Source organism: Dendropsophus ebraccatus, chromosome 12 (assembly GCF_027789765.1).
Source record: "Dendropsophus ebraccatus isolate aDenEbr1 chromosome 12, aDenEbr1.pat, whole genome shotgun sequence".
NCBI classification, from domain to species: Eukaryota; Metazoa; Chordata; class Amphibia; order Anura; family Hylidae; genus Dendropsophus; species Dendropsophus ebraccatus.
The window spans coordinates 19,809,985-20,098,342 of NC_091465.1; the positions used below are offsets into that span (position 1 = coordinate 19,809,985).

General features: G+C 43.4%; 2 long non-coding RNA genes across 2 annotated transcripts; one reads left to right on the forward strand and one right to left on the reverse strand.

Moving 5' to 3' along the window:
- The first annotated feature begins 23,400 nt into the window (after positions 1 to 23,400).
- LOC138769734 (uncharacterized) lies at positions 23,401 to 213,163 on the forward strand. The gene is made up of 4 exons (XR_011359299.1): positions 23,401 to 23,530; positions 40,377 to 40,515; positions 91,945 to 92,096; positions 213,032 to 213,163. It is a non-coding gene; the product is annotated as an uncharacterized lncRNA (long non-coding RNA).
- On the reverse strand, positions 98,383 to 105,798 carry LOC138769828 (uncharacterized). The gene is made up of 3 exons (XR_011359321.1): positions 105,765 to 105,798; positions 102,138 to 102,262; positions 98,383 to 98,467 (listed from the first exon to the last, which is right to left on the reverse strand). It is a non-coding gene; the product is annotated as an uncharacterized lncRNA (long non-coding RNA).
- Positions 213,164 to 288,358: the final 75,195 nt, after the last annotated feature.

Sequence of the window (288,358 nt, forward strand, 5' to 3'; positions counted from 1 at the left end):
AATAGCCGAGTGACAGCCCCTAAGAAAGGTTCAATAAGGACTCTATTGCTTGTCACTGAACTTCCACATAAATGGATTTAACCGAGAATTAATTGAATAGAATTCTATCAACTAGACAGAAAACTCAGGGACTTGTTGCTCTATAAAACCGAATCTGTGATATACATCAATGTCAAATGGTGTTTTTTTCTCCATTATAATTGCAGAGAAGGGGCATTGCTCTTACCTTCAGGAGACCTCATGATTATTTATTCCTATCCCCCATCATCTCATTGCATGCCACAATCTCACGATAGATCGCCTCGGTTTGTAAATATGTGACAGAATGTGAGAGATGAGGTCTCTGCCAAGGCCTTGCGCTCTAGTCTTTCTATTCTTATGCCCCCAGGGAACTGGAGGAACTCAGATGCTTTTCTGCATTGGAAAAGAGGAGTAATGGCAGCCAAAGTCCCCAGTCGGGTGTTTGTGTGTCTACCTGTCTGTGCTTATATAAAACATCTTCCATCACAGCTCAATACCAGGAATAATGCAGATATCTGGTGTATAATGAAGCATATAAGCAGTGTATGGGAAGACAGAATCCCAGCAGAAGAACTATTGTTCATTTTTCCTGCGTGCGCTCCCCGAGGAGTGCTGAAATGGAGCAGATTTGTCATCACGACGCACCGGAGATTATCTGGATACAAACTTGTCATACGCTTCAGTGATGGAGGGATCAGTGGGATTGGTCCTTTGTCCATTTCCCCTGGCTCTCGGCCCTTCTATTTTCGCACAATTGCTCGATGTTATAAATCGTATATGTTATGCTGAACCCCTACCCCTCCATCAAAGCTTTGTTTCTCCCTTCTAGTAACAATGTCATATTGGTAACGTTAATACTTTACATTTCCCTGTTCCCTAAGTCTAATGGAGTCAAAAATGTTGTGTCACTGTCAACCAGGGAGTCTATCAATTCACAATGGACTAGTATTGACAGAGAGGCGATGATGCCTCTAGTTGCTGCTGAACGGATATGACTGCATGGGGCTGGCCTTGTGGTTCAGTTTACTATTCACGTTTAGATGTCATCTAGTGCTGTCATGTAAAGAAGCAGAACTGTAGTATAAAGGATGGAGGAGGAACAAAACAGTAGCCTGAACTTCCAACTGCTGTTAAAATTGATTGTTTTGGTGCCCCAAAGGACCATGGATGAACAAAAGCCTAAGGGCCCTATTCCACCGGACGGTTATCGTTCGCATAATCGTTAACGATTAACAATCTCAAACAACCGCTATTGCGAAAGACCTGAAAACATTCACTCATTTCCATGGAACGATAATCGTTACTTATGATCCTATTTGCAATAGTTTTTTCTTCGCTATTTCTTCGATATTGCGTTCGTATCTACTGCAAACGACCGAACGACATCTTATTCAATGCGAACGATTTGCGAACGAGCAACGATAAAAATAGGTCCAGGTCTTATAAAGTGATCAACGATTTCTCGTTCGGTCGTTAATCGTTAACTGCATTTCAACCGAACGATTATTGTTTGGATTCGAAAGATTTAACAATAATGTGAACGATAATCTTTCGGTGGAATAGGGCCCTAAGCTTCCAATAAGAATGATGGTTGATCTCAGACTGCTGAAGAAACTGATCATCGTGGTGTCCTAATGGACCATGGTTGAAGTGTAAAGCATGGGGGACAGGACAGAAGCCTATTTCTCCAATCTCACAATGAGCAAAGTCCCAATTTGGCCGCTGTCACTGGTCACACTTGTATCCTAATGGAGCATAGTTAGAGTGTACAGCATGGTGGACAAAGTAAAAAGGCTGTTTTTCAGGTGAATGGTGGGTCACACTGACCCATGAGGGCCTCACAATAAGCTGATCTCTCCTGTTCTATATTGGTCTCTTCTCAGCCGTCATCTCATGACCATCACAAGTAATGGCATGTAACACATATATAGATAACACAGCAGCCGCCATTTATAATAGATGGTGGTCAGAGCTTTACTCCCTTCACAATGACCTTAGCACATCAAAAAGCACACCCACTACTCTCCCGTAGAAGACAGCATGTGATGGTCACATCTTACCTCCTCCTCCCTGCACAGGTCACATAGCATGTCCACATAACTTCCCCTCAGGAGTCAACGATTCTTCTGCAGACTACAGCTTCCTAGATTCCAGTGAAAGCTGTAGAGCATCTCTCTCACAATTAAAAAATATGAGCAGATTACAAAGAAAGACAATATATTAATATTGTGTTTTAATTTGTTAAAAAGAAAAAAAAAAACAACAGGGATGGGGAACCTTTGGCCCTCCAGCTGATGCAAAACTACAATTCCCATCATGCCTGGACAGCCAAAGCTTTAGCAAAAATAATTTTTGGAGGAGGAGGGGGGAGCGCTCCTGTGTACTGAGCGGCTGAGCGCCCGGCGGCATAAGCAGTGGCATCGCAGGCAAGTGATATCCATAACCCAGCTACAGTTCCCATCACCTGTTCATACTATAAGCAGATGATGGGAGCTGTAGTTCAGTGTATATGCGGCGGATCGGCGGGAATGCGGCGGATCGGTGGGCTTACTGTGATATCCTAATGTATTGAATGAATACATTTATGCAATACTTTGGGGAGCAGGGACACTTGCTCCTCAAAGTATTCCATAGATGTATTCATTCAATAAAGCACTGTACACTACACTACATTACATAGAAATCCATAGAAACAATAAAGTCCCATAGACTTCTATATAGAGAGCGCACCCTGCTGGACACTCCATAGGAATTACACCTTTCGTCGTGACGTCACTGGATCTGAGAGAATTCTAACACTTCCTGATCTACTAAATTAAACAGAAATAGCCCTATATGTGCATTTCCCATAATTAATGTACACTAGAAATTTGTATAACTTTTCATAAGTAACAACATATCAAAAATTAATTTTGGCCGGACTTCTCCTTTAAGGTATCCACTTATATCAATAACTTTTAAGGCCTTTACTTTGTTGTTAAGAACAAATGATCACTAAACATATGTATTGTATCTATGCAAATAAATTCCCACTAGAACCTTTAGCTAGATTATAGGAAGAGCTTGCTGGTGGTGGTGGTGTGGTGTGGAAAATCTTTTTCTTTCAAATGAACTGGTTTCAGAAAGCTGTATAGATTTGTTATTTACTTCTATTTAAACACCTCTAATCCTCTAATACTTATCAGCTGCTGTGTGTCCTGCTGGAAATTGTGTATTCTTCCCAGTCTGACACAAAAAACAGCCACCAATGAGTTAAAACACATATAAGAAATAGAGAAATTGTCTACCCTGACTAAGATTCGTGTACACAAAGAAAAATCTTGTAAGCTCCAGTACAAAGAATTACAGGCAATGATATAAAACCGACCTGCAAGCATTAAAGAAACTAAAACTTTACATTGTAATATTTATTTTTTTATTTCGGTCATTTATCTCTATAGGAAAGAAGATATTAATCAGAGGTTGCTGCAGAGTCCCATCCGCTCTGCATGGCTGGCTGGAGACTCCTGACTAAGCATCTGCCGCTGCCATATTTTATAAAGCGAGTTATTCTGTGAGCGCAGAGTTTATAGAGAAGACTGATTAATATTTCCATCTCTTATAAAACGTGAAGCGAGGGCCAAATTGGGAAGAAAAATATTTTTATAAAATCAAGAGGCCACGGAATGGATTTTGTCATGACGGCGTGTCCTTGCCTGGGGTATTATAGACATTGTAGAGGGAGATCCGCCACTTTGGACCCTTCCACTATTGGACCAATTCCATACAGCAGTATTTAGGGTCATTATTTGGCATTAGCCAAAGCCGCGAGTGGAACCTATATAGGGAAAACTATAGTGGAAAGATTTATACCTCTTCTATATTTTGGCCACTGATGCATGATTACATACACACCAGCAGTACCCATGGGTGTCCAAACTGCAGCTCTCCATACTACATTTCCCATCATGCCTCTACAGACAAATCCAAAGCTTTAGCTGTCCAGGCATGATGGGAATTGTGATTGTGCAACAGCTGGAGGGCCGCAGTTTGGGGACCCATGGCAGTACCCATTGCAATCATTTTATTGTGGTCCATATTATTTATAAAATAGGATGTTGTGATAAAACATCCCCTTTAACTTCAGAAGTACTATTTAAAGGGGTTAACCAGAATTAGAAAAAGCACGGCTACTTTGTTGCAAAACTAGCACCACCCCTGTCCTCAGGTTGTATGTGGTATTACAATTCAGCTCCATTCACGTGAGCTGCAAAATAACAAACCCAACCTGAGGACAGGAGAGGTGCTGTATCTGGGAGAAAGTCCTACCTCCTTTAACAAGGCTGAAATAGAAATTTTGTCCAAGCCCTAACCCCCCCCCCCCCCTACATCCTAGGCTCTTATAGTATGTGTAGTTTTGGGGGACAGGCCACATCTCAACCACTATTTATACTATGATATACTGGTAGTCTTTTAATAGGCACCAAAGTGTATGGTCATAGCCATGGACTTAGTAACATTGTCACACATACACACATAAACACAAAACACTGTCATAAACCAGTTCTAGTACTGCAGAGGAGCTCCATGGACTGGGCAGGACTTCTATTTCTGCACCTATTGCATTTCTTGGTCATGTATTTTTCTCCCTAGTGGTTCCCTTTGACAAATATGTATATGGGTGAGGGAATACAAAAAGCACTCACCTACTAGAGTTGTGCAAGAATAGGGACAGCTGTAGAGTTGGCTTTGGTTCCATATTTCACATCAGTTGCCAAATAGATGACAATGGTTATAGGTATATCGACAACCGGTAGGAATCAAGGCATTTGCTGTTGTAAGTGGAGCAGGTCTGTGTGGGTCACACATACACCTAGCCCTGTCACTGTGTCACATATTGTTGAAAAACTACAACTTTCAGCATGCCCAGTAGACTGGAGCCAGTGCATGTCCACACAACAAGGTGCGTGTGGCCCTTTAAGAGTTTAGCGCACAATGGAAACGTTTGGAGTTGAAGAATTACTGTCATGTTCGTTCTACAAATGTGGATCTCTTTATTTCTTCTTCATAAATAATATGTGGCTCTCACATTCATTTTTCAGGCCTCTTTATTTCTGCATAACCTAGGAGTATATTTTATTGATATGCCGTACAAATCTGCATTAATCAGAGTCGGCTATCGGGAAAATTAAGAAGAAATGCCACTCTCAGGAACAGCCTGTTCTTACAGGATCTGCATTTTGTCTCATTTATGGAACCTGCGTTTGCATATACCCTTCCCTTACCCGGCAAATAAATCCTGCTACTAAGCGCTCAAAGGTTTATTTCAGATGAATTATCGCAAAATTGTTCTAAAGAAGAGGGCCATGGCATAGCCTGCACAGAACGTCTTATTCTCTCTGCATCTACCTACATGTATTCATGAGAGTGGGAGCCGGCACTTCTTGTTCCTGTGCGGTATAGAGAGAAACCACCCACAGACAGATATAAAAAGGAGCCACCTAGGTGATCACAGGAAGAAGTCTCACACTATAAAGATCCTCGGTGGAATAGAAGACTGGGAACTATATGGTTGTTCGTATGTAAAGGGGGTTTCAGGGACTTTAAAGGGGTTATCCAGCGCAACAAAAACATGGCCACTTTTGCACCACTCTTGTCTCCAGATTGGGTGGGGTTTGAAACTCCATTCAAGTAAATGGAGCTTAACTGCAAACCGCACCTGAACTGGAGACAAGAGAGGGGGGAAAAGTGGCCATGTTTTCGTAGCGCTGGTTAACCCCTTTAAAGAGGGTTCGGGCATATAACATGCTGATATGTGTCAGACGCTATTTACCTCAGAATTCCAGTGCTGTAAGTCATATTTCCGTGGGGTCCGGTATAGTGCAGTTTTCCGCTAATTGCTAGTAAGCGGTCCTGCTGCATTTGGGACGTGCCCCATGCTCCCGGAGAACCCGCTCGGCCGCCCTATCCTGCCTCCTCCCAGCCCGCCCCACCATGCATATTCATATATGCATAGCTAGGCCGCTTGTTACGGGCTGCACATGCGCTGTTACAAGCGGCCTAGCTATGCATATATGAGTATGCATAGTGGGTGGGCGGAAATATGACTACAGCACTGGAATCCTGAGGTAAATAGCAGCTGACACATATCAGCATGTTCACTGGCCCGAACCCTGCTTTAATATCAATAGCCTGTCAACTGGACATTCACCAATCTGACATACATGGTCAGGACTAATGCTGCGTTTACACGGAACAATTATCGATCGAAAGTACCGAACGCATTTTAGCGATAATCGGCTTGTGTAAACACAGCGAACGATCAAGCGATGAGCGAGAAATCAGTTTGATCTTTCAACATATTCTCAAATCGTCGTTGGTCGTTCGCTAAAAATTTGCAGATCGCTTTATGTAATCAGTTTTTCACCGATTTACCGATGTGTGAGATGGGCTTAAGCGATCTTAAAACGATCGAAATAACAAATTCTCCAAACAATATATCATTCTGTCTAAATGCTGATCGTTATTAAAAAAAAACATAGTTGCATTGAAATCGTTAATCGTTCGATTGGGCGAAATATCGCTCCATGTAAACACAGCATAAAGATAGCCAACAGTATCACTGTCCCTAGAAAGACTTAGTGCATCTAGATTTCAGCAGGTGGGTTCACAGAGTCCTGGAATTAGCTTCAAATGACAATGATGAATACACAGGGCTGTACAATTGTGTGGATTCCTCAGATGCCCCTGGTTCAGAGGATATTAATAATTTTGAAAGATTATGGCTGGTTTTACTGTGTGTGGGGGCACTTAGAGTGTGTTTTATCCATATCACTCCAGGCATGTTTTGGCAAGAAGGGGCTTATTTTTGTGCAAACCAGCTGGTTTGCTCAAAATTCCATGCCTTTTAACCAACTAATGCTGTGCTTGCCTGATGGGCACCCAGGAGGGCATAGTAAGATGCGGAGGGGGTGTGGCCTCCCTTGCATCTTATTTGACATGATTTACACCTGTGAACAGGTGTAAATAATGGTGAAAATTTTCTTCTGCTTCAGAGCTGATGTAGATTTCTGAGACTGCTGCACAACTTCCCTGTGTTGGAAGCTGTATCACTTTGTGCAGACACATAATGGGACACTGTTACTGCGTAGAAGCACCTTTTCTAGGTGGAGGTACTTTGGCAATACCATTCCAGAGCACTCTTACTGTGCACGGCACAACTAGGTGCTTGGTTTTTGTTTTCTTTTGGGTGCGGGCACAGCATAGTACTGCTAAAGGGGCTAAAGAATGGTAAGCTTGTGTAGAATGTGGAGAATAGGCAGGGAGGGTGCTGGAGATGCCAAAGACAATCTGCAGGTACAAGTTGTGGCTCGAAAAAGGTGTCATGGCAGCAAGGCAGGGAAGAAAAGGGAAAAGACAAGGGAAAGAGAATGAGTCCACGTAGACATCACCTGGATGTAAGTGGAAGGTAATCACTTTTGCTGAGTCTGTGTAGGTCTGGTATCTACCACTATATGATCACTGAACAGTGGTAATACCTTCTGTGTATACTGTTTTTTATCTAATAACCGCATGGTGGCAACTAGTGATGAGAGAACCTCCAGCACGCTTAGATTCTTTCAAAACATGCTTACAGTTACAGGCTATAGGCTACATCCAACTGGTAATCAAATGCAACTCACTTGGGTTCAGACAAACTTGAGTGTGCTCGAGGTCCGCTCATATCTAGTGGTAACGTGGAATTATTTAGAAGCAGTATGGTGGTATTATCCAGTCGCTCTGTGGTAGTCAAATATGGTCCTGCTGTGGCTGCTTTATTATTATCACCTGGATGTAAGTGGAAGGTAATCACTTTTGCTGAGTCTGTGTAGGTCTGGTATCTACCACTATATGATCACTGAACAGTGGTAATACCTTCTGTGTATACTGTTTTTTATCTAATAACCGCATGGTGGCAACTAGTGATGAGAGAACCTCCAGCACGCTTAGATTCTTTCAAAACATGCTTACAGTTACAGGCTATAGGCTACATCCAACTGGTAATCAAATGCAACTCACTTGGGTTCAGACAAACTTGAGTGTGCTCGAGGTCCGCTCATATCTAGTGGTAACGTGGAATTATTTAGTAGCAGTATGGTGGTATTATCCAGTCGCTCTGTGGTAGTCAAATATGGTCCTGCTGTGGCTGCTTTATTATTATCATTTCTAAAAGTAAATGTTTGGGAAATAGCCCAGAAGTTATCACAAGTAGACTACAGTATGTTTGGTCCAGTAAAGTTGAATAGGCCCATTATTGTATACATGAACATACACTCACCGGCCACTTTATTAGGTACACCTGTCCAACTGCACGTTACCACTTAATTTCTAATCAGCCAATCACATGGCGGCAACTCAGTGCATTTAGGCATGTAGACATGGTCAAGACAATCTCCTGCAGTTCAAACCGAGCATCAGTATGGGGAAGAAAGGTGATTTGAGTGCCTTTGAACGTGGCATGGTTGTTGGTGCCAGAAGGGCTGGTCTGAGTATTTCAGAAACTGCTGATCTACTGGGATTTTCACGCACAACCATCTCTAGGGTTTACAGAGAATGGTCCGAAAAAGTAAAAAACATCCAGTGAGCGGCAGTTCTGTGGGCGGAAATGCCTTGTTGATGCCAGAGGTCAAAGGAGAATGGGCAGACTGGTTCGAGCTGATAGAAAGGCAACAGTGACTCAAATAGCCAACTGTTACAACCAAGGTAGGCAGAAGAGCATCTCTGAACGCACAGTACGTCCAACTTTGAGGCAGATGGGCTACAGCAGCAGAAGACCACACCGGGTGCCACTCCTTTCAGCTAAGGAACAGGAAACTGAGGCTACAATTTGCACAAGCTCATCGAAATTGGACAGTAGAAGATTGGAAAAACGTTGCCTGGTCTGATGAGTCTCGATTTCTGCTGCGACATTCGGATGGTAGGGTCAGAATTTGGCGTCAACAACATGAAAGCATGGATCCATCCTGCCTTGTATCAACGGTTCAGGCTGGTGGTGGTGGTGTCATGGTGTGGGGAATATTTTCTTGGCACTCTTTGGGCCCCTTGGTACCAATTGAGCATCGTTGCAACGCCACAGCCTACCTGAGTATTGTTGCTGACCATGTCCATCCCTTTATGACCACAATGTACCCAACATCTGATGGCTACTTTCAGCAGGATAATGCGCCATGTCATAAAGCTAGAATCATCTCAGACTGGTTTCTTGAACATGACAATGAGTTCACTGTACTCCAATGGCCTCCACATTCACCAGATCTCAATCCAATAGAGCATCTTTGGGATGTGGTGGAACGGGAGATTCGCATCATGGATGTGCAGCCGACAAATCTGCAGCAACTGTGTGATGCCATCATGTCAATATGGACCAAAATCTCTGAGGAAGCTTCCAGCACCTTGTTGAATCTATGCCACGAAAAATTGAGGCAGTTCTGAAGGCAAAAGGGGGTCCAAGCCGTTACTAGCATGGTGTACCTAATAAAGTGGCCGGTGAGTGTATATGTTGGCTGGTCTCCTACCGATGTATAACCTGATGGGATGTGGGATGTCTTATGGTGTGTTTACACAGAGAGATTTATCTGACAGATTTTTGAAGGCAAAGCCAGGAATGGACTCGAAAAGAGGAGAAATCTCAATCTTTCCTTTATGACCTGTTCTCTGTGTATAGTCTGTTCCTGGCTTTGGCTTCAAAGGTCTGTCAGATAAATCTCTTAGTGTAAACACATTAGTTTGTTCACGTAATGCCAATACAGCACACAGCCTTAGGGCCCTATTACACGGAACGAAATCGCTATATCGTTCGAATTTAAACCATAATCGTTCTGTGTAATTGCAGGCAACGATCGAAAAATCATCCGTATGTCGTTGATTTAGATCTGAACCTAAAATTAGCGTTAATCGTTCGCTGTAATTCCACATTTGTTCGCTCAAGTTCCGCATTTTTTCACTAATCGTTCAGTGTAATTGCTCATTGTTCATTTTTTTGCTGGGATCAGAAGGAATAAACAATCATAGTAACGATCGCAATAACGACCATCAACGACTGTGTAATATAATGAACGATTTCAGATCAACGATAAACAATCTCGCTTGCGATCGTTTATCGTTAGTCGTTAACCTTTAAAAATCGCTCTGTGTAATAGGACCCTTAGTTTACTTTACTTATTATCACCTTATGTTTTTTTAGTTATTATATAATACATGGTTTTTCAGGTTGTAACAGCATATGTCTTTGTGATATAACCTTTTTTTTCTGAGTTATTATTCATAGTATGATCGTTGTAACAGCTCATGTACATGGTATACAGTGGCGTAACCTCTGGATGATATGCCAATGTATTGAACATAGTGTAATAGTGATCAGAGAGATACTCCAGTATGAGAAAATTGTATTTAAATTAAACTATCACCTCAAGATATATAACTTTCTAATATAATGTTATTACCAATTGTCCTCACCTCAGTGGATTTTCTGTGCTTCACCATTGACAGGAAGTGGAAGATACAGTAGAAGGACTACAAAACATGTATTGACCCCTACGCATTATCCTCCGATGTCACAGGAGGCATGGCCAGATCTTGTCTTCCACCCCCATTCACCATCTCTGACCAGCCCTACAGCCTACACATGAGAAGACAAGGAGTGACAGAAGCAGCTGCTGCAACTTTACTGATTGTGCAAAAGTCTGCAGTGAAATTAAGGCTATGTTCACACATGTTGGAGTAACATTGCAGTACTGTTGCAGTACTACAGTGTAGTTACAAAAATGATGCAGAACTGCAATGAATTGATGCAGTAATGCAATTAAATGATGCTAAACGAGGATTAGAGCTGGCACTGCCAATCCCACCTGGACAAAAAAACGAGGAGTGAACAGTATATTCAGTGTAAGATAATATTGGATAAAGTCCTTGTGCATGTGCGTGGAGATGAAAAGAAAAAAAAAGGCACAAATTAAATTGAAAAAACATGGAACGTGTTTTCATTGATCCCCGGCCTAATCTCCACAATCAGGAAGGGACTGTTGTGTCATTTTCTGACGGTTACAAGGATAGTCATACCCCGACATTGGAAGTCCACAGCTCCTCCACCCATTGAGGAATGGGTGACCGAAATGGACTTTTTATTCCATATGGAGTCCCTGATGGCGGAAGACCGCGACCAGGGGTCTAAGGTAGAACGCTTACGGCTTCCCTGGTCCTCTTTCAAAGAAAGTAAGGTTTGCACTTTATTTCACATAAACTTTCCTGGTGTGCTCTTCTCCATCCTGGCCAAATGGCTTACATTACTCTGGATATTGTTCTTTTTCCCTTGCACCTGCCCTCCCCTTCTCCCTGTCCATATTTTTTTTTACATCTCTTCCTTCTCATTTCTTCTTTCTCTTTTATTCTCATGTCTCATAACAATGTTGCTTTGTTTTATTGAAATGTTTTAATACTGGAGCTCCAGGTCAAATGTTACGCCTTACATTTGTGTGTCATCAGTACATATTTCCCGATTATTTCTAAAGCAGATAGGAGTCGACACAACTTTTGCTCTGTAGTATTGTGTACAATTTCTCCTCCTTCTTTTTGTGACATGGCGACAGCTCTGGAGTTCGCAACTCTGCATTTTCTTGCATTGTATTGTTTATGGATTTTCATTGCTGGGTCCCTTTATGCACATCCTTTTTCTCTTCTGTTATAAATATAAAAATTTCTTAATAAACTGGGAATTACAAAAAAAAAAAAAAAACAACAACATGGAACAGAAAAAACAACCAAAAAATACAGAACTAAGACCCCTAAAACAAATGGATTTTTGGTGGTTTTAGAACTAAGTCAGACAGGTGAGCAATGCTATATGTTTCTGCATGTGTGTTTTTGGTTTTTTTTTTACCTCTAGAGGAGTACCCCTTTAAGTTTAGTCCATTTATGAACACAAACTGATATTTTGCCCTGGCCTCTCATGCTTTTGAGTCCAATAAAATGACAGTAAATGCTGTTTTTGCCTGTTATAGACACTTATGTTTGTTGGTAATTTTAAAATTTGAATTATCCAAAAAAGTTTTGTTAAAAAAAAACCCAAAACATTTCTGATCTTCAAAGTTAAGCTATTCCCCCAGGGAGGCCAGAAAATGGGGATAAGCTAAACTTTCTGTTCCTTTCATCTGAATGTAAAGTGCACTATGGCATCTTTGTATCAGTCCTGGTCAGAATGTCACATCAGACGACAGTGCTGATCGCTAGGTGTGCGGTATCTTCGGGGCACCCGTAGATTTACTGATCATTAAAATGACAGTCGTTGCAAAGAAAATGCATAGTGAGCAAGACAAATCTTTTTTATGTTCATTGCGGTCTTACAAGTAACCTCTAACAAATCATATGGTACTGTACGGAAAAGCTTATTCCACTATTCACCTACATGAGACATCGCTATAAATCAGTCCTAAATTGTTAATACAGTGTCCTGCCGCTACCAGTCGGTGGTAGGAGAAGAAAGAATTCCCTCTGTGAAATGTCATCTATTAAGCCCAATAAATGTTACAGATACCGGGGTCTCCACCTGAATATACTGTATATCCTTCATCTCTCCTGTTGTTCCCTCACAGAAACTGGAGCAGAAACATGTTTATAATGAACACTTATAGTCTTACCAGTGGTGCTCGTGCATCGTGTGACCTATGTGTGAGTGGTGCACGTGCATCATGTGTCCCGAGTATGAGTGGCGCACGTGCATCATGTGTCCCGAGTATGAGTGGCGCACGTGCATTATGTGTCCTATGTGTGAGTGGCGCACGTGCATTATGTGTCCTATGTGTGAGTGGCGCATGTGCATTATGTGTCCTATATATGAGTGGTGCACGTGCATTATGTGTCCTATGTGTGAGTGGCGCACGTGCATTATGTGCCCTATGTGTGAGTGGCGCACGTGCATTATGTGTCCTATGTGTGAGTGGTGCACGTGCATCATGTGTCCTATGTGTGAGTGGCGCACGTGCATTATGTGCCCTATGTGTGAGTGGTGCACGTGCATCATGTGTCCTATGTATGAGTGGCGCACATGCGTCATGTGACCTATGTGTGAGTGGTGCACGTGCATCATGTGTCCTATGTATGAGTGGCGCACATGCATCATGTGTCCTATGTGTGAGTGGTGCACGTGCATCACATGTGTATTTTTGACTGCTGATGGTGGCTTTCCCCCCTAAAAACTAAAGATATGTGCCACTGAACTTCAATAAGCCCAATTCTCCTATCCCCTGACATTATCTGCTGGGTAATGTTGGGTGACCTTTGTACTTTGTACTGCAGTGGCTCTACAAAAAAAAAAAAAAAAAACATGCCATCAGTAGAGTTGTGCTTATTTATAGCACAGCTCGTAAAGGATAGTGACCTTCCTATTTGTTCATTAGAAGTAGTGTGTATGGACTAATATGGTGCACTAGGGAACACCTTGTTCTTTTTTAGTTTTTTCATTCTCATCACTAGACCCAGAACTAAGCTGGAAGGTGACACAGGTAGATAGAAATGGACAACAGGACTGTCCTGTCCATGTCAATTAGGCTTGCTGTAAGTGGTTATTGGCCGTATTTGACCAATTACTGGCTACTCTGGGCGATCATTTAGTGTAATAGGTCATGTTAAAAGGCATCAATCAGCCGACATGTGATCACAACAGCGACAGTCCTCTGGCCATCGCTCTGTGTAATAGGAGCCGCAGAAGCAGACTGCCGCTGAGCGGAGAAAGAGGAAGAAACAAGCGCTGATCTGACAGGTTGGAGCCAGTAGTGGATTATAATAGGGGCTTTTCGGGCAGCAGCCCGGGGCCCTAAGCTCCTGGGGGGCCCATGACCACCCAAAAAGACTTATACTTTCAGTGGTGTACTGTCTTCTGGCTACACTTCTGCCATGATTTGCAAAAATCACAGTTTTTTTATGGCAATTTTGCACAAATCAGGACATCATGACATTATCTATACTGTACTATGAACGCCAGGCTAGTGCTGCCATAGTTACAGTGGGGTGGGGGGGCCCAGGCTTGGTGAACAGCGCGGGGCCTATGGTAAAGTTAATCCGCCCCTGGTTGGAGCTTACATTCTCCTTACATCGTGCTGTGTAATAGAGCCCTAAAGCATATCACTAAATGCTGTTAAAAACAGCTAAAGCAAAATAGCAGCCACAATGTACCATGTACAGAAAAACGAGAATACAATGAAGGTACAAAATGAATGTAAAATGTCCCCAAAAGAGCTGTATGCAGTGAAGTATTCTTCTTGGCTTGGAACATATCTCTAGTCAATGTTCTAAGATTTCTAGTTGGAGTGAAACAACAACGACAACAGCATCTTCTCATGGTTGGGTAAGGAAGCTATTGTGCATATCCTTCCTGCCCAGAATTCTCAGTGATAGTAATAAGTGTAGGAAGCTTGGCCAGCGGGAAAGCAGTGGTGGAGCTAACCAGATAGTAAATAGTAGGACAATCAGGAGAAACTTAAAGGGGTTATCCAGCGTGGCCACTTTTGCCCCACTGTCATCTCCAATTCAGGTGTGGTTTGCAATTAAGCTCCATTTACTTTAATGGAACTGAGTTTCAAACCCCACCCAATCTGGAGACAAGAGTGGGGCAAAAGTGGCCAAGTTTTTGTAGCACTGGATAACCCCTTTAGGGTGCGTTCACACCTACAGGATCCGCAGCAGATTTGATCGTGCAGATTTGTTGCTTTGTTCAGTTATTTAAATGAAATCTGCTGCGGATCTACTGCGGATCCGCAGCGGAAAATACGCTGCAAATCCGGTAAGTGTGAACGTACCCTTAAACAGCTAGTCAACAAGGATCTGGCCAAGCTTCCTACACTGATTACTATTCCTCCGTCCCTGCATATACTGGCTAACCTCCATGGTTGCCACTAAAGACAAGGCTGCTACGGATCACACTGCTAATACCACTATTCTCTCCAGTCTGACACAGGGCTCTCTGCTGCCACCTCTGTCCACGCCAGGAACCGTCCAGAGCAGCAGCAAATCCCCATAGAAAACCTCTCCTGTTCTGAACAGTTCCTGACATGGACAGAAGTGGCAGCAGAGAGCACTGTGTCAGACTGGAGAGATTACACCACTTCCTGCAGGACATACAAAAAAAACTTTTGACATGTCAAAGATCCGTAGAACAAGCAGGAAGACGACAGTGCTGCAGCGCTTCTCCTCTAACTAGTCCTAAAACTTTTGGTCGTGACTGTAACTGTGCAGCATATGTTCAATTAAATGACCATGCCAACAATTATTGGCAATAGGAAGCAATCATCTAACATCAATCACACGGTGCAGTTTGGCTAGAATTAATTGGTTCCATGTAACTTCATAGTGCACGCAGAACCCCCCCCCCCCCCCCCCCCAACATCATAACAAGAAACGGGGAACAAAAGAGAGTGAAGGGAAAGTGCACGTACTGCACCCATAACTCACCGCAGTCTGTCAGACAACACAAGGGAGCCACTAGTAAAACACAGTGTACATGTCGCCTAAATATTGACTAATAGCATTTCTGAACGGCTAAACAAATTACCGAAGCTTTTATAATGTCACAAGGAGAGCAGGGAAAAAACATATAAGTGTTTGTTGCCACCGAATCTCCTTCCCAGAGGAAGCACGTGGCATTCATTGATGGCGAGCTAATGAGAGATTGCTTAATGGCTGAGCTACAAAGGGAGCAAAAATGCCGACTCCGGACTCCTCTAAATCTAAGGCAAGCAATTTATCTACATAACCGCAGGTAAATGGTGCCGCTCTATCCCCCCGAGAGGAGTTTAAAAGCCCTATATGTATACCATTATCTCACCAAACGCTCCCTCATTAGTCTGTTCACAATCAAAAGGACCAGAAGATCGACAAATTCTCGTGTCTAATTTATTCCCACGACGGCAAAACATCTTTCACTGATTAAGTCGAAACTCTGAAAATAAAGAGAAACCTAAAAAAAAAAAAAAAAACTTTCATTTTTACTTTTTTAAGATGTAAACAGGCTCCTTCATTATGGAATTTTACACTAACGTCTTGTTATCTTGCAGGTCCTTCAGATCTCTTATGCAGTTATAGAAGAAAAAGAAGACAAATAAATAGGAGAAATATGTCATTTACTGGCGGAGAGGAGTTCGGCAATTAGGGGTAGACTCATTTACATGGCGGCACCCGAGATGGGATGCAGCAAATGAGTGCTGAGGCATGGACCATCAATAACACTGTTATTGAGGACTGCACCTCTAGTTACACCATGAAATTGATAAGTGGGTGTTTATAGTCACACGACAGGTTTATCTTATGTTTTATTCATAGCTCTACATACAAACTTCAACCACTTTGTAAGTACAATGCATTATCTAATTTGTACTGATCTGTAAAGTAGTGACTGGCAAGCGCAACCACTTGTGTTTACAGCCCAGAGCTGTATTCATAATTCTACTGATTATCAGAACCCCTCAGCAAGTCTATTCTCATATTACCAACAAACAGCTATAATGTGAGAGAGTCTTGAGTACATACAGTTTCTAATGTTATACAAAGTATACAAATCTTGAAGAGACTGAACAAGCAAGTAATATTGAGGAAATTGCAGCTCATAAACAAGCAGAATAGTGAGTGCAGCTCTGGAGTATAATACAGGATGTAACTCAGGATCAGGACAGGATAAGTAATGTAATGTATGTACACCGTAACCCCACCAGCAGAATAGTGAGTGCAGCTCTGGAGTATAATACAGGATGTAACTCAGGATCAGTACAGGATAAGTAATGTATGTACACAGTGACCCCACCAGCAGAATAGTGAGTGCAGCTCTGGAGTATAATACAGGATGTATCTCAGGATCAGTACAGGATAAGTAATGTATGTACACAGTGACCCCACCAGCAGAATAGGGAGTGCAGCTCTGGAGTATAATACAGGATGTAACTCAGGATCAGTACAGGATAAGTAATGTAATGTATGTACACAGTGACCCCACCAGCAGAATAGTGAGTGCAGCTCTGGAGTATAATACAAGATGTAACTCAGAATCAGGACAGGATAAGTAATGTAATGTATGTACACAGTGACTCCTCCAGCAGAATAGTGAGTGCAGCTCTGGAGTATAATACAGGATGTAACTCAGGATCAGTACAGGATAAGTAATGTAATGTATGTACACAGTGACCCCACTAGCAGAATAGTGAGTGCAGCTCTGGAGTATAATTACAGGATGTAACTCAGGATCAGTACAGAATAAGTAATGGGCTTTGGCTATTAGGTGAATGGGCCTGCTGCCGTACGCCATGGTAAACGTCTGCATCCCTTTTCTGATTGTATTCCAAAAGTATACCCAAGACGCACTGCATTAACACAGACTAATGAAGGCTCATAATCACTTTAGAGTAAAAAATCACATGTAGAAATATAAAAAATTATCTAACTGTCCATGTAGATTAATTTTACATAAACACTATAAAATATAGCATCTAAATACAGAAATACAGTGGTACCTTGGATTACGAGCATAATAAATCACGGGACGTGCTTGTAATCCAAATCCACTCTTAAACCAAAGCAAATTTTCCCATAGGAAATTATTGAAATGCAGACAATTGGTTCTACACCCGAAAAATAATTATTTTTTTTTAATTCTGAATAATATGTAAAACAAATGAAACAAACATTTAGAAAAAGCTGAATATGTGATATTATAAGTTACTGTACAGTATAGCAATCAGCATGTGGAGTATAATGTATAGTAAGTGCATAAACCTGAAAAAACAGCAGCAGTTTGTAGATACAGGATGGAGCTGCAGATCCCCATTATGCAGTAGTGTAGTACAACAGACTAGAATAGAGAAGCAGGGATGCTGTCAGAGGTCTGTGTGGTCACATGACAGCAGTGGGGAAGGGGGGTGTGTTTAGCCTGGACCAATCATGAAGTGAGAATTAGAGCTGGAGGACAGTGAGAGAAACCTTTTTATACAGCAGTGTGAATGGCTGAGTGTAAATGCAGGCACATTATAGCAGCAGTGTGTATAGCTGAGTGTGAGTGCAGGCACATAATAGCAGCAGTGTGTATAGCTGAGTGTAAGTGCAGGCACATTATAGCAGGAATGGAGAGGATGGGAAACACAAGGGCTGACAGAGACTGCAGGGAGCATGAAGGAACAAGCAGGGCAGATGTGGGCACATACATGCAGCACTCTCTGTCCAGGGAGAGAGGGGTTACAGCTATGAAGAGATTACCTGCACAGTCCTGTCCTCTGATGCAAGCCTCAGCCTGCAGTAGATCTGCTATGATTTGGAAGGTGAGGGAGAGTACAGTGCTGTAGACCACGTGATGCAGACCATGCCCCTCCCCGACTCTCCCTCCCACCCAGTACAGGGAGCTCTTAAACCAAGTCACAATTTTGAAAAACTGTGAGCTCTTCTTGCAAAACGCTCTCAATCAAATTTACTCTTAAACCAAGGTACCACTATATACATTACATTAGCAGATATCCCAAGAACTGTATCTATACCAAATCCACCCGCATTATCATTACGGTTACTTTAAATTGAATTAAAAGTCGATTTGGCGTCTTTTATTGCAGAGAATGAGAATATGCTCCATTTTTGTACACTTTTCTATGAACGTGTCCCATTGATTACAATGATGTCTATTTAATCAGTCAGGGTTATGAGAGAATGTGACTGACAATTTTTTATTGCTTGGAATAGATCACCATACTTAATGTGATGATCGGTGACACAGCAGAGCCAGACTCAATGGCAATAATTCATGCACAAAATGCGCTGAATGAGAGGGGCTGCCCTGATTGCTATCTCACCTTATTAAGCGTGTAGTTCATCTCCTCCTTGGCTACATTCATCCTGAATAATAGGCTTTAATTCTAATAAGTCAAGATCATTTCCTGATCTCCTCCTCCTTGAGTCCCCTTTCTGTCAATCACAAGATGTCACACATGTGGCTGTGGCGGTGCAGTCTCTCACATAGCTGACAGGCTGTGGCTCATAGTATACATCATATTCAGAAGATTAATTCTGTTTGAGGTTACAAACCCACTTGGCGGGTCTGCAGCGAGTCTCCATGCTGCGTTTTTGCAGCGAGACTCACTGCAGATCCCGGCCCTATACTTTTAATGGCAGACAAACACGCAGCAGGGATGTACATCCATGCTGCGAGTTTGTCTGCAGCCCACCCCATTAACCCCCCGGCCGCCGGAGCTGATACTTCACCTGATCCCGGCTCCGTCGGTTCCCGATGTCTTCAGCAAGCCGGAGCGGGGACCAGGTGAAGTATATGCTCCAGCCAGCCGCCCGCAGCCCCGGCCGCCCGATCGCCCCCCCGCAGCCCCGGCCGCCCGATCGCCCCCCCGGCCGCCCGATCGCCCCCCCCCGTAGCACCGATCACACGCCCCACCGCAGCAACGATCGCACGCCCCACCGCAGCAACGATCGCACGCCCCCCCGCAGCACCGATCGCTTACACGCCCCCCTGCAGCCCCGGCCGCTCGATCGGGGGGGGGGCGTGCGATCGGTGCTGCGGGGGGGCGATCGGGCGTCCGGGGCTGCGGGGGGGGCGATCGGGCGGCCGGGGCTGCGGGGGGGCGATCGGGCGGCCGGGGCTGCGGGCGGCTGGCTGGAGCATATACTTCACCTGGTCCCCGCTCCGGCTTGCTGAAGACATCGGGAACCGCCGGAGCCGGGATCAGGTGAAGTATCAGCTCCGGCGGCCGGGGGGGTTAATGGGGTGGGCTGCAAACAAACTCGCAGCAGGGATGTACATCCCTGCTGCGTGTTTGTCTGCCATTAAAAGTAGGGCCGGGATCTGCAGCGAGTCTCGCTGCAAAAACGCAGCATGGAGACTCGCTGCAGACCCGCCAAGTGGGTTTGTAACCTTAAAACAGAATATTAAAACTTTTAGTTGTTGTGAACATTCTTTGTAAGAACTCAGAGGGGTTTTCTCAAGATAGCAATCCAAACCCTTATGCTGTTTTATGGCATATGGACATCATGGGGGATAGTTCAGCAGAATAGTACAGCTCTGGACCATAAGGGTCCTATTACACAGGCTGAGGAAGGCCCGATCAACATTGTAAACAAGTGCCAATCTGCTAGATTGGCGCTCTTTATGGTGCGTTTACACGAAACGATAATTGGCCCGATCGTACGATTAACGATGTCGGAGTAACAGGTTTTTTTTCATAACGATCAGCGTTTAGACGGTACGATATATCATACGGAAAAATCGGCGAACGACTGTTCACTCGGAACGATCTGCGAATTTTTTGCGAACGATCAACGACGATTTGAGAACATGTTCAAAGATCAAAATGAACGATTTCTCGCTCATCGTTTGATCGTTCGCTGCGTTTACACGTACGATTATTGTTCAAATTCGATCGTTATCGCGCAAATTCGTTCCGTGTAAATGCAGCATTACTAGGCCTATTACACAGCCCGATGATCATATATCAAGGGCTGCACAGACATCGTTAGTGATGTCTGTGCAGTCCTTGCCCAAACATTTAATGCTTTACTGGTCTTCTCCTGTGCTCTGTATGCATCCCAGCACTGCATGCTGCAGCTTCAGAGCGGCCTATCTGAGATGACAGGCCACTTAGCCACTTTAATGGCTGCAGGGTTCCCGGCCAGTGATTGGCTGAGAGGCCTGTCAGCACAGAAAGGTTGCTCTGAAGGTGCAGCTTGCGGGGACGCATATAGAGTGTAGAAGAAGACCAAGAGCTTGGACGGGTTAAGCGTTAACCGTTTGGGCACTTGTCAGCCATTGGCTGTGCATCGCTCTTACGCATAGCGATGTGCGGTCGGCAGCTGATGATTTTTGGTCTGGGCCCAAAGAAATGATCAGCCAATGGTCGTTTCATGAGCTGATCATTGTCTCTATTACACAGAGCGATAATAGTCTGACTTGAGCCTATTATCGCTCTGTGTAATAGGGCCCTAACACAGAATGTAAGGGTCCGTTCACACTACGGAATTGGCATGGAGATTCTGCTTGAAACCCCCGCTCGTGGACTCCTCGCCGAATCTCATCTGCTGTCTCTTTTAATGGGAGGCCATTTCTTTGAGTGGAGGCGCACGAGGTCTCCCATTGAAAGAGATAGCAGACAGGATTCGTTACGGAGTCCGCGGACAGGGGTTCAGAGCAGAATCGCTCTGCCGTTTCCGTAGGGTGAACGAGCCTTAACTCAGTAATATGCACCTTAGCAAATAGGTCCAGATAAACTCAATCACAATGTACAATATACATGAGAGGTAAGTCTCTGCTTAATGAAATCGTTCATATTGATGAGGTTGATAGATCTCTGCAATTGACTGAAGCCAAATAAGCTTCATTCCTAGAATGTGCACATGCAGCTCAATGACAAACTATTATTTATAGGTGTCACTTGGGTCTATACAGGTCACGACTCCTCTACTGAGCCGTTCCCTGTCATGACGGAAACCTGGAGCCACTGGAGAACATTCTACATGCAGTCTCCCCCTATGGGCCATAGATGTCAGTGAAAGGTGGCACAGAGTGCAATTGTGTCAATGTGGATGGGAAAGACTTATGGTACTTTTACACGGTGCGATAATTCGCCTGATCGCACGATTAACGATTTTGAATGAACAATGTTTTTTTTATAACGATCAGCGTTTAGACTGAACGATACATCATACGGAAAATTCGCTATGCGACCGTTTAAGCCTATCTCACACATAGGGGAAATCGTTGAAAGAATGTTTACACTTAACGATCTGCGAATTTTTTGCGAACGATCAACGATGATTTAAGAACATGTTAAAAGATCAAAATGAACGTTTTTTCACTCGTCGTTTGATCGTTTGCAGCGTTTACACGTACGATTATCGTTGGAATTCGACCGTTATTGTGCAAAAACTAACGATAATCGTCCTGTGTAAAAGGACCATAACTGGTGTACTCTCTAGAGCCCTACACAATGCCTGTCCTGATACATGCAGCAGCCATGGCTGTAAATAAAAAGCAGTAAAAGGTATCCAAAATGGCTTTCCTGACAAGAAATGCGGACCCTTACCCAGAAGCCCCCAGAAAATCAGACATGCAGCCATGAGGCCACAGAATCTGCTATGCTGGTCTGAGACCTCTTTCATACAATGAACTGGGACCCCATGTGACAATTATAGTATCTGAACCATGGCATAACCTAAGGCCTCATTCACATCACATGTCACTCCACTACATTCAGTGGTTTTTTAGGACTGTATATTATGTCTGCAAGTCGCAAAAAAATTGTCCTTAATGCACCCCTAATGCTTTTTTTTTTTTTTGCGGATCCACAAAAATTGGGAAGGTAATCGATAAATTAAGATGATATTTTTTGCTGACTTTACGGACATTTAATTCCTAAAAAATTATGGACGCATCCATACACTTCTGTGGCAGATTTCGGATATGTAAAACTAAGGACAGTGTGAGAAGCCCAAAAGAACTCAATGGGCCCTAAATTTGTCCCTAATATATAAATTTGCCCTAATATATAATAAAAAAAAAATGCATGAAGGACAATACAACCTGTAACAGGCAATATCCGGGTGGTCAGAGGGGTGGGAGAATCCCACATGTTACGCTGCTACCTTGCAGCTTTCTCAGGAGTCAGTAAGGCTGGGTTCACACTGCGTTTTTGCAATCTGTCTTTTTCATCCGTTTTTTAAAAAAAACTAATGAAAAAAAAACGGATGCATTTGTGTGCATCCATTTTTCCATTGACTTCCATTGTAAAAAAAAAACCCAGATCAAAACGGATCTGTTTTTTTAACAGACACAAAAGTAGTGTCAGCTACGTTTTTGTACAATGAAAGTCAATGAAAAAATGGATCAAAACAGATGCACATAATTGCATCCGTTTTGCAGTGTGAACCTAGCCTAACTCCTCATCCCATCCTGCCTACTCCCCACTCAAAGCTGTTGCAGAACATCTCATTTTACTGCAGACTATTGTATAATCAGTGAGGTTGCAGCATCTGCCGCATCATTCAGCACAAGGCAATGTTGTAATCGCCACACGCTGCCTAAGGCCGTGTTCTCACATGGCATTTTGTATGCATTTTGACCATGATTATTGAAAGTAACAGAAGTGGGACACATTTTACATTGTTTTTACACATACAGTACATCTCTGTGGAATTATGCAGGGAAAATATACCAATGTGAACTTACCTCAGCATGGTGATACCAACATCCCTACAGCTGAAGTGGTACAGGCCAGTTCTAGCAGCTGCCCTCTGAGGTAAGCTCTACCATGGTCCCTAATAGAGGGGGGTTTCAGGGTACAGACCAGTATGATATAGAGTTGATACAGATGTGAGGCTTTACCTCAGGCATCACCATGTGCTGTATATACTGTGTGTATTATACAACTACAAGCTGAGGAACATTTATCAGCCATTTCTGGCTTCTACAGAGCTTGTTACCCAGCTTTCTCAGCAACCTGAATGACAAACCTGCCACAGATACAAATAGGTGATGTATTTACCTCAGCTGAGCAGTAATGGCAGATCTGTCAGCATAGCCCTGACTCCTAAGATGGTATGAAGCAGGTCTCTCATCTATCACATCCAGCCTGTCAGCCTCTGAGGGCCTTTAACTGGTACTTGGGGACAAAACTGATAAACTAAGCATTGAGTATAGGCCCCTGAGAGCCTCCTTACTTTTAGTCACACTAGAACCCCCACCCCCTTCATGTTTTTGTGTTGGTACTTACCTCCCCAGAAGCATAATGGTATGACCCAATTGTGACAGGAAGCAGCTGTGAGGTAAAATCCACAGTGAGGAGAGGACACAGGTGAGAGGGAATGGATTGTGCTTTGTTCTCTGTGTAGGAAGCTGTGGACACAGATGCAACACAGATACTTATATCATATATCTGTATTATTAACATTTCTGAGAGATTTCAGCTCCTGTTTATCCTTCTATGTCTATTAATAGTAGAGTTACCTATATTGTGCTGGGGTCTGAGGTGAGTATTGAACATTGTGAGCTTTTGATGGAAATTTATGGCAGAACTCCAACCCTCAGCATGTCCTGAGTTGTAGTGTTTATGGAACTAGGGAACCTCCGATGTGAGAGTGCGGCTATGAGGCATTGTTCACACACTTTTTTTTGAGGGTATGTGCACGCGGAGTAATTCTGTCAGAAAACTGTGCAAAACGCAGCGCTGGGACATGTCAATTCTTTGGGCGGACAGCGGAATCCGCCGGAGCATATAATGGAGCCAGCAGAGAGGGAATCTGGAGCGAGCGGCGGATTCCACACTGAGTTTTCTGACAGAATTACTACGTGTGCATTTACTCTAAGGGTAGCTTCACACGTACCGGATCCACAGCGAAATCCACTGCAGATCCTGGTAGTGTTAAAGTGACTGTACCACCAGGCCCAGGCTGAAGCACTGGAGGCGGGCTGACCCACCCTTAGTGGGAGGAAACCCCGCCCCTCTTTGATAGGGTTCCATTGATTCTAATGGAGTGACGTCATGGAGGGGCTGGAGTTTGTTCCCACTAAGGGTGGGTCGGCCCGTCTCCAGTGCTTCAGCCTGGGCCTGGTGATACAATCACTTTAAGTGAATAGGTCACATGCCCGTAGCGGAATTTTCATTCCGCTGCCAGTATGTGACCCGGCCCCTTTAATCCCACCGCCCGCAGCATACATTACCAGCTCTGCGGCGCGGCTGTGTGTTAGGCTCTCGTCAGTCCCCTTTAGGCTATCAGTGCTGCCGTGCATTGATTAACTGATGGGGAGCTAGGGGATCTGGGAGCCTCACACACAGCCGCAGCGCCAAGCAAGTAATGTATGCTGCGGGTGGTGGGATGGGGGGGAGGGGTTTAACCCTTTAAGGACGGGGCCCATTTTCGTTTTTACGTTTTCGGTTTTTCCTCCTTGTGTTTAAAAGGTCATAGCACTTGCATTTTTCCACCTAGAAACCAACATGAGCCCTTATTTTTTGCGTCACTAATTGTACTTTGCAATTACAGGCTGAATTTTTGCATAAAGTACACTGCGAAACCAGAAAAAAATTCAAAGTGTGGTGAAATTGAAAAAAAAAACGCATTTCTTTTATTTGGGGGAAATGTGTTTTTACGCCATTCGCCCTGGGGTAAAACTGACTTGTTATGCATGTTCCTCAAGTTGTTACGATTAAAACGATATATAACATGTATAACTTATATTGTATCTGATGGCCTGTAAAAAATTCAAACCGTTGTTAACCAATATACGTTCCTTAAAATCGCTCCATTCCCAGGCTTATAGCGCTTTTATCCTTTGGTCTATGGGGCTGTGTCAGGTGTCATTTTTTGCGCCATGATGTGATCTTTCTATCGGTACCTTGATTGCCCATATACGTCTTTTTGATCGCTTTTTATTACATTTTTTCTGGATTTGATGCGACCAAAAATGCGCAATTTTGCACTTTGGGATTTTTTTGCGCTGACGCCGTTTACCGTACGAGATCAGGAATGTGATTAATTAATAGTTCGGGCGATTACGCACGCGGCGATACCAAACATGTTTATTTATTTATTTGTTTACTTTTATTTAAAACCTGGGAAAAGGGGGGTGATTCAGACTTTTATTAGGGGAGGGGGCTTTTTACTATTAACAACACTTTATTTTTTTTTTTTTACACATATACTAGAAGCCCCCCTGGGGGACTTATAGTATATACACTGTGATCTCTCATTGAGATCTCTGCAGCATAGATATGCTGCAGAGATCCATGAGATCGGCACTCGTTTGCTTTCGGCTGCTGCAGCCGAAAACGAACGAGTGCCAAGCCGAGGACGGCGCCATCTTGGACGCGTCCCTGGCCGGCATCAGTAACGGAGATCGCTCCTCCGGGACAAGGTCCCGGAGGAGCGATCTCCCCCACTAGACACCAGGGAAACGTTGCCTCCGGTAATCGGAGGCAGCTGTCAACTTTGACAGCTGCCTCCGATTAGCTAATTAGCGGGCACGGCGATCAGACCGTGCCCGCTAATAGCAGCGGTCCCGGGCTACTCGCGTCACCTGGGATCGCGGCACTTCAAAGCGGGGCCGCCGCGCGGCCCCGCTTTGAAGTGCAAGTGCGGACATATGACGTACCGGTACGTCATATGTCCTTAAGAGGTTAGGTTAAAGGGGCCGGGTCATTTTGCTGTGAACACCCAGCGTGAAATGCGCTGCGGGTCCGCTACGTGTGAAGCTACCATAAGGGTGCCTTCACACCTACTGGATCCGTAGTGGATCTCACTTCTGCGGATTCGCAGTGAGATCAGCTGCGGACCCAGTACCATTGATGCCTATGTTAGCACATACTCGCAGCGGGATTGACATCCCGCTGTGACTATGTGCTTTAACCTCCTGGCGCCCACAGCCCCGTCGCTCGCATTAGCCCCACCACCGGCATCCTCTATCCCCGCCTCCATCATCACCCCCGCCGGCATCCTTTATCCCGGCCCCCCATCAGCCCGGCCGCCGGCATCCTCCATCCCGGCCCCCCATTAGCACCGCCACCCGCATCCTCCATCACGGCCCCCCATCATCCCGGCCCCCTATCAGCACCGCTGCATGCATCCTGCAGCCCGTCGCCGAGAGCATACATTACCTGCTCCTCGGCACGGCTGCAGTGAGGCTCCCGATCCCGCTCAGCCGATCAGTGTTGCCGTGCGCTGATCGGCTGAGCGGGACCGGAGCCGGGAGCCTCACTGAAGCCGCGCCGCCGAGCAGGTAATGTATATGCTTTCGGCGGCAGGCTGCAGGATGCGGGCGGTAGGGATGGATGATGCAGGTGCGGGCAGCGGGGATGATTGAGGATGCGGGCGGCGGGGATGATGATGGGGGGCCGGGATGGAGGATGCCGGCGGCGGGGCTAATGCGAGTGGCGGGGCTGTGGGCTCCAAGGGGTTAAAGCACATAGTCACAGCGGGATGTCAATCCCGCTGCGAGTATGTGCTAACATAGGCATCAATGGTACTGGATCCGCAGCTGATCTCGCTGCGAATCCGCAGAAATGAGATCCGATACGGATCTGGTAGGTGTGAAGGCACCTGTCAGGATGGTATCTTTGCGGAGCGTTATGCGTCCCTCTGCTCGTGCTGTGCTGCCGAGAAGGCGCTGATATTCTCTTATTCTATTCTGTGTTTTGTTTTGCTGTGTCTGAACACTGGTTTATTTGCTCTCTTTGGGAGACACACCCGACTTCACCTGCTGAGTTCTGTCTGGCCATGTCAGGGTTAATCTGTGTTCTTGTTCTGCTGTGACTGACAGGTCTTCCTGCCAGTGGATCTGTTTTGTTCTCAGGTGTTTGTGCTTGGAGATCAGGGGGATGGTCCAATTACGTTCTGGACCAGAGCCCTGGTCTCCTATATAACAAACATCAGTCTGTGCACTTATTGCTGGTTATTGACTTAGTCTCTGCCTGCTTGTATCTTCTGTGTATCTGCTATTCCTGATCTTTGCCTTATTCCTTGACTTCCCTTGCTTGCCGCCTGCCCTTGGCCATATTGCCTGGACTTTGACTACGTTTATTGGATTGTGATTTTGTACTTTTGCTGCCCGATTGTTGTGACCCGGACTGTTGACTATTCTTCATTGTGTTTGTCTCTGTCTGTTTGTCTTGTCTTTGTGTCCCACCTAGACAGTGCAGGGACCGCCGCCAAGTTGCTCGCCGCCATCTTAGGACGGATTGTGGCAAGTAGGTAGAGGACAGTGGGCGGGCTGAGCTTAGGGCTCACTGTCTTGTCCTGCTGTCCGGATCCTAACAGCACCCTAAGGGTTCAAACACACACACCGTATACGCAGCAGATTTGATGCTGTGTTCAGTTATTTAGATCTAATCTTGTCAGGAATCTGCAGTAGCCTGTGTGAACTGGACCTGGTGTTTTTCCTTTGTGTGCCACACCCGATTGCTTCTCAGCTTCTTTCTATGCAGGAGTTAAGCTGAGAAGCTCCTGGTCTTGATTTTACACCTGTGTTGTTGCTGTGATTGACAGGTTTCTCTGCCTGTCTGTACCTGGAAGATCATGTACCTGGAAGATCAGAGCGCCGGTCCAATGAGGATCCAGACCGGGCTCTTGGTCAGCATAAAAGCTAAGCACAGACTGAGTCCCAGCGCTGGCTAATTAGGTGTATTCCTGGTCCCAGCTCTCCCTTGTATATTCCTGCGCTCCCCGTCCTATCCCTCCTACTGCTAGACTCCTTTTTCTGACCTCCTGCCTGACTTGTGACTACTCTCTTGGATTACTGATTTTGTACTACGTTGCCCGTGTGGTTTGACCCGGCCTGGTTTACTATTCCTTATTGTATTCGTCTGTCTGTATTGTTTTGTGTATCACGTATATAGCGCAGGGAACGTCTCCGTGGTTGTCCGCGACCGCCTAGGGTCGGCTGAGGCAATTAGGCAGGGACAGTGGGTGGTTCAGATAGGGCCCACTGTCTGGTTGGGTCTGTGTTAGTCTGACTAATCTGCGTATCGCAGCAGTAAATACACTGCGTATACCGTGTGTGTGTTTTATACCCTAAAGCATCCACTAAATGCAGGAAGTCACGGGTCAATGTGCCTATCAATTACATCACTGCCTTCTCTGCACCTGCAGATAGACGGGATATCCTGTGTTCAATCTCTTTTCTTTTCAAACAGTGGAAAACTGAAAAGTTGCCTTCAGGAGACTGGACCTGGATACAAGTGAGGGCCCTCTTACATGGGACGATTATCTTGCGAAAAATCGCTATATTGTTCGAATTAAAAAATTAATTTGTGTGAATTTAGGCAATGATTGAAAAATCGTGCATGTGTTGTTAATCTCATCTTTTGAGCTGAACCTAAAATCATTGTTAATCGTTTGCTAGTCGTTCAGTGTAATGGTCCGTTTAAACAGAACGATAAATCGCCCAATCGATTGTTTAATAATTTTGCAGCAACAATTTGGTTTTTATGCCGATAAAGGGATCTGCGAATTATCAGTGAACGACCAGCATTGATTTGAGAACATGTTGAAAGACCAGGATGAACGATTTCAGGGGGGAGAAAAACACCTGAAAATGATATCTATATGCATATTGGCAGTTTTTTTTCTGGTGTTTCTTTGCCCCATTTCTTCAAAAGAAAACCTGGAATCTTGTGATAGATAATCACACGACTAGTACCGGAATATAAATGTAGGGGCTAAAATGTCAGAAATAAATATATAGTAACTTACACTAAAATAAGAAAATGCCACAAAACTGCCAAAAAGCAGGAGAACTGCTGCAGGGTTTTTTTGGACAGTTTTGTGGCAATTTTTTCAGCCTAAAAAAAAAAACCCAGTGCAAAATTTGTGCCTGAGCCAAACCTGGTCTCTGGTATCTAGGAATACATGTGTCCAAAAACCGTGCATCCATGTGTTCCCTAGTAGGCACGATCACTCCCAGCAACATTGCGCAGCTGTTGGAGAATGCATGGGGACATGATTTTGGATAGAAGGATTCCTAGATATATTCATAAGGAAATAATCACCCAAAAGGCTAAAAAAAATGCAGAATCACCTAAGAATGTCCCTTCACATACACACTCCAAGAGCCATAAGGTTTTTTTTTTTTTAATTTCTACAAAACAAGCAGACACTGAACAAGCAGGGATGAATCAGCTCTGTAATGTATTTAGAAAGCAATTTATCCTATGTACATTAATCCTATGTGTTAACAGTGAAATATTCTAAAACAAAGGTACGCTTTATTTTATAGTTTAAACTCTATCTCCTTCTGTATTTATTTTTCTTGAAGAGGCTATTTGCATGGAATAATGGAAGAAAATACAGAGGAAATAGAATTGTAAAGTAGAGTGGCAAAACAAACAGACAAAAGAAGATGTCAAACTATTAAATATTCATCGCTGACATTTCGGGAAGGTGCAAATATAAATTACTGTTTTTCCATCAGTATTATAATTATTAAATTTACATGAAATAGCCCTGTTTGAAAACAGTTCACTGTTTAAGCCTCAAAAGAGCAAGTCACATCATTTATAAATTTTTACGTTTTCTCATAGGTCTGTTCATGTATGCCCTAACTATACAGGTAAAAGGTAGATAAAGAACTATTCCAATCAGCTAACTGAGGGGTGGGCTGTGTTAAAGTAGAAGTCAAGCGAAAATTTTTATTAAAGTATTGTATTGCCCCCCAAAAGTTATACAATTCACCAATATACACTTATTATGGGAAATGCACATAAAGTGCTTTTTTTCCCCTGCATTTAATACTGTATCAAGGCTTCACTTCCTGGATAACATGGTGATGTCACGACCCGACTCCCAGGGCTGTGCGGGCTGTGGCTGCTGGAGAGGATGATGGCGGGGGGATGCTCAGTGTCCCTCAGTGTCCCCCTGCCATCATCCTCTCCAGCAGCCACAGCCCGCACAGCTCTAGGAGTTGGGTCGTGACCTCACCAGGTTATCCAGGAAGTGACATCACCATGTTATCCAGGAAGTGAAGGATTGATGCAGTAGTAAGTGCAGGGAAAAAAAATCACTTTATAAGCATTTCCCGGAATAAGTGTATATTGGTGATTTGTATAACTTTTGGGGGGCAATACAATAATTTAATAAAAATTTTCACCTGACTTCTCCTTTAATAGGGTTGGGCAAGAATTCTTTTATAGTTGAGAACCACAAACAAAATACCATGCAGGTCTCTTCTGCAACCCTTCTAAACTCAATATTAGCCATCCTTCACGCAACCCTCTATTTCTATTCGAATACTGTCCTGTCACCAAAACAATGCTATCTAATCTATCACCATCATGTTATAGAGCAGAAAGAGCTGAGCAGATTGATATAGATCTTTGTGGCAAAAGAGTTAGTATAACTTGTAACATGTTGATTAAAAATCTCTGCTCATTCTGTGATAAGGAGTCCAGTGGGCGGTGTCACTCGGTGGACTGGACTCTTTAGCATGGAAACCTTAGAGATTTCAATCAATAATTACAAGTTATACTGAATCTTTTCCTATAAAGATGCACATCAGTCTATTCATCTCCCCTTGCTCTATAACATGGTGCTGATAGCGTAGGTAACATTTTCATGGTGACTGGTTCCCTTTAATTATGGACACTATATAGAACCTATTGATTACTCTGGAGCAAAGCACACGTTTATTTAATGGTGCGTATAATTGCAGAAAGTCCTGTCTGCATAAAAATAGGACATGCACTTATACTTATGGAACGGCCTTGTCATATAATTCAGCAGAAAATGCAGGCGATGTAGAAATTCCATCTGCTGTCATATGGGCCTGTTCACACTGAGCAAAAGTGGCGAAATTCAAGCAAAGCCCCTTTAAATTTCACCTGTTCCATTGTTTCAATTGGATTTCTCGTGTGCCTTTAACATGTCAATTCTTTGGGCGGACAGCGGAGGCATGTGAGAAATCCCACTGAATCAATACTGTGTGTGAACATAGCTTATAGGGGCAGGAGCGTAGCTAATGTCTCTTCGGCCCTGGTGCAAGAGGTCAACTTGGGGCCCCCTCCTTCCTCGACCAAGCGATGCTATTGAGATATATATATATATCTCAAGACCGATAATACCAGTATATAGGAAATATTATCACCATACATATTACCGCCATACTGTTACCAAATCCTGAATACTAAGACCAATAATACCAGTACACAAGGGGCAAATATTACCATCACCACCATATTGTTATCCAGTATACTAAATCCAATAAAACACTGTACCAGATTACAAGTAACAAATATTACCACCGCATACTGACTTATGCCACCGCTGCTACTGACTTACACCACCGCTGCTACTAAGTAATCCACTGTACACAGCTCACTATCTCCGCATCCAGTCATATAGAGGTACCTAGCTCTACACAGGTTCTGTACACCATATACATTACACTGCAGTTATATCAGGTGATTCACAGGGGACCTCTTCTCTGATCAGAGTTCTTCCCTTTTCATCTTCTTCTGTCCTGGGCCATTATGAGAACTTCTCCGAGCCACGAATCCACAGAATCTGCCAGACAGACATATTAGGCTTCTCACTCTGTCACCATCCTCATCTCTATACAAACTGCACATCTGTATTGGCCCCTTTACACCCTCATTTAGTGGGTAGCCCTGACTATGTGATCCCACTATAGTACATGCATTCCTCTGTGTGGTCCACTATAGTACATGCCCTATTGTATACGCCCCCCCTCCGTGTAGTCCCCCTTATAGATGGCCCACAATGTTTCCCCCTTTTATAGATGTCCCAGTGTTGTCCCCATTTATAGATGACCCCCCCATGTTGTCCCCCTTATGTTTCCCCCCCATGTTGTCCCCCTTATGTTGCCCCCCATGTTAGCCCCCCTTTTGCTGCTCCCCCCACCCCATTTTGCAAAGCAGATAAGGTAAAAAAAAACAAAAACCAAAACACCACAAAACTCACCCGACAACTCGCTCCCCCGCCGTGGATCTTCTCTTCTGCAGTCCGGTCCCCGGCTGATGTGCGGCTCCCCGACTCTGTCAAGTCCCTGTGTGCGCCGGGGATGTTACTTCCGGCACAGCGGGGGCTTGTTATAGACGCTCTGTGTGCCATAGGTAACATCGGGATGGGGACAGAGCCGGGAAGCCGCGCGTGGGGCAGGGGGGGGTGTTTATGTGGGGGGGGGGGGGGGGGTGTTTATGGGGGGGGCCCAGTCACTTGTGACCGCAAGCAAACACGGCTTGCGGTCACAAGAGGGAGTCGAAGAGAGGCAGTGCGGTGGCAAGGGGGGGGGGGCCTCGCGGGCCCCCCCTTGGTAGCGGCCCGGTCGCTACGCCACTGTATAGGGGTACAGTATTTCAAGTGCAAACATCTGGGAGTTCCAGTTGCTATTTCCATAGCTTATTCTTCCCCAATCTGTGGATCTCCAGCTGTTGCAAACCTATAAGTCTTATCATGCCCGGGCATGTTGAAAGTTGTAGTTTTGTCAGAGATTGGAGAACACTGTTATACACTGAGAATGGCACAGCAATACACATGCCTGACTGCCACTGCTCTTCTCCGTGCTTCAGAGGAATAGGATTTCCTATTGATATAATAGCCGGTTCCCTGCTGATTTACCACCACCATCTAATTTGTATCTTCTATCCATGGTATGGCTGGAGGGTCCATTCTATAATAATCATTATCCCGGTTAACATACAATTAAACTTACATAAAACAAGTGAAACACTGCAGTGAATTTATTTTAGGCCTTTTGTAGATGGTATGTAAGTGACAGACCAGTTATAATCCAGGAAAATAGGTGAATATTATGTGGGAAATAGCCGGCGCAGCGCACCGGAGTATAATCATATCCTTTCCTTTCTCGCAGTCTTTCCATTGATCATATAAATTTTAACGAGAAGACAATTTCCGCACTGCGCTCCCTGACCGACAGAACTCTGGCTACAATCACTCAGTCACCATTACTTTGTAACACAGGCCGCAGGTTTTATTTTAGTTTGCTGGGTGTTTATCTGCATCTAAATCCTTTTGCTTTTTTTTTTCTAGACGTTAAAGATTAGTTATAACTTTGTTCTGCGTCTAACCTCCGGTCCCTTCATTCTGTGATGATTGAGCTTGTGAGTTTACACAAAGCATCGCTTTGATTAGATTAAATCCTGTACAATATACAGCACACGCTGATAAAACCCCGAGATGTCCTTATGCTGTGTTCCCAAATAATTTCCTTATTAAAAAATATTTACAGTGTTTTACAAAATTTAAAGGGGTTATCCGGATTAAAAAAAAAATAATGGCTTAGAATAGGCCAATAATATTACATTGATGGAGCTCTGTTTGAAGAGACCCCCTTACCAGTGTGAGTGCTGCAGCCTCTCCAATGTTTAGATTGACTATAGTCTTGTTTATACTACAAACATTGTACTAATTACAATGGAAGTACAAGGTATTGCAGTATAGGGCCATGTTCACACACTGCATTTTTTCAAAAAATGTCCGTTATTGCAAGTTGCAACAAGGGCCGCTGTTTATTAACAATGTGAAATGACATTAGTGTATGGAACAATGGCCGTGGTGTATACACTCTCTATATACTATGGCTGATGTTCTCTGCAGCCACACAAAATAATTGACGGGTCTGTTTTGTGCGCCGCTATTAAGTGAACAGTGGCTGTACAAGATGTGTAAACATAGCCTTGTCATGGTCACTAAAAGAATTATACTGACATTTTTTTTTTAAATTACTTATGTTGCAGGGGGTGGCTTAAAAAAATAAATAAATAAATAAATAAATAATAATAATAATGCTTACCTAGCCCTGATCCCCCGCAGCTCCCTTTTGGCTCCATCCAGTTCCCTGATCTGTTGTCTTCTGGAATGATCAATCTGAACAGAACCTGCTGACTCAGCCAGTCACTGGCCAAAACAGGCCATTGCTTTAGCCAGTGATTGGCAGAACTGGCAGGTCCTTCACCAGCGATCGTTTCTGAGAAAATCAGACAGAGCTGAAGAGGAGCTGCAAGGAATTGTGGCTACATACAGTAAGTATGGATTTTTGACCGATTTGAAAATATCATACTTTACCTCACCAGGCTGCAGGTCTTCTCCCGGTCCAGCGCAGCAGCCGCTTCGGAGCGGCCTGTCTGAGCTGACAGACCGCTCAGCCAATCACTGCGGGGACCGCCGTGGCCAGTGATTGGCGTAGCGGTCTGTTAGTTCAGACAGGCCGCTCCGAAGCTGCTGCGCTGGACCGGGAGAAGACCTGCAGCCTGGTTAGGTAAAGTATGAAACAAGGGCTGCAAGAACATCGCTAACGATGTCCCTGCAGCCCTCGCTAAACTGTCAGAAGGCATAGCTGTCCTCTGAGGAAAGCACTGTCCATGCCTGGGACCCGTCTCCTGTATTATCAGGGCAGTTACTACAGCCAGGAACTGCCCCCCAGTAGGACAAATAGTGTGAAACTGATGTTTCCTACTGACATCGCACAACTCTTCTGGGAAGCCTCGAAAAGTCTGCTTCACCAATGGTAAAGGCCTGGGGCTTGTATTACCCAATCTGGCACTCAATGAAATGGTTAGGGCAGAAGTCGGTCAGATATATATGTGAGTACGAGTATTATTCAACTTATCCTCTTACTAAACACCATCCCGCAGAGCACAATAGCTACCTGGATAAGGCCCCTCAAGACGGTCCCTATACTTACAAGTTACTTTCAATCCTTCCACCTATTCTCTTCTTTCTGTCACCTGCACCTGCTCTTAGAAGTTGTCACCAGCATTAATGTTCCTGACTTGTATTAAACTATCACCTTTGTTAAGTGCTGGGCTCTGTCCTATTTTTGTGTCGCCGCACACTTGGGCTACCCTTTCAAGCTCCTTACTAGAGATGAGCGAACCTCGAGCATGCTCGAGTCGATCCGAACCCGAACTTTTGGCATTTGATTAGCTGTGGCTGCTGAAGTTGGATAAAGCCCTAAGGCTATGTGGAAACCATGGATATAGTCATTGGCTGTATCCATGTTTTCCAGACAACCTTAGAGCTTTATCCAAGTTCAGCAGCCACCGCTAATCAAATGCTGAACGTTCGGTGTTCGGATCGACTAGAATCCGAACCGGGTTTGCTCATCTCTACTCCTTACACTTGGGCTACCCTTTCAAGCACAGTGCCCAGGTGTGGATATTAACACCACTCCTGGCTACGGCGACAAGTGTACCCAAGCCCACTTTGCTGTACCCCCACCTCACAGCTGCCACAGCAGAAGCATTCCTGAAAATGTCCCCTATGTATAGACTTACTAATCCCCCATCTGCCTGCAGTGCTTTGATAATCTGCTGTCTTCGGTCACAACCAATTATTATGGACCATGCATGCTCAGTTCAACTGTAGTCTCCAGGAAGTACTAGCAGTAGGTCTAACTGGGCCTGCAAGCAATGGGGATTGTGGGAAAGTGTGTGCACTGTTGCACCGCAATAGCAGGGTCACAGTTCAGAGAGAAAATTTTTAAAGTGATGCTCTCCTCCCCCCCCCCCCCCCCCCCCCCTCCTTTAGTCTTGCTTCATTTCATTGGTGGACAGTGTCACCTAGGCAGGGCTTCACTGCAATTTAGCCCCATCTCCCGTGAAGCTCCGCATAGGTGACACTGACCACTGATAAAAATGAAGGGATTTTAATGCAGAAGAAAACACAGACAAGGTGTCAGGAATGTGCAGTGAGCCTGGTGTAAACTGGGCCTGTTTTTACCTTTTGTCTGACGCACCCCCTTTCCTTTCAGCCTCCTTGCAATGCAGGAGTTAGGGCCCTTGCACACTGAGCAATTCTCGAGGAATTGTAGCTGAAAAATTTCTGCTTGAAATTCCTCGCCTATTCTGCTCTGGCGGAATTCGAGCGGAATTCGAGCGGAAATCAAGCGGAATGCAAGCGGAATTACCAGCAGAATTCAAACCCCATTGACTTCTATAAGATTCCTCTAGCGGAATCCGCCCAAAGAATTGACATGTACATTCTTCGGGCGGAATGCGGATTCTGCGCGGAATTCCGGACGGAAATTTACTCTGTGTGCACGGGCAGTCGGAAATCCCATTGTTCTCTATGGAAAGAGCAATGTTGCATTTACACGGGCGGAATTCCACGCGGATTCCGCCCGCTTTTTATGGCGGAATTCGGGCGGAATTCCGCGAGAATTGCTCCGTGTGCACATACCCTCACACTTCTCACTGCTAGCCTCGATTGCTGCAGCTGAGCACTGTTTTTTGACTGACAGATGCCTCTTCCTGTCCGGGACCTTGAGGATCAGAGCACCGGTCCAATGGGGATCCGGACCGGGCTCTTGATGCTCATAAATGAAAGCAGAGCCAATTAGTCCTTGCTGGCTATTAGTTTATACTAGTCCCAGCTCCCCTTGTCTCTACCCCAGCGTTCCCTGCCCTAGCCTCCCCTGCTGTTGTACTGCCTGTTACCTGACCTCCTGCCTGACCGCCGACTATCTGTTCTTTCTGATTTTGTACCTTGCTGCCCGTTGTTGCTGACTTGGCTTGTTTACTTGTTTACTGTGTTCATTTCTCAGTCTGAGTTTGTGTTGCATATATACAGAGTACGGACCGTCTCCGTGGTTGTCCGCGGCCGTTTAGGGCAGTCTGTGGTACGTAGGCAGGGACAGTGGGTGGGTCTAGCTTCAGGGCCCACTGTCTCCTGCCTCTCAGTTTTCTGACACAAGGTTTATGCATAGGGGAGAAAACCAGTACAGTGATGTAAGTTACTTTACTAAAATAATATGTATCCTGCTTTACTTATATTCATTATTTAACCAACTTTGCTTTATAAATTGTACTTCTGTATATGCCACGTGTGACTGCAGGACCGATCAGGAGGAAGCACAATGGTTTTGAAAGTCAAAAGAAAACTCATCTCCTGTAATCTGCATGCTGCTCTCTGACCTGAATCCTCATGATTGGAGTGGAGTTTGGCTGTAATAGGTTGTAAGTTGATGTCATGCTGGGAGAGGGGCCGGCCGCTGATAGCAGTGTATGAAATAAGCAAATTTTAACTCAACCTACATGTCTGAGTAGGGTTGATGAAAACGTGTTTCCATGGAAACTAATAGCCAATTTTATAGAAGGAACCTGTTGAGCGTGACCTAAAGATACTTTGTGTTGTGGAGAGGAATAGAGGACTTTAAGGGTAACCAGCCAGAAATGATGGCTCTCTGAAACATTTGCCTTAGGAGGCATGGCTGTGTATAGATGCATTTTATAAATGTGCGTATCCCTCTAAAACCAGCACAGCGCACAGAAGTATTCTAACATTTTCTTCAAATACTATTATGTGTACGAGGTAAAAAAGTCTGAGTAGGTACTGTGTCATCTATTTTTACTGTTAGTGTTAAAGGGGTACTCCAGCAGAAAAATATTCTTTAAAAGTAACTGGTGTCAGAAAGTGCCAGAGATTTGTGATTTACTTCTGTTTACAAGTCTCAAGTCTTCCGGTACTTATCAGCTGCTGTGTGTCCTGCAGTAAGCAGTGTTTTCTTTCCAGGCGTATACAGTGCTCTCTGCTGCTACCTCTGTCCATGTCAGGAACTGTCCAGAGCAGGAAAGGTTTTCTATTGGGATTTCATCACGTGTCTGAACACTGCACATGTGCTGGATAGTTAAGTCACATGTGCAGTGTTCAGACAAGTGATGATTAGGAGACTTCTTGCCCTGGGGCATTTCTAATGATGAGGAGGGTGGTGAGGAGAGACGGAGAGGTGTCGCAAACCTGGGGCACAGACACTCCTGGCCACGCCAATTTGACACAACTCTGCAAGTTTAAAAGTTGTTTTTTAGGACAATAAGTGCATCACCTGCTGAATGGACCCCAGGACAGATTGTGGATTAAAAGCAGATTTTGGGGGGGAAGATTGTGGGTACAGAGTTTCTTTAAAGCCACCACTGCCTAATATTGGTAGAATTCGCTCAGAACAGCTCTGACGTGGGACGCCATGGAATCCACAAGGCTTCTGAAGGTGTCCTGTGGTGTCTGGCACAGCAGGTCCTTTAAAGAAACACTATCATTCTGACAATCCTACTGAACTACAGTAATCGGTAAATAGCATAAAAGACGCAGACTCTACATCTGTAATTTATGTCTGTGTACTGGCTTACATGCAGATGCATAGAGAGGACTCTAAAGTCATCGGAAAAATCAAGAGGATTCTCATCAGCATGCAGCACTGGGCCCCTTTATAGGCTTACAGCGGGCGGGATGCTGGTGAGTAGAGAGGTAGAAATTATAGATTTAGGATCAGCATAGTTTAGGCTATTGACTGATTACTATAAGTTGGGGGATTTGGAGGTGACAGTCTCTTTCACCCCTAACAGACATATAATTATATTCCTGCAAATGCCGCACATGTACTGTAAGTCATTCAAATAACAGTGGGAGCTGAAAGTGACAGCTGGGCTCCTGTACTAACAGATGGGATTTGAGATAACTCTGATCCCGGCTGTATAGCCCCTTAGATGCTGGGGTCCTCTGTCACCCAGATTGCTGTTGGTTTGCAGCAAAATCTGGGAGTTTATCAAAGGTCTTTAGGCCTACCATTCCTGCAAACTTGTTATGCAATGCCTTTGACCTGTAAGATTGCCTGTCAGCAGAGGCCTAACTACCACTGTAGCAGCCATAGCGGCTGCTATGGGACCCGCTGCATCAGGGGGCCTGGTGACCCCCTCCTGCGGTGCACTGGGCACCCTAAGACCATCATCATTTGTAGCACCCAGTGGCCTCCTGGGTTCTGCAAATGTCCCTTTAACTGCAAGCACTTTTGTCGAGTGCTTGCAGTTATGAAGTTATGACTACGGCTTATTGGTCAGTCTTAATTGGGGAAATCAAACGTTTGCTATGGGGCCCAGCCATTTCTAGTTACACCCCTACCTATCAGTTTACTCCTGACAGGCAATAATGCTTTGATATACAGGGTACACCAAGGAATTTTAGAAGTGATCAAGAGATCGGGTCTTGGATTGGGTCCAAAAAAATAAACTGCACTAAAGTTTATTTTAAAAAGAGGGGTAGACTTTACAAATGGTGTTTTGCATACATTTATCAGTCATTTTCACTCACTGTGAATACTAAAGTGAGTGCTCCACATGTAAGTACTCTTTGGTTGGTAAGTATTATTTACTATATTGCAACTTTTAAAAAAAAGAAATGTAGCAAACTTTTGAGCAGTGTTACTTCACATAGAGAAATTCAAGCTCTTGTTAGGCTGCATTCCCACGTTCCGTGATCCTGACGGATCACGGACGTGGAATGCATGTACTGGAGCCCCCCCCGCGCCCGGACAACATCTGTAATTAGATGCTGGGAGCGGGGGAGACTGTATTTATAAGCGCCGCGCTGTAGTAACAGCACCGTGCGGCTGATTCATTACAGCGCGGCGCTTATGAATACAGTCTCCCCCGCTCCCAGCATCTAAATACAGATGCTGTCCGGGCGCGGGGGGGCTCCGGTACATGCATTCCACGTGGGAATGCAGCCTTACTCTGTTCAAGTGAATGGGAGCTGAGCTGCTGTTACAGGTCACCACCGCACACAAACTGCCTTCGCTGTATAGTAAGGCCGCCAAACAGCTGATAGATGTGGGTGCTTGGTATTTGCACCCTGTTGATCAGTTAATGATCAGCTATCCTGTGGATAGCTATCACTACAATTGGCCCAGAAAACGCCTTTGATGTCATGGCTGACCACTGTATGTATTGTTGAAGAACAGAAGAACTATCTCATACTAATAGTTTGACAAGTACTTAAACTAGGGATGGGAAACATTTGGCCCTCCAATGCAAATTGGGTTTTGGGAAGAAAAGTGATTTACAAATTCTTATTTTCTTATGTAGATCAACATGCAAGATGATGTCATGAACTTGCACCAAAGAAGAAATTTCCTTCAACAACCTGGAGGACACTGCTTAGGAGGATGACAATACTGCTGCTGCAAAATCTCAAGGAATGGCAAAGAATGGAAACTGCGACAAGGTACAAATTGTTTGTAAACCATTGTGTTGTGTGTCAGTTCCTTATAAATCAAAGGTTACTGCAATATCTATGAAATCCTTCCTGGAAGCTGAATGCTTCTTCTGTATTTGTTCTGCTGGCCAGCATCTTGTGTGAATACAAATATAAGATGCTTGGCGGTTGTTATTTTTATTCTTTTTATTTCTAGATTGTAGCTATGGAAATTGTAAGAAATACTCTGTATCTGTGTTACACATTGATAAAGCTAATCCCTTACTCCTCTTGGACATGTATATAAAATAATTTCACAGGCTGCTGCATGCTGATAATCCTTCTGCCATTCCTGACATCACTTTACTCCCTTAGGCTCTGTTCACACTGCGGTGGGCTGCTTTTTTTTTTTTTTTTTTTTTTTTTTTTTTTTTTTAGATTGGACTACTACAACATACACCACAATTGCCTATATAATGGCATACATTGGAGCCTTTTTTATGGTGACAAAAGCTGCACAGAGTTTTTGGACCTTCCTCACTACTTGGGTAGTCAGACTGCTCATTGGATATGTGGAGTAACATGGCAGCCTTACTGCATGCAGGAAAGAGGCACTACTGCATGGTAAGCTGTCTGCTGTCATCCCCATCATTCTCAGCATGTTGTTAAAGGGGTTGGCCACTTTATAATAAAATTGTTCAGTGTACAGTATTAGTAAGGGTACTCACTGCATTAACTGACAGCAGCTCCCTGTGTACCTCATAGAGCTAAAATCTGACTCCCCTCCGTCAGGCTGTGGTGATTCTGTCCATAAGATAGCCGACATGGAGAAGCATATGACCATGTGTCCTCTGTATACAGGCTTAGTGTTGGACACTGGGGGCGGTGCATGGTCATATGCTTACCTATGTTAGCTATCTTATTGACAGAACCACCACAGAGCAGGGCACCTGGAAAGATGTGTCTTTAGGGTACCCTTAAAGTTGTGTGTCTTGGTTGCGAGTCTAAATGATTTGGATATCCAGTAGCTTTCCAGAGAGTTGGTGCAGCATGAGAAGATTTTTTAGCTTACCTCTCCGGGCTCCCCCGATGTCCTGATTCCTCCTTTGTCCCCACACTGACTGTTGTCACTTCAGAGATGAAGTCTCCTCAGGACTGACAGCCCCCTCAGCAAATCATTGGCTGTAACTCTTGAGACAAAATCGAAGTGGTGGTGGCTGCAGTCAGTGGGGGACACTGGAGACATTGCATCAGGACAGCGGGGGAGCCCAGAGAGGTAAGCATAAGATGATTATGTTGTCCAATAGGATTGTACACAACCACATGAAGCGTTCTTTACACACCTATGAAATAACATTTAATTCTTTCAATGTTGTTGCTTTGTGTTCGGATGTAGGACAGTAAGGAGGGTAAAATGCATGGGCTTTCTTGACTGTAATAAAGTAAATGGCTGGGGAGAGATATAAATCAGGTATGTGGATGGACTAATGGACTTAACACACTTAGCTAAATCAAGTGATCTTTTAAATGAGCGGCTGCGTAGAGCTCACCCATAATGCTGACCATTGATAAAGGATTGCCGGCTCATAATTACAGCCTTATCCTCATTGCATTACTGTCACTGTGTACACCGACCATGTAGGTAATGTGAACCAGAAGAATCTCACATACTGTACATTCTGAGACATTAATTCCTGGTTTTAGACTAGGATAAATTTTTAATGATCGTAATATGTGAAGAAATACAGAAAAGGAGCTGCATATACAAATGTGCGTTGGGTTTTCTGAACAGTGGAGTAAGAGGGGGATCCCTGGGTCCCAAACTATACAGAACCAGTTGGTAGAACTAGCACTATTAAAGCCAATAAATACAACATTTACCAGTACGTCTTTGTTTGTGTTTGACACTTAGAATTCATAGCTATCAAAGTTGGAATATCTGCTATTTCACTTTAAGGGGGGATTCATACATCCGAAAAATACTGTCCATGCATGGTCAGTATTCTGCGGATCAGAACTCAGAGTTCCTGACATGATTCACTGTGATGTTGGAAGCTCCGAAACTGTTTATTAGTTTGCGCTACTGTACAGACACAACCGCATGGGGATCTCTGAGGTTTGGTGTGCAGAATACTGTCTGTGCACAGACAGGGGAAGTGTGTGACAGAGTTCTTCCCTCCTTGGCTAGCAGGGGCATCCGACTAGATCGCTCCACAGAATCTAATAAAGCAAATTAGTTGGATTTAAAAGCGAATAAGGTAGAGTTGATTGTATTTCAGAATCTCAGGGGGTCTCAGGAGTGAGACCCAGTGCAATCTTTAAGTTTCTGGGAACATGTCAAAAGTTACAAGAAATAACATTAAAGGTCGTATTACACACAATGATTTGCTTAGGGAAACAAGTGCCGACCTGTCAGGTCATTGGTCACTTCCCCCTCGTCCCTCACTTGCTGCTTGTGCTGTTACACAGCGAACAGGCAGCAGCAGTAGGGGCAGCCCAGATGATCCTGAGATTGTTCATGCTGCCCATTGAAGTCTCTTATTATATGGAGAGACGAGCAGCAGACCGTTGCTGATGTGAACTGGATTTTTCAGCATGTTGGCTGATTGTTGTCTTTCAACATGTGCTATTAAACTATTAGACTGGACGGCCAGTAATCGGCCAAGTAAGGCTAATAATCGTTTTGTCTAATAGGGTCTTAACACTTTAAAGCTTTATAATACAGAGCAACATGGACTTTTTCTTCTTCCATACTGCATACTGCATATTTTTAATGCATAGCTTTATATAGTCCCCAATTGCAACTTGTGAATATACCCATATTATAATTATTGTTGCAGAATATTTTGCAGCCATCCTGTTCATCTGAATAGTATTAGCAGATTTCAATCTGCTTTTTGCCAAAACAACCCCACTCATATCTGCTGTGTATCAAGGGTATGCGTACACAGTGTGGGATATTCAGGGGGGTTTTCACAGAAAAAATCTCCACAAAATTGTGAACATTTTTTGGGTGTGAATTTGTGGCAGGTTGTGTTATTGCAGTATGTAATTTATTAATAGAAATCAGGAGGTACTATTTTGTCATGGAGGTTTTATGTGTATATATTATATACTAGCCTCCTAATCTATTTGTGTATATCAATACTTTTTCTTTCTAACTTATTTTTCAGTTTTTTAAATCTTTTTATATAAGCCTCTCTGTGCTGGAATTATCAGAATGTTAGAAACAGTGTTGATATATTTATTCTGCATAGGGATGAGTACGCTCCCATTTCTACTAATGTACTTTGACCTAAACACATTTTTATTTCCATAAGCTATGCAGATGTGACAGTCGCTCCTGTTGGTCTGTAAAGATGTGATACAGTCACTCTTGTTGGTCTGAGCAAGTGTATGTGTTCATCTGGGCAGAAATGATGCAGTCGCTCCTGTTGGTGTGGGCAGATGTGACGCAGTCGCTCCTGTTGGTCTGGGCAGATGTGATGCAGTCGCCCCTGTTGGTCTGGGCAGATGTGATGCAGTCGCTCCTGTTGGTCTGGGCAGATGTGATGCAGTCGCTCCTGTTGGTCTGAGCAGAAATGTCGCACCTGTTAGTCTGGGCAGAAATAATGCAATCGCACCTGTTGGTTTGGGCAGATGTGACGCAGTCGCTCCTGTTGGTCTGGGCAGATGTGTTGCAGTGGCTTCTATTGGTCTGGGCAGATGTGACTACTGTTGTTCAGTAGTGGCCATGATCTGACTAATCTGACCGCCCATGTGTGCTTCCAAGTGGATGAAGATTTAGTTGTTTGGCACTCCATATCTGTCCTTGTATGAGCAGATTATCAGGCTGTCAGGCTTCTGTGCCTACATTTTAGTCCATTGATTACTGCTAGTAAGAGCTTTTCTTCTCTGCTCTGCAGCTTGTAACAAACCAGATTGGCAATCAGTAATTTCCGAAAGAGCATGATCAGCGAGCCCTGTACACCAGCCATTGTGGGGAAATACAATAGTTATTTTAGTTGTTTATGATTTAGGCCCCCAAACGCCTCAACAATTACAGTGTGTGTGTGTGTGTGTGTGTGTGTGTGTATCTGTTTTTTTTTTTTGTTTTTTTTTAAATAGAATTTATTGTTCCATCTGATGGATTGTTCACGTAGCCAGTCATTAACTGGTCCTGGCCAGTCGCGATGTCGGGGTGGGGTTAAGGAGTTCCGGTAGCTGTGAGTGAGCCAGTTATGCGGCGCTGGGGGGGCACAGGGACAGGTAAGTATATGTTCTTTATTACGTTCCCCCCACTTCTGCTATTTTCGCTGGACTTTTCAATTAATGACCAACGTTGGAGATATGTCTGATGCCATTTGTTTATCTGTATACATGCAGGGATTTATCTATACATTAATGTAGTATAACTACATCCAACAATTCCCTTTCTCCAAGCCATCAAAGTCATGAAAGCACCAACTGATTAATATATCCAGTGTCTAAACTCTAACCAGAAATCCAACAAATACAGACAAAATCACATAAAGGACACGAAGTCTATACAGGCAAGATGTTGTAGGGGTGCAGGATACAAGTCTACCACAGTGCATAAAAAAACCTTACAGTCTCGTGGTCACCAGGGCATAGCTAAATGCTCTCACAGTCACTGAACACATACAGCACTTAGTTTTTCCCTGGATAAATAAAAATTAATAAAAACAATATTGGATATGAAGGTGTAATAGTCCAGCATTAGGTGCGCCACTCTCAATAGAACAAATAAACATGTCAGTACAACCGAGGATTTACTATGTAATCTGCTGTAAGGCAGTGTTTTGTTACATATAGTTATAGTATGAACAGGATATTATTAATTGAAGATGATGGATTTCGCTTTCACTTTGTTGCCATCTCTTTCTGTTGTATGCAAGACAGCACATCTTATCACACATATAAAACATAGAGATGTCAATGGCTCGATAAACCCAGCGCTAGATGCGTCAGGATGAGTTATTGCATTTTTCTTGCAGAGTAGAAGACAGGTTTTCCTGATTGCTTTTATGATGAAAATATTTTGTCTTTTCTTTAACCCCTTAGCCCCTTAAGGACCGGGCCTGAAATGGCCTTAAGGACAGAGACAAATTTTATGACTATGGCCTGTGTCACTTTATTCATTAATAACTTCGGGATGCTTTTACCTATCCGGCCGATTCTGAGATTTGTTTTCTCGTGACATATGGTACTTTACATTTCTGGTAAAATGGAGTCGATACTTCTAACGAATCTTTATGAAAAAACACCAAAATAATGTGAAAAATTGTGAAAAAATGCATTTTTCCAACTTTGAAACCTTTCTGCTTAGGCTAGGTTCACACTGCGTTTTCAGCATCCGTTTAACGGATCCGTTTTTTTTAACGTCCAGAAAAATAGGGTCAGCAACGTTTTTTGGTCCGTTTTGGTCCGCCAAAAAAAACGGATCCGTTTTTTTTTATAATGGAAGTCAATGGAAAAACGGATGCACACAAATGAATCCGTTTTTTGCAATCCGTTTTTCATGCGTTTTTTGCAAAAAACGGATGCGTTAAACGGATGCTGAAAACGCAGTGTGAACCTAGCCTAAAACAGAAAAATATTATGCCACATAAATTATATATTAAATAGCATTAGCAACATGTCTACTTTGTTGGCAGCTTTTATTAAACTATGTTTCATTTTTTTTAGACAATTGAAAGTTTAAAACATTAGCAGCAATTTTCAAAATTTTCAGTAAAATTTCAAAATCAGATATTTTTAGGGACCTGTTCAGGTTTAAAGTCTATTTGAGGGGACTGTATGTTAGAAAGCCCCACAAAGCACCCCATTTCAGAAACTGCACCCCCCAATCTCTGAAAAAGCAGATCCAGAAAGTGTTTTAACCCTTTAGGGGAGTCACAGAAATAAAAGCCAAGTGTGTAAGAAATTTGAAAATTTAAATTTACTGTGCAGAGATTTTATTGTAATCCAATATTTTTCATAATTATAAACCTATTACCAGAGAAATGCACCCCAATATTGATTGCCCCGTTTCTGCAGTTTATAGAAATACCCCATATGTGCCCCTATTGCGCTATTTGACGCAACTACAAGCCTCAGATATAAGGGAGCGCCTAGTGAATTTCAATGGCTCCGTTATATTTGGTCATTTTTGACAGTACCACTTCAGGTTGGCAGAGGCTCTGGTGTGCCAAAACCTAAAAAACACCCCTAAAGGGACATAATTTAGAAAACTACACCCCTCAAGGAATGTAACAAGGCGAGCGGTGAGCATCTGGACCCAGCAGGTGCTTCACAGATTTTCAGAACAATGTGGTGTAAAAAAGAAAAATTTCAATTTTTTACACTAAAATGTTGTTCTAGCCTTCATGATTCATTTTTACAAGGGGATAAAAAAAAAACACCAAACGTGTAGCGCAGTTTCTCCCGAGTACAGAAATACCCCACATGTGAACATAAAGTGCCAAGCGGGCGCAGGACGAGCCTCCGAAGGGAAGGAGCGCCAATTGGCCTTTGGAAACTGAATTTTACTGGAATGGATTTCAAGGGTCATGTCGCATTTACAGAGCCCTCGTGCTGCCAAAACACTGGAAACCCCCCACAAGTGACCCCATTCTGGAAACTACACCCCTCAAGGAATCTATCAAGGGGTGCAGTGAGCATATGGACCCCACTGGTGACTGGCACAAATGTGACGTGAAAGGGAAAATTTTCATTTTTTCACTTTCACGGCACAAATGTGGCCATCATCAAGGGTCCATATCCTCACTGCACCCCTTGTTAGGTTCCTTGAGTTTCCAGAATGGGGTCACTTGTGGGGGGTTTCCAGTGTTTTGGCAGCACGAGGGCTCTGTAAATGCGACATGGCGTTCATCATCCTTTCTGCCCGAATCCAGCCTCCAAAATCCAAATGGCACTCCTTCACTTCGGAGGCTTGCCCTGCACCCACACGGCGCTTTATGTCCACATGTGGGGTATTTACGGACTCAGGGGGAATTGCTCTACACATTTTGTGTTTTTTTTTTTTTTCTCTTTTAACCTCTTGTGAAAATGAAAAATTAAGGCTAAACCAACATTATAGTGTAAAAAATGTAATATTTCATTTTCACGCCACATTGTTCCACATTTGTGCCTGTCACCAGTGGGGTCCATATGCTCGTTACACCCCTTGTTACATTCCCTGAGGGGTGTAGTTTCCATAATGGGGTCACTTGTAGGGGGGTTCAACTGTCCTGGCAACACAGAGGCCTTTTAAATGCAACAAGGCCCTCGAAATCCAAGTCCAGCCTCCAAAAACCAAATGGCGCTCCTTCCCTTTGGAGGCTTACCCTGCACGCGTATGGCACTTTATGTCCACATGTGGGGTATTTTCGTACTCAGGGGAAATTGCTCTACACATTTTTTTTTTTTTTATCTTTTAACCCCTTGTGAAAATGAAAAAATCAAAAGATCAATGATTTAGTGAAAAAATTTAACATTTTTTACACTAAATGTTGGTCTAGCCTTGATTTTTTTCCATTTCTACAAGGGGTTAAAAAAGAAAATGAACACAAAACGTGTAGGGTAATTTCCCCTGAGTACGAAAATACCCCACATGTGGACATAATGTGCCATATGGGCACAGGGCAAGCCACCAAAGGGACAGAGCGCCATTTAGAGGCTGGAATGGAGGATGGAGGCCATGTCGCAATTACAAAGCTCCTGTGCTGCCAGAACAGTAGAAACCCCTTACAAGTGACTCCATTCTGGAAACTACACCCCATAAGGAATCCAACAAGGGGTACAGTGAGCATATGGACCCCACTGGTAACGGGCACATATGTGGGAACATGTGCCGTGAAAATAAAAAATAAAATTTTCATTTTCACGCCACAAATGTGCCAGTCACCAGGAGGCCATATTCCCGCTGCCCCCCTTGTTAGATTCCTTATGTGGTGTAGTTTCCAGAATGGGGTCACTTGTGGGGGGTTTCTACTGTCCTGGCCGCACAGAGGCTTTGTAATTGCATCATGGCACCCTCTAATGGGAATGGCGGCCATACCTATTTAGCTGGGGAAAAGGGACCATTCTAATTTTTTTAGGGGTATTAGGCCAATTATTGGTTTATAAGGTTGAAAATGACAGGTGTCCATCAAATTCAACCTGTGTTGATCCAGAAGAAGGCAAAAAACCCTCGTAAGGCAGACGACAGTAGCCTCATCACAGGGGAAAAATTCCTTCCCGACTCCATAATGGCGATCAGAATAATCTCTGGATCAACATGACCCCTGAAATAGGAATAAGGGACAGAATTTAGAAAATGTAGAACCTCAATGACGTGTGGTACGCCTTGAAGCGATCATGTATGCAGAGGCCGGGTTGATCAGGACAGGTGTCACACTGGAAAATGGTGTCCTTCCTGATCCCCCTGTTACGCCACACTCTGCACTTCTTCTGGGGTCTCCTGTTTTCCAGTGTGGGGGACGTCACCTGGAAAATGTTGTCCTGGTGCGATACGGGGTCCTTCATATCCAGAAGCGCTGGGTCCACTCCATGGCTGCTAAATATTAGGGCTTTATTACGACTTCTGATATTTTCGGATCGTGCCGCAAGCTACAGTAGCTCGGGCAGCGAGGGACCGGAAGAGGGGGTGCTGGTATAAAAGTTATCCCCGTACAGGTGGTAAACCTTTACCCAGCAGTGGGAAGATCAGTTCCCGAACGATCTCCCCACTAACTCGGAGGATGGGGGGGGGGGGCATCTGGGGGCTGAATTCGGGTGTCCCTTCCTTCATACACTCTAAGGGTACGTGCACACTGCGGAATGGCGAAGGATAACCCTTTGTGCATTCCGCAGCTGGCACCCGCCGGCGGACTGATGGAGGCGCGCGTCTCCGCTCGTGTCACACTCCATTCTATGCACAGGCGGATTCTGCCCTCTGTCCAAAGAATGAACGTGTTCATTCTTTGGACGGACAACGGAATTTGCCTGTGCATAGAATGGAGTCTATGACATGTGCGGAGATGGTTATCCTTCGCCATTCCGCAGTGTGCACGTACCCTAAATCTGTAAGAGTACCCTGTGGTACTCTCACAGAGTTTGTAGAATTTCACGCCATACCGTGATCTCTTATTGGGACGGTACTGGCAAAAAAGACGTGTCTGGGAGGCAGCGTACGCTACGCTACCCCCAGACACGTCACTGGATGATGAGGATGAATGGAGGAAAGAATGGCTCTTTCAGTGTCGGAGGCAATAATAGCGTATGCATCCGACGCCGAAAACACCCTGGGGGCCATTTTTATATGGGGACTAGTATATGAGGTATGTAAATGTGTAGTGGTGTAGTGTAAAACTTTATTTCATGTAGTGTGGTGTAATGTAGTGGTTTTTACGTGTTACCCCTAGCTGAGGGGTGCAGAACCCGGCAACACTGTTTTTTTTACAGTATGATCGCTGTGATGGGCTGGCCGTTACTGGCCGGCCCATCACGGCGATCGTGGGGGTGGCACCGGCACCATCTTTGGTGGGGACACTAATGGCGATTGGTGCTATCTCGGACAGCACCAATCGCCATTGCTTTCTGGGTCACCGATGATTCGGAAAGCTGTTTTCAGCTGCTATATGCTGATCTGTATTGATCTGCCTATAGCAGCGATTGTCGGCACGGGAGGGGTAAATCACCCCCGGTGCCGACGAGCAGGGATGGCCTGCTATACATTATAGCAGGCCATCTTCCCCGACCGCTGTGTGTGAACACACAGCGATCGGGGAAACAGTTAGCGTCAAAGCCCACCCTGCGGGGGCGTATACTTCCGCCCGATGTCGTTAAGGGGTTAATGACCAGTGATATTTGTTTTCACAACATCTGTTCAGACGTCCGTCTGTATTAAAGAGTGCCTCCTCTATACTGTAGGTCTTGGCAATCACTTGACCAACTGACATAGGACACAGCCGCTCAGTGCATCTAGACCTGGCATGTAGCTAATTTATACATTTTGCAGCATTTATTGTGACTAAAGACCTAAAATAATAATACAGTAATAAGAAATCTTAAATTTCCTAAAAAAAAAATAGTAATTGGACTAGTAATTGGACTCTGTTTCCATTTGTTTTCTAAGCCCCTCAACAAGTCAATTTCTAAGCCCTTGTAAAAGATACATTTGCTTTAAGTGTGGGGAGTACAGATTTAGTTTTCTTCCAATAGAGGTTGTACTAATCATCAGGTTACTCCTAGTACATCCCCCTACAAGTGCAGATATCTTGATATTTGCTTTCTCACTAGTGCCAGAGCTGCAGAGTTTGATGCAAAAACAGGCAGACAGGCTTACAAACAGCATATGCTGTGGAAAAAGTAAAGATTTAGAGCTTGGATTAATGGCTAGTGGAGCTGCTTAACTCACCAGCCTCTTCCAGTGGGAATACGCAGAGGAGGACAGAACGAGATAGCAGGAAAAGGCCCCTCCAGCATTGTATAATCAGAGATCAGCTTTTACTGATTAGTGTCAAAGTGCGAAGAGGGACACAGGGTCAGCGTGTCCTCAGGGGCTCCGGAGGATCAGAGGTGACGCTATCAGAAAATGACTGCTAATTTATTGGCCCAAATAAAACAACGGCCTCTTTTTAGGAAATAAAAACATCACCATTATTTAATCAGCTCTAAATTGACTTCTCGTCCAGGGTTTGATTTGCAGCGTTGCCTCATGTTCTGCTTTTTTGCAGCAGTCTGAAATTATTTTTTTTCCCAGGAGAGAAGTGAAGTTTACAGATCTACTTGAAAGCAGCGTAATTAAATATCTGCAGCACCGTGGACAGCGCTCACCGGCCTCTCATATTTGACTGCAGTAGCACCCTGGATAGCTCAGGCATTTACACTGCTAATCTATACTAGAATGAGATCTTATTACGTCTTCTTCACACATCATATTCTTAACTTTGCTCCAGTGCATACTCCATGTCAGAATATATGTAAAATCCACATGTAATGACCATCTCATTGTTTTCAATGAGAATAAGTTTACGCTGTAAACTGGAGCAGGTAAAATGTTTCAGGATTAGAGATGAGCAAAGCTGGAGCATGCTCAAGTCCATCCGAACCCGAACTTTCGGCATTTGATTAGCGGTGGCTGCTGAAGTTGGATAAAGCCCTAAGGCTATGTGGAAAACATGGATATAGTCATTGGCTGTATCCATGTTTTCCAGACAACCTTACAGCTTTATCCAAGTTCAGGAGCCGCAGCTAATCAAATGCCGAACGTTCAGGTTCGGATGGAATTAAACCCGAACCCGGTTCGCTCATCTCTATTCAGGATACCTGTTACCCTCATATGGAGCTCGTCATGACTTTCATTCTGCATTGCCCACCAGTCATCAGGACAGGCCCCTGTGGCTTTTCTCTGCCCCAAAATCCTAGATTTCTCCCAGTTTGGATATAGGGAAAGATTAGAGTAATTTAATGGTATTAGGTTTCACGACTGGTTGTTGTTTATCAGAAAAAAGAAAACTTTTTAATATCTACAGAGTAGGTGTTTACTGTGTGTATGCTGGGAGGAGTATATAGGGTGAGCCCCTGCACCTGTCGGTTGCTGTTGCACCTTCTGTTTTTTGTCTGTACTTAAGCCACAAGCAGCGTGCAACCTGCAGTGTGAACAGAGTCTCAGATGTACGGCCAATTTTTTTTCTTTTTTCTGTTGAATGTGGGGGGTGTGGCTACCTCCTGTTGGCTTGCACTCCATCCATGTCCCAAGGGTGCTATAAAAAGAGATAATTTGGCTCCTATCTGCCCAGTTGTAGGCTTGTTCAGCCCAGGAGAGGCCATTGCAAGTGTGAAAATGCTAGAGTAGGGACCATGTCTCGGGGGCGCCTTAACGTGGCAACATGGTACACTCTGATCAAATAGTTTGCTAAGATCCTCACTTTTTGATATCTACAGAGCAGGTGTTTACCCTGTGTACTCTGGGAGGAGTATATACGGTGAGCCCCTGCACCTGTCGGTTTCTGTTGCACCTTCTGTTTTTCTGGCTGGTTGTTGTTTATGTTCGTGTGTTTAGGTTTACACTATGTAAAATAAAAGAATATGTATTGTTTAACCCGTTCATTATCAAAGGTCATTGATGCACAGATGTTAGGTCACTATAAAGCAGTGTTCCTCCTTGACCTTTTAAGTCCCCCTAGGGGACTATTAAATGCAATCATTAGATTAGATCGCATACACTGGTCAATGCTATGCCATTGCATAGCATTGATCAGTGTTATCGGCAGTCTTCACATAGAGCCTGCCTATGGCAGACTCTGTGGAAATCACGAGATGACTGACTGTTTAGAGGTAAGTACTAGACCGGCAGTCAGTTATAACAATCAGGACCCTGGCGATTGCTACACTGAAAGGGTTAATGGTGGGTGGCGGTGGCCAATCATTAACAATGAGGAACCAGCTGCCGATAGCAGCCATTCTTCAGCCTCTCTGATGCGAGCTTGGCTCCTGAGCTTACTTTATAGATACCCTGCAGATAATGGTGTAAATGTATGCCATGGGTTGTTTCCATGGCATACATTTACGTCCATTGTTGTTAAGGGGTAATTCTAAAAACTTTTTTTTTACACTTTCTAAGACCCTCTAGGGGGCTTTTATATGCAATTGTTAAATTCCATTGCATAGCATTGATCAGTATTATGGTCTCTCTGCGCATAGTCTCTACCAGAGGCCAACACATTAAAACCCCTTCACCCTCAGTAATACATATAAAATGTGTGTGTGTGTGTGTTCCTTCTGCGTGGGGCATCATATATATACAGATTGCTGATGTGAAGGGGTTAAGGGTTCTCCCAAGATAGACACCTATCTGATAGGATGACTGGGACCCTTTCATTAAAAATGGACAACATGGCATCATTGGTGGAATCCCTAGCAATCAGACACCTATCATCTATGCACAGTATATAGTAGGTAATAAGTGTATCATTGCTGAGAATATAGGGGTCTTATGTGCCCTGTTTAAATGAAGCAGGCCCCATTGATGGCTCTTATCACCTATAATATCCTGTTAATAGGTGGTAGTCTGTCGTGAGACATTCCCTTTAACCCCTTAAAGACAGAGCCAATTTCGATTTTTGCACTTACGTTTTTTTCCTCCTTGTGCTTAAGGGTGCAAACACACAGGACGTATATGCAGCGAGTTTCTCGCTGCGTAAACTCAGTGAAACTCGCTGCATATCCCTTTCCTGTGTAGTCAATGGCAGGCAAAATCGCAGCAGGGATGAACATCCCTGCTGCGAGTTTGTCTGCAGCCCGCCCTTTTAACCCCCCGGCTGCCAAAGCGTATACTTTACCTGATCCCGGCTCCAGCGGTTCCCAGTGTCTTCAGCAAGCCTGAGCAGGGACCAGGTAAAGTATATGCTCCAGCCAGCCAGCCGCCGCCCGCAGCCTCCTAAACACATCTTGCAGCCCCGATCATCCCCTCGCCCGCCCGGCAGCCCCGATCTTCCCCAAGGGCGCCCGATCGCCCCCCACCCCCTTCCCGCAGCCCCGATTCTTACAATTTTTATTACAATTATTTTATTGTTTTATATTTATATATTTATTAGGGGAGGGGGCTTTTTATTAATAACAACACTTTATTTATTTTACACATATACTAGAAGCCCCCCTGGGGGACTTCTAGTATATGCACACTGACACACTGATCTCTCATTGAGATCTATGCTGTATAGTTATACAGCATAGATCAATGAGATAGGCACTGGATTGCTTTCGGCTGCTGCACTGGATTGCTTTCGGAGGGGGGGGGGGCTGGCGATCCACCCCGCTAGACACCAGGGATGAGGCTGCGTAAAGGATCCTTAATTAGCGGACAAGGCGATTGGACCGTGCTTACTAATTGCCGCGGTCCCGGGCTACATGTGGCACCCGGGATCGTGGCAGTTCAGAGTGGGGTCGCCGCACCAAGACCCAGTAGACATTAGAGGTTGGTGCATGCAATCTCCACTAAGCCAATCGGTAGACGGGACACCACTGCACCCCTGACAGGCTGCACTGACCCCAAACACAGCAAGCGTCGTCTACTGGGTCTGGTACTAGGGAACGGAGGAGGTGGTATGAGCTTAGAAAACCCATTAGCTTCTGATTCAATATTGTCCTGTTTAGTGAAAAAATACCCCAGCTTTTTCTGCTCTGTTGGTCAGTTGTAATCTTTAGACCGAGAAGATGACGATCTGTATCTGTGTCTAGTTTTGAGGATGAAATATTTTAATACCCGCTTCCCCCGCTTCTATGCTCCAAGGATGTAAGCTATACAGATTACCGCCAGCCTCTGCAGGCTAATCCTAAACACATGTAAACAGAGGGATCATGTAAGTTGCCAGTACCTGGCCTCTTAAGCCGCTTTCCACAAACCCCTTGCTGGCATTATCTGCCTAGTTTTGTCTCTTACATAGCTCTCCGCGAATCCTGGGGAGCTGCTTGTTTCATTCATAGAAAATCGCTTCTCGTTCACCATATAGAATATAAAATAAGTTTATTTAGCAGCTGGAAGCAGTCCTAGAAATCCGGAGGAACGCACAATGACATGAGAAAGAAATGTCTGATGTATCCAGGCACATCTCAATATCATTGTCTTCTGTTCTCTTTATAAAACAAGCTATATACTTGTACTATTGAAAAGAAAACCTTATTCCAGTACTAAGAAGCGGTGGTGTGTATCAATACGAGCTGCCAAGACTCCTAGTCAATGTGTTTGACACAAGAGCGTGGAGATGGGTCACCCACGCAGTGCCACTTCTGTTGCTAAGCAACAGACTAAACTTATTTGGGTTGCTGCTCAACAAACAAAAAGACCATAAGTTTATCCATAACAGCAAATTAAAGACTCTCTAAAGAATTACAATACAAAATAATAGCGAAATCCATCCTCTTGATGGGTATACTCTCTGTAGGGACACTGTGATCTTCTCGTGTCCAAAAACAAACTAATGAGGACAAAAGAATCCCGTTGGGTACAGGCCACCTATCTAACATGAGACTTGTTATTTAGTTCGCAGTTCAGACGCCATTTTTGGACTGATGAGTATTAGAGATGAGCGACCAACTTCAGCAGCCACCGCTAATCAAATGCCGAACGATCGGGTTCAGATGGATCGCTCATCTCTAATCAGTATGTAATGGACTGTACTCCTAGAGGTATCATCTCCTCACTGTTGAGTCTGATGGTGCAGTTGACCTGACTGTTGACCTGACAGTTGAACTATTGTCCCCGCTTATGTTCTTATCTGTTGAGACCTGGATTCACAAGAGGGAACTTGATGATGTGTCATAGTAAGGCATCATTCACACGTCTGTATATTTTTGCAGGCCATATTTTGAGTCCGAAATTTGTTGTCCACAATCTGCAAAAATATGTCCGTAGTATCCTCTGTATGGTCCATATTTTTTGCAGATCCGTAAGTGAAAAGTGCTCGTAAAAGAGGAGGAACAGTCCAAAATGGTCATACTACCTAGAATTGCGGATCAGTTTTCTTTGTCATGGATGTGACGTCCACAAAAAATACAGATCACATAGACTTCTATGTGTGTTTCGGTGCCGCAATTATGGTACGCACTGGGAAATGTCCTTTGTTTATTGCAGCACGGTTCCACAAAATTGGTGAATGTGTGAATAGGCACATAGAAACCAGTAGGATAGAAATTTGTCTGTAATTGCTGATTGGCAATTACGGACAAATTATACAGATGTACAGTAGTAATGAGGCCTATCATCCACATGATGCCAGAGCCAAAGGTTTCTAGCAAAACAGTGTCCATCACACTGCCCCCACCATCTTTTCTTCTTCTTCCCATAGATTAACCAGGTGCCGTCTCATCCCTAGGTAAATGATATACCGGCTGTTCACAAAATGTAATGTGATCTATGATACAGGAGACCATTGTAGACACTTTTGGCAGAAGGGTCAGCACGGGCACCATGACCAGCCCCCCTAATGTGCCCCAGCCCTGACAGGCACCAATGTCATTAGATTATTCTATAGGCCTATGGCTTGAGTTGCACTCCTTTACTCATACATATATACACACATATATATATATATATATATATATATTATGTGTGTGTGTGTATATATATATATATATATATATATATATATATATATATATATATATATATATATATATATATATATATATATATATATATATAATATATCTATATGATAAAAATGAAAGTCTGTCTGTCCCAAATAGACTTCCAAACGCCTGAACTGTTTGACCCCAAATTTGGCACACAGGTACATTGGGTGCCCGGGCAGGTTTTAGCGAAGGTCCCGTCCCCGCCAGATGTACAGGAGGGGAGGGGGAGGGGGAAGAGCAGCGCCCCATAGAGATGAATGGGAAAATCTCCTCACTGCACACAGGAGATATAATTAGCTGCAGCAGACACGGCAGTTGGAGCCTTAGCAACCAATAGGATTACTGCTTTCATTTTATACAGGACCCCCTACTCCATCTATACAGTACATGTATATACAGGACCCCCTACTGCATCTATACAGTACATGTATACGGTGCCCCTACTCCATCTATACAGTACATGTATATACAGGACCCCCTACTCCATCTATACAGTACATGTATATACAGGACCCCCTACTCCATCTATACAGTACATGTATATACAGGACCCCCTACTCCATCTATACAGTACATGTATATACAGGGCCCCCTACTCCATCTATACAGTACATGTATATACAGGACCCCTTACGCCATCTATACAGTACATGTATATACAGGACCCCCTACTCCATCTATACAGTACATGTATATACAGGACCCCCTACTCCATCTATACAGTACATGTATATACAGGACCCCCTACTCCATCTATACAGTACATGTATATACAGGACCCCCTACTCCATCTATACAGTACATGTATATACAGGACCCCCTACTCCATCTATACAGTACATGTATATACAGGGCACTACAGGTATACCAAACTGTGACTGGGTAACACCGCTATACCCCCCTCGAAAAGACACCAGATCTTCTGGCAAGTCTGAACGGGAGGGCACTGCCCCTCTGCAAGGTGCTACTCTACGCACCAGACCATGGGTGCCTAATATATATATATATATAATTATATAATATAATCTCTCTTTATTGACCTATCTACATGCAATTTATAGATGACGCAGGGAATGAATATATTGTTAATGTTATATTGTATAGTAGATGTGAAGTTTTTTGTTTTAGAACTGCACAAGTTTAGCTTGGTACTTTATTATTTGGTATTTAGTCCACAAATGGCTTACGGAGGAGTTTACATTGAGCCTGAGATTTAGGCACTCAGCATTAATTCCTGGTGTTCGACGTCTAATCCAATATTAAAAACACAGAGATCATTAACAGCTCCATTTGTTTGCTATCTGCAAGTGGGTTTAATTGTCAGAGAGGCTCAGGATTGTATTGATGTTGCTGACAGAGACTGATCCTCCATACTTCCAGGCGGCCTCAGGCGTCACACGGCGGCCTCCGTGTCCATAATGCAGGAAGGGGATCAGTGAAAAATTCTGTAAATCAACATAAAACTCTGCTAGGTTAAGCCCTTAGGATTAGTAGTTCAGTATTGCTAGCTTTCCTTTTTTATAGCTAGATTTAGTATAAAACAAATGGTTGCAGGTTTATGTATAACCTAATGAACAAACATGGCAACGCATAGAATTTATCACAATGCTAAAAAGTCTTAGATGATGCCTGTGGTGGGCCGATTTACCTGACTTATAGAACTAAAGAAGTGCACAGAACAGATTACATATCGCGATTATCGTTTAAAGATTCGCTACAGCGATCAATAACTAGTGAAAACGATTCTGAGGTTATTACAATCACCGATTACTGTTATGATCGTTTTTACATCATTCCTCAGCCACCCACACAACATGTTTTTATCGGCAAACGACTTTTTACACGAACAGATATGTGAATGATTGGCGAACTAGCAACAAGGTTGAAAGACAAAAATGAACGATTTTTCAGTCGTCGTTTGATCGTTGGGTGTTATTACACGGACAGATAATTGCTCACTTTCGATTGCTATAGCGAATTTCCAAACGATAATCGCTCAGTGTAATAGGGCTTTAACTACATCTATAAAGTATGCTCTATTCTGGAGCAGAGTGCAGGAAAAATTATGTAACTGATACAAGTGCAGTGTCCCAGAACAGCCCTTCTTATGCTCACACTTTCATTATAAACAGTTCTGTTCTGGAAAGCTATGGTCCACTGCAAACTGCGTGTATTGTGTCCCCCTTCTCAGTATTCAGGTTTGCCATTCCTGTCATTTAATGCATGTGTATTCAGGTATCAGTGTCTAAGGGTATCATGTCGCCTCCTAGTGTTCAAGGATGGTACTTCTCATGTATATTCCTCTGTATATGCCTAATGGTGTGATGATGCAGTGGCTGGATGTCACGTGACTGTGCCCTGCTTCCATGGTAACACCAATGGTCATCGAGCTTTTGGCTGGGTTACCATGTGACTTCCTGTGCTACCTCAGTCTATTCCCTACCATCAAGGGGATAGGTTGTCTGTTAGTCCTCTCTCTCCCTGCAAAAGAGAGAGGCCTGCGTTGTGCTCTGCTGCTCCAGTCCACTGGCTGTGTTCCTGTCTCAAGTCTCAAGATCCTCATCTGGGTGTCGATTCTTCAGTCATTCTTCAGTTCCTCTCATCATCATCTTCTCAATTCATCAACAGCAAGTATTTCATTCAAGTCTCATTCCACCCAGCATCTCTGCTTCAGTATCACTACTACTCCCATTATTCAGCACGCTAATCTCACAGCCTATTGCAGCATCACCCATTATTCTGCTTTATTCAAAATTGCCTTATTCCCGGTTGCATCCGGAGAGACTGTTACTACTAGTTACCACCGTTACAATAAATACACAACTACCGTTGTTTCTGAACCTTGGCATTGGTGTGATCATTGGTGCCCTGACTAAGGACAACGAAGAATCGCATGCCCAGTATTCCCGCATGGTCAGGAGCCCGGCTTCCAGCTGTAGCACCCTCGTGCCTAAACCGTGACCACTACATCCTACAGCTGCCCCGATTCCTGCACCCATCCAACATCTGTATAGCGGAGTGGCCCCTAGGGGCCAGGGCGTCGCACAAGAATATGCAAAAAGTTCTATTGGACACTTGACCTCTTCCCAGTATATAGGTGTCTTAAACCTGCACTTGGTTGTGACTTTGTTTTATTTTTTTTTCAATCCGGGAACTGTCAGTGCTTAATTGTATATATAATGTCATATTGACTGCCTGTTCCAAATTACACATAAAAAGTTTATCATGCACACAGGAGAATCACCCTGATACTGTTTATGGAGGTACGAAAAGGGCCATATTGTAATTGTCTCAGAAACCAGTTGCCACAATCAGATTTACAATATCACTTATGTTTTAAAAGTTTTCAACACAGAAAGTTGCATCAAAGTTGCCTTAAGCCCCGGGGACAACACATTGAACACATGATATAGCTGTGCATTACATTACTTTCTGTGTTAATAACTTTTAAACCCCAACAGATATGCACAACAAATCTAGGTCAGGTGTGGAAGGAAGCCACACCTCTTCACTGCTTTGCTGTGCTACGTCCAGTGGTGGATTATAACATGGGCGGTTTGGGTGGCCGCCCGAGGCTCCGGGGGGGCCCATACCGCCCGCCAGTGGCTTAGCTAGGCATGAATATTCAGGGCACAAGCCCCGAATGAATTCGGCCTAGCCCCGAAAGTTTCTTCCCCCCCCCACACACACCCGCGGCTCGCCAGCGCTCAAAAAACAGCATCCGCGGCCTCTAATAGTGATCCGCGGCCTGCTCGCATTGCCAGCCCCCAGGTACCGCACGCATCCAATGAACAAGTGCGGGATGACGTCATTGCCAGCTCCCGCCCAGCCTCTCTCCTGCCTCTGGAGTCCGGACGATCATCTTCAGCTGAGGGCGCAGCTTGGCGTGAGCTTCCGGCAGAGAGAGCCTGTATCCCAGGCCGGAAGCTCGCAGCTGCAGCCCCGTGATGCCCAAACTCGTGCTCGGCGATGACGTCACATGTGCGCGCCGATGCCGAGAGAAGTTCGGGACCGCGGGGCTGCAGCTGTGAGCTTCCGGCCTGTGATACAGGCTCTCTCTGCCGGAAGCTCACTCCGTCCGGCCCCTAAGCTGCACCCCAGCGGACCCAGCGGGCCTGCCCAGCCTGCCTCTGCTCCCCCTGCCCTCCGGCTTCCCTCGTCCACTCTGTCTCCCCCACCGCCCCCCAGCTTCTCCCCCTGCCACCCTACTTCCCCTGACCCCCAGCGTCACCCCTGATGCTCCCCCTGCCCCCCAGCCTCTCCCCCTGCACCCCCAGCTTCTCCCCCTGCCACCCTACTTCCCCTGCCCCCCAGCGTCTCCCCCTGCACCCCCAGCTTCTCCCCCTGCCACCCTACTTCCCCTGCCCTCCAGCGTCTCCCCCTGCACCCCCAGCTTCTCCCCCTGCCACCCTACTTCCCCTGCCCCCCAGCGTCTCCCCCTGCACCCCCAGCTTCTCCCCTGCTTCTCCCCCTGCCACCCTACTTCCCCTGCCCCCCAGCGTCTCCCCTTGCACCCCCAGCTTCTCCCCTGCTGGAAGCGCTTTACATGTATCATGCTGGCATTTGAGGTTGAGCCTAACATGGTGTTATACTGCCTTGGATCACAATTTCTGCTGGGTTGTGTGGTGAACTTTGTATAGGAGAGGTAAAGCACTCTGTGGAGCTGAGATGCACGAGGTAGAGAAGTCCATACAGTAGTATAGAGAGAGACCCGGATGCTTATTTAATCATAAATGCATTATGTATCTATTGCATGTATGCTCCACTGAATGAATAAATGAGCATCCTGGTCTCTCTATAGTACTGTACAATGAACTTTGGGCACATCTCACCCTGATATTACTCATAAAATAAAATAAAGCTGTAGGAGACAGAAGTTCAGACAACTCATGATTTATTGGTACATCAATTGGTATCCGTTACTACTTCTCAAAGACAAAGGCGCATCCATGATGTCCTCTGCTCCTGTCTTTTTCCTGTACCTCCCTGTTTTCTTGGCCACTGACCTGCTGCACCCGAGGGTTACATTTTGTGGAAGTGGATCTACTCATGCTCTGTGAGGTAAGGAGGAAGAAGAAGGAACGTGAGACCCAGCTGCCCATAACCAGTCACTTTATGCTATCTTGTAGCCAAGACCCAAATCCACTAATCTAATAAGCACTAACTTACTCTAGGAGGAGTGAAAAGTATTGGTGCAATGTGTACTACCACTGTGTACAAATACATAATAAGCCTAGTGCAACACAAACCGCTAAAAATGTTAATGTATTGCTCATCACCCCTAAATGTCTTTGTTGGCTCTACCATAGGAGCTCTGTGGAAAAGAGACAAGCTACGGGCTATGGCAGGGATGGAAACCTTTGCCCCCCCCCCAGCTGTTGCAAAACTACAATTTCCATCATGCCTGGACAGCTAAAGCTTAAGCTTTGGCTGTCCAGGCATGATGGGAATTGTAGTTTTGCAACAGCCGGAGTCTTGAAGGTTCCACATCCCTGGTTTATAGCTTCAATTTGTTGTCAAGGTACATGCAATATGCCCTTAATCGCCCTTTGACAAAGCTATAACTGGTTAAAGTATCCTAAATGCATGGGACCTCATTCCCAGGATCTCCATCAGGAGGCTGTCATCCGAGCAGCTGTGAGAGTAACCCTGGGGGTACTTGCTTGGAATGTTTTTCTCTCTTAACCATGGGGCACAATCTTACAAATGTTTATAAACAGTTTATAGTGGACATGGATTGCAATATGCCACAGCCATGCACTTTGTACCTTCTGTGCACTGGTTGGTTTACAGTTTTGACAAGCTGAGATGTGTTAGAGACAAGTCAGTAATATATGGCAGCGTAAACTCTTTTCATAATCATTGCTGGTATAGAAGTCAAGGGGCAAAGCATGCATACATGCTTTTTAATCTACTGGTTTCTTTACTCCTTTCAGGGTAAATGTTTTAGATTCAGACTTGTGGTTTTGGTACATTAAACTTCCAGCTCCTCTATTTTTCCCCACTCCAATTCCAACTTAGGCTCCGTTCACACGGTGTAAAACTGGACATGTCACTTCTTCTGTGCGGAGACAGGAGGTGCTCGAGCCTCCCATTTCCTGCCAGTAAGACAGGGAGGCTGTGGGAATTCCACCAGTTTTACTCTGTGTGAATGGAGCCTCATGGTGCATTTACACAGACAGACTTATCTGACAGATCTTTAAAACCAAAACCAGGAACAGACTATAAAGAGGGATCAGGTCATAAAGGAAAGACTTGGATCTATCCTCTTTTCAAATCCATTCCTGGCTTTGGCTTCCAAAATCTGTCAGATAAATCTTTCTGTGTAAACGCACCATCATGGTGCGTTTACACAGAGAGATTTATCTGACAGATTTTTGAAGCCAAAGCCAGGAACAGACTATAAACAGGGTGCAGGTCATAAAGGAAAGACTGAGATTCCCTGTCTTTTCAAGTCCATTCCTGACTTTGGCTTCCAAAATTGGTCAGATAAATCTGCCTGTGTAAACGCACCATTAGGGTCCATTTACACAGAAAGATTATCTGACAGATAATCTGCCAAAGATTTGAAGCCAAAGCCAGGAATGGATTTGAAAAGAGGAGAAATCTCAGGCTTTCCTTTACGAACTGTTCCCTGTTTATAGTCTGTATCCTTTAGTAATACATTCACTAGAGTAACATCTGCCTTTTCCCTCTCCTATGGAAGTGAATATCTATATAACACTATTCCAGTATACCTTATAACAACATAACTATGGGTGTGTGAATGGGGCTATAAATATGAATGGGTCTGTAATCAGTTCGCACTTGCAGGCTGCAATCCAGACGAACCCTAATTGTACAGAGACCGCTACATGCTACTATATGTCTTAAGTGTCTTTTTGGTGCTTTCTTTTTCCTTTCAAATCAACTGATTTCAGAAAGTTATAGGTTTGTAATGTATTTCTATTTAAAAATGTCCAGTCTTCCAGTACTTATCAGCTGCTGTGTATCCTGCAGGAACAGGTGTATTCTTTCCATTCTCACACAGTGCTTTCTGCTGCCACCTCTGTCCATGTCAGGAACTGTCCAGAGCAGGAGAGGTTTTCTATGGGGATTAAATACTGCTCTGGGCAGTTCGTGGCTTGGACAGAGGTGGCAGCAGAGAGCACTGTGTCAGGATGGAAAGAATATACCACTTCATGTAGGACATACAGCAGCTGAGAAGTACTAAAAGACAGGAGATTTTTTAAATAGAAGTGAATTATAAAACTATTTAACTTTCTGACACCAGTTGATTTTCTAGAAAAAAAATTGTTGGAGTTCCCCTTTAATGCTTTGCTGTGATTGTTTCTTACACAGGGGTTTCCTATAAAACTCTGGTCAGTGAGTTAAAATTACAGTCCTAGAACAGATAAATCCCATCCTGATTAGAGGGATCATGTCAGCCCTTCTGCCTTTTGTCAGAGAGTCCTGGTATTCTTCTTTCCTCTGCTGCCAAGGTCCTTGCCCGTAATATTACATAGATCATTATGTCCTGTCAACAGGACCAGGAGTTGTGCTCCAGAATGTATTATGTTGATTTAGGAGGACAAATGTTGACAGGAGGATGAACACTTGCTTCTTTTTTAGACTGTATACAAGTATTACATTTTGCTTAAAGGGGCTCTATGGTTTCATATCAATTAAAAGCATTCATTGTATAATTAAAACTGACAAAGCTCTGTGATATAGATAATTCTTATGTTACTTTTTTATGATCTCTGAACAACATAGTTTTTGCCACTTTTTTTTATTGGGTGTCACAGGTATATCCATATGGGCCCCCGTCCCCCAAACATTAACATTTTCTTGCTCTATGCGAGGCTACATTCACACATCCGTTGTTCTGAACATAGAACAAATGGTATTCAATGGCCCTGTTTACACATCCGTACGGGCCCGCGATCCGTGGAGCAAAAAAAAGGACATGCTGTAATGCGGGCCGCATTTTGCGGCCTGGATCGCTATGGTAATGAATTGGGAATGTAGTGCTTAGTGCAGCACGGAGCACTACAGATGCACATTCGTAGGGCGGGCTGCACTATGGGTGTGTAAATATAGCCCAAATATTACAGCAAAGATTCACTTCCTGCTAAGATGCATAAAAAATACAACTAGGCCACAGAGCGTGCCCATATCCTCACATGTTTAAGAATAATGCAACAAACAGGTATGCACTGATATTTTACACCAGACCTCTTAATGCATTCAGAATCTATACCAGACCCAAAGATTATCAGACCCCAGATTAATCCCCTGAGTGATAAGACCTTAGTGGGCATTCACATGTTTCATGCATGGTCCATAAATATGGATGAGAGCTCCCGGCATCATCATTCTTGATGATATCGAGAGCTTCGAAACTGTTTAAATCTTCACACTACCATATTGACACAGCATGTCAGTGCAATAGCACAAATTTTTTGGAGCTCCTGGCATCATATTGAATGATAATGCTGGGAGTTCCGAATTCTGGTCTGTATCGCATCACCCATGCACGGACCGTAATTACAGAATGTGTGGTTGCACCCTTAGACCTCTAAACTATTAAACCTCATACCCTCTATATTATTGGATACCAGGCTAGACCCCAAAATATCAAACCTCGGTCCAAAGCCATTAAAGGGGTTATCCAGGCATCCTCAGGGTAGGGCATTACATTGTCGAGAGTTCTGGCACCCCTTCCGATTGTCTTTTTGAAGCCATGGTACTTGCACAAGTACTGCAGACGGTTCAGTGTTTACCTTGGCTGTAAGCCTGTAGTGCATTAATATTAGTGGCAGTGCAAGGTACTACAGTTTGGTCCCTTTCCACAGTGCTGCAGTACTTTGCATTACTGCTACAAATATTATAGCAGTTGTATGATTGGAGTCTGCAACCCATCCATGGGCACCAAAGCCCTTTAAAGGGAGTTTTCTGTTAGGTTTGAGGATAGAAAAAGTAGGGGAGGCCAATGTGTAAGAAAGGTTATCTTTACTATATTGATCAGCTAATTTGTTGTCCACTTTTATTCAGTATGTAAATTACCTTTAGGTGCATTGGGGGCGTGACTTTATCTAGGTGCACGGCTGTGCCAGAGCTCTCCCTTCTTTTCTCCTTTGTCAGATTTGGCTAGAGGAGGAGACGGAAGGTGCCCCTAGTGCACCTAAGAGCGAATATGCATATTAAATACACTTTTACCCAGACAATGAAGTGGCTAATCAAGATTCTTAATATAGCATTCCCTACACTCTAAGGGTCCATTTACACTATGGAATCGGTGCCCAAATTTAATGCGGAAACCCCGTCCGCGGAATTTGTGCCAAATTCTGTCTTCCATGTGTTTCAGTGGGAGGCCTTGCACGCCTCCGCTCTAAGACTAGACATGTCAATTCTTTGAGCGGAAAGGTGCGTAGAGTAGAGGAAAGCGAGGCCTCCCATTAAAACACATAGAAGGCAGGACACATAAAAGGCGGGTGTTCCTCACGGAATTTCGACCCCGATTCCGTAATGTCAACAGACACTAAAGGAGGCTATACACCTTCAATAACCAAAGGACGATCGATCGTTCTGCTATAAGTTATCTCTTCCATCTGGCTCCCATCCTTCCCAAACACAGAAACGTTTGATGCGGCTGTTTGAGGAAGAATGCGGTTGTGTTTTTTGTGTTTGAACGGCAATAAAATTTATGGTATGGGTGGCACCATAAATGTTAATGGCAGCACAAACAATACAGTGATCATCCATGTAGCCTGACTGGGTGATTCATTGTACCTGCAATCAAGCGCTGATCTTGCTGATCTGCCATTGTTTGTAGCCATGGACAGCCGATCGTTTGTGGTCACGGGAGCCAGTATGGGCCACATTTGGTGCTCCCCCCTGACCTTGATAAAACGAGATCCTAAACTAGAGCTTCTGTAAATACATTAAATAATCTGCTGTCTCCTCATAAAACCCAGAATATACTCATGTACCGTTATCTATTATTAAAGCATTATGGGGAATTTATTAGCCTGTACACTGTCCTTCAGGATAGCTATAATACATTCTCTGTTGGCCACGCTTTATTATTTATAGAGTTACCCAGAATGTTGTTCAGAACAGGTTTTTTTTTGGTATCCATACATCACGATTGTGCATATAACTGGAAATAACATCCATCTGTTGTGTGAGAGTTAGTGTTCCCATTTTGTAAGAAGCACCATGCCGTGAGAGCAGAAAAACAGCTTGTTCCTCATGCTATCCATATGTACAATTGCCATTATATCAAGGGGTTTCAATGTTATGTTCTGTTTTTATATTTCTAAATTATCTTAGCTCCCCAAATAAAACCTTTTACCTGTCCAAACAGTCAGTGTGACATTTTAGAGAAATTATGGGCTGTGGATGATAATAGTAGAAATCCTTTAATTTGGTTAGTCATGTATAGAGCTAAAGTTGTTTTATGCCATGTTATAAGCAATTGCAGTTGGCATACATTGTAATTGTGCTTTTCTCTGTTGCAGTGCACTAGAATAAACCATGTCGGAAGTGGTAGAGCTGTGTGTGTTTTTTTACAGAAAATTTTATTACTAGCATAATAATTTAGAAATTAACTAAACTTTTAATATGTTGCTGCCCTTGGTGAGAACATAACAAACAGCCCATTCTTACCTTTCTGCACTCTCCTGGTGTCCTCCGATGCCATTGTTGGGTCCCGGCTGAACGATTCTGCCTCAACTTCCATGATAGACTTGGCCTGCTCAGCCAATCCTGTCTCATAGCACAACATATCACCTCCTACTGACAGTTCTTCCTCTATTCGCTATGTTTACTCCTTGTTCCACTCTATTTCTGCATAGTGTGCTTATGAAGTGGAAATTTTTGCCTTATCTGACACTAGGAGAGCAGTGATATAGTATAGATTCCATACAATGATTACTGCACAGCTATACTAAATTCCCTTAAATCACACTGCCTGTCTCATTATGTGCTGTGTGCAGTCTCTCAAATGTGCCCTATAAGATGTGGCTCCTTCTGGCTCATGCGTGCAAGAGATGATGGGGGACAGACTGAAGCTGCATCTCATAGGAATACACAGAGACCCTAGTTCAGGGATGGAGAACCTTCGGCCCTCCAGCTGTTGCAAAACTACAATTCCCATCATGCCTGGACAGCCAAAGCTTCACATTGGCTTTCCAGGCATTATGAGAATTGTAGTTTTACAACAGCTGGTGGGCTGAAGGTTCTCCATCCCTGAACTAGTGTGAGCCAGGGAGCAGAAGTTTGTTAGGGATTTATCACTTGTTGCACCTAAAGCAAGTGCAGTGATGAGACTACATGGGAACTATAGGCTGCATTACAAGAGCCGTATTCGAGTGGAAGAAGGAATCAGGTAAGCAGACAACCCATAAATACCACATCAGCTATACACTTGCATAAAAAAACGAGCCTCCGCATTATAGTCTAATAGCCCAAGTTACACTATATAAACTACTAGAAGGGTTCTTCTTTTTTCCTCCCCTACACTTTTTTTTATCTTTGTGTTATGTTTCTCTGGGGAAATAAAGGTATGATTGCGCTTTTAATTAAAAACAACCGCCAGATCCTTGACGTCCATGTTTGTTCTATGGCCTGTCTATTGTAGAGTTAATCTCCATTTGTCACTTCTTCCTTACAGCAAAGTGGGTATAAAATCCTTTCTCCAGGAGAAATGTATTCCCCGTGCATCAGGACATAAGGGGATAAACCATCCCTATTGACATCTCACTTCATTCTGACTTGTGGCCACGTTGGGGAATAAGCTCGATCACTCTGTCCCTCCCAGGCTGAACAAAGCACTGTTCTTATTACAAAGGGATATAAGATGGCTATAGAGAGTGCTGGTGTGTGGCTGATAGGATGTCTGTGCCTCAGATTTATCGATGACATCCTTACTGATGGGAAGGTTCTCTGTCTTCGTTCACACTTCAGCTCATCTTATTGTTTCTTTAGATGAGTTACTGATTCTTTTGTGAACTTTCAAGACTCAGTGATGCCTGTGATATTAACATGAGAGCTGGTGTAAGAGTTTCAGGGCTGCCTTGTATATCTACAAAATATAACTTTGGCGCAGCTATCTGAGGCAGTACTTTCTTACTAAAGGGGTACTCTGATGTACAGTTAAAAAATACAATTGCTGCAGAAACAAGTGTTAGGGTAGCTTTACATATACTTGATCTCACAGCTTATTTGATGGTGCGGATCCGCCACACATTTCATCTACATAACGGAACACAGCATAAAATCTGCACCATCAAACCTGCGGATCCTGTACATGTGAACGCACCCTTAGTATGTTTCTCCTCTATACACACACACTAGGACATTTACTTTTGTTATGCCCCTGGTTGGGTATCCCCTGCTCGCATGATAGTTGGACTGGGGGGGGGGGGGGGTGTAAGGCGGGGAGTAGGCATGGCCTCGCAGGTGTAAATCATAATACAGATCTACACCTGCTTGAAGTAGATTTTTTGCGCAGGCCCAGCCGGGTTTACTAAAAGGTGCTCACCTCTTAATAAATCTGGCCAGGAAAATGGGGCCTACGACGGTCTTTATAAATGTCCCCTACAGTGTCCAGAGTGACATCAAAATTCAATCCGCTCTTCATTCTGCTTCCTAGTTTCAAGATGTTCTCACTCTGGGAGCTGTGGAGGACCGCGGTGGATAAGTACAGTATGTCTCTTTTCCCTGTTAATAATTCCTGTAAATAAAGTACTGCCTCAGAAAGCTGCACCAAAGTAATTTTTGTAGATATACAAGGCAGCCCTGACAGTCATATCAGCTCACATGTTAATATTACAGACATTACTAAACTTTAATAGTTCACAAAAGAATCAGTAACTCATCTAAAGAAACAGTAAGATGAGCTGGAGTGTGAATGAAGACAGAGAGCCTTCGCATCAGTAAGGATGTCATCGATAAATCTAAGGCACAGACATCCTATCAGCCACACACCAGCACTCTCTATAGCCATCCTATATTCCTTTGTAATAAGAACAGTGCTTTGTTCAGCCTGGGAGGGACAGAGTGATCAAGTTTATTCCCCAACGTGGCCACAAGTCAGAATGAAGTGAGATGTCAATAGGGATGGTTTATCCTCTTATGTCCTGATGCATGGGGAATACATTTCTCCTGGAGAAAGCTCTTCTGTATCCACTTTGCTGTAAGGAAGAAGTGACAAATGAAGATTAACTCTACAAATGAGAGACCATAGAACAAACATGGGCGCAGTAGCGAAATTTGATGGGGGCAGGGGGGCGGCCGCCCCCGGGCCCACTCTGGCAGGGGCCCACTGTGATCTCCAGAGATTTTTGACGCCACTGCCCGCCATCGCCCGCCATTGGATGGGTGAGTGCAGCCACAGCCCCCTCCCTCCCCCCTCCCGCCGCCATCTTAACCTGAACAGGTGCACTGAGGTTGCATACGGCCTCAGCGCACCGCTGCGGGTACGTGCGCCGCCCTGGCCCGCCCACCTATCAATCACCTCTGGTGCCACGCTGTTCCGTCTCCCGCGCTCGCACCAGGTCAGTGCCGGACAGCCGCCTATGACTGCTGCTGCTGCCGCCCCCATTATAATGTGATGCCGATGCCCGCCGCCCGCCATCACCTGCCATCGGATGGGTGAGTGCAGTGAGTGAACTGAGGTTGTGTGCGGCCTCAACGCACCGCTGCTGGTACGTGCGCCGCCCTGGCCCGCCCACCTGTCAATCACCTCTGGCGCCGCGCTGTTCCGTCTCCCGCTCTCGCACCAGGTCAGTGCCGGACGGCTGCCTATGACTGCTGCAGCACACAGGGACAGACAACCCAGCTGGTAAACAGGGGAAGGCTGACCTGGACTTGTAGAAAACGGGGGGGGGGGGGGAGGTGCTGGACATGTGGAAAACAGGGGGGGGGAGGTGCTGGACATGTGGAAACAGGGGGAGCTGGACATGTGGAAAATTGGGGGAGCTGGACATGTGGAAAACTGAAGGAGCTGAACATGTGGAAAACTGAAGGAGCTGGCCTCCACAGTCACCAGATCTCAATCCAATAGAGCATCTTTGGGATGTGGTGGAACGGGACATTGGCATCATGGATGTGCAGCCGACAAATCTCCGGCAACTGTGTGATGCCATCATGTCAATATGGACCAAAATCTCTGAGGAAGCTTCCAGCACCTTGTTGTATCTACGCCACGAAGAATTGAGGCAGTTCTGAAGGCAAAAGGGGGTCCAACCCGTTACTAGCATGGTGTACCTAATAAAGTGGCCGGTGAGTGTATGTAAATGTAGAAGCCTCTAACACTGCTCTTAATCTTAATTCACTATGAGTAATGGAGCAGAATATACCCTTTATTATTTAGAAAGCATTGTTAAGTGAACCCCTAGCTACGCCCCTGCATGGGCAGCAAGGATCTGGTGGGTTGCTCAATTAAATTACAATCTTAACCCCCCCACCCCCAAACAACAGTGATATAAGACAGCAATATTCTGCATGAGTATTCATAACCCAAACAATGGACCAATACTGAAATTACTGTTTTTTTTTTTTTTTCTATGTTGATTCCACTTCCAGTTTTGACTAATATCAAACACTGATGTAAAATACTGATCAAAATCCTGTCATATGAAACTGGATTATGGATACTTTATTACCATCTTTTAATCGTTTTTATTTTGTGAATAAAAATAAATAAAAATCTAAAAAGTATTTTGTCTGCTAAGTTGTTCCAAAAAAAGAAAACAAGAAAAATAACTGTTTATAATTTTGCTGTCTGGCTCTTATTGTACATTGACACTTCTTAGGGTAGCTTCACACGTACCGACTTGCAGCGTTAATAACCCCTTAACCCCTTCAGCTACCGCCCGACTCCCGCTCTGTATACATTACCTGTCCTCGTTGCACGGGGTCCCGGCTTCCTGCTCTCCCGCCCGGCCAGTCAGTGGCTGCGGCAGGGCAACACACTGATTGGCCGGGCGGGAGAGCAGTACGCCGGAACCCCGTGCAGAGAGGACAGGTAATGTATACAGAGCGGGAGCCGGGTGGCAGCTGAAGGGGTTAAGCGGCCAGCAGAATTACATACATGCAGCGGTCTGTGTTTATCTAGTGAAAGTGATCTGCCAGGACCTAGCCGACTCGCAGCGTTAACGGTACGTGTGAAGCTACACTTATACCCTACACGTCACACAGGGTGCGATTCTGCTGGGGACTGACACTTCATTCATTAGTGCACCCCTTTCATTACTGTGACACTTGGGTAGATGCTCCAGAGGCAGCGCTTCGGCTCACTGCGGCTGTGATATGTACTCTGGTGACCGCAAGAACTGTAAGTCCCTAATTTCACCATCTAAAGGTACCTGGATACTTACTGCAGAAGTGCGGTGGGGGCAGGGTTTCGAAGCCATTGCAATGATGGCTGCTTTCGACATGCACATGTGCATTCTATTATATGCCTTGTTTACAGCGTTAGAAAAACATGCCACTTTCTTCCAGAGACAGCACCACTCTTGTCTCCAGGTTAGGTGCGGTTTGCAACTAAGCTTCATTCAATTCAGTGGAACAAAGTTGCAAAACCTGCTCCCGAACTGGAGACAAGAGTCAGGCTGTCTCTGGAAGAAAGTGGCCATGTTTTTCTAACATTGGATAACCCCTTTGAGGGGTCTTACCCCTTTGCACTTCCACGTACACATGACCTGTGAGCATTGTCCAGCATTTAACCCTTTAAGGACATGGCCCATTTTCGTTTTTACGTTTTCGGTTTTTCCTCCTTGTGTTTAAAAGGTCATAGCACTTGCATTTTTCCACCTAGAAACCCACATGACCCCTTAATTTTTGCGTCACTAATTGTACTTTGCAATTACAGGCTGAATTTTTGCATAAAGTACACTGCGAAACCAGAAAAAAATTCGAAGTGTGGTGAAATTGAAAAAAAAAACGCATTTCTTTTATTTGGGGGAAATGTGTTTTTACGCCATTCACCCTGGGGTAAAACTGACTTGTTATGCATGTTCCTCAAGTCGTTACGATTAAAACGATATATAACATGTATAACTTATATTGTATCTGATGGCCTGTAAAAAATTCAAACCGTTGTTAACCAATATACGTTCCTTAAAATCGCTCCATTCCCCGGCTTATAGCGCTTTTATCCTTTGGTCTATGGGGCTGTGCGAGGTGTCATTTTTTGCGCCATGATGTGATCTTTCTATCGGTACCTTGATTGCCCATATACGTCTTTTTGATCGCTTTTTATTACATTTTTTCTGGATTTGATGCGACCAAAAATGCGCAATTTTGCACTTTGGGATTTTTTTGCGCTGACGCCGTTTACCGTGTGAGATCAGGAATGTGATTAATAATTCGGGCGATTACGCACGCGGCGATAGCAAACATGTTTATTTATTTATTTGTTTACTTTTATTTAAAACCTGGGAAAAGGGGGGTGATTCAGACTTTTATTAGGGGAGGGGGCTTTTTACTATTAACAACACTTTTTTTTTTTTTTTTACACATATACTAGAAGCCCCCATGGGGGACTTCTAGTATATACACTGTGATCTCTCATTGAGATCTCTGCAGCATAGATATGCTGCAGAGATCCATGAGATCGGCACTCGTTTGCTTTCGGCTGCTGCAGCCGGAAGTAAACGAGTGCCGAGCCGAGGACGGCGCCATCTTGGACGCGTCCCCGGCCGGCATCAGTAACGGAGATCGCTCCTCCGGGACAAGGTCCCGGAGGAGCGATCTCCCCCACTAGACACCAGGGAAACGTTGCCTCCGGTAATCGGAGGCAGCTGTCAACTTTGACAGCTGCCTCCGATTAGCTAATTAGCGGGCACGGCGATCAGACCGTGCCCGCTAATAGCGGCGGTCCCGGGCTACACGCGGCACCCGGGATCGCGGCACTTCAAAGCGGGGCCGCCGCGCGGCCCCGCTTTGAAGTGCAAGTGAGGACATAGGACGTACCGGTACGTCCTATGTCCTTAAGAGGTTAAAGTGACTCTGTACCCACAATCTGCCCCCCCCAACCACTTGTACCTTCGGATAGCTGCTTTTAATCCAAGATGTGTCCTGGGTCCATTCAGCAGGTGATGCAGTTATTGTCCTAAAAAACAACTTTTAAACTTGCAGCCCTCAGTCAAACAGCCATGGCCTAGAGTGTCTGTCCTAACTTTGCACCACCCCTCCTTCCTTCCTCCCCACCCTCTTCATCATTAGGAATGCACCTAGAACATTTTCTCCTGTCTGAACAGGTGCCTTAACGATCCAGCCCATGTGCCGTCCTCACACAGCTGAGGAATAGGAGACAATCTGCCTGGAGCATTCCTAATGATGAGGAGTCGGGGAGGAGGGACAGAGAGGTTGTGCCAGCCTAATGCATATACAATCTAGGCCACGGCCGTTTGACACAGGGCTTCCAGTTTAAAAGTTGTTTTTTAGGAAAATAACTGCATCACCTGCCGAACGGACCCCAGGACAGATCTTGGATTAAAAGCAGCTATCCGAAGGTACAATCAGTTTGGGGGAGGGGGGGTTAGATTGTAGGTACAGAGTTGAGTTAGGGTGCGTTCACATGTACGGGATCTGCAGCAAATTTGCTGGCGCAGATTTGAATCTGCAGCAGATCTGCAGCAGATTTGATGGCCCAGAGTTACTTTGCATTGAATCTGCAACTTCAAATCTGCGCCATCAAATCTGTTGCAGATCCTGTACGTGTGAACGCACCCTTAAAGCACCATGGAGCGGCAGCAGCTTTAAACCAAGAGTGACTGGAGAGTTAAAGGGGTGGTGTCACGAAACAAAGAAGGTATAATCAGATGTATACCACATACAAATATGGAAAGGAGAACAAATGTGCTGATTTTAGTAAAGTAACTTACATCTCTGTACCATTTTTCTCCCCCATAGATCTATTAACTCCCCCTTTTCTCTCTGAACTGTAACCCTGCTGTTGTCGTGCAGCAGTGCAGACACTTTCCCACAATCCCCCTTGCAGCATGTGAAGTGAAAACCAACTGCAAGTACTAATTAGGCAGATCATGTGACTGCCGATTTAACTGAGCATGAGTGACCCAAACTAGTGGATGCCTGTTGGACCTTAAAGGGTTATCCAGTGCTACAAAAACATGGCCACTTTCTTCCAGAGACAGCCCCACTCTTGTCTCTAGCTTGGGCGGGGTTTTGCTGCTCAGTTCCATTAAAGTAAATGGAGCTTAATTGCAAACTGCACCTGAACTGGAGACAAGAGTCGTGTTGTCTCTGAAAAAAAGCGGCCATGTTTTTGTAGTGCTGGATAACCCCTTTAAATCAGGCAGACAGGTTAGAAAACAAAGCAGCATATGGGGGTTAGTGAGTCTATATCCGTCAAACAATACATTTTAAGAAAAGCTTGTACATTTGAAATATGTTTTATTTAACATAATGCGTCACCTAGTTTTTGTGACACCACCCCTTGAAATATAAGTTTTTTTTTTTTTTTTTTCTAGCATTCTCTGCCTGTGGAAAAAAACTTTCACAAAGATGGCAAACGTTCACATATTCACAGATCTCTTCCTGTATTTTGTGTTCAATATAAACTGATGGAAAGAATAGGAGACAATGGTTTGTTTGCAGTTTGATTCATTTATCAAAACTCGAATCCAAAAATCACATCTTGTTGCCCATAGCGATCAAAAACAATTCCGCCTCTCTTTCTCCAGAGCCGAAATAAAAGTGGGGCTCTGTTTGGTTTCTATGGGCCTGTTGGCCCATGCTTTTTCTTATAGCCACTTTTGATTTATGAGCCCATTGTGTCTCTTTTCAATCGAGTTTGTTTTTTTTTCCCACTGTTATTCTAGAATCCCTTACTCTGCAATCTGACTCGGGGTCACGTATAGCATCTCTGGAAGCAACAATGACCAATTCTATCTTTTACAAGCTGTTCAACTTGTTCCCTAACAATCACTTGTTTCATTCAGATTTTTTTTTTTTACCCCTTTTTCTTTTCTTTGAGAAATATAAACTGAGTGATGGCATGATCCGATTTTTAGGCTATTCTTAGCTTTCTATTCAGTACCTTTTACCCATTATTCTCTAAGCGTTTTAAAAAACTATATATCGAAATGTAAGACTGTACCTATAAGAGAATAGCGTAAGTCCTTGTAGTTTTCTTTACCTCTCATAATAGTCTATTTTAGAAATACGCAGCCACTCTTGCAGAATAACTTGTTCAGGCCGCTTTGGTCTTCTCACCCCCTGGGCCGATAGTTAGTGGCCTTCTTCTGTAGCGTTCAGTCTACAGATCTAGCACATGCGGTAGTGATGCAGTAGGTGACATGTGTCACACTCGGAGTTTAGGTGCAGGTTTTTCTCCTGCTTGATCCACTCAACCATAAGAAGCAAGCAAGAAGAAGTATCCCGACACAGCCTGGAGCGAACATTCAGCATGATAGCACATTTAAAGTTACTCCTGTTAAATTCTCTCATGTCTAACTACTTGACTTTTAAAGGTCACATCTTATATATCTCTAGAACCATTCTGCACTTAAACAGCGTTTATATCTCTCTGATGGGAGTAATACAGTGTGTGCTATTTATAATAAATCTCACGGAAGAGAATCTTCCATTAACTTGTCATTGATGCCATGTCTGAAATGTTATCGTTGCTAAAGAGGAAAAAAAAAAAATAAAAAAAAATAAAAAAAAGATGAGCCTGGAATATTTTAAGCAAATCTGTGGGTTGTTTTTGCACCTTTTTTGTTGCGTGCTTTGTAAGAAATCTGCTTTAGGGAGGGACGTTAATTGAAAACCTTGGCAACGCACGTTCACGACATTACCCTCGAAAACAGTTTTGCTTATTATTTTATACGCCGCTGTGTAACACTGCCTTTTATTAGTTCACTTTAGACTCCGCTTGCAATTGTGAATGTAAAGAAAAGATGAACATTTTATCCGGGTGGCATCAAAGCCCAGGCTCTAAAGGCACATAACAAAAGACAGCTGTAGATATCATAGAGGGTGTATGTGTAAGGTTCTGCAGACAGGTCCAAATTCGTGTAATGCTGAGATGCGACTAGGGAACAGTATTCTAACAATGTTTTTATTATGTTTTGTTCATGTTCTTTTATACTATCTTATACAGTGCATGCTTGAGAGTAGGCATATTTAAATAACAATTGTTCCTGATTACAGGGCTGTAGGAAAGTATGTGTAATGAAATCCCACTAGTATGGACAGGATCAATCAATGAAAGACAATCCCACATTATGTACTACTTTCATTTTCCACGTACAATCAGGGGTAAGTAAGTAAGTATCGGCTTCATCCCATGATCAGCCGCTACTGTTAAAGGGGTATTCAGCTCAGAATTGGCTTTTAATATGTTTCGGCCCCAGACGCAGAACTAAAATAACCTCTTTTTTTTTGTGCTCCCCCGGTGTCCTCCTATCTCATCTTCGGTCCCTGGCCGAACATGCCCGCCTTCACTTCTGAGACAAACTCGTCTGTCAGTGACAGCCTGCTCAGCCAATCACTGACTGAGATGGGACAGAAATGTTGGTTATGTTCTTTGTCTGGGTAGCAACATATTAAAAGTTAATTCTGAGTGGAATACCCCTTTAATAATAACAACAATAATAAGTTATATATCTTGGGATAATAGTTTTAGTTGAAATAAATAAATTCTGATATCCCTTTAAAGGAAATTTAGCAGCAGGTTAAGTGATCCTAACCTGTTGATAGAGTCTACTAGGGCAGGGAGGCCACACACACACTGGTCTGTCCCTAGGGCAGGGAGGCCACACACACACTGGTCTGTCCCTAGGGCAGGGAGGCCACACACACACTGGTCTGTCCCTATACACCTGTCTCAAAACTATGAATCTCTGATTGTAGTAATGATGCTTATTCTTGTTTCATGCTGCCCGTGGGTCATGGACCAGTTGACAGATTTAGTTTCTTTGTGTATTCAGAACTTCTAACCATCAGGAATCTGCACATGTAAAAGTTGTTTGCCTGAAATTTTTTTCACAGCCTTGGGTTCACTTCTACATTAGCCGATTTCTTGGCCACGAGCCGCCGTAAATGAGTGCTGGTCAACGGGATCGGCGCTTGTTTGCAGTGTCTTTACGTGACACGAGAAATCAAAAAGCCAGGCTGCACAAACGATTTATGTATCGTTTGTGCAGCCATGGAAACTGACAGTTGGTATATGCATCTATCTGTGCCTTTAGGCCCTGCCTCCTCCGTCTGTCAATCATTCTGGAGGAGGCGGTGGCCTGAAGATGCAGCAGCTGGGTGGTAGAGCTTAAGAGGGGGATGTTGGATCACAGCAGCAGTACACTAGGTAAGTATGCACTGCTGTGTGATCTGCAAACTGACAGGGCAGATATATGTATATTAGTACTGTCAGTTTGTTAACAGACGATCAGTGGAAGATCTGGCGTTTTCCCCATCCTTAGCAGATCACCTTAACTTTTACACGGGCCGATTATTGGCTGCAGGAAGGTTTCTTGTCACGGATCTACAGCTGTGTATACTAAGTTGAATTATATCCAGAGTAATTTAAAGACATTTCTTTGTTATTTTCCAGCACTTTGCATTAATAACAGCCTATCCCTGAATACTATAGCCAGGTCTTCTGATGTGTTTCAAGCATATAGAATGCTGCTTATCAAGGAATAATGATGAAGAGTGTGCCATATGATTAAAACATGTCGAGGGACTTGGCTATGATGATGGGGATATGCTTATATTAATGTAAAGTGCTGACAATAAAGAATTTGTATCCTAAAAGATACACTATTAGCGTTGGATGTTTTTTTTATATTATGAATATGCAACAGTACCTCATCTGCTGGGGTCAGCACAGCTGGGTATAATGCATAATTCTATATCAGCCTGAAGAAATCTGGTTCCTGAAGGCAAACATGACGAACCACACATATGAGGAAAAAGCTAGCCCTACCTTCCATCCCTGACATACAGCAAGAGAAATGAGAGGTTTATATATCTGGGCAGACAGCTCGGAGATGATAAATATAAGATTAAGACCATGGTTCCACATTATAACGCCATTGCTTGTGAGTGACAGTAAAATTACAGTACTTCCAAGACTCAGTCCTTCAAGGGGTATTCCAGTGTTACAACTTCAATAATGCTGGGGCCACCTAAGAATAGAAAAATAAACCTATACTTATCTACACCCTTTTTCTTACAGCTCCTTCCAGTCCCCCAATGCTCCTGTCATCCTGATTCTAAAAGGAAGGCTTCTGAGATGACCCAGTGATTTAATGAGTGGGCAAGTATTATTTAAAAATAAAACACTGGATTATCCCTTTGGTTTCCATCCCTTTAGTAGATGAAACCTTAAAGGGGTTATCCAGCACTACAAAAACATGGCCACTTTGTTCCAGAGACAGCACCACTTTTGTCTGCAGTTTGGGTGCGGGTTTTGCAACTTAGTTCCTGTTGAAGTTTATGGAGCTTAATTGCAAATCCCACCTGAACTGGAAAAGGATAAGAGTGGTGCTGTGGCTGCAAGAAAGTGGCATGTTTTTGAAGCGCTAGATAACCCCTTTTTTTTTAAAAAGCCAATCTATATCCAACATGGCGCCGACCAGAAAACTACATATCCCATCATGCAATGCTTATGCCTGATTGGTACATAATGTAGAAGAGCTGATAGCCACAAGATATAGCGAGAGATAATTAGTTGAGGTAGTGATATAGCAGAGTTGAGGTGAGGTCATGTGAAAAAATAAAACTGTTATAAGTGTCACAATAGGCCCATTTTATTAATATTTAATTGCCAAAAAAAAGGATTTCATTAAAAATATATATATATATAACATTAGAGAATCTGTGTAAACCTGCATATGGTTGTGTTCGGACTGACCTATAGAGTAATACTATCATGTCGCTTTTACCATATAGTGCATTACGTAGACACAGGAACCACCCAAACGTTACCATATTGCATTCTTTTTTACGATTTCACCTATTTATATCTTCATAAATAATATATTTGGGATTGCGTCATACATGTTATGGTAGAATTAAAGAGGCCATTACAAAGTACAGTGGTACCTCGGTTTTCGAACATAATTGGTTCTGGAAGGCTGTTCCATAACCGAGCAGTTCGAAAACCGAGCTGTTAATTCCCATAGGGAACAATGTAAATGTGATTAATTGGTTTTTACACTCCGTGGGTCAGGTGCAGAGCACCCGGCCCACAGAGTGCAAAAACACTCCACACCCCCCGCAACAGTGAGAGGCGGGAGCGGGCGGCTATTTAAACTTGCCGCCGTGCTCCTGCTCCAATCAGCTGCGGGGGACACCCTGTAAAGAAGTGCGGGATCCCATCATAATGATGGGATTCCCCACTTCTTTACAGGGTGTCCCCGGCAGCTGAGAGGAGCAGGAGCACGGCGGCAAGTTTAAATAGCCGCCCGCTCCTGCCTCTCACTGCGGGGACAGGCTGTAAAGAAGCCGTCTCCCAGCGCTGTCCTCCTGTCTCTCCCCACCAGCCCCTCCGCCCCCGCCGGCCCGGAGCGCTGTACACCCCTATAGACTGCGGCGCGCCCGCAGCCCCGCTCACCAGCTTCTTGCTTCGCTGCTCCCCGCCGCCTCTGCAGGGTAAGAGAGAGTCTGCAGAGGCGGTGGGGAGCAGCGGGAGCAAGAAGCTGGTGAGCGGGGCTGCGGGCGCGCCGCAGTGTATAGGGGTGTACAGCGCTCCGGGCCGGCGGGGGGGGTGGAGGGGCTGGTGGGGAGAGACAGGAGGACAGCGCTGGGAGACGGCTTCTTTACAGCCTGTCCCCGCAGTGAGAGGCAGGAGCGGGCGGCTATTTAAACTTGCCGCCGTGCTCCTGCTCCTCTCAGCTGCCAGGGACACCCTGTAAAGAAGTGGGGAATCCCATCATTATGATGGGATCCCCCACTTCTTTACAGGGTGTCCCCCGCAGCTGATTGGAGCAGGAGCACGGCGGCAAGTTTAAATAGCCGCCCACTCCTGCCTCTCAGTGTTCCGAACACCTCTAACTGTCAGCTGAACATCAGTTCAGCTGACAGTTATCCCCCTGGTTTTGTTCGGATACCGAGCAATGTTCGGATCCGAGCAAAACTTCAGGGGGAAATTTAGTTCGAAAACCGAATTGTTCGAACTCCGAGGTGTTCGGAAACCAAGGTTTTACTGTACAACTATTCCTGTAAAAAATAAGCACTTACATGGCCTGTAGATAGAAAACTGAAAGTGCTAGAGCTCTTAGAAGGGGGGAGGGAAAAACGAAAGCGCAAAGATCAAAATTTGCGCAGTCCACTGGGTCATTTTGGGCCTGGTCCTCAAAGGGTTAAAGCCTTCTTACAAAGTTACCTTAAACTAAACCTAAATCATGTGCCACAGTATTCCTGCAACTTACAAAGAATGTTATAAAAGACCAATATTTCCCAGACATGGCTACAACAAGAACAAAATCTACAGTAACCATTCTTTTTTTATTTCCTTTAAAGCCCCATTTACACATTTTACATTTTGTTGTTGGTTTTTGTCACTGGTATATTTAGGGATGCTGGTCAAAAGGCATATACCATGGCATTCATATGGTGAGTAGAGATTAACAAACCTTGAAACTTGACATTTGAATACCGGTGACTAAAGAAGTTGGATGCAGACCTAAGGCTGCCTGAAAGACATGCATAGAACCATAGTCCATAGGCTGTATTCATGTTTTCATGACTCCCTAAGGCTGTATCCAACTTCTTTAGCCACAGGTAATCAAATGCAGAGAATTCAGGTTTAGACGAACTGGAGCGTGGTCGAGGGTCGCCCATCTAATATATCGGGTGTTATTTACTAGTCACTTTAATGTGTACATTCAGTTTGCAGAAGTCAAATGGTCCGCTGCAAGTACAATTATGCATTATTTTTCCTGTATCCTGGCATAAATCGGCAACATGGACTATGCACTGTGTGAGAGCAGCAGTCCAGTGTCATTGTAGCACTGTATAATGACTCTGACAGAAATCTGCAGCCACCATTCTGATTCTTATGCATGTTGAGTGATCCCGTTGGGCCTTATTTATGATTTCCATGCTATTTTCCATGTCCTTGCTTACTGCCGCTTGGATGGTTTAAGAAATAGAGGTCATTGATCTTTTTGTTAATAGAAGTTTTTGTGAACACTTAACAGACCATAAATGATGCTTTTAGCAGTGACAGCAGAGTCCTAAAATGATGATATAAAAGTGGCTTCATTGTGATAATGTGTATTTATTGGTTATTTGTGTCATTTTTGGTACCATAAGCTTCATATACATCAATGTTCCCGGATGTGCTGCTGGCGTCCATCAGGTAGCTGTCATAATGGTATTCAGACCAACCCATGGGGCACCCAGTCAATTTAAAGGGCTTTTCCAGGCTTCGAAAAACTTGCCAACTTTCTTCCAGAAACAGCACCACTTTTGTAGTCAGGTTAGGTGTGTTTTTGCAGCTCAGTTCTATTGAAGTGAATAGAACCAAGTTGGTTGTAATGCCATGCACAACTTCAGGACAGTGGAGGTGCTCTTTTTGCATAAAAAGTTGGTGTGTTTTTTCGAATCTTGGATAGCCCCTTTAACCCTTTAAATGGATGGAGCCAATTTTCTTTTTTGGGTTTTCATTTTTTCTCATGCTTAAAAGGCCATAGTGCTTGCATTTTTCCACCTACAGACCCGCATGAGCCCTTATTTTTACACCACTAATTGTACTTTGCAATGACAGACTTCATTTTTCAATTAGATATGCTGCGAAACCGGATAAAAATTATTTGTGCAGTGAAATTGAAAAATAAACACTTTTTTTTAATTTGGGGGGGTTGTGTTTACGCCATTTTCGCTATGGTAAAACTGCCATGTTATATATGTTCCTTAACTTGGTACGATTACAACAATATGCAGTTTCTATAACTTTTATTTGACAGCTTTTAAAAAACTAAAACCTTTTAATAAAACTAAATTTTCCTTAAAATTGCTCTATGACTATTCTTATAATGCTTTTATTTTTTGGTCTATGGGCCTGTCTTTTCGCGCCATGATCTGTACTTTTCTATCGATACCATGTCTGCTTAAATGAGACTTTTTGGATCACTTTTTATTATAATTTTTCTGGAATTGATATGACCAAAAATGCGCAATTTTGCACTTTGGTGGTTTTTTTTGCACATACGCCGTTTACCGTGTGAGATCAGGAATGTGATAATTTAATAGCTTGGGCGATTACGCACGTGGCAGTACCAAATATGTTCATTTATTTATTTTTATTAGGGAAGGGGATTTTTTTTTAAATTAATATAAACTTTTTTTTTTCCTACACATTAATTTGAAGTCAACCTGGGTGACTTCTAATACAGCTGCAATGATCTCTCATAGAGATCAGTGCAGTATAAATTATACAGAACTGATCAATTGCTCTCTATTGCTCTGGGCTGCTGCAGCCCAGATCTTTAGATTAACCGAGCCGGGATCTCCATCATTCTGACGCTGAAGCCCAGCAAAAGCAAGAAATCCCCCTCCGCGATCGCTTTGTGGGGAGGGTGGGGGGATTCAGCCTCTGCTTTAATAGAGCACACCTTCGTTCAGAGGCTGCAGCTGTTAGGGTTTATTCGACGTGGACTTGCAGCTCTCCCTGTGCCATGTATTAATATAAAACAGGGAGAGCTGTAAATGTTTAAATCTCAGTGGAAATGTACTCATACAGCCGCACAAGAGAGCTGTGAGTCCACGTCGCAGCTTCATTCTCCATAACCTCTCTGGATTAGGAAGCATGGGAATAAGCCCTTAGGCTCTGTTCACACAGAGGTTTCCATCATGTATATTAATATTGCAAAATATGCAAATTGTCTGATGGAAAAATTGTGCAAAGCATGCCTATTGGTTTTAATAGAAAGTCACACTGTGAATTGCAGTGCATGTTCTTTTTTTTTTTTTTTTGGAGTGTACATTCAGATATGCATGCATAAATTGCCTAGATTTTTTCCATCCTCAGAAAAAATAAACTGTGAACAAACCCTAAGGCCTTAACCTCACATCATTTTTTCTTTTCAGACTTCAGAAATCCGGATCATTGATGTCCTAGAGAAACCATCAGTATAGCATCAGTTTTGCATCCTTTTTTGTGGATCCACAGTAAATGGCCATAGGGTGGAGCCTTCCTAGGGTTTACCAGGCAATGCTTCAGTAATAAACGGACAGCACACGGACAATGCATCCCTGTGTTTTCTGTTGAAAACTGTTGGAGCTTCTGTTATGCAAAAATGGACCGTGTAAGTGCAGGTCCTACTCCTTGGTAGCTTCACACACACCGTATCGCAGTGAATTTTCTGCTGCAGATACCGAGCCGATCCGCAGCTGATTTGATCTAAATAACTGAACACAGCATCAAATCTGCACCATCAAATCTGCTGCAGATCCAGTGTGTGTGAAGGCACCCTTAGGGTAGTATTCCCGATTATCGTTAAACAAGGGCTGCAGGGACATTGTTACCGATGTCCTTGCAGCCTTAGCTTAACTGGTGCAGGGCTCCTCTTCTTCTGCTTCTCCCGGGTCCCGCGTGCTCCTCCATCGTCAGGGCGGCCTGTCTCGGCTGACAGGCCACTCAGCCAATCACTGGCCCTGGCCAGTTAAATGCCTGAGCGGCCTGAGTGATTGGCTGAGCGGCCTGAGCTGAGACAGGACGCTCTGACGCTGGAGGAGCGCGCGGGACCCGGGAGAAGCAGAAGAAGAGGAGCCCTGCACCCTGCATAGGTAATGTATATAGTCAGTCGCTGGCCACACACCGCTATTACACGTAGCGGTGCACGGTCGGTGCCCGACAAATCTAGGTCCTAACCTATATCAACGATCAGCCGATGACAGCGATGACTGGCTGATCGTTGTCTCTATTCCACGGAGCGATAATCCGCTGAATCGGGCCGATTATTGCTCTGTGGAATAGGGCCCTTAGGGTGCGTTCACACTTACAGGATCTGCAGCAGATTTGATGACGCAGATTTAAATCTGCAGCAGATCTGCAGCAGATCCGCAGCAGATTTGATGGCCTAGAGTTACTTTCAATTGAATCTGCAACTTCAAATCTGCGCCATCAAATCTGCTGCAGATCCTGTACGTGTGAACAGAATAGATGAGTGGTCAAAAATGGGTCAATTTTCAAAACGGATGTGTGGATGACCACATAGGAATCAATAGGTCCATTCTCTGTCCGTAACCGAGGATCCTGATTTACGGACAGGATAAACTGATGTATGGATAAGGCCTGAGGGGTCTGATGTGATCTGAAATCTATGGCCTAATGCAGTTGCCCTCTACATCCACTCCTTCCCATTTCCTTTCTCTTTTCCCGGGTTAGTGATTCACCTATTACATGGCTGTATTGCATTATATTTCTTTGCGCTTTATATATTTGTTACATAGTTAATATGGTTGAAGAAAGACACATGTCCATCAAGTTTAACCGAGGAGAGGATGAATACAGGGAAGGGGGTATACAAGGAGGGGATGGATACAGGGAAGGGGGATATACAAGGAGGGGATGGTTACAGGGAAGGGGACAGATCATGGTAGGTTCTATACATATGCATTAATATTATTTTGCTCTAAGAACTTGTCTAGGCCGGTTTTGAAGCCCTCTACTGTTTTTGCTGTAACCAGATCCTGTGGTAGACGGTTCCACATATTCACATTTCTCATGGTAAAGAAGGCTTGTCACCTCCGGCGTCTGAACCTTCTTTTCTCCAGGCGGAGGCAGTGCCCCCTTGTCCTTTGAGGGGGTTTTACCTGGAACATCTTTTCCCCATATTTCTTGTAGGGGCCATTTATATATTTAAATAAGTTAATCATATCTCCACTTAAACTTCTCTTCTCCGGACTAAACAAATGTAATTATTTTAATCTCTCTTCGTAACTAATGGTGCGTTTACACAGGCAGATTTATCTGACAGATTTGTTAAGCCAAAGCCAGGAATAGACCATAAACAGGGAACGTGTCATAAAGGAAAGACTGAGCTTTCTCCTTTTTTCAAATACATTCCTGGCTTTGGCTTCCAAAATCTGTCAGATAAATCTGCCTGTGTAAACGCACCATAAGGGTCCATTTACACAGAAAGATTATCTGACAGATTATCTGCCAAAGATTTAAAACCAAAGCCAGGAACAGACTATAAACAGAGATCAGGTCATTAAGGAAAGACTGAGATTTCTCTTCTTTAAATCCATTCATGGCTTTGGCTTGAAATCTTTGGCAGATAATCTGTCAGATAATCTTTCTGTGTAAATGGACCCTAAGGGTGCATTTACACAGAAAGATTTATCTGACAGATTTTGGAAGCCAAAGCCAGGAATGGATTTGAAAAGAGTAGAAATATCTGGTTTCCTTTATAACCTGATCCCTTTTTATAGTCTGTTCCTGGTTTTGGCTTCAAAGATCTGTCAGATAAATCTGTCTTTCTAAACGCACCATAAAGGCCCTATTACATCAAAAGATGTCTGACGGATTATTTTACAGATTTTTTTTTTTTAACCAAAGCCAGGAATGGGTTTGAAAAGAGGAGAAATGTCAGTCTTATCTTTTCGAGCTGTTCTATGTTTATAGTCCGTTCCTGACTTTAGCTGAAAAAATCTGTTAGATAATCTGTCAGACATCTTTTGGTGTAATAGGGCCATAAGATGCTCCATTCCCCTTATTAGTTTAGTTGCCCGTCTTTGTACCCTCTCCAGCTCTAGAACGTCCTTTTTATGAATCGGATTCCAAAACTGGACAGCATACTCCAGATGAGGCCGCACCAAAGTTTTATAAAGAGGTAATAATATATCCCTGTCCCGAGAGTCCATGCCTGTTTTAATGCATGACAATATCCTGCTGGCCTTAGAAGCAGCTGACTGACATTGTGTGCTGTTCTGTAGTCTATTATCTACAAGTACACCCAGATCCTTCTCCATCAGCGACTCTCCCAGAGTAACTCCCCCCAGGACATATGATGCATGTGGGTTATTAGTACCCAGGTGCATAACTTTACATTTATCCACATTGAACCTCATTTGCCAAGTGGACGCCCAAACACTCAGTCAGCTTGTAATGTTATGTTATTGATTTGCATTGTTAATGTTTGTTGTAGATGTAAATGTAAATTTTAAACAATTAATATCAAGTACAGATTGACTATAAACCTCAGTGCATTGTCCTCTGTGCCACTACTATATGTCTGTTAGGGCATAATATTGGCTCTGTAAGCCGGTCTCAGATTAGCAGGTATCTGCATCTACTTTATAGAATTTATTTGAGAAATGTTGTGTCTTTGGGTTATCATTGACTGAAAGCGGTAAAATCATTCCACCCAATCAAAAAAAAAAAAAATATTTTTTTTTGTTTACCTTGAGATACTAATGATATTGAAGCTGTGATTTCCATAAAGGTTGTCATGTCTGCAGTATCAATCTCTCAGCATGTACTGTTATAATAGATGCAGTTGCTGAGAAGCCGATGCATAAGAGTGAAGGCAGATCATGTTGTCACTTTGCAAACATGTCTGCAGCAACATGATGGAAAGATAACAATATCTGTGCCAAGCCTCATTCAGATGGCTGCAAATCCCATCCAGACTGCTTTGCGGCTATCTAAGTGAGAGCTGAGTAGTAATTGATAGAGAATTTTGTCTTTTATTATAACTTCTGATTCTCTAATATATGGTCAGTAGTAGGTTTTTGATGAAAGCTGTCCTTAAAGGTGAACACCGGATAGGTAAAATAAGCTTTGATCGAAGAATACATTGAAAGTTATATAGATGTCTCTATATAATGTATTACACTGTCTGTGCAGTTCTGCTGCACTGGTAATTGATCAACAACCAGGAAGTGAAGAAAACTGGCCTCTGTGCAATCCACTCTGTCTTCTGCCCCTCAGGAGACAAAGATCATGTGACCACTGTATCACATTCTGAGACAGACGTGATGGGGCGGAGAAGGGGCAGAGCGTGAGCAGTTGGGTTAGGCAGGGTTGGTAAAAAGAGGACGTTCTGAGTGTGTACCACAAAAACAACTGGTAAATTTAGTTTGATAGCACTGCAAAGGAAGAGGAAAAGATATGGGGCAGGCAGATGAGCGGAACCACTATAAAACCACACAAAGATTGTCAGGGGGGCTTAGGTAAGATACTTGCATTGTTTGGAATATTTTTTTTTTTTTTTAACAAGGCTGCCCCTTTAAATCACAGTGTAGCGAGATATAGGGCATTGACATTGAGCAGTCTGTGGCGTGAACTCTTCTGGGCAGTAAACATAAACAATTAAAGGAGTTATCTCAATATTCAAATTTATCCTCAATCCAAAAAAGGCAGCGCATATGAAATATAAGGAGACTGGGCATGAAGCTGACAGAGAGACGTATAAAAGTATACAGAAGGAGCCAAAGCAGATTATAAATGCTGCTAAAGCCTCAAAAGAAGAAGCAATGGCAAAATCTGTTACTGCGGGGAATAAAACCTTCTTCAGATATATAAGTGACAGGAAGAAGAAGAATGGCTGCAGCATTACTAAAATAAGTAATGGGGATAATACGTTTATTGATGGAGATAAGGTGGTCACTCACTATTTGAATAGTTACTTTTGCTCAGTGTTTTCAGAAGGAGGCCTTCACAATTACAGGATGACTGGACACAACATTACCTCCAGCTATATGGGTTCAGCTCCAGTGTTTTCAGAGGCTGAAGTTGCAGAGGAACTTGCCCGTTTAAAGTTAAATAAGGCGATGGGCCCAGATGGTGTCCATCCCAGGGTTCTTAAAGAACTCAGATCAGTGATTGCTGCGCCCCTGACAGATCTGTATAACCAATCCCTGCTAACAGGAGATGTCCCCGATGATTGGAGAACGGCCAATGTTATACCAATCCACAAGAAGGGGAGTAGAGAAGAGCCCAGTAACTACAGGCCAGTGAGCCTGACATCTGTAGTAGTGAAAATGATGAAAACTCTTCTAAAAAAGAAGATAATGGATCACCTAAGAATAAATAATTTGATGGATCCAAACCAGCATGGCTTTACTGAGGGCCGATCATGTCAGACTAATCTCATTGATTTCTTTGATTATGCTACAAAAGTGCTGGATGAAGGTGGTGCTGTGGATATCGCCTATCCGGACTTCAGCAAAGCTTTTGATACAGTTCCCCATAAAGAGCTGATAGAGAAGGTGGAGAAAATTGGACTTAATCCCTGGATAGTTCAGTGGATTTGTGGTTGGCTGAAGGATAGATCAGTGGATTTGTGGTTGGCTGAAGGATAGATATCAGAGGGTTGTTGTGGTGCATATTCCGAGCAGAGACTGGTTACAAGTGGTGTGCCACAAGGGTCTGTTCTGGGTCCTATTCTTTTTAATATGTTTGTAAGTGACATAGGAGAAGGTTTGGTAGGTAAAGTTTGTCTGTTTGCTGATGACACAAAAGTGTGCAATAGGGTAGATATTCCTGGAGGTGTCCAGTAATATGGAAAATGATTTAGCTTTGCTAGAAAAGTGGTCCAAACTGTGGAAATTGACGTTTAACGTTTCCAAATGTAAAATAATGCACTTGGGGAGGAGGAATCCTCTGTCCGAGTATCACATCGGCAGTACTGTGTTGGAAAAGACTTCAGAAGAGAAGGATTTAGGGGTAGTGATATCTGACAGCCTTAAAATGAGTCACCAGTGCAACCAGGCAGTGGGGAAAGCAAATCGTGTGCTGGGGTGTATATATAATGGTATGCCGGGCTATATATATAATGATGTGCTGGGGTGTATAGCTAGAGGTAAAACCAGTAGGAAGAGAGAGATTGTGATCCCGCTGTATAGCTTGAGGTAAAACCAGTAGGAAGAGGGAGGTTGTGATCCTGCTGTATAGAGCTCTGGTGAGGCCACATCTGGAATACTGTGTCCAGTTCTGGAGACCTCACCTAAAAAAGGACATTGATAAAATAGAACGGGTCCAAAGACGGGCTACAAAAATGGTGGAGGATGTGAGGCATAAACCATATCAGGAAAGACTTAAGCATTTGAATCTGTATAGTCTGGAGGAAAGAAGAGAAAGGGGGGACATGATTGAAACCTTTAAGTATGTTAAAGGAATAAATAAGGTTCAAGAGGGGAGTGTTTTTAGTAAAAAACAGCTCAAGAACAAGAGGACACAGTGAGAGGTTAGTTGGGGGAAAGATCAGAAGCAAGTGAGAAAATATTATTTTACTGAAAGAGTAGTAGATACCTGGAACAAACTTCCAGCAGAGGTGGTTGGTAAATCTACAATAACAGAATTTAAACACGCCTGGGATAGACATATATCTATCCTAAGATAATAAGAAAGAAAATACTAAAAGGGCAGACTAGATGGACCCAGTGGTCTTTTTCTGCCCACAATCTTCTATGTTTCTATGTTTCTATTATCTGATAAGTGGGGTTCGACTTCTGGGTACAAGGAAATGGGGGTCCCTTGATCCCCTATGAGTGGAGCAGTGGTCGAGCATGTGTACTTCTCTTCTCACTTGGTATAGGGCTGCCAAAAGATGCAGTAGATAAGTATGGTGCTGGAATGTCTTATGGAAAGTGAATGAAGCAATGACCTGGAGCTGCTCATTCACTCATGATACAAGGAACCTCTGTAATGATGATTGGTGGGGGTCCTAGCCATCAGGAACCCACTAATCATATACTCCTCCTTTAAAGGTGTTATCCCAAGATCCAATCCCCAGTATAGGTGAGAAGTCCGGCCAAAATTATTACCTATTATGTTATTACTTATGGAAAGTTATACAATTTTCTAATCTACATTAATTATAGGAAATGCTCATATACTGCTATTTCCCTTAATTTAGTGTATCAGGAAGTGTTAGAATTCTCTCAGAAGCAGTGACGTCACGACGAATGGTGTAATTCCTATGGAGTGTCCAGCAGGGGGCGCTATATATATATATGTCAATGAGTACCATTGACTTCTATATATAGTGCGCCCCTGCTGGACACTCTATTGAATCATTTGATGTGTATGTAATGTAATGTTATGTACTGTACTTTGTGATTGAATACATTTATGGAATACTTTGGGGAGCAAGTATCCTTGCTCCCCAAAGTATCCCATAAATGTATTCAATTAATACATTTGCAGGGCACTGAGCAGGGAGGGAGAGAAGTGCCATCTACCTCCCCCTCCCTCCCTGCTCGGTGCTGCGCACATATACACAGTGCTACTCCCCCATTATTTGCAGATAATGGGGTAGTAGTATCTGTGCTATCTATGCCCATCATATCGCCGCCGCACACACAAGGGCCGCTCTTCATGTCCCCTCCTCCTCCGCTTCCCCTCTTCCTCCCGGCTTCAAACTAACTATCGCGCCGCTGACTCCCCGCCGCCCGCGCTGCTGACTCCCACCCGCCCGCTCCGCACACTATCCCGCCGCCAGCCGCAGCTCTCTGCTCCTGCATGCCGGCCGCGTCAGCTCTCCCCCACCCCGGCCGGGGACACCAGGAAGCACCGGGAGCTTTCTGGTGTCCCCGGCGGGGGTGGGGGAGGGCTGACGCGGCCGGTATGCAGGAGCAGAGAGCGGCGGCTGTCAGCGGGATAGTGTGAGGAGCGGGCGGCGGGGAGTCAGCGGCGCGATAGTTAGTTTGAAGCCGGGAGGAGGAGGGGGAGCGAAGGAGGAGGGGGCATGAAGAGCGGCCCTTGTGTGAGCGGCGGCAATAAGATGGGCATAGATAGCACAGGTACTACTCCCCCTTTATCTGCAAATAATGGGGGAGTAGTACTGTGTATATGTGCCCAGCACCGAGCAGGGAGGGAGGGGGGAGGTAGATGGCACTTCATTCCCTCCCTGCTCGGTGCCCTGCAAATGTATTCATTGAATACATTTATGGGATACTTTGGGGAGCAAGGACACTTGCTCCCCAAAGTATTCCATAAATGTATTCAATCACAAAGTACAGTACATAACATTACATTGCATACACATCAAATGATTCAATAGAGTGTCCAGCAGGGGCGCACTATATATAGAAGTCAATGGTGCTCATTGACTTCTATATATAGGGCGGGGCGCTGGACACTCCATAGGAATTACACCATTCGTCGTGACGTCACTGCTTCTGAGAGAATTCTAACACTTCCTGATACACTAAATTAAGGGAAATAACAGTTTATGAGCATTTCCTATAATTAATGTAGATTAGAAAATTGTATAACTTTCCATAAGTAATAACATAAAAAAATTATTTTGACCAGACTTCTCCTTTAAGAAAACTTTGCTACTCTGCTATCAGCACATCTGCTTTCTCATTGTTGGAATAAGCTGCGTGTTTCGGCAATAGGAAATAGATCTTTTAATTTTTTTTCTTTATCTTGATATTTAGGTCCCGTGTATCAGACTATTCACTGTACTATCTGGCTCTGGCATATGGCAGTGGAAATCATATCAGGCGACTTATTGCAGGACTCCGGAGGTCATGTGACTCTTACAATATAGATACCAATCTTCTGATGGGGATGTCTCTTGGTGGATAAGGTAATTAAAAAGTAATTGAACGTGAATGAAGAATCCAGCATTACTTTTGGTTCTGGTTGTGTGCGAGCAAGAATATGATTACAGACGATGTTAACAATCCAGTGATGGTTCATAGATTCATAAAGTTGAATTGCCTTTCTCGTGACTGCTCATTTTCATACAGAAATTATCCATACACATGAATGCAACTGGGGTCAGCATCGATAACTATGCCGAAATACTTTCATTAAATAAAGTATTTGTATTGATGTTCGGAAGCGGCTTAGTGACCACCGCCGTCTCTCGGTTTCTTACAATGTTGTAGGTCACTATTTGTTAATCTATTATTTATCGTTACTCATAGACAAGACAGTTAAAGCAGTAGACCTTCACCCACCCTGTGTGATAACGATGATGTGACCCGGCGCTATCGTACGGGTACAGCAACATGTAGCAGAAAATCCACAGCGTTTACAGTAGCTGCAAAGTGGATAGAACTTTTTAAATCCACAGTCCACACTAAATCTGAGTAGAATTTGAATCTTGGTCTGTAAAACCTTAGAAATAGTGATAAGCAAATACCATAGAATAGCTATTCGATCGAATAGTATGCTATTCGTGCTATTCGATTGTGTTTGAATATTCGAACGATAACGCAGTAAAAATTCGATTCGATTTTATTTCCAGCCAATAAACATGCAGGGGGCAGGGACAGGCACTAGGAATAGGCAGGATTAAAAAAAACCTCAAACTGTGATTGGCTAGCTAAATTAAGTCACCTCCTAAATATAAGAAAAGTGAATTTCAGATTCGTGTCACTTGCTGTTTGGAGCTAGAGAGGGACAGGCTGTATACCAGGGAGAGAAAGCTTTTAGGTGAAGTTAGGTAGGAAGGGACTCCCAAAAGCCCTTGTTAGGGCTAAAAGTATAAAAACCATATATTTAGAAGCTGCTGTGAGACAGGCAGTGTGTTCAGACAAATACTGATTGTGTATACGGCTGTATACTGTGAGTGTGGCATAAAACCTGTTATCTTGCTACTACTGATTTGCACAGTCTACTTCCTGTAAAGGCGTTGACCAGCCCTTTAATTTTATTATTTTAAAAAACAATTATATATCCGGTATATGGCTGTATACTTAGAGTGTGGGATAATATCTGTTATCTTGCTACTACTGATTTGTAGTTATTGTTAATTTTCAATATTACGTATTTTACACCGCACCTGATCTGATACGTACGCAAGTGTGTACTGCTAGACTGAAACGTACCCTTCTAATTTATGTTCATAATTTGATCGTGAATCTTCGGCGTACACTTGGGAAAATTGGGATGTTCGCTCATCACTAGTGTTGATTTCCAGGTCCCAAGTATTTTTCTCCCTTAGACTATCGTTCGAATATACAAATATCGGGAGCTATTTCAATTGAATTTCGAATTATCGAATATTGCACTATTCGCTCATCTCTACTTAGGAAGTCGAATTTGGTGATAAATAAGCTGTGGATTTATAGTGGGAAAAAAATCAGGAATGTTTGTAGATTAATGAGGCATTCTGCTCAAACATAACTTTTCATATGTTGCTGCCCATGGTCAGACTAAGAATCGAGTCCATACAAGTTATTATCTAATCAGTCTCCTTCCCTCAGTTCTCAGCTGATGCTTTCTGCAGAAGACAAAAAAAAACTGTGTGTGAGCTTTTCTCTTCGCCACTTCAATCACCAATTTCTGTGGGACTAGCCGATGATCTAATGTGTATAGGGGCCTGCTGACTCTCCCCCAACAGCAGATGTGTAGAGAAGGATCAGGCATGTTGGGTCTCAAGTGCCCAATCCTTTTGTTCTTTGGGAGATAAGCAGCCACTTGAGGAGTCTAGAAGGGACAGGAATGGGGAACATCCGGCCCTCCAGTCTTTGCAAAATTACATTGTGACTTTTATCCCTTCTCCCTGGTCATGTATGCTCAGATGGGTGTGAATATACACATGGAGTTGGAGAGAGATAGCTAGCGTTTGACAAACAGTAATCTTGTATGACCAACTGAAGACCTTTAAGTATTTCCTAGAGACGATGGCTGTCCTTAGAGTAAATGGACTGTGTAGTTTAGATAAGGAGAAAACAGGCATGGCAGACAGTAATTCTAGGTAATTAACATAATGTTATGAAACATGAGGAGGAAGGTTGTGCTGAGACGATCTTCTAGTTTCTTACAGTCCTTGGGGATGAAATTTATGAACCCCCATGAGATTAATCAAGTATTCATCCCTGAAAGGATCACTTTGTTTAATTAAGATGCAGCAGAATCGCTTCCCTTCCAGCAAGAGCGCTTAATGCACAGCCGCCGTAATAGAACATTTTCCTTCCTCATTTGCTTTGGGGAACTTCAGCAAACTTATTTTATTTTGGTAAATGTTAGTGGGCTAATGCGATCAACTTAATGCTTTCTCTCAAATGGTACATTTACTCTTGCCCAAGGCTTCTTGTACTTTTTATGTTTAATAAAATTCATTTTTGTAGTTTCAGTAAAACTAATGATAGGCTCTATGGCGAAGGGCTTTGGTTATGTTTGTCCACAAAACTTGTTGTCTGTCTCTCCCTCCGTTGAGCATGGACAAGACTAAAGCTGGCCATAAACATAATGTTAAACCTGCTGATTTTGGTAGGATTGGCAGCCCCTCTGATGTGTATAGGCGCTTCCCATCTTCCCCTTGACAGCACATTTTTGGGATGAAATGTAAATGTACCAGCAGTACATTGCTTTTCTGTTTTTACCATCAATAGACTGGCACCGCCAAGAGGATGTTACTGAGCACCGGCCCAGGCTGAAACACTGGAGGCAGGCTGGCCCACCTGCCCCGAGTGGGGTGAAACCCCCTCCTCTATGGCTTATCTTCAGTGCTTTAGGCCGGGCCAGTGCTCGGTAACAGACTGGCGCCGTGTGCAGGAACCGGACCATGGTTTAGAAAGCGACCGCTTTACCGGCATCCCAGAGTCTGTGCCGGTCTAGTCATTGTAAAAAAAGAAAGGCAATGTACCGCTGCTATAAACATGTTTAACATTTTCTATAGATATGTTTAACATGCTATAAACATCCCTATATTTAGAGAGACAAGTCATTGCCAGAGGTGTCTGGCAGGAGATTTCCCCTCATACAGAATATAGACTGAGCCAAACGTTCATTTGCATGTGAGGATCGGGAGACATAACAATTGCCTGAATTGGATTTGAAGTGATCAAACTTTTTGTTCTTGGATAGATAAGCCATCGCAAGAGGATTCTTTCATTGAAAACATATGGACTCTTGGCCAAACAGATAAATTGCATGGCCAGCTGTTGTCTCGTTTTGGTCTATCAAAGTCTCCTCCTGCCACAACACCAATAATGCTTTGTGTGTGGTTCTAGTGATCAATGTTTATAGGGGTTGTAAGACTTGACATTTACTGAAATAAGAAGTAAGTGCGTACTTCAATAGTGGTAGGGGCTTCAATAATGTCAATGCAATATCAATATTGTGAGCCTTTATATGGTGCCTAAATCATGGCTGAACAAATCCCATGAGACAGGTAGCCAATGCAGCTAAAAGATGGCTTCCTGTTTTCTAGATTGTTTTCTAAAGCTGTTAAAAAAAAAAAAATTCTGAGCCAGAACTGGGCCACAAAGACATACAATTACGCAAACCTCTACTAAAACTTTGGTGAAGGCATGTTTAGTCTGTTTCCTTAATGTATACTGTCACATTTTGCCAGGACGGCTCCAGGTTTTTGTGGGCTCTTGGGCAACAGAGCCTCATTACCCCGAACGATTATCGGCCATATTCAGCCAATGATCGTCTTGTGTAATAGAAGACAATGATCAGCCGACATGAACGATGTCGACTGATTGTTGCAGTCGTTTGTCTTTAAACATGTTGAAAGACAAACGACTAATATAGCAACGATCTGCTGCCGTCTCTCCATGAAATAGGAGCGGATGCAGCAGACCGCTACTATGGGCTGCCCAGCTCCCCGAGGCCCACACTAAACTCACCCACTCACTGCCGCAGCGTGTAGTCCAACTTATGTAGCCAAAGGTAATACCGTACAATTGGATTGTTCAAGTTGAGCTAATCTCTAATGTGTATCAGTTTTACTCAAGGGGGTTTCCTAAGTTGTGTTATCTGCTTCATTCATTTTTTGCTTTCTTTCTTTGTTTTTTTTAGTTCTGCTGTGTGTAAGGAACAGGCTTTATTTCAAAACATGTCCCATATATATTTTCTACGTTTGAAATGATAAAGGTAGTAAGTATTATATTATATACAGAGGAAAATCCACAGTAAAACACTCAACCCGGACCGATCAAAACTTTTGACATGTCTCTATGGCAATTAAAAACTTTTTTGTAATGACAGGTACACTTTAAGCGTTTACAATCATAACAAGGAGAAACTCTATGTAAACTTTACTAACAAGAAGATGCTACTAATAGAGATGGTGCAATTTAGAGGAAATGTTCATAAAAACGATCTCAAGGCTGCCAAACTTTTGTAAAAGGAATGTCAAGAGATTTCACATAAAAGTACAAGTAACATATAGAAAATATTATCCCATTTCTTAGATTCATCATATCAGGAAAACCCCTGGGGAGGATGGAAGTCAGAGTGTGAAAGTTTCTGTAGTTTGCAGATATTCACCTCTTTATGTAACCAGTTAAAGATGCAGGGGGTGGCGAATGGGTTCTTTTGCCTAGTGAAATGGAATAAGGGAGAAGTAGAGACGTAGGAGAGGTATTTGCAGCGGTGCTTGTAGAGTGGAGAGTAGAGCAGAGTAGAGGAGTTTGCCAGAGGAGCTTTGTACTCTGCCAGACCTTTTAGTGGATATCTTGAGTAAAGCGATTCTCGTACTCCCGTTTAGACACTGTCTAACCGCCTTCTGCCCTCTAGTAGCGTAGAACCTGTCCAAGTAGGGTAGTAAGTGACCCAGCCATGGTTATCTAGGTGTAGCTAGGTGTCCAAATTTTCCCGGTTACCTGCGCAGTAGGATACGTAGACCTTTACATACCAGTTGCTTTGTGTTACTGAGGCTAGTTCCTGTCTTGTTCAGGATACTGCCCTGCTCTGTTTAGACGTGTTCATGGCATGGCTCAGGGTGTTCCTTGGTGACTACTGCTGTGTGCTTAGCACTGCATAGTTGGTCTCTAACTGCATCTGCTCACACTCGTAGCTAGATTCAATTTACTGTTGTCCCTGACAGGGGTCCTGGCATCAGCCGGGCCCTGTTTTAACATCTGCAGGAACCTGGCTTTTGTGTGACCTCTCTCCCTGAGAATCAGACTAGAACTGAAGTGTACTTCCTCCACCAGTGAAACACCTCCTACAGGGGCCTGTTGTGTGCTTGCTTGTGAGTGGTGTGGATGAGTGTACGCAGGAGAAAGAAGAGAGATAGGTAGAGAAGAAAAGGGCACCTCCTATTGGTCAGCATAAAACACATGGTACAACATAAAACATTAACCCATGACTTACTTGAGCTGCGCAATACATATAGATACAAAACACTGGAACCTAGTGGGGAAACCTGTTAATACCTCATCCACCACTTAACCTGAGAGGAAAAAACTTTTTGACAGGTGCACAGGAGAGAAAGAAACATCAGTGGTGGGACACCACAGTCTGCACTTCTTTAATAACTCTGATAGTATAATTATGGGCCCTCGCACAGTTCTTTCTCTTTTAATTTTCTAATTTAACATGAACTGTAATGCAATGATTCTTCCCAAACTTACACGACTATGGTGGCATTGTAAATTATTAATATTCAGCTGAAACACTTACTTCTGTATATTATCGTAATTTAAAAATGTATCCGAATGAGTTTCGATGGAAGCTGAGAACAGAAACGTTTAATTAACACCATTGATTTACCGGCCTATGAGAAGTATACACATGTACAAGTTTAGTGGAAAACAGCTAAAAATGGTGTAACTGAACTTGCTGGATGTCGTGATTGCAGGATCTGCCAGTAAGATGCAGGTATAATGTTCAATATCCAATTTCCTAATGTCCATAGAGAAGAAGAGACAATGTTGAATGCCAGTGATTTTTGCTGTGCTTTAGTTAAAAACAAATGTACCACTTAGATGATTGAATTTTTTTTTTCATACTACCTTGTCAGTGCCGGTGCATGGTTGCCCAGTCTATTTTTTAAACCACCATCGGGGTTCCCGCTTTCTGCCTCAGTTTCTGATATGCAAATTGGGCTGCTTTACGCAATGGAGGCCACCTTTAGTCTAATGCTTTGTTTACAACATGTTTTCTCCTTATGCTCAGCAGCTTGTCAAAAGAAGTACTGACAGCAGGCCACTGTGTTCAAATTTGGTGGAAGTGTCTTGGATTTGTTATACTGGCGTCAGACATCAGACACTGTGGATATTGCAGCACAAACACTGTCAACATTGTGGGTATACAAATTAATCACTTGCAGGATTTAAATACATTGATGGAAATTTCCGTTTAATATGCTGCTGTCTTAATCTGAATTATGCTAGATTAGGGTGTGCAAGTTATCACTAAATTGGGTGCATCTCTAAGCCACAAAGCAAATGATGAGGAGTCATAGATTTCTGCTTCAATTCACACAAATTGCTGTTGAAAATTAAAATAAGGCCACGACCACACAACGTCTTTTTTTTGGCCATTTGACAGTCATCATTTTGCATCCAAATTATGGCCATTATTTCAAAACAACGACTGTTGTTCTGCAAATAACAAACGTTTTTAAATAATGTTTGATATTTGGTCATGAAATGACGGTCGTCCAAAAAAAAAAAAAAAAAAAAAAACAGGCGTCAAAGGGCCATAAAGAAACAAACAAGCAAACAAAAATGAACAGCAGCAAAACTTTCTCATTTTTGCACAAATGTGGCTTTTGCAAGTGATTGCAACTTTTGTATGCAAAACCACTGGTTTTTAAAGCTTAGTAAATTCTGCCTGTTAAATTTATTTTTACAACCTGTTTACAACATTTACAATTCTAAGCAATTTGTGCCAAAATCTACTACAACAAATCTCCTCTAAAATCCATATATTTGGTGCGTATATTCTACCATACATTTTCATACTAAAGATTAAAGATGAGTGATCTTTACAGTAAGTACAAGTTTCAATGAACCTGATCGCTCGGCATTTGAATCCTGCTGCCTGGAAAAGATGAATGCAGCCCAAGGGCTGCCTGGAAAACATGGATCCAGCTTATAGCCCTAGAGCTGCATCCATCTTCTCCAGGCTACAGGATGCAAATGCCGAATGCTCAGGTTCACTCAAACTTGACATAAATTCGCTCATTTTACTAACTATTTTCCAACCTCAAATCTAATTATAAAATATAAAATAAAAATTCTCTCTATAAATAAAGCTTATAGGAAGAGAGCAATGGCACCTGGAAATCGCTGTGTAATTACTAATGTAATTCTGCTTTGGTCTCTGTTCTGACTTGCATCACCAATAGGCATGGATGTAGCGCCCTGGATGTAATCACTATGTTCTTAGCCGGAGGGGAGATGACTTTGGGATTTAATACAAATATTTGAATACATTGGGCCGCGTTCCACCAAGTGATGATTAGCCGTGTATTGTATCTCATCAGAGGAAAGGGGCCAACACTGCCAGCAGTGAAGGAGTTACCCCTTGCCAATAAGGTTAATGCTTGTGGTTTGCTGACACCATTGAAGATTTAGGATTCGTGTGAAGCTCTTTTTGCATCTGTTAATTATGCAGAAAGTAGCCGAGTTTTTCATTTAGAATAACTTAGAGCTGGATTGTTTTCATAAATTGATTGCATTGCTGTAGAAGATGTCGATCAATACGTTAAGCTCCTTTATCATGGATTGCAGGTTGACATTAATGAGATCAGTGGCGGAGCACCAGGGATGGGGATTTGATTAACCCCATAGGAAAATCCCCTAGGTCTTTGAGTGGTCCCTGTACCCCTAGAGACATCGATCAGAGGGGAAGGATTCCGGGTTAGCAGAATATATATTTAGTAATTTGTAGCCTACTTATTCTGATCAAAGCTGCTCTTGTTATTCTCCTGTTATCAGTGACAGCGATAGAATAATTGCTCCAGACAGCTCTTTTAACATAATTGCTTAAAGGGGTTATCCGGTTAAGTAGAATATATGATGAATCATCCCCCTCCTGGAGACTAACATTTCATACCATACATATCATTACCTTATCTGTCTCCTTCCCTCAGTTTTGAGCTACAGCCTCCTGCTAAAGACACAAAAAACTGTGTATGAGCTTTTCTCTCTGTCTCCTCCTCCTCCTCCTCATCATCCATTCCTTCCAGAAGGCTAATGTAAACAAGTCCCTGGCTGGCTTTTTCTGCACCTTTGTAACTTCTTTGCAGTGCTGGGAGGGTTAATCTGAGGTCAAGTTGCTGATGAACTCACTGCGATTAATCCTTTCTTCATTACAAAGTTGCAGATAGGGACTTGTTTACTTCAGGAAGGGAGGGGAAGGGAGGGGAATGAAGGGGTTAAGAGCATGGAGATGGACCCAGCAGCTCTCACACAATTTTCTATGTCTTTATCTTTAGCATAAAGCAGCATGCTCAAAACTGAGGGAAGGAGACAGATAAGATAAATACATTTATGCAATCAATTGTTAGGCCACATTCACTTGTTCCCTACGGAACATGGATGTGGAATGCCTGTACGGACGTGGAGTCTGTCCCCCACACGGCAGCATCTCTGATATGCTGCTGGGAGCGGGGGAACTGTAAAAGTATGCGCTGCACTGTAATGATAGAGATGAGTGGCTCTGTCATTACAGCACGGCGCATATCCATACAGTTCCCCTGCTCCCAGAAGCATATCAGAGTTGCTGCCGTGTGGGGGACAGACTCTGGTACAGGCCTTCCACATCCTTGTTCAGTGCGGAATGCGTTAATGCGGCCTTAGTCTCTTGGAGGGGGGATAATTTAGCATATATTTTACTTAACTGCGAAACCTGTTTAAGTAAGGATTCCTCTTGGATAAGGCTAGATCAGCACAGTGACTTTGGCCACCACATTGGTCGTATAACCAAATATCGCTGAATGAGGCCCGTATCACTAATGGGTCTTTTTGCCTGTCAATAATCCCTGCAGAGCAGGCTGACAGGCATAGAGCCTTGACTAGTAGTCACAGGTGGCTCCTCGCCCAGACGACTAGTTGCTGAGTTTGGGCAGTGAAATAAAACTTTTTCCCCAATGTAAAGATACTGCTGCAGACGCGACTGATAGCCTCAGGAATCTGCTCAGTAGATCTATATTGTGCACCTGGGGACCATATCAGCAAAACCATGCTGATTGGTTCCCTTTAAGCTACAAAAGGCAATGCAACTAAAGATTACAGTGTCATGTGCATGCCTCATTGAACGTGGTCGCTTTGCAACCTGCTAAATATTGTGACCAGAAAACTATCCTGGAAGGACCTTTACCATCTGTCATTCGCCGTGTTGCAGCCTATGTTGCTGGCCTAGTATGGGGAACTCCAAAATGGACAAAATTTAATTCTGCTGAGACTACTTATAACCGGAACCTGCACTGATGACTGAGAGGCAGAATGGCAGCTAGGGGGGGAAGGTGGGTGCAGTTGAGTACTTTATATTTGCAAGGCACCCCCAGCCGTACTCTATGAAACATCCAAGCTTAAAGTGGTTATCCAGGATTAGGTAAAAGACAGCTACTTTCTTGCAAAAAAACAGTGACACCCCTGACCTAGGTTGAGTGTGATATTACACTTATTCACTTCAATGGAACTAAGCCTGCAAAACCTATACCCAAACTCAAGACAAGAGTGGTGCTGTTTCTGAAAAATCTTCGCAAAGTTTGAAAACAAAGCCCTAAAAAAAATATATAGATTTTGTGGATTCATAAGTGACTTCTGCAGTCAACATATAGAACAGATGGCAGGTGATGGAGCGCTCGGGGAAAAGTATTGGTGACTATGGGCCGATCTGAAGCCTATTCCTGCTATACACTTGGTCACATGCAATGTGCAAAATAATTTAGTGTTTGATTGGCAGTTCTAGATATAGAAGCAAATACCTGGGGATGTCACCAATGTCTGTCAAGGGAAGTAACTGCTCTGAACGGAGCCGTAACTATTATGCTAAATATAATTAGCTTCACATTATTCTGGCAGATGAAGTGATGTTACGCGGCATCCAAACCTGTTGAAGGGAAAGAAAAAGTCATTAAATCTTAAAGCAATAAAGATTGTTTTGTGAACAACGCTCTCCTCAGCAAGGCGTGAAGGAATTTTTTTGAAATCGCCTACTGGTGATGTCAGATCGCATTAATGTTGTGTCTCCCAAATACAGGGAAAAACTCACTTCTCCTTTCCAATCTCACTGTGAGCAGGAAGGGCAGAGAACAGTGTACAGAGGCTTTGCCAGAGCCGCACAGATGGGAATCGAAAGAAAGCAAGCCTCTTATAAATGTAGTCTTATATTATGTCTGTATTTATTGTGGAAAGATCAATATATTGTTATGCCGCTGGGGGCTTCTTCTAGCGCACACACAGCCAGTGGTTTATGTGAGAAACACTATAATTATACAGGTACAAATATTAAAGGTGTTTTCTGTAGATGGCCAAGCCTAAGGACAGGACATTTATATCCAGCTTAAGGGGGGTCTGACTACTGGTGCCTCCACCAATCAGCTTACCATCTCTGCATCTCTTACCAGGCACAGCACCGTACATTTGGTATTAGCTGCACCCAGTATTGTACCTAGGTATTAATCTTTGTATCAGTTTGTGATCTTTTCTTTATTTTTTTTTAACTTTTATAGAGGTCATACGGTTGTTGCAGCTGCAAACAGTAATGGTGGCATGCTATGCTGTTTTTGTGGTGCGTCATTCAAGTAGTTACAGTGGTGCCTTGGATTACGAGCATAATTCGTTCCAGGACCGTGCTTGTAATCCAAATCCACTCTTAAACCAAGCAAATTTCCCCATAACAAATCATAGAATGCAGACAATTGGTTCCACACCCCAAAAATGATTTATTATTCTGAATAACATGTAAAACAAATGAAACAAACATTCAGAAACAGCAGAATATGTGATATTATAAGTTACTGTACAGTAATGGAGAGGATGGGAAACACAAGGGCTGACAAAGACTGCAGGGAGCATGAAAGAGTGAGCAGGACAGATGTGGGCACATACATGCAGCACTCTCTGTCCGGGGAGAGAAGGGTTACAGCTATGCAGAGATTACCTGCACAGCCCTGTCCCCTGATGCAAGCCCCAGCCTGAAGTAGATCTGCTATGATTTGGAAGGTGAGGGAGACTTCCTGGGTCAGAGTACAGGACTGTAGACCCCGCTATGCAGACCATGCCCCTCCCCCACTCGCACTCCCACCCTGTACAGGGAGCTCTTAAACCAAAGCAATGCTCTTAAACCAAGTCACAATTTTGAAAAAGTGTGAGCTCTTAAACCAAAATGCTCTTAAACCAAGTTACTCTTAAACCAAGGTACCACTGTACATAGTACGGTTGATGGACACGTGGCCATCAAGTCCAACTAAGAGAGGGAATGGATAAATTCTGTATTTCTGGATAAGCGTTAATGTTGTTTTGTATAGTTGAACAGGCTTCAGTCCAATCGTTTGGCATTTGAATACTGTGGCTGACGAAGTTTGATGCAGCCCTAGGGAGCCCCAGGCACTCACCTCTGCCTGTGGTCAAACAGTATTATGTGCATGGACACTCACCTCTGCCTATTATCAAACAGTATCATGTGCATGGACACTCACCTTTGCTTATTATCAAACAGTATAATGTGCATGGACACTCACCTGTGCTTATTATCAAACAGTATTATGTGCATGGACACTCACCTCTGCTTATTATCAAATAGTATTGTGTGCATGGACACTCACCTCTGCTTATTATCAAACAGTATAATGTGCATGGACACTCACCTGTGCTTATTATCAAACAGTATTATGTGCATGGACACTCTCCTCTGCCTATTATCAAACAGTATTATGTGCATGGACACTGGTCCGTATCAACAGCTGCTGCTGCTCTAGGCACTAAACCTGAAGACGCCCCATTCTCGCCACAGGATTCGTACATTGGTATATAATAGCTCCAGGCGTTACATTTAATACCACCACACCAGACCTGACCAATACCACCATACTTTGACTGGATAACACCGCCAAACCAGACCTGACCAATACCACCATACTTTGACTGGATAACACCGCCACACCAGACCTGACCAATACTGCCATACTATGACTGGATAACATCACAATACCAGACCTGACCAATACTGCCATACTATGACTGGATAACACTGCCATACCAGACCTGCCCAATACTGCCATACTGTGACTGGATAACACCGCCATACCAGACCTTAACAATACCACCATGCTTCGACTGGATAACACCGCCACACCAGACCTGACCAATACCACCATACTGTCACTGGATAACACTGTCATACCAGACCTGACCAATACCACCATACTGTGACTGGATAACACCGCCACACCAGACCTGACCAATACCACCATACTGTCACTGGATAACACAACCCCCCCTGTTTACTTCCCCCAGCTTCCTGGTGCTGCCCCCTTGCAAGGGCTGCCCTAGGCATCGGACCACGGGGGCCTAGTGGTAAATATGGCCCTGCATGGACACTCACCTCTGCTTATTATCAGATAGTATTGAGTGCATAGACACTCACCTTTGCGTGTGATCAAACACCACTGTGTTCAATGTTTTTCTGTCCTCTATTAAAGAAAACTGAAAAGATCCTGATGGTATATTGTTAAGTAAAGAGAAATGCACTCTTTTAGTGCTGACAGATACCCCATTTATAACCCAGTGGATCCATGATTAAAGGATCTGCTTGAACAAAATAAATAGATAAACATTTGATTGAAACGTACTGTGAACTGGACCTAAAAGTCATTGTTAAGTTACACTGGGGGTCTGTGGATGTGACTGTACACTAAACAGAAAAAAATTTCAGGCCCATACAGTATATACAATAGGTCAAGAGTTTACCTTTCTGAATTTTGCAAGTCCAGACACATGCCTAATAACAATGTGCTTGGGGAGTAACATCTGCTGCAGCAACTATTTCCAGGTGAACAATGGACAGCATTACCTTATGCAGTATCCCCAATAGTACAGAAGCACAGCTGACACATAGGGGGGGATTTATCGAGACCGGTGGACTTAAATTAGGCCCTGTCCCCCTTCCACTGGCCGAATTGACTAAGAGGCGCACGCCCTGCCTTTAGCAGGTGTACATTTGGATCATGAGCAGGTGTGAATCATGATAAATGAGACGCGGGAGGAGGCCACACCGCGTCCCCACCTTGCCGCCCCACCCCCATTGGACGAGTGTGGGATACGGCAGGCATACGCCAGGGAGAAGGGGCGAATCTATGCCTTGTTCCTGTCGTATGCCTTGGGCGCAACAATGACAAATCCCCCACCCCCCATAATGTCCAGAAGAATAGGAAAATACTTTGAGCACTATGAAGTGTGACCATAACAGTACCCAGATATTTTCTGCCCCTTATTCCCTTTGCGCAGTACAGGATCTGACTTATTCCTTATGATTATGTTAAAATTCCTTTAAAATAATAACACGTTGCACTGCAGTAGAGGTTGTCTCTGTCCTCCAGGTCCCTTCTCACCTCTGATATAACACAGCGTCCATGTGAGAAGACCAGAGACAAAGTGACAGTGCTAACCTCAGGCTGGTGTATTGACATCACGCTTATGTACTGTGCCCAGTCCAAGTTCCTATGTGCTGATATGGCTTTTTTTTTTTTTTTTTTTATTGATATTGCAGCTTAGCCAGCATCTATACACTTGCCAGAAGCCATTTATATTTACCTTCCTTATCCCTTTAAAGGTTATATGGTGGCGCAGTATGCAGGGACTGCGATTCTATCTCTCCATTATGTTTACACTTATCAGACTTTCCTTTCTACCTATTTTCAAAGACCAGAGGTAAAATGGGTTCATGAAATTGGATGTTATAGTGTGCAGTGTGTTTTCCTATGATTTTATCCCTTTGCAAATTGCTTTATCTCTTTTTCAGAAAATTGTCTTATTTGGTTGTTGTTTTTACACATTTACGGAACCTTTTGTAAACACATCTGTCGGTGAAGGATAACGCTTCACCAATGAGATACCAGCTGAAGGAGCAATACGAAGAGGGGCTAAAAGCATTTTCTGTTTTTTGACTTTAAAGAAAAAGACAGGTCTTGTATACTATGGGGCAGGTTTATAGGCTGTTTAGACAGGTCAAACTGGAGCAGACGAGCAGGAACTGCACCTAATTGTGTCACTGATGCTCCATGGGGGAAACATTTGGTGCAACTCACAAGGCTCCTCCTTTCTCTTTATTAGAGTGATTCTAGAGTGTGTTTTTAGGAATAAAAACGCATATGCCAAAAATCTACTCCACCTCTTGAGCAAAGAGATGTCCCTTCAAGTCAAGTCTTAGAACATTGACTGGGGATATTATGCCAAGCCAAACAACCTGCAGACAGGTTTCAGGGTTGTTGCTTCTCTTCAGTGCAGAGAAGGGTGTTGGCTGAAAAGTAAGACGTCTATCGATGTTCATCCAAGGGGTACTAGTTTTCCTTGTTTTTCTGAAATAATTCTACTTCTTTTTTTTTGCAATGTTTTTATGGAAACTGGTAAATTTTTAGTTTTCTTTCTGGGCAATTTTTTTTTTTTTTTTAGTTTTTTGTGGAAAATGTTTTTAGTAACATTTCAGGAGGGAAATATTAACATCATACCTACTGGCAGTTCTTTTCCTTTTTCTGGATTAGTCACAAATGCAGCATGCTCTGGATCAGTGTTTCTTACCTACAGTCCTCAAGTACCTCCATCAGGTCATTTGTGATTTGAGGATATTCCATACAAAGAACAGCTGGGGTGATACCTGATGTATAATTTTATAACCTTGCAAATACTAAAAGAAATTCTTAAATAATGCCTGTTGAGGGTTCTTGAGGGCTGAAGTTGAGAAACACTGCTTTAACTGATAGTTAAGACATTTTTCTCCTCCGTAGTTTTTACCTGCTTATGTAGATGTCTTGCATTTTTTTTTTGTTGATTTTTTTTTTTTGGACGTTTTTAACATTCTTAAGAAAACTTTGGATTGCATGGCTAAAGACTTACTTGATATGTAAAGGGAAAAATACAGGTACTAAAACACAATGGGAATCATAATAAAATAAATGTGAACTTAGGCTTGATAGTCTAAAGTTGCACTTAATGTTTAACGGTGACTCAGGCTGTTTAAAGGGACCCTCCCATCACTTTCTTGCTCCCTGAACGAGGAGTCATTGGGATTGTCCTTCACAGCTATTCCTCCAACCTGCTGGCCTTGATTGATAGTTCCTCTCTTCCTATTTATCAATTAAGGCTAGTGATGTGGGGACAGAAGCCATCGGGTGCTGCCCCACTGACTTGTGGTTCAGGCAGAATTAGAGTGATGACAGGACTCAAACATGTGGTACCTCAATTACCTACATTGGATCCATTCAAGTGAATGTCAAAAGTTTTGATTGGTTAGGGTCTGAGTGTTTAAACCCCACTGATTGCTGCCATGAGCCAGGAGAAGACCTCAGCTAGGGGCTCTCTGTCTTGCTGCAGGAAATGTGTGGTACTGTATAGGTTGGGAGACAATAAAACGCGTGTTGTGGATTCTCATCTTTTAGCCCCTTAAAGGGGTACTCCAGCGGTGGGGCACTTTTTCGCTGGAAACTGGGACGAGGTGGCTGAGGGAAAAGACGTCCACGGACCTCCCCGATACCAGCAGCGGGTCCCGCATCGCGGCGCTCCGGTGCCCGGTTCCCGGCCGCTTCCTGGTGTCTGACGCGGGCCCGAGACGTGACGTCTCAGGTCCGCTCAGCCAGTCAGTGAAGGAGGCGGGATCCGTTTCAAGTCCGCTCAGATCCCGTCTCCTTCACTGACTGGCTGAGCAGACCTGAGACGTCACGTCTAGGGCCCGTGTCAGACACTAGAAAGCGGCCGGGCACCGGAGCGTCGCGATGCGGGACCCACCGCTGAAGCCGGGGAGGTGAGTGGACGTCTTTTCCCTCAGCCACCTCGTCCCCGATTCCTAGCGAAAAAGTTTCCCCCCCGCTGGAGTACCCCTTTAAGTTTTGTGCATATCACCCCCTACTGGGACATGTTTGGTCATAAGGCAAGGCTGCAGGCCGTGGGTCAGATGTCCAGGATGCTCCCGGGGCTCATACAGAAATGTGTAGTAACAAGAAAAAAGAGGTTTTTACTAACCATAGAGAGGCGCTGCCTTGGCAAAAAATCTTAAATAACAGCAAATTGGTTTAAAGTAGCAGTTTATTGTGCAAAATAATGCAAACAGGTTAACACGTTTCAGAGATTAACCCTTCATCAGAGCCAAAAGGATGCATGGAGCATGTAAGGAGTAAAGATTGTATGGAATTCACATAGGACAGCTGATACGAGAGACATTCTTTAGATCAGCGGGATCTGTTTGCTGACTGGGGATCAAGAGCAGCACTTAGTGCCAATACCATTCTCCTAGAAATACTAGAATGTAAAAGCCTGTGTTTCTTAGATCCCTCTGCAAGTCCAGGGATATCAGGGGTAAGCATAGGATATGAGGTATACTGTATACCAGAAAATGTCATTGTGTCCTGTACTCATCCCCTGTCAGGCTTTCCAAGTGCAGGTGGGAGGATAATTTGTCTTTTCTGTCCACTTTTTGAGCTTGCTTTTCTTCCCTGCACCACATTTACCATTTTGTTGTGTATGTATGATGAATGTTACATTTTTCAATGCTCACTTTTGCTTTGCGGGCGTCAACAACAACAACAACGCCAAATTTTTGCAACTTCGAAGTAACCAATAAGAAATGCAACCCAATAAATTAAAGCACACCCCTTTTGCCTACGCGATGCCCCTTTATTTTATGGGGCACAAAATTATATAAAACACACAATAAATGTAGTGCAAGTCAGTATGCAGACAAATTTATAAAATGAAAAGTCGCCATCCAGTTGCTGCTATCATGCTGTGTGTATAATATGCATATACGGTACAGTGTCCTTTTACATTAATACGTTTTAAATATTAACCCCCCAGCCGTTCATGTATACAAGCTCCACGGATCACGTATAGCGAGCACAGATCCACAGACGAGGCTCCTGACTTTTCCTTCCTGCTAAACATCAGAAATGTAATTCTGGCCATATCCTCTATATATTTTCCCCACGTATTGAAGGTTTATTTATAAGGCTTCCTATGTTTATGCATTTTGCCGTTCAGCGTTGTCCTCGGAGAATGTTTGCCCAACGAGGTTACGGCCTCATTTCTGATTCAGCGCTCTCAGGGAAAATGTGGGTGTAAGGACTTTCCCTTGTTATATAGGGTCTTCATGCCTTATTCACGTCTGTTATGCAGCTCCACAATGCCGGCATTATTACTTGTCTCCGGAATAGAAATAAATTTGCTGGCAATCCTCAGCTGTGATATTATTATTTGTAACAATAGTTCTGCCGGGTGCAGAACAATTATAGAAGACATTGGTTTAGGGCACCAAACAGCAGTAACACTTTAACCTATGTCATCCACAGTGATGCATGGTATATGGAATAATCCAGGGCTGCATTTGTAGCTTCAGACTTTGTTCCGATTATTATGGCAGGAAAGAATACATAGAATAGAATAGAACATTTCTCTTTTTCTGTGGAGCATTTTCTTTATCTACAGGTAACAGACGGGTCTAATAACGGTTCTTCTCTATTGATTCTTTTCAGTACTGGGTGTATATACCCATAGCGGGAAGTTTTTTGTTAACCCCTTGGCAGTATACGGTAAAGGAAATAATTCTATTTCCTATAATTCTATAATTATTTGATCCCTTGCTGATTTTGTAAGTTTGTCCACTGACAAAGACCTGAACAGTCTATAATTTTAAGGTTAGGTTAATTTCGACAGTGAGAGAATATCAAAAATAAAATTAAAAAAAATCACATTGTATAAATTATATAAATGTATTTATTTATTTGTTATTTTTTCACCAATTACAAATCAGAATAATAACTGCTGTATAATAAAAAGATGTTGTCTCCAATATTTTAGCAATACAATAACATAACGCCATAACATAACCGCAGTATCTCCCAAAACCCAATCCCCGACCACTCCCTCTACCCACGGCTGTGGAGTGGTAAAAAAAAAAAAAAGAGAAGGGAAAAAAAAGGGGTTAAAAAAAATCACTATGGGCATGGGGTGGGGGAACTGAAAAAACAAATCTCCTTACCTTTTCCCACGCCATGTTTGATAAATCCCCCCATGACCTTAATATGCTTCTTTTTGAGCCGCTCCTTTGTTGCCTTGGCTGGAAGACCCAGCCATGACCCATTTTTAATTTCCTGGCGGAGGGAAGAGGTTTTATGGTACATGACTCCATCCATTGTCCCATTGGTGTGGTAAAGTAGTAACATAGAATTGAGTCTATGGGACGGGCGGATATGCACGCTGTGAGCGGATGCAAGCGACAGAATCCGCTATAACTTATCCGCGCAGATTCCGTAGTGTGAACCCGCCCTTATGGCATAATGTGTTACCAATTGTTTTCTTAGAGACAGTGGTCTCAGCTGCCTTGAGATCATTAAAGTGGTATTCCCCCCCAAATTTTTATTGCATTAATACATTGCCCACCCCTAGCTTTCCATCTTTCCAATATAAAGTTATTATAGATTCTGCACAGTTTTGCTGTTATCTAGATGCATTCACCCCCATGGAATGCATAGAATCATCAAACCTCAGTCCAACCCGACACGCACCCTCCGAGACGGCATCACGTGTCCTCCATCTCTTCAATGGGCCGGGTTAGCGCTTGTAACTCAGTCCACTGAAGAGAGGGAGGATCAGTGACTCCAGACTCCCCCCCCCCCCCCCCCCCCTCCTGAGCTCAACTGTGGCCCTTGACATTGCCCCCCCCCTGGGGGAGACAATGCCCATGTGCTGGAGGTGTACGGGACTCACCCGCGGCACCCCACACCCCCCCAGACTCTCCCGCGGCACCCCACCTCATACGCGTCACCCCGCACCCCCCTCCCCCCAGGGCTCACCCACGGCACCCCAGCCGGACTCACCCGCGGCACCCCACACCCCCCGGACTCACCTGCGGCACTGACGTGTGTCCCCCCCCCCCCCCAAGAACTCACCCACAGGACAGAGCTGCGGCAGGGCTTTGGCAGGGATTGCGGCCGGTGAGTTCCGGGTTCTGCCGAAGCCCTGCCGCAGCTCTGCCACTCTGCCAAAGTACACATTGCCCAGGAAGTCAGAGTCCCGTGGGTGAGTTCTGGGGGGGGGAACGTCAGTGCCGCGGGTGAGTTGGGGGGGGGAGGGGGGGGGGTGCCGAGGGTGAGTCCGGGGGGGGAGCTGCGGGTGAGTCCGGGGGGGTGTGGGGTGCCGCGGGTGCCACAGTTGAGCTCAGGAGGGAGGGGGAGTCGGGAGACACTGATCAGTAGCAGCAGCTGTCAGTGTCCTCCCTCACTTCCCCCCCGGCCCCCGGAACTCACCGGCGGCAGAACGTCCCAGTGCCCCATCTCCCCTGCGCAGTAAAGGTGTGTGGTGTCCACGGCTGCACACTAGGCAGTATGTTTAGTTTCGGTAACACTTGGGCTGGTGGCTTACCTGTGGCCCCCCATAACTCCTCTCTGCTATACCACACAATCCACCACAATGCTATGCAACTCACTCAACTCTGCTACATCATGGACCAATCAGGCATAAGCAATGCATAATGGGAGATGTAGTTTTCTGGCCGACGCCATGTTGGATATAGTTCGGCTTTTTAAAAAACTTGTAACTATGGAATGGAAGCAGCTAGAAAGACGGGAGATGGCTCAAAATTCTCAGGGGGGCTTGGTGAGTAAGAGCAGCTAGGTTTAGGAGCATATTATTTTTTTAGGTCTTGGGGGGGATACCCCTTTAACAAGTTCAAACTCACAAAATCAGCAAGGGATCAAATAATTATCTCCTCCACTGGTTATGCAGTTGTATACCTGGAAAATAGGCAGTGGCCTCAGAAGCTGAGATCACTGTACATGTCACAGTGGCTGGGGTTGGAGATAACTCAGGTCCTGACTGTTTATCCCATTGGCTGCCCCCTTCATGGCAGGTGAGGGCCTAGTGAAGGCCTTTTAAAATACATATCAGAGTGAAGAGATTGGTAAAATCACGATGCACTGTCGTATTGCAGTGTAATGTACAAAAAGCTAAATGTTTAAAGGAGAACTTCGGCTTTTTTTTCTTGTTAACTGGGGATCTTTGGAAGGGGGGGTGGGATTGTTTGCACTACAGCGCTCCTGTCAGGGTGGGGGAAGGGGTGTGTGTGTGTGTGGGGGGGGGGGGGGGGGGGGGGTACACAGTAGCTGAATTTTGTGCCTAAAGCACAGGAAAGGCCCCAGTTATTTTTACCATGTAACATTAACATATACTGCACCCCCTGCTGGACACTTCAGGTATATAAAAGGGGTTGAGACCCAATTTTTGTTTTGTTATGTTTTCAGAAATAGCAGCCTGCCTGAACTACTAAATTGAGGGGAATAGCACTATATGTGCATTTCCCATAATAAGTGTCCATTAGGATTCTGTCTAACTTTGCTTATGTAATAACATATTTAAAAAAATATTTTGGCCAGAGTTCTCCTTTAAGTCCCCAATGAAGAATAAAAGAAAATAAAGTTACATGCAGTTATTAAGTGTACTAAAGTTACAAAGGTATATGAATACATTTATATGCATATATACAGTTTTGTTCTATGCTGTTACAATAGTGCACCCCAGACACAGAGTAGTGTACCACCAATCATTTTCTGTATGTATAACCTGTATATCACCTGTATACAGAACAGGGTGCTGGATAACTGTGTTCCCCAACCTATACTTTTACAACAGCTGAATAGTCCCAACAACCGGCTTACTTCGAGTTTTTTTAATGATTTGTTTAGTGAAGTCTTCTCTAGCGGTTGCAAACCTACAATTTGAAGGCTGTCAGGGCATGATGGGCGTTGTAGTTTTACACCAGGGGTTGGGGCCCTCCGCTTTAGAAGTAGATATGATGAGATAGTTTTTCTCCTTCTGCAGGAGAGCAAATTTTCTGACTTTTTCCCATGGAACATTGCCTGAAAAATAAGTCATGTCTCCAGTGAGGGTGAGTACTCCCTCCCCTGCCCGAATAATAGCAAAAAGCAATACCTTGACAAAAATGCCCAGTTTAGGTTTGTGGCATATTTATTGTTGGTATAATGGATGCACTTAGCGTATCAATAATGCAGTCCGAGGAGAAGAATGGCTACAATGGAGAGAATTTTGTTGTAGCTCATGTCAGGGATTTTAAGAAGGGAAACTAGCCAGTGAGCTTTTAGCACCTCGTTGTTTCTATTGCTCCATCGCTAGCTCTTAGGGAAGACTTTATCCTCCTCCTTCTTCCTTTGCATCTGACATGGATTATTTATACTTCTGTTTGCTGCAGCAACTCTAAAATCCCACAGACCTGCGAGTTAAATATTGTCAGTGCCCAGTGAATCTTTGCAAATTTGATAGCCTTCAAATGATCCCGTGATGGAGGATTTCTGGAAGGGAACATTTGTCATTAATCCTCCAGCCTGTGTATAATGGTTGTGCCCTTGTATTTCTATGGGCTCGAAAAAGCAATTCAGCGCTGTGTCGGCTCACACACAAATATCCCTGTAAATTCCCTGTCTGCTTTCCTTCTAGGCAAAGGGGCTTTATTATCTGGCACAACAGCGGCTGCCTCTCACTCCTCAATGGCACGCAGTTATTGAATTGTGACTCAAGGCTTAGAATTTACTGATTATTCCTCCTTTTTTATTCTTGGAACGCTGGTTCCAGTACTGGTTTGCAAATACCCCACATCATCAAATAATGCATATTCTAATGGGAATTAATGCAGTCTGAAAGGGCACACCTATCATCTTATTTACATGTGAAGAATATAGTGCAAAAAGTAGACTTTTCATAACTTGGTCTGAATAAATGTAAAAAGAAATACAAATTAAGAAAAATAAAGTAGAGAAGAATACAATGATCTACATTGTTCCTACCATAGGGCCCTTGCACACTACGTAAATCACATGGATAAGCTTCGTCGGATTCTGTGTGTGCTCCCACTTGAAGGTCTTCCCGTCCCATAGGCTCCATTCTATGGTCCGGTGGATTCCGCCATCCCTCCAAATAATTGACATGACAATTCTTTTTTGAGCGGATGCCGGAATCTGCCTGAATAGAATGGAGCCTATAGGACGGGAAGATCTTCAAGCGAGCGTATGGAATCCGCAGGAGCTTATCCACACTATTTCTGTAGTGTGCAAGGGCCCATAGACTGTATGTATTATTTCTGATCCTACATGGGAGTAATTTCAGGGCTACCTCGCATTTGAAGAAGTAAAATGTCTTTTAAGATTTAGGCTTGCTGACATTAAAGGGCCTTATACACGGGCCGATTATTGATTAGGACCGTTGCTAAAAAAGGTTCTTTGGATGATAATTGGCTTATGTAAAAGTGACAGCGATCATCTGAGGACCAGCTAATCCTTGGGCTGATTCTGTCTTCTTACCATACTCTGATTTATCACTATTGGCTGCACATCTTCCTGTGTAAACAGGGTAATGTATGTCTGAATAGATGAAGGCATGCTGACATCATGGATACGTATTCATTGGTTTCTTGGATATGTATCTATCTGTGCTGTCAGATTCCAGATCAAAAGCAGTGTATACTTACCATCAGTGCTGCTTGTCTTCTGGTATCCTGTTCTTCAGCCCTCTGCAGCTGCTGTATCTTCAGGCCCCTGCCTCCTCCTGAATGATTGACAGCTGGAGGAGGCGGGGCCTGAAGACACAGCTGGAAGACTGGAGAGCTGGATGGCGGATCACAAGCAGCACTGATGGTAAGTACATACTGCCTGTGATGTTGTAAATATACATATGCAAGGTCACCACCTATCACAGCTAATATCAGTCTATTCTAACAACTGTATGTATTTAAAGTGTCACTGTCTTGAAATTTTTTTTTTGCAGAAATCAATAGTCCAGGCGATTTGTAATTGGGTTTATTAGCCGAAAAATGAATTTTTATCATGAAAAAGTAGTTTGAAGCTCTCCCCCTGTCTTCATTGTTCTCCTATGGAGAGAGGGAAAAGAGACACCAAAACAGGACAACAAATAGTTAATTAAAAGCTACATTACCCTCTGTCCTCTCTCCTCTGACCTCTGAATAGCACTCTGAATAGCTCCCCCACTGAGTAATCCTTTGTTCTCTGTTTTCTGCTGCAACATTTCTCCTCCGTTTCTTTCCCCCCTCCCCTCTTCATAGAACAGACAGGACGCGTCTGATTGAGATTTCCTGATGACAGAAAGGAGAGAAGGGGGGACCTGGGAAAAGGCTTTTTATATGCAGATGATGGCATATTTGCCTAATAAACCCAATTTCAAAGTTTCTTAAAATCACCTGTACTATTGATTTCTGCAAAAAAAAAAAAAAAATCACGACAGTGACTCGTTAAGTCTTAGGCCTCATTTACACATTTAGTGTTTTTTTTTCCTGGCCTGTAAATTACAGATGGGGGCTGGGTTCACACACAGTATATTTGAGGCTGTATTTGGTCCTCATGTCAGGTCCTCATATAGCAACCAAAACCAGGAGTGGATTGAAAACACAGAAAGGATCTGCTCACACAATGTTGAAATTGAGTGGATGGCCGCCATATAACAGTAAATAACGGCCATTATTTCAATACCACAGCCGTTGTTTTAAAATAACAGCAAATATTTGCCATTAAATGACGGCCATCCACTCAATTACAACATTATGTGAACAGAGCCTTTCTGTGTTTTCAATCCACTCCTGGTTTTGGTTGCTATACAGCCTCACAAATACAGCCTCAAATATACATAGTGTGAACCCAGCCTATAGATGTAACATCCTTAACGTCAAAAAAAAAAAAAAAAAGCAGATCCCCAAAACTTCTATTGGCCAATTCGATTTGCAGTATGGACGCAGATTCGTAAAACTACAGATGTAAATCAGGCTTTAGGATAGCTGAAATCTGCAAGTCAGTGGCTTATACCGGTACATTCTGCTTCCCTCATTCTTTATGCTGCAGCTCTGCTTGTTTTGATTGTTTGCTATCTTTAGATACAGGAACATAGAAACTAATGTAGGTCAGTAAATTCCCGTTACAGCAAGGGCAGAATGATTGTAAACTAAAAACAACTAATTCACTAGTAGAATACAGGGTCATGAGATACAGTACGTATCTGTCAGCTTTCTCATCTTGTGTTTGCGCTACATTAAAAAAAATACATAAATATAAACTGCAGCATCACAAAGTTAGAGTTCTGCTCAGTATTTTCAGGAGGCGGCTTTCATAATCACAATATGGACAGAAATAGCTTGGCCTCCAGTTGTAAGGCTTCAGTTCAAGTGTTTCAAGAGGCCGACATTTCAGGGATATTGAGTCACCATTGCAACTAGGCGGTAGGGAAAGCAAATTGTATGCTGTGCAGTATATAATGGTATGCTGGGCTGTATATATATAATGGTATGTTGGGCTGTATGTATATATATATATATATATATATATATATATATATATATAAATGGTATGCTGGGCTGTATATATATAATGGTATGTTGGGCTGTGTATATATATATATATATAATGGTATGCTGGGCTGTATATATATATATATAATGGTATGCTGGGCTGTATATATATATAATGGTATGCTGGGCTGTATACAGTATATACAATAGTATGCTGGGCTGTATAGCTAGAGGTATAACCAGTAGGAAGAGGAGATTGTGATCCCGCTGTATATGGCTCTAGTGACATCACATCTGGAATAAAGCATAATGATAAAATAGAATGGGTCCAAAGATGGCTACAAAAATGGAGGATGTGAGGCATAAACCATATCAGGAAAGACTTAAAGGGGTTGTCCGGGATTTTTCAATAAACTAGCATTGCATTGACCTCTGTGGATGTTGCATATTTTACATACACTTCTATTTTTTATTTAAAGCGGTTACTGTGTTCTCAGGCTCAGTCACATGACCACTCTGCCTGTGTTTTCTTTACTTCCTGTGAAATTCTGTTCCCTTTCTGTTTCCTGTTCCTGCCAGTGAGGGAACAGTGAGTCATCAGGTGGGTGTGGTTATTCAAATATTTCTTTAGCCACCCCCCTAACATCTAACATCTGAGCCCAGAAGAAACTGCAGCAATAAGGACAGCATGACAGACTACAATCTCTGTACAGCACTGCAGCATAGGTTGGAGCTATAAACAGTAAATAAAGGAAGTATTAGGGGGGTGATTTATCAAAACTTGTGCAGAGGAACAGGGAAGCAGTTGCCCATAGCAACCAGTCAGATTCTAGGTTTAATTTTCTAAGGCCTTTTTTAAAAATGAAAGAAGCAATCTGATTGGCTGCTATGGGTAACTGCTCCCCTGCACAGGCTGTGATACATCTCCCCCTATATTGTTACTATTGTAGTGTTAAGATATACAGTGTTAGGGCAGTGCTGCTGCTGTGTGTAATATGGAGAGGAGAGAGGAGACTTCACCTCATGGAAGTCACCATGCCATCTATCAATCTATATATATGGAAAGAAGGACAGAGGAAAACTAGGGTAACAAAGTCAAGCGCACACCAAAAATGAGATGCAAAAAGAATAAACTTTATTAAACACCAGCTACACGAACAATGTTAGAAACATCTAAAATCCCCAAAGAGGGGAGAAAAACTGCAGAACCTGGGAATAAAGGTTAAACTGCACTGCTACAATGAGATAGGCCATAAAGGCCCCCAAACATGGGACTCAGAGGAAGGGAAACATAATTACACAATAAGAAGCTATGATGAGTGAATCCTGTTAGTCATGTACATCATACCCATAAACAATGTCACGTCCCCATGTAGCAGAAGGAATACCCCACGCGTATCGCCGCTACATTGCGGCTTCGTCAGGAGTCAATACAGTGTAGCAACAAGCCAGTATATATACCTGTAATGAATTCTAATTCCCCAATATTGACATGGCGCCAGAGTGAGCGGCGTGCGGAAATGGAGTCTGCTGCTGCGCACGTCAAGCTCCTGGAGATTCCAGTGCGTGACGTGATGACGTGGTAGTGCTGGAACGTCGGCGGTCATGTGACCGAGACGTCAGCGGTTCCGTGCCAGGGTTGTGACCACTAAGTAACATAGTCTCGCGATAGTAAGAGTGCCGGTCACGTGACGTGATGTCATATCCCATGCTACTGGGACTAAAGTATAAAATGCAAATCATTACTAAGTCCATCCCGATACTACGGAGCTACTATAGTCAAAACAATGATTACCTATAAAAGTAAATAATAATGATTATGCCATATCCCTGGATCATCCTGGTCACATGACCGGTCACATGATCCAAAATAGTGATTATTGATAAAACATGATTCAAAAAAATGTGAGCACAATACAAATTACAAGAACTTAATCGCAAACTTATGTAAGACATGATAAGAGAAACTAAAAACTAATTAAGGCTGGGTTCACACTATGTATATTTGAGGCTGTATTTGTGAGGCTGTATAGCAACCAAAACCAGGAGTGGATTGAAAACACAGAAAGGCTCTGTTCACATAATGTTGTAATTGAGTGGATGGCCATCATTTAATGGCAAATATTTGCTGTTATTTTAAAACAACGGCTGTGGTATTGAAATAATGGCCGTTATTTACTGTTATATGGCGGCCATCCACTCAATTTCAACATTGTGTGAACAGAGCCTTTCTGTGTTTTCAATCCACTCCTGGTTTTGGTTGCTATGAGGACCTGACATGAGGACCAAATACAGCCTCAAATATACATAGTGTGAACCCAGCCTAAAAATGTAAGTGCATACACGGTTTAACCACAAGAAAAACCCAAAATAGCTACAATAAAGTGCTAGTGCATAACTCAATGCATACGTAAACCTGTTCGAGATGATGCAAAAATGGTCGTTATATATTCATTAGAACCAAATACTGGTTAATATGTGACAATTTTATGCGCATGCGCCATACTTCAACAGGACAAATCCTAAAAATAGTGCAAAGTGCTTGTGCAAGGCCCAGTTACTACGTAACCTGCCAGGATGCCGAAATAGATAAAAATAAAAAATGATAGAGCAGTAATAATAATATATATAAATGAAGTGATGTTTTATATGCAGCACTCCTATATAGAAACATATATGAGAAATAAATACCATATATAAATATGTAAATGTATATATACCCTAAAGTACTAGCAGACGCAGACCGCAGACTCCATTTCCAATGGCCACCCAATGGTCCCCCCAGAAGGTGCTGATCAACTAAAAAAACTATGAAATGTACACTGCAAGGATAAGGAGTTGGAAAGAATCAAACAGAAGGCACATCCAGGGCCAATGAATAGTCGAGCCAAGGGTAGCAACTTGACAACCGAGAGATCGAACAGGACAGGAGGATAGCTGGAAATCGACATCTGAGGTGTATCATCAATGCCAACGCAGCTTTATACACACTAGGATAAAATAGAAAGGCAATATACATTAATAAAAAAAAAATTAAATAAATGAAACTAGTGGTGTGCATGAAGTGTGAATACGTGTGTAGTGATGTGGAAGTAGTAAGCCGTGTAAGAATGAAACACGGTGAATGCTAAGTGGTGTGTAAAAAAAATGTGTGAATGAAGTGAAGAATGTGAGAGTGTGTGAAAGAAATATGTGAATAAATGAATAAGTGAGATCCAAAAAGGTGGAAAAAAGAAAAGAAAAGGGGGTTGATTGTTAGTGAAAATTGTGTGTGAATCAAAATGAAAAACTGAAAGCCAAACAGGAGTGGTGTCAAACTAGAAGTGTGAGGGGGGGGGAAAAAAAAAAAGGGGGATATAACTAATATAGAAACTAAGGACCGAGAAAACCTGTAAACAAGAGCTCCTCATTAAGGCCATTGGGACTTACCGAGTTAAGTAGGAAGATCCATCTAGATTCCTTTCTTAGAAGATGACTGACCATATCACCAGAGCGGATGCCCAAGTTCACCTTTTCCAATCCCGTGACAGTTAGTCCACGAGTTGACCCACCGTGTACCTGTAAAAAATGGGATGCCACAGAGGTCAAAGCCCTACCCTGTCTGGCGTTTCTAGCCCCCAAGGAAATGGTAGAAATGTGTTTCTGTACACGTTTACGTAATTCCTGGTTGGTTTGTCCAACATAGACCTTTTCACAGGGGCATGTAAGGGCATAAACAACGTGTTGTGTTCTGCAATTGATGTTGTCCTTGGAATTATATCTTACCCCATCCTGTGGGTTGATGAAGTGGTCCTTGTTTGTCATGTGTTGACAGATGTTACAATGCCCACAAGAATAACTGCCAGTAATACGTTGTCCACTTTGTAGCGACGTCCTGGGTCTGGAGAAATGGCTGCTGGAAAGTTTGTCTCGTAGGTTTGGTGCGCGTTTGGCTGTGATCAAAGGTTTGATTGGAATAGTTGCTCCAATTCGAGTATCCGCTTGTAGGATCTTCCAGTTCGGTTCCAAGATCCGGGTGAGGTCATGCCATTGGTTGTTAAAAGTCGTGATGAATCTCAAGTCATTGTCCTGCGATCTAATGCGTGGTTCAAGAATCTCCTGTCGGTCAGTGTCTCGTGCCTTTTGGAATGCTTTGGAAATGATGTTCCCTGGATATTTTCTCGCCTTGAATCTGGAGGTAAGTTCCCTAGCGTGATGCTGAAAATCATGGATGTCTGTACAATTGCATCTAATGCATTGAAATTGACCTGTAGGGATACCCCTTCTAGTATGGAATGGGTGAAAGCTATCAAAGCTCAATAAGCTATTTGTGGCTTTCTGCTTCCTGTGCAGTGTTTTAATTCTGCCATCCTCCAAGTGTAATTCCAAATCCAAGAACTGTGTTAGATGAATGTTGTGCTGGTTGTTAAGATCTCCAATAAAAAGCTCCACCTCCTCGTGTGTACCTGCCCAAAAAAAGATAATGTCATCTATATATCGATGCCATGTAATGACCTTATCCCGAAACACAGGACATGGGTACACGTGCTCCTTCTCCCACCAACCCAAAAAGAGGTTTGCGTAGGAGGGGGCGCAACATGCACCCGTGTCCGTGCCCGACTCTTGCCTGTAATACCTACCATCAAAGGTAAAGTAATTATGTTTCAAGATGAATGACAACAGGTCAATGATGAAAGAATCATGCATCTGGTCGTGGTCCCTCTTCTTGTCGAGAAAGTACGTTACAGCCTGAACACCATCCTCATGTGCAATGTTGGTGTATAGAGCTTCAACTTCACACGTGACGAGCAAGTTACCCTCTGGAAAAGAATGATGTGACAGTGTCTGTATTACATGCATGGAGTCCCGTAGGTAAGAATCCAATTGGAGGACCAGCGGCTGAAGAAAAAAGTCCACGTAGACACAATTTTTTTCAGTAAGACTCCCTATTCCTGCCACAATAGGACGTCCCGGTGGTGACATGATGTCCTTATGAACTTTTGGTAGCATATCTATCAATCTATTGCTGAGGTAAACCTGTAACAGAATCCTGCCCCATTGAGACCCTGCCCACCAGTAGGATGGCTACTGTAGTGTATATGTAATCCAGGACTACAACTCCTATCATGTACATGTGTGCTGGGGTTTGTAGTCCTACAACAGATAAGTGTGAAAAAACTAGTTGATTTGATAACATAAGTAACTGGCAGACACTGAGCCACCATGCTGCTCAAAGGGCACTTGTAGTAATACAGACATTTCCTGCCTATGGGTAGAGTGGGTGGAGCTATAGGCATGTAGAGCTGTGATGTCAGTGCTGACCTCTGTGACCTGGAAGTTCTTTATGTAAACAAACACAAATCCCAAAAGCAGCAACAGAGAAGGATGGAGGCCCAGGGACACAGAGGGGAAAAAAGGTGAGAGAAAACCACTCAGGGAAAGGGACAGATTACAAATATTTCACATTTCCAATAAGAAACAAATGTTGGACAACCTCTTTAAGGATTTGAATCTGTATAGTCTGGAGGAAAGAAGGAAAAGGGCGGATATGATTGAAACCTTTAAATATGTTAAAGGACTAAACAAAGTTCAGTCCTTCAGAGGGAAGTGTTTAAAAAAAAACAAAAACTAAACATTTACTAAAAGAGTAGTAGATGCTTGGAACAAACGTCCAGCAGATGTGGTAGGTAAATCTACAATAACTAAATTTAGAGTGATACTGTCACCCCCATTACTCTATGTGCAGTTCTCCACACCACCCACAAGCTTAAATGCTGCACATTGAATATAAACCATCTTCTTTTTGCTCTAAAATCGCTTCATTTCCTCAGTTAACAGTGTCACCTAGGCGGGGATTCACAGCAGATGGTTCCTCTCCCCAGCAGGAGATGGGGCCCAACTGCAGTGAAGCTCCGCCTGGGTGACACTGTTCACCCAGAGCAAGGGTAAGGAGGGTGACTGTATTACTTATAACCTGCCTTGGATAAGCACATACAGTAAATCTATCTTTCTTTGCACATCCTGGCTACATTAATACCTGTGGATGGACATTTGGACAGTAGGGCTTATACAAGCATCTCTGCATGGCCAGCATGACAGTATACCATCCCCATGATTATATACTCATGGATTGGCTACAGGAACATGACAAGAGAGTTCTCCTTGCTTCCCTGGATTTCTTGGTCCCTTGTTCTAAATCCTATAGACATCTCTGGGATGAGGTAGTGCCTCATCTTCAGCGCCTCCATCTAATGTGTGCTGAGAACCGATCCTGTCCTTGTTTGCCAGTCTTTCTGCAGAACAATTTCATCACCTCGCGGGGTCTATGCTATGATGAATTGCAGCAATTCTATAGGTCAAAGGAGGCCCAACACGCCACTAGATTGGGGTGTCAATAAAGCTGCCTTTGAAGCCTTAGGCTGTAAAGCTACACTCACATATGCACAGTCCCTTTAAAATATAGAACATAGCGCTATGCTTGTTTTTTTCCCCCCCCCCATCATGTTGCTGTTTCTCTTTATGTATTAGCTGGTTACAAATGGGGTCTCAGTGGCGGTATCCCCTGATCTAAAAAAAAAAGACATATTTACAGAGGATTATGGCTTATAAATAAATTTCATCATTTTTCCTTGTGAGTAGGTTTATTGTGTACAAAGCAATATGAGCTGCCGTGAACCGGGTTTGAACCTGTGTTTGGAGAATTTCCCACTTCTCATGTCCTTTTGGAAAGCAGAATGTTTACCGTCTTACCCATTTCACATTTTTATAGAAATAATGTGTATTGTAGCAATGAACTTTTTCTTTGACTTGGTCGCATTTCAGTCCATGTGGAAATGAACCCTTCAGTGTAGACCTGCTTTATTTATTATTTGTCTAAATGGACAAAGGCGGGTGATTCTTGAGTGTGCTCACCTACCCTGCCCTCACTCATCTGTCTGCGTCTCTCCTTCACTCCATCTTGTGATTATTTTATTTAGACTTCATGTCAATTGTGAATACACAGTAAAATAGTTCATTTCACTTCAGAGAGCGGTAGATATAACTTTAAAGGGAATCTGTCAGATGCATTTCACATGCCAAACAGCTGACACTGTTAGAGGAGGACCCTGAAACGTTGCGCCTACGTCACTACCGTCCTGACGGTGGAGGGTGAGAGCCTCTATGAAGGCCAAGATCTGAAGAGCGCTATGCGGTAGCGTGAAGACCTGATTTTATCGTCCAAACAGTTGGGTGAACTTTCTGTTTTATCATGTATTTGGGGTTTTGTACTTTTTTCATAGGGATTTAAGCATATAAAAGAAAATAGATACAAAGAATTATCTTGTGTCTTATTCTTGTTATATTGGAGATACTGTTAGATGCTGTTGGGTCAAGGAGACACATTGTACCTTTCATATATCCAGCTGTGCTTCTAGAATGGAGAAAAATGCTTTTATTCTACAGTGAAAAATGTCAGAGAGACATTCCCAAACCCTTGGGGGGGGGGGGGGGGGGATTTATGAAGCGTAGGCCGCAGGTCTTACGCCAGGGAGAGAGTGCAGATTTGCCCCTTCTTCTTGGTGTACCCCTCCCGTATGCCCCGCTCACCCAATGGGTGGGCAGGCGGAGCTTGCAGGGGAGTGATGAGGTGCAGAGGAGGCGTGACCTCCTCCTGCGCCTAATCTATCATGATTTACGCCTGCTCGCAGGTGCAAATCATGATGCAAATCAGCAGGTGTAGATTTCGTATGCCAGGCGCAGATTCGGGCGCCCGGCCGGCCGGATTCACTAAGAGGTGTGCGCCTCTTAGTGAATCCTGCTGTGAAAAAGGGGGCGGGACCTAATATAAAGTCTTTATAAATCTTTATAAACACCTTCCCCATCCCTTGCCCTGCTTGGGGCACAGCTTGCACCTGACTCTTAAAAAATAAATAAATAAAATAAGTTTATGGGTGTACAAACCACTATCTGCGGCCTCCGTTTGCCTGTTTTTCTCACTCTGTATTGCCCAGTATTACTCTTTCCATATCGCTCCATCTCTGGTTTCAGAATCAAAATCTCCTGCCCTTACGCGGCCTCTTTGTCACGCCCTCTAGGGCTAATCACGGCCCCCTTACCCGCCCAGCTTGCTGAGTTCACCCATCATCTGCCTAACAATCCCTCTCCCTGCTTGTCCATTTCCTACATCACTGATACACACCCTGAGACTTTACAGAGGCGTCATGCTCAGCCATGACCTTTCTGCATGCGCCGTGCACCACACCATGGATTACAGCTTGTCCTATCGATGACTGGGAGAGCGCCTGCTAGCTGCGCATCAGAGAGGGGAGTGCCTGGGGGGAGAACAGGCCGATTCCAGTCAGTGACGTGAGGCTGTGAGCGACTGACACAAAATGGCGCCAGCTAAAGATAACGGGGGTCAAGTGTCAATATTCACGAATGAAAAACAGTGACTGCTGGTGGGAGGTACAGTATATTTAAAAATAAAAAAAAAGAGGGGGGGGGGGTTAATCTCTAATACTATAGTACATTAGACAGTGATATAACTTTTACCTGTGCAGCTTTATTCATTATTTTCCTTTTTTTTAAGCAGGACAGGTATGGAAGGGGTAGTTAGGTCTTTCTGCAGGTCAGGAGCTTGGGAACGCCTCTCTGACAATTTTCACTGAAGTATAAAAGCATTTTTCCACATTCAGGGACCACAGACAGATATAAAAGATACGTCTCCTTGACTTAACAGCTAACAGTGTCAGCAGTTTAGAACATGAATTGCTGCTGAGATTTTTCTGGGGCTTTAATTTTAATGATCTATCCTATATCTGGCCATACAGAAACCTGTCAGTGGGATCGGACAACCATTAGAAGTAGATAGTAGCCTCTAGAGCAGTGCTTCTCAAACGTTTTCTACTGGAGCCTCACCCAACAGACCAAGGCAATGCCTGGGCCTCACCACACTGACCAAGAGGGTGCCTGGGCCTCACTATCTGTGGTGAAAGTCCATTTAAAAGTTGAAAATAATGCTAGGGCTAGCTTTCATCAGTCTCCCAAGCTCTAGATACTAATAAAGCAAGTAGAAAATAAATTAATAATGTTGCTAAAATGGAGTTTTTGAAAACAGCAAAAGGACTGTGCAGATCATAGTTACTTTTGTGAAAACTGCCTCCCCAGCAGGGCCTCACCAACAACTGGGGGCGCCTCACTGGTGAGGCCCGCCTCACAGTTTGAGAAGCACTGCTCTAGAGTATCCCTCAGATGTGTGGGCCGAGCCAGACGTGCATGTGTATGTGGAGTCTGGAGAGAGAGTAAAAATGCAAAAATTAAAATTTCCTGCTCCTTAAAGGGGTTAAGATTAGAGATGAGCGAACCTGGAGCATGCTCGAGTTGATCCGAACCCGAACTTTCGGCATTTGATTAGCGGTGGCTGCTGAACTTGGATAAAGCCCTAAGGCTATGTGGAAATCATGGATATAGTCATTGACTGTATCCACGTTTTCCAGACAACCTTAGAGCTTTATCCAAGTTCAACAGCCGCAGCTAATCAAATACCGAACGTTTGGGTTCGGATCGACTCAAACCCGAACCCGATTCACTCATCTCTAGTTAAGATCAATGGAATTAAATTTTTATTTTATTCCATGTCAATAATCAGTTTGTCTATGAAATTATATCTGCTATTTACACAAGATCTCTGCCATCTGTGTACTCCATCTCTAATTTGGGTAAATTCTTTCTTATGCTAATAGACCTACTATTCCCTGACAACTTATTAGATATGTCGCAATCTATAGTATCAGTTTTAGTATCAACGGCTATTGCCATAAATATGCAATATCGATGACATCTTAATACCAGGGCTATTGAGACGGTAAGCAGAGACTTTTTTTCCTGTAAATATAAACATACTGTGCATCTAATAAATTTAATTAAATATTTTAAAGCCATAGTTGTTGCATCTCTATCAATGCCACTGAAAACACACTCTTATTCTACGCGTCTGACTCCAATGCTCCACAGTCCCCATTGTTTGGTAAAATGATGGCGCCTGTTATCAAATGTTGCCGCCAATTATGTCCAGGATTTACGGTTACATTATCTTCTTTATTGCACTAGTTATAACAAAGACGCCCATGACTTTTGTGTCGGGTTACATTGAATTTCCATGTCCCCGTCTTCATTTATAACCCTCAGTTGGCATCTTAAACATTTCATTCCATGGATGTTCTCCAGGAGATGATTACAGGAGCGTCTCTCCCAGAAGTGCGTATAGAGGGACATCTTCACATGCGTTTAGATGAAGTAATCTGCTTTTATGAAGGCATAAATCAGGCTTTACAGCCCTAATGACTATTATGAATCCTGCCGTAAAATCTGATGTATGGTGCAATTAATACAAACCACTTGATTGAAACCATTCCAGTCTGTCGAGCGTGTAACCTGTTTGTAATTTGGAACCCCTTAGAACATCTAATGGCTGGGAAGCAGGTTGTTTAGGGGGAAATCTTTCATTTTATATTTAACAATAAAGACATCTGTGCCTCTTTACGTATCTAGAACAACCTCAATGACTTCCGGAAAATAACAGATATATTATGTACAAATTAATTAGGTTGGGATCCTTCTTCCCGTAGGGAAACGCTTATTTTACGAGATGTTACATTGATTGCTTCCAAAACCCTGGCTACTGCTGTGAGGAGCACATGAGGATTTATGTATGCACAGTGTACGCTTCTCTTTTCTCTTCTATTTTATGTTGGCTCCAAACGCGATGATAAAGTCGGCCGAAGAAGAGGAGTTCACTTATAGAGTTGATCTCAACCCTGCTCTACTGCTTTCATACAAGACTCAGGTTTCATCCACTATCCATGTGACAAGTGGAGGAGCAGCCTTTGACTTATTGATCTATTGATCGATATTTTCACAGACTATTAAACCTGCGCTCACTTCTGGTGGTGCTCCATGAATGGTTGTGCTGCTTTCTCTGAGTATTAAACATAATGTAGTTTCTCACACTTCATGAAAGATTTTATTGCTTTGTTAATGAAGTGCCCTAGAGTTTTTTCTTTTATTTTTTTATATGTCTCATCGTAGCATCTGGGTAGACCACTTCTAGCTTTAGTGTTCCTCTACTACCAGCTTTATTATACCTTCTGCTGTGTTGTGCCCTGTACATTGGATACTTTAGCAATAAGATAAGGGACAGAGGAACACGCTGGATAGACTTTTGTTAGGCCTAATTTACATATGCCGGATGATCTAGCCTGGCCACTGGCCGTGAAATATCTGTTACAGCGGAACTGGGATTTATCTATAGCAGTTGCCTTTCCTAGGTCTTAACTGTGGCTCCCAGTATTCAGTCTACAGGGCTTACCAACAGTAACCAAAGGATTGATGAAATGAATAATGATAATTAAGACAGCAGAAAATGATATGCAGGAACAACTCCAACTAGCTTATCCTAAGACCAAGAAGCAAAGGCAAGACCGAACAGATACTGAAAAAACTTTTAAAATGTCACTATCGTATTTTTTTTGTTTGTTTTTTTAGTGTAATTGTGCATGTTGAAAGGCAACGATCAGCAGAAATGCACAAAGTCGGCAGATTGTGATCTTTCAACATGCTGAAACATGCATGATTTGTGCAGCGACTGTCTGCTGCTCGTTGCTCAGTTTAACGGAAATGGCGGCAGCAGACCACCACTGACTTCAATTAGTTGCCCGAACAATCTAAGGATTGTTTGAACGGCCCCTCCCGCTGCTCCCCGATCGCTGTCTGAGTGTAATAACCCAAGCAGTGAGCAGGGAATAGGGGGAAGTGAGCTTTCACCCCAGATTATCATGCCATGTAATACGGCCTTTAGACCAGTGACCTCAGCTTAAGGACATTGTATAATGGAGTAAGCTGTCTGACATCCACATGTGGCTTTATTGGAGGTCTAACCTGCTGCTCTGTCACCTTACTCAATGCTTCACACTGTAGATCAGATTGGTTACTGCACACAACTACAACCTCAGCAGAAAGTGCTTATAGGACATGATGATTAAATGTGACTAGGAAGTAAATCCTATTGAGGAAGCTTATCAGGTAACTGACACATGTAGTAAAGTAAATGTGCTCTGCATGAGATGCGTTTTAACATGATATGTCATATCTCCTTACTGCCATTTACTGAGCCACTGCTTTATTTGTCATCGGTGCTTGCAAGCCTCCTAGGCACTGGAGCAGAGTTGTCACCTCTGTGACTCGTGCTTATGCTCCAATGCGCTGTTGACTTATTCCTTTACTTCTGTTCATTCTATAGCTGTGATATTTACAGGCTTCGATAAATTATATGTAACAGATATTACATGAAGACGTTGAACTTCTTAAGCTTTACGGGAACATTACTTGTATTTATAGTGGTTACGTCAGTGTTTGCTGCCTTCTGGCTCTCCAGCTGTTGCAAAACTACAACTTCCATCATGCCCTCATATTTGAATGTTGTAAGGATATGATGGGGATTACACTTTTGTAATTGCTTGAGACTGACAGGGCATTAATAGAATTGGGGGTTTGCAACAGGTCTAAGCTGTCAGGGGTCATGATGAGAATTAAAGTGTTGCTACAGCTGGAGGCTCCTGTGTGCAGGCTGGATGTCATTGTTCCACAGCTTAGTCACGATTTTAGCAAGTACAGTGGTACCTTGGTTTAAGAGTAACTTGGTTTAAGAGCGTTTTTGTTTAAGAGCTCAGTTTTTCAAAATTGTGACTTGGTTTAAGAGCATTGCTTTGGTTTAAGAGCTTTCTGTACTGGGTGGGAGGGGGAGTGGAGGAGGGGCAGGGTCTGCATAGCGGGGTCTACAGCACTGTACTCTGACCCAGGAAGTATCCCTCACCTTTCAAATCATAGCAAATCAAATCAAACCTACTTCAGGCTGGGGCTTACATCAGGGGACAGGACTGTGGAGGTAAACTCTTCATAGCTGTAACCCCTCTCTCCCTGGACAGAGAGTGCAGCATGTATGGGCTCACATCTGCCCTGCTCATTCCTTCATACTCCCTGCAGTTTCTCATCCTCTCTATTACTGTACAGTAACTTATAATATCACATTTTCTGCTATTTCTGAATGTTTCATTTGTTCTACATGTTATTCAGAATAAAAAAAAAAATATTTTGGGGTGTTGAAACAATTGTCTACATTTCTATGATTTCTTATGGGAAAATTTGCTTTGGTTTAAGAGTAGATTTGGATTACAAGCACGGTTCCAAAACGAAATATGCTCGTAATCCAAGGCACCACTGTAATAGCAAGGTGTACGGTTTGCCAGAAGGTTTTCAGGTCCTGGTTGCAACAAGGATCTTCTCCTTGTTCCCCAAAAATCCTCAATATTTATGACTGGCAACCTGGGTATAATGCCCTGTTCACTGGAAAGATACAAGGCTTGGTGCAAGAACACACCACCTGTGCAGACCATTCGTTTTCTCAGTACACTAACTACCTTGTAATTCTGTAATTAACAACAACTAGAGGAAGAGTGATTGAGTAGAGACTACCACCTTTATACTATTTTCCTAACCATAAATCGAATACATATAAGACAATATGACCCTTGATATTTGCTCTCTCATTACACATTTTCTCCACTAGACGGATACTTCTTCAGCTCAGATAAGAAATGAAAACCAATATGTCCTATATCAACGAAATTTGTTACGGAAGCATGTGGTAGGTGAAATGTTTAGGGCATTGCCTAGTAGGAGTGGATGCCTATTGTAGTAGTAGTTCCATGGTTATATTTTGATTTCTATTTGGAAATATATATGGAAACCACCTTGGAGTCTAGCTAGTCTAGACACCTGGTTCCAGCCATCTGCACTGGTTTCTTTGAAAACAATTGGGCTGCTCTAAGCACTGACAGCGGGCCCAGGGAAGGGGATGTCAAGCACTTGGCATAATGATTCCTTATGATGCCTGATGCCGGGAGCTCTGAATCAGTTTAAATCTTTGCACTACTGTACTGACACATTGTAGCGCAAAAATTTCAACTGATTCAGAACTCCTGTTCTCAAAAATAAATTGTGATGGTGGGAGTTTCCTGATTCCGGTCCATAGCACATCTTCCGTGCACGGACCAGAATGTAAAGCAGAAAAAAACATTCAAAGTGGAAAGAATTTAGTTCTGCAGAATAAAGATTGCAGCTCTTAAGTATTAAGTATGCAGACTGTATCTTAGTATCAGTACAAGATATGTAATGTATGTGCAGAATACTGAGTGCAGCTCTGGAGTATACAGTAACGCCAGATGTAACACGTGATTAGTATAGGATACCTTATGCAACGTGAGTACTCTATCAGCACAATAAGTGAGTACAGCTCTGAAATATAATAGTGAAAGTAAATCATAATCAATACAGGAAAAGTAATTCAATGTAGTTTATTTAAACAGCGACTCCCCTATCTCAATTAGCAGAATTGTGATTGCAGCCCTGAAGTATAATAAAGACTTTTACTTGGCATCAGTGGTGAATTAACTTGTAATGTCATTTATATAAACTTATGACAGGTTCTTCAGGCATAAATAGGAATCACTGGGGATATAAGCATTGACTGAAAAACATGTCAGGAAAGGTAACAGCTCCTCCTTAAAAAAAAAATAAAAAAATTTACAGTTGAGACATAAAAGCACTATTGGAAATTTACATTCTCCACAGTCCTGCTGGTTATTTTATGGGTCACTCCTGCAACATACAGAAAAGATTTCAGTAACGTGGCTTGACAAATTGTTGTAATAGGAGTATAATATTATATAAACTAAAGATAAGACTGGAAACTTTGCAGTATGTTGTAACATTTACTTGATCTGTTTAAATTAATTTTACACCTTTTAGATGCTTTTTTTCTTGTACATTCTGTGGTATATTTCCCCCCACCCCATAGATCTTTATGAAAGGAGTTATCTAGGATTGGGTCTCCAGTTGGGTTTGTGTTAGATTTAGGGAATAAGAGACATAAGACTGGTGCAGCCATGACGCTGGCACCCATCCCGCTGTCCCTGCCTACTTGCCTCAACTGCCATAGGCAGCAGTGGACAACTGAGCAGCAGTCCATAACTTAAGTGAACACGGAACAAGACAAATAACACAATGGATCAGGGTCAGAAAGTCCAGGTCAAAACACACACTAGCAAAGCAGTACCAAAACGTGTCCAGAATCAAAGTCAGGAGTCAAAGCCAGAAAGACAAGATGCCAGGGAATAGATGCAGGTGCAGTTACAAGGTCAGGAGGGAGCTCAGGGTCTGAGGCTCTATCCCAGGCAAGGAATGGACAAAAGTGAAAGATACTTATGGGACCAGAAGTCCCAGCTCAGATCACATCAGACAGCTGACTGGCGGTACCAGCCTCAGTCAGCTGATTACAAATGGCTACCACCTAGTGCCAATTGGCTGTGGTTGGTGTGGCCAGTCCGGTTGTCAGGGAAGCCTTAAGGCGGCTGATCGCATGCTCCGGCAGCGGCGTGGACTTTGTGCAGATGGCTTTCTAACAGTTTGGTTTTGTAACTCAGTTCCATTGAAGTAGATGGAATTTAATTGCAAAACCTACACCCAAACTGGAAAAAAGAGTGGTGCTGTTTTTGCAAGCAGGCGGCCATGATTTTGTAATCCTTGATAATGCCTTTAATTTATTTTTCTCTACGGCCTGTATGTTTTCAAATATAGTTCTGGCTGTTCGGTCTCATTCTGAGAGAAATCCATTAGATCAGTTGACTGTCTGATTAGTTTCCAGCTCTTCTCTCTCTTCTCTCCTGAACAAACTTCCTAGCTGATTTATGTAAAGGTCAAAGGTGACTTTTAATATAGTCACAAATCATCCTAAGAAAATTTGAAACTGGAGACTGAGCCGACCAGGCGGCGTATGTGATAGATTTACAATGCAATAATATAAAAAAGGTCCATACTAGAGATGAGCAAAACTACTGTAAGCTTCGTTTCGTGAAACGCTGAACGCTCAGCATTTGACTCTGAGGATCCACATCTTCCAGGCAGTCTTAGGGTTGCATTCATCTTCTCCAGCCACCAGGAGCCTAATGTTTCACAAAACGGAACTTACTGTAGTTCTTGTTCTTGGGCTTGTTCTTCTTCATGGGAAACAATCTATTTTTCGTCCTTTTCATTTATCTAGAATCTACTTTCAGTGCTTTCATAAATAATCTGTGTAGATAACCTCCTCCCCAATGCGCCTCGGTCTGGTACCTGCATGCAGGGTTTCTGTAACTCATAAAATTATGGCGCTATTACTGGAAAACAAACAAGTCGGCGGAGAACAAACAGCAGGCTCTGATTGCCAGAGGACAGAGTTTAATTATTTTGGCATTGACAAGATGGGAAGATGTAAGTGGTTCACTTGGCCCATGGCTGTCTGTCTTCTGTGATTATTTCAGGTTATTGGTCAAGGAGAATGAGATCTTTGTGACACATTATCTACATGGTAATAAAGTTTATCTGCACATTTAAAGCAACAAAGTGTTGTTTTTTGATGCTTTAATATAAGACTAAAAGCAACACAGTTCATCATGGTAAGGCAAGGATACTGGCAGTCAGCTCATACTTTGCATTTTAAGGGGGTCATTTATCAAGACGGGTGTATTTGGATTACTGTCTTAAAGCCACGCCGCCTTTTCCCTGCTCGGATTTACTAAGAGGCGCATGCCTCTTAGTACAGCCAGTCAGCCCTGCGCCTGCCTGGTTTTTAGTCATAAACCTTAAAGGGAACCTGTCATTTTTGGATGGCCCCCCAAACCCACCGTATCCCTGGATACAGCCCCCATACTCACCCCATCCTGCCAGTTTGCTCCCGATGCCGATCCAGTGATTTCCTGTGGACATCGGGCTCATCTCTGCTTATTTGCATATTGAGTACACAGATGCGCAGGCGGCCATATCTCCACAGCGTGATCGGCATCAGGACCGGTAGGTAGGGGTAATTGTGGGGGGCATATCCAGGGGTAGGGTGTGTTCAGGGCGTAGGTTCTCTTTAATAAATCAGGTACAGGAGGAGGCCACGCTTCCTCCCCACCTTGCTATGCCCATCAGACAAGCAAGGATATGGCAGGCGTATGCCAGGGAGACTGCAAAAACCTACGCCTTCTCCTTGGCATACGCCAGGGGAGCGACCTCAATAAATCTCCTAAGTGATTTCATTTTTTTCTCAAATCTGTTTTTATTAACATATAAAAACAAATGCATAGTAAACATTACATATTGGTAAAAGTTTTATGCAGCGGGTTTGCAGGCCACACAGTAGTTACACATTCCGAAGTATAAGCATGACATGACACACATCAACAATTCTCTTTTTAGTGATTTTATTCTTTAATTGTTTTTCAACCATAGCAAAATGTGAACAACAATTTATAAGACATTCAAAGTCCACATTTGAACAATGGTTATTAAAAAGCGTAAGGGGGACTATATCATCCACACAATTTTTTGAGCAGGTGGTATGTTTTTATGGGCCTAGCAAAATTTTTAGGTGCCTTGATAATTCTAGCATTTTATAAATCAGCCGTCATGGTAGCTAATCTGAAACTACTTCTCCCTCCTGCTGCAAAAAACTGAGAAATGGCGAACGTGGCTTAAAGTATAGAAATCTGGCCAATTTGCCTTGATAATAATAACTTATAAATAATGACTTACTCTGTACTTTTCCTGGGCTACAGATAGTATTTAGAGATGAGCGAACCTGGTTCGGGTTCGAGACGATCCAAACCCGAACGTTCGGTATTTGATTAGCTGGGGCTGCTGAACTTGGATAAAGCTCGGATCGACTCGAGCATGCTCGAGGTTCGCTCATCTCTAATAGTATTATATTTCAGAGCTGCACTCACTATTCTGCTTGTTCAGTGACTGTGTACAGTACATGCATCAAATGGTGGCAATGGACCAGGAAATTATGGCTCACTGAATCCAGGAATGGCTACGCCAGTGTTTGTAGCCATTATATAACATCTGCATGGCAGTTATCACCAGTTTTATTCTCTGCACTCTCCATTTATCAGTAAACTCTGGCATAGTGGCTGTATACTAGCTGCTATGATATCTCTATATACCTCGCACAGACAAAAGAGCGGTCAAGTTCCCTACATCTGTATAACAAACTTTTAGAGGCAGCAACAAAGAGGACATTTCAAAGAAGTAGTGAGCTGTGTAAGCTGTCAACCCAACACTGGAAACAACCATTACCAGAATTCTCTTATCAGCCTCTTTTTCTTTCATTCTCTGGCGCACTGTACAGCTAACTCCACCTCTTTTTGCTGCGTTTACACGGAGCGATAATTCCCCCACTCGATCGTTTAACGATTTTAAAGCAACGACTTGGTTTTTATAACAATCAGCATTTAGACGAATAAATCGTTACACATAGGGTGAATCTGTGAAAGACTGTTTACACAAAGCGATCTGCGAATTTTTGTTTTTGTTTTTTATTGGGGCTCCTTTCGCCTTGTAAAACATTGAATTCTGTTGAATTATTGAATCCTTGCCTGCAGCTTGTTTGTGGGCACAGTTTCCCTTTAAGCAGGATGCCGCTCCATTCTGCCTCCCACATGGAGCGTTCCCCCAGGACAGAGTTGATTAGTGTTCATTTTATTGCTCTCTACCGTATACAGTACTGTGTCAGCAATATGTACTAATCTCTTTTGTCTCTGAAAAGGGATGAATGTATTTCCTCATATCAGGGCTTTGGTATGAAAATAACTTTAACCCCCTGATTGCTGACAGAGCCATTACCGCTTATCACGGGGCTTTAAACACAAGTAGAACGACAAGCTTAATAATAGCAACAAAAATATTTTGGGGGCTTTTATCTCCTACTAAACTGATATTGTGTTTTGTTGGTATGTAATAAGAGTGTTCTCTTCTACCATTCCGCCCTCTTAATAAGAAGAACATTTCAGCTTCTTTGCCACGGAGCAGGAAATTAAATAAATCACTAGGATCGCAGAGCATAAAGTGCTTTATAAATTCTTTAAAAAACATGTTTGGAAGTCTCGGAGCGGTCATTATGGTGCATTATTCAGTTGGTTAGGAATAGTTTGCAGGGAAAACATCTCCATAGATCTTCATTCTGTGTACATCTGCTCTGCCCAGTAAGGATTACCAGCCGCCAAATCGTACGTCGGTGCCTCGTTGCGATCCTTGACTCATTCATTCTAATTAGTGACCGGTTATGGCTTTGAAAAGTTAATGCCATAGTTTAAAAATTTTTTTTATTTTGCTCCGATATTTTTTCCGGACTTTTAATCAGATGCTTTAGTCATAGACGCTAATGAATTGTTCATTGGCTTGGTCTGCCATGTAACTCATCGGGGCATTCTATTGGCAGGCTAACCCAGAAGCGAAGGCTGCTTCCAATTCACTTAATGAGACAATCCTTGATAACAGCTTTTTAGAATAATCCCAGCCACCTCTTGCAGTAAACATACTGGACCCTAACTTTACGATCTCATTGAGAGGCTGCGCTCATTTAGTGATTATACCAATTTTAAGTTGAAAACGTGAGACCATTTCATTGTAATGTTCAAATGCAAACCGGGCAGTCTGCAGCGTAAAGGTTAAAGCGACCTAAACCACTTGTACCTTCTGATAGCCGTTTTTAATCCAAGATCTGTCCTGGCAGGTGATGCAGTCTTAAAAAAACAACTTAAACTGGCAGCCCCGTGCCCAACGACCGGGGCTTAGATTGTGTATGCATTAGGCAGGTACAACCTCTCTGTGCCTCCTCCCAACCCTCTTCATCATTAGGAATGTCACTAGATCATTTTCTTCTGTCTGAACATTGCAGAGGTGCCTTAACCAGCCCATGTTCAGTATTCACACAGCTGATGAATAGGAGACAATCTGCCTGGGGCATTCCTAATGATGAGGAGGGCGGGGAGGAGGGACAGAGAGGTTGTGCCAGCCTAATGCATACACAATCCAAGCCCCGGACATTGGGCACAGGGCTGCCAGTTTAAAAGTTGTTTTTTAAGGACAATAACTGCATCACCTACCGAACGGATCCCAGGACAGATCTTTCATTAAAACAGCTACCTGAAGGTACAAGCTGTTTGGGGGGTCAGATTGTGGGTACATAGTCGCTTTAACCCCTTAGTGACCGCCATGCTGCCTTTTCACGGCGGCCACTAATGGGCTTTATTCCGATGCGTACGCCTTTTAACGGCGGGCGCATCGGAATAAATTACCGCCCGCCGGCGGCTGCAGGACGGGTGATCAGCGGTCTGTGTGACCGCTGACACCCTCCTGTAACTGCCCGGAGCGGAGGATTCTCCGCTCCGGGCAGTTTAACCCGTTAAGTGCCGCTGTCAAACCATGACAGCGGCATCTAACGGGTCCCGGTGGATCCCGGACGGCGCCGTGGGTCACTTACGTGATCGCGATGTCCCGCGGCGGCGTCCGGTCCTCCGATGTCTCCATGGTGATCCCGGGGTCCTAATGAAGGTCCCCGAGGTCACCATGGAGATGCCTGATGCTGACAGGGGTGGCCGCGGCTATTGCCTGTCAGCATGAGGCATGATACAATACACTGCAGTACATTAGGTACTGCAGTGTATTGTATCAGTGATCAAAGTATTTTACACTAGTGTACAGTAATGTACACTAGTGTAAAAGTAAAAAAAAGTGAAAAAAAATGTGCACCAAACACAACACAGCCCCCCCCCCAGCCCCCCCAATAATAAAGATGCATTATATTCCCTATACCCAATAAAACATGACATAAAAGTGATCAAAAACACAAATCATATACATATTTGGTACCGTTACATCCGTAACGACCCAATCTATAAAACTATATCAATAATTATATCGCACGACACACGCTGTAAAAAAAAAATTAAAAAAACAGTACCAGAATAGCTGTATTTTATCAATCCACTTTAGAAAATACGTCATAAAAGAGATCAAAAAGTCATATACATATAAAACTTGGTATCAATAGAAACTACAGATCTTCCCGCAAAAAATAAGCCCAAAACCAGCTCTGTCGCGCAAAAGATGAGAACGCTATGGATCTTGCAATGCGGCGACAGGTTTTGTGGGTTTTTGCTAGGAAGAGAGTTTCTATTGCGCCAAAGCGGTAATAGTTAAAAAAACCTACACAAATGTGGTATCACTGTAACTGTAGCGACCCAGAGAATACGTGTATTATGTTATTAGTGACCGCCGATACGGATTTTTACGGCGATCACTAATGGGCTCTATTCTACTGCCATCAGCTCTTTATGGCGATGGTGCAGAATAGTGCAGCGGCGCCGGTAATGCCTGCAGCCCCCTCCTCTCAGCTACCGGAGGTAGCTGAGGGGTTGGGGCAGAGTGTGGGGTCAGTCCCGGCAAGTCCCCTCACAGGTGATCGCCGTTATTACCAGTATAACAGCGGCCACCGGTAACGGGCATTGCCAGCTCAGCTGAACGCTTTCATCTCTTCTTACCGTGCATCCACGGTGAGAGGAGATGAGAACATGTCCCCCCCTTCCCCAGAATTAACCCTAGTGACCTGGTCACTGACCCCCCCCCCCCCCTCCCAGGGCGGCCATCTGATCCAAGATGGCCGCCGCCATCTCTGTGAACAGACTCTGTTCACAGTGATGGATTCCTAAAAATGATCAAAGCTTCATTCTCTCCACCACCGGAGGTGACGGAGAGCATGGGGCAATGATCGGTGTCCACCCGGTGTTTTGCCCGGGTCCCAGTACAAGTGATCAGCGGTTTATACTATATATCACTGATCGCTTGTTCCAAATGGTGTCGGCACTTTTTTACGCCTGTCACCAAAGTCAAGTGCCCAGATTGCCCGTAACCACCCTGGATTACCTGTAACCACCCCAGATTACCTGTCACCAGCCCAGATTGCCCGTCACCACCCTAGATTGCCTGTAATCTCCCCAGATTGCCCGTATACACCCCAGATTGCCCGTATACACCCCAGATTGCCCGTATACATCCCAGATAGCCCATAACCATCCCAGACAGCCCATAACCACCCCAGATTGCCCGTAACCACCCCAGATTGCCACAGACTGCCTGTAACTACCCCAAATTGCCTGTAACCACCCCAGATTGCTCGCAACCACCCCAGATTGCTCGCAACCACCCCAGATTGCTCGCAACCACCAGATTGCCCGTCACCACCCCAGATTTCCCGTCACCACCCCAGATTACCCCCATAACCCCAGATAGTCAGTGAACACCACCAGATTGCCCGTCACCACCCCAGAAAGCCAGTGAACACCCCCAGATTGCCCATCACCACCCCAGATAGCCAGTAAACACCCTTAGATTGCCCATAACTATCCAATATAGCCAGTAAACACCCCAAGATTGCCCATAACCACCCCATACAGCCAGTAAACACCCCCAGATTATCCGTAACCACCCCAGATTGACCGTAACCACCCCAGATTGGCACAGACTGCTCGTAACCACCCCAGATTGCCCATAACCCCACCAGATTGCCTGTTGCCACCTCAGATAGCCAGTAAACACCCCAAGATTGTCCATTACCACCCCAGATAACCAGTAAACACCCACATAATGCCTGTAACTAAAATGACACTCCTTCTCTTCTGAGCCCTGCTGTGTGCCCATACAGTGGTTTATGCCCACATATGGGGTACCATTTTACTCAGGAGAACCTCCGTTACAAATTTTGGGGTGCTTTTTCTCCCCTGTTCCTAGTGAAATTGAGAAATTTCAAACTAAACAAACATGTTATTGGAAAAATTCAATTTTTTTTATTTTTACGGTCTAGTTTTGAATACTTTCCTCCAATACCTGTGGGGTCAAAATGCTCACCACACCCCAAGATGAATTCCTTGAGGGGTGTACTTTCCAAAATGGGGTGACTTTTGGAGGGGGGTTATTCTGCTGACACTACAGGGGCACTGCAAACGCACCTGGCCCTCAGAAACTTCTTCAGAAAAATCATGCACTGAAAATGCTAATTGGCACTCCCTTCCTTCCGAGGCCCGCTGTGTGCCCACACAGTGGTTTATAACCATGTTTGGGGTACCGTTCTACTCAGGGGAACCTGCGTTACATATATTGGGGTGAGTTTTCTCCCCTGTTCCTCGTGAAATTGAGAAATTTCAAACTAAACAAACATGTTATTGGAAAAATTCTATTTTTTCATTTTTACTGTCTTCTTTTGAATACTTTCCTCTAATACATGTGGGGTCAAAATGCTCACCACACCCCAAGATGAATTCCTTGAGGGGTGTACTTTCCAAAATAGGGTGACTTTTGGAGGGGGTTTATTCTGCTGACACTACAGGGGCACTGCAAACGCACCTGGCCCTCAGAAACTTCTTCAGAAAAATCATGCACTGAAAATGCTAATTGGCGCTCCCTTCCTTCTGAGGCCGGCTGTGTGCCCATACAGTGGTTTATACCCATGTTTGGGGTACCGTTCTACTCAGGAGAACCTGCTTTACATATATTGGGGTGAGTTTTCTCCCCTGTTCCTCGTGAAAATGAGAAATTTCAAACTAAACAAATATGTTATTGGAAAAATTCAATTTTTTCATTTTTACTGTCTTCTTTTGAATACTTTCCTCTAATACCTGTGGGGTCAAAATGGTCACCAAACCCCAAGATGAATTCTTTGAGGGGTGCACTTTCCAAAATGGGGTGACTTTTGGGGGAGTTCTATTCTGCCTACACTACAGGGGCTCTGCAAACGCACCTGGCGCTAAGAAACTTCTTCAGAAAAATCTGCACTGAAAATGCTAATTGGCGCTCCTTCCCTTCTGAGCCCCGCTGTGTGCCTATACAGTGGTTTACGCCCCCATATGGGGTACCGTTCTACTCAGGAGAACCTGCATTACAAAATTTGGGGTGCATTTTCTCTCATGTTTATTATGAAAATGAGATACTCTAATCTTAACAAATATATTATTGGAAAATTTCTATTTTCCATTTTTTTCCGGCCTAATTGTGATTACTTTCCTCCAGCCCGTGTAGGGTTAAAATGCTCATTATACCCCTAGATTAATTCTTTAAAGTGTCTAGTTTCCAAAATGGGGTCACTTATGGGGGTTTCCAGTATACAAGCCTCCTAAATCAACTTAAAAAAAGAACTGGTCCCTAAAAAAATCAGTTTTGGAAATTTCATGAAAATTTGATAATTTGCCGATACATTTCTAAGCCCCGTAACACCCTAAAAAATTTAAACATGTTTACGAAATGAAGCCAGAATAAAGAGGACATATTGATAATGTGACTTACTAACTAATTTTTGTCATGTGACTTTCTTTTTTTAGAAGCAAAGAATTTAAAAGTTCGTAAAGTGCAAAATTTTCAAATTTTTCATGATATTTTGATGTTTTTCACAAAAAACACACAAGACAGTGACCAAATTTTGCCACTAACATAAAGTGCCATATGTTACGAAAAAACAATCTCAGAATCGCTAGCATACATTAAAGCATCACTGAGCTATAAGCGCATAAAGTGAGACAGGTCAGATTTTGAAAAATGAGCCTGGTCATTAAGGCTCAAATAGGCTTGGTCCCTAAGGGGTTAAAGGAATGCTCTTAAGAACCAAACATGTTTTCAAAACAACCGGTGCCAGAAAGTTGTAGAGTTTTGTACATTTGTAAATTACATTTATTTAAAAATCTCCAGTAATTATCATCTGCTGTATGTCCTGCAGGAAGTGGTATATTCTTTCCAATTTGACACAGTGCTCTCTGCTGCCACCTCTGTCCATGACAGGAATTGTCCAGAGCAAAAGAGGTTTTATATGGCGATTTGCTACTGCTCTGGACAGTTCCTGACATGGACAGAGGTGGCAGCAGAGAGCACTGTGTCAGACTGGAAAGAATACACCACTCCTGAAGGACATACAGCAGCTGATAAGTACTGAAAGACTAGAGTTTTTTTTTTTAATAGAAGTAATTAACAAATCTTTTGAACTTTCTTGCACCACTTGATTCAAAAACATTTTTTTCTCTGGAGCACCCCTTCAATGAAATCCACATCAACGGCCACATTCAGCTCATTCCATTTCCACACCATACAGACGGCAACGAATGCGATTTGAGACTTGAATTTGTACACCCCTTATTTGGCTTTTCGAAACAAAGGGGTGCAGTGCTCAGCCAAGTACTTCCACAGACTAGTTTTAGCAGTCGGTGGGGATCTTAGCACCTAGGTGTCACCAATCTGATTTTCTTACCTATCACTATAACATGTAAGAAATTTGTTAAAGTTTAGGTACAATTTAAAAGTATAGTCCTGTGAATTGGGGGGAAAATTTTTAAAAAAGTAATTATTAGGGAAATGGATTGAGTGTGGTCACCAGTGCCTTCAGTCCACTAAAGTCAGAGGGCTGATTGTGGATATGTTGTGATGTATGTCCGTACTGCTATCCTGATGTAGACCTAAACGAGTTGTGAATGGGTCCTAAATATGTCACAGTCACTGACTCTATTTGGAGGCTTTGTTGATACATCTGTTCAATTTGAGGGACGTTTAGCACAGCACAGTGCTCTGTTTTTCCCATCAAAGTGATGGACACTGCAAATTAACCCGAAGGACACCATTTTAAGTCAAAGGGATCACTTAGGCATTGTTGGTAATTGTCATTTGCCGATTTGCCTGTGTGAACTGAGCCTTTAATAGTAAATATAAATAATATATTCACTTTTACTCTGCCTCCCTGGTTAGGCTGTGTTCACGCATTCATGTTCTTCCTGCTGTTTATTGTTTACGTAATTAGAACCTATATTGACTGTCTACGCTCCGCAATGTGATGGCCACTGCCAGGCTTCATTTGATTGTTCACGACAAGGACGGATCATGTTTTTGCGTCTGCTGCTTGTAAAGCACAATGTAACAAAGCATGCATTTTTGCAATGTGTTTGTGTTTTCTCAGTTCTGAAATGGGAACACAGCCTTAGATACTTGTAATACATTTCATGCAGAACACCATTATTTCTGTGCAATATGATCTACACCCACACACAACTATTGCATCCCAGAGCTGTCACTTACATGCAGTGGTTTATCTTATCCTTAGGTCGTCTGAGTGGCCCATTGTAGTCAGCAGCGGTCTACTGCCGCTGCTCTTATTAGTGCCCGTTCACACTACGGAATCGGTGCCGAAATTCTGTACAGAACCAGAATTCTTTGAGCAGAGAGCGAAGATGCGCGAGTCCTCCCATTCAAATAGATTGAAGGCAGGATTCGGCCCAGAGTCTGCGGGCGGGGGGCGGGGGGATGGGGGGACTGGGGGAGGGATTCTGCACAGAACTTAGGCACCAACTCTATAGTGTGAAGGGCACTAACAGGAGCGGCGGCAGCAGACCATCACTATCGTGATTTTAATTATCAACCTGTTGATAGACCACGATCAGCCAACATTCTTCGTGTCGTCTGATCGTAGTCTTTTAACAGGCACTATTACACCAAACGATTATTGCCCAAGTACGGCCGGTAATTGATTGGTGTAATAGAGCTCTTGCTTTAAAGCAGCTTTTGTGAACGGCATCATGCATATTCTTCCTCTTCTCTTGCTCTTCACAGTCTGAAAGCTGTGTGTTTTTTAGTTCCAGAAAGGATTCAATGGCTTGTAACCTAAGTTGGCACAAAAACTGAAGTATTGTCTTGATTTAGTGTAATACTAGTAAATTGGAGCAAGGCCCTGTGCTCGCCTCAGCGATCACAGCAGGAGTCCGACTGTTTTCTAAAGGTCACTTTGGCTCCTGTTGGAGATCTCTCATTGGTAACGTTCCCGAAAACTACATCTGATAAGTAATAAGTTCAAGCAGATGATGTTCCGCTCCAAAGTCTCTAAGCATTGGAGGACAACAAGAGGTTAATAACGTCCTTGCTGCTGTCTGATCTACTTTGCAAAAGAAAATGCCAGTGTCTATTGAAAATAATAGGGGTTTTATGGCTACGTTCTCTCATGTACACAAGCTTCTATGCTGTAATTCTAGATAACTAGGACAATCATTAGATTTGTTGCTAAGTTTAGTAAACCAAAATGGATTGATACCCTAAGGATAGCTATAAAACGCTATAGTAGCAGGTCTGTGCATAACAGATGGGTGCGCTGCACAGTTTAGTGCTGGATGACACAGGAGAAGGGATAATAAGCTGCAAAGAGAACAATTATGAAATGTTGGTGCAATAGTCCTGTTTTGCCTAAAAGTAATGTACATCTGTATTAAAGGGGTTATCCAGCACTACATAAACATGGTCACTTTTTCCCCCTCTCTTGTCTCCAGATTGGGTGGGGTTTGGAACTTAGTTCCATTGAAGTAAATGGAGCTTAATTGCAAACCAGACAATAGAGAGAAATGTATAGGTCCTCAAGTTAGAAATGTACAATGGTAAAATTTTAAAGTATTTAATATAAATAGTAAATAAGTACAGTCAATATTTAGGAAATATAATTAAAAATTAAAAAGATGCATCTAAAAATCCACATACGTAGTGGAAAAAAATACAAAAAAAAAGGGAAAATGCAAAAGAAAAAGTGTAAAAAATAAAAAAGCCAAATGAAAAAATAAAGAATATATGGATAAAAAACTAAATAAAACCACAATTCAAAATAGTCAGATACTCTGTGCAGTAATCATAAGATTATTGGTATACATAGATTAAGTAGCGTTATGCACTTATGATAGCGATCCACATAACAGCCAACAGAGAACACTAACAATCTGGACACGTTTGCCAACCTAGTGCATAACGCTACTTAATCTATGTATACCAATAATCTTATGATTACTGCACAGAGTATCTGACTATTTTGAATTGTGTATCACTGAAGCGAGGAGACCACCGTAGGTCAGAGAAAATATATTAAAACTTAGCTTTTATTGATATAAAAGTAAAAGAGGTATGTACCTCAAAAAACGCACACTACTAACAAATGTACAAAAACACAGGTGCTACACACAGTGAGCAAGGCAGTACGTGGTAACTGACTGTAAATTGTTAGATGTCTGGATAGTGGGAAAGGACAAAGGGAGGTGCGCCCTAATCTCCTAGGTTCAGACTTTCCCTGCCTTTTGGGTTTGCCCACCTCCTTAATAGGGTGGCCCCAACCACGTAGACAGACCCTGCTCTAATAAAAAGTGCCCAGGAAAAAATAATAAAAATAGACAAAAAGGTGTATTGTATCCCGGAAAAATAACACTCCAAACTAAAACAATCTATGTACAAAAATATATACAAAACTGTATGGATCGGTGATCCATCAGACCATGATACCGCTTATACATAAACGATCATCTATCCTTGTTCCAACGCGTTTCCCCTGAGAAAAGATACCCCAGGTTCATCAGGGAACATTATTTGTAAAGAGCTAAGAAGCAGCTCCAAAAGGGTATATGGCAAATGTGCTTTTAGAGGTTAGTACCCCATAAACCAAAAAGGTATATAAACAAGTAAATAAATAAACAAATAATGAATAGATAGACCGATATGAGTTGTCAGCTGATAGAGAGTAGGTGTTGCCGCCCCTATATTAGATGTTATATGGATCACTAAACATCATATGGTCACAGCGGACCCAATATAAAAGTGCAGTGTCCGACCACAGAGCCACAGAGGGCTGTCAACATGAGAAATAGTAAAATGAAAGCATGGTAATGTGGATATAGGAGACCACATATATCCGTGGGGTAGTCAAATGACTTCGCTTTTGATGGTCCAGGTTAGGGGAGCTGGTGTTGATACACAATAGGACTCCAGTATCCCCATAAGGACAAGATTGAGGGTGGCACCTAAACATAAACACATAGAAGAAAAGTGGTCAGGGCCCCATGTACTAAGGATGCAGAAGGATAACAGGCAAAGGAAGCATAGTATACGATACCTATGACTGCCGGCTGACGATAGCTGCCTATGTGGTGCGCCGGGCCCCTATATATATGTCCGCACTGCTATTAGTTCCGGACACGTGAGATATCACGTGACCGGAGTGACGCAGCGGCACGTCACTGGAACGCATGATGCGCTCGAGCGTGACCACGGCGTGCCACGTGACCGTGCGCATATAATAAGAAGCGCACGTGACTATGCGCATCTACTATGGAGCGCACAATGCGTTCCAACTGACCATCCAGATAATTGAGGGTCAGAAAAGCGCATGTAAAGCCCGTCCATCAGAGGAACATGAGAAATAAGTATATCCCCTGTATCCAGGTGTCGCACATGATGCTCAAAATGATGTTTGTAGAATAAAATATAAATAAAAATGACTAATTAGTATATTTGGTAACATTAGTAAGTGGCAACAACGAGGCTGAAAAAATATATATATAAAAAGTTAAGGGCATGGCAGATCAAATAAAAGAGACAAATGAGAGGGCTTCATTAAGACCCAGTGGGTTGACTGTACGCAGTCTATAAATCCACTGTGTCTCCTTTTGTGTCAGTCTTCTATCGATGTCACCACCCCGAGGTTATGGGCGGATGACCTCTATTACTTGGAATTTAATGTCCCAGGGGTCGTTAGAGTGTACCTGACGCATGTAGGTCGCAACAGGTTTTTCCCTCTCTTGGATAATGTCTCCCACATGCTCTAAAATACGGCGTCGGAACTCACGCTTTGTTTTTCCTACGTACCTCAGTCCGCAGGGACAAGTGGCCATATAGACAACGTGCTCAGTTTTGCAATTTGCAAATTCCCTGTTTTTGTAGGTACGTTGGTCCCCTGAGCCACAGAAGGTGTTGGTGGTAAGTACAAATCTGCAGGCTTTACAAGTACCGCATCTAAAGGTGCCAACTGGTTTGGGTTGTCTGAGCCACATTGTGGAAGACGGAGGGGAGTAGTGGCTGTGTACTAACCTATCCCCAAGATCATGCATCAGGTACACTCTAACGACCCCTGGGACATTAAATTCCAAGTAATAGAGGTCATCCGCCCATCACCTCGGGGTGGTGACATCGATAGAAGGCTGACACAAAAGGAGACACAGCGGATTTATAGACTGCGTACAGTCAACCCACTGGGTCTTAATGAAGCCCTCTCGTTTGTCTCTTTTATTTGATCTGCCATGCCCTTTACTTTTTATATATATTTTTTTCAGCCTCGTTGTTGCCACTTACTAATGTTACCAAATATACTAATTAGTCATTTTTAGTTATATTTTATTCTACAAACATCATTTTGAGCATCATGTGCGACACCTGGATACAGGGGATATACTTATTTCTCATGTTCCTCTGATGGACGGGCTTTACATGCGCTTTTCTGACCCTCAATTATCTGGATGGTCAGTTGGAACACATTGTGCGCTCCATAGTAGATGCGCATAGTCACGTGCGCTTCTTATTATATGCGCACGGTCAAGTGGCACGCCGTGGTCACGCTGGAGCGCATCATGCGTTCCAGTGACGTGACGCTGCGTCACTCCGGTCACGTGATATCTCACGTGTCCGGAACTAATAGCAGTGCGGACATATATATAGGGGCCCGGCACACCACATAGGCAGCGTCCGGATCTATCGTCAGCCGGCCGTCATAGGTATCGTATACTATGCTTCCTTTGCCTGTTATCCTTCTGCATCCTTAGTACATGGGGCCCTGACCACTTTTCTTCTGTGTGTTTATGTTTAGGTGCCACCCTCAATCTTGTCCTTATGGGGATACTGGAGTCCTATTGTGTATCAACACCATCTCCCCCAACCTGGACCATCAAAAGCGAAGTCATTTGACTACCCCACAGATATATGTGGTCTCCTATATCCACATGACCATGCTTTCATTTTACTATTTCTCATGTTGAGGGCCCTCTGTGGCTCTGTGGTCGGACACTGCACTTTTATATTGGGTCCGCTGTGACCATATGATGTTTAGTGATCCATATAACATCTAACATAGGGGCGGCAACACCTACTCTCTACCGGCTGACAACTCATATCGGTCTATCTATTCTGAGCGGGGGGGGCGGGCTGCGGGCGGGCGATCCTAAAACGATCGCAACACGATTTTTCCGTACGATATATCGTACCGTCTAAACGCTGATCGTTATGAAAAAAAATCGTTACTCCGACATTGTTAATCGTACGATCGGGCGAATTATCGTTCCGTGTAAACGCAGCATAACTCTATTCCATTGAAGTGAATGGAGCCTGATTGCTAACCACACCTGAACTGGAGACAAGAGCGTTGCTGTTTCTGGAAGAAAGTGGCCATGTTTTTGTAGCGCTGGATAACCCCTTCAATTCAGATGCTGGCCAGCTTAGGTCTATGAGCAAATGGAAACCCGCAAAAGGCCTAGAGTTTATATTATGCGGTTCTTGGTAGGCAGTAGGTAGAGAAGGATGACTATTTTAGTTCTTTTACATACTGAGTACCTGGCACATTCACATGCAGTACTCTGACCCACATCCTCAACACCATTTTTCTCTTAACCGTACTCCTTACCTCCCCCGCCTTACTTCCAAAAAGTAAATATGATTACCTTACAGAATGCCTGACCTTTTCGATAACTCTTTAGGATGAGCAGTTGTATGTGTGTACATGAGAAGTAGCATTGTTTCTGGCCATTATATACCTTGCATGTGAAATTTTCACCAGTTGTCTTACAGTCAGGATACGTAGAGTAGCTACTATAATGTTTTCATACATTACAAACACTTTGTATCTCTACAGCGCACACTCATAAACAGCAGCAGCATGGAGAAAATTTTAGATCAGTGGCTTTCCACAGCATTCCCCTATCCCTCCCCTTCCCATAGACAATGTATAGTAGCTGTAAGTGAAGGGGTGGGGTGGGGGGGGGGGGGGAGTGACCATCACCTATTGTGAATGACCTGATCCCTTCATGTCTATCTACTATTGTGACTTGTAATAATTCTGTCTTTGGTAATGATGAGTAGTAGACTGCTGAGAAGTGATCTCTACAGGATAGGAAGTGTCCATTTATAAATTCAGAATTATTATTATTATTTTTACGTAAATAGTGATAAACAATATAATATAATTTTTTTCTTTTAAAGAGGATGATCCCAGGATTAAAAAGTGTACCTTGTTATAACAATCTTATTAAATGTTGTCCCACTAGTTGAACCCCAACTAATCACAATGTTTGTAAGCCCTATTGACTGTGAATTGAGTAGTGCATGGGCATGTGTGCTGGTGCTCCATTCACTTATGGAGCAACTGACTTCAATTCTCATGATTGGTGGGGGTCCTAGAGGTCAGACGTCTGCCGATAAGGATCAGGTTTAACCTTGAGATAACCCAATTAAAGCCTCTTTAACAGGGCAGTGTTTTGGTCAGTAATTAAAACAGACCAGCCAAACGATAACACTGCCTGCTGCTAGTTAAAAACGCTCTATGCAGTTAAATCATAGGTGCATTGCCCCTGGGAAACATAAATATGCAAAAGAAGAGCCTGTGGAGCCTCATTGAAGAGTCTCGAGACACAGGACTAGCCAGATATCCCTTCGGGAAGGACCCATCTAGGTGGCGCTATAAGTCAATTTAATGACAAGTGAAAAACCAAGGCCAGGTATCAATCCACATACAGCTGTTTCGGGGTGTTGCCCCTCATCAGTGTGAAGCAGGATTCTGGCTAGGTGGGAGCAAGGCCTAGTAGAGCCATAAGAGAAACAGATCGCAGATCTCAGGGAGACCAGCCAAACGATAACACTGCTGGCTGCTAGTGAAAGCTCTCAATGCAGTTAAATCCTAGGTGCATTGCCCCCTGGGAAACATGAATATGCAAAAGAAGAGCCTGTGGAGCCTCACTGAAGAGTCTGGAAAAACAGGACTAGCCAGATATCCCTCCGGGAAGGACCTGTGTTTCGAGACTCTTTAATGAGGCTCCACAGCCTCTTCTTTTGGCATTACAATAGAAAAGCCAACAAGTTGGTGCAAATTATTTTGAATTTTGTTTTACCTCAAACATCGATGCAAAATACTTACCCAAATAAATCCGGCCTAACAGAAGCTAGATAAATATTGCACACAGGGAGGACACGTCTCCCCATGTGCAATGCCACACACAATACCTATCTAGCTTCCGCTAGGCTGCATTTCTCTTGAGGCAAAATTTTAAGTCAGTCATACATAAAAAAGCACACATTGATAAATGTGCCTCTTACTGATGGACCTGGCACCTTGTTAAGGTTGCATTTGAATAAAAAAATATATATATGTTAATAAGAGCTTGTGATGAATAAGTATTGTGCGGTTGCATATATAAAAAAAATATATTCAAATCACATGGGAAAAGGGGGAAAACCCGTTGAGCTGTGGGTAGATTTCACAAAGGAATCAAGAATAAACTGAAATTCTTAATGGGAGTATGTTTTATGGCTGCATTTCTTTTCTCATAAGATCTTTTTTTGTTGCATTCTTCCACTTCACTGTTACTTGGCCTCTTCTCTCTCTTCTAGTGGTAGGCTTACTGCTCTGTTTAAGTAATGATTTCTGGCAGCGTGGCCCGGGGTGACCCACAAGGCCCCTTTCCATTTCACGTAGCGCCAGCTTCCGCTAGGATTAATCCCTTTGCGAACAATGTCTGAGGAACGTGCCCTCTTTGCAATTTTTCATGTATAGCTTTAAATTCATGTAATTCTGTGTAAAGTCTATTTTTATCATCACCCATCTCTGCGGTTAAATTCTATACAATATTTAATTGTCTTAGAAGTGACAGATCAATGCTTTCTGCTATCTGGATGGCATGAGTCACTAGGATAGCCCCCGTTTATGTTAGCCGATATTTATTAACATCAGATTTAACCCAACTGGTTTACTCAGTAGCAACAAATAATGGAATGTCAGATGTAGACAAAAGTATTTCCAGCTCCAGATGCTTAGGTCCTAGTAGATGTTATGGTGGAAACACACAGGCTCTCGGCCCCGTACAGCTGGAGTGCGACAGTCAATTAGTGCACAACTGTGCTAATTGGCAGCCGCATTCTGGCTACAGACGACTGAAAGACCGCCCATTTTCACCCAGGAAATATTAACTTGTCCCCTATCCATAGGATAGGGAACAAGTAAGAGATCACAGTGGTCTGACCACCGTACTCCCCACCCATCTCTGTATCGGGCCCCTGCTTCTTTCTTATGAATTGAGTTGGTTTACTCGGCTCATAACAAAGAAGCCGGGGGCCAAATATGGAGATCAGCGGGGAGTACAGAGGTCGAACCCTCCGCAATCGCTTACTTGTCTCCTGTGGGTTACTGTGGATAGATGACAAGTTATTTTTTTCTGGACAACCTCTTAAATGGCCTGGAGAACACACAATTGGCTGCACATGGGACCCATGGTTGATACTGAGGCTTGTTTAGCTACATTAAAAACCATCAACAGAAGTTAGTATATAATTTGATCAAACCATATTGCCTCACGTACCACGTGTAGGTCTTCTGATATACTTGAGTCCCTATTCTAGCCATGGTGCAGCATTCGCCGGCGACCACCACTGCCGCAAAGCCAGTGCCCACAGAAGGGAGCGGTCCAGCAACCCCAGTGTCGCAGAACCAAGCCCCAGGGCCAGAGCCCACCACCCCACAAACACTGCAAGCAGAGGCAATGGCCGCCAGCCAACACCTAGTGTGAGCAGATCTAAAAGTAAAGACCCATATGTGACCAATTAACAGGAAGCGATGTGCATGGTAAGTACCTCCTTTTTCTCCGTCTAGCTGGGAGCACATGGAATGGGCTTTTAGACCTGTTCACACCAGGTGTTGGCTGGTGGCCATTGCCTCTGCTGGCCGTGTTTGCGAGGTGGTGCGGCTCTGGCCCCCCTCTGGGCAGGCTTATGTCTTTAATGGCTCAGATGTTCTTTAAATTTTTAAATGCAAAATGAAATAGACAGTCTTCAAATGCGCCAGATTTATCAATGTCTTGCAGGCTGTTTGATAACTTTACTGCAAGTTTAGACTAACTATTAGTTTGCTTAAAATGCACCAGAATTTTGAGCCAGATTTTGGCACATTTTCTGCCTTCACTCCCTTTTCGGACCCCACGAAGAAGTGTGTAAAATGCATAATAAATGTGAACAGAATTCTGGTGCAGACACATTAGTAAATTTGATGCAATGTGTTGTCAGTATTCATTCACTTAAAGGGATCCAGTCAGCACAATTATGCTGGTAATTCTTCCAGCAGCGTTCTAACAAATTCCCCTACAATATCCTTTGTTACTTTCAAAGTGCACCTAAACATTTTAAGAAGATGGGGGAATGTAGATTCTCTTCCTGCAAACTCAGAACGGAAGCATTTCCATTCTATCTACATGAAATTGTTCACTGATTCAGAATTTATAAAATCCAAACAGAAAGCAGATAGGATCCATTTACACGGAAAGATTATCTGACAGATTATCTGCCAAAGATTTGAAGCCAAAGCCAGGAAGAGATTTGAAAAGAGGAAAAATCTCAGGCTTTCCTTTATGACCTGATCTCTGTTTATAGTCTGTTCCTGGCTTTGGCTTCAAATCTTTGACTGATAATCTGTCATATAAACTTTCTGTGTAAATGGACCCATAATAACTTCTCTTAGGGCCCTTTTACACGGAAAGATTATCTGACAGATTATCTGCCAAAGATTTGAAGCCAAAACCAGGAATGGATTTGAAAAGAGGAGAAATCTCAGGCTTTCCTTTATTACCTGATCTCTGTTTATAGTCCATTCCTGGCTTTGGCTTCAAATCTTTGTCAGATAATCTGTCAGATAATCTTTCCGTGTAAAAGGGCCCTTAGAGATCAGGTTACAGCTGCTCATAGGTGTCTAATTAGAAGAAGGAGCTACTGCATAGAGACACGCAGAGATCCAGAGTGACAACATTGCAAAGCACCGCCTGAATACTTATGAAGAGAACATCTGATCAGTGCATCAAGGGCAATAGTCCCACCGCTAGAACACCGAACTGCCTGATAAACGTAATAATAAAACACAGGGTTACAGAATATCAGCTCTGAAGATGAAGGTTAAAAAAAACTACTAGGAGAAGGGAGTGCTGCAGGACTATGCCGGGTCATGTAAGTATGGGGGGCATACAGTATTCATAAATTTTTTTATTGTATCATACCTCCCATATGATCCCATAAAAAACATATAAAGGGTATATGCACACTGAGCAATTCTCGAGAAATTGAAGCAGAAAGTTTTCAGGCAGAATTCAAGCAGAATTTAAGCCCCCCATTGACTTCTATAGGATTCCTCTAGCAGATCTACAGCAGAAAATTCTGCTCGGAAATTCTGTAGTGTGAACAACAGAGCAGAAAACCCATTGAACATAATGGGACTTTGCTCTGTACATATTTTACGGGAGAAATTTCAAGCTGAAATTTCTCTTCAATTCCTCACCTAATTCCTCGCCTTTTCCTCGGTGTGCACATACCCAAACACACGAGGACATTTAAAAACAAGGTGGAGGGGCGAAGACACAAGGTGCATACATGTCTATAAGAATGTACAATGAACAGTACTTGAACAACAAATGACACCATAGGTAAACAAAGGACTCCTATATAATCATTGGGTATAACTTTTTCAAGGATTGACCACTCTCTTGAAAAAGTGTTGGAGGGTGAGGTGGGGGGCTACATGTGTACTGGGCTTGGCTCCTGTGGGCTTGGTGTTCAGAGGTGTTTGCATGTTATGATCAGGGTGCAATTTAGCTTGACGCTGTGCTCCTAGCTGTAATTTTGCTCAGTATTTTTGTCAATATTTTGCAACCAAAAGCAGGAGTATATTGAAAACACAGAAAGGCTATGTTCATACACTGTTGGAATTGAGTAGATGGCCTCTATTTAATGGCAAATAACGTCTATTGTTATAAAACAACGGCCCCTCTTTTGAAATAACGACAACTATTTGCCATTAAATGGAGGCCATCCAATCAATTCTAACAGGGTGTAAGGATAGCCTTTCTGTGTTTTCAATATGCTCCTGGTATTGGTTACAAAATACTGTGTGGGAACATAGCCTTAATCTGTATAACCGTAGTGCATATCTCTGAGCCGTTATAGTCTCCCTTTTTGCATTGGTATGTTATACCTAATAATTATATAGGAGTCCTTTCTTTACCTATGGTGTAATTTGTTCTTCAAGAAAGATAGTTGAAAGAAACTGTTCTTACTAAGTGCTTCTCCTGGCTCGTTCTAGCGACCGGTGAGGGTCTTAGCACCTGGATCCCCACCAATGAAAACTTTGATGTGTCTTTGTTAAAAGTTTTATGAAATGAAGGTTACAGAAATCAGTTAACTAATATCTACATGAATCTAATTTGCGTCAAGCTGAAACATAAAGGAGGAAAAATCCTTCCAGACCTCATTTATGGCAGTCCAATCCATTTTTGTCGGTAACTAGGCTATTTTTTGTTCAGTTTCAGCTTGTGAAGAGATGCGCATACAGGAATGTTTACAGCATCATCATTCATGGGTGGCAACATCCATCGATTTAACCTTGATGATTCCTCTCCCTGGTTCCTCTATGGATTCCATTATATTACTTCTCTATTATATACATCTTAATTGTTATGTTGCTTACAGTGCTCTACACTACGCAGTTTAACTGTTTAGAATCCAGAGCCATTGACTTGCAGAAGCTTACGGCAGGTTGTGCGTGGGTCTGAAGCCAGAAGCCACAGCCGTTCTGTCACTGTCAGCATCTCGGTGTTGCAATGGTCGTTAGTTTAGAGCCGGAAATTGCAGGTTCCATTTTTCTTTTTGACCTTCTTAATGTTTCATTTTTACAGTAGTGTGCGTTGTGTTAGGCCCCGGTGGGAGGGCCATTATTAATTTCAAGGTTAAGCAAGATAATTGGCTTTCTTTGTGGCATTGAGAGAATATTTGCTCTTGGAAAGAGCTAGATGAAGGTTTTCACATCAAATACATTTTTTTCCCCAAGGAAAGGCTTCGTTCTTTGTATGCTTAGTAAATGGTGGTGATATCTGTAGTCCTCCTGGTAACTGCTCTATTTACACACTTAGAAGCGATGACCATAGTATCGAACAGACCAATTAGGATTTCCCCAGTGACCCCTTAATTCCTGTCAAGGAGCCGGATAGAAGATATACTGGTGTGAGAATTGGGGTTATTTTATGCTCAATGTCAGCCAGAGTTCATGTAATTCCGGATGATAAATTCATTGGGGTTGGCCTATTACACTTTTTTTGTTACATAAACCACAGGTAATAGCTGAGTATACGCTGGGACACATCTCTGTATACAGACAGTTTACACTATGGTCGCAGGTAGCAAGTTTTCTACATATTTTCATTGTAGGATTTCTGCAGTGTTTACATTAGCAGCAAAGGGACTTAAACTTTATCAGTCTAATACATACGCTACAGAAAATATATGGTTAGGTGTCGGAAATGCTGAGAATATCTTGGGGATTTTTTCATTGACTTCAATAGGGAGGTTACAGCCCACAATAGATCCATGCTATGGAATATGTAGCTTCACAATCCACTTACTGAGATGGGGCAGCGCCACAGCCAGTGATTGACTGAGTGGGCTGTTACTGCTTAGATGGGTTAATCTTGGAAGCGGTGACAGGAGCAATCAGCAGGGGACCAGGAGACCCCGCAGGAGGCCACTGGCTGAGCGTGGTGAAGTAAGAGGGGATTGGCTTTCTAGACATGATGGGAATTAAAGTTTAACACAACTTGAGGACGAGAGGTTCCCCTTCCTTGCCTTAAAAAATTTTAACCACATAAACTATACACAATGGGGGAGATTTATGAAAGGGTGTAAATATACACCTGGTGTAAACTGCCCACAGCAACCAATCACAGCTCAGCTTTCAGCTCTGGTAAAATATAAGAGGAGCTGTGATTGGTTGCTCTGGGCAGTTTACACCAGGTGTATATTTACACCCTTTCATAAATCTCCCCCAATAACTTCACAAAACTGCTCTAGCCAACCGAGAGCTGTGCTGCAGCTCGTCTGCTCCCCGCTTTGTGTCAAGTGATATCAGTCGGGCTCCACAGATTTACAGAGCCAGAAGAGGATGATGCCTCCTGGCTCGTTCTCCCGATCAGTATGGGTCACAATACTTAGACCCAGACGGATCAAAACTTTCGACATGTGTCTTTGACATATGACGAAAGTTTTTCCAACCAACAGGTACACTTTAAGGCTGTATTCACACACTAATACAATGGCTGTAAGAACTTGTATTTCACATGAAATAACAATTTTGGAGCATCTTCTCTTTGTTGTCTCACCCCTTAGAAGAATAAAGTGAATGCTATCAGTATGTGGAGCATATATTGTCCACTTTAAAGTGATACTATAACCCCCTTTACTCTCGCTTCATTTCATCGGTTAAAAGTGTCAACTGGGCGTGGGCTTCCGACGAAATAAAGTTATTTTAGAGCATAAAGAAAATTCAAACAAGTTTTATACTGGTATATATGAAACGTGCAGCATCCAAGCTTGTATATGGTGTGGAGAACCGCACTTGGAGTATGGGGGTGACCGTATCACTTTAAATAGCTGTTTAGACCATAGTTATGTATGGAGTTGGAGATTTTTCTAGTGCAGATTTTAGTGTTGCCGGTTGTATGTGAGGTTATGCAATTGTAGTGAAGAAGAACCAGGCTATATCTCAGGGTCACGTTGAAGCTGACCCAATTCTTAATGATTACATGATGAAGCAGAAATAAATTGTGTTTTCTTTTCACAGTAAATGAGATATGCAATGTGCTAGTCATTTCTAAAGTGATTTTCCCATTAAGATGGATCATTTGGAATATGTGCTTGGACTGTATATCTGGATGTGATGGCGGGAATGCTCGCCGGCTGCGCACGTCATTAGTGAATGAGATCTTCTCGCCCGGCCACCGCTGCCGCATAATGCCTGTGATAAATACATCTACAAAATACCCTCTAGTGCAAGAAGGGCAGTAATAAATGGGAAAGCTGAGATTGCTTGACAGCTCTTTGCCAAATTCCCATCTGTAGATATCTTTTTGGTAGGGACCATTAATTTTTAATCTATCAGTCTTCACAGTGCACTGACATTCAGTTATAGGAGCTGGTCCGATTGTAGGGAGCTGGCTGCAGCATCTGCATTACTAGGAATATCTGGGCCACACTAGAATTAGCTGTAATTTATGGAGCTGTTTCGCAGCCATTATTCTTTATACTTATTAAAGGTCGCCACTGAAATTAAGAGACTGGATGGAACAAAAATAACCATAAAGGCAAAGAGATAGACGGCAGCTTTATTTCTAAGTGGAAGTGTAATGTAATAACTTATTAATGTGCAGTGTAATCGGCTGCTGAAATCTGGTTGTCTTTATAGAGGGAGTTTAGGTAATCACAAACCACCTCCTTGCGTTACAACGCCGAGGCCGTCTGTCTGCAGATGTCTCTGAGTTGAATCTTGCGTGAATTCTTTTTTTTTTTTTCCTGTTAGAAATAGTAAAACATAAAAATTTTGAACTTTACTGAGTGAAAAATAAATCCAAAGCATATGATAGTCTTACACAATAGTGGTCTCTTTATATGACTATTATAGGGGTTGTCCAGCAAAAATCTTTTTCTTTCAAATCAACTGGTATCAGAAAGTTATGTAGATTTAGAATTTACTTCTATTAAAAAAATCTCAAGTTTTCCCATACTTTACATTAGCTCCTGTATGTCATGCAGGAAATGTTTTATTTTCAGTCTGACACAGTGCTCTCTGCTGACATCTCTGGCCTAGGCAAAATTGGTTACTTTTATATTTTGGCCTAATCTTTTTACCCTATTTTATACTGCTTATTTCCTAGGTTACCGACCATCGCTCTCTGCTTACATCCTCGGTGGTCAGCACATCGGGAGCTGGTGACTATACATTTTATAGCTTCTATGTCTCCCTCTGTGATCACAGACATCTCCAGGGCTTGTAGATTGTCCCTGGAGACATGTAATCCCAGTTCAGACACAGTGATATAGAACCAATTCATTGCTGAATCCTGTACTCACTCCCCATCCAATATTTCACATCTTAAAGAGTCACTGTCGTATTTATTTTTTTTCTTGCAGAAATCAATAGTCCAGGCGATTTTAAGAAACTTTGTAATTGGGTTTATTAGCCAAATATGCCATTATCTGCATTCAAAAAGTCTTTTCCCAGGTCCCCCTCTGCCTCCTCTTTTCCATCCACTGCAAAAAATCAGGAAATTGTGACTTGTTGCATCAGACGTACCCAGTCTGTTCTAGGGAGAGGGGAGGGGGGAGGAGGGAGCAGAGAACAAAGGATTACAGGCACAGAGCTGGGTGAATGCTGTAATCAGAGCTCAGAGAGGTCAATGCCTGTCAGAGGAGATAAAGGGTGAGGTATTTGTAGATTAACTCTTTGTTGTCTGTTTTGGTCTTTTATTTAGCTCTCTTCATAGGAGAACAATGAAGACAGGGGGGAGAGCTTCAAACTGCTTTTTCATGATAATAATGCATTTTTCAGCTAATAAACCTAATTACAAATTTTCTTAAAATCGCCTGGACTGTTAATTTCTGCAAAAAAAAATTAACGATAGTAAATGTAAATGTACCATCAGGTACAGTTATTTTTTTTTACATTACTCTGTGATCCTGGTGGTGTGGTCCTTTTTTCAAAACGCCACCTGGTTCCCATATCGTCACCCACAATGTGACGATATCCCCTCCCCTCTGTGATGCTTTTTTATTAGAATCAAGCCGGGTGTGTCAGCAAGGGAAGGGGATACGCCGTGCTCACCTCCTGTGCATAGAGTCCGGTCGGTGTACAAGAAGAAAAAGGTGTTGAGTGTGGGAAGTGGGCAATATTTCAAAAAAAGGACTGTGCCACCTGGATCACTGTGCCAGCGCCGCCAGGGTCATAACTCTTTTTTTTTTCCGGTCTATGTACCTATAGAGTGGATCTATTACTACACACACACACACACACACACACACTGATCATTGTTAATTACAAATAACATTTATTCTTCAGGTTTTTGTGACTGTGGGGATGCAACATATGTATTTTTTTAAGGGATAAGATAAAATAATATATAAGTTGGTTGAATTGGTTTAAATTACTTTTTCTCTCCCTAGCAGAATTGAAGCCACAATAATCTTACCATGTATTTCAAAGCATTACTACTACAGATGGGCACGACTCTGGGCATGCTCAACTTGGATCGCTCAACATTTGAATTCTGGTGGCTGACAAAGTTGGATGCATCCCTATGGCTGTATACATGTTTTCCAGGACTCCAACTTGTCAGCCACTGATATTCAGATAATAGCGCTGATCTCTAATTACTGCTAGTGGTGTGAGCCCTGGATGCTATAGAATAGTCATACCTCCCAAGTGTCCCTCTTTTGGTGGGACAGTCCCTACTTTTGACCCACGTCCCTCTGTCCCTCTTTGCCCCTTACATGTCCCTCTTTTTGACCTAGGAATTACATTTGCATTAAATAACTTTTTATGTTGCTCTAGAAAGTGTCTGGTTTCTTACTGTATACTAGACCTTGCACATTATTCTATCATGTGGTGCAAGTTGGATCCTAAAAAAATGTTATATTCAGATAAATCATGTGACATTATGGCCCCTGTAACATATGCAGACTCATTGAGTTCTTTGGCCCCATACACACATCTGTAGGTGTTTTGGATCCATTTGGGGACATGATCCATGCCGCAACAAAACGATGAAGCTATTGTGCGTCCATGTCCCCTATATGACAGTGGGTACCTGCAAATGCGGACAGGAACTGACACACATTTGTAATCCTGTCCACAGTTGTGGGTCCGTAATTACAGATAAGGTTACTGATGTGTGACTGGGACCAGGCCTGTATTTAGAGTTCATGCTGCCCTAGGCACTTTGCATGCTGAGGCGAATCCCCCGCCCCCCCATAATAGAACCAGTGAGACACGACACACTGACCTGCTCCTTTCCTGGATTCATCTGTATCTGTGACAAATCCCTCCATTTATACAGCTCTCAGGGTATGCTGGGAGTTGTAGTCTCTGAGAGGACAACCCTATAATAAATCAGTGTGTGCAGAGTCTCCTGGTGGCTGCAATCTGTGGGTGACAACCACCAGCCCTGAAGGTCCAGCAATACATCTGTCTACAGCGACAGTTATCAGAGGATTCTACTATTGTACTACAACTCCCAGCATATCCTGAGGGCTGCAGACTGTCAGTACATGCTGGGAGTTGTAGTGCCTGCAGCTGTTGTAGTTGGGTCCTAGGTGCATTATACACTGGATGCTTTGTGGCATATAAGAATACACAGGTCTGTGGGGACTCAGTGTAGGGAAGTGACCCCAGAACATCACTAATAGGGAATAGGGGGAGATGTTTTTGTTCTATCCCCTATTAGTGATGTTCTGGGGTCACTTCCCTGTACTGAGCCCCCACAGATCTATGTATTCTTATATGCCACAAAGCATCCAGTGTATAATGCACCTAAGACCCAACTACAACTGCTGCAGGCACTACAACTCCCAGCATGTACTGACAGTCTGCAGCCCTCAGGATATGCTGGGAGTTGTAGTGCCTGCAGCTGTTGTAGTTGGGTCCTAGTTTAAAAGTTTGCGCTAGTGTACTGTAGAGACTGCAAGGCTGTGTCAGTACACTACCGCAAACAATACACTGACCCATTTAGACACCAATGGTACACAGGCTCTGCACACTATAGAAGTGATTACAGTACCGTTACTAATGACTCACAGGTGGCGTCTTCTCCAATTGCCTTCGATCACTTTTTGCTTGCTTCTCCATCTGTCGCAGCATCATGAAGACTTCTCCGACCAAAACTAGTCTGCAGGCGGGCAGCCGGGGATAACCCGGGGGCAGAAGCAGGCTGGGGGCAGAGGCAGGCTTGGGGTAGAGGCAGGCAGTCAGACATACAGGATCTGCTGCAGATTTTCAGATATTGATGTAACTAAATGCATCAATCTGCAGGTGGAGGGTGGAGTTCTTCCTCTCTCTGTCAGAGACCTTGGATGATGAGGTCTCTATTGATCACATAATCTAAGGGGTTAGAAGATCAAAATCTAACTTTTATTACTTTCCGATGTAGCCGCTGTAAAAAGATGGTGCATCAGAAGTAAAATAGAAAAGTTGAACAGCAGTTATGTAAGGGACATTACGGTTTCAACAAATAAAGGTTATTCATTCCATAATAAAAAGATATGTTTCCAATAAACCACCTGTATTTTTTACTTAGCTGTCAAGGTCGCTGCTTGTTTCCATTCAGTGGAACCTTAAATTTACTTACAGAGAATAAAAATCTAACCATGTGACACTGGTAGACGGCTGGCTAGAGCCGCACCGGATCGATCACAGTGCTCTCTTATAGTGAGAATATCATGTATTGTCAGCAGACACCACCGCTCAGCTCTTAATGGGGAGAGCCTCAGGCTTATGACTTGTTGGGAGCAGCAATGATAAGCTCCTGGATGATTTATAGTCTGTCCAGGGGATGGTCACCACAGCGTTCAACATGGTGTGAACCTGACGCTCCCCTTCTTGAGAACTGACCATTGGTGATCACCCAGTCGACAGTATAAGCCTTCTTTAGCATATAGACTGCCAAGTCAATCCTGTATATAAATGAGTGTTGTTCTCGACGTTTACATGATTATTCATGTGGCAGGGCTTTCCTTCTGTCAGCCATCAGCTGCACGTCTCCTTTTACACAGGGTGATGTGTGGCTGACTGCCAGGGATTTTTCAGCAAGTCCGAAAGGTCAGATAAGTACTTGCTCTTTCATTGATTAATAGCCCGATTCTTACCAGTCTAACACATTGCTCTCTGCTGCCACCTCTGTCCCTGGCAGTAACTGTCCAGAGCAGCAGCAAATCCCCATAGAAAACCTCTCCTGCTCTGGAGAGTTCCTGTCACAGACAGAGGTACTGTGTCAGACTGGGAAAAATACACCACTTCCTGCAGGACATTCAGCAGCTGATAAGTACTGTAAGATTGGAGATTTTTAAATAGAAGAAATTTACAAATCTGTAGAACTTTCTGACACCAGTTGACTTGAAAACATTTTTCCCCCTCTGGAGTACACCTTCAGTGCAGACTAGTATGCATGCTACTGCTTAATTCATTCAGAGGACAATTGGCCTCAATTCTCAGCATTGGTGAGAAATCTATTGGATAAACCCTCACACATCAGCTAGTTGTTCCCTATCCTGTGGTTATGGGATAACTGTTAATCTCTGGTAACAAGGAGCGGCTATATGGATTTCTCCTCCCTATGCCTTGCTTGGCTAAGTCTGTCTCTCCTTCCTATGCCTGGCCTGGCTAAGTCTGTCTCTCCTTCCTATGCCTGGCCTGGCCAAGTCTGTCTCTCCTTCCTATGCCTGGCCTGGCCAAGTCTGTCTCTCCTTCCTATGCCTGGCCTGGCCAAGTCTGTCTCTCCTTCCTATGCCTGGCCTGGCCAAGTCTGTCTCTCCTTCCTATGCCTGGCCTGGCCAAGTCTGTCTCTCTCCTTCCTATGCCTGGCCTGGCCAAGTCTGTCTCTCCTTCCTATGCCTGGCCTGGCTAAGTCTGTCTCTCCTTCCTATGCCTGGCCTGGCTTAGTCTGTCTCTCCTTTCTATGCCTGGCCTGGCCAAGTCTGTCTCTTTTTAGTAAAGAAGCAGAGAATTGCTTTCTCTGACTGCTTTTTTCCCAGAACCCCTCAGTAAGATGTTCTTCAGCTTGTAAGCGATAAACTCTCAACTCTTTTTATATTTGTGCAGTTGGAGGCAATCTAAGCGACATTACAGGCCGTAGATCTGGAATTCGAGGAGTTTTGGTGACATAAGTAGAATTTTTTCTTTTTATGGCCTCCCATGGTGCGCAGTGATTTTTAATGTGCATTTCCCCTTTACATGCAATGAACTCAAAGACTGTGGGATGAAGCACATTAGCTATACATTAGGGACATTATAACTAGTATAGAGATGACACGCACCTCCCCGATCACCTCATGGCTATTCATTCCTTTCATTTGATTAATCTGACTATTCTCGTACTTTTACTTGCAGCTAAAGATCTGAGGCCCAGCTGTATACTAGTGGTAGAGCCATAGATTTAGTATCCTTATAAAGCTGTCTTTGTGAATAATTTGCTGCCTCCCCTGAAAGGTTTAAAGCCTTTAGCCTGAATTTGCTTGTGACGACTGAGCTCTTTTTTTTTCTCTCTTTTCCCCGTTGTTATTATTTCCCCCCTCGGCCGTAGGGGAGCAGAATTGTTTTATTATTGTATGATTATTTTAATTTCACTGACAGTAAATCTCTTTCCTTAAAAAAAAAAAAAAATAAGAAGAAGCGCCTCTCTTTATTACGCTACCAAACGTGTCACAAAAATTGATTATGGTCTATTAAAATGCTATGATAAAATATGCATTATCCATAAGCTGTTAGCAATGTTCATTAAATTAAAGGCTAAGGGCGATAGATGTACAAATCACAACAACGTGCACGGAGAGGAAGAGATGTAAATGCAGGAGCTGCGGCCGAAAATACGCTTGTAATTGGGAGAGAAGGGCTTTAAAATATTTTCTGAAGGCAGTATATACAGTAGCAGTATGCTTAGGTGTCTTCACAACAGGCAGCTGTCTTCGGGGTAGCCTACCTCGGGGGCCCCATAGAGTTTCATAGATATGAAGCTTTATGGATTTCCCACCATGGGGAAATTTAATGTGGTACAGCGGCATAGATAATACAAATACGAAAAGCTCCAAGGTAAAGGCATTACAGTGACAGTAGGTATAGGTAAGAAGATACAAAAACAGAAGGGATATCACAAGCTTTAAAAACATTTCAGTTCTCTGTATGGAATGATCTCCGTTTAGGTCGGTGTTGGTTGTACAGCCTAACCGCAGCAGGGAGGAAAGACTTCTGACAGCACTCCTTCTCACACTTACGGTGAAGCAGTCGGTAACTGACAGTACTTCCCAGTGCTATCACAGTCTCGTGCATGGAGCTCACCACCTGCACAAGCTTTACATTTTACAAGAAAAAAGGGTTTATTGTTTTCTAATATACTTGCTGTGCTTAATTCCTCACTGTTTTAAAGAGGTTATCTGGTGTTGAAAAACGTTTGCTATATAGTTGCGGTTATATAGAAAAAAAGAGCCTCTGCTTACATTTCTGGATTCGTGTCGGTAGTGACGGCCTGCTCAGCCAATCACTGACTGAGACAGGACAGCACCACGGTCAGTGATTGGTTAAGTAGGCTGTCATTTCTGAGACAAATCCGTGTCTGAAGTGGGGGCGGCTGCGGTCAGCGGGGGACACTGGAGACACCACAGGAGGACATCGGTTTGTCTAACAACAGGCAATGGAAAGCAAATTGCAAGGAAGGGAGAAACATAGTGGACATGGCTTCAGGGCTTTTTTTTTTTGTGGTGTAAAAATTAATTTTGTGTTACTTAAAAATTTGTTACAAATCAAATGAGTTATCATATGAATGGAAGTTGTTGGGTACAACAGGGAGTATTTCATCAATGATATAAAAGGGTTATGCAGCCTTTAAGGGGAATCTAACAGCAGGTTAGAAGACTATTCTCTGCTGAGACTGAGGGTAACTTTCCTACCTTCATCCTCTGCATCATTTTTGTAAAATCTTCAGTTTAATTTATATGTAAATTAGGTTGTTTGGTGCACTGGGGGCGGGACTAACACCCTCAGTGCACCAATCTACCCCACCCTTCCATCCCTTCCCATGGATATTCATCAGGTGTTGTTCAGTGATGAGCACCAGAGAGATGTCACTGCAGTGTGTAGCCTCTATGTTCATGTGGCAGCAGCCAGCGTACATGGCGGATTAATACACTGAGGGTGTTGCAGATAAAGCTTAGCACTTCTAGCTATGCAGTCTCCATAACTAGGGTGTGTATTACTGGGTTTGGTTCCCCCCCCCCCCCCCCCCCCCCCCCCCCCCCTTAAAAAGACTCTCTAACCACAATCTGACCCCCCCAAACCGCTTGTACCGTCAGATAGCTGCTTTTAATCCAAGATCTGTCCTGGAGTCCATTCAGTAGGTGATGCAGTTATTGTCCTAAAAAAACAACTTTTAAACTTGCAGCCTTGTGTCAAATCGGCGTGGCCTAGAGTACCCATCCGTCCTCCACGCCCTCTTTATCATCAGGAGCGCCCCTAGAACAATTTCTCCTATTCATCACCTGTCTGAACATTGCACATGTGCTGGATCGCCCATGGGCAGTGTTCAGACTGGTGATGAATAGGAAAAGTCCTGCCTGGGGCATTCCTAATGATGAGGAAGGACGGAGAAGAGGTGCAATCCTAGGGTACAGGCACTCTAGGCCAAGCCAATTTTACACAGGGCTGCAAGTTTAAAAGTTGTTTTTGAGACAATAACTGCATCACCTTCCGAACGGACCCCAGGACAGATATTGGATTAAAAGCAGCTATGCGAAGGTACAAGCGGTTGGGGGGGGGGGGGGGGAGATTGTGGGGACAGAGTCGCTTTAAACATAACTCTGCTCCTTCACCTCTCTGCGTTGTAACCTCAGCACATCACACAGAGCACGCCCACAACACCACTCTCCTACAGAAGTCATGTTCTCATACTTTCTTATGTCTATGTCGCTGATATAAAGTAAAAAAAAAAAAGCAATAGTTGAGAAATAAATATCTTGTTTCCCTTATAATTATTTCCTTTAAGATTTGCGTTTCCATCTTTATCCACACATCATCGACATCTTGCTCCCGGGTTCCCTTCTCTCTGCATATCGTCCTAGAACATGTACTCAATGTAAAAGCCGACTTTGATTGTGAACCTTTTGCTTTGAATACAGATGTCACATTTTGTTTGCCTCCAGCTCTCATTTTATTTTATTAAATTACTAGTTTGTAAGAAGTGTGGATTTGTCGTGCTGAGATAAAAGTTGTGTGTGTAACTCTTGCCTCATTTCATCATGGCTACCTGTTTATCTCCAGCTAGGGGTAGAGGGTTCCAGGCGTAAACACAAAAGACTTATTATTTTTCTTCCTGCTTCAGCTTCTACATAAAAGATTAGGAAGAAATAAATGAAGTCTTTATGGCAGGAGCTGTATAATCCTTTTACTCTGCAGTCTGATTTCAAGTGGAATAGGTTTTTCTTTTTTTTTTATTTTGTTTAAAAAAGATACATTAAATCTAAAATTATGAGTTGATGGGATATCAAAGGCGCATGAGGTTCCTGCTGGCAGGTCTGTCAGTGTTTCTACAACGTGGGAAGAAGTCTTCATCCTTCACATATGTTCATCGACTCCCTGATTATGTGATTTCATGTATGATTGATGTATCTAGAACATTTCTTTTTGCTGTGTATTCTGAGCCTTTTATTCCGCAGCTTCAGGACTTATCAGCAGGCCACGCACATGCTCAGGCTTTCCCCCATATATGCCTTCCCTGCTGTGGTTTTCCAGAGAAGGGAAAGTTCCAGCCATTCCTCCGCCAGGCTATTCTGTGAATTGATGATATAGAATTCTTTAAAGTGACACTGTCGACCCCTTTTTGCATTATGACTTCTCTACACAGGTGTAAAGGTCAATTTTGCAGTTTTCATACTTCTTATTTTATATAATATCTCATGGTGCTTGTTCCAGGAAAAAAAGTCATCTTTTATCATATGCGGATTGGGATACCTGGACAGGGCTTTGTGACCGTAGCTCCACTTAGCCCCGCCCCCATCATCATCAGCACATAGGCCCTGCCCCTCAGCAGCCATTGGAAGGACTGGTCTAAAGGTCTAGGCCCCACCCCCACTAGATTGGTCCACATCAATGGCTTCTGAGGGATGGGGCCTATGTGTTGATGATGTCATGGAGGGGGTGGGGCTAAGTGACCCTTTGCCTGTGAAGCCCCGCCCAGGTATCCCAATCCGCAGATGATAAAAGATCCCTCTTTACTGGAACAGGCACCATGACGTATGATCATACGGTATGATATAAAATAAGGTATGAAAGCTGTAAAATGTACCCTTTACACCTGTGTAGAGAACTCATAATGCAAAAAGGGGGTGATCGTGTCATGTTAAAACCTTTTTAGTCTTTGTTCGAGACAAAAGTAATGCATTTAGCCATATACGTTTCAGAGTCTTTTAGGCTGGAAATAGACACAGCAGTTATTTTGAAAACTGCCACTGCAGTTTTTGTTCCAACACCAGAAGAGGATCCAACAGAAAAGAGAAGTACAGGACCTCCCTTTATATTTTACATTCTTTTTGAATCCACTTCTGGTTTTGGCACAAAAACTGCACGTGTGATTCCAGTCTTACTCCGTTTTAGAGATGATCAAATCTCGAGCACACCTGGTTCTGTCTGAACCCGAGTGTGCAGCACTAGATTACCGGTGGCTGCAAAATTTGGATGCCGCTCTAGGGAGTCCTGGAAAACACAGATATGGCTTATGGCAGTGTTCATGTTTTCCAGGCAACCTTAGGGCTGCATCCAATTTTTTCAGCCACCAGTAATGAAGTGCCTCATGCTCAGGTTCAGACAGACCTGAGCACGCTTGAGATTAGCTCATCTCTAATGAGATTATGATTGTAATTACGATAGTAATTGCATACGTATATATACCATGAATGATCATAATTGTGTTCGTATCTATATACTGTGAATGATGAGTGTTTACACTGAAAGACTTGGGAACGATTAACAATGATTTTGAGGTCAACTCAAAAGATGCGATCAACGACGTATGAACAAATGTTCATTTGTTGTTTGATCGTTGCCATGTTTACACCAGAAGATTATTGCTTAAATTCTAAGGATCGATTTTTTGGCATGAAAATCGGCCCGTGTAATAGGCCCTTAAGGGAATCAAGTACGGAAACAGAAGTCCCTGCAGAAAACATACAAATAGGTGAAGTGCTGTGGAATCTGTGTGCGCTATACAAATAAACAATTATTATTATTATATTATACCCAGTTCACATTTGCTCAACTGGTGTATACCTTACAGCTTACTGATAGTAGTTGTCTTGCCATTTATCATGATGCTCCTGCATGTGTTTTACTTGGTGCCCTACAGAAATAACGTAAGACACCACTAAAAGTAAATACAAAAATATGAACTCTTGCCAGTGCTAGTCCCAGAAACTCTCGCCCACTCAGCCAGTTACCAGCCGGATTGGCTGACTGGGCACGTTCTTGTTTTCAGACATCACCAGAAAGTTGCAAGTTGCGGTACTGAGCAACATTGCCGCCTCATTATAGATTTACTTTGTTAAGAATATATCCAGTTGCGGTATAACCAGATGTATTCATGGAGCCCTAGCCCTGGGGTATGGTCACTTATCAGAGAAATCTGGACTATATGTAACAAGTTTCTGAAGGCAGATGTAAGTTAATCATTTGGATCTGGAAGCGTTGGGTCTCTTTTTCTCTTGGGTAGAGCATTTCTGTTCTAAAATTCAGAGCAGAAAATCCATACGAAACTGTGCCGATTGTGGCTTGGCTTCCTTGCGGGTCTTCTGTGGTATACTGTGGTGTGGATTACACATCATATTGCAGCATTTACCCAATAAAATCCACAACATTGCTCATTAAGTGCAGAAATCCACAATAAATATGCAGTGTCACATCCAGAATTGACATGCTATGAATAAGGAATCCACACCCACAGGTCAATGTCTGCATAGATCAGAGATGGAGAACCTTTGGCCCTCCAGCTGTTGCAAAACTACAATTCCCATTCTGCCTTTGGCTATCCAGGTATGATGGGAATTTTAGTTCTGTAACAGCTGGAGGGCCGAAGGTACCCCATCCCTGGCATAGATAAATACAGATCTTGATGAAATTTATCAAATCTAGATTTTCATTACAGCTGTAAATGCATTATATGGTATACTTTACATGGGGATCCAGGGTGGAAAATCCATAGCAAATGCACCAAATGTGGATGTACCTTATGCTTATAAAGAGGAGGCTTCTTATCACATTAACTGTTTTGAAGACTCCATACAGACAACCTTCTCCTCTGTTGAATGTTCGCCATCTCATTACTCTGTTTTCATTGATAAAGGTTTAAGCAGGTTGAACCAGGGCCGCTATGTTCTAGCAGAAAGTCATTATTATTGATCCCGAAACTTAAATGTGGCCTCTTATTCTTTATTTAGGGAAAAAATATTGAAGATTCTCTTGTTCTCCTTGTAGAAAGTTGTACAATTACCTAAAAGACTATAATTAATTAAAAATGGGTCCTTATAGAATAGTCGACAAAAAGTCCATTCACCAACTACACGCTGTTATCATGCTGAAACTAAAGATCTATATTTCACGTTCCTCCAAAGAATTATTTCCAAAAGAAAACCTTGTGTCTGCCCTTTGTTCAGCCTGATGGAGAGCGCCACTAGAGCTGTGCTTAATCGATCGCCCGATGAAAGAGGAGTATAGAGAAGAATGGGCTGTGAAAAGAACCCAGGAATCAGGTGTTAAAAGAAGCCTTGTCTCTGTTCTCTTGTCTTCTCTCAAACTATAATGGTATAAATGCCAAGTTCCCGCCAGCACTGGTTTGTATATTTGAGCTTTGCATATTAGCGTATCACTTTACTTCCTATACTCTACCTGTAACTCATATACTTTTTTCACATAGAGCCACTGTAGACCTTTTCCTCACAGCCCTAATACCCCCTACTTTGTGCTTAACTTTCATTGTACTTTGTTGGTCCACTTGTGTTTATATACAGTACACTCCAAAAGGCTATATCGTTAAAACCACTGACTGTTGAAATGAAAACATGGTTATGTGGTGACGATTGCACCTGTTGGGGGCGGGGTATTTTATACAGCAAGTGATTAGTCAGTTCTTAAAGTTGGTGAAGGAAGTAGGAAAACTGGTCAAGTGTAAGGGACATATTACATGGCCTGACATTTAATGTAAGCAAGCGCCGATTTGCTAGCTCAGCTCTTGCTTACTGAGCCTATAAGATGCCTTGGTGATTGTAAAGCGAGGGCTGCACGGAAATCATTAGCGATGTCTGTGCAGCCCTTGTTATATATGGTAAGTAATAAAGTACAGTGATCCCTCAACTTACAATGGCCTCAAGATACAATATTTTCAACATACAATCGTAACTTGAGCCCAGACTCAACATACAATGCAATGGATAGTCAGGATTTGCAGCACATGTAAAGAACTAGATGATCGATCAATGAAACTGGCCATTTTACTGATAAAACCCCAGTATTCCTGAAGTGCATGCACTGGTTGGTTGTGTAGTAGTGATTCTCCAGAGTATAGTGTGATACTACATGTCTTGTGCTGCTCTTTATCTGGACCAGTTTTCCATAGAATTTTGGTCTCAACATACAATATTTTGAACTTACAATGGTCATCCTGGAACTAATTAATGTTGTATGTTGAGGGACCACTGTATATACTTAACCTCTCCATGCTCCACAGTGTCCTCCTAGCTTCTCCCTACTCACGCAGCCACTGCTGGTACTGCTGAAGCTGTCTCTGAAGTGACAGACTCATCAGCCAATGGGACAGTGCCACAGCCAGTCATTGGCTGAGTGGCCTGTCACTGTATAGATGGCTTCAGACGTGCCAGCGGCAGTTGGGGTGATTAAGGAGAAGCTAGAAGGATACTAGGGAATATGGGGAGGTAAGTATAAAGTTTATTATTTTATACACTCCTCTGCCGTTGGCTGCGTATTGCTATTACACATAGTGATGCACATTTAGCGGCCAATGATTTTTAAAGTAATATGGTCACCCCCTTTGTGTATGAGGACTTCTCTACACAGCTGTAAAGCCTAAATTCCGCAGTTTTCATACCTTCTGTTATAATAGAATTCTTGGTGCTTGGTCCACTAAAAAATGCTTTTTATCATTGGTGGATTGTGCCACCTGGGCAGGGCTTCACGATCGCTGCCCCACATTACCCCACCCACATTGGTGCTGTACATCCCGGTCCTCTGTGATGTCATTGGCATCTATGCCCTGCCCCCTCAGCGGCCATTGGAACGGGCGGCCTAGAGGTCTAGGCCCCACCCCCTCTGAGTTGGCCATTCCTTTGGGCGCTGAGGGGACGGAGCCTAGACACTGATGACATCACAGAAGACCGGAGCTTATGGCACCGATATGGGCGGGGACAAGTGGTGCAGCGACCACGAAGCCCCTCCCAGGTGGTACAAACCAACAACAATAAAAAGCATTTTTCACATGACCAAGCACCAAGAAACCTATTTTAAAGTGTTATGAAAACTGAACAGAATTTAGGCTTTACCGCTGTGTAGACGCTGATCATTATATACACACAAGTGACAACTTGAAGGATTAGCTGGCGGTAGTTGATCCTGGTGGTGATTAGAGATGAGGAGAGCTAAACAATATTAAGTGGAAATTTTAGTGTTATATATACACTACATATTAGTAATATATTGGTGATCATAATAACTGACCATATGTGGGGTCTTGCAGGACCATGAAGTCTGCTTGCACACGTTACAGTAGCTTGTAGGTACAATCTGCTGCGGAAAACAAGGAGAATTTATTTCCCAAAGGTTTGTTTCCTTCTTTCAAAATCATTGTCTGTAAAAAAACTGATATGAAGGCGATAAAACTTTAATGGGTCAGATACTGCTTTGGCAATATTTAGCTCTCCAAATACGAGCCAGTTGATGAATCGCTAGCAGTTGTGAAAAATACTGCAGAGCTGGTCAGCATTTAGAGGGCGATATTCCCTAGAAACTCATTTTATTGCTTTGTTGATTTTCTTTGCTACATTATTACAGGAGGTTCTTTATTGCCAAATAGGAGACCCCTTAAAATGTCAACATTCAAGGAAACATTTGCTGCACCATACTAGGTGATACAATGTATGCAAATTCACTTACTTCCCCTGTATAGGGGGTGTAATATTTGTAGAGAATTAATTTATTCAATAGTGTTGAGCGGAGCTGTCAAACTGTTCGGAGCCGCGTCATAGAGGGGAGGGAATTCCCTCCCACTGGGGGCAGGCCGGCCTACCTCCAGTGCTTGAGCACTGGCCGGTAATGTGGAAAGAACGACGCCGTACACTGGAATCGGGCCGTGGTTTGAAAAAGGGACTGCGGCACCGGCTCCCCGTGATGACGCCATTCTATCCCTGTGTCAGGTTAAAAAGGTTGTACCTGGTGGTACATCCTCTTTAAACACAGAACCTTGCTGAATCCGAACAGCTTTACAGATCCACTCAACACTATACATTAGCATTATGACAGGTCCACTCAACACTATTCATTAGCATTGTATACAAGTTACTTTAGGATGCAAAAATAGTATTAGGCTTCTTTAGGCACAACCTGAACGCTCATTATTTCAATCCTAGTTGCTGGAAAATATGGATGCAGCCCTAGGGATGTATCCGTGTTTTCCAGACAGCCCTATAGTTGCCTCCATGAAGCCAACCCCACCCCCCCAGTGGAGCCCCTTATACTTGCCCTTGTCGAAGTCCCAGACCAAGTCCCACGGCCGAGAAATCCCTGTCGGAAGCCGTGCGTGCGCTCACCAGAGATAAGATTGATGCCCCTCTATGGGCGTCGGACTCATCTCTGGTGAGCGCGCGCACGGCTTCCAATGGGGATTTTTCTGCCACAGGACGGGAACCAGGACTTTGAGGAAGGGGTAAGTATAAGGGGCTCCACTGGGGGGTTGGGCGGGCTTCACCCCGGCAGCCGGGGTGACAGGTTCCCTTTACATACCAAGCGTTTGTGCGAACCTGAACTTACTGTAAGTTGCTTATCTCTGCTGGGCATGCTGGGAGTTATAGTTTTGCAAGAGCTGGAGAGCCACATGTTGGGGACATTGGGTTCAGTGGTGGCATTGGAACATAAGGGCATCCCTCTTCTGCTGCTGCATGTAAGCTTGCGATAAAGGAAGAGGGTGCTCTACTATAGGACTAGGGTACATGAGTCCACCAGAGGAAATGTTTCTTAAGATCCTTCCTTCTTCTGCAACATATTAGCTTTGAATTGTCATTGACATATCAGCGATTTTAGATATTCCCAGATGCATTGTTTTCCTTTCACAGTGCTCAGATATTTCATATATCAGTAAGTTCCTCTAAATTGCTAAATAAGAGCGTGTGATAAGTTGAATGTATACAGCGGTGACAGCTCTTATGCAAGAAATAGCTGAATATATAGAATTTATGGAATGTGTGTGTGAGCAGCGGAGAAGAATGCAACAGTAAGTGAATTGTAAGAAATAAGACAATGACGTCCTATACTGACAAATTAAGGGCCATACGCTGCATAAATTATGCAGATAGTTGCCAATACCTAGGAAGTAAATAATTCATAATATACAAAAATTATGTATACAGCGGATTGTATATTCAGCTACACAACCAGTGCAAGTTACCTACAGGCCAGCGAGTATGCAGAATGAATAAATCTACCGGTAAAAGGTAATAAGGTATGCAATACATCAGGATTTGCCTTTGAAATTGTAACATTCTACATGACATGCCAGATAGATAATAAAAAAGGAGGCTACCAACCCTATAGCAGCTAGAGCAATGTTGGTGCATCCTTTGGCCACCATATAAGAAGCTTGGTTAGGAAACCTAACCAGTGACAGAACAGGCTTCATAGGCGTTAATGTCACATTCATGGCTTCTGTAGGAACGATGATTTGCACTGTAAGTTTAACATCAGGCCGGGTTCACATGAGATTATCCCAATTGACTTCAATGGAGAAGTCAAAATCAGCAATGTGTTTGCAGTATTGTGCAAATTTTTGAACATTTTGTTTTTATTTTGAGGGAAATCTTTAAACAAATCACCAGATATTAATGTGGATTTTATTCTAAAGGAAACGAGCAGCATGTGGCGGTAGTTTTACTGCGAGACATGTTCTTCCACCCAGATGGTCATCTCTCATAATCCGCCTAATTATTTTTTATAGCTAACAGCGTGTATGTTTATCTGTGCTGTGCCTTATCCTCATCGCTGTCATACAATAACTTGTCTTTATTAGCTGCTCCTTTTAGCCATCAGTATTTGTCTTTATTTGACTTCATATCAGGATTTATATGTCTATATGTTTGATTTTCAAAAGTTAAATCTCTAATCAATGCACATACCATTACCTAAACAACAGGGACACCATGGGGAGATTTGTCAAACATGGTGTAAGGTGGAACTGGCTCAGTTGCCCCTAGCAACCAATCAGATTCCACCTTTCATTTTCCAAAGAGTCTGTGAGGAATGAAAGGTGGAATCTGATTGGTTGTTAGGGGCAACTGAGCCAGTTTCACTTTACACCATGTTTGATAAATCTCCCCCAAATCTATTTGATGGTCAACCAAAAATATTTAGTAACATGGTTAATAAGGTTGGAAAAGTCCATCAAGTCCAACCTACAGAAACCCTACTGTGCTGATCCAGAGGAAGGCAAAAAACATTAAGAAACTGATGACAATTGCCCCATCACAGGGAGAAAATTCCTTCCCAACTCTAATGTAGCAGTCAGAATAATCCCTTAATTAGCGTCCTATCACATGTAATCTAATGACCATAACTTATAATATTATAGCATCCAGGCCTCCCTTGAACATATTTAATAAATCAGCCATAACATCATCAGGTAGCAGAGAGTTCCACAGTCTCACTGCTCTTACAGTAAGAATCTTCGTCTGTGTTGATGGTAAAACCTTCTTTCCTCTAGGCGTAGAGGATGCCCGTATGGTTACAGGCCTAGATATAGAAAGATCTCTCTACTGTCCATTCATATATTTGTACATTGTAATCAGATCTCCCACGTCTTTCTTCTAAACTAAATATCCCCAGGCCTGTTAACCTGTCTTTGTCCTGTAACCCACCCATTCCCTTAATGACCTTGGTCACCTTCCTCTGCACCTGGTCCAGTTCAGCCATGTCCTTCTTATATACCAGTGCCCAAAACTACAAATCCTACAAAAACGGACAACACTATGTATTAATCCATGTTAACAACTTTATTATTCCAAAATTCATAAAATACGTACTAGATAAACTGGTAAAAAGAGCCAATGGCTGCACACGCAAAAAACAACCACCCATTGTTTACATCTTATATTATACTGCCTTCTCACTTATACATTTACTAATCCTGTGGGTGGTTGTTTTTTGCGTGTGCAGCCATTGGCTCTTTTTACCAGTTTATCTAGTATGTATTTTATGAATTTTGGAATAATAAAGTTGTTAACATGGATTAATACATAGTGTTGTCCGTTTTTGTAGGATTTGTAGTGTTTCAGCCAGGGACAGGCTGGTATTGGTCAATATAGGAATTTTTTCCCAGTGCCCAAAACTGTACACAGTATTCCATGTAAGGTCTGACCAGTGATTTATAAAGAAGCAAAACTATGTTCTTACCTTTGGCATCTATAGTAACACAGTTGAAGGGGTAGTGCGGTGCTACACATTTATTCACGGCCGGGGTCGACAGTAATTATGAGTCTGCACATTATACTTCTTACTTTTCCCTATGTTGTTACATTAAAAACTATGAGAGTCTGCAGCTGCATCCCCCTATTATAGCACATAGTGTTTGTGAACATTTTCCGGGAAGGTGTGAAAGATGCCACTCTACCCAAATAATAATACAGTATATTACTGCTCTTTACATGTGATACTGAATTATGCATAAGCTAAACTCTATTCTTATTGGTGTTCTTAGTGCATCTGTGAGAGCCTGTGGTTGCATCGGAGGATTATGGGGCAATTTGTATACAGTAGCTTCTCAGCATGCAGAGAGCTATAACAATGTATATCAGGTACAAACAACATGCTTTCTTTTTATCTGATACAGCACTCTATCCCCCTTGGAGTAGAGACCTATATTCACTATACAGAGAGGGAGATGGTGAAACGTGGAAAGGGATGCAGCTATTCCTAACTAATAACCGTTCTCCTATGCCGTTACATGTGCCGATAATCCCAACTTCTCTTCATTTCACATCCACCAGGAAAGAATCTTGTGTGAATCTTTGGTGTGCATTACCCCGCAGTTCATTAGAAAGCAGCCTCCACGTAACAGTGTTGACGCGTTTAGCTTTGCACAAAGGGGGTGAAGTGATTTGTGGGGGTCTTTCTCTTCCTGAACGCGCAGCCAATCACCAAGATTCTCAGAATAGAGTTCAGTAATAATAGAACTGCAGGTAGCTGTTGATACAAACAGAATAGGCAATGCAGAACGCCCAGATTTGTCTTCCTGTTCTTTTATGCTTTACCTCTATATGAAATAGACTGCATGTTTTCAGAGTGGACCTCTCCTGGGTCTATGATTTGTTGGTATATAAGGTGAGTCGTAAACGTATCCATTCAAATGGAATAAAACGAGGCTAAGAGCAACCAGAACAAAGAGACTGGGAAGGTTTTATATCATTGGTTGTGGTTGTCTTCAACCTTGCAGTTTGGGATGAATTGAATTGCCAGATCTAGTGGTCATAGGGCCCTGTTACACAAACAGATTATCTGACAGATTTTTTTGAGCCAAAGCAAGGAATTGGACTATAAAGAGAGACCAGGTAATAAAATAAAGACTGAGATTTCTCCTCTTTTCAAATCCATTCCTGGCTTTGGCTTAAAAAAATCTTTCAGTTAATCTGTTGGGGTAATAGGGCCCTTAGGGCGCTATTGCATGGGGTGATTATCAACCAAACGGGATGACATTGCTCCGTGTAATAGGCTCAGCAATCAGCCAGCAAACAAGCAAAGGCTCTTTCATTGGCTGATCTGCATCTTTCTTGTAGGTTTGAAAATCCTAATTTCTCTTCGACATATCTCTGACATAGGATGGAAGTAAAGGGCCACATGACCAGTACCTCCACTCCCAGTACAGAGGACCCAAAGTGAGAAAATAAGGTCACATATGAACACAGAGATGCAAGTGGCTTCATGCGAATAGGGTCACCGGCACTAGTATGAATGTGGAATTAAGAAATTGGAGCTGGTTAGTCTGAACGTTCCCAGGTTGGGAGCAAGAGGATCATGGAGTACCACATGGAAAATTTGTAACCTAGATGAGCTGGTTCTGTTTACCTTTGATTATGGATAATAATGCTGGAGATAATGGTAACAATGCCCATACGATCTGGATGTCATGGAGTTGGACTCTTTTATACTGGGGAAGGATGGTGGAGTAGAGGGGTGCAAGTAGGTTAAATAGGTTTAGAGTGAATTATTGTTTTTGGCGCTGGTTTGGCAGGTTCTCTGGTAAATTAACTTAAAATAAATGGAGAAAAGTAGATCTCTCTTCTTGATTATGAATTGGTGTATTAAGTTCTCTCGATGAATGAAACAGATCGGGTAAACAGTGTTAGGTTATAACTGTAAGAGATTATATTGTTATTGGTATCCAAGAGAAAAAAAAAGTAATGTATGTACACAGTGACCCCTCCAGCAAAATAGTGAGTACAGCTCTAGAGTATAATACAGGATTTAACTCAGGATTAGTACCGGATAAGTAATGTAATGTATGTGTGGTGTCCCACTGCGGGTGTTGCCACCTTACACCCCTCTTAAAAGTCTGGACGTGTTTGTGGTCTTGTTGTAACTGTAGCATTGCCAAAGATGACCACTAGATGTTGCTGTATAGTATAACCAAGGTCCAGAAGTTGCACAGCTGAAGTGTCTCAAGGGTTATTTGTGTGTGTATGTACCAGATTTTGTTATCTAGTAGGATTACTCCTTTCTTCTATCCTATTCTCTCTTTCTGTCCCTCTTCTCTATTACACCCTTTCCACCTAACCACAGCGCATTTTACACGCTGGTTAGGAAGTTAGTCCCTTGGGTGGAGAAGGAGTTTTAGCCGAGCTTTGGTGGAGAATGGACCCAACTCAGATAGCTCTCCACCATGGTTCTACCTGGGCCTTGGCCCTCTGCCAGGTCCCCTTTACAAGTTGGTTCTTAGTCAGTACTCTGTAGGGCTAAGACGCAGACCAGTCAAGTCTGACAACCTTTTTTCTTGAAGCACCACACAAGCTGTGTGATGCACTGTTTACCCCTTTCAGGAGAGGGCTATCTTACAGATAACCTCAATCCATGCCGAGGACTAGGAGTCACTACAGTGCAGGACAGTGTCCGCCAAAGAGCTAGAAACTGATCCGGTTGGAGCAAAGTTACGTAAAGTCAATGAACTCCATCTTGCAGCGCGGGTGTACTTAGGAAATCCTAACCCTTCCACTCAACCCAGGTAACAGGGCCTGGGGCCTGTGTCACCCATCAGTACAGTTCGGCCACAGCTAGTGGACATCAGGTAATGTGAAGACTATAGGAAAGGTCAAAACACAGGCACAGGTTGTTGTTTCTTCTTCTTCTACAAGTATTCTTCTACACACTCCAACCTCCCGGCAGAGCACATTACTAATTGCGTTGAGACTCTCACGGCACCCTCCTCTCTACTACCTCAGGACAACCTTATCCACTCCTCCCTACTCAGCACTTATCCCACAGATCTGGTGGTTCTAAGTATGTGTATTTATTGGAACTGTATAAAGTGTATTCAAGAGTCGCTGTACTACTTGCTGCACCTTTACAAGTAGTAAACCAAGTGTCAGGAACTCACCTGACCTGGCTCCTGCGGCGTCTTCCCCGGCCTCTGCTCCGGCGGCCGGCTCGAGAACGCGCCGGAGCTCCGCCCGCCGGAGCAGAGTGACGTCACGGAGACCCGACGGCGTCCCTAGTAACCAGGGGCGCCGCGGTCTCACGTGACAGTCAGTCAGCCGACCAGCACAGCTGATGCGGCGTCGTGCAGGCTGAGTGGCAGATCGCTCTGCCACTTGGTCTGCAGCACCGCAGCTGCAGTGATTGCTGGATCAGGAGACCGGACCAATCAGTGTCTGGTCCGGGCTCCTGGTCCAGTATAAAGTAAAGTGAAGCCAGCTGGTAATTGCTGGCTATTAGTTATTCTGATCCCAGCTCCCCTTGTCCTTCTCCTGCATATCCCGTCCTAATCCCTTCTGCCTGACTGCTCGTGTTCTGACCTCCGCCTGACCTCCGACTATCCCTTGTGTTCCGACTTTGTACTGCGTTGCCTGTGTGGTTTGACCCGGCTTGTTCTACTATTCTTTATTGTGTTTGTCTGTCCGTACCGTTCTGTGTTTCACTTACGCAGCGTAGGGAACGCCTTCGTGGTTGTCCGCGACCGTTTAGGGTCGGCCGAGGCAATTAGGCAGGGTCAGTGGTGGGTTCAGATTCAGGGCCCACTGTCTCTGTCCTGTCTGTTCTTGCCAGTCCTGACACCAAGTCAACATTATCACCTATCACGTTATCAACGTTTTCACCAACGCTACCACTAAATGAGAGAGTTACTACACCTTTCCGGCCATCTGTAACATAATCCCAAGGGATCCTGCAGCAACCCGACAGGACACCGAGAAGGGGAGAAGGGTACAACCAGCCTTATACTCAAAAAGCAGGCGTGCCATCACACCTGTGTGCCCACCAGGCACTGGCGTCACGTGACAAAACCCTTGGTCCGGCTGTGCCTCGGCCATCCACCGCAAGGAGTGGCGTCACACTTCCACCTAGCAAGTGACCGGCCGTCCCACCGCTACAACATCATCCGGAGGTCACCATATATATACACAGTGACTGCACCCGCAGAGTGCAGCTCTGAAGTATAATACAGATGTAACTCATGATCAGTACAGGATAAGTAAGGTGTGTACACAGTACAGGATATGTAAGGTGTGTACACAGTGACTGCATCAGCAAAATAATGAGTGCCGCTCTGGAGTATAATACAGTTAGTCATGTAGTATTACCAAGTAATGCAGTGTGCAAAGGTTTTATGGAAATTTTATACTTACATGCCAGTGCGCCTGAAACTTTGTTGCTGGTGCCATGTTGTTAGTTTTCTATTGATCTAATGAAGCTGTAATTATTGAGCCACTATGCTAATGCCCGCAGTGCTGAATCTGGCTTGTGAGGTCTGTAGTAATGTGTCCATTTGTAAATTATTATCCCTGAATCATAATGTGAGAGCCAAGCTGTCAGTGACTCCTTTCTGCTCAGTTAGGCTTGAGATTTCTTTTTTGTTTGGCACCTTCGTGCAATGGGCTTTAGATACTGAAAAAATCTCTTTAGAAGTCGGCATTTAAGCTAACGTGACTGCTCGGTATTAACCACGTTCAGTTTACAACAGTTTATAGCGGCGCATAAATTTAGGTGTCATATTCTGGTAAAGGTCATACGTTTTTTTGTTAATGTCGTCCGTGATTAAGGATTCTGCTTAAGATATGAAGAAAAAACTAAGCAGCGCCCAGGATACTATACCGTTTCATCTATATTCTGGAATATTATACCGAGCGGAGCACATGGTGGCGGGATATCAGAGTAGCAGCCATAATCTGAGCGCAGCATTTGGAGGCCTGCCTTGGACATGTGTTGCGTCCATCTGTGTTTTATTATTTGTTGGAAATGAGTTCCCTCTCTGATGGTGGTCACAATAAAGATGCGGAATTGCATCCCCAGTCCTTAGAAGAGATCAGCTTGACCTACATTTACCTCCAATTTCTCTGGCCTGTTATAAAGGGCTGTATGTCTGCCATTGTCTGCATACAACAGGCATGGGGAACCTTCGGTCCTCTAGCTGTTGCAAAACTACAATACCCATCATGCCTGGACAGCCAAAGCTTCGCTTTGGCTGTCCAGGCATGATGGGAATTGTAGTTTTGCAACAGCTGGAGGGCCAAAGGTTCCCCATTCCTGGAATACACCCATACACCGAGCATAGTCCCTGTCAGAGTGCCTCACCATATAAAGTGCATTTTTCGACTAAACAAGGATAAAAATATACTTCCCAGTTTCGGATAAATAATAAAAGAGAGCTGTAGTGAGGGGCGATGGGTGCCGGAGCCTGTGGCCAGCTGTGTGACACTAATAATACAAATATTCATGGTGGTATCAGCTGCCTGCATTTTTAATAAATCCGGGATTTATTCTAAGGCTAATATGGTTTGTTACCAGAAGGATTGTACTAGGTGTCATTTTTCTCTCGTGTACCCTTGCACAGCCATCCAATTATCCACCTGACAGCCTAGAAATGTATCCTATGCTCGGCGCCTTCCTATCAGCGCTGTAAAGAAGCTGTTGCCTAGCAACACAGCCCTGGGTAGTGATGGAAGGAACGTTCCCTGATTAAACCACTGAGAGTCAAAAGAGGCTTTAGCATGGATTTTCTCCATTTGTCAAAGGGCACCACATAGGAAAATCTTTATTGGGGTCTCTGGGGCCGCAATACTTCACTGAGGCAAATTGACCAATTATGTTGTTAGCAAAGTCTGACTGTGGCTGGTGTTGTAGGGTAGTCGGTGGACTCGGCAGCGCAATGCAGTGCTATAAAGTGCTACGGATCGCTTCGACGTCATATGGCTTTCATGACACAATCTGTTCCGCGTTGTGCCGTTGTTTCAAGTGCTATGAGCAACGTTAACTGGACTGGAACAGAATTTAAAATTAGGTCGAAGACAACTTACCTGATTCTTGTTTTCTTTAGTATTTTATTTATTAGGGCGCAGCTATAATCAATGACCCCAGTTTAGCCGTATTGTGTATTGGATTCTGTAGGCCCTTTTTCACTACCCCGATATCTTGGTGATTAATGCTGGTTTGCTATGGCTTCATGTAGGGCTGGGCATTTAATCAAATTAATTCAATTAATTTGCCTAGAAATTGTGAATCGATTTAAAAAATTTTTTTGAAAATCATGAATTTTTTTTGTTTTTTAAAATGTGTGCTCCGAACTGTTGGGGAGCAGTGGCGCTCCGGGCGAGCTGCCCCTCCTGCAGGTCAGAGTGGGACCACACGCCCCGCACCCATGTGATCACCGCTGGTCGTCAGCAATCACAAGATGCCCGCACCCACGTGAACGTGATTGCCGCTGGCTGCTACCACTTTGCCCCTCTTCTTCTATATTTCTACTATATACCGTTTATCCACCATACCTCTACTGCACCCATCTTAATTTTCAAAAAAAAAAAAAATCATAATTGAGATTTAAATTGAGGACCAAGAAAAAAATGTTAAAAAATTCGAGATTTTATTTTTGGCCATATTTCGCAGCCCTACCTTCATGAGGCTCGATCAGTCGTGCGGCTGGACCGCACAAACAATTGCTGCATCATTCATGCATCCTTTTCATTATTGTCAATCGCACATCACTTGTTTACAAAGGGCGGTATGGGGCCGAGACCGATAATTTAAATAGCTGTAGAAAGGATGTGATCACATGAAGAATGAATGTTTGCTCATTCACTTGGCCGATTGCTGGCCGTAGGGCTGATATCAGGGACAGTTGTTTCTAGGAACACTCATTTGCCCAATAATAGACCCATCTAAAAGGGCCTAGACATAGTCTGAAGTCACCTTCTGTTTTATAAATAGTCCATGTACTTTGCAGAATTTGCAGAAGTCAATAGCACTGTCACATCTTACTTGATTGTTTGCCTCATGCCAGCATGCATTCTGGGAAAAATTCAAGTTGCAACCACACATGAAATATCTTCAAAACAGCTATTTTTAAAGGGAACCAGTCAGCACAATTGTGCTTACAGTATATGATTTTCAGATGCATCCTACACATCTGTAGGACGCAGCTGGGTGCCATAGCAGCACAATCGTGCTGTTTGATTGCCTTTTACCTGTCACCTCGGAGGGCATGGCCGAACTCACCCTACCCCTTAATAGAACGCCCGATACTTACCCCTTCCTGCTGAGATGAGTCTGATGTCCATAGGGAATCACTGAGCAGTGATTTCCTATGGACATCAGACTCATTTCTGGTCATTAGCATAATGAGGGAACCCTCTCCTACTCTATTAAGGGGTGGGTTCCAACTTCCCTCTCCCGGATCTCCCTTTAAACATAGTCCAGCATACTCTTGACAGGTCCATTTAGTTTAACAGATCAGGTGTCTTGTAGTTTGAGCCAGTTATAGGGTGTTTTCAGGTATAACTTACTCACAAGCCATTGAGTCTGTGGTGTTCCTCATCTACTCTCACATACTACAGTTCTTTGAAGCAGGTCTGGTGCTTTATTTCACAAAAATCTAGGATAGTCTCTAGTCTCGCTCTCAGTTGAGTTAGGTATCCACTGGCTTTATTGGTGTCCCAGCTTAGCCAGTGAGACTGCATTGAGATCGAGTTCAGGAAGTGCTGAGCAACTGGACTAGGGACTTTCAGCAGACGTGGGGTTAGGACAGGCCCAACCTGGCCACTTATAAATGCAAAATAAGACTACTGCATCAGAAAATGTTGTGTTTTACTAAATGCAAATGCTTATATATCAAGTGAAAGAAAAAATGCAAAATTCAGTACAAAAAATATAGAGGGTACATACCTATAGTAGAAAGAAAGTCGCTGTGTATAGTGCTGTCATGATCGATCTTCACTGTAGAAAAATTATAACCTCATTTACGTGATTGACGCCTCATTCGTACATAGCGCCACAAATCCCGCTTAGGTGTGAGCAGTTTCTTTCCAGCTTAATAATTGAATACCATTGACTACCATGTATTTTTGCTTTGTGCTGAAGAGGAATGGTGCATTGTTGGCAAAGAGATCCCTTAGGGAAGGTAGCATTTTATTTTCCAGGGTTGCCTTAGTGTATTTTCTTGCATGTAGTCAATTACATGAAGGTGGCCGACACATCTGCCGAAGTACACACAGAAACCATAAGGTTTGTTGGCTCCTTTGCATTTGTCTCAATGCTGTCAGAATGTACAGTAGCTCTTTTACTTTGTTTTTGTTTCCCATCACTAGGATATCTTGCCTCTACTGAAGTTATAAAAAAAAAAAAGTGTGTGTGTGTGTATATATATATATATATATATATATATATATATATATATATATATATATATATATATATACCAACAAAACACAACAATCACTGAACTCAGGGAGAACAGTGAAAAATTCCAATGGAGTACTCATTTACGAGTCTCCATTGATTGTCCCATACAAAATTTGAATATGCAAAAAAGGGGTCCGTGGAGCCTCAGTTACGAGTCTCAAAACACGGGAATGGCCAGATATCCCTCTCTCCAGAGAAGGAAGCCCATTGCCAAGGGGTGCCTCCTAGTGGGGAGAGCACCAAACCACCCTGATACGTAGTCCCTCAGGTCCTCACTCTGTTGCGAGCTTTAGGACCTAAATAGGGAAACACCAGGGTGGCCCCTGTGAGTCAAAGTCTAACTCTGTGGCGAGTATAACGACATAAGACAAGGGTTACCAAGGCTAGGCATCCATTCACAGACTGCAGTTTCGGGGTATTTGCCCCTCGTCAGTGTGGAGCAGGATTCTGGCCACTGGGGCAATGAAAAATAGACCAACAAAACACAACAATCACTGAACTCAGGGAGAACAGTGAAAAATTCCAATGGAGTACTCATTTACGAGTCTCCATTGATTGTCCCATACAAAATTTGAATATGCAAAAAAGGGGTCCGTGGAGCCTCAGTTACGAGTCTCAAAACACTGCAGTCTGTGGATGGATGCCTAGCCTTGGTAACCCTTGTCTTATGTCATTATACTCGCCACAGAGTTAGACTTTGACTTACAGCGGCCACCCTGGTGTTTCCCTATTTAGGTCCCAAAGCTCGCAACAGAGTGAGGACCTGAGGGACTATGTATCAGGGTGGTTTGCTGCTCTCCCCACTAGGAGGCACCCCTTGGCAATGGGCTTCCTTCTCTGGAGAGAGGGATATCTGACTATTCCCGTGTTTTGAGACTCGTAACTAAGGCTCCACGGACCCCCTTTTTTGCATATATATATATATATATATATATATATATATATATATATATATATATTTTTTTTTTTTTTTTTTATTACTTCTTTTTTTTCACTCTTAACTCCCTTGTCAGAAGACAGATGACATGACAGAGGCTGTGATGGACCAGTGGAGGGGGGAGGAGTGAGTATGATTTTTGGATTCTTTTTATTATTCCCTCAGTAGCAAATTCTTTTCCATATTTTGCTGCCTTGTTATTAAGTGCATTTTCTTACTTATAATGTTAACAGAACGTTGATACTCCACGTTCAACACATAGACAAACATACAAAAAACAGAGGCGCACTATAGTGTAGTATCTTCAGTGGATCAAGAGACAGGTGTTGTTCAATAAATGGAAACTAACCTGGTTGGGTTGTGCTAAACTAGGCACAACTCTATGAAGCATTTGTATTGAGCAGGAATACCGCAGCCCGGCTTGTGATCTTGCAATTGTCATCTGTCTCGATGCGATTGCCCAGAGTACACCAACTTACTGTACATCCACCAATTGGATCAACCTTACAGCCTTGGCGCAGAAATAGGGACTCTTGTTGCTAATAAAAGCACCACTTTATTGCACACTCCAATAAAAGGTACAGTAGAAAAGATTGACGTGCCGGATCAGCGTTAAAACGAGCCTCTCATTTCTAATGCACATTTTATCGGAGTGTGCAATAAAGTGGTGCTTTTATTAGCAACAAGAGTCCCTATTCCTGCGCCAAGGCTAAAAGGTTGATCCAATTGGTGGATGTAAGTTGGTATACTCAACGTTCAGTCATATTACAACAACTTGCCTTACAATTTAAGTGTAGAAACGACTAAATTTATGTAATACAACAGCCCTGGTTCTTTTCATGAATGTCTAATAAGAAGTTTGTAACACTATATAAAAAAACCTTGTAGGAATGAGGCGTCCATGAAATAAAAGGCAATTAACTGAGGCTATAAATGCTTCCTGTAGTGTAGATTGATCATGATTGCTGTATTCGCAGCATCTTTGTCCTGCTGATATTTGAGTTCTGTTGGTTTTTTTTTTAAATGAGTTTAACACTAAATTCACTTGCAGTTAATATGTAAGCATTTGCTTCAGTGCACTAAACATAAAGACTTTAGAATCAGTCCACAGTTTTGGCCACACTGTAAAACTTGCAGGCTCTTTTATAGACCCCCTGCCTTCAATGGGTATATACATTTTGACATATAAATACATTTTTTTCCCATATGTTTTCGTTCTTCTTTTCTTATTCTCTCGATGTGCAGTTTACACCCTGTTCTTAGGGTCCGATTACAGTATACATGTCTACAGTATACATGCTATATGTTTAGGTCTGTGTGTTTAGTTTGCTGTGGGTGCCTGCTTACTCTCTGCCTGTGTATACAACTGATTCTCCCTTGCAAACTGCCTTATTTGTGTTTTGGGTATTCTGTTCAAACATAACTATTCATATGTTTCTGCCCATGGCGAAACTAACAATTCATTCCATACTTGTTATTATCTATTTATTGTCTTCTTCTCCAGTTCTGTGCTGCTGCCTTCTGCTGAAGACACAAAAATCTGTGTGAGAGCTTTTTCCTCCATCTCCCCTACTCCCTTTCGAAGCGGCTGATGTAATCTGCAACTTTGCAGCAACTTTGTAATACCAGGGTAATTAATCACAATGAGTTCATTAGCAACTTTACTTCAGATTAACCCTTTCAGCATTACAATGAAGCAAAGTTGCAGATACAGCCTGCCAGGGACTTGTTTACATCAGCTGTCTCAGAAGGGAGGGGGGAAGGGGAAAGCTCACACACAGTTTTTGTGTCTTCAGCAGAAATCAGCAGTTCAGACACACATTCATCAAGTTCAACCAAGGGGGTGCATATGTGGTGTCCCACCACAGGTGTTGCTATTGGTTACACCCTTCGCAAAAGGCTGTACTTATTGTGAGTAAGTGGTAATGTAGAAGTGATAAAGTTTCGCCACTAGATGTTGCTGTTGTGGGTATGTGTACTTGGTTGCTGCACGGCTGAAGTATGTAAAGGGTTATTGTTTGCTTGTATGTCACATGGATCTGTAAACCTATGGGAGTATCTTCTTCTTTCCTATCATCTCTTACTTACTACTTTTTTATGCACTCTTTACCCATTCACAGCGCACCTTACAGGGACATAGGTACATAGGAAATCACGTGGGTAGAGGAAGTTTAGAGGTCTTTTGTGTTGGACGTTGTAGGGAAAGGACACAAACTAGAACGCTCCCTACAGTGGCTCCTTTTTCTGGTCCTCTGCCAGGTCCCCAGTCTCAGAGAGTAGTCTTAGTCAGGTTCCTGTATGGTGAGGAAGCAAGACAAGACGCACCTAACAGTTTCTCCTCAAGTGACCGTACTCAGCGCTATGCAGTGTAAAACCCCTCACAGGAGAGGACACGTCAGAGATTAACTCAGCCCATGACGAGGACTAGGAGAGTCACAGTGCAGGACAGTATCCACAAAAGCAAAATGCTAGGAACTGATCCGGATAAAGCAAAGTTGCTAGAAGCCTAGGAACTCTATCTAGCAGCGCGATTGTCAGCAGGAAACCCTTAGCATTCCGCTCATCCCAGGTAACAGTGTCTGGGGCTTGTCACCCTCTAGGATAGGTCCCCTTGGTAGGACAAGAGGTGGTTTATTCCAACTAAGGTCGATGCACAGGCGCAAGTATTCTCTCTCAAGTATTCTACTATTTTTACCTCATCCTCAAACATCCCGGAAGAGCACATTACTACTTGGGTTGGGTCTCTCACAACATCCTCCTCTCTGCTCCTTTGATTCTTCTACGTATCTCTCAACATGCAACCCAGTCAGCACGACTGTAATCCTTGCTGTACTCCTATTACAGATCTGGATCCTGTGTTGTCAAGTGTATTATCAAGTGTACCGTATCCTGTCAAGGCACAGTTTTATGTTATGCTGCACACAAGTACTATCAGAGTAAACGAGAGATTGTTTATGGTAAAAAGACTCTGTGATTCTTCGCCCCGCACCAACACAGTATACACACACTCCTTGGGACATTTCCCCTTTCTGTGGGTGGCAGTACCAATAATACGGGTGGGTCACTACTCCACTCCAGACCACTGTGACGTTAGCCCAAGGGACCCTACAGCAGCCCGGCAGGTCACTGACCACAGCGGAACAAGGTGTATCCGGCCCTCTAAACTAAAAGCAGATGTGCCACCATACCTGTGTGCCCAACCGGCACTTGCGTCACAACATAACATCCAGGGTTCGGCTACATCTCGGCCAACCACCACAGGAATGGTAGGAGAGCTGACCAATTTTTTCCTTTTTTTTTCTGTTTACCACAGGAATGGTGTCACACTCTACCATCTGACAAGTGACCGGCCGTCCCTTCGCCATAGCAGCGCAGGGGCTCACCTCACATGAAGGGAAAGGGAATGGATGATGGGTACATTCTATACATTGTTAGTCTGACCATGGACAGCAAAATATAAAAAGTTATGTTTGAGCAGAATACCCCTTTAAGTAAAATATCCTCACAAAACAGTTGTCTTGTGTGAAAGCAGCCAAGTCTAATGGTAGGTTGAGTATATGAAGGACTGCAGCACAGGGTGTAAATGATGAATGTGCTGTATGTGCACTGTGCAGAGCGGCAGAATATGATGTTGTCTTCTGTGTAAAGAAGAATAATTACATTTTTCCTAATTAGTGAGTGAACAGCAGCTGGCACAATGCAGCTAAAAATGGTGGACAGCTTGTGATGGTAAGTAGCCACTTACTGCTTGCGTTAACTCACAATCTATCCTCATTTCTATAATGATCAGGACACATGACACTGCGTGTAAAACACGCTCCGCTGATTCCTGGGCCCCTGTCACACTGCAACAATACATCAGGAAAAACGTACATGCTAGGTCCTATTATACTTGTTACTAAAACTAATTCTTAAAGTAGGAATCATATGTTATTATAAATGTTACTACAACGTTCTGCAATGTGTTTGTAAAAGAACATCTTTTAATCCTGGCGACAGAGTCATAGAGATGGGTCTGTGATACTGTTTACGCCTGCCCCGCTCTTGGACCATGGCTCCCCGGGCTGCCCCGCCTCCTCTGAGAGTGATTGACAGCTGGGTCATCTTCAGCTACATAGGATTTCAATGTAGCTGAAAAGACCCATTAAATCATTCTGGAGAGGGTGGGGGCAGCCTGGCGACAGAGCCATGGTCCAAGAGCGGGGCAGGCGCAAACAGCGTCATAAACCGTCTGTATGACACTGTCGGCCGGAAAAAAAGATGTTTGTTTAAAAACATGTCAGATCACAGAGCAATAATAAAGGTACCTAAGCGTTGCTGTTTATGCATTCTTATTTATTTGAGATTTCTGGGCTTAGTCCAGTGGGCTATCTGTATGTGTGCATATGCAGGGACAGCTGTCAGTCATTGAATAGGGCTGCCCACTGGACTCCTGGGGTTATAATGAGCGCATATATATATATATATATATATATAAGTTGCTGCTCTATATCATGATGCTTACATTGCATTTCCAACATGATTGATTTCTCTAAAAGTGTCACAGTAAAATCCTTGCTGTCCATGTAGCAAGCATAGCTTAGAAAACTGATCTGATCTGTGACATTGATTACCCATCAGACGCATTGGTGTCAGCACTAGAGACAAGCAAAACTTGAAAATGCTTGGCATTTGGATACTGGTGGCTGAAGAAGTAGGATGCAGCCCTGAGGAGTCCTGGAAAAAAATGGATACAGCCATATTTATCCACGTTTTCCCGGTCTCCCTAGGGCTGCAGCCTACTGGATCGGACTAGAGTACGCTGAAGTTGTGCTCATCTCTAGTTAGCACTGGTCCATGCAATATAAGACTACCAAGACACCCTGTGTGTTGTAGTGAAATTACGTTGTAACTGCAGTACTGTGACACAGTATTGCAGCAATAAACTAAAGTATAACTACATTGCGTGAATAGACTTATGAAAAGATTTAAAGGGGAACAATCAGCTTGCTTAGACACATTTAACCTGCTGATGGCTCCCTACTGTGCACGGGCACTCAGGATGAGGGTAAGTCCCTTGCCTTCATCCTCGGTGCCATTCCTGTGCAGTATGTAGTATAATTCTGTGTCCGATAAGGCTGTTTGGAGCGCTGGGGACGGCTCACCCCTAATTATCAGTGGAGCGGCACGGCAGGGGTCAATCCGTGCCAGGGCTCCAAACGATCATATTAGACACAAGATTACACTACAGAATGCATGGGAACGGTGCCGAAGATGAAGGTAAGAAACACACCTTCATCCTCAGTGCTTCGTGCACAATAGGGGCATATCAACCGTGTAGATTCTTCTAACTTGTTGATCGTTCCCCTTTAAAGATTTTACCATGTTTGGTTTGTCTGATGCAAAACACTGACAAGTATGCAAATGCAAAGACTTCTGTGTGAAAATGCTGATTAAATTCATATGTGTAATATGTTTTCTTTTTAATCTTTTACGATTTGTTTTGGTTTTCATTCCATATTGATGCATATATTACTGTAAGAGTTTTTTCTTTTCATCTATATTTCTTCTCTTTTATGGTGATCTTGCTACAAAATGAAACACTTATGAGCACGAGAACTGTGCACAAACATAACATGCAATTTAAATTCTACATTTGGGCTAAAACCGGGACTAAAATGGGTCCATTGGGTTATGATCTTATATTGTAATGGAATGTGGATAAAGTCCTAAGGGTAATTTTATTCAGGCCAAGTAACAATTCAATACATTTTTGCTTCCCACTGGCTCCGAATACAAAAGGTTGCACCAAGTGCAATGGGTCAAGGTGATGAAAACAACTAATCATATAATAATAAAATACAATATGAGATTAAAGTGAACCTGTTACCTATAAATGTAGTACTAAAGTGCTGACATAGTTCTTAGGGAAAGTATACACCTATCACCTTTTATTTAGCTGTCTGTAAGCGCAATATGTTAAAAAAAAAAATGTTTTAGGGTAGCTGCACACACACCATATCGCAGTGAATTTTCTGCTGCAGATATGCAGCAGATTTGATGTAAATAACTAAACACAGCATCAAATCTGCACCATCAAATCTGCTGCTGATCTGCTGCGCATCGGTTGTGTGTGTTAGCACCCTTATGATGCAGTGCCAGGCCAAAGGGGTGTGGCCAGGACAGGTGGGAGCTCTGATTTGTCTCGGCCACGCCTCTCTGGCACTTCACTACAACATAAGTATTATTTTTTTTTTTATTGTGTATTTCTTCGCCAAGACCTGTGCTACATTCTCATAACTTTTGTATTCAATCTACAGGTCACAGTGACATTGTTCCCTTTAAAACCCATGTTAATTGCAGTAGTGTTTTAAAGTAGTGTCATGCATAGTCTGTAACTAGCACCAGTCACAAATTCACATTGCAGTTTTCTGATCTGATGTAACAAGCCTAAATCCTAATATAATAATGTAATATTATGGGGCTTTCTTTGGTTTCAATTCAAGAACAAATAATTGAACAGGGTTGTATATCTGAGGAGAGGAGAAGACCATAGAGCTCTTCTTTTGACTGAAGACAGAGTGACGTCACAATCCGGCCGTCGAGCACAGAGCATTGATTGGTAACCTAGGCAACGAGCTGTCAATTACAGGGAAAGAGAAGAGGGCCAAAATACTAAAGTAAGCAATTTGGCTAATGAACAGCATTTACAAAATAGCTTACTTTTACACTATCTACTATTGGATTATGAAATAATAAAAGTGCGTTATCCAGACTTAGAAAAACATTCCTTTCAGAAACAGCATCACTCCTGTCCTCAGTTTGTGTGTGGGATTTGCACCTCAGTTCCATTGTGTGAATGGAGTTGAGTTGTAATTCCACACACAACCTGGGGACAGGGGTGGGGCTCTTTTTGCTACAAAGTTGCCATGCTGTTTCTAACCCTAGATAACCCCTTTAAGTACTCTTAAGTGTTAAAAATACATGTTTGCAGCAGCATTTTTGCATTCCCCTCTTTTTGTACTTACTATATACAATACTTCATTTCTCTTAAAGGGGTTATCCAGCGTCACAAAAACATGGCCACTTTCTTCCAGAGACAGCCCCACTCTTGTCTCCAGCTTGGGCGGGGTTTTGCTGCGTAGTTCCATTGAAGTGAATGGAGCTTAATTGCAAACCGCACCTGAACTGGAGACAAGAGTCGTGTTGTCTCTGAAAGAAAGTGGCCATGTTTTTGTAGCACTGGATAACCCCTTTAAAGTTTTCTCCAATCTGTAGAGGCGCTTGGGCATTTCCAGTATTGTCTAATGAGATATGACTTGTTTGAGTCCTAACCTAGTTTGATATTATTGGAGTTTAAATGCGTTGGCCATATTATAGTAAAATAGTTCAGTGTACAGTATTAGTAAGTGTAGTCACAGCAGGGCCGTTTTAATACACTGGTGGGACCAGTGCACAGACCTCAAGAGTGGGCCCCCTCTCCTTATAAAGCTTAACTGAATTATATTTATCAGGTATTATCACTGGGGCATTATACTCAGTGCATCAGGTTTTATGACAAGTTATAAAAAGGGAATATGGTCGGGGAGCATTGCTATGTCAGGTACAATACCCCTAAATCTTTATGAATAATGGAGAGTGACGCTAGTGGGGGCACGTACAGACCTAATATCACCACTGGAACAGTTTCTGGCTATAACAGGTTCCCACTGTAGGGAGTATGGGTGTGTAAGCTCTTGTGTCCCCCCAGTCCTCCTCCTAGTCTGTAGGAGGAGGACTGGGAACATAGGAGCTTACAGACTAGGAGGAGGACTGGGAACATAGGAGCTTACAGACTAGGAGGACTGGGGGACACAGCAGCTTACAGACTAGGAGGACTGGGGGGGACACAGGAGCTTACAGACTAGGAGGACTGGGGGGACACAGGAGCTTACAGACTAGGAGGACTTGGGGGACACAGGAGCTTACAGACTAGGAGGAGGACTGGGAACATAGGAGCTTACAGACTAGGAGGACTGGGGGGATATAGGAGCTTACAGACTAGGAGGAGGACTGGGGACACAGGAGCTTACAGACTAGGAGGACTGGGGGGACATAGGATCTTACAGACTAGGAGGAGGACTGGGGGGACACAGGAGCTTACAGACTAGGAGGAGGACTGGGGGAGACACAGGAGCTTACAGACTAGGAGGACTGGGGGGGATACAGGAGCTTACAGACTAGGAGGACTGAGGGGGACACAGGAGCTTACAGACTAGGAGGACTGGGGGGGACACAGGAGCTTACAGACTAGGAGGAGGACTGGGGGGGACACAGGAGCTTACAGACTAGGAGGACTGGGGGGGACACAGGAGCTTACAGACTAGGAGGACTGGGGGGACACAGGAGCTTACAGACTAGGAGGAGGACTGGGGACACAGAAGCTTACAGACTAGGAGGAGGTCTTGGGGGACACAGGAGCTTACAGACTAGGAGGAGGACTGGGGGGACACAGAAGCTTTCAGACTAGGAGGACTGGGGGGGACATAGGAGCTTACAGACTAGGAGGAGGACTGGGGGGACACAGAAGCTTACAGACTAGGAGGACTGGGGGGGGCATAGGAGCTTACAGACTAGGAGGACTGGGGGGGGGACATAGGAGCTTACAGACTAGGAGGACTGGGGGCACAGGAGCTTACAGACTAGGAGGACTGGGGGGACACAGGAGCTTACAGACTAGGATGAGGACTGGGGGGGACACAGGAGCTTACAGACTAGGAGGACTGGGGGGGACACAGGATCTTATAGACTAGGAGGACTGGGGGGGCATAGGAGCTTACAGACTAGGAGGACTGGGGGGGGGGACATAGGAGCTTACAGACTAGGAGGACTGGGGGCACAGGAGCTTACAGACTAGGAGGACTGGGGGGACACAGGAGCTTACAGACTAGGATGAGGACTGGGGGGGACACAGGAGCTTACAGACTAGGAGGACTGGGGGGGACACAGGAGCTTATAGACTAGGAGGAGGACTGGGGACACACAGGAGCTTACAGACTAGGAGGACTGGGGGGCACAGGATCTTACAGACTAGGAGGAGGACTGGGGGGCACAGGATCTTACAGACTAGGAGGACTGGGGACACAGGAGCTTACAGACTAGGAGGACTGGGGGACACAGGAGCTTACAGACTAGGAGGAGGACTGGGGGGCACAGGAGCTTACAGACTAGGAGGAGGACTGGGGGGCACAGGAGTTTACAGACTAGGAGGAGGACTGGGGGACACAGGAGCTTACAGACTAGGAGGAGGACTGGGGGGCACAGGAGCTTACAGACTAGGAGGACTGAGGGGACACAGGAGCTTACAGACTAGGAGGAGGACTGGGGGGCACAGGAGCTTACAGACTAGGAGGACTGGGGGGACACAGGAGCTTACAGACTAGGAGGACTGGGGACACAGGAGCTTACAGACTAGGAGGACTGGGGGGACACAGGAGCTTACAGACTAGGAGGACTGGGGGACACAGGAGCTTACAGACTAGGAGGACTGGGGGGACACAGGAGCTTACAGACTAGGAGGAGGACTGGGGGGCACAGGAGCTTACAGACTAGGAGGACTGGGGACACAGGATCTTACAGACTAGGAGGACGACTGGGGGGACATAGGAGCTTACAGACTAGGAGGACTGGGGGGACACAGGATCTTACAGACTAGGAGGACTGGGGACACAGGAGCTTACAGACTAGGAGGACTGACTCAGACCTTCTAGTCTGTAAGATCTTGTGACCCCCCATCATACTAAGACTAAGATCCTGGGAAAGCTGGGTGGCCTCAGTCATACAACAATATAAGATTCAGGAAAGCTGGGTGACTTCTGAATGGCAGTAAGTGTTAAAATACCACCTGTGGTCTGTGCCGGGGTCGGGGCTTGAGACCAGGGGGCGGTGCTTATCGGCACATACTCCGGACAGGTCCGGTGGGCAAATCCTCTGTCAGTGGGCCCCTAGCTTCAATTCCCCCCCTCCACACACCCCCACCTCGCTACTACTTAGATGCATGGTGCAGGTGCTGCTCCCCAGCCTCCACACACTCTGCCTGGGGAGAGGCTGGATGCTTGTAAAGTCGGCACTGCCTCCTGGGCTCCCCTGCAGACAGGGCCAGCAGAGCATGGAGTGCAGCCTGTAGCTGCTTCCTGTAAGACCTGGTCACTCTGCACTGTCTCACAGGTCTCACAGGAAGCAGCTACAGTCCTCCTTCCCGACCACCACCAGCCCCGCACTGCTACAGGTGTCACAGAGCGCCAACACTTGTGTCTTCAGCTCCTTCCCCTTCACTGCTCTCCTCAGCCGGGGGGCCCCTGTCACGTGATCTGAACTAGGGGGCCCGGTGCACGTGCACCATATGCACCTAGGTTAAAGCGGCCCTGAGTCACAGCAATTATTGACAGCAACTTCCTGTGTTCCTCATAGAGCTAAAATCAGACTCCGCTCCTCCAGGTTGTGCTGTCCTGCTCTGTGGTAAGTCTGTCCATAAGATGGCCGACATGGAGGAGCCTGTGACCATGTCCTGCTCCTCTGTGTCCACCACTATGTCTATGGAGGACATGGGGGTGTGGCATAGACACATACTTCTCCATGTTCAGCCATCTTTTGGACAGCATCACCACAGAGCAGGACTAGCACAGTCTTTCTCTGCTTAGCAGTCCTGTGAGAAATCTTACTCAATGATGGACAGCCCTCCACGGATGAGCATGCACACTGATAGATATTAGTCACTGATTAGGACGGCCCACTGAACCCCTAAGCCCACAATGAACAGGGATTCCATCAATAAGTTACAAGATTTAAGAATCTTTTCACTCTAAACTATATATCAGCTTCGGCTCTATACTTGGCTGATCAGACTGCCTGTTGAATGTGACAGGTTCCCCATTATATGATACTAGTCCTTATAGGGGACGTTAGATTGCATCAAAATGACTGGTGTTGCCTTAAAGGGGTTATCCAGAATTATAAAGACTTGGCTACAGTACTTTCTTCTTAAAACTGCACCACCCCTGTCCTGAGGTGGTGTGCAGTATTACAACATAGCTCCAGTCACCTCAGTGGACCCAAGCTGTAGTATCACGCATAAACTGCATCAAGTGAGGCACTGATTTCAGAATTAAATCTTATATATCCCCTTTTAACCTGCTGTACTAAGCAGGGCTGTGGAGTCTGTAAGCCGCAGCTCCGACTCCGACTCCTCAATTTTCTAAGGACCAACTCCGACTCCGACTCCTCAATTTTATCTGGACCGACTCAGACTACTGACTCCAACTCCTGCTCCTTCATAAATGGCCGGTCATATACCAGGGGAATTATTTATTACACTGGCTCAGCAGGTTCTCCCTAATGTCCTACATGATCCTGGGGCGACTTCTGAGGGAATAAGGAAACATATAAAGCAGCTTCTCCTGTGCGTGCAGTGGATGCAGCCAGTCTCCAGCCTCCATGTCCTGAATAACTCAGAACTAGACTAGATGGAGCAGGTGGTCTTTTCCTGCTGACAATCTTCTATATTTCTGACTAATTATTCACCATACACAAAGAAAAATGCCAAAAAGCAAACAATGCCAGATACTGTACATGTGATATAGAGGTCAGCCATAGTGATATACAGGGGGTCACACATAGTGATATAGAGAGGGGTCACACATAGTGATATAGAGGTCCCACAGTGATATAGAAGGTCACTGTGGGGGCACGCAATAGCACGCACACACACACACAGCCTGCTGAGCCATAGCATACACACACACACACACAGCCTGCTGCAGTCATAGCACACACACACACAGCTTGCTGCAGCCATAGTGCACACCACACACAGCCTTCTGCAGCCATAGCACACACACACAGCCTGCTGCAGCCATAGCGCACACCACACACACACACACACACACACACACACACAGCCTCCTGCGGCCATAGTGTGCACATACACACAGCTTGCTGCAGCCATAGCACACATACACACAGCCTGCTGCAGCCATAGCACGCACACACACACACACACACACACACAGCCTGCTGCAGTCATAGCACACACACACATACACACAGCTGCAGCCATTGAACACTGAAGAAAAACACACAATATTCTCCCAGAGAGAAAACACCACACTGAGGACAGAGGTTACAGCTACACTACTTATGTCTTCGCCTCCTCCTCTATATTACACAGGATATCTTCATATTACACTGCTGCTCATCCAGCATCCAGAAAGAGAACAGCACAGATCTCCCCCCACACAATGAACTCTTCCAGCTCAGAAACAAACTGCCAAATAGTGACCAACAACTTTTCCCTGACCCCCCTTATCTAATAGGGCCAGTGTTCTATTAGAATGTTGCTCATAATATATATTCCTGAGCAAAACTTGTAAAGTTCATATCAAAATTTAATTCTACATTTTTTAAAGATTTTTTTTTAAAGCTGAAGTCGGAGTCGGTACATTTTTTTCCGACTCCAACTCCGACCCCAGCCAAAGCTAGCTCCGACTCCAACTCCGACTCCAGCCAAAACTAGCTCCAACTCCAACTCTGACTCCACGACTCCGACTCCACAGCCCTGGTACTAAGTGTATTAACCTGGTTGTGGATATGACCAGCTTTCCTGTGCAGGACTAGATAGACGATGGACACTAATCTCCCCATATCAATGGCCTGATCACATTGCCCTTTATTATTACACTATTTCTTTCCCCCTCAAAATCAACTTGTGAAGAACTTCAGAATTCCTTTTCTCTGACTTGACTTTATGGTGGCAGGAGATTTATATGTGCTCTGTAGCCGACACAGATAAGACCGATCTCCTATAAAACAGCAGAGACAAAATATGGAATTCTGTGTAGATTATAGCCATATAAATGCTGTAAATCTTACTTTGTATATAGCTACAGATACCATTGTCAGCCAGTCACTGTGTAAATCTTCTTGTTATACACATGGTTAAATTTCATCAAAGAGATCAGACTCCATGAGCCAAGATTCATATCCCCTTATGTATTACGCGTCTGATAACACTATCAGGCCTTGTGCAATGAAGGAATCCACACCAGTGATGAAGGTGATGATGGTGATGAAAATGAGCAGGTTGCTGTTTTCTTGAAAGAAATAAAATTAAAACAGCGCAAAAATTACTTTATTAAATACTTCACATACAATTTCTCTAGGATAGTGCTATTTTGTGTAATATTAAAATTATACTGTATTAGCCAATACTTGTTTGGTGTAATAGTTTATGCTAAAAGACAACGATCAGTCGACATGCATAATGTCAGCTGATCGTTGTCTTTCAGCATGTTGAATTAAAAAATTTAAATGACAATGATAGCGACGGTCTGCTGGGATAGGAGTGTCAGCAACAGACTGACACTATCTAATATGGGCCATCAGGATAAAACTCGTCGTGGCTGCCCCTCCCAAAGCCTCCCACTCCGCCCCACTCACTATCAGAGTGTGTATTGATAGCGAGCAGGGAACGAGGAGCAAGCGATCGCTGACCTTACAGGTGGGCTCTCGCTTGCTCCTTAATGTTAGGCCGTGTAATAGGGCCCTAAGGCTCTTAGACTGTTATGTTATGGCAAGGTTTGTGAGAGGTTACCCCCATAGTTTTGCAGCCAGTTGTAGTCTTTCAACCTCTTAAGAGCCATTACTCTTATTTTCTTTATTTTATTTTTTATTTCTTTTGTGGCATTGGTTGCACTTATGAACAGTATCTTTCATTTTACCTTGTAGTGTATTGAGGATTAAATGTACTGTGGTATACTTAGGTGAGGATGATGGGTAAGGAGAGCAAGTTGAGGAGGAGTGGGGGTCTAGGGAAGAAGATTGCTCCCTTGCTACAATGACACAGGATGTGGCAAGATGACTGGACAGTAGAGACAAGGGCATCTCAAGCATGCTATAGCTGTATTCCTGTTTTTCAGGAGTTTCTAGAGCTGCATCCTGAAAGATTTTATTAAAGTATTCTATTGCCCCTCAAAGTTGCACAAATCACCAATATACACTTATTACGGGAAATGCTTATAAAGTGCTTTTTTCCCTGCACTTACTACTGCATCAAGGCTTCACTTCCTGGATAACATGGTGATGTCACTTCCTGGATAAAATGGTGATGTCACTTCCTGGATAACATTGTGATGTTACGCCCCGACTGTGCAAGCTGTGGCTGCTGGAGAGGATGATGGCAGAAGGATGCTCAGTGTCCCTCCAGTGCCCTGTGTCCCTCAGTGTCCTCTGCCATCATCCTCTCCAGCAGCCACAGCCCGCACAGCTCTGGGAGTCGGGTCGTGACATCACCATGTTATCCAGGAAGTGACATCACCATGTTATCTAGAAAGTGACATCACCATGTTATCCAGGAAGTGAAACCTTGATGTAGTAGTAAGTGCAGGGAAAAAGCACTTTATAAGCATTTCCCGCAATAAGTGTACATTGGTGATTTATATAACTTTTAGGGGGCAACACAATACTGTACTTTAATAAAAGAATTTAGCCGGACTTCTCCTTTAAGAAGTTGCAACTAATCAGATGCTGCACGCTCATGTTCAGACAAACCCTTACATGCCCGAAGTTCTATCAACTGTACTCAACAGCCAGTCAGACGCAGAAACAAAGTATTGACTGTGTCTATCTTAAAACTAGACATGAGGGGGCCCACTCTAACCCAGGGGCCCACCGAGAGAATCATCTGCTCTCCAGTGGACTAGTCCCAGCCTGTGCTGATTTTGAGCCCCTCAAAGAAATGAACAGAAAACCTGACTTCTAGTTCTTAGTTTGAGCGGAGGATGAATATACATACATAAAGCTTCCAGTAAGGTTTTTAACCTCACTTTTGTCTATGCTTCAAATTGGGCGGCAATTTTTTTTTTCATGGAACTGTGCCTTTAAAAGGGTTGTTCCTCTTTTAGGCCCTATGAAGCACACTAGAGATGTGTGGGTTTCCGCTGGGCGGCTTTTCCCGTTGGGATCCTCCAGGACACTACTAGTCCCTATCCTCTATAACCCTAATATCCCTGATAGTATGCGGGGGGATATGATTGGACCCTGGCAAACAGCTAAGCTTTTCCACCTGGCGGACATCGTGGACATATTTAAAAGAAAACTGTTACCTTTTGCAAAGTTATATGATAGATACCTTCTTCCACCACAGGCATACCCCTATTATGCCGTATTAGCTCAGTGGCTGGATGATCTCCACGGGACAGAGCCGGTCTCCAAGCCTACCCCGTTTGAGTGGTTATGTAAATGTACGAAGTCTACTAGGGGTTTGATCTCAGACATATATGATCTTTTGACACCCTCTGCAGACGCTCCCTCTTCTAAACATGCATATATGACCAAGTGGGACCAAGTATTATTTGGTCTCGAGCAGCCAAATCGTCCTCCTGTGTGTCCTATAAGGAAAATCAGTTCAACATTTTAATGTACTGGTACCATACCCCAGACTTACTACACCGCATTTTCCCTCAGGTGTCCATGACGTGCTGGCGTTGCTCTCGGGGCCGGGGGACCCTACCCCATATATTTTGGGACTGTGCTATCTTACAGACTTACTGGAGGTCAGTTAAGGAGGTTGTTCAATCGGTCCTATCTATAGATTTGCCGCTTGACCCGTTTCATTATATTCTTAATGTTCCTCCTAAGCACTTAAGCAAATTTGCGGCTAAGTTGCTGCTGCATATCATTACGGCTGCCAAATGTTTAATAGCAAGTTGCTGGAAATCAACGGTCCCCCCGTCCCGAGAGCGATTGTTGGCTAAAATTGCAGATGTTCGCGGCATGGAATACCTGACTGCTCTTAACGAGTCTAGAATGGAGAAGTTTGAGAAGATATGGACCCCTGGCATAGGGCCTTTCCTTTACCTATATAGTCTGGTGAGGTGTGAGCTCTTCCTACCCCCTTCCCCCCTCCTTATGTGTCCCCCCCTTGTCTTGTTTGGTTTATATGTTGTTGGTATGTACGGTTTTGATTGAGCTTTAGGCTCGAGTTGAGAATCCCTGTTCTTATGTTTTCTGATGTTCGTGTTATATATCAGTTACAGACGATTAACATGCTAGAGTCCCTCTTTCCTGGGAACTTGTGGTTCATAGTGCATTGTTGGCGATATATGATATGTGACTCATGTTTGAGTTGATTTTCTGTGATTACTCCATGCCTCTATGTTATGTGATTGGAAAATAGTACATTTTTTTGAAAATAAACAGTTTAAAAAAAAAAAAAGGGTTGTTCCGATTCCACTCACAACATTTATTTTCTCAGGATAGATCATCAATATTAGGCGTCTGAGTCTTGGCTCCTCGTTATTAAGCTGTTTAAAGGGGCCATGGCACATGCATGAGCTTTCCTGCCTCTTCTGTATTTCCGCTCTTCTTGCCTCATCCTACTGTTAGAAGTGGCAAGACAGGATATAATAAACAACTCGTGAATGGAGTTTTATTCTTGGCAATCTAATATTGAAGGCCCTTAATGTTAAAAGCCTGTCTAACTGTTCTACAAGTCACACTTCAGCTGGTTCCTACTTGCCCATATATATATATATATGTGAATGTGTTTATGTGTGCATATGTCTATTATCATATCTTCTGTCTATAATAACTATCTGTTCTGCTTGCAATTGGGTGAAATGTTCAATATTCAAATGGAACAGTAGAAATGTAAAATGATTTTGCTTTACAAAAGCGCTTGGTATTACATAAACCCTCGGCACTGATACGCTGCCGCTTCTGCTTCAGGACATGAATAAAATATGAGCTGGGACCGTCTGCTTTTCATCTTGGCATTGAGGTGAATATCTGGAATGAAATATTAAATGCACATAAACCGTAAAGGTAACAACAATATTGGGTGTTAGTTAAACATATCATTTAAGATGAAATATAGCCCGCACAGTTCCTTCATATACTTTGCTAAAGCTATTTGGTTGCAGGATATAAAGTGAAATGTGTCACCAACACATTGCTAATGTCTACCGCTTGTATTGGCCCAGATGGGAACTTAAAAAGGCCAAAGCAAATAGACACAATCATTACAGATAATATGTATGCCACCATGGCACTTTATTGAGATATATTGATAAAAACTGATATAAACTGAAGGTTCTCATATTAAATCAAGGAGATTTACAGCATAGTCTAACCAATCTCTGATGCTTTGCCTTAACACTGGGGACTTGAGAACTGTTATTTAGGTAGTATATAAGCCTGTAAGCTACTGTTACTGCACATTGTTGGACTTTTAGATGACTGATGCGATTATGCTATGTGCAATGCTTTAATATATCATATTTTTATATGCAGTCTGGCTGTTAGACAGTCCTTGAATGGCCATGGGAGATCACCGATAAATTGCCCTTGGACTTTGGTGGCAGGTGTAACAAATCCAGCTGGTCACTAGATGGCAGAACTGGGTTTACCTTTAGCGGTCATCTTTTCTGGGTCCTAACAGTGGTTCCCAGTACACAGTTACCCCCAGGACTTACAGTAGGGCTAGTAAAAAGTTGCAAAAAACAAACATACAAAGCATGTATCAATACTTACAGATTAAAGTAAAAATAATTGCAACTCAACGATGGAAAACAGGAATGAAAGCGATAGGTAATGATGGTCATCTGAAACAGAAGTTGACAAAACCGAGACAAATACAAAAAGTAAGCTATTTTCCCTAAATCGATGTATGAACTAAACCTAACACTAGACACCACCACCACTATGATAACCTTGGTCTACAGTCCCCAGCAGAGAAATTGTTTTCAGCCCTACACAAGGAGGAACCAGGAAGTAACTGAAGAACAAAGGGGGGAGTTAAATGCATAAGGATTTTTGGAAGCATAAACTATAATACACACCATACTGCAAATGCTAGGGACATTAAAAGGGGTTGTCTGGGGAGCAGAAGACAACTAAAGCCTTCTGGTGCTCAAATTCTGAGATTCAACAAAACTACACCTGCACACCATGTCAAATAGCTGCAAAGTGTCTTGGCATGTTTCGCCCACACACAATAAACTGAAGTTGGAGGACCATAATAGTTTAAGCACTGGCAAGCAGAAGCAACCCTTTTAAAAGCAGCCTAGATAATCAGAAACAACTGTTTAAAGTATCCACATGCTGAGAAGTCAGGATCAGCTGATCCTGAGTAGTAGATCAGCTCTGAGACAGTTGGATAGCTACTACTGCAAAATAATAATAGAAGACAAAATAACACGATGATTCTTTTCCGTTTGGAAGAGCAGGATTACTGGACCAACCTGGGATTTTTGGTAGGCCTTCTGTCTATCAGTGTACTAGTAACCAATGCTAGGGCAGCCATTCTTCTTCAAAAGACCCCTTCCCATTGACGGCACCAACAGAGTGTGACAGGGTTGATCTGTGCCCTGGACTCTATGGAGTCATGCGGTGCATTGCCAGCCACTCTATAATCTTCTTAAATTGATATGAAAAGCGCTACTCTCCATTAATTAAAATGCTAATACACTAATAACGTTTGAATGACGCATCTCCCTGGAAACCTCTGGCGCTTCATACTCCTGCTAAGAGGAGAAGAGGAGAAGTTCAGTGTCTTCACAACCTGAAAACACGAGATAAGCGGGCGCAACAGAAAAGAAATCCAGGGGGAATATTGCAGTTTATTTTCCTTTTAATGCAGATAGATAGTGACTGCTGATCCATATGACTGACAGAATGGGTTCCTTGCACTTAACAGAAACCACGTCACTGTGTTTATCAGAATACCTTCCTTCCTCTAGGCTGTGAGTGTTACCATTATCCTTCCTAGATGTCTCGTCAATGTATTTCAAAGAGCAATGGAACTGAAACTGATAGGACTTGTTGGCTAAAGCCTACATCACGCTGGATGGGATGAAGAGAAATACAGGGTTTTATGAATAAAATTATGCTCTACAAGTAGCATAGACTGGGGATTAAAAGGAAGAAGATAGTCTCAGCTCATTTTTTGGCTCTTTATTCCAGTGCAATATCCGATAAAAGAAGTCATAGCCTGTGTGCAAAAAGTGCAGAAACTATGCATTTCTATTAAATTACTTGAATAAATCAAGTACATGTAAATCAATAAATGTAAGAAATGTTATAATATATCTTATCAATCCTACCCCCACAAACTCATCATTTACTACCCAAGTCTGTCTCAGAACAGATTAACTCACAGGGGGATTAGACAGCCTGCATAAGGGCCCTATTACACGTGGCGATTATCGTGCGGAAAATCATTATATCAATATCATTCGAATTTAAACGAAAATCATCTGTGTGTCGTTGATCATTCGTTTAGATCTGACTCTTAAATCAGTAATCGTTTGCTAATCATTCGCTATAATTCCGCATTTACTCACTATTCAGTGTAATTCCAAATTGTTCCTTCTTTTCTGGGTTTAGATGGATTAAACGAACCTAGTCATGATGGAAACTAACGACTATAGTTCTGTGTAATATGGTGACTGATTAGATGGATAAGAGAAGCATTCATTGCAGTGAAGAAAAAACTACAACAAAAGCAGATAAAGTATGCACTTCTTTTTCCTGCTAAGCTCAGAATCATATATGAGGAGAAGGCATGGTTTTTTGTGTCTCCCAGTGAAGTACTGGAGTGGTTAGAAAGGAAGGAGTTGGCTTAAGGCCTAGAGTTACTCGTAATGTTTTCATATATATAACCGATGTTTGGAGGTTCGCGGGGAAATATGCTCCTAGTTTGAGATCCAGGTTAGGAGGACCTGGGTTGATGGGAGGGGGGGGGGGTGGGAGGGAAATCGGGAAGGGGGTTTGTAGGGGTGGATGTGGGAGGGGGTTCCAAGCATGTATGTTTTTTTTTTTTTTTTTTCTTCTTCTTCGGGTTCTTTGTGGTCACATGCTCCCTTAAGGACCAATGGTTAGAGTCCTGACATCTAACATCAGAGGGCTGGGCGAAAAGTGCAAGAGACGGGCTATTATAAATATTATTAAGAACCACCAGCCCTGTATTATTGGCCTTGTAGAAACTCATCTAACAAAGGAGGCGGTGGTTAGGGTCCACAGACCATGGTGGGGCGCTCAGTTTCATGCGACCTATTCCAACTATGCTAGGGGTGTGTCTGTACTTGTCCACAGGAAAATAAGATGGGTATTGATGGATCAATTCCTGGATAGTGAGGGAAGATTTATTTTTCTACATTGTCAAGTCGAGGGGCTAGAGTGTATTCTCGCTTTTATTTACATCCCCCCCCCCCCCTTTAAGTCAGAGGTATTGGATAAACTGTTTTCGTTTAGTAATAAATGGAATCGATGCCCTCTCATGGTCACTGGGGACTTTAATGCTGTTATGTGTGAACATGCGGATCGGCTCAGGGTGTCCTTGCCTGTTCATGGGGTCGGTCACTCCCCCCTCCCTTTATATATTGGGGAGTTGGGACTGATCGACCTCTGGCGAGAGAGAAACCCAGAGGCAAGGAGCTTTTCCTGTTGGAATAAATCTAGCAATACTCAATCCAGAATAGACATGGCCCTGGTTAACACAGATATGGTAAAATGGGTACGGGATATTAAATACCTGCCTCGCTGTCTGTCTGATCATGGCCCGTTGGTGGTTGATTTAGACACGCAGCGATGCAGGGGTAGGCACAAGTTTAAATTAAATGCACAGTGGTTAACTTTAATAGAAAATTCACCCACTATAGATAAAGAATTGGAGGAGGTATGGAAGATAAATTATGGAAGTGCACCTTTAGATATAGTATGGGACACGATTAAAGCGGTAATTCGGGGTAAATACTTCGGGATTATACAAGGGAAAAAAATCACAATTTAAGTGTAAAGAAACTGAGCTAAGGGGGAATGTTAAAAATCTGGATGATAAATATAGAGGGGATCCATCACCGATAACACATCACGAATTAGAAATGGCCCAGGTAGCACTGGATAATTATCTGCTTGATAAGGCTAAAGCGCAGCTGGGTTTCTCGGCCAAAGTGAAATATAAAAATTCAGGAACACCAAATAAGGGGCTTATGAGGATAGTTAGAAATCAGAAAGGGGGAGGGGAAATATATGCTATTAGATCAGCAGCGGGGGACATAGTCAGATCACCTGGTGGTATCCTGGAGGTGTTCAGAGAATATTTCCAGGAGATGTATAAATCTAATGGTAAAGAGTATGATGATGACTTGAAACGATTGCTGGAATCTGCTAGTTACTCGGTTCACCTTACTTTGGTGGAACTGGAGGAAACCTTGGCCAGCACACCTGGTGGTTCCTCCCCGGGACTGGACGGAATACCATTTGAGCTCTATAAAAGACATAAGAAATTCTTGCTCCCAGCGCTTCTGCAGGTATTGGAACATTCAAGGGTGGTCGGGAAGCTCCCAAGTTTGATGGAGGAAGCCGAGATTATTTTGATTTTAAAAAATGGTAAAGATCCCTTGGAGTGTGAGTCCTATAGACCGATATCACTGTTGAATACGGATGTTAAACTCTTGTGGGAGTGCTGGCGCACAGACTAAATTAGGTGGTTGGGGATCTTATAGGGGAGGATTAGACGGGGTTTATCCCAAGGAGACAAATTAAATCTAACCTTAGGAGACTCTATGAGAATGTGCAGCTTTCGGGGTCGGGGGGTGCCCACTCCATCCTGTCGCTTGACACGGCTAAGGCGTTTGACAGGGTGGAGTGGGGGTACTTGTGGGCCGTAATGGACTGCTTAAACTTGGGTGGGGAGTATAAAAGTATGGTAAAGTTGTTGTATGCAAGTGCGATGGCTGCCGTAACGGTGAATGGGCTGCATTCAGTCTCTTTTGGCTTAGGCCGTGGCACTAGGCAGGGGTGTCCTCTCTCCCCCTTGCTCTTCGCCCTCTGTATAGAACCTGTGGCAAGTTTGATCAGAATGAACCCAGGTATTGAAGGGTTTGGGGCGAGGGGTAAGGGGGACAAGGTATCCCTATATGCTGACGACATGTTGTTCCTTCGCGACCCCGTCATAGCTATCCCCAGAGTTGTACAGTTAATATCCACTGTGGGGCAGTACTCGGGATTAAAAATAAATTGGGAAAAGTCGGTGTTGTTGAGGGTAGGTCTAGAGGGAAGGTTGTCTTTCGCCCAAATGAAGGTGCTGGGCCCAGGGGAAGCGTTTAGATACCTTGGGATCTGGGTGTCCCAGGACATCTCGGCCTTTAGTAGGCTCAATCTGATACCACTGATCAAAAAAACTGAAAAAAAGGCAGAGGTGTGGCTCGGCCTTCCGCTCTCTAAAATGGATCGATTGGTTCTGCTGAAGACCTTGTGTCTCCCTAAGTTTTTATATATTTTTGGTGCCGCCCCAGTCTGGATAGATAAGAAAGAGTTTAAAAGGATAAAGTCGATATTGAACTTTTTAATTTGGGGACGTAAATGGGTAAGAATCAGACTAGAACTGCTGACTGCCCCTAAAGATAAGGGTGGACTCGCCCTCCCCTCAATGGAGCTATACTTTTTGGCTTCCCAAGCTTTCTGGCTCTTGGAGTGGAGGGATAACCCTTTTTTCTCTCATTTGAGCCAGATGGTCAGTGACACCCAGCTGGACATCTTCCAGATGTTAGATGCCGGATGTCTTAAAGAGAGAATAAGTTCTGAATGGCCAATGGTGTTTGCCTTGGTTAAAACCTGGGGGGAACTGAGGAGGCTTTTGAAAGTTACAGGTTTTTTTTTGTTTTTCCCCACTGTGGAATCACTACCAACTGCAGGAGGTTAAAAAACTAAAGATAGCTCGAGAGTTTACTACCTTTGGTGTGAGCCTAATAACTGATGTAGTTGTGGATGGGAAAATAAAGTCTTGGGATCAGCTCAGGGCAGAATATGATCTCTGTGAGACCCATTGGTTTAGTTTCCTGAGGTTAGCTTCTGCCTTGAAGTCTGACTTGAGACGTGTAGTATATACACTTACAGTTAACATGACAATAGAGAAGTTGCGTGGTGCTGGGTCTAGTTACAAAGGAGTCTCAATGCTCTATAGAAGTCTCCTTCAGGAGAGGATAGTGATTTTTGGGAGCGAGAGAGCTTGGGAGGTAGAGTGTGGAGGGGACGTGAACTGGTCTAGAGTTTACCGTAATATGAGTAAAGTGGCACCGTCTGGGAATCACCAGTTGATTCAGTTCAACATAGTCCATAGGCTGTATTACACCCCCTCCTTCTTGTTTAAAATAAAAAAAAGAAGAGACGATTTGTGCCCGCGATGTGCGGGAGTGGTGGGAGATATGGTTCACATGTTGTGGTCTTGTCATGATCTGCAGACATTTTGGAATGGGGTGATCCAGAAGATAGAGGGCAGTACGGGAGTAGAGACAGATGTAGACCTCCGACTAGCTATATTGGGCGACACCTCCAGTTTATCAAATAATCACTCGGGGAAGACAAGAAAGAGAGTGTTGAGGTTGTTTTTCTATGCGAAATTGCTAATTATGAGAAAATGGATATCAGCTCAGCCCCCAAGTCTGGCCGAATGGGAGCAAATGGTGAAATATTATGAAGGTGTTTAGGGTTGTAGATAGATAGGTAATATTCTCTATGGGTTTGGTATTGGTTCCCTTTTTTTTTCCCCCGCCCTCGTTTAGAGGGAGTCCATACGTGCTTGGTCCGGGGTTGGGAAAGGGGGTGGGATTTTGGGGAGACTATGGTGATTGTAATATCATGTATACTTTTTCTTAAATGTTTTATATTTTGAAATTAAAATAAAATAAAATAAATATTTAAAAAAAATAAATAAATATGGTGACTGATTTCAGGTTAACAATAAACAATCCAGTTTGCGGTCATTTGTAGTTATTTGCTAGCTGTTAAAAATCGCTTTGTGTAATAGGACTCTAAGTTTATGGTGAAGGGAAGCTAGAGTTGCTGCAGAGAGACAGAACGGTGCTTATAGTGAGGGTTATTTGCCACTACAGTGCTGATATACAAAAATACTGCGGAGACACCATCACTTGTTTCTCAACGTCAGAGAATTAGGCAGAACTTCTACCGGGAAGGAACAAGCAAGTCAAGGAAACCACCTTCCAACAAGCCAGAGTCAGGTTCGAGTATTTGCCCCTCATCAGTGTGGAGCAGAATTCTTGGAAGCAGTGGGAGGAAAAAAATTATGGTTGACCTTAGGGAGATCAACCAAAACACTGCAGAGACACTATCACATGTTTCTCAACATCAGTGAACTAGCCAGACCTTCTATCTGGAAGGAACAACCAAGCCAAGGGGGTCTCCAGTCAAGGAAAGCACCTTCCAACAAGCAAAATTAAATAATCCTGCTAATACCCCAAAACAGCTATCCAAGGATGGATACCTTGGTGTCTCTGCAATATTTTTGCATATTTGTCTTCCCAGGGGGCAATGTTCCTAGCTTCGCTCACGCTGAGAGACCTGTGATGCTGTCTCCGTTTTGGTTGATCTCCCTGAGCTCAACCATCATTCCTTTGACTACAGTGCTGATGACACAACTTACTTTGCTCACTACTGCTCTGTACTCCTCTCCATGCTGCTGCTGTTGCTGCTGCTTTTGAAGATGTGCCACCAAGATATAGGGGAGGAGGATCCGCCTTCTGTTTTTGCAGTGTATGGAGACATCATAACAGCTGGTCTACACTCACTAGCCCAGGAACAACTGAGATAGAGCTTGTAGAAGGAAACAATTTTAAAACTTAAATATAGTAATGGCCATAAATAGTGCCACTCCTTATGTAAAGACACATGAGTCCATACGTGCTTGGTCCGGGGTTGGGAAAGGGGGTGGGATTTTGGGGAGACTATGGTGATTGTAATATCATGTATACTTTTTCTTAAATGTTTTATATTTTGAAATTAAAATAAAATAAAATAAATATTTAAAAAAAATAAATAAATATGGTGACTGATTTCAGGTTAACAATAAACAATCCAGTTTGCGGTCATTTGTAGTTATTTGCTAGCTGTTAAAAATCGCTTTGTGTAATAGGACTCTAAGTTTATGGTGAAGGGAAGCTAGAGTTGCTGCAGAGAGACAGAACGGTGCTTATAGTGAGGGTTATTTGCCACTACAGTGCTGATATACAAAAATACTGCGGAGACACCATCACTTGTTTCTCAACGTCAGAGAATTAGGCAGAACTTCTACCGGGAAGGAACAAGCAAGTCAAGGAAACCACCTTCCAACAAGCCAGAGTCAGGTTCGAGTATTTGCCCCTCATCAGTGTGGAGCAGAATTCTTGGAAGCAGTGGGAGGAAAAAAATTATGGTTGACCTTAGGGAGATCAACCAAAACACTGCAGAGACACTATCACATGTTTCTCAACATCAGTGAACTAGCCAGACCTTCTATCTGGAAGGAACAACCAAGCCAAGGGGGTCTCCAGTCAAGGAAAGCACCTTCCAACAAGCAAAATTAAATAATCCTGCTAATACCCCAAAACAGCTATCCAAGGATGGATACCTTGGTGTCTCTGCAATATTTTTGCATATTTGTCTTCCCAGGGGGCAATGTTCCTAGCTTCGCTCACGCTGAGAGACCTGTGATGCTGTCTCCGTTTTGGTTGATCTCCCTGAGCTCAACCATCATTCCTTTGACTACAGTGCTGATGACACAACTTACTTTGCTCACTACTGCTCTGTACTCCTCTCCATGCTGCTGCTGTTGCTGCTGCTTTTGAAGATGTGCCACCAAGATATAGGGGAGGAGGATCCGCCTTCTGTTTTTGCAGTGTATGGAGACATCATAACAGCTGGTCTACACTCACTAGCCCAGGAACAACTGAGATAGAGCTTGTAGAAGGAAACAATTTTAAAACTTAAATATAGTAATGGCCATAAATAGTGCCACTCCTTATGTAAAGACACATGAGAACTTACTCAGAAAAGTTAAACCCATTCACGACCAAGGATGTAACTGTACATCCTTGGTCAGGTAGGGGATTTCAGAGCAGGGCCGTCCCATGCTAATAATAGCCGGGGACCACCATGCCCGCTAATGAGCAGCTTAGATGCAGCTGTCATGTCATGTAATTATACCCCATCCCTGGTGTCTAGTGGGCAGATCGCCCCCCCATATGATGCGATCGCGGAGGGGCGATCCATTTAACTTACCTGGCCGGGCTTCAGTGTCGGAATGACGCTGATCCCAGCTCGGTATTCTGCTGATCTGGTCTGCAGCAGACCTATTATATACGCAGCATTGATCTCAATGGGGGATCAATGCTGTGTATATAGAAGTCCCCCAGGGAACTTCTAATTACTGTGTGAAAAAAAATAAATCAAATAATTTTTTTTTCATTAATAAAAAATTCCCTCCCCTAATAAAAATTTTAATCACCACACTTCTCCCATTTTATAAATAAATAAACATATTTGGTATCGCCGCGTGCGTAATCGCCCAAACTATTAACTTATCACGGTCCTGAAGGGGTTAAACAACAGGTAGGCTTTAAATATCCATACTTATTGACAGATGATAACATTTCAGGATAATAAGGCCCGTTTCAGAAGGATGTAATTTTTTTGTGTTTGGACCATGTAGCTGTTTTTTTGTATTATTATTCTTTGTGTTACTTAAATCGCCTTACAATGTCCCTAAGTGTTTAGAAAGAATGGAAGCCCATTGTCACATTTTTTTTTTTTTTAGCTGTTCCTATCTAGAAATCTATTTTGCCAACCCCATGTAATCAATCCTATCTGTGGCCCTTAATGATATGCCATTTTGTATAAATTACCTGTCACATTACAGTCTTTGGGAAAAACCAATACAAATTCACACAAGAGATTAATTGCAGCACTAAAGCCATTGCAGTAGTCGAGCACAGTTCACATCCCCGTGTCATCCCTGGTAGGGACTCTACACTGTTAATTTTATCCCTGCGCGCCTCAGGCTTCCAACTACAGTTCTAGATCAATGAATAGGAAACTTGTCATGCCAGCAGCACCTAAAAACAAGGTGCTTTGTGCAACTGGATATTATTTATGTTTCACAGATAGCCCATTTGTTATATTTCTTCTAATATCATGCACCTGCCTTATATTAAAATTGTCTTTACGTTAGGTACTGCCATGTTAAATGTATGTTCTCCACTTTTATAGTTTACATGCAGAATTGATCTACAAAATTACTTTGTATATACATTACTGATCCAGATTTACATCCTGTATTATACTCCAGAGCTGCACTTACTATTCTGCTGGTGGAGTCACTGTGTACATACATTACATTACTTAGCCTGTACTAATCCTGAGTTACGTCCCGTATTATACTCCAGAGCTGCACTCACTATTCTGCTGGTGGGGTCACTATGTACGTATACATTGAGACAAGTATAGGTATTTGCAGATGTGTAATCAGCCGATTACAGGACCAAGAGTCGAATCCACACCAGGTATAATAAGCGCAGGAGTATTTAAATTTGCACACAGCGGTGCAGCCAGGGATCATCCAAAGGTAGATGGCATAGTAAACATATACTCTTTATTGCAACGCATTTTGGCCCTATATTGTCTAACATGGGCCTTTATCAAGGCTTGATAAAGGCCCATGTTAGACAATATAGGGCCAAAACGCGTTGCAATAAAGAGTATATGTTTACTATGCCATCTACCTTTGGATGATCCCTGGCTGCACCGCTGTGTGCAAATTTAAATACTCCTGCGCTTATTATACCTGGTGTGGATTCGACTCTTGGTCCTGTAATCGGCTGATTACACAACTGCATTTGCTCCTCCCACCGTTGGTGGTGACGTCCCCCAGTACAGCTGCGGAGTACACCCCTTTATGCTGCATATAGAGTTGTGCCTAAATTTTGCACAACCTATCCAGGTGAGTGGATCCCTGTAAGACCCTGCTACCATCCACCTGGTTATCTTTTATTACACGAGGAAGCGCCCCCTGTCTCTTTTTTTTCTCAAGTATAGGTATTTGATACACTACAGATTTTAACACCTACAAAAAAATTAGAATTCTGTAAATTTTATACACTTCAACTGTGAAAGACAGATTTTTTTTTTTTAATTTCAGAAAATCTCATTGTTTGTTTTTTTCAAATAAGAATTTTGTCTCTCAAAGACCTGTTAGTTTTTCTTTAAGAAGCTCCTCCTACTCTGCAATCTTTACCTGTATTAATTGAACCTATGTGAACTCGTTACCTGTATAATAAACACCTAAACATCTCAATCAATCACACTCCAACCTCTCCACCATGGCCAAGACCAAAGACACCAGGGACAAAATTGTGGACCTGCACAAGGCTGGGATGGGTTACACAACAATAGGCAAGCAGCTTGGTGAGAAGGCAACAATTGTTGGTGCAATTATTAGAAAATGGAAGAAACACAAGGTGACTGTCAATCTTTCTTGGTTTGGGGCTCCATGCTTGTTAAAGTCTGCATGGAGCTTATTCTGTTTCTTGCTTCATATATAGACTTCATTTCTCCTGCATAGAAGATATGTGTGATTTTAAGGCAATTCTCTTCCTTGGCTAATCAAGCACCTTAGTACTACAGATGTTCTTTAGGGCACACTCAGTCTATGCAGAAATGATGAAATCTGACATCTCTGACGGCTTTTATTAGGATTTTTGAGCGTTGCTTACATGCCCAGTATCATAACATTATGTAACAGCATATTTTGTGGCTGACATTTGATAAGCTTTGCTATTTGTGCTTATTATACATTTCTTTTTCCTTTTGTAAGGCTTTCAGCATCATAGAGGATCAGATGACTTTACCTGGTATGAATAGAGCGCTGTTCATCATTTCACACACCGTGTACACTGGTGCGAACAAACAGCGCAAAGAAAAGCCTATTATCTCTTCCAGATGTTCAATTAATGTAAGTAATTATAACACATTCCCTCCTATATAAGCGTGCAGCCGACATGGCCCGTGTCCAGATCTGAAGCTCACTTTGTACATGTCAGAGAATGCATATGGCTGAATGAATGGAATAACATATTGCCGAGTGACCTATTTCCAGCAGTCATTCGAATATTGCTGTGAAGCATCACACAAACGTAATCATTTCTAATTCTTATTAATGATCCTGTTCCGATACATATGAACGATATAATTACCCAAGCTGAAAGCCAAGGGGTTCTGCCAGGAAGGCTGAAGTGCGAGAAAGGCCTGAAGAAGAAGCCGGATGATGGCTCTAGTGTGCAGCTGCTTCCAGGGCCATTCATGATGCAGCTTCTTCACCTAAATTTATTTTTTTAAATATTGTGACTGTGGCAAAGTAAGAAAGCCATCTTCCTGCTTCTTTCCCTTACCTGTGGACCAAATAGGGACTGGTTTCTAGGGTCCAATTATTGTAAAGACGTGATTTCTCAAGCAACCTGACTGTAGAGCTCCCCATAGACTTTAGATGGCTATCAGCCAACCATGTTCTGCCAATATACATTTGCAAGGCGCCCATAGGGGCTTGCTGACATTAATCTGATATGTTTGGCCAGCGTGATGGGGGTATCCAGTCTTACTAAATGGGCTATCAGGATATTTCCCCAATGTTACATTGGCAAGGGTATTCAAATCCCAGCACATCTGTTAGTCAGATGTCCGAAGGGGTTGTGGCACTTGTGCAATGATTGTTCTTGCAATCACCCTACTATTAATAGTGGCAAAGCACCTACAAACATTTGGTGATTGCAAAGAGGCTGCACTATGTGCAAAACAGCCACTTCACACAGCTTATTAGCTGGAATGACATGAGTTCGACCACTGCCATTCCAATGAAATGGCTTATTCTCAGTATAGGCCATCAATTTTGTAAGGCTGGATAACCCCTTTAGGACATGACATATTAAAGAGATTGATTGACACTGTCTCAGCTGTCAATATATACCTATACAGGACTACCCTTTTTTGCGTGCTAAATTGTGCAGTTATCATCAAGGTCATGGATCATTTAATGAGTAAATTCTAATTTATTTTTGAATCAACTAATAAGATTGGTCTCTATCAGCAAACAAGGGGCTCGAAATCACCATCAAACAGGTTTGCTTTCTATTGGACCTTTGCAGCACAGTGTTTTACCAGTGAGATGGTGCTACTTTGCAATGCCTTTACACAAGAAATCGAGTGGCTAGGCTGCATAAACGGTCCTTGTATGGTTAGTGTGGCCATGGAAACTGACAGCACGGATGTACATACAGTATATATTTGTGCTGTCAGTTTTCAGATCATACAGCAGTACATACTTACGTAGTGTGCTGCTGCTGTGATCCAGCATCCTGTTTACCAGCTCTCCTGTCTAGCTGTGGTATGTCCAGGGCCCTGTAACCTACGGCTGTCAATCATTCTAGAGAAGGCAGGGAAACAAGATACAGCGGCTGGACAGGAGATTTGGAGAACAGGATGCTGGATCACAGCAGAAGCTCCCTAGGTAAGTATGTACTGCTCTGTAATCTAACAACTGAGAGCACACATATCATATAAGTATACACATGCTGTCAGTTTGCTTATGTTGTCATCGGCCTCACATGCTCTGTGTGCACGGGGAGATGTGAGACCAATGGCGATAAATTTTGAAGCAGTCTCAAAAGACACGATTGGCTGAGGCCAATTCAGTGGTGTTTACTGTGGACTAAAAGGCCAGAACATGTTGACATCTTGTTATTCCCTGCTGTAATAGGAATAAATGGTGCAGGAGAGTCTGACCCTCTCATTTCCAGTATCTGAGCTCAGGTTGAGCCTTGCATTTTGTATTGTTACTGAGTAAGGAAGCATCGGTAAGGCTTGCAGTGATGTCGCTTTCTTCTAGCTAGCTAAGCGTTTACTTTGAAACCACATTAATACAAATGCTTCTTTTCAGTGACTTGTTTCCCTCAGGGTTACAGGAAATATTCTTTGCTTCAACATCTATAATACAGATTAAGTATGTAAATAGTTTAATGAGAGCCGATGCTTCTGCCTGCAGGAGACGTACATACATTTTATTCTCCACGGAAAAATAATAAACATTCTTTTTTTATAACTTTTCAGTCTATGCAAAGTAATATATACTTAGGCCTCAAACAAACATCCGCAAAATTAGTCTGTAATTGCAGATCCGCAATCACGCACAAATTAAGGGCCCATAGGTTTCTATGAGCCTATTCACATAGTGATTGGCCTGTCACTGTAGAAATGGGTTCTGAAGTGCCGGAGGCGGCTGCGGTGAGTGGGGAATCCCAGAAACAAGCCTTGAGGACTTAGGAGGAGAGGGAGCAAGTAAGAATATGTCTTTATTAGAGATGAGTGAACCGGGTTCGGCTCGAGTCCATTTGATTAGTGGCGGCTGCTGAACTTGGATAAAGCTCTAAGGTTGTCTGGAAAACATGGGTACAGTCAATGACTATATCCATGTTTTCCACATAGCCTTAGGGCTTTATCCAACTTCAGCAGCCACCGCTAATCAAATGCCGAAAGTTCGGGTTCGGATGGACTCGAGCATGCTCCAGGTTCGCTCATCTCTAGTCTTTATAATTTACCCTTGAATCAGCCATTGGACACACATTACTATTACATGTAGTGATGCGTGGCTGGCGGACAATGATTTTTAAACTTGCTGCAAGATGATAACCAATGATCGGCTCCATGGCTAATCAATGGCTTTTTTACACCAGGCAATATCTGCCCTATTCTGCCTAGTTGGGCAAATAATCGCCCCCTGTAATTTTAGTTCCCAATACAGCATTGAGTGAATAGACTGTCAGCTGGGTAGTGACCAACCTTTTGACAGTCCATGGAGGAGCAGTCTAAGTTCGAGGAGCACAGCATCAGATTGCCACTCGGCTGATGCTACTAGAGATGAACGTGTGGCTTACCAGTGACTGAAGAAGTTGGATGCAGCCATAAGACTGCCTGGAAGGCATGGATACAGCCATAGGTCATAGGCTGTATTCTTCTTTTCCAGAACTCCCTAGGGCTGCATCCAGCTTCAGCAGCCATCGGTAATCAAATGTCAAACGGTTGGACCATCGTCCTTAAAATTCGCTCATCTCTAGAGTCTACTTACTAATAGGTTGTATAATGCTGTCAGAGCTGATATTTTCCTTTATGAAGCAGCTTCAGATATCTACCGTAATGCTCCTGTGGAAAACTGCAGTGCGGCTATTTTTCGTTCTACGTTTTTTTTTTCATTGAAAATAATGGACCAAAAAAACAAGTGCTGCATGCATCGAAGAAAAAAGCACCCTGGTCTGCAGTGTGTCTCCACAAAGATACAGTCCTGACACCTGTTAGTTGTGCTGGAGTATTGGATGGAAGAAGGAATTGTCATTGGCAGTTCTAGGTTATATAGTTTCCTCTTTTCTTACATGAATTCCCAGCTTTAAAATGGCAAGTGATTCTATGTAATTATAGTCTAGATTCTGTCAGAATTCGCAGTGTTTCTGTAGGTGGGAGCACATGGAGGCACAGGATTGTAACTTGTGTTTTACAATTTCATGACAATTGTAGTTTTCTGGTGGCCTTTTCTTCCTTGTTATCCTTTTATTATTAATATTATTGTAATACGGAGGGCTCCGACTTCATGAAACAAACAGGCATGACAGGGAGAGTTGTCCTGCCACTTCTCCCACTTTTTCTTTAAGGGTACAAACACACACAGCAGATACGCAGCAGATACGCAGCAGATTTGATACTGTGTTCAGTTATTCAGATCTAATCTGCTGCGTATCGCAGCAGTAAATACGCAGCGTATAAGCCGTGTGTGTTTGTACCCTAAGGGTACAAACACACACAGTATACGCAGCGTATTTACTGCTGCGATACGCAGCAGATACGCAGCAGATTAGATCTAAATAACTGAACACAGCATCAAATCTGTACCATCAAATCTGCTTCGTATCTGCTGCGTATTTTCAGGGGCGGTCTTGGCATTTCTGGGGCCCCAAGCAAAGTTATGTCTGGGGCCCCCCCCTCGACATGCGTTCCAAAACAATAGACCGCTGTGTGTTGCCCCCAGTAGTATATACCCCTTGTGCGCTACCGCCAGTAATATATACTCCTTGTGTGCTGCCCCCAATAGTATATACCCCTTGTGTCCTGCCCCCAATAGTATATACCCCTTGTGTCCTGCCCCCAGTAGTATATACCCCTTGTGTCCTGCCCCCAGTAGTATATACCCCTTGTTTGCTTCCCCCAGTAGTATATAGACCCCTGTGTGTTCCCCCAGTTATATATAGCCCCCCGTGTGCTCCCCCAGAAGTATATAGACTTCCTGTGTGCTGCCCCAGTTGTATATAGACCCCCTATGTGCTGCCCCCAGTTGTATATACCCCCTGTGTGCTCCCCCTCTAGTATATAGGCCCCCTGTGTGCTCCCCCACTAGTATATAGGCCCCCTGTGTGCTCCCTCAGGTGTATTTAGTCCCCCTGTGTGCTCCCCCACTTGGATATAGACCTCCTGTGTGCTCCCCCACTTGGATATAGACCCCTGTGTGCTCCTCCAGTAGTATATAAACCCCCTGTGTGGTTCCCCCAGTAGTATATAGACGCCCTGTATGCCCCACCAGTATTATATAGACCCCTTGTGTGCTGCCCCAGTAGTATACAGACCTCTGTGTGCTCCCCCAGTTATATATAGACCACTTGTGTGCCTCACAAGTAGTATATAGACCCCCTGTACATTCCCCCAGTAGTATATAGACCCCCTGTGTGCCCCACCAGTAGTATATAGACCCGTGTGCTCCCCCACTTGAATATAGACCTCCTGTGTGCTCTCCAAGTTGTATATTGACCCCATTCTGCTGCCCCAAGTAGTATATAGACCCCATGTGTGCTGCCCCCAGTAGTATATAGACCCCTCTGTGAAGCCCCAGTAGTCTATAGCCCCCCTGTGTGCTCCCCCTGTTATATAGCCCCCCTGTGTGCTCCCCCCATTTATATAGACCCCTGATGTGCGCTCCCCCAGTTAAACAGACCCCTGTGTGCTCCCCCTCCCATATAGTATATAACACAATAAAACAAACACTTATACTCACCTGGGTCCGGGCGTCTCCTCTTCTCTTCACTCTTGTGGCCGCAGGAAGGGTTTTACCTGCGATCACAAGAGGCCGCGCTCCCCTTGTTCTGGCGCCGATGCTCCAGTGATGTCACTGGAGCGCCGGCACCACAAGGACAAAGCTGCCACTTGTGACCGCAGGGAAAACCCTTCCTGCGGCCACAAGAGTGACTGACAGGAAGGGGGCCAATGTCTCCCACCCTGTCAGTGCTGCTGCATGTAACTATGAGCGCTCATTATAAGTGCTCATAGTTACAGTTCAGATGGCAGCAGCGAGCGGGGCAGCGGCCCTGTCCAGCGGTCTTGAGCACAAGAGCGGGGCTTGGGGGCCCCCCTGGATGTTGGGGGCCCCAAGCGATCGCTTGGGGTGCTTGGTGCCAAAGACCGCCACTGCGTATTTTCTGCGTATCTGCTGCATATACGGTGTGTGTGTTTGTACTCTTAAGTTTCATTGCGAATGATCCAGTTTGTGTTCCTGTATGATTATGGTAATGATGTAAATGTCCAACTTTGATTTAAAAAGTGAGTTAGTCAATGGGTGTGACATGGAAATGTCCCATGTGCAATGCTTCAGGAATGATGACTCCATGATGTTCTCAGCTAGTATCTAACCCACCTCAAATCCCACCCGTTTCTGTTTACTAGTTCACAGCATTGTACCGTGCTTTATACAAGGTGCCAACCAGTTCACTTTCCACAGAGATAATGTTAGTAAATAATTGCCAAGAATAGTGATTAGCTGCCCCATTCACGCCTCAGTTCACATTACTGCAGATGTCAAGATTGAACCATAACTAATTTTCAGGACCTTCAATTAACTGAATATAGAAACCCATTGGTATTTCTTAGAGATATCAGCTACTAGAAACTTCTGTCACAATATGGTTAGCCACTTACATAAATAGACATCCGCGTCATCAGCCGCTCAGCCGCGATTGGCTGAGCATAACTGTGCTCAGCCAATCGCGGCTGAGCACAGTTGTGACGCGGCGGAGGGGGGACGGCGGCAAGGATTCGACCGTCCGTCCGAAGATGATGTTTGTCACAAAATGGCGGACGGCCCTCGACACGGATCAGGTAATGTATAATGCACCACACACTTCCGGGTACACAGGCGGGGGTGGTGGGACACAGAAAGGGGGCGATTCACAGACATAACATACATTACAAAGTTGTATAACTTTGTAATGTGTGTTATTCTGTGAATAATTTTTTAGCGCCGCACTACCCCTTAACATATTCTCTTAGGTTGGGCTGAGCTAAACCGAACCCCCTCTTCCTGTAGAGAGGCTGGCATACAGTAAGCTTCTCTCTTTTCTGGAATATTCCTCTTGCGTGCCTGTCATGCTCCTGTCCCACCAGCTGTTGCAGTACTACAATTCCCATGATGTCCAAATAACTGTGAAAATCTGGTTATTGTAGTTCTGCAACTGGGTGAATGTAGGCTTGATACCACTGGTGTAAGCAGTTCTAATCTTTGGCTGATAGAAGTTACAGTCTTCAGAACATAATTGTGCAACCCAATATAAACATAGTGAAAATCATAATGAAAATTACATCCGTATGTGGCAGGCATATAACATACAACAGCCACCTACAGGCCCTGCAGATGGCCAGTATGCATAATGTATGGTGGATCAAGATATCTGGACTGGATAAGAGGGTGGCCTTCTGAAACAGATAGTCTTTTGGAGAGGTTTCATGTATACCACTAATAATCTGTTCTGTATGTTATGGTTTTTCAGTGTGTAAAACCATATAACATAATAAAAGTTGGCTGTCCATGATATTTTCCAGTCTAGCAACCTTGCCAACATCTGATCAGCTAGTTCAAAGGGCTCTCTTACTCTGGCAAGCACTACATCTCTTGCATGGTTTATATGCAACAGTGCCATACATTTTATAGTGGTTGTGCATGGTAGTGCAGCACAAGTTAACGGAACTGATCTGCAATACGAGGCCCAGCCACTACAATGTACGGCACTTTATACGATGAACAACAATGAGACTGGCCCCCTTCGTTCAGCTGATCAGCAGGGTGTCTATGTCCAAACCCCATCATGTGATATTGATGACCTATCCTGCAGATAGACTATCAATATCAAAGTCCCAGAAAAATCCTTTAATCTATACTTTAAGACTATAGGGTTTAGTGAGCCATAACCTGTATTACCTACAGGCGTTCCAATAATAACATGAACATGCAGTGTAGTCTGATGAGAGACCGCAGGGTGCTCATGGTGTTATTTGAAGACAGCTGAACCTATGTTTTAAAGATTCTCTAAGAACCGCTGTAAGGCAAACCTAGAACATTGATGATTTTATACACATAGATAGACACCACTATTATTATTCCTTAATACCTGTAAAGTCTATGTGCAGCAGCTGGTTCATCAAAAAAGAGTATGAAGTAATCCCTCTAGGATTTCACAGCGCACATCGTCTTCCTTCCCCGAGATCCTAGCTATGTGTTACAACACAGAATAAATGCAGCCACCTATTTCTAGACATGCTAATGTATGCACATTGTATTTAATTTGAATCAATGAATTCCATTTATGCAGCGTAAGCTCTATTCAATAGGACGGAAAGAAAAGCTGAATATTTTATCTGGAAATTTATTGCTTTTCTTTGCATTGCTTTTCCTTTTAATGGCTGTAACTGTCTTGCTGTGGAGCAGGACAGATTTGTGTAAGTGGTGCGTAATGAAAATATTTGCGCGCCTCGATGCCCCGCTCGCACATCTGCCCGTCACTCGTATGAGACAGGAGGATGGAAAGAGTCGGCTGGCTCTGGCTCTTTCGGCTTCTGCCTCCCTCTGCTGGGATTTCATTCTGCCTTTTCTTACTGCTGTGCATATAAATTGTGTCACTGGTCACCTCCTGTGCTAATTGCTCAGCCACGATTTTCGGCTGCGGAAAATTCCTTATCGCTGGCAATCAAGCAGAAAAGTCTCCTGCCTGGCTTCTAGGCCCCAGGTCGCTGTGATAGGTATCTTGAAAATAGCCAGGCTTTGGCCTTTTGTTTATGGACTGAGGGTTTTGGCATCTACATTCTGCTTAGCTGGAATCTCCATATTGGGCTATGATCTTATTTGCTGTGGAATCAAATAAAATTCATGGATTTATTGCGGATTTTGACATAATTTTTTGCAGAACGTTTCAAACATTGTTAACAGGCAGAAGCTGAAAACAATGTAGCCGGCTGTATCTTCTGTGGGGCAGCCAGGCATGGCAAATTCAGAACCAAAATCTGCATTACCTAAATATGTATGGATTTTTTATTTTCTGCTGCAAATACATAAAAAGTGAGATATATCTAGCAGTCAATCATTAAGACTCCTTAAAGGGGTTATCTTGTGTTAATGCGGTTTAATATATTGTTAATAAGTTAGAAAAGAATAAAGAGCCCATACTTACTTGTCTTAACCCCCCACCCCCAGTGTTCTTTCGCAGTGCTGCTGATGTCCCCCGCTCATTTTTTTTGCACTTTTTATTGGCACCTCACCTACATATATGTGACTTTTTGATCACTTTTTATTCATTTTTTTACCACAAAGCAGCAATTTTACGCTTACACAGTTTACTGTGTGAGATCAGGAATGTGATCATTTAATATCTCGAGTAATTCCGCATGCAGTATATATATATATATATATATATATATATATATATATATATATATATATATATATATATATATAAAAATAATAAAAATGAAAGTCTGTCTGTCCCGTATAGACTTCCAAACGCCTGAACCGTTTGACCCCAAATTTGGCCCACATATACATTGGGTGCCCGGGAAGGTTAGAGCAAAGGTTCCATCCCCGCCAGATGTACAGAAGGGGAGGGGGAGGGGGAAGAGCGGCACCCCATAGAAATGAATGGGAAAATCTCCAGACTGCACACACAGGTGACATAATTAGCTGCAGCTGCCCAGAGGAAATGGCAGTTGGGAGCCTTAGCAACCAATAGGATTACTACTTTAATTTTCATAGGGAGCTGGAATCTGAATGGTTGCTAGGGAAGCTGCCTCACAACAGATCCACAGAAATAACTGGTAGACCCCCTACTCCATCTATACAGTACATGTATACAGGACCCCCTACTCCACATGTTTACAGGACCCCCTACTCCATCTATACAGTACATGTGTACAGGGCAGTATTACCAGCTGCTGCTGCCCTAAGCCCTAAACCCGAAGACGCCCCATCCTCACTCACCAATTAGCATCAGGATAGGTAGATTGGTAGATAATAGCTCCAGACGTCACATTTAACACCGCCACACCAGACCTGAGCAATGCCGCCACAGCACACCTGACCAATGCCGCCTTACTGTGACTGGATAACACTGCCATACCAGACCTGACCAATACCGCCATACTGTGACTGGATAACACTGTCATATCAGACCTGACCAATACTGCCATACTGTGACTAGATAACACTGTCATACCAGACCATACCAATACCACCTTACTGTGACTGGATAACACCACTATACCAGACCTGACCAATACCTCCATACTCTGACTGGATAGCACAACTAAACCAGACCTGAACAATACCGCCACACTGTGACTGGAGAACACAGCCATACCAGACCTGACCAATACCGCCATACTGTGACTGGATAATACCGCCATACCAGACCTGACCAATACCGCCACACTGTGACTGTAGAACACAGCCATACCAGACCTGACCAATACCACCATACTGTGACTGGATAACACCGCTATACCAGACCTAACCAATACCATATTTTCTGGCAATTCTGAATTCGGGAGGGTACTGCCCCTCTGCAAGGTGCTACTCTAGGCACCAGACCATGGGTGCCTAATGGTAAATAGGACCCTGCAGGTATACAGGACCCCAAAACTATACACTACAGGTGCACAGGACCTCCACCAACTATATACTACAGGTACACAGGAGCCCACACGTTACACTACAGGTATACAGGACCTCCACCAACTGTATACTACAGGTATACAGGACCTCCACCAACTCTATACTACAGGTATTCAGCACCCCCACCAACTCTATACTACAGGTATACAGGACCCCAAACTATACACTACAGGTATACAGGACCCCAAAACTATACACTACAGGTACACTGGAACTCCACCAACTATATACTACAGGTATATAGGACCCCAAACTATACACTACAGGTATACAGGACCCCAAAACTATACACTACAGGTATACAAGACCTCCACCAACTCTATACTACAGGTATACAGGACCCCCAAACTTTACACTACAGGTATACAGGACCTCCACCAACTATATACTATAGGTATACAGAACCCCAAACTATACACTACAGGTTTATGGGAACCCAGAACTATACACTACAGGCAAACAGGACCTCCACCAACTCTATAATACAGGTATACAGCACCCTCACCAACTATATACTAAAGGTATATAGGACCCTAAACTATACACTACAGGTATACAGGACCTCCACCAACTCTATACTACAGGTATACAGGACCCCCAAACTTTACAGTACAGGTATACAGGACCTCCACCAACTATATACTATAGATATACAGAACCCCAAACTATACACTACAGGTTTATGGAAACCCAGAACTATACACTACAGGTATACAGGACCTCCACCAACTCTATAATACAGGTATACAGCACCTCCACCAACTCTATACTACAGGTATACAGGACCCCAAACTATACACTACAAGTATATAGGACCCCAAAACCATACACTACAGGTGTACAGGAACTCCACCAACTATATACTACAGGTATATAGGACCCAAAACTATACACTACAGGTATACAGAACCCAAAAAACTATACACTACAGGTATACAGGACCTCCATCAACTCTATACTACAGGTATACAGGACCCCCAAACTATATACTACAGGTATACAAGACCTCCACCAAATATACACTACAGTTATCCAGGACCCTCAAACTATAAACTACAGGTATACAAGACCTCCACCAACTATACATTACAGGTATACAGCACCAACTATATATTACAGGTATACAGGACCCCCGAAATATACAGTACAGGTATACAGGACCTTCACCAACTATACACTGCAGGTATACAGGACTTCCCCAACTATACACTACTGGTATACAGGACCCCCCAACTATATACTATAGGTATACAGCCCCCCCACCCCCCAACTATGCACTACAGATATGCGGGACCCCTAAAAACTATACACTGTAGGTATACAGAACCCCTCTAACTATGCACTACAGGTATACACTAATTCCACTGATTAACTCAGATGAAACAATACCATTAGATTGGCCTCCTGGGCACCTCAGAACAAATCTAATTAACACACTGACACTTTATACCCGGGTACATTTTCATATATATATATATATATATATATATATATATATATATATATATAAATAAAGATAGATAGTTATATTTTTTTATTAAAAATAAAAAAAGGGATAATTCGAATTTTGAATATGTGATGTGATTTTGATTTGTATACATTTAACCCCTTAACCCTTAGATGACCCAGGGCGTATAGTTACGCCATGGAAGTCTGTCCCCAGACGACCTAGGGCATAACTGTACACCCTGGGTGTTTCTCCCGCTATGAAGCGTGCTCCGGAGCGGAGCGCGCTTCATAGCAGGCGGGGGCCGGCTGCCGGGACCTCACCGGTAATGACACGCTGCAGCGATCGCGCTGCCGCGTGTCATTGACTCCTTAAACACCGCGACCGCGGCGTTTAAGTGTAAGTGACAGCGAGAGTCCCCTGTCACTTACCGATCGGGACCCCCGCAGTCGGTAAAACGGACCGCCGGAGGTCTCTCACCTGCCTCCGTGCGGTCCGATCGGCGATCTGCTGCACTAAGCCTGCACAGGCAGGCTCAATGAGCAGATCGCCGATAACACTGATCAATGCTATGCCTATGGCATAGCAATCATCAGTGTAAAAATCTAATTTATGTATGTAGAAGTCCCCCAAAGGGACTTCAAATGTGTAAAAAAAAAAAAGTTAAAAACACTAACACACAACCCCAAAACCCCTCCCCCAATAAAAGTTGAAATCACCCCCCTTTCCCATTATATAAATAAAACATATAAAAATAAATAAACATATAATATACCGTAGCGTGTGTAATTGTCCAATCTATTAAAATATAACAAGCGTCATTGCGAACTGTAAACGGCGTACACGAAAAGAGGGAAAAAAGTGCGCAGATTACCGATTTTATGTTACATTATATATAAAAAAAAAATCATAAAAAGTGATCAAAACGTCCGATCTTCACAAATATGGTATTAATAAAAACTAGAGATCAAGGTGGAAAAAATGACACCCCATACAGCCCCGTAGGTGAAAAAATAAAACCGTTATAAGCGTCACAATAGGCCCATTTTATTTATAATTAATTGCCAAAAAAAAGGATTTCATTTAAAAAAAATATATAACATTAGAGAATCTATGTAAACCTGCATATGGTTGTGTTCGGACTGACCTATAGAGTAATAGTATCATGTCGTTTTTACCATGTAGTGCATTACGTAGACACAGGAACCCCCCAAACGTTACCATATTGCTTTCTTTTTTACGATTTCACCTATTTATATCTTCATAAATAATATATTTGGAATTCCATCATACATGTTATGGGAGAATGAAAGACGCCATTACACAGTACAACTATGCACTTATGCACTATGCAACTATGTGCTAGAGCTCTTAGAAGGGGAGGAGGGAAAAACGAAAACACTAAGATCAAAATTTGCGTGGTCCACTGGGTCATTTTGGGCCTGGTCCTCAAAGGGTTAAGGACGGAGCCAATTTTCGTTTTTGCGTTTTCGTTTTTTCTTCCTTGTGTTTCAAAGGCCATAGCACTTGAATTTTTTCACCTAGAAACCCGCATGAGCCCTTATTTTTTGCGCCACTAGTTGTACTTTGCAATGACAGGCTGAATTTTTGCATAAAATACACTGCGAAACCAGGAAAAAATTGTATGCGCAGTAAAATTGAAAAAAAAATATGCAATTGTTTTTCTTTGGGGTTATTTTGTTTTTACGCAGTTTGTCCTATGGAAAAACTGATATATTATATATGTTCCTTAAGTCGGTACGATTAAAACGATATGCAACTTGCATAACATTTATATCATTTGATGGCTTTTAAAAAAAATTTAACTTTCTACAGCAATAAAACGTTCCCTAATATCGCTCTATTCCCATGTGTATAGGGCTTTTATCCTTTTGGTCTATGGGGCTGATTGACTTTTTGATCGCTTTTCATTACAATGTTTCTGGATTTGATGCGACCAAAAATGCACAATTTTTGCACTTTGGTGGGTAGTTGAGCTCACGCCGTTTACCGTGCGAGATCAGGAATGTGGTAAATTAATAGTTAGCGCGATTACGCATGTGGCGATACCAAACATGTATTTAATTATTATTTAGAAAATGGGAAAAGGGGGGGGGGGTTGATTCAGACTTTTATTAGGGGAGGAGGCTTTTTATTTATAACACTATTTTTTTTTTTTAACTTTCACTTTAATTTGAAGTCCCCCTGGGGGACTTCTAATACAGCTACACTGATCTCTCATAGAGATCAGTGTAGCTGTATTACACAGCACCGATCCATGAGATTGGTGCTCTATTGCTTTGGTCTGCTGCAGACCATTGCAATAGAATACCGAGCCGGGATCAGCGTCATTACGTCGCTGAGGCCCGGCTCGGTAAGACCAAGGGATCCCGGGGGGGGGGGGGGGACTGTTCGCACATGTCGCAATCTCTGCTGCTTCCAGCCACCACTGCAATGCCATCTCTGTCTACTAGGGTGTGCATGCAGCAGCTTGCTGATGATTTAAAGGGCCAGTGGTTCTCCACCTATTCCTGCATTCTACCAATCCTTTTCAATGTGCACTTGCATTTAAAGTTGCTTCTTCTGTTCCTTCTTTCCTGATCTTTTCTGGATCTTTACGTTAGCGAAGGTGTGTTCTGTGATGCTACGGATTTCCTGTGTATCAAGATCCATGCCTGTTTCTTCGGTTACACTTACCTGCCTGATCCCTGTCTGTACTCTTTGACTCTCCTATTGCTGGTTTGGATTGCCTGACTTGCCTCAAAAGCCACATTCCCTCTGGTTTGTAAATGAAGGCTAAAAGTACATACAAGGCACCATAGGGTGATAACGTAAAGCAAAAGAAACAAGTGAATAGTGTAGGTTTTAAACTGCTTACCTGATGATGTTGTGCTAAGAACACAACACCTCTAAGCGTAATCAGTGTAGAAAATAATGATGATGGGAGCTGGAGCAGCCTGGTCCAAAGAGAGACCACAATTCCAAGCCAGGGAAACGAGGAGAAGAGATCCGGTGTCAGGTCCAAGGATTTGTGCCAAGGACCACAGGGACCAAAAAAATGGCGCTGGATGGCTTCAATATTTAGTAGGTACAATGTCACACTTTATTGGTCTCATGTACAACGTGTTTCTGGACATGTCTATCAGTGACATGAGCCCTACACCGATTAACCATCACAGAAGCGGCGTCACTAATAACATCCCAGCACATCACTGGTCGAGTAGTAGAGTACCACATTCTGTCCTGAGAGAAAGAGGCAAACATTTCCTTATTGGAAGCTAAATTGCACACGGTTCTCGGCAACTCTCATGGGTTCTCAGGATATGTTTTATTGCAAGAGAACCATTATAAGCCTTTGTCCAGGTGGTACAAGATGCAGAATGGCTGTCTGCCTACAAATTGTCATCCACCGACGGGTGCTTGAGCTGAACTGGTTCCTTAACCCATCTTTGGTGGAGTTGTCTTTGTTCTGGGAGAAAGTAGAGGAGATTATAAATACAGTAACCCTCTCCCCAATAAAACTTTCCATGCCCGTAATTGGGTTGGGGCTCCCCTCTCAGGCATTCGTCCCCTCCAAACGGAAATTGGCTGCACATTTCTTAGCAGTAGCCAAATCTTTAATTCTACTAAAGTGGAAAGAAACCAAACCACCTATTTAGATCGAGTGGTTGAATTGAGTCAATCAAATCTGCAGGTTTGAAGAATTGTCCATCCGGGTGAACAAATCAAAAGAAAGATTTCTGAAAGTTTCACTTAGCCTCCATCTCGTTATTGACTCCTGATCCCCCTGGAAGCCCACAACAGACTAACAATGAGTTTTCCTATGTATAGTATGTGGTGTCTTGGATCGGTGTGGTCTAGTCTGAGCCCTTGCCCCTTCCCCCTCTTTTCTCTGCTTTTCTTTTCCCCTGTCCTTCTTTCTTTGCTTTTCTTCTCTTCCCTTCTACTTCGTCTTTACTCTGGTCTTAGTTTGGTTTCTGGAGTCTCTCAATTGTCCAGTCACGGACTGTTGTTCTTAGTGCAGTTTACTCCCTTACCTGTTCGATCTTCTGCAGAATGTACTGTTATTTATTATTGGGATTCGTTGTTCAGTTTTCCTCATATGTTACTGTATTTGCGGGTCTATTCCTGACTCCTTGCCTCACTTCGTCATGCTCCTTCTGCTGTTGCACCTGTTTTCTGTTATTTTATGTTTTTGTAATATAAAATAAAAGAGATAATTGATTTAAAAAAAAAAGTCACATTCCCTAATCCTTTGCCTGTCTATCAACCATTTTTGTCTGACCCCTGGTACTGTGCTGACCCTCTGTTAAAAGCCATGTTGCTGAATACTCTCACTCCCACAGCCTATTCTCTGATGCCTCACATAGGGTCCTATTCCAAGGGCCGAGGAGGGCCCGATCAACGATGTAAACGAGCGGCTATCTGCTAGATCGCCGCTCGTTTACTGGGCCTATTCCACGGCCCGATGATCGTTGAGCATGGGCTGCAAGGACATTGTTACCGATGTCCTTGCAGCATCATACATTACCTGCAGGTCTTCTCCGCGCTGTCTTCATCCCAGGGTCCCGCGCGCTCTATCTTCTGAATGGCCGGTCAGCTGACAGGCCACACTCAGCCAAACACAGGCCGCGGCGGTCCCGGCCTGTGATTTACTGAGCGCTCCGTCACCTGACCGGCCATTCAAAAGATAGAGCGCGCGGGACCCGGGGATGAAGACAGCACGGAGAAGAAGACCTGCAGGTAATGTATGTAGCGATGCGCGGTGGGGGAACGATGATTTTAGGTCTGGCCCTAAATGAATGATCACCCGATGACACGATCATCGGCTGATCGTTCTCTCTATTTCACCGAACGATAATCGGCCGAATCGGGCCAAATGGGGCCGATCCGGCCGATTTATCGTTACTGTGGAATAGAGCCTATAGGCACTATCTGGTCCTTGGAGACCAGTTGCTTCCCACAATGGGATCATGCTTGTGGAGTGACCTGGTGTCCTTTAGCCTTTATAGGTGCAGCTTTCACATTCTGGAGAGGGATAAAGGGTGAAGACCTAGAGAATACTTTGACTCTGCTCACTGGTGTGGCCCAAAGCAATACAAATTTAGTAGCACAGTGGGTCCACATCCGCTGCCCATTACAAGAACTATGCTTAAGTATTAACCCCAACAGCTTGCAGGATTCCTGATCCTACTGCAATTCCTTGCTGAAGACATATGTTAGGCTTTGTCCACGTTCTCTTTTCCAGTAACCATTGTCACAGTCGGGAATCTGTGAGGCGCAATATTTTGAATGGCTGTTTTTAACCTCATAAAGATTTTTGTCATCCACACAATAAATCTGGTATGTGCTGGGCTGTGGATGTTGTTTGCTTGTGAATTGGTGAATTAAATCGATACAATGAAAGGCAGACAGTAATGATACCGCACTTAAAAACCTTTAACAGCTGAACCTTTAACTTATGGAGAATTGCATTGTGAAGTGCAGGCTCCGCACAGTGACTTGCCTTTGTTTCCAGATCACAGGCGGCTTACAGAATCGGCTGCTTCTTCTCAGTACACTAGAATCATCCCATCATTAAAACATCAATGGCTGCATTCTCATTTCATCCAGTCCATATGTATTATCCTGAAATATGGCAACATACAATGTGTGTCTGAAAGCTTTCATCAGACATAGATGGAGCATCATTTGCAAAGAGGAAAAAAATAAGATGGGGGAAAAAATACTGAAAATCCCTGAAAAAGAAATTCTTATCATAGACTTTATGGTCACTGGTCATCACTCCTATAGGCTGTAGTGGAAAAAGTATTAGCGGCTGACCTGCCCTATAATCCTTCCACCTTTCTGGCCACTGTCTGCCACTTTGCTTTAGACAGTGGCGGTCTATTACAAGGATGCTTACATTAAGCAACTTTTGTAAGTCACGCACCTTGTTCCATTGTGTCGCTCTTCCAGTAGGTCACATGTTGCAGGTCTTCAGCGCACTGTACAGATATATCAACACTGATGTATAGCGCATTTGAAAAGTTTTCAGACCCTTTAACTTTTTCCACTGTGAATCTTGTGAAAAATTATTCTAACCAATTAAAATGATGAAAAATTTCCAAGTACACCATACAGTATATTAAGTGTTACAGAATGTAAATGGAATTTCCTAACATTATGTAAACTTTTTTTGTCCTTATCCCAAGAATTTATATCGACCTTGTCACACACAGTGCTTTCAGTGAGCTAAAATTTTGTATGGACGTTTTCATTTTGACTCCATGAACTGCCTGTACAGCTCAGAGACAAGCTTGTGTGGAGGCACAGATCTGGAGAAGACAGGGAAAACATTTGGAACAACCAAGACTCTTGGTAGAGCTGGCCACCTCACCTAAGTAATTTGGGGAGAAGGATCTTGTTAAGGGAGATGGCCAAGAATGGCTGAGTTTCTAGTATCACGTGTGCTAATGGGAGAAACCTACAGAAGGTCAGCCATTACTGCAGCCCCCACCAAGATGAGCATTATGGCACAGTGGCGAAAAAGATGTCTCTCTTCAGTAAGTGACACAGGAAAGCCATCTAGAGTTTGCAAAAAAGAACCTAAGAGACTCTACGACTGTGAGAAACAAGGTTCTCTGGCCTCAAATCTAAGCATTATGTCTGAAATCTAGGCACTGCACATCACTTTCCCAGTACTATCCCTACAGTGATGAGGATCTGCAGAGAAGAATGGCAAAAAACCTCCAAACCTTGTGGCATTATACCCAAGAAGATTGGAGGCTGTAGTCTCTTTAAAAAAGGTTTTAAAACAGCATACAGTAACTAAATGTAAAAAAAATGTCAAAGGGTCTGAGGAATTTCTGAATGTACTGTGTATAGGAATGGACCCTATGTCAATCTTCTTATATTAAGCCTGCTGTATAAGCAAGACGTGGCTCCTTTCTACATATATCCGATGCATATACAGGATACAGTGTATGCAATGTCAATGGAAGAAGGGGAAAAATGAAGACCAGTGTTACCTGCTTGGAGACCTGCACCATGGGAACGTTTAGGAAAGGAAAGTGATTTACAAAATTTTCGAATGAAAAACTTTGAAAAAAAATTTGAAAACCCCTTTAAAGGGGTTATACAGGGTTAGAAAAAATACATTTACTTTCTTGCAACCCCTGTCCTCAGGTTGTGTGGGGTATTACAATTCAGCCCTACTCACTTAAGTGGAATTGAGTTGCGAAATTCACACTCAAGTTGAAGACATGAGTCGTGCTGGTTCTGGAAGAAAGCGGACATGATGTTCTAAAGCAGGGGTGGGGAACCTTTTCCATGTCGAGGGCCGGTCGGGCCTTAATAAAATCATTCGAGGGCCGCACTCAATGTTATACCGTGCGCGGCAGTTAGTAGCGGGGGTTTGCAGCACCCGAACAAGGCAAAGTATTGTTCCCCTAATGCCCCTGCTATTGTAGTTAACCCTCTGTGATGCCCCTTGTACCTGATTTGAATCCTTAGTGATGCCCCTGGTGGCCTAGTTAACTCCTCAGTCATGTCCCTGGTGGCCTAGTTAACTCCTCAGTCATATCCCTGGTAGTCTAGTTAACCCCCCCAGTCATGTCCCTGGTAGCCTAGTTAACTCCTCAGTCATGTCCCTGGTGGCCTAGTTAACCCCCCCAGTCATGTCCCTGGTAGCCTAGTTAACTCCTCAGTCATGTCCCTGGTGGCCTAGTTAACCCCCCCAGTCATGTCCCTGGTAGCCTAGTTAACTCCTCAGTCATGTCCCTGGTGGCCTAGTTAACTCCTCAGTCATGTCCCTGGTGGCCTAGTTAACTCCTCAGTCATGTCCCTGGTAGCCTAGTTAACTCCTCAGTCATGTCCCTGGTGGCCTAGTTAACTCCTCAGTCATGTCCCTGGTGGCCTAGTTAACTCCTCAGTCATGTCCCTGGTAGCCTAGTTAACTCCTCAGTCATGTCCCTGGTAGCCTAGTTAACCCCTCAGTCATGTCCCTTGTGGCCTAGTTAACCCCCCAGTCATGTCCCTTGTGGCCTAGTTAACCCCCCCAGTCATGTCCCTTGTGGCCTAGTTAACCCCCCAGTCATGTCCCTGGTGGCCTAGTTAACCCCCCCAGTCATGTCCCTTGTGGCCTAGTTAACCCCCCCAGTCATGTCCCTTGTGGCCTAGTTAACCCCCCAGTCATGTCCCTTGTGGCCTAGTTAACCCCCCAGTCATGTCCCTGGTAGCCTAGTTAACCCCCCCCCCCAGTCATGTCCCTGGTTGCCTAATTAACCCCCCAGTCATGTCCCTGGTGGCCTAGTTAACCCCCCAGTCATGTCCCTGGTGGCCTAGTTAACCCCCCAGTCATGTCCCTGGTGGCCTAGTTAACTCCTCAGTCATGTCCCTGGTGGCCTAGTTAACCCCCCCCCAGTCATGTCCCTGGTACCCTAGTTAACCCCCCCAGTCATGTCCCTTGTGGCCTAGTTAACCCCCAGTCATGTCCCTGGTAGCCTAGTTAACCCCCCCCCCCCAGTCATGTCCCTGGTAGCCTAGTTAACCCTCCAGTCATGTCCCTTGTGGCCTAGTTAACCCCCCCCCCAGTCATGTCCCTGGTGGCCTAGTTAACCCCCAGTGTCTGCCCCAAATGAAAAAATAAACATCCCACTCACCTTTCCTCCGCTCCCACGCTGTCCAGGTCCTCTTCTCCCTCCTCTCTTCTGTGCCGGTCTTCTCCTGCAGGCGTCGCGCGATGAAATGACGTCATCGCGCGCGGCCCGCAGGAGTCAGAAGACGTGCGCCGCTCTGCGCCGCGCTGGTGAGGCAGGAGCCGGCATACAACACATCTTCCTGTGTCTGTGCCAGCTCCTGCCTCACCAGCGCGGCGCACGTCACAGGAGGGCAGGAGTCAGAAGATGTGCACCGCTCTGAGGGGAAGGAGACGGCACTCACAGCATCCTCCTGGCAGCTGTCACAGACACAGGAGGATGCCGTGTGTGTCGGCTCCTTCTCCTCCAGAGCGGCGCATGTCACAGGGGAGCCGCGGGCCACATCCGGAGGTGTCAGGGGCCGGATGCGGCCCGCGGGCCGGAGGTTCCCCACCCCTGTTCTAAAGGCTAGATAGTTCCTTTAAGATCAGCCTATGAAAACCCAATTCTCCCCTTTGTTTATATAACTTATTAACATCTGTCTTGGTTCTATCTTCTAGGTTGTTGGCTTTAATCCATTATACATCAGATCAATGCTGTAAACAAATGATTAATCAGATTTCTGTATTATTGGTGGACACATAAAAAGAATTTCAATGAGCACTGTCAGTATGAATAAATAATGTTATATTAGCAGGGGAGGTGATATACATTCTTGCAATTTACTTAATTTATTTTTTTATTTTTGCTTGTTTTCTATATGAAATACAATGCTATACATTTAGCCACTAGGTGTCTCACTTTCTGGAAATAAGGAAGCAGTAGCGCTATGCCAATCAGGTCTGGCTCTGGTGTTCCAAGTCTTCTGTGCTGCTGTGTATTTAACCAGGGAACCTGCTAGCCATAGTTGCCTGTGATTGGTATCCTTGAGCTTTTTTTTAGATTTGTATTAGGATGTCTACTGCCTTGTATCAAGCTTTCTTTGTAACCTAATTTCCTGCCTGTGTTCTGACCTAGCCTTTGCTTGTCACTTTGGACCTGACACTGATCTCCTGGTTCTGACCAAGCAAGTTTGACCTGGTATTTTGAAATAAACTCCCTCCTTGTCATGGACAACATATTAGGTTACAGTCGCTTTGGGCCCCCCCCCCCCCCCCCATTATCTCTCTCCCTCCATTGGGTGGGGTGGGTCAGATGATGGGCTGAGGAGATATACTATTTTATCTCAATAGTCTGGTTACGGAATGTATTATGGTTGTTTTAACTATATTATGGTTATTTTTACACTGGAATTTGAAAAAAAAGTTAAGAAAATAAACTTGAAAAAAAAAAAAAAAAAAAGTTTGACCTGGTATTCTGTTTGTCTTTCTGGTTTTGACCCCTTGACATGTTTCCTGGTATTTCTCTTACGTGACCCCTTTAGTATTGACCCAGCTTGTGTAACCTTTTGTCCCTTCCTGTGCACTTAGTGCAGTGTATGTACCATATGGTACCTAATCTTTTCCTGGCTCTATCCCTGAACAACCGACAAAGTAACATCACTGTAACTGCAAATATCCCTAATCTAACCCTGGTCTAAAAACTATACCTAGCAGAGCAGCATGCTAGATCACTAAGGTCCTTTGGTCTTTAGTAACAGCAAAAAAAAAAAAAAGACCAAAGTAGGAAGTGGTCAGTTGGCCCAGTGAAGATGAAGTAACAGATGAGAGAAAAAGGCCGGCCATTGGCTCAAAATAAAACGCTGAAGCATGAGCAGCACAGTGGGGCACTAAACGGGTCGCTGGAGTAGCAAAATTAAAAAAGTAGCATACATAAGGCAGACGTTAACTATATATTTTCTGGGGTCTTTTTTTTTTTTTTTTATATGTTATGACAGGTACACTTTTACTGTATGTAGAACATTTCATCAGAAGAGTAAAGTCATAGACATGCATCTGAAGAAGCCCGGGATGATCAAACACTCTACCATATGGTGTAAGCGAGGCTGTGTATAATAGCTGAAGTACGCGCCGGCTTTCAGTTAGTGGATTTGTTTGCTAGCTTCAGCGGATTTGTCTTATTAAATTATACGATTCTTTGATCTGAGCAGATTTGTCGGCACAGAAAAGTCAGGGAAAGGGCTCATTTTCTTTAGATTTAAATCATGTTAAGTTGTGTAGGGAAGAAATCTCTGGACACTTTATTCTGCGCAGAGAAAGTTTAGTGAGCTTAAAAATGCTGAAGTGTCAGAAGTCTTCTCACTTTATGATTAATATTACTGGGAACTTCCTTCTCCTGTGTGTGTACTCACATTGACTGCAAGCCTGAGTTCTGTAGAAAGATGTTTACTTATAAACCAGACAGGTGAAGGTGTGTATACTGAGGTCAGTCTTATGTAGCAGAGCTAAATTTGGTATAAATAATTTTGTAATCTTCGTAATGTTACAAATTCTGTTTATTGGACTGCTACTGAGTTTTATCCTAAAGGATTATGGCAGATCTCCAGGCTATAACGTACCAAGGTTTGCAGAGTTAGTCTTCACCTCTACCAGTTGCCTTTCCTGGGTTCTAACTATAGCTCAGATATGCCATGGACTTACTGTAGGGTCAAACAACAAATAATATGAAAACAGAGACATTCAAAAGCAAATGTGGTGCACCACTATGGTGTTCGACCAGTCACTTGCTGGATGGTTCTGTGTGACGCCACTTCTGTGGTGGTTGGTTGGAGTAAAGATCAGCCGGATGGTAGTTTGTTGTGACGCCAGTCCCAGTTGGGCACACAGGTATGAAGTCACACCTGCTTTTAGTTTAGGGAGGCTGGCTATACCCTTTTCCCTGTGGTCAGTAACCTGCCGGGATGTGAGGGGGTCCCTTGGGCGCTTATCACGTTGGTCTGGAGTGGAGTTGTGACCCACCTTGACTCCCACAGAAAAGAGAGATGATGCAATTACTGTGTCGGTGTTTAAGTAATAATCACTGAGACCTGATACCATAAATAAAATCATCTTTACTTCAGGAATACGTAATACAATAGTAGACAATAGACTTCTGACTTGACTAACAGGAGCTGTGCTGAGAGCTTGAAAGGTATTATAGCTGTGCTGGCCTGGTTGCGTGCTGAGAAGTAGAGTGAGTACAGAGAAGCGGAGAGGAGTAGGTCGTGAGAGTCCCAACCCGGAACTGGTTGTGTGTCTACACTTCCTCTCCCCATGTGACAACTTTCTACAGGGTATGTAATACCTCCTGTGAGTTGTAGAGAAGAGAGTGCAAAAGAAGAAGGAGAATAGAGATAGGTGGAGAAGAGAAAAGAGCTCATTGGTGCACAAATCATAAACCACAATAACCCCTTGAGTACTACAGCTGTGCAGTACTTAGACACAAGATATACATACTAGTGACATCTAGTGGCAAAACTTAGGTACAACTTCATTACCATTTTTACTTAGAGTACAGGCTTTTGCGAAGGGGGGTATAAAATAGTAACACCCATGGGGGGACACTACAGAAATATACAGTCATAAACTTAACCAACTTTGTGCCTGTGCCGTTGTGACCATCCCCTAAACCATAGGTACAATTCCTAAGGTTGTCTGGGAAACAAGTATGCAGCAGTCTTGCATCTTCTGTATTTATACAGTACAGGGATGAGGACCAATTGGAAAGCAGGAGCGCTATGCGAATCAGGTCTGGCTCTGGTGTTCCAAGTCTTCTGTACTGCTGTGTATTTAAAGTGTAAACACAAAAACACAAAAAAAAAAAATGCAACAGCTCACCGCAATGGCAAGATACAGACCCACCATAGACATTAAAATAGTTAAAAGCAACTGCCAAAAAAAACTTCCACAAAAATAATGAGGCTCTTGGTTGCCATTTGCAAATGGTATTTAAAGTGTACCTGTCATTTGTAAAAATCCTTGTCATAAAGACATAACAAAACAGTTGAGATTCACAGCACCCATGAGTCAGATGCCTTTAGTGGAGAGTAGAGATGTAGTTGCAGGCTGTATGGTTGATATTCTCAATTAAGCAACAAGTAGACATCAAACTAAAGAAAATTCAACAGCACCCAGTGCAGAGATTCATCTGCAAATGAGTTTTATTGCATAACCAGGACAAACAGCGATGTTTTGACCAACAGTTGGTCTTTTACCAAGCATAAAACCAGTGCACCAACATAGAGGATATTTTATATATATATATATATATATATATATATATATATATATATACATATTGATCAGGAGAATGAGCAGGAAAGGACACGCTGCAGCGTGGTCCTCTTTGGTGGTCTCTATGACATGTCAAAAGTTTTTATAAATGAATACAATTTAACCAGGGCGTCTGCTATACACAGGTGCCTGTGATTGGTCTCCTTGAGCAATTTACTAGCTTTTCTACTGCCTTGAATCCAACTTTCCTGGTATCCTAAATTACTGCCTGTGCCTTCTCAGTTTGGACCTGGCACTGATCTCCTGGTTCTTACCAAGTGAGCTTGACCTGGTATTCGATTTGACTTTCTACTTTTGACCCTTTGGCGTGTTTCCTGGTATTTCTCTTATGTGACCCCTTTGGTATTGACTCTAGTCTAGTGTATGTACCATATGGGGGTTGTCTTTTAGGGTGGATAGTCCAAGTAGGTACAGTGTCTTGGATGAGAGCAGAGCCACACTGATCCCTACCTAACGTGACATGGATCAATAGTGTCGTGTACACACAACAAAAATAGCAATTTACCAATAGATAATAAGAGCTGAATGATGACGAATGGATGATGAAACAAACGATTGATGATGATTGCTGTCAGGAATTGAAGCAGGACATAAAGAAATCAGGACTTAAATATCATATGGCCATTGGCTGTATCCGCATTTTCCACGCAACCTCAGGGCTGCATTCAACTTCTTCAGCCACCAGTAATCGAATGCCACAGGCTCAGGTTCAGACGGACCGTGTGTGCTTGAGATTCGCTCATCTCTATAAGTATAAGGTTATGTTCACACAACATACTTTTTATGAAAAGAACAGCCATTGTTTTCAATTAAAACAAGGCTGTCCTTTTCATAATGCAATGATTTGCATTGAAGTCAATGCAAACAACGGCTGTTGTTTCACACAATGTATTGAATAACGGACATAGTTTTCTACGACCGTTGAAATGATGATCATGTCAGTTATTTTCAGCTGTTGTCCATAGATTTCAATGCAATTTTCATTTAAAACAATGGTCGTCGTTTTATACTTAGTTATATTATTGGGCTATGTTCACACAACGTATAAACAACGGACGTTATTTGAGTGCCAAATAACGCCTGTTGTTTATACGTTATGTGAACATTAGCCTATTAGTAGAATAGGTATACTATAGGAAAAATGTGATTTAATAAAAAAAAATTGATTTAGAGTTCAGATACTATGCTGGTTGGAATATTTAGCATTCCTTGACATTTTCCATTCTTTTCTAGTTACCAGTACACTTCCACACGTGTAGATGTTTCTATGTATCCTTCCATTAGCTACAGAGCACGGATGCGTGTTGTGTGCATGCATGTGTGAATGAATACATAACAGTAATCTCTCTTACATCCCGGCCTTGCCTCCCCCACACATTAGATTCGTTGCATCAGGTCATGTATAAAATAACCACCCAGCTTTTTCTGCATTTTATCAGGAAATTTCACCACTTTACCATATTCAGATTGATACCCACTTGTACTATTCTATAAGCTTTTGAAGGACTTTGTTATGTATTTATTTTCCAGGACCGCAATGTAATTAGACAAATGACTTTACTATGCATTCCCGGCACCTGCAAGCGTCTGGGAGTTAGTTATTTATATAGTGGGAATGTTATGAGCATTGGGTGTGAAGGAGGAAATGCATTACCAGATTGGCTGTTAATGTTGTAAAATGAATTTATTTGCATATTGCATGGCAAAGACTTGCTTATCCATTCTTTCTATGTATTCTATATATATATATATATATATATATATATATAGTCATTGTATCATCTGTTCATGGACCCTATCTCTTGGTCAAAGTGAAGAGTGGTTATAAGGAGCTCATTGAAGCCAACGCACAGTGTGTAATACTACTGTATGTTTCGTGGTGGCACTGCAAGTAAATTGATCACTGATCCTAGAAAGGGTAAACTTTGTGCTCATCTTTCAATGGGCAGTGTTGCATTTTTTAGGTGTTTTGTGCAACCTTTTGGTCTATTATTTTGTGTTTGTAACACCATTTTTGAGATGGGGTGGCATAGCCAGACAAATCTATTGATAAATACTGTTTGACGTTATTTAGTGTCTCCCCCCCCCCGCCCCCTTTAGTTTTCTGACAGGGTCTGCTGCATCATTTGCCCCAAATTTAACAATTCATGTGTGACATTTAAATAAAGGGGTAAAGAAACACAGTGCCAAGCAGACAAGGGTAACTTAAAAAAGGACCCTCATGAAAAATAGGCCCTTTGTTAAAAGATACCCTTAGGCTATGTTCAGACTACGTAAAATAACGTCCGTTGTCTGCGGAGCAAAACTACGCCCGTTGTTTTGAGGTTCCCTATAATGACTGCAATGCAATGTAACTACGGCCGTTGAATTCACACTACATATCAGATAACGGCCGTTGTTTATACAGCCCCGTGAAAAATGAATTATTTCCGGACGGTAATACTGCAACAACGGCCATGGATTTCAATGCAGCAGCGAACATAAAACTTATATCTGCCGAATTAAACTTGATTTTGGTGTAAAAAAATTTCTGAGTGGTTTCTCGGGCTGGGCGCAGTATTTAAAGTAAATGACCTGTTTCATCCCGTTTATAATCATGCTAGGAATCAAAATTAAACAGCGGCCGTAGTTTCACGACTAGCTCGTACAATAGTAATTCTACGGCCTCAAAATTTGGCCTCAAAATTTTATGTAGTGTGAACATAGCCTTAACTTGTAAGGACTGACCAAAGTGGAGAACCTTTTGTACGTGCTGTAGCTTTTATTTTAAAGAGGTTATCCAAGATTAGATTTTTTTTCCAGGAGGAAGGATAACACATCTTCAAAAAACAGCCAGATTTTATAGCCATTCAAGATGTTGAAGAAGCAAATCCAGCTGTATATGCTGATTTCCCCTTCGTAGATGATTAAGAAGAATCCAAAAGCCTGCAGCAAATGAGCAAAGAAAAAGCAAGGACACCCCCATAGATTATTATATTAGGGAGGAATAGACTAAAATCTGACTTTTACTCCTTTCTTTGTGTAATCCCATTTAAATATTGTCCCCAAAGTGGTGAAGACCTCACAGAACACACAGTGGAACAGATTGTTAACTTTTTGGTCTAGTGATAAACCTCAGCCACTTTTGAAAATGGCTTCAAAGGGGGGACTGTTGAGGAAGATATGATATTTTGTATATACTGTATTGTGAAGCCATTACAATATGATGGTGACCTTATAAACACGTAGAGGTGTTTACACTCCTTAAACCTTATGTAAGTAAACATTAGTGGTACACAAGTAACTCTTTGTACCTTAGCCAAAGGGTTAATGATTAGAGATGAGCGAACCTCGAGCATGCTGGAGTCCATCCGAACCCGAACTTTCGGCATTTGATTAGCGGTGGCTGCTGAAGTTGGATACAGCTCTAAGGCTATGTGGAAATCATGGATATAGTCATTGGCTGTATGTATGTTTTCCAGACAACCTTAGAGCTTTATCCAAGTTCAGCAGCCCCCGCTAATCAAATACCGAACGTTCGGGTTCGGATCGACTCGAACCCGGTTCGCTCATCTCTATTAATGATATGAGCCTTAGTAATAGAACGCCCTTAGGATATAAATACTGCTGGCCATCTTTGAATAAATGGGACCTACTTTGGCCATAAATGTGTCGACGTGATTCTCTCAAACACAAGATAAATTTTCAACTTGTAATTTGAAACAGACCGTTAATATGACAGCACTCTTGGATTGCATTCATTTCAATATGGTCGAAGACGCTTTTTTTTTTCTAAGTCTGGATAACCCTTGAGATACCTTTAGGCTGTGTTCACATTGGCTTCATTCTTAGCTTCTGTCACAGATTACATTATATTTACTGGAAAAAAACATAACATAAATAACATTGTATTCTGTGCTGTATTCTCCAGTAAAATAACAGACACCACAACAGAAACCAAGCGCCTTTCTCTATAAGTCTATAGGGTTCATTGGGTGCTACTAATGTTTTTGGGCAATTGATTCGGCAGTCAGCTAATTCTTTTGTTCTGCTCCTATAAGGGCCCATTCACACTGAGCACAAGTGGCGGAATTTCAAGCAGAGCCCGCACCGTTGTCACCGCTTGAAGTTCTCCCTGTCCTATTGTTTCAGTGGGATTTCTCATGCCCCTCTGCTCTTGGCCCAAGAAATTGACATGTCATTTCTTTGGCCAGAGAGCGGAGACGCATGAAAAATCCCATTGAATCAACAGGACGATGGAATTTCAAGCAACATCTGTGGCGCGGGCTCCACTTGAAATTCCGACACTTATACTCAGTGTGAATGGGCCCTAAAAAAGCAGAACAATGTAGTTGATAAATACAGATGTGAACCGAGCCATAAGAAAATATATTGTTGTAAGCTTTATAAAGTTGTGATAGGTCACCTGTGGTTTTCTTTATGACCATAGTTGAATCCTGTTGTTATTATCATGTCGCATGATGAAAAGAATGAAAAGACAAGGATAGTGACATGTGGAAGAAGACTGGATATTGAAGGGTCAGGCGTGCTTCCTGTGACTTTTAAAACATGCCTGGCAATGTTTGAGGGAAACAAAAGGGTCTGGGCGATGTATGGGGATAGTCTGCTATCCTCTGGCTGTTGTCAGTGTGCGTTAGGAGTCGGAGCGAGCATTCATGCCCCTTCACCGTGTCCTTATTTGCTCTCTGCAGTTTGGAGCCATTCATAAATAAAATGCTTTGTTATATTTTGTGGCAATGTATATTATTATTTTTATAGGATGTATATTGGTACGCAGAAGTAATTAACCTCTTTACATTCCTACAGCTATGGGAGTAGGTTTTTGAATAAATATTTGATGGCCATGATGGGCTGTGGTTTAGGCAAGCTGCAAAAAACGTTAACTGGTTTTATTGTGCAACCCTATAGAAGGCTAATGCTCTGATACGGTGTGAAGCTCCGATCCGCTATAGCTTTATAAAAGTTTTTCCCTTGAGAATAGTCACTGTTGCCAGGTTGCAAGCTGTCAGCATTGTCTGCAGTATTTCTACTTATATACATTTCAGTACAGTTTATTTTCCTTATTTGTGACTTTGTGCAGAAATGTTTCTTCATCGGTGGTATAACCAGCCATGACAGTATTGCAGCATAACATCACGAGTGTCTACATCTTTTTAATGAAATGGTATCTATGTAAGACAAAGAGCAGTCATCTATTCATTCCAGATTCCAATTAATAACGGGAATTTTGCCATTTTTGTAAATTGGGTGCATCTATGCCAAAAACGGTTACATATAGTACTTCATGTGAGTAAAGGATGTGAATAGATCAGCAAATGTAAAGTTGAGTTCCCAACCATTTTCCTGATTGGTATGTTTTCTGTACTTGGTAGTTGCTGAGAACCATTTCTCATTTACAGACCTTGGCAATCTGACAGCGTAATGTGGACTGCATATCCCTGTGTTAACCTGAACGGGTAGATGTTCGACCTTACAGGTACCCTTTAATGCTTAAAGACATGCCAAAGAACTAGAATTCCCAGCATGCCTGGACAGTCAAAGACAAAGTTTTAGCTGTTCAGGCATGATGGGAATTGTAGATGTGCAACAGCTGTAGGGCCACAGTTTGACACCCCTGACATAGAATATAATCAAGTAATGCCCTATAAAAAAAAAAAAAAAAACTCCTCCTGATTACTTCAGTCATCCAACTAATGTTTATGTATGCTCCTTATACTTGACTGGGACTGGAGACTCACACCTAAATTATTTTCTATTAGAGCATAAAGAGACCATAGCAAAAACACAGTGCCATGCTTTCTGGCATGGTCTCACTTGGAGTTCAACCTGGGGGGTTGGTGGAATGGTTGGCAGTGTGTCTCTTTGCTGCCTGCTGCAGCCCATCTCATATGTGGACAAAGGTCATCAGCACAGGAAGCCATACTCTGTCCTTCTCCTATATCAAATAAGAAGTGGAAGCTCTAGAAGAACTAGAGATGAGAGAATCTTGAGCACGCTCTGGTTTTGTCCGAGCCCAGACGCTCCACATTTAATTGGCGTTTGGTGGCTGAAAAGGTTTGATGCAGCCCTAAGGCTGCCTGGAAAACATGGATACAGCCAATGGCCTATGGCTGTATCCTAGTTTTCCAGTACTCCCTAGGGCTGCATCCAGCTTACTCAAATGGCAAACGCGCAGGTTCAGATGAACTAAAGTATGTTCGAGATTCTATCATCTCTGATAAGAATAGGTCCCTATTTGTACTAACTACAGAGATATATTTGCAGTGGAAAATGATTGGAAAACTATACCTGTAAGAAAATTAAAACAATTAAAATTTTCCAAATAAACTGAATATTAAATACTGTATAAGGCCAGATTCACACGTTCTGTACATACAGTCCGTAGGCGGACTTGATGTCTTGGAGTGAACTGTTGGAACTACCTGCCTAATTATTCATAAAATACGGTATTTATAGGAAATTACTTGTGCACAATATAAGGCTGCACTTCCATGTTCCGTGTATATATGGTCCCTAGGCAGCCTGGATTTATTATGACGCGGTGAGCTCTGAAACAAAGCTCTGCGCTACTGTACTGACAGAATCATATCAGTACTGAAGCAGAGATTTATCATAAATAATCCAGGCTGCCTATGGACCATATATACGGAACGTGGGAGTGCAGCCTTATAGTATACACAAGTACTTTCCTATACGTACTGTCTGTGCTCTTATCCCCAGTCTAAAATTTGTATTTGCCTTCCTCACTGTGAATACATACATACCTCTGACATACTACGTTCATTTCAGCGTATACTTAAGGACCTTAAGTATAAATGCAGATTGAGTTCCAGAAACATTTGCAGCCTATTTATTAGCATTGTGCACACCCATGTAGTGCACTACGATATATTTATGTATCTTATATTCTGAATAATGCAACCAAGCTCATATACATCAATACAGCACCACAACTAGCATCAGTAGATAAGTACAGCACCACAGCTAAGCTCATAGAGGCACAGGAACAAGCTTACAAAATAAATACAGCACCAGAACCAATCTTAAAACATAAACCACCATACCATAAACTTCCACAACTAAGCTCATAACACAAATACAGCATGAGAAGCAAAGTTATTACACAAATACAGCACCAGGACAAAGCTCGCTACATAAATACATAACCATAACAAAGCTCATAACATGAATAAATCACCATAACAAAGCTCATAACAGCACCAGACCTAAAAGCGCATAATCTAAATACAGAACCAGAGCCAAGCTGATAACATAAATACAGCACCAGAACCAAGCTTAGAAATTAAAAACAGCACTGGAACAAAGCTCATATCAGTAATACAGCACATAAACAAGCTAATATCATAAATACAGCATCAGAACAAAAATAAGATAAATATAGCACCAGAATGAAACTCATAACATAAATCCAGCACCATAACCAGGCTAATTACATAAATACAGCACCAGAGCCATGATCTTTATACAGATACACCAGAACCAAGCTAGTAATTCGGTATAAATACACTGGAACAATAATCATTATATAGATACATTATCAGAACCAAGCTTATAACATAAATACAGTAACAGAACCAAGCATGTAACAAATATAGCGCAACCATAAATAAAGAATCGGAATGTTGCTGTTTTTTTTTTGTAAACCTTACAGGTTTATATACTTTTATTTATACCATTTAAAGCAAATGTACCATCAGGAATATAGACTATTCTTTTTTCCAGCACATTATTAACGCCGGCATGGGGATCCCGGTGGCGCGGTCCTTTTTTCAAAACCCTGCCTGCTTTCGTCTTATGCACCACCGAATTGGCTCTATGCACAGGAGGCGGGTCCTGTGTCCCCAGTGTAACGATATCCTCTCCCTTCGGGGAAGTAGTCCTGCTTGATTTTAATGGAGTCCTGTCACCAAGGGGAGGGGATATCATTATCCTGTGGGTGCAGTACCATCCAGTGCATAGAGCCGGGGTGGGCAGCGTTTTGAAAAAAAGGATTGCGCCACCAGGATCCCCATGCCAATGCCGATAAGATACTGGTAAAAAAAAAAAATTCCATTGTCCTGATATAAGACATTCAGTTTACAATGGTTATAGTTGCACAGGCCACAGCATTGCCGTTCCTGGACAGGCACCTGTGAAGTGACGCAGGTGGCATTATGATATTACCGCTCCACCTATAGTACGGGAATCGTAATGAGTGACACCACTACTATATTTTAGTTATACATAGATATAATCAAGTTCAAGTAAAGGGGCTTGTGTCAGCCATAGTCTGCTAACCAGCTGTAATTTTCATAACCAGTTCAGGAGAATTGGATGCACAAGGTCTCTGTAGGAAGTCCAGACACATTAGGTGCCCCCCTTCTTTGGCATAGACCCATGCTTACCCCTTGATTTTAATATCTACAAGGCAACACAACAATTTGCTGCGTCTTTAATGGCAGCCTCCCCAATTATAAGTTTGTTAATATCCAGCAGAGCATCGTATAGTTTTATTATTCAGCGGGGCTCTGTAACAGATTGTTGCTTAGCTTGGTGCGTTTAGTATACGTTGTATTTCTTAATCTCGCAGGTTGCAGTTTAAGCACAAATAAAGATATCACATTGTAAATATTCAGCGTTTCCCAATTACCATATATTCCAATGTGCGTCAGATTAAAATCTAATATTTGATTAACATTAATTGCAGCTAAGTAAATACAAAAGCTTAGGATGGTAAAATCTGTATATTTGGCTATAAAACATGATTTATTCATCTAAATCAATAGAATTAACTCCGCCACTGTCAATACTTGCCGGCTCCGTCTGCGCGGTTCTTCCAGGTGGCCCAGTGCAAGATCATTTATCAGCTGCGAGATTGTATCGCCTCTGACAAATGATCCATTCCAGTGTGTACATAACAATATTTATATTTGGATTGTCTGCGGATATAAACATTGCAGCCTCTTTTTTCCTCTATCTCCAAGTAAGCAATAAAGTTTTATAAGATATTCAGCAATAACAGCAACTTATCTCAGACGGGGGACGCGCAAACTATGAGGAATTACAGGAAGGTAGGATATTCCACAGAAGGAAAATGGTGACACAATGCGTATAGATTGAAAATAAATATCAGGGAATATGAGAGCGAGCGAGGCGGAGGCAAATAAGAAAGACAGCGGAATCTGTCAAATTGTTAGGCATTCTTTAGCAGATACCTCAGGGAAGACATCTCTTATGTAGCTGAGACTGTAACTGCAGGAACAGAAGTCTTTTTATGGAAATGAGATAAAGTCAGGGATGACAGCCACAAATTCAGCAGCCCCCGAGCCAGCTCCGCCGCTACCAACAAAACCGCTCGTGTCCAATCAATGTGATGGAGCTTCTGAGCAAGATTCCTGGAATGGTAATTCGGCTTGGGAAGCATATGATAATGAAGCATTCCCAAACTACAAGGGAAACAAGCTCTTGGGGGAAATGCGCTACACACTGTTTGTTGTGTTCCGCAGATTTAAAGTTCTGTTGATTCTCTATGATACTTGTAAGAATGTTAAAAAGAAAACATGAGGATTTTTGCATCACGCCCTTCGTCCCGTTCATCCTTACAGATTCAATTAAAGCGTGGAGAGTTGATTGAGGCTGCCGAGCTCTCCGCGACCATGTAGGTGCCGTGAAGTCAGTGCACCTGTGTGGTTTCAAGTTATGTTTCCCTGGTAGAATTATGAGATGCAGGTGCAAAGAGGAATATTTTGGACGCGTTCCAGAGACAATATACATACGGTCTATTCATAGACTGAGATCTTGGCATTGTGTTGGTGCAGGTGAAGAGGGAGTTTCCTCATTGCAGATAACTGGCTTTAATCCATCACGGAGGAAAACTATTCTTAGTATGCATTTAGGATGTAAGTGGGGAAGAAGCATGTATCATCTTTCCCGTGCACATAATATTAGCTCTTCTTCAACCATAGAGTAAATAATGAATACCAGGATCCAATGGAGACTCATGATACTCTTCCTTTTTTTTTTTTGTAGAAGGGAGGCAATATCAGTGCACTGGGTTTCGAAGTCTGACCTCTAGTGCATGAGAAAAGCTAATTTGCATATTGCTAAAAGAATGAAAGTTCAAGGGCACTGTTAGAACTAGCATAGTGTCACCAAGCTGACAGGTACTGTGATGATGTAAGCCCTCAGGGTAAAATTCTGCCACCAGAAGTTCAGGTATCCATGGATACAACCACGCAGGTTCAGTGAGTGAGCCCTATTGCATCAGAATGGGGCTCATGCACGGAACCGACCTGGTGCGGTTGTTCCATGGATACCCAAACTTCCTGCGGCAGAATCAGGTCAGTGTACATTATGACAGGGACACTTTAAGGATCCATGATACAACAAAGATAGTGTATATCATAGATAACAGAGATGTTTGCTGACTAAGATGGAAGAGCAAGAGCAAATGTTTAGGTATATAGTGTTTTTACAGTTACAGGAGTAGATGTATTCCAGATTTGTTTTTTCCCCTACTGCACTGGCCTGCTCTGACAATGAAGCCGATGTGACTGTGCAGGATCTAACAGAGCTGAAGAAAGAGGAGTGTCACAGACTGGAGGAGATATTGGTGCCCTGAGGATGAAGGACCTGCCTCCAGTGCACCAGAAAAGCTAATTTGTATTTGACCAAAATGGCATTTGCTTTAAAGCGACTGTACCACCGATACATCATTTTTCTGATATTTACATGGACAGACTGGCGCCAATGTGGGGATGCCGGTGGCGCAGTCCTTTTTTGAACCGCGGCCGGTTTCCGCATACGGCGCTGGTCTATTCCTGGGCGCTGTCCAGAAGGGAAGCACTGGAGGCAGGCTGGCCCACCCCCAGTGGCGGGAAACCCCCTCCCCTCTATGAATCAATAGGTCCTGGGTCAGCTGATCCCTCCCCACTCAGATCTGTATGCTGCTGCTGTCTCTGTAGGACCACTATATATAGTGATACATTGTGTGTTTCTTTCTGGCCAAGATTTTCAGATAAGCACAGCAACATGCCACTTTTTAATAAGTTCAGGCCTGAATCTCACAGGCAGTATGCTTCACCACACTTTAACTACCAGAACAGACAGACCTTTCCTAATATGCTGGAGGGTGGAATTGTCCTGCAACATACATCTGTCAGAACAGCTGCATTGTTTGCACTCTAGGGTGCCCTGAGGCTGCGTCTGTGCAGATTTTGTACCTCAAGGCAGCTTGGACTAACAATCAGGCTGATAATTCACTTGATAGTGCCATAATATGGCATTTACATATCCAGATATACTGTATAAAGTTACCTGAACACTGTATAGTGTAGATATAGCACTTGCTAGAAACACAGAAGCAAGCAGGGCAGCTTTTAACGTTGCTGGGCTGAAAATGAAAAACCTGATACTCACCTGCTCTGATTCCCTGCCTCATCCATCCTGGGGCCCAGTCCTAACTGAACAGTAGTATGCACTTTTGCTTTGACTCAAATGAATGTATGTACACAGTGACTACACCAGCAGAATATTAAGTGCAGCTCTGGAGTATAATACAGGATGTAACTCAGGATCCATACATGATTAGTAATGTAATGTATGTATACAGTGACCCCACCAGCAGAATAGCGAGTGCAGATCCGTAATTATATGGTAAGTAATGCAAAGTACCACAACTTGGTCATTCTCAATGCAGTACTTCTGGATGTAAATTGTACACTAGCATTCAGAGGTGGACATACATTTCTGTTATCTAGTGTCTTGCCTGTCTGGATTATACTGTTCTTGAATATCCAGGTGTGATCCATAATTGTCATTTCTGTTTGCACTGAGGGACTGGGCAGGGACACAAAACTGCTGGCGTGAAAATAGAGGTTGTGTTCATTGTGCATTCCCAGGTGTGACAGATATCCTCAAGAGGTAAACTCCAGTACATTGCAGACCATTCAACAGTTTTGTAATGTTGTTGTCATTTCTTTCTTCTGTGAATTTTTAGTTTAACTAAAGTCGAAATTCCATCCAATATTTTACCTGTCGGCTGCTGCAATGTACTGACTGTGCTGGGTTTTTCAGTTGAATAAAGAGAAATCATAGTATAATGAAAAGTTCTGCAGCTTTGTAATACTGCGTCTCAGTTCGTCACCAGTTTGATGATTTTTGTGTTTGCCATCTGTGATTTCACATCCAGAGGCTTCATTCCCTTCCTTGGTGCTGCCCATGGCTGAGACTTTGCTACAGTGTGTCCATATAGGCAATAATCTCACGTCTTTCCTGGACTCCAGGCTGGTAGCTTCTAGTTTATTCACTGTAATAAACCAATTGTGCTGGCAGGGTCGTCAGGAGGGTGCACATCCTTTGTATAAAGTTGATAAATTCTTTTTACTTCCATATGTAAACACTGGGAAATGAAATGCAAAGTATACAGGAACGTTTTTATTTTTATTTTTTTATACTCTTTTCAATGTTATGCACAGCATTGCAGAAAAGTGAGTAAAACATTTTAATACATTGTTGTAATGAAGTTAAATTACTTTGCATGTTTATACTTTTTTGTTTATGTAACCACTTTGCTTTGCAGCAGCGCTTTACCAGAACGGGATCCAGGAACGGCAGAGCTCAAAGAACCCCAAAGTTCCCAACACAAACGTGTTTTAATGAAGGTATATTAAAATGTAATATAACATTATTAACCCCTTAAGGACAGAGCCTGAAATGGCCTTAATGACAGAGACAAATTTTATGAATATGACCAGTGTCACTTTAGTCATTAATACCTTCGGGATGCTTTTACCTATCCGGCTGATTCTGAGATTGTTTTCTCGTGACATATTGTACTTTACATTTCTGGTAAATTGGAGTCGATACTCATAACAAATCTTTATGAAAAAAACCCAAATAATGTGAAAAAATGTGAAAAAATGCATTTTTCCAACTTTGAAACTTTTTTGCGTATACAGAAAGTGGTTATACCACATAAATTATATATTAAATAGCATTAGCAACATGTCTACTTTATGTTGGCGGCATTTATTAAACTATTTTTCATTTTTTTTACACAATAGGGAGCTTAAAACATTAGCAGCAAATTTCCAAATTTTCAGTAAAATTTCAAAATCAGATATTTTTAGGGACCTGTTCAGGTTCAAAGTGTATTTGAGGGGCCTGTATGTTAGAAAGCCCCACAAAGCACCCCATTTCAGAAACTGCACCCCCCAAACTCTGCAAAAGCACATCCAGAAAGTGTTTTAACCCTTTAGGGGAGTCACAGAAATAAAAGCTAAGTGTGTAAGGAATTTGAAAATTTTAATTTTCTGTGCAGAGATTTTATTGTAATCCAATATTTTTCATAATTATAAACCTATTACCAGAGAAATGCACCCCAATAATTATTGCCCCGTTTCTGCAGTTTATAGAAATACCCCATATGTGACCCTATTGCGCTATTTGATGCAACCACAAGCCTCAGATATAAGGGAGCGCCTAGTGAATTTCAACGCCTCCGTTATATTTGGTCATTTTTGACTGTACCACTTCAGGTTGGCAGAGGCTCTGGGGTGTCAAAACCTAAAAAACACCCCTAAAGGGACACCATTTAGAAAACTACACCCCTCAAGGAATGTAACAAGGGGTGCGGTGAGCATCTGGACCCCACAGGTGCTTCACAGATTTTCCGAACAATATGGCGTGAAAAAAGAAAAATTTATTTTTTACACTAAAACGTTGTTCTAGCCTTCAATTTTTCATTTTCTTAAAGGGATAAGAGGCAAAAAAAGACAAAAAATGTGTAGCGCAGTTTCTCCCGAGTACAGAAATACCGCACATGTGGACATAAAGTGCCAAGGGGGCGCAGGAAGAGCCTCCAAAGGGAAGGAGCGCCAATTGGCTTTTGGAAGCTGAATTTCACTGAAAAGGATTTCAAGGGCCATGTCGCATTTACAGAGCCCTCGTGCTGCCAAGACACTGGAAACCCCCCACAAGTGATTCCATTCTGGAAACTACACCCCTCAAGGAATCTAACAAGGGGGGCAGTGAGCATATGGACCCCACTGGTGACGGGCACAAATGTGGAACAATGTGACGTGAAAGGGAAAAATTTCATTTTTTAACTTTCATGGCACAAATGTGCCCGTCATCAAGGGGTCCATATCCTCTTTTCCCCCCCTGTTAGATTCCTTGAGGGGTGCAGTTTCCAGAATGGGGTCACTTGTGGGGGGTTTCCAGTGTTTTGGCAGCACGAGGGCTCTGTAAATGCGACATGGCGTTCATCATCCATTCTAGCCAAATCCAACCTCCAAAATCAAAATGGCGCTCCTTCCCTTCGGAGGCTTGCCCTGCGCCCACATGGCGCTTTATGTCCACATGTGGGGTATTTACGGACTCGGGGGAAATTGCTCTACACATATTGCGTGTTTTTTTCTCTTTTAACCCCTTGTGAAAATGATAAATTCAAGGCTAAACCAACATTATAGTGTAAAAAATGTAATATTTCATTTTCACGCCACATTGTTCCACATTTGTGCCCGTCACCAGTGGGGTCCATATGCTCACTACACCCCTTGTTACATTCCTTGAGGGGTGCAGTTTCCATAATGGGGTCACTTGTGGGGGGTTTCAACTGTCTTGGCAACACAGAGGCCTTTTGAATGCAACATGGCCCCTCAAAATCCATTCCATCCAAATCCAGCCTTCAAAAACGAAATGGTGCTCCTTCCCTTCGGAGGCTTACCCTGCACCCGCATGGCGCTTTATGTCCACATGTGGGGTATTTACGGACTCGGAGGAAATTGCGCTACACATTTTGTTTTTTTTCTCCTCTTTTAACCCCTTGTGAAAATGATATATTCAAGGCTAAACCAACATTATAGTGTAAAAAATGTAATATTTCATTTTCACGCCACATTGTTCCACATTTGTGTCCGTCACCAGTGGGGTCCATATGCTCACTACACCCCTTGTTACATTCCTTGAGGGGTGCAGTTTCCATAATGGGGTCACTTGTGGGGGGTTTCAACTGTCTTGGCAACACAGGGGCCTTTTGAATGCAACATGGCCCCTCGAAATCCATTCCATCCAAATCCAGCCTTCAAAAACCAAATGGCGCTTCTTCCCTTCGGAGGCTTACCCTGCACCCGCATGGCGCTTTATGTCCACATGTGGGGTATTTCCGTACTCAGGGGAAATTGCTCTACACATTAAATGGTTTTTTTTTATCTTTTAACCCCTTGTGAAAATGAAAAAACATGACAAGATTAATAATTTAGAGTAAAAATTTTACAAAAATTACACTAAATGTTGGTCTAGCCTTGATTTTTTTCCATTTCCACAAGGGGTTAAAAAAGAAAATGAACACAAAACGTGTAGGGTAGTGTCCCCTGAGTACGAAAATACCCCACATGTGGGCATAATGTGCCATATGGGCACAGGGCAAGTCACCAAAGGGACAGAGCGCCATTTAGAGGCTGGAATGGAGGATGGAGGCCATGTCGCAATTACAAAGCTCCTGTGCTGCCAGGACAGTAGAAACCCCCGACAAGTGACCCCATTCTGGAAACTACACCCCATAAGGAATCTAACAAGGGGTGCAGTGAGCATATGGACCCCACTGGTGACGGGCACTTACGTAGAACATGTGCCGAGAAAATAAAAAATACAATTTTTTTTCATTTTCACGTCCCAAATGTGGCCGTCACCAGGGGGCCATATCCCAGCTGCCCCCCTTCTTAGATTCCTTATGGGGTGTAGTTTCCAGAATGGGGTCACTTGTGGGGGGTTTCTACTGTCCTGGCCGCACAGAGGCTTTGTAATTGCATCATGGCATCCTCTAATGGGAATGTCGGCCATACCTACTTAGCTGGGGAAAAAGGGACAATTCTAATTTATTTGGGGGTATTAGGCCAATTATTAGTTTATAAGGTTGGAAATGACAGGTGTCCATCAAACTCAACCTGTGTTGATCCAGAGGAAGGCAAAAACCCCTCGTGAGGCAGACGACAGTAGCCTCATCACAGGGAAAAATTCCTTCCCGACTCCATAATGGCGATCAGAATAATCCCTGGATCAACGTGACCCCTGAAATAGGAATAAGGGACAGAATTTAGATAATGTAGAACCCCAGTGACGTGTGGTGCGCCTTGAAGCGATCCAGTATGCAGAGGCCGGGGGGATCAGGACAGGTGTCACACTGGAAAATGGTGTCCTTCCTGATCCCCCTGTTACTCCACACTATGCACTTCTTCTGGGGTCTCCTGTTCTCCAGTGTGGGGGACGTCACCTGGAAAATGTTGTCCTGGTGCGATACGGGGTCCTTCATATCCAGAAGCGCTGGGTCCGCTCCATGGCTGCTAAATATTAGGGCGCTATTACTACTGATATGTTTGGATCGTGCCGCAAGCTACAGGGCAGCGAGGGACCAGAAGAGGGGGGTGCTGGTATAAAAGTTATCCCCGTACAGGTGGTGACCTTTATCCAGCAGTGGGAAGATCAGTTCCCGGACGTCCTTCCCACTAACTCCAAGGATGGGGGGGAGGGGGCATCTGGGGGCTGGATTCGGGTGTCCCTTCCTACATACACTCTAAGGGTACATGCACACTGCGGAATCGCGACAGATAACCCTTCGTGCATTCCGCAGTTGGCACCCGCCGGCGGACTGATGCAGGCGCACGTCTCCACACGTGTCATAGACTCCATTCTATGCACGGGCGGATTCCGCTCTCCATCCAACGTGTTCATTCTTTGGATGGACGACGGATTCCGCCCGTGCATAGAATGGAGTCTATGACACGGGTAGAGACATGCGCCTCCATCAGTCCGCCGGTGGGTGCCAGCTGCGGAATGCACAAAGGGTTATCCTTCGCCATTCCGCAGTGTGCACGTACCCGAAATCTGTAAGTGTACCCTGAGGTACGCTCACAGAGTTAGTAGAATTTCACACCATACCGTGATCTCTTATTGGGACGGTACTGGCGGAAAAGACGTGTCTGGGGGGCAGCGTACGCTACGTTACCCCCAGACACGTCACTGGATGATGAGGATGAATGGAGGAAAGAAGGATCCCCCCATTCATCCTCACTGGCTGTTTCGGTGTCGGAGGCAATAATAACGTATCCCTCTGACGCTGAAAACACCCTGGGGGCCATTTGTATACGGGGATTGGTATATGGGGTATGTAGTGGTGTAGTGTCAAACTTTATTCAATGTAGTGTGGTGTAATGTAGTGTTTTTTTACGTGTTTTTTTTACAGTAAGTATAAAAAAAACCTACGCCAACAAAGGAGTTGCTGATAAATGTCGCACTTATGTCCGGCACTTATAAGCAGACCGTGGCAGTAGGATATAGAAAAAAAACACCCTACGCCAAAAAGGAGGAGTTGCTGATTAGCAGCGCACTTTCGTGCGATGCTGATCAACACTCAGCGGCGATAGGGTGCGGAAAATAGAAAAAAAAAAATTTGGAAAAAAAACAAAAAACTTTTTCTACATTCTGAATATCCCTGTAGCTGCTGATAAGTGTATTACACATATCAGCCGCTAGGGGGCAGCAGAGCGCAAAATCCGGAAAATGACGAGGCTGGAGCCGAAAATAGCCGAGAGAAGACGACGGGGACCGCCGGAAAGACCCGAAGACCGAACGGAATGACGGAGGACGCCGCGAACCCGGAAGACGCCGATCAGGAGCCCGGGACAGGTGAGTAATGTACAAATACCTGCTCTGGACCCCTCGGCTACCTAGCTGAGGGGTCCAGGGCAGGTATTTACTATATTGTGGGACTCTGATCGCCGTGCCACCGGCCCGATCGCCGTGAACGGCCGGCCGGCCGTTCACGGCGATCGGGCCGGTGGCACGGCGATCAACATTACTTTTTACAGTAATGGCGGTCGGTGCCGTCCTCGGACAGCACCGACCGCTATTTTTTTCCGGGTCATCGGGTCACCGATGACCCGGAAAGGTTCCGATCGCCGCTATTGGCTGATCTGAATTGATCAGCCTATAGCGGCGATCGTAAGCACGGGGGGTGTTAACCACCCCCCGTGCCGTGAAGCTAAGATGGCCTGCTATGATTTATAGCAGGCCATCTTCCCCGACCGCTGTGTGTGAACACGCAGCGATCGGGGAAACATCGGGCGTACCCATACGCCCGTTTGCGTTAAAGCCCAGGCAACGGGGGCGTATGGGTACGCCCGATGTCGTTAAGGGGTTAAAGCAATGTATAGAAAACACAAACAAAAATAAAATCTCCGGAGTACCCCTTTAATTTGTTTCCTGACAGCAAAGAATCTTCTCTTTTGACTTCATTGCGAAAGTCTATGTTAGGGTTCAGTGTTCGGCTACTAAGTGAAGCTTAGTATGGGTATGGCTGTCATTGGCCAAGTGCTGCCCTCTGTATAAGAGCTGGGGCTTGGGTCCTGTCCTGTCATTTTGGCTGAGATTATAGCAGCGACAGGGTGCTGCTGGCAGGCAGGGAGATTTCGACCCAATAAGTTGACTAATTGCTTGGGGTATACAGAGAGGCCCAGGTATATCAGTACTTCCATTGTCATTTTAATCGTAGTGTTGATGATCTAGGAAATGGGAGCTTGGCTTAGTATTGGTATTTTATTTCTAAGGGCCCAAACCAGATTGTGAAAGGTCTACTCTGGATTCTAAGTTAGTAAATCCACCTTGGTAGGTTGATTCTAATATAGTTATATGTACTGTAAGGCATGGTATAGTAAGAGGCAGGCATGTACAGTAGAACAGTATGCATAGCTATATTAGAATCAACCTACCAATGTGAATTTACTAACCTAAAATCCAGAATGGACATTTCCCAAGTGACTTCAATGGTGTTTGGGTCTAGTCCTGATACCCAAACCCATCAAACCCAAACATCTAGGGTCTGCTCATCACTGTTTGCTACTTGGGGGGGTCTCAGCAGTCAGTCTTCTCATCGTCTGACACAAACTGTATCCTGTGGATAATTTATTTTAACTCACAATACCCCTTTAAAAATTTCCTACCATTTTACTGCTGTGATGTCAGTTTCTTAGAGAAAGGCCCCCTTTTCCTAGTGTAAGAGACAGCAGAGATTGGGTTTGGGATTGTACACAGCATTGAGGATAGCTTATACAGACTGAAGATCGTGAGAACAGATTAAGGTGGCTCAGACAGACTGTTGATAGGTTGGAAATCAGAAACAAGGCTGTACCTGAGTATCACATTGGGCAAAGCTTTTCCTTTATATTTCTAATTCTTATTTGATTGGCTGAAAAAATTAAACCAAAACTGGCCTGTCTTTTTTCCCATCAGAAAACTCAGCACATATCAGGTATGGTTAATACATAGCACGCCTACCATCTTATTGTTTCTTAAGGCTACAGTGCATCTGCATTATAGTTTTCAGGTGATTATTTATTTTACATAAAGAAACACTTTTCTAAATGGGAATTCAGTGCCGATGTTACCATCTTGTAAGGTAGTTTTGTATATCTAGGGTTATCAAGTATCTGGGCCAGCTAAGTCGCTGTTTGCGGCCTCTTCTTCTCTTACATCGGGCATTGCATGGTACTCGCAGGTGTCACATTTAGTCTTTTAGTTCTTTTTTTGTACAGTAGCACTTGGAAACAGATGTTCTTCCCCCAGATCGGCCTATTCTCAGCCAAGATGTAGCAGATTTTGAGTCAGTGTGCTTTTATGTAATGTCATTCTGCTGTCTGCCGTGTGTGGGAAGAGACTGTGATAAAATGAGATTGACAGCAGCAGATCTTACCAGTAAATGTCAGCGGTTTGAAAGGGGACAAATCCTTCAGATTCCTGCATGGGAGGTAATTTATTTTCCAGCATTGAATTTTATCCTATCCTAAAATCCTGTTTGCACAATGTAGTTTACATTTTTAATCTCATATCTTCTGGATTTTTAAATCTTATTTTTATTATTTAGTAGTTATTTGCTAACAACACATTCTAGAATGATGACATTACATTGGCTGCTGTTTCCCATGAGTTTACAATCTATTGACCTATTAGATTACCAGACCCACAAGAACTCAAGGAGAACATACAAACTCCAGGGAGCTAATACTGTTGGTCTGATTTGTACATTATTCAGCAAAATGTTTTTGCTGAAAAACAAAAGTAATACCACTGTCTTCACTTGGACCAAGCAAATTGAGTTAGGAATATTGTGGAGTGGAGAGTCCGAATAGTTCAGGTTTGGCAACATTTTCCGAACCCGAATGCTCGACATCTGATTCCCTGCGGCTGCAGAAGTTGGATGTTGCCCTAGAAAGTCCTGGAAAACGTAGATACGGCCATAGGCTGGGTTCACACTACGTATATTTCAGTCAGTATTGTGGTCCTCATATTGCAACCAAAACCAGGAGTGGATTAAAAAACAGAAAGGATCTGTTCACACAATAGTGAAATTGACTGGATGGCCGCCATTTAATGGCAAATATTTGCTGTTATTTTAAAACAATGGCTGTTGTATTGAAATAATGACAGTTATTTACTGTTATATGGCGGCCATCCAGTCAATTTCAACATTGTGTGAACAGATCCTTTCTGTGTTTTTAATCCACTCCCGGTTTTGGTTGCAATATGAGGACCACAATACTGACTGAAATATACGTAGTGTGAACCCAGCCTAGGCTGTATCCAACTGCAGCCATGGGGAGTCAAATGCTGAGCATTTGGGTTCAGAGGATGTTGCCAAACCCGAAATGATTGGCCTCTCTGCTCAACACTAGTTAGGAATTAATGTCTGCAAACTTTTGGATTTCAGTAAATCTGAAACGTTTGCAATTTGTTTTGGGCCAGTCACTCAGAAGGACAGCTACAATTTTAGGAATGAAAAGAATGATTAGGTTAGGGACTCTAACCCTAACCTAACCTTACTAACCCTCATTCTAAGTTAGTGATAATAGGATTGGCACCCTATCTCTACTAACCTTTGACATAACTTAAAGAAAAATTCCGGCTAAATTTTTTATTAAAGTATTGTATTGCCCACCAAAAGTTATACAAATCACGAATATGCACTTATTATGGGAAATGCTTATAAAGTGCTTTTTTCCCTGCACCTACTACTGCATCAAGGCTTCACTTTCTAGATAACATGGTGATGTCACTTCCTGTTTAACATGGTGATGTCACGACCCGACTCCCAGAGCTGTGCGGGCTGTGGCTGCTGGAGAGGATGATGGCTGAGGGACTGAGACTGAGGGACACAGGGCACTGGAGGGACACTGAGCATCCCCTGCCATCATCCTCTCCAGCAGCCACAGCCGCACAGCTCTGGGAGTCGTGTCGTGACATCACCATTTTATCCAGGAAGTGACATCACCATTTTATCCAGGAAGTGACATCACTATTTTATCCAGGAAGCGAAGCTTGATGCAGTAGTAACTGCAGGGAAAAAAGCTGTTTATAAGGATTTCCCGTAATAAGTGTATATTGGTAATTTGTATAGCTTTTGAGGGGCAATACAATACTTTAATAAAAATTTTCGCTGAACTTCTCCTTTAAGGTTACATTGTCTTGGCATTAAAAAGCTTGTATACAGTACTAGGAGGCATCAGAGTTTAATTCACAATTTTTCAGAGCACTATAAAATCTCTGTTGAATCCAAATTGTGAATTTGAAACTTTGCGATTGGCTCTTTATTATTGTTTTAGCTTTGGCTCCCTGCTAGGCTCTCTGATGTGTCTGATGTGTTTACAGCTGGAGTGATGATTTACTCCCTGGCGGGAGCAAGCACACTGTGCTTCCAAGCTCCCCTACCAACCACCTGTAGTAGTCCGTCACATTGAAAGCTCTCAGCTCTGAAGGTGTAAAAGTTGGTGTAGATGAGCTAAGCACAGAACAGCACAGTTTAGCATAGAACAGAACAGCAGAACAAAGGTCATGATGCCAGTCCTAGTGCTGCTGGTTAAGAGGACCAATTACAGGGAAGGAGCCCATTCTTAGGGAAAACCAGGAGAAGGAGCAATCTTCAAGCCATGTGCAAGGAAAAAAAGGAGGTGGCAATGTTCCTTTAAAGGGGTACTCCAGTGGGGGGGCACTTTTTTGCTGGGACCAGCGGCGGGTCCCACATCGCGACGCTCCGGTGCCCAATTCCCGGGCCGCTTCCGGGTGTCTGACGCGGGCCCGAGACGATACGTCTCAGGTCCACTCAGCCACTCAGTGACAGAGGCGGGATCTGATCGGACTTGAAACGGATCCCGCCTCTGTCACTAAGTGGCTGAGCGGACCTGAGACGTCATGTCTCAGGCCCGCGTCAGACACACAGAAGCGGCCGGGAACCGGGCACCGGAGCACCGCGTCAGACACCCGGAAGAGGCTGGGAACCAGGCACCGGAGCACCGCGATGTGGGACCCGCCGCTGGAACTGGGGAGGTAAGTGGACGTCTCTTCCCTCGGCCACCTCCTCCCAAGCAAAAAAGTGCCCCCCCCCCCGCTGGAGTACCCCTTTAAGAATAATCTTCTAATGTGAGCGAAATCAGCAGATGTTTCCCAGTCTCTACGCTAAGGATCGTTCTTTACTCTCTGTGGATTATCTACTAGTATGGACTATGAACTGCTCTCTGTGGTCATTTGTCCCCCATCACACAGTAGTGACATAGATTGTTCTCTTTAATTTCTTTCCCTTTTTCCTACCACTCAATCACAGGACTGGACTAGAAGTCAATTTTACAGAGCGGCAACTAATTTACATTTAATTTCGTTCCATTCTTAGTAGCCATTGCTCCTCCAGTAATGTCATGCATTGAACGGAGAGCTGCTAGCTTTATCTCTGGCTATCTGCACCGATCTCCTGTGTGAACAATACACTAGGCATTTCATGGTGTCTTCACTGAATAATACAGAGTTCAGCACAATGTGAGCAGTGTCTGCCGCTGGGTTCATTTACCTTCTGGTGCCTTCATTATGTTTCCAAATGACTGTGATACAATAGTACAATAGAGAGGTAGATCTTGTATGGGAACATTTGGAGCGAGAAAAAATAATGAAGTAAGTAGTATTGCAGCACGAAGAATAAAAATCACAACAATAGCAGCGTTACCATCAATATCGACTCCTCTCTTACCCCAGATTGAGATATCTGATGCTGGGATTAGTTTACAAATATAGTTCTGCGGTGTGTCACACTGATTCTCCCACAAATAGCGGATACATTAACCATTGTTCTGGGTTTTACTAACTGCTTTCTGTCTGGAAACCTATCCATGAGTTTGATGTGGCATTGGAGCTCAGCCACTGACACTATATGGGAGCCAAGCTGCAATACCCATTGATAGAACCCATGAGCAGGTGTTGTACATTTTCTGGAAGTGGCCATGTTTTTGTTATCCTGCGCAAACGCATTAAAGGGTAATAGTAAGCATGACCAAATGTCAAAGTTTTATGTACTGTGCGTAGCAGAATTTTCTTGCCAAAATGGCCTGGATCTTCTACTTCTATTCAGCACAGCAATCACTTCTGTCATCTGGGTCTCATTTTGCATCATCCTTACCACTACCCTTCTAGCTGCCCTAGGCGTCTTAGCATGTGCTGGCTCTTAGTAACTAAAAGGGATAGGGCACGCTGCTGTTTTTATTCCTCTTCCACTTTTCTGGTACTCTATTTAAAGCACGATGATGCACTTCTTTTCCAGTTAACTTCCATAGATCATTGGAGGTGCAAAGGTGTATTTTCTATAATGTTTCCAACTGCTGACCTGTCCCGTCTGTCCCAAATGCCACTTGCTCTGTTCTTCTGCCTGTTAACTTTTCCTGCCCTGATCTGTTTGTGTCTTTTGTTGGCTAAGATCCTACACTTGGATACATCAGCCATAGCTATTGTAAAGCATTCTAAGGGAAGAAAACTGGGTGTTTTCCTGCAGCTAAAGTCCAGATACTTTACAGGGGTTTGCACAAAAAAAAACACCCCCCACTCTTTAATTTATCCTAGTACTTTACCTGTTGCATTGCGGCCATACACCCTAAATAACTGGCGACCGACCAACCATTTGGCCATTACATTAGCGTCAATTAAATCTCACACCCGCCACCTGTCCTCCCCACTAAGGTTTGTGGCCACAAGGCCTTGTGTTAATTCTGTTATGCATGAAAACTAAATCACCACCTAAGGACTAAGCAAGAAAAAAAAAAGAAGTAAATCTAGTTTCCATTTTATTGCTGTAATACATCTCAAATAGGACGCCAAACTAATTTGCAAATTGTTTATTATAAAATTATACAGTGGATCGCACATTGAAAGTATAGAATAAACCATGCAAACAGCTCCCTGTGTCAGCTTCCTGCATAGTCAGTGTAACACAGTGATAAAGGGGTACCGGGGACGATGGCGGTGATATGCAGATTTGTCGCTTCTCTGTGGGATCAGCCTTTAGAGACCCATCTCCACTCTGCCTCTGTAGTCACATGTAAACCATTCAGAGAAGGATGTGAAAGCTGCAGACTACACTAAAATACTTTGAGGGTGCGTTCACACCTACAGGATCTGCAGCAGATTTGATGCTGTGTTCAGTTATTTAAATGAAATCTGCTGCAGAAAATCTGCTGCAGATCCTGTAGGTGTGAACGCACCATTAAGGAAGAATTTCTTGCTTCAAATTGGTGATTTCCCTAAAGGTACAATGTCAGAGATTCTTTCTTGTATTATAGACTTTACTAATACTGAAGCTGATTTCTGCAAGTCATGGAAAGAAAGCAGTTTCACACCTAGGACCAATTTATATAAATGAGACCTTGGGTAGATGTAAAAAATAAAAAATAGTATCAATCAAAGCCTGGCCATGTAAGAGGGAAAACTAAAGCATTAGACTGGACGGAACAGTGTAGTAGTTAAAGGGATTATCCAGGCTTATAAAAGATATGGCTGATTTCTTAAAGAAACACCACCTCTCCTTTTCACAGTCTGCATGTGGTTTTTGCAGCTCTGTCCCGTTGAAGCGAATGGAGATGAATTGTAATACCACACACAATCTAAGGGCAGGAGAGGTGCCCTGGACAACCCCTTTAAGGTGTAATAGGTGTTTTAAAAAAGTAGCCACTAAACAGTAGAGCCCTTTCTAGTAGATGTAAAAAAAGAATATTGTGTATTCTCCTATTTTGCCTTAATCAGATCTGTTGCTGTTAAAGCGACTCTGTACCTACAATCTGACCCCCCAAACCACTTGTACCTTCGGATAGCTGCTTTTAATCCAAGATCTGTCCTGGGGTCCGTTCAGCAGGTGATGCATTTATTGTCCTAAAAAAACAACTTTTAAACTTGCAGCTCCGTGACCAACGGCCGTGGCTTACAGTAACTGTGCCCTAAGTTTGCACCACCCCTCCGTCCCTCCTCTCCACCCTCTTCATCATTAGGAATGCCACTGGAACATTTTCTCCTGTCTGAACATTGCATAGGTGCCTTAACGATCCAACCCATGTGCTGTGCTGACACAGGTGGGAAATCGGAGACAATCTGCCTGGAGCATTCCTAATGATGAGGAGTGCGGGGAGGAGGGTCAGAGAGGTTGTGCCAGCCTAATGCATACACAATCTAGGCCACGCCTGTTGGGCACGGGGCTGCAAGTTTAAAAGTTGTTTTTTTAGGACAATTACTGCATCACCTGCCAAACAGACCCCATGACAGATCTTGGATTAAAAGCAGCTATCCAAAGGTACAAGTGGTTTGGGTGGGTCAGATTGTGGATACAGAGTCACTTTAAAGATTAGTAAACAGTTAACCCAAAAACAGTTTGGGTTTACAAACTCCTAAATGCTCAGAATTTCACTCCCGGTGTCTGGAGAAGATGGGTGCAGCCTTAGGGCTGACTGGAAAACATGGATACAGCCATAGGCTTACTATAAGTTTGCTTATCTCTAGTCTGTATTTGTTGATTTGAGTCAATTCCTCTACTACTAAGCAATATGTATTGATCTTATCGACCCATCTGGGCAGGTAGCTTGCTGCTTCTGCAGACAAGCTGCTTCCTGGGATCCAGAATAATTATTAGGGCAACAACTAAACCATTCATCCTGACTAAGAAATTAGAGGGCAACTCCCCTGCATTGCCTTTCTGCATTTAAAGCAACTACCAATTCTGCAGCAAGCAATGTTCAAAATGTATTCTTCAAGTGTCTCTGTCGGTTTTTATTTTTGTTTTTACAGAAATCAATAGTACAGGCGATTTTAAGAAACTTTGTAATTGTGTTTATTAGACAAATATGCCATTATCTGCATTCAAAAAGACTTTCCCCAGGCCCCCCCCCCCCCCCCCATCTCTTATTCACTGCTCATTATGGGGAAATATCCACTCTTTTACATCAGTCAAGCCCTGTCTAACCTATGGAGGGGGGAGGAGGGAGATTAGTTGCCAGCAGAGAACAAAGGATTACACAGTGGAAGCTGTGTGAAAGCCGGTATTCAGAGGTCAGAGAGGTCACTGCTGACTTCAGAGAAGATAGCCCGGTGATGTAGCTGTAAATTACCTCTTTGTTGTCCTGTTTTGGTGCCTCATCTCCCTCAACCCCTCCCCTCTCCCTAGACAACCATGAAGACAGGGGTGAGAGCTTCAAACTGCTTTTTCATGATAAAAATGCATTTTTCAGCTAATAAACCCAATTACAAAGTTTCTTAAAATTTTTCTGCAAAAAAAAAAAATTGTAAACGACAGTGACACTTTAACCTCTTTAATCCGTACGTCATGCGTCCTTAAGAGGTGTTCAGAGCAGGGCCGCGCGGCAACCCCGCTCTGAACCGCCGCGATCCCGGGTGCCGCGTGTAGCCCGGGACCGCGGCTATTAGCGGGCACGGTCTGATCGCTGTGCCCGCTAATTCAGTAATCGGATGCAGCTGTCAAAGTTGACAGCTGCATCCGATCACTGTATGCATCCGTCCCTGGTGTCTAGTGGGGGTGGTCCCGGAGGAACGATCCACACATCCTTCTCCGGCCGGGGTCTCCGCCAAAATGGCGCTGATCCCGGCTCGGCACTCGGATGCTTTCGGCTGCAGCAGCCGAAAGCATCTGAGTGCCGATCTCATTGATCTTTGCTGTATAAGTATACAGCAAAGATCTCAATGAGAGATCAGTGCACTTATACTAGAAGTCCCCCAGGGGGAATAACCCTAACCCCAGGGGGGCTTCTAGTATATGTGTAAAAAAAAAAAAAAAAAAGTGTTATCAATGAAAAGACCCCTCCCCTAATAAAAGTTTGAATCACCCCCCTTTTCCCATGTTTTAAATAAAAATAAATAAATAAACATATTTGGTATCGCCGCGTACATAATCGCCCGAACTATTAAATTATCATATTTCTGATCTTGCACGGTAAACGGCGTAAGTGCAAAAAAATCCCAAAGTGCAAAATTGCGCATTTTTGGTCGCATCAAATCCAGAAAAAAATTAATAAAAAGCGATCAAAAATTCGTATAAGCGCATTTAAAGTACCGATAGAAAGTAAACATCATAGCGCAAAAAAATGACACCTGACAGCCCCATAGACCAAAGGATAAAAGTGCTATAAGCCTGGGAATAGAGAGATTTTAAGGAACGTATATTTGTTAACAATGGTTTGAATTTTTTACCGGCCATCAGATAAAAGAAAAGTTATACATGTTACATATCGTTGTAATCGTAACGACTTGAGGAACATGTATAACAAGTCAGTTTTACCCCAGGGCGAATGGCGTAAAAACAATAACCCCCCAAATAAAAGAAATGTGTTTTTTTGTTCAATTTCACCGCACATTAAATTTTTTTCTGGTTTTGCAGTGTACTTTATGCAAAAATTCAGCCTGTCATTGCTAAGTACAATTAGTGACGCAAAAAATAAGGGCTCATGTGGGTCTCTAGGTGGAGAAATGCAAGTGCTATGGCCTTTTAAACACAAGGAGGAAAAAACGAAAACGCAAAAACGAAAATTGGCCCCGTCCTTAAGAGGTTAAAGAATGCGAGTGTAATGCAATGTATTGGAGCTGCAAACAGGTCTCCTTTAAGAACACTCTTCCTGGACACTGTAGAAGAGAGAGCTAGACACAGTGATACAGGTTTATTTCTTCCTAGGATATTGCTTGTTAAAAAGAATAAAAAGTACTGTTTGTAGTGGCTTGGAAAGAACTCAGTATGGCCCTAGCTCATATTTGGAATGATCTCTTAACTGGGCCTGATAAGAGTACAGAATCTGCAATGATTCGCTCTTTAAACTCCGTAATACCCTGAGGTGCAGTATATCTACCTCACTGACGTTTTCTTTAAGGAATCACATTTTCCTTGGCAGCTTTGCACCGTAAGGTGAAGGAGAGGATGATGGACTTGTAAAGCACTGCCTGGAATATACATTTATTTTAGATTTCTTAAACAGGAATGTATCCTAAAGGAAGGAGGTGAAGTATTATATGAGAGACTTATACTTTTCCAATCTCTAACTTAAAAAAAAAAAAGTAAAACTTCAAAACTGAATCAAAATACGATGTGTGAAAACCTTAGGCAAGTTTTCTGTCTGCTCTCTTTATTCTCTCTCACCATTCCCCTCTCCCTCTGTTTCTTTCTCATATCTTTGTCTCTCTCCCTTCTATTTTCCTCTTCTCTCTGTCCTCTATAGTCTTCCACTTACCTCTCCTTTGTAATTTCTTATATCCTCTGTCTTCTCCTCTTTATATCTCTCCTTTCCTCTCCTCTTTATATCTACTTTCGCTTCCTCTTTCTTTGCTCCTTTCCTTTCCAATTTTCTTCTTTCTCTCCTCCATCATCTTTCTATTACTCCATCTCTTGTTGAGCTTCCTCTCCTCTCTATAATTTTTTTCTTTCCTCTCTATATCTTACCTTTTCTCTTCTATTACTGGTCTTTCTTTTCCTGTCTTCTGTATCACCCTTTTTATCACCTATGTCTCTAAATTGCTTTCTTCTCCACTCCACTCTGTATCTCTCACCTTCCTCTTCTCTTGCTATATCTTTTTTCTTCATCTCTCTATATCTATCTCCTCTCTGCCTGTATCCTTTCCTTTCTTCTCCTCGCCTCCCTAAATCTCTCCTTTTCTCTCCTCTCTATTTCCCCCCTCTTCTTTCCTCTCTACCTCTCTCCATTTCTCCCTACATCCCTCCTTCCTACATCTTTCCTTTCCTCTCTTCTCTGTTTTAATCTATTCCCTTCCTCTCTACATTTCTCTTTTTCTCTCTACATCTTTTTTACTCTAATCAAATCTCTCCTTTCCTCTCCTCTCTACATCTCTTCTCTCTACCCTAAATCTCTCCTTTATGCTCATTTCTAAATCTCTCCTTTCCTCTCTACATCTCTCCCTTCCTCTCCTCTTAACATATCTCCTTTCCTCTCTACATCTCTCCCTTCCTCTCCTTTTTACATCTCTCCTTTTATCTCTTCTCTTTACATTTCTCCTTTCCCTTCATTTCCTCTCTACATCTCTCCTTTCCTCTCCTCTTTACTTATCTCCTCTCCTCTCTTTACATCTCTCCTATGCTCTCCTCTCGTTACATCTCTCCTTTCCTCACCTCTCTTTACATCTCTCCTATGCTCTCCTATCTTTACCTCTCTCATTTCCTCACCTCTCTTTACATCTCTCCTCTCTTCCCTACATCTCTCCCTCCCTTTCCTCTTCACATCTTTCCTTTCCACTGTACATATTTTTCCTCTAATCACTACATATCTCCTTTCCTCTCCTCCCTACATCTTTCCCTTTCTCTCCTCTTTACATCTATCCTTTCCTCTCTTCTCTTTATCCCTCCTCTCCTGTCCTCCATCCCTCCTTTCCTGTCCTCCATCCCTCCTCTCCTGTCCTCTATCCCTCCTTTCCTCCCCTCCTCTTTTTAACCGTCCACTTCTCTCTTTATCCCTCCTTTCCTGTCCTCTATCCCTCCTTTCCTTTCCCTTCCCTCCCTTTATGCCTCCTTTCCGTTCCTCCCCTTCCTATATCCCCCTTTCCTCTCCTCTCTATACCCCTCCTCTCCTCTCTTTATCCTCCCTTTCCTCTCCTCTCTTTATCCCTCCTTTCCTTTCCCTTCCCTCCCTTTATGCCTCCTTTCCGTTCCTCCCCTTCCTATATCCCCCTTTCCTCTCCTCTCTATACCCCTCCTCTCCTCTCTTTATCCTCCCTTTCCTCTCCTCTCTTTATCCCCCCTTTCCTCTCCTCTCTTTATCACCCCATTCCTCTCCCCCCCCTTTCTCTCCTCTAGTGTACATTGTATTTATATGTGCTTGTGTTTAGTGCCTTGTTGATGCATTCCTAATAATACGTAACGACGCACATCACCCCAGTTATGATGGTGTTTTATAAATCAGTAATAACAAGAATCATGTACAAGACATTTTGGAAGTAGGTTTTGTATCCTATAAATGACAGTATTCTGGTTCTTCTGCTATTTTTGTAGATGAGTGATGTGTTGCTTTTGTTCTCATCGTTTGGGTTCACAGGAAGCATCGTACCAATGTGGCATCAACCAGCCTCATAGTTACTAAGCACCTGAGCTTATTAAAGTATTGCAGGAGTGATTGCCAGCTATCAGCAATTAATGTAGGAATGACTGCATCCCAGGGGAAGGGGATGACAGTAAAAGACAAACACGTCTTTGCTCTGCAGTACACAGGTGAGTAATTGGGACGTTCATCCGAGAGGCTGAGTCTAATATGATTGCTTTCGGCAGCAGAAATGCCTTCTAGCACTGTCTCCCGGTGTCACACAATGCCACAAGGGTCATTTCTAATTGATGAGCTGGCAGGAAGGAATCGTTCATGCCACCCTATGCCTGCAGTGGATAACCACTAATATCAGAGCTCATCATGCCTTCTTATTGTAAATAGTAATACATCAATCCATACAGGGCAGGGGCGTAGCTAGGGGTTCAGCCTAGGGGGGGCGAGTGAGTCTGAGTGGGCCCCCAACCAACGTTACCCATAGGGAACCCCAGCAGGTGACAAGGATTTTTTTGAATAATAAAGGGAATATTCTTCTACATTTCTTATAGTGAATAAGGATACAGAGCCGTGTAAGAGGCTTCTACATCTGGAATATAGAACCACAAAAAAGTAAAAGGGCTTAAGATTAGAAAAATATAGCTGCCTTCTTCCACAGACAGCACCACTCTTGTCCTCAGTTTGATTCTCCTGGTGGCTGCAACCTGTGGGTGACAACCATCAGCCCTGAAGTTCCAGCAATACATCTGTCTACAGCGGCAGGTATCGGAGGATTGTACTACTGTACTACAACTCCCAGCATACCCTGAGGGCTGCAGACTGTCAACCTGGAGCCCCCCTTCCTCGACCAAGTGCATGCTACTGGTATATATATATGGTATTACCAATAATACCAGTATACAAGGGGGAAATATCGCCACAACCACTACCATCACCACCATATTGTTACTGACTAAATCCTCTATACTAAATCCAATAAAACACAGTACCAGATTACAAGTAACAAATAACACCACTACTTACTGACTAATACCAGCACATACCGACTAATACCAGCACATACCGACTAATACCAGCACATACCGACTAATACCACCACATACCGACTAATACCAGCACATACCGACTAATACCAGCACATACCGACTAATACCACCACATACCGACTAATACCAGCACATACCGACTAATACCAGCACATACCGACTAATACTAGCACATACTGACTAATACCAGCACATACCGACTAATACCAGCACATACCGACTAATACCAGCACATACCGACTAATACCACCACATACCGACTAATACCAGCACATACTGACTAACACCACTGCTGCAACTGAATAATCCACTGTACACAGAGCAATATCACCTCTTCAAGTCATTTAGCGGTAGCCCCAGCTCTACACAGGTTGTATACACCATATACATTACAGTGCAGATATATTTAGTGACTCACAGGTGACGTCTTCTCTGATCGGAGTTCTTCCCTTTTCATCTTCTTCTCCATCTGCCCTGGGCCGTTATGAGAACTTCTCCGAGCCACGAATCCACAGATCTGCCAGACAAACATATTAGGCTCCACACTCTGGCACCATCCTCATCTCTCTACAAACTGCACATCTGTATTGGCCCCTTTACACCCTTGTTTAGTGGGTAGGCTGACTCTTATAGATGGCTCCCCCCTGTATTGCCCCCTTATAGATGCCCCCCCTGTATTACCCCCTTATAGATGGCTACCCCTGTATCCCCCCCCCCCCTTATAGATGGCTCCCCTCCCCTGTATCCCCCCCTTATAGATGGCTTCCCTCCCCTGTATCCCCCCTTATAGATGGCTCCTCCTGTATTCCCCCCTTATAGATGGCTCCCCCCCCCTGTATCCCCCCCTTATAGATGGCTTCCCTCCCCTGTATCCCCCCTTATAGATGGCTCCCCCCCTGTATCCCCCCTTATAGATGGCTCCTCCCCTGTATCCCCCCTTATAGATGGCTTCCCTCCCCTGTATTCCCCCCTTGTAGATGGCTCCCCTCCCCTGTATTCCCCCCTTGTAGATGGCTCCCCCCCTGTATCCCCCCTTATAATTTGCCCCCTGCACAGCAGATTAAAAAAAACAAACACACAACTCACCTAACAAGCGCTCCCCCGTCGCTGCTGTCCTCTCTTCTGCCCCCAGCTGATGCGTCCCTCCCTGGGGGATTCCCGGAATCCGGAAGCTGAGTGTGCGCCCAGGCCGGGACTTCCGGTACAGGAAGTCCCAGCGACGCGCACTAAGGTTCCTGATACGTGCGCTCCCTGGGAATCCCCCAGGGAGCGACGCATCAGACAGGGGCAAGATTGCCTCTTGCGGCCGCAAGCAAGACCGTGCTTGCGGTCGCAAGAGAGGCATAAAGGAGGGGGTGGGCTCGGCGGTTCGGGGGGCGTGTGCGGATGCGGAGCGCAGCCTCTTGTGGCTGGAGGCATAACGCTGCCTCCGGCCACAAGAATGATTGACACAGCCAGGAGCCAATGGCTCCTGATGCTGTGTCAATCACATCCTGGCCCAGTCGGAACTGTATGCGCTCATTAGGAGTGCGAGCGCATACAGTTCCGGCCACTACTGACGTGTTAATGCTGTCTGCAAAAGCAATAGCTTTTGCAGACAGCATTAACTGTCTAAGACCTCAGTGGGCCCCTGTCTGAGTGGGCCCGGGGGCGACCGCCCCCCTTGCCCCCCACCAAATTTCGCTACTGATACAGGGGGTTGTCTTTCCTCTCCGCTATACTAATAAATATCGTGTATGAAAACACTCCAGTAAAGTAGCTCTGTTTCCACGGTAACGAGTTAATATGAGCTTAATTCAGATACGGCGAGGTGAAGATGTCACATCTCCTTAAAAAACACTGAAGAAAGTAAGAAAGTTTTCCTGTTGGCACCACTGTCAAGGTGTGCTCTGAAAATCCACCTAACAGGGTTTCGTTTGTGACTGCGTCGGCTGTTATTGTTCCCAGCATCAGATGATTTGGCACTGCAGTACAATATATATATATATATATATATATATATATATATATATATATATATATATATATTGTATTGGCATAGGTGTTACAGGACTGAATTCATTGTGTAACAGTTTCTCTTGTGTCTTGTTATAACACCGCAATGGGGGGAAGCATGCTAGTAGTTGATAATGAAAATGATCTAAAAAGTTTGTACAGATGGACAAAACTGTGGTGCATGTTGGAGACGCATTTCTCACACATGGCATCTAATCAGAGTATAGGGCAGATTTATTATAAGTGATGTGCACCAGAATAATAGATACAAGTGCATCTCAATAAATTAGAATACCATCAAAAAGATTCTTTTTTTCAGTAATTCAATTGAAAAAGTGAAACCCTTATATAGAGTCATTACAAACAGAGTGAACTTTCTCTAGTGTTTCTTTCTGTTAATGTTGATGATTATGGCTTACAGCCAAGCAATACCCAAGATTCATTATCTCAGAAAAATTAGAATGTTAATAAAACTAACTATAAAAAAATTAACACAGTGCAACAGCAACCTACAGGTGCAAGTGCTTACTGTACATACTCCCCCCAGTGTACACATGATAAAAACCTGAGGATCTTAGCAAACTATTTGATCAAGCAGGGTGTACCATGTCACCATGTTAAAGAGTATGTACCACCAGGTACATCCTCTTTAATCTGACACAGGGACAGAACGGCGCCGTCACGGGCAAGCCGGTGCCGCAATCCGTTTTTTTGATCCGCGGCCCAGTTCCCGTGTACAGCGCTGTTCTATCCACGGGTCCCGGGCCGATGCTCAAGCACTGGAAGCAGGCCATTGATTCTAACGGAGCCGCATCATACAGGGGAGGGAATTCCCTCCCACTGGGATGGGCCAGCCTGCCTCCAGTCCTTGAGCATCGGACTGAGACCCGTGGATAGAACGGCGCCGTACACAGAAACCAGGGCGCGGATAAAAAAACGGACCGCGGCACCGTCTTGCCCATGACGGCGCCGTTCTATCACTGTGTCAGATTAAAGAGGATGTACCTGGTGGAAAATCCTCTTTAAGGTGTCCTCAGAGACATGGTGCCTACTGTAGCTTTCCCACACTAGAAATGGCTTCTCCTGGGCTAACAATAAGCCTACAACCAGGCAGATAGGATCCAAATCTCTATTATACCACCTACAGAACGTGGGTGGAGTGCAAGCCAACAGGAGTTAGACACACCCCCACATACAACAAAAAAAGAAAAAATTGGCAGCACCTCCATGCCTTTGTTTACACTGCAGGTTGCACGCTACATGTGGCTTACGTACAGACAAAATAACAGAAAATGCAAGTGCAACCCCAAGGTGCAAATGCTTACGGTACATACTGTAGAGTGTGTCAATGACGCCTTCTGGACCTCTGTCAAGTCACAGTCTTCCCCATGATTATGTTGCCTACTGAACCAGACTAAGGGGCCTTTTTAAACGCTATGAAGTCTTGAACGCTATGTAAGTGTTTGGGCTTAATTATTAAAATTTTCTGACATAATGAACTTTGGGGTTTCCTTGGTTGTAAGCCATAATCATCAACATTAACAGAAATACTGTACTGATGTTTTGCTTAATATACAAATTCTATTGTTGTAGACTATGATCTCCATACAGGGTCAATACATGTGTTTTGCCAATGGAAGGACTGTATATCAGTGACATGTGAATGCAGCCTTAAGAAATAGGATGTGTTTCCAGGATTTTGCCTGGAGTGCCTGCACTGAGCGCCTTTACTACATGACAGTCAGGCCAAGCCACAATCGAGTGGCAGTGTGCATGGGAGGTGTCCCACCATGGGTGTTACTAGTTTGAACACCCCTCACAAAAGCCTTGTACTATGAGTGTTCCTAATAGTGGTAATGAAGGTGTATATTTTAGTTTTACCTCAAGAGGTCACTGTCTATATATTTGCAACTGTTGCACAGCTGTAGTGAACTAAGGGTTATTGTTTTTGTTTGTGATCTGTACACCAATGAGAGCTACTCTTCTCTTCTGCCTATTTCTATCCTCCTTTCTTCTTGCACTCTCTTCTCCACCATTCACAGGAGCTGTTGTATACATCCTGTAGGAAGTTGTCACATGTGAAGAGAAAGTGTAAACCCACACTTAGTCAGTTCTTCTTTGTTTCTCAAAGGAGCAAAACACACAGATGAGGTATCCCTGCTGAGTTTAGCCAGGAGCCTGGCTCTGCCAGGTTCCCTGTATGGAACAGACCAGCTGTAGTGTATCCTTATGGAAGACACAGAGACTTTCTTTCTCAAAGCAACACTTCTACCTATAATGCAGTGCTAAACAACTTAAGAGAGGGCAAGTCAGAGATCACCCCAAACCATGCCATGAAAATCTTAAACACAGTGCAGGACAGTATCATAACAGTAGAGGAACTGATCCAGATAGAGCAAAGCAGCTGAGAGCCTAATTACTCTATATCGCAACGCAGGTGACACCAAGAAATGCTTGGACACTTCCCTCAACTCAGGTAACCAAGACTGGGGCTTGTGTTACCCTGATAGGATGGGTAATTCGACACTGCAGGGCAAAAGGCGGTTATAGCGACAAAGGTGGAAACACAGGCACTAGTATTCTTCTTCTTCTAAAGTTCCGGCAGAGCACAATACTACATTGGGTTGGGACTCCCATGACTTACTCCTCTCCTCTACTCAGAACTCTTTTTACTCTTCTCAGCATGCAACCAAGCCAGTACTGCTATTCTACTTTATACCTCAACAGTTCTCGGTGCAGATTTAGTAAAGTCAAGATTGTATTATACTATTCACTTGTATCATGGAAGATCTACCAGTAAAGAAAAAGTTTATTTATTTTACCAGGACTCAGTGGTTATTGCACCAGCACCTACACATATAGACTACACCGTCCTTGGGTCATTTCCCCTTTCTGTGGTTGGCGGTACCACCCTGATAAGCATCCAAGGGACCCATCACAACTCGGCATGTCACCAACCATTGGGGAAGGGTATAGCCAGCCACAAAAAAAACTAAAAGCAGGTGTGCCTCTATACCTGTGTGCTGAGTTAGCACTGGCGTCACAACAACATACCACTTGGCTATTCCCCAATCAACCAGAACAGTAGTGGCGTCACCCAGTACCATCTAGCAAGTGACCGGTCGCAGCTGCAACAGAGCAGCCACCCCACATGCATAACCAATGCTCTGTTCTCAGGTGAGACCCAGGTTTCCATTATCAGATTTCAAGGGGTCGCAGTGGTCAGACCTGTTAGGAGCCTATCGACTGAGGCGATTATCTGCCCTATCAGGCCAATTTGGGCAGATGTTGCCCTGTGCAATAAAGACAGCAATCAGCCGAGGGCCCAGTCATTGGCTGATCATTGTCTTTCAGCAAGTTTAAAAATCATTGGCTGCCTACCGTGCATTGTTACATGTAATAAGAGGTGCATGGTCGACGGCTGATGAAAGTGTAGAGTAAATAATAAACATAATGTACTCTCCACGCTCCCTGTGTCCTTCCAACTTCTTCTGGTTTCATGTGGCCACCGCTGAAGCAGTCTCTGCAATGACGGCCTACCCAGTTAATCCCTGGCCGTTGCTCTGTCACATCTCGGCCAGTGATTGGTTGAGTGGCTTGTCACTTTAGAAACATCTCAGAAGTGCCAGTGGCGGCTGCTGGGAGAAGCCTGAAGGATGAAAGGAAGTCAGGGAGAGTGGAGAGGTGACGTAGTGCTTTATTATTTTCTATATACGCAGCAGGGGCCGCACAGACATCGCGAACAATATATTTAAGGTCCTTTCTAAGTAAGCGAGTACCGAGCGAGTGCCCTTAGCTTAGTTATTTATTGCAAGGATAGGTCATAGCTTTTTTCAATGGACAGCCCCTTTAACTCTACATTAGATTGGTGGTAAAGCACTTATAATCCTGATGTACAGTTACATTATACTGCGAAAAGATAATAAGCGTGAGATACTGCTTAGTCTTGTGAAGCATCACAGACCCTCTTCCAGCACATCCCTGCACCAGAGGGCTTTATAAGTGCAGATGTTACCCGACAGCCTTGTAATGTCTCACTTCGGCTGTGAGTGATATCAAGAAAGTGAGAGATAAGACAGCTTCTCGTAGCTTCAAAGCAAGTTAGAGCCTCCTCACATAAATAAATTGGATATTTGGCAGCCATCAGGGTAACAGCTTTGCTGTTCTCATCTCATTCCAGATAATTAGTGGTGTCAACAGCATTCGATTCCATTGAAGACATCCTATAAAATGGCTAATGTAACCCTGGTATAAAAGTAGATTTTCCTGAGAAAGCCCCTTTGTTTATTTAATGCAATAGACTCCTGTTATTTTCCACTTAGACATTCATTATATATACAAGGAACAACGGCATCATTGACTTCAGTTCTAAGTAGTCCGGCAGCAGCGAGGATCTGCCGGCTGTCATCAATATAGTTAACATTGATAGTAGCCTAATAATATGATCATTTAGATCGTGGCTTTAGGGATGAAATATTAGACAAGGAGATGACTTAATAAACGGCAAAAAACAGAGATTGTTTTGCAGCAGATGGTTTGTGAAGTAGCATGAGTTTAACCCCTGAAAAACGCAGCCAAATTTTTATTTTTGTATTTTAGTTTTTTCTCCTCCTCGCCTTATAAGAGCTATCACTCTTGTTTTTTTGTAGGATCAATTGCACTTTTTATAAACAACCCTGTGTCGCCGTATCGGAAACCTATCATGGCAGCCATTGAGGCTTTAAAGCAAATGTACCATCAGGTACATCGCTTTACGTTTTTTACATCAATAGACTTTTTGAACTGCGGCCCTGGTCTATTCCCGAGCACCAGCCTGGCCTGGAGCATGTTCTACCTTTCCCTCTGTGATGCGGCTCCATTGATTCTCTATCCTCGCACTGGCACCAGTCTATTATGTAAAAATCTTAAAGCGATGTACCTGATGGTACATTTGTTTTACGAAGGACACATGCTGTCATGACAACCCGTTGAGAGAGGGATTAAAGCTATGAAGAGATTACCTCCACAGTCCTGTCCCCTGATGCAAGCCCCAGTCTGATGGGGATCTGCTGTGATTTGGAAGGTGAGGGAGACTTTCTGAGTCAGAGTACAGGGCTGTAGACCACCCAGTGCAGGCCATGCCCCTCCCCCACTCCTCCTCCCACCCAGTACAGGGAGCTCTTAAAACAAAGCAATGCTCTTAAACCAAGTTACAATTTTGAAAAACTTTGAGCTCTTCTTGCAAATTGCTCTCAATCCAAGTTACTCTTAAGCCAAAGTTCCAATGTATATATGTGTGCATTGTATGTTATGGCACAAGACTATGACATAATGTGACGTAAGTGCTGAGCTGTCATTTACACTGCGGCTCCACCCACTTAAAGGGGTTGTCCATGACTAGAGAAAACACAGCTACTTTCTTGCAAAAAGCACCCATGTTTTTCTTAGTCTGAACAACTGCTCTGTGCCCCCAACCCACTCTGCTCACATCATTGCTCTCTTCAAATATCCAGCACGGAGCAACTGACCGTGCTGGCTTTTTAACTGTGTAGATGCCGCTGTCAAAACTGACAGCAGCGTTTACCCTTTCTGAGTCTACTCCATACACATGAAGGGTCAGCTACTATGTGTAGCTCGAAGTTCACTCAACTCTAGTTCTGAGCCTTTTCCAGTGGGTTTTTTTTACATTGTGATCCCGCTGATTATATTACAAAAGGTGTCTACGAGTTTGCAAATCCAAATAAAAGGTACTTTCTTTAGGCATCAAAAATGTATTGTGTTGGATCGACAGCAATTCCTGGTAATGTAAAAGTGAAAAAGCCAGAGCAACAATGGGACCGGTTTACTTATACTATGTATTAGTAGACTAAGGGAGGCACTTATTAAGTCCGGCGTTTTTTACGCCGGACGTAAAAATGCCCCCGCAGCTCCGGCGCTACGGAGATTTATGTAGAGGCGGACCGCCTCTACATAAATCCCGTGCGCGCCGTTGCGCACCGCTGAAAACCTACGCCAGCTGAGGACTGGAGTAGGTTTTCGGCGTACATTTTGGCGGAACGGATGATAAATCGCGCGGACTCTGAGTCCGCGCCCTCTGTTCCGCCCACTCTCCGCCCCTTTTCCGCCCCCTTTCCGCCCCCTGGCATACTCGGCGGAAAGTGCCGATTTGCGAATATTTTATTCGCAAATCCGCCATTTTTGCTTAAAAAAAAGACGCAAATCGGCACTTTCCGCCGAAAATCATCCATTCGCCGGATGATACATGCGGCCCTAAGCATTTTTCAGATTATAGTAGCTTATAGTTATTGTCTAGTTTAATTTTACACCAACTATTAGGTGACTTAATGCTGAAGTTTGATGCGCAATATCATATTAAATCTTTGTAAGTCTACCCCTTTTTTGTTAAACCATTATCCTTGTAAAGTCGGGTACAAATGTTCCCAACAAGACACCTAATAAATACAGTGCAAGGCATGTGCACTACGTCAACTTAGGGAATCTGCTACATTTGCAATATATTTCCCAATATCCTAGCAGAGAAACAGTAGCGGACTCAAGCTTTCAGAGTAGATAGTCAAGTGCTGAATGAGTAAAAATTATTCATCCTTCATCTGTCATGATCCAGAATACCTCCAGAAACAGCAGCATTAAAGGAGCGGATTGTGTGAAGATTTCCAAAAGTGAATGTCCATACGTCCATACCTGATATCGTTCATAGCTGATATCTCCGTGATCAATGCTACGCCTATGTTGGATTATCGTAACGCATAAACACTGCACAGTAGTTTCCTATGGGATTGTCTGATGAATAACATGATGCGTGCCAGTTTAGGAGCAATGGAAGTCTGGCAATTTAATTTTTTTTTTTAATTATTTTAACTAGAACCACTAGTGCCACCATTATAAAAATCGTAAAGCTTCTTGAAGATAAAATAAGGGGCATCCATCCAGCCTTCCTATAGTAAAATGCCATTCCTTTAACCCACAGGTGTCAAATGAGTTTGACACCCCTGCTCCTAAACCTAGTTTTATCATTTATATCAATTTTACATCTATGTTTTAGTGTCTTGACCTTTGTTGATAGGTTCATGAGGCTCTGCCATGATTTGCATTTACTTACATTTTCTTTTACTGATTAGAGTCAGATACTTAAAGTTGTTATTTTACTCTAATATGTTTCTATTTTCTGACTGTAATTTCTATTATTTCACTGTTTGTACATTGTTATGGGGACTGCCATATTGAATGGGCTGTTCCTAACAGCATTTAGTTATATGCTTTACAAGACTCAGGGACATAGACCACAATAGACAGATTCTGTCCCCTTGAGATGAATGTAAAATATTTCTGAGTGTGCGCTGTGACCTTTAAAGAGGTAATTCCACAGGGAGCTGTTATTGTCTCCTCTATCTACTGGTGTCACATGTCGCTGCAATGCTGTACAGATCACTTTACAGCAGCCTCCTCTTATCATCAGAGACACAGCAAGGAGTATCAGCTTAGTTTTAGTCGCAGTGGTGGAAATAAAAAATGCAAAATATCAGGAATATTTTATAATCTAGATAAAACAATGGAAAATTAGAAAAAATGGCACCAAAAATTATTTAAAAAAATGTATAACATAAAACAATTATTTAAACAATAAGTCATTTTCTGATGACACATTCCCTTTAACTGTAAGGCTGGGTTCACACTTTTTTCCCCCTAGCTTAAATGAGTGCCTGCATTCAATGTGCTCCCAATTGTTTTGAATGGGAATACACACTGCAGGTCGCACTGTGCATTTATAATACGCTGGAATACATGAGACTGCTCTGGAACACACTGAATGCCATTCAGCCACATTGCATGGAGCCGATCTGTGCCAATGACAGACATCCAAGGTTTCCCACAGAATATGTGTCACATAGTACGCAGGATTTTTTTTCTTTTTGCTGTGTGAACATGCCCTGTGGAAATTGTCGCACAAAACGTCCCCCATCCCGGTGTTTCCTCACTAGTTTAATAACTGACTGTTTGTTTCCCAGCTAGTTAACCATTCACACCTCTGTAGGGGCACGGTGACTTAAATCTAGTCTACCTTAATGATCGGCACATCTCCGGCATTTTTCTGTAGTGGCTGTGGCTCTTTTGTTGTCGGTCTCCCGGTTTTTCTCTTGGTGATGAGAATAGGTGGTGTTTGTGCTCCTGCCAGGCTGCTCCAGCCATCAGTGGTTTTGCTGAAGCTGTTGGATGTCTGACACACCACTGCAAGGCCTGTCATCTCTTAATCATCCAGCAGGAGGGTTGTTTGTGCAGGTTATTCCGAGACTTAAAATGAGGTTTATTTACTATGGGAAATAGAGCAGAAGAGGCCCGCTGGTGCATAAAGAGAACATGTGAAGGTTACTTGTACTGTGCCTGCTGAAGCCCAAACTGTATTACCTCCTTGCTGCTTCAGAGGCTTCTCGGATACTCTCTGTTTAATGCAGAAAATAATATGGCCGTCAGGGAGTATGCCTTCTGTAGCCCCCACTCCCCATCCTTTCGGCCCCTCTATGCTCGGCCGCCCTTGTTTCTGTCATAACTAGGCGAAAGTTACAGAATATAACACATGACATTGTTTTCATGGAAACATCAGGGAGGACAAGGCCAAAATTCAATCCGACACGTATTTCCAGGATGCAAGACTTGTTTTCCTTCCATCCAAAAATTAATTTTTACTGCCAAATCTCAAGGACATTGAGCAGAAACAGCAAGCATTTCAAAGCCCCTCGCTTTCACTTTCAGTAATCTTCAACACAGCAAAATTCTTACGTGAGAAGCCCTGACAGGTCGAACACTTAGAAGAAAAGAATTGCACTTGTTGTCCTAAGATGCCCCGGTCATTGGTGTCTTTCCTGCTCAATGGCCGTGCAGGAAACCTCCCTGTCTAAGTCAGCATGGGCAAGTGTTTTATTTTTTCAATTAGACAAATAATTATTACAAGGACTTTTGCCAATTTCCACTGCGTACCTCGGCTTGATGCTGTAAATTTTAATTATTACCAGTCTGTTCTTGTTTACTTGACAACATTGCGCTCCTGTGCCAAGAGCAGAATTTCTCGAATCGGATCTGTGAGATGTTAAGATCTTTGCTCACCTGTGATTTAGAGTGTGTCTAACAGGCAACGTGTCTGAGAAGGCGATATGGTACTCATTACAATTTCCATCTCTTATGGCAGCACATTGGAGCACAGCAATATGTCATTTGGTTTTTACATTTTGAGACTATGCAATTTTATGTATTTATGGGATGGGAACTTATCTGTTCACTGGCAGTCACACATCCACTACATGCATGCTATGGCAGCCCTACTTTTAGTCTTTAAGTGTATGTGCACACTGAGGAATCTGGGCAGACCACCCACCGTGGATTCCGCAGCTCACGGCCGAGCACATCTCCTCCTGTGCCATAGACTCCATTCTATGCACAGGTGGATTCTGCTGTCCTCCCGAAGAATGAACCTGTTCATTTTTCGGGTGCACGGTGGAATCTGCCTAACCATAGAGTCTATGGGACCTGCAGAGATGTGAGTGGGGGCGAGCTGAGGAATCCGCGGCCGGTGATACGCCCAGATTCCTCAGTGTGCACATAACTTAACCCCTTAAAGGGAAACTCAAAGTGACCTTGTTAGAAAAAACAAAAACAAAAAAAAACTACTTCCAAAGAGTGAAAGCGTCTTACCTTTGCCCCCCCCCCAACACTCTTCACATGGTTTTACAGTTGTCCCCCTCTTCTGATGTATCTCTTGCTGTTCCTTTTACTCTGCATTGCTATCAAACTACATTTATTAGTAGTCTTTGCGATGCACCCTCAGAAGTTACTGTTTTCCCCACCCCCCTAAACCCACTTCCTCCTGTCTATTCCCCACCCCTTCTCTGGACCTCCCATTAGTGCCCCACCCATGCCAATGACAATCCCCCCCCAACCCCAACTCTCCCCCCCCCCTTTTTTTTTTGTCCACTACTTTGTCCACTATTGGAATCCTTGGACCATTTTCGTAATACTTACTGACAACTTTGTGCAAATAACACATTTCATGTACCAACATGTACCAACATTTCATGTACTTGCCAGCATGGGCACATATCTTTAGAGACCTAGCTTTACAGTAGGGCAACATAGCTTTACAGTAGGGCAGCGATGCATTGCAGTTTCCAATTTATGCTTTCCAAACTATCTTTTAAGCGACTGGTTAGTCCACCTCCCCCTGCAGTAATAGTATGTGTAAATTGTGGTGACATCAAGACTGGAAATGCCCATTAAATCTGTGCACGAAAATGCCAGCTGGTGCCTTAGTATGCCAGGAAGCTTTTTATTTTCAGTCCAGCGATAGTTACAGTCTTGTTTTTGGCCTCATCCTTGGAAATCTGTTGAATTAGCACAAGACAAATAATACAGTGTATGTTTAGAGTGACTGAACTTTTATATAGATTCACTCTGTATGAAAAAGTGTGGTGAATATATACCTGTAATTCCCTCTCCTTACATAGATTGAGCGCCTTTACCTGCTACAGTCCATGAACCCGGCTTTACAAACGCTGCATAGTCTCTTCCATTTTTCTTCTCTAATATTTCAAGGTTTGCATTAATGGAATTAGTTGTGTTATGTTCATTATGTTGGTATGACAACAAGAACAATCAAATGAAACATAATAGGGAACGTGAACAGGAAATTGTTTTTATAGTGAACATCAAATTTATTGCTATGTGCGATGCTGGGGAGCTTGCATATCATGAATCTTCTTCCTATACAGCTCAGATTACAGTTAACAGACCAGTCCCATGTCATGGAAAAGACCCCTTATACCGATCATACATCACAGAACAAACCCCCTTCTCTGTAATTAGGCCGATTCTATCACGCCAGCCAGCAACCTCATGAGGTCCTCAAGTACTACAGAGTGGGCTGTGGTTTGCACATTATATTTGTTAGTTTGCCACTAGATGTTGGTATTTTATGTATGAGCTTGTATATATGTGTTGCACAGCTGTAGCTACTAAAGGGTTACTGTTTTCTTTTCTTTGTTTTCTGTGATCCTGTGGTCCAGCAGAGATACTTCTTTTCTTCTACCTATCGCTGTACCACCACTTAAAGGGGTTCTTACATACCCTGGTAGGAAGTAATCACTTGGGGAGAGGAAGTGTAGTATCAGTCAGTCAGTTTCCTCTCATTCTCTGAGGAGTAGGACACACACAGAACAGGCATCCCTGCTGAACTTAGCCAGGGCCTGTACGGGTCATGCTTGACAAAGGCAAGTAGGCCAAAACGTTGCATTCTTTTGTGTACCCTGATGTGTGAATAAACACACCTTTTTCATCGTGGATGTTTTGGGAATCCCTTTCTTCTGAAGTTCACCTGTGTTAGTCAGAGACATGTGTATGAAGAAACCAGAGGCTTTCACTTCTTAGACTATAACTACAGACACTATACGGTGTTAGACCCCAACAAGAGGACAAGTCAGATATCACCCCAGCCCACGCCGTGAACCTCTCTGAAAAATGCCGGGCAGTGTCCTAGTACAGAGGAACTGATCCGGATAGAGCAAAGCAACTATACGAAGGTCTACGTACTCTCACAGCGCTGGTGACACCGGATAATTTTTGAAACTTTTCTACTCTCAGGTAACCCAGACTGGGGCTTGTGTCACCCTGATAGGACAGGTACCCCGACACTGCAGGGCAGAAGGTGGTTAGGGAAACACTGACACAAGTATCTCTCTCTCTCAAGTTCCGGCAGAGGACACTACTACCCTGGGTTAGGGCTGTCACAACAATTTGGATGGGGACATAGTCAGGCATGCATGCATGCATGCTCCCTTTCCATTCTCCCTTATTGGAGCAGTGGCCTATATGTCCAACTCTCACTCCATTCAAACAGGCGATACAAGACCCCTGTTCTAATTATCAATGGGGGTCCCAGAGGTAGGGTGCCCAATGATCAGATGCTCATAAGCTACCCTGTAGATTAGTGATTAGTGAGTGTTGTGGAACATATAGCACAAATGTTTCTGCCATGTACCTAAAATCCACCTTGCAGACAGAAAAGAAGTGAAGAGGAATTTTATGAAGTGAAGTGGATTTTAGAATCGAAACCATGGTAATTAGTAGAGATGGGCACAACTGGAGCATGCCCAAGTCCAATCATTTGGTACTTTTTTTTTTTACCAGTGGCTGAAGAAGTTGGATGCAGCATTAACATACAACACCTACTCTATACACTTTTCTTGGTTTCTTCATGGCAGGACCTTGATCGCTAATAAACTGAGTCTAAATTCCCACGTTCTGTGTTCCTCACGGAACACGGTCGTTGAATGCCTGTAACGGACTCTCCCCCACCCGGGCAACATCTGTGATAAGATGCTGAGAGAGGGGGAACTGTACAGATATGCGCTGCGCTGTAATGAACCAGCCGCACGGCACTGTCATTACTGCGCGGCACATATCTGTATAGTTCCCCCTCTCCCAGCATCTTATCACAGATAGTTCCCAGGCGGGGGAGAGTCACAGGCATCCCATGTCTGTGTTCCGTGCAGAACACAGAACGTGGGAATGCAGCCTAAGCGCTTCTCAAACGTTGAGGGGCACCCTAGTTGTTGGCAAGACATAGCAGAGGAGAGAGTTTTTAGAAAAGTCACAGTAAGCTGCATGCTGCATTCCCTGACTGCAGCAATCTCTGGTTATGCAACATTACTGAATCATTGTGTACTTATTTTACTGTTGTACAGTGTATAGGAGAAAAGTGAAATGCAGACTAAGCAAAATTTGAAAATTGTATAATGGACTTCCACTAAAGCTGATGATACCTAGTCATCCTCTTGGTCTGTCTGGTGAGGCCCTAGCAGAAAATTTACAAGAAGCTGCAGTTTAGAAATACCAAATCTCTGTGCTCTCTGAAAAACTGCTGGATTGTTGTCACGGCCGCGGCGGCGTCCCGTGTTCCGGGCCGCCGCCGCGACCTCCTCCTGCCCCATGCAGCCGCCGGGGTCCTTGTGCAGGGACCCGGCGCTGCTGCTAGTTCGGCCCCTGGGGGCGCCTCACCTCTCCTCCGCTCCTGTCTCCGTCTGTGCCGGCCGGCGCGCGCGTCCCGGCCTCCTAGGGCGCGCCCGCGCCGGCTGTCTCAGATTTAAAGGGCCAGTCCGCCCTTAATTGGTTAGTTGCACCAATCACTCCCTATAAATACCAGCATGCCCTGTCCCTTGTGTTGGAGCCTCTACATGCTTCCCATAGCGTTTGGCCCAGCTCCCTGTTGTTCCTGATTCCTATCCGCTACCTGGTCCCTAGTCCTTGTTCCTGGTTCCTGTTCCCCTGTTTCACCATTGCTCCTGTGTTCAGCCTGTCACCTGCGGTTACGCCTACTGACCTCGGCCAGCACCATCTCCTGCCTACTGCTCCTGCTACGCCTCGCCTGCCGTCACTAGCAACCAAGCCAGGGGTAGCGACCTGGGGGTCGCCTGCCGCAGCAAGTCTATCCCGCCTTGCGGCGGGCTCTGGTGAAAACCAGCGGCCCCTTAGACTCCGCTCCCTGGTGAGGTTAGTGCCATCGCTGGTGACGGTCCAGTGGATCCACTACTCCAGGCGTTACAATTGTATCTTCAAATAGATCAGCTCACTGAAGGATCAGGTTATTGCTGCCCATAGAAGTCTATAGAGGGAAGTGAGTAGCAGCTGGAGAATAAGTGGCAAAAAGACAAAGAAGCTGATGAAAGCTTTACAAAGTGTTACATCCTTCCCCTTGCTGGAGTCACAGCTTATACTACTTGGTGCTGCTTTACAATGTCCCCCATGCTGCTGCTTCATATAGTGTGCTATACAGTTATAGGGGAGCAGTTTTTGTTCAGCGCATGTGTAGTGTATAAAGATATTATAGCAGCTAGTCTACAGCAACTGAAAGTTATAGATGAATAAACTGGCGAATAATGCCATGTAAAGGTGACATAATGGCTAGAAACAATGCTACTTCTCATGCATGCGCAGTACTGTTTGTGCTGAAGTGTTTGTTGAATGGTTAGTAAACTGAGACCTTTATGCCCAATACTTTACACTAGCCCTAAAGTTGGTCATCTGGAACTAAAACATCACCCAAAAATTCTCTATTGTCACCAAAATGTTCTGGACAAACACCAAACCAGATCAGAAATGGGGGGATAGTCATTGCGGTTATTGAGAGAAGAGTATTCTGAAAACAAAAACTTGTATTTCCGTGATCAGGTTTAACAAGAAAAAGACAAAGCACTTGTATAAATGTACACGGGGCGCTGCAGACAATTCATTACAGTCATCTTTAATTCTCCAGATGTTAGGAAATGGTAGCGCTATCACCACGCCTTCCTGGGACGAAGTACAGGAGAAAATGCTCTTCTCACGGCCTGTAAAGCAATTCCACTTACATTTTGTGGAGCGTATAAGAATGTAACTTCTGAACAACAATTAGGATTTTACTTTTTTAGCTTCCCTTCTTCAGCTCCCTAACATTCGACGCTGCCTGTCTATTATGCCGTGGTGTATAATTTTATTCATATAATGCCAGTGTACATAGTATTTTATAAGGCTACAAAGCGGGAAGACTGACAGTTTAATAATGCGCTTCTTGTGGATGGTAAAATTTTAATTGGGATAAAAAAAAGCATAAAAGAAACATTTCATGAATAATGAGCAGCTGGAGCGACACAGAATGTAAGGAAGGAGAGATCCAAGAATGTCTGGAAAATGGTAAGAGCAAGGCGATGCTCTGTGAGAGCAGGTGGGGGGATAGCCTCATAGTCTTACCCACTGCTACAGGTTTTAGTGTTGGGATGGTATTCTATGTCACAGAATGGGATAAAATATAATTATGGGGATTAATATTAATGACAAATACAATGTGACAATTACTTTATTAATACATGAAAATTCCCTGGCTGCTTGGCTACAGGACCAAATTTTACATTCAGGACCAAGTTCTACATTCAGTGATTAGTGTTGGCTGTATAAAATGGATGTCTAAAGGGGTTATCCAGCGTTTAAATAGTTTTTATGAATTGTTGCCCTCTTGGTAAACATAATAAACATGTTATGCTTACCTCTCTGCGCACCCTCGATGTCCTGATTCAGCCTCACTAGTGTCCCCTGCTGACTGCAGCTCTACTATTTCCGAGATGAAATCGTCTCGGGAGTGATAGCCCATAACAGCCCGTGATTGGCTGAACGAGCTGTCACCCCAGAGACGAGTTAGTCCTGGAAGTAGGAGCACTGCAGTCAGCGGGGGACACTAGAGAGGCCAAATCAGGACATCAAGGCATCAAGGGTGTGCAGAGAGGTAAGCATAACATGTTTATTATGTTTACCAACAGGGCAGCAATCTATAAAAACTTTTTAAATGCTTGATAGTACCTTTTAAGATTCAAAATATCACTGCATGAACGTTGGTGTGTGTAAATATTAAAACATAACTTTTATTAAATCACTTTAAAATGCATGGACTGACAATACACAAAATATAATTCAGGACTCAATGGCACATAATAGATACAGTGATAGCACAGAATGTGAAAAGGAACAGATTGACTAACAGTTTTGATGTTCTCTTTGTCAGGTGACCCCGCATTCAGTGATGATAGGGGCTAGGGAAATAAAAAAAAAATCCCACAGTATAATTACTGTACATCAAAAGTTAAAGAAGCATTTCACAAAAAAATATTATCGCCCCAATCGCGATAATATTTTTTTGTGAACTGCTTCTTTAAAAGAACCTTGATTCATGGGAATACACCCTAGTCACCCCTCTCCAGCAATCTGGACTCACCCTAGTCTGTCCCTTTCCCAAAACACAAGGCCATTGAAAAAAAGAAAGAACAAGAGCAGTGTGACTAAGGTTCACATCGTCAAATTGGTGAAAGGTTGTAAACCCTATTCACACCCATCTTTCGCCTCTACGCATTTCCCTCCTCAAGGAGTTCATCAGGAGGCATAACTACAGAACAGAATGTCCCCGGGGTATAGATGGTAACCCAAAGAAAGACCTGGCACCATGGAAGGAAGGCTGCCTTCCATCCATGGTGCCAGGTCCTTCTTTAGGAGTTTCCGCTCTAACCACCGATTGGCTGAGTGCAGCACTTTCTGCATGACTGTATCTTCACAGGAACCAGAAATACCAAAAGGACTTGACACCAGGAGTGCTGGCAGAAGAGGTTGGTATACTATAACTATTTTATTTCTACAAATCCCTAGCCAGGCAATTTCTGTGCAAAATAGAAGGCAAAACATAACATCAAAATGTGCCTTTTTTAGCCTGTTTATTGGATCCACATCTTTTTCTTTTTCAATATTTGTTGGTTTCCTACAGGAAAAAAAACTATTAAAACTGATCCATTTCATTCCTCTATAAATGTGGCCATTTTTGTACACATTCCTTGGCTGGATCCAGCAAATGATATCCAATAACGTGGTGTGAAAAATAGCCTTGGAGCGCTAATGTGTTTTCATTTTTTATCTTGTTGGAATAGAAATCCTTCTTTTTTTTTCCTTTTAACACTACAACCTCATTCCACTGATGTAAAATAATGGATGTTCTTATCTTTATCTGTTTTTTCAAGTTACACTGCACTACGTTCCTTATGAACCATAGCACACCAGGAGGCAGGCACTCTTGGTAGGTTACATTGAAGTTAGTGGATTGACTCTGTCAAGGTCTAATGGTATTTTTTTGAGTCAGCAAGATTCATTACTCTGAAGGATGAAGGATGTCTGAGAAGATACATAGATAGTGTATAAAGTATGGAGCCTGTTGGGGAAACGTGAAACACACAATGTTTGGTTGTCTATTTATCTATCCCATATCTGTTATCCATCTGTCTACCTATAAGTCTGTTTTCGTTGCCTGTTATATATCCATTTTGCCATTCATCCATCCATCCATCCTGTGCATTTATATGTATATTTATATTGGTTATAGACTTGCCCCTGCCTTGTAATGATAACATTAGGTAGTATCATTGCAGCATTCATGCCCTCTATACTTTGTAAGCATGACTAGGGGTGGTAGAGGGTTCATCTCAGGGTTATCCACATACAGATATGAGTATTTACTGAACATATTAAATACATTGTTGATTCTTTGTTATAATTTTACTAACATGCGTATAATTAGTGATGCAAAAATTTAAAGGTGGATTCCCGACTTGTAATGTCCACTATTCATAAGAAAAGAGGATACCAAGCTGGTCTTTGACGGTTTGACCAGTCCCCCCTGTCAATCTGCTAGCTATCCAATGCCCTTTCGATAGGGGATAATGCTACTAGTTGGGAAAAACTGTTACTACTAGTAGCAAAATGTTCTAAACTTTTGAGTTGCCTTATTATTGGATTTATACATACATTTCTATTTACATGTTATATCCTAAGAACTTTGAGACATTCAATAGATCCTTGGATGCC